The sequence below is a fragment of the Cygnus olor genome, chromosome 4 (assembly GCF_009769625.2).
Source record: "Cygnus olor isolate bCygOlo1 chromosome 4, bCygOlo1.pri.v2, whole genome shotgun sequence".
In the NCBI taxonomy this organism is placed as follows: Eukaryota; Metazoa; Chordata; class Aves; order Anseriformes; family Anatidae; genus Cygnus; species Cygnus olor.
Window position 1 is genome coordinate 41,275,672 of NC_049172.1, and position 208,672 is coordinate 41,484,343.

Sequence of the window (208,672 nt, forward strand, 5' to 3'; positions counted from 1 at the left end):
TCTCAGCTTTAGGCACGTACACAGTTTCAACTACAAGACCCATAATGGCTTCTTGCAAATCCCTTCACGGTATAGAATCTTTACTAGACTGATATACAATCTTTACTAGATTTACTGCAGAATCTAACCACACCTCAAAGCTACTGTACAGAATGTCCCAGCATCTCTATCAAGCTCTGGTAAATACTATGGATTTCCATTGATTTTCAGGTTACCTTTAGACAAGAGGCTATCATTCAGCATGAATTCTACAGAGCTGAGGTTCAGATTCAGCTCATTTAATTTAACTGAGATACCAAAGATAGTTGCATAATAACCATACACTCCCTCTATAATCATTAGAGATGGACACTTTCACAAAGCAATTCAAATCTTCAATGGCATGAATGAATTTTGGATTCTGCTTACCTTCTCTCAGTGACTGCCGAGGCAACCTGAGACAACAAGATTGCTAGGTTAGGCATGTCAGCCTCGTGCTTAAAGTTAAGTGGCTGGAAATTCCAAGCTGTTTCCAACTATCAAAGACTGTTACATGAGATAAAAATAACACGGTGCAAGTGTTCCTCTTCTTGAATAGAATGAGGAATAAGGACCCTACCCAGCTGGTCAATATCTCTTCTATATAATTGAGCTATAGACATACATACATCAGCCAACAAGCGTCCATCCTAACCTCATTTAGAGCTCACATATCCCTTAGAGGGCTCTTCTTAACAGTTCCCATGTTATACATTTATCCTGAACTCCATTTTAACACCTACATCTGGATTTAATTGCCCAACAGTCAAATGTCTCCTTATTCCCACCTTAATGCATGTAGGACTTGGATGTAAAAATAATAATGACTTGCCCAAGTTTTTCTTCAGGAACATGCTGAACAAGATCAAATGTAGTTAATTGTAATAAAATCATTACAGGTTATAATGTCACTTGATGATTACTGTAAAGTGAATGTACTAAGAAGAAAAAGCAGTGATGTGCCTACTCCTTTCCAAGGAAACAGAATAATTACTATAAGTCAGCCAAGCTTCATTAGCACAACAGCATTTGCAAGTCAGAGAAGCACTAGCAGACAGCAGGCTTGCCTATTGGATCCATTTTTAAATCCATTTCTATTAGCCTTCAACTACTATTTTCAATGGTAAAATGTTTAAACTGCTTACCATAACACAAAATCACTTTCCTCAATGCATAATTGAAGCATTCAATGAACGAGGTATCCTGGTAAGTAATGGAAAACAGGGCACTATATATGACAGTAAATATTTGACTGGTTCTTCAAAAGAAAATTGCAGCATTTCAATATTTACTTTCACTCAGAAGTGTTGATGATTTCCCTGCTGAGCAGTAAAAGAGGAAAATTAAAAGTGCTTTCTTAATCGCTTGATCTTCCTTTTAAAAAATAATATTTGCTAAAATATTCTCTGTATTCCTATTGTTTCTGAATTAGAAAAAGTAAACTTGCAAATACATTTGGAAGTGCTACTGTTTTAAAATTGCATCTCAAACTTTGATTTTCCTTTCTGTTCTCTGCCCTAGAGCGAATAGCAATTTCTCAGTATGACAAGATGGATCTGGCATCCTCGAGCTATATCAGCATGAACTACCATCAGTACTTGCTGAGCATCCATCTCACATTATATACAGTTCCTAACATGTTTATGCTACAATGGCAATTATAAAAGTAACATTGGCTGCCTGCAGATGGTTATTTGATCCATAACAAAAATGAGTCATCTCATTGTTTATTGTCACTGGTGTAAAATCTGTCCTGAATAGGAGACAGATAACAGATACCTTAACTAACTCCGGAGTCTCTTGAGAGTAAACCATCAGTTAAAAGTGGTAATAAGGATGCCCCAAAATGTCACTTCAATTTTGATCACTCAGAACATTCAGAATAAATCTGAATCTGCCTGCCCACACCTTCCTTCAGAATTGTGTATTTGCCAAAACAAGACATAATTTACAAGATAGGAAGTCACCTCATTTGCTGGATCCCATCTAACAGACGCACAATTGGTACCATTCTTTTCCTAGTGAAGAGATTCATAAGTAAGTAAATTATGCAGTGCCCTTTCCCAAGAATTGACAGCATGATTTACTATGATATAATTATTTTTTTTTTAAAAAGATTTCATCTGACACTTTTGAAACACTGACTCTATAAATAAAGAGCCAAATCCTTAGGTATGCCTGAAAGCAGTGCTTCAGCATTAACCTTACTTATGCACACCAAACCCCTCATTTACCTGGATGAAAAGTAAACAGAAAGGTTTGATTTATCTTTGACTTATTGAAGTTATACTGATAGGCTAAGCAAGCCCTCTAGGCTCTCCTTAGTCAGCAGAGAGAAACAAGCATCTCCAGAAGGCCATTCATGCCATCCCCAAACAAAAGTTATGAGGTAGCTAAATTGCTGTTTACCACCAAATGAAAGAGATGCTTGCTTCTTTTTAGATAATACTGTCTAAAATGAGTAAGTTTAACTGATAACACTAAGTCCTCTCAGAGGATACCACGGCCAAGGTAACACACAACTTAGCAAGAGCAGGCCAGAGCCTACATTCACCAAGTAGAGGGCTACAGACAACAAGGGATACCTGGGCTGTAACTGTACAACATAAGCAGCACTTTCAGAGAACAAAGAATGTTGTGAGTAATGAAAACTATGCTATAGATAAAAGCTATATAAAGGTAACAGACTGAATATTTTCTCTGTTATCAGAGACTCTTTAAAGAGACTCAGATAAAGAAAAACATTTTTCAATGAACGCTGCAGACAAGCATTAGCCCATCACTGGATTTTACGGATAACTATGAAATGAGGAAAACATTGTCAGACTTAATTTTATATTTTCCACTTTTGTCAGCTTGCTTGAGTAACTTCCATCCCCTTTTGAATACCTCTCAATGTATTAAAAATAATGAACAAAGGAGGCTCAAACAGGAAAAGTCAAATATGATAATATAATTAAATTACTCAGCATCCAGAAATCTCTTGCTTTTCAGATCTGTGAGTTAAATATATGCCAATTCAATTTCCTTAAACACTTGACAGGATCTATTTTCTATGAGATTTCTTGCTAACAGTCTTTCAGTCACATTAAGTGCTCACAAAGTGCACAGAAGTTGCATTTTACTGCACAGCCCTAATTGAGCTGTCTGGGCTAAAGTAGCTGAATGTTACAGAAATGTTTATTATACAAGCCCACTTACTTTCAAACTGGAAAAGAACATTTCTGTAGATTTGAGTGTAATTTATCGGGGGGAGGGGGGAGGAAAGAAAGCGAAAGGTCTTTTATCACCCTCTCATTTCAGTGAATTATGTTTATGGAGTTCTTTTACAACTGAGAATCTGGTTTCACTCCAAACTGCAAAGGAACAAAGCCTCAAATACCTTTCAGTTGGCTCTGATTTCATTTGATGCCTCTTTCTGACCAAGTCGTGTAACTTAGCTCCTTGTAGCATCCAGTAGCAACCTCCAATTTGTAACTCATAAGTGATCACATCTCAGCAGCACTCTAGGAATCAGATGATATATTTTTGCTTTCAACAAATATCTTACTGTGCCTGTTTGCCTTTTTCCTATAACCTCATTTAGTTTTTATTTCTCCATTTCTTTGAGCACCTATCTACCCAATCTGAGGTAAAAGACATGTTTAAAAACATGCAAAACAAAGAAAACATGTAAAAATTTCTAATATCTGTATGTGAAATGTTACTCTGGCTGAAATAACACGATATCCAAAACCCCTGTCTGTTTATGCCATACTCCTTCCTTATGGCAATGAAGGAGGTAAAAAAAATTGAGATTAAGAAGACTACAATCCAGGTCTGTTACAGAATAGAAATATGTTGTAGTAACCAATTTATTGGATAAAAGTTTTAACAAAGGTTTTTTTTTTTCAGTTGCAAAGCAAGACAACATCAACATAAAATTGGTATCGGCACCTATCTGATAGGGGCCGCTTACTTTCACACATTTTTCTTGACCTAACCAGTATCTGCCTCACTTTTGTAGCCATGCCAGAGAAAACCTTTTTCTGCACTTCTCAGCTCCATGCACTACTACCACTCTTAGCTCCAGGCTTGCCACAGTTGTCTCCTCACCACTATCCCTGCTACACATCCAGGAACAAGGTAGCTCATCTAACTATCTTGAGCAACTCCCTGCAACTCTACAGCATGACTCCAAGAGCATCCAGTTGTGAGTACAGGGGGAAGTCACCTAATCTGACCCCATACCTCGGGCCAGCAGAGATCAGCAGAATCTATTCATTTGATCTTTGGGTCACACATTATCTGCAAATGTGCTAGTCTCTCACTGACTTGGTGCATTCCGTGGAGAAGAAACTGCAGTATAAGTGAGAACCTTAAATACCAGGCCTAAAATGATTTTTATTTCTGAATATCTCTGTAGTTTCCGAAAAAAAAAATCAAAAAAATGCACATCAGCCTAGTGGTCCCTGCTTTGGTTTAAACCCAGTTTTTGCTTTAGTCTGGCCCCATTTAGGCAAGCTTATTATCAAAAATCCAGCCTAACATGCTTCAATCTGAGAAGAAAAAGGAGGAAATAACAGTAATGAAAAGCAAAGGTAAAGAACCACATCCATTTGTTTGTAACCAAAAAGCCTCAAAATAGAGTAAACTAACACCACCTCTCCTTGTAGCCTCCCTTCCTCAAATGCAATCGCTATAATTACAGGCAGGTATATTACATCACAAGATGGGAAGGAGTTTGCACACACAGCCATAAAAATAAAGAATTTTGCTCTCCAGGCAAATCTTCTTTTCCCCTGTGAATTAATTCTGCTTTTCCAACTCATTCATGTTATTTAATTTACTTTTCTCAAGTGTCCCCTCATTAGAATTCATTGTCTACATCAGACCTGCCCCTTGACTGACAGATTTTTTTCCCTTATGTCCATGCTTGGCAAGCATTTAATAGTAATTAAAGATTTCTCTAGTCTACTCAACAGATACACAGATAATCAACACGCAGTGACTTTGATTGATAGCCACTGTCGTGTCATCTGGAAGATGAAACCTTTGAGTGAATTTCATTGAAGAAAAGCTCTAGATAACATTCCAAGCTATGACAGAGACATTTTTACCACTTGCTAGTGTTGCTCAAAGATGGTACAGACTACCAGTGACTGGCACAATGTAAGAGATTTGCTGCAGCCATCTGAATTTTCTCGTGATCTCACTTGCCCTAGGGTATCTCACCTTCCCAGTATTATTTTACACTGCTTAGTGGTATGGGATATCAACTGAAAGTCCATAGCAATAAAACTATCAGCAAAGCAACCTTCACTGGTAAGAAATTAAGACAAAAATGAATCCCACTGTTTTTAAAATAATGACAAGAGATGACAAAAGCAACAGCAACAGAAAAAGGGCAAGAACAGCTAACGAGTCTCCATGGGTCATCTTTGGAAAACATTGTTTCTGTATATGTACACTTGATTTAGTGCTGGTTACGTGAGGGCTATAGTATCACAAAAGCTAAAAAATCATTGTTTTGGATGAAAGCCTCAACACCTGTCCTTTATCAAACAAGGCAAAGCCTTGTAAATTCCCAGGAGAAATAATTGGTGACCATATAGCATGCCTGGGAGAATTTCATAAATCCCATTTCAGTATACCAGTTAGGTTCATTTCATTTTTAGTATTATTAAAGCTCACAAACATTTTATAGTAACATTTATTCTTTTGCCTTGATTACTGATTTTAGGATCCAATTACTATCATTTTTGCTTCTTGAACTAACAGATGTATTATTTCTGATTTTTGAAGTGGTGCCAGCATGTCTTTGACAAGTCTGGTACACCTACTAACTAAAAAGGAGAAGCAATGGCTAGAGTGATCTTATGAAAAACCCTTGTATTTGAGGAGAGATTGATTGTTTATTTATATGAGAGGGAAGTGATAGGAAGACCATTAAAATGATTTGACTGGAAGCCTTTGTATTTTCTTTTCCTGCATTAAAATTGCACCAAACATTTTTTCATGGCAACGAAACTTATTTATAGTTGAACAGAAATATTAGATTGTGTCAGCATCAAGTAGAGAAATTCCACTAAAATGACTAGACCTCTATTTATATCAGCAGGGAACAGCGTCACAGGATCTTACTCCTATGCAGATGAATGCAAAACTTAAAGTAAATTCATGGGTTGCATCTCAAATTCCAGCCTGGAAGTGTTTGAGATAATTCTGAGATTTATTGTTTGCAGCAAGTGAAGTAATTTTACACACGTTTCGAAAATTTAAAAACAGAAAACATGAAAAAAGTCTGCTTCAAAAATAAAGAGAGGTGATTTAACTCAATGGGCTTATCTGAAGTTGAAATCTACCATAATTCCATCTTCAAACAAATAAAAAAGACAAATTAGTGCAGCTGATACATGAATAGCCAGTAGTAATAAACACTGCACTAAAATTCCTGGTGTGCTGAAAACTCATTTCTGATTTCCATTTATTAATGCATTACATAGCACAACTTCACATCTGAGACAAATTTGGTCATTTTCTCCTTCCTTCTTTTGAATGCTAGACAAGAAATACATTATAAATTTCTGCCATAAATCTTGCAGTGAACGGGATCTGTAAGAACTTTTTTTTTTTAATAAAAAAAAGGCAAGTTCAAAGGAATGTGACTATCCATGAGGGAGAGCAGAAGTCACATTCAATTCATTTCACAGTCCTCAGTCACTACTGCAGAAATTGTCTCGCAAAGGCAGTCTTTACTTTTACATAAATACTGGCAGAGGTCTTTACCCCCAAAGGTTTAAGGAATCTCTCAGTAATCCTGAATTCATGCCATGGAACACACGAAAGATAAGAAACAAGTCTTTTAACTCAATCAAAAACTCTGTAGGAAGGCACAAGGGAACCGAGTTCAGTTCTCTGTATGGCTGAAATCTGCTGCTTTTTTAAGAAAACTGCATAGGGCCTCCTAAGTACTGAAGTTATCATACCAAAATACATCTCTGCTCTAGACAAGGTAAGGAGTGATGGAAAAACGAGCAGTAGAGAGTCAAGCTGTGGTCCATCAAGAAATCGTTCACTGCTGAAAGCTGCTACTTCACAGCATGCTACAGGACACGTTTTATTAACAATTGATACTGAAAGCACATAAGTTCTTCACATGGAATTCACCTACGTAGTCACAATCCAGACTGTGAAACAGGCTAGAAAGCTATGAGACTCCAAGGGGAATTTCTCTGGCTAAGAAACACACCAGAACAGTGCCCTGTCATCAACCACTGCTCTGGCCAGAAGTTGCAGTTTCACCCTTCAACTAGAGGCTGTAGGCTGTGAGTGGTAACAAATTACAGCCCAGGCAGAAGTCTTCCTTTTTAAAGTATACCCCTTCTTTTCCCTTCTTGACACTATAGATTTAACCAGGTTCTTCCCACTCACAGAAATTGTTGAGAGTGACAATCAGTAGAGATTTAATGTAAATGTGAAAATTGAACTGTCTGCCTTATAAAAAACATACAAATTGATTTAATCAGGAGTACACCAGTAGGAAGTCATTATCCAAGGAATATCATGACACCATTATAGCTGTAAGACCATAATGAGAGCAACTTGTAAAAGCGGTATAAATATTGTGCTATTGTCCACTCTTGTGGCGTCTATTACTAAAAATATTTTCAGTAAGTTTATTTTCCTTTAAGACAGCTCCATTTGTCACAAGATTGACGTTCAGAAGAGTAAGTCTTCAAAGTTTCTGAAAACTGCATATAAGTTGCAAAGAATTTGCAGTCCTCATTTCAGCCTGTATTAGCAGTCTGCTGTTGTACTTGCTTAATTGGCAGGTCATTCCATTTGCTTCTCAACTTTCTGCCTCCTTCTAGCCTAACGAAATCATCATTCACAAGTGAAATAGCTACCCATACAAAACGGACTGTTAGGAAGACCATAACTGATACAGCTCGACATTATCTGAGCTCATTGTATTAGCTCTAACGGTCCTGCTAACCTCTAACAATCATCCTTGCCCGAAAGTATATGATGCATCACTCCCCGCGCGGAAACCAGATGCAGAAGAAACAGAGGAGGGACCCTAAAGAATGAAAAAAAAATAAATAAAAAATGTGCCCTTATTTGCTATTCCTATTTAGGAGTACAAGCAGTTCAATGCAGAAAGGAGGCCCAATGCAGAGCAAACAAATGGACAGGCATCCAGCAGTTCTGAATTCACAGATCAGACAGACAGCTATGCTCCTGTAACTTAATGAGTTCTTCATCAACTGAGCTGCAGCCACAGTGCACGTGCATGATTTTGGCCAGCTGCATATAAAAAGAAAACAAAGACATTTTCAGTACAATACAAATGTGAACTTAAGTGTGCAGGGAGCCAGTTACTGCAGCTGAGATGATGCATGCAAAGTCATTAAGTTAAATGTCTGAGTACTTAATAAGGAAAAAGACAACAACTAGGTCCACAAAGGATGAACAGCATACGAGTAGAAAAATCTGAGACTGCATGGTTAGCAGCGGATATATTTTTCTGCAGAACACAAAATGTTTTTATAAAACAATTCAAATAAATACTGTTTTGATGGTTCTTTTCACAAGCTACTGGCCTATTCAGACATCATTTGTAGTCATGGCTGAAAGACTTGGATTAACCTGTCCATCTAAAGGTTCTGTACTTGCATCTCCTTCTCAGTTTTAGGATAAATTTCTTTAACATTTCTGGCTTGCATTTTCAAAGATTTGGCACACTGTAAGGCATGTTGTAATATCAGTATTCAGATTAAATATTTTGTACTGTCTAGTCCCACAGCAGCCAACAGGACCACTTAAAAAGATTCAACTCAATCTAACAGACCAATGCACAAATTCAGTGATTCAAGCTGAAGTTGAAAATGTTATTTAAAAATGCCTTTTTTTTTTTTTTTTTAAACAGTAATAGTAGTTACCTCTTGAGACAAAATCCAGTTGATACGATAGACATTTTCAATGATCGGAAAAACTTAGAACCAAGTGTAAATGTCTTCCTAAAATGCACATTGTAACTCAACTAGAAATTTGTGAAAAAAGAATTCAGGATCAAAATCCTATTATCTATGACGCCGTATTTGGTAAAACATTATCTAGGATTAACTTGAATCTTATTTTAAAGTGGTTAAAGTAAAAGCAATGTCAACCTCTGAGTGTACAAGTCTAGGTTAAACTTCACATAAGCTAAACTAACAGGTTAAAAATAGTTTAAAACTTTCAAAATTCCCTGAACTGAATGATTTCATTGAAATTCATATTTTAGGATAAATCCATGTGGTGTTTCTTACACAGATTAACACTTTGTTATGAAGGAGATTGAATAATGAAGATGTTTCTTTACAGACTTAAAAAGTAGCAGAATACTACAGTTCATGCCTATCTTTGAAACAAATTCATAGTCAATGAATGCAAAAAAGCTATGCTAACTTTTTAGCGGTTCATCTCAACAATAAATATCACTATCTTCTAAAGAAAGCTGAAATAGTTTAATGGCTTAAAATATACAAGTCCCTTATTGCTCATGCACAGTAGCCATAATAATTACATGTTACACTATGGTAGTTATGCTATCAAAATGCTATATTCAGAAACAGTCTTGATAGCATTCATGATTCCTTTATTTGACAAAAAGTCATGGATTAGTAACTTGTCATGGATTAATAACTATCATCAGTACTTAGATAAAATTGCAAAGCATGCAAAAACTCAGGAGGAGTAGCAGACAGAATAGAACAGTTCAGTTGGAAGGGACCTACAAAGATTGTCCAGCTCCCTGACCACTTCAGGGCTAACCAAAAGTTAAAGCACATTACTGAGGGCATTGCCCAAATGTCTCTTGAGTGCTGACAGGTGTGGGGCATCAACCACCACCCTTTTACCCAGCTGGCTAAGCTGTGTTTAATACACCCCAAAATGCAGTTTTTTGGGTGTATTAAACCCCCCAGTTTAGTACCATCAGCAAACATGCTGAGGATGCACTCCACGCCTGTGTCCAGACCACTAATAAAAATGTGGATCAGAACCCGTCCTAGAACTGAGCTGTGGGGGACACCACTAGTGCCGGTCTGCAAACCAGATATAGCCCCATCCACTACGACCCTTTGAGCTCCACTGTTGAACCAGTTCATCGCCCAGTGTAGCATGAAACCTGTTTATCTCACAGCTGGGCAATTTGTGCAGAAGGACGTCATGAGGGACAGAAAATCCAGCAAGATTATATCCACTGCCTTCCCTTCATCTACCAAGCTGGTGACCTTATCACAGGAGATCAGATTACTAAAGCAGGACTTTCCCTTGGTGAACCCATGTTGACTAGGCCTGATAACAGCTTTGTTCTTTAAATGCCCTTCAGTGCCACCTAGGACAGTCTTTTACGTAACTTTTCCAGGGACTGAGGTTAGACTAACAGGTCTATAGTTTCCTGGGTCTTCTCTCACGCCCTTTTTGTAGATGCTACTCCGGTTATACCTTCCTCAGAAGGGGCCATCTAGAACCACACCTTCACTGTCCCTGCCACACAGAATGAGAACCTAAGGCAGCAGAGATGGTTAAGCTGTGCTGTGAGTTCTTTAACTCAGAAAGAGGCATTGCCTGTCAGTAGCTTCTAAAGGTGCTCAGACTTTCCTTACAGGTACCTACTAACATTAGAAAGCTGTAAAGCCTTCTGCCTTCTACCTCTTCAAACAAGGAGTACCTGTCACCCCTATGGGTGTGGGTTGAAGAGGGTTGAAGAAGAAGACACTGTATCCCTACATTGCCACAGACAGTGCTTTCAGGCTTCCTTACAGGTTTTCACTGAAACTTATGTCGAGCTCCAGCAGATGTCACATCTGTAGGGAACAAAGCCCATCTGTTATTCAGACCTGTGCTGGCTGCAGTAGCACTACTTCCATGCAGCTCAATGCCATGGCTGCCCATCGCCTTCACTACTAAGGCCAGAGGAGGGAAGCAAGACCTTAAAGCTTGTTTTCTCTCGCTAGCCAGATGCATCCCTCTCCCAGTAACCACTTCATACAAAGCCTTAGACTGCATATTGCTTCAGAGAGGCTAAACATAAAGTTTCTCTTGAACATGAAATCTTTGATTCCCTGAAGCCCTTCATGCAAGCTGGGATTTAGGCACACAGGTAAAGCAGGAATGGAGAAATTGTTCCATTACTGCCTACATTGTGTCTGCAAATAAATGGCTCTGTGCTCCAGGCCTCCTTTTTTAACCAACAAAGCCAGCTACACATTTGCAAAAGGTTACACTACATTCTTTACAAAAACATCCCCATTTAGATCGATTTGAAATGAACTTTGCTGCATTAGACTGCTAACCTGTAGAACATTCTGGCTGTGGCTTTTTATTGATTCTACCCAACAGTATTTTGACAAACAAGTTTAACATTGAAACCAACAGTTGCAATTTGGCAGTCAGGAGTTTTCTCTCTTTCATTTTAATAATGTTTCTGCCAACACTCACTGTTCTTGTTTTTCAAGGTACAGCAACTATAACTCATGTCTGCTGGGGCATTATTGTATGTATACTTCGGAGTAAAGAGGGCGCTTAGGATGTCTAATATGATGTCCTTTGCAATCTGTTATTAAAGTATGAATCACCTTGCCAGTTAATCATACCATTATGAATGCTGAAGACATGAAAACCAAGAGGGATTGAAACGTGCATGTTCCCAGATGAAGAAAAGCTATTTGAAAATACAGGGAGACTAGTGAAGACTGGTTTTGAACTATGTTAGATCGATGCACAAAACAAAACAAAAAAAAATATTAATCAAAAGGGCTTTTTCTAAATAGCCTTTTTTTTTTTTTTGATACAATACTGGGAGAGAAAAGGAAAGGAAAGGAAAGAATGCTCCCATCTTTTGCTAAAAATGGAGACGTAAAATGAGGAATTCAGTGCTCTTGGGTGAAAGCCAATATAATTAAAAAACAATAGATAAACACATCAGCCTTCTATTTACCTCCACTGTCATTTTAAGCTAGAAAAGACTGATGCATTTAGTCGGTCATCAGTACTGCATAGCATCATTAATCTCTTGCTTGTTTATCCATTAACGTTCATTTTACTTTCCTTGCGTGTACTTTGCTGCCACCTCCAGGATACTGCGGTTATAACTGGAAGTTTAAAAACCTGTAATCAACTGACAGTTACTTTGCTCTGAGGTACAATATTTCAAATTGTAAGCACGGCTTTAGTTTCATTAATGTATTCACCAGAAATCTGTTTGCAGACAAAATTTTCAAGCATGGCTTGCCAAGATGACTTACAGATGCAGAAGCTGCAGGCTACTTGTTAGAAAAGTAAAGTGGTGCTTTAAAATAATAGCCTGTTTTAGCATAATGCCAAATTACAGAGGAAACCCTTTAAAAAGATATTTATGGCATACATTCATTCCAGATGATTGTTTTGTGATTTTTATTCCATATAATTTCAGGAAAACAAATAGGAAAAAGATCTTAAAAGGAAGTATTCTACAGGTTGGGGATTTATTTTTTTTCTTTTTTAAACTGTGTAGGGAATTCAAGGGACACTGCTGGACCTTCAGAAGTAGGCAATAAGTGCAGATGAAATAAAGGTTCAAAACAACTAACAATAGCAACCTTTGTCCTCCTTTATTAATGAGAATCAAGTTCAAACGGATGGAGTAACAGGTATCATTAAAGAATTCATTCTTCCAAAAGTCATAACTAAATGTTAAATCTCATGGTGGAGAGCTTGTACAGATTGGACTAGAGAAACATTTGCCCTAAAATTAAGACTAAAATCAAAGTAGATCAACTTTTTAAGATGTTATACAATTAGTAGTATCTGTTTAATTCAAGTCAAGTACAACTGTAAATTTTTTTCCCTCATGTAAATCTTTTCATTCTTCTCATCTTTTCTGTTACTTTCCTTTGGATATTCCCAAATACTAGACCAATCTATTTATTTATTCTGTACTTCACTTTTTTTTTTTTTTTTTTTTTACTCTCTTGACTGCACGTCATGCATCTTCACTTGGTCACAATGAACTACACCTACTTTAACAATACACTGATAAGTTATTTACCTCTCCATCAAACCACTTCTAAAACATATCACTTGCCTTTTCTACTTTCAGTTTCAACTGTCCTTCATTTGCCTAATCACCTTTTGGGTCATTCATACCCAACACTGCAGCCTTCATTATCTAAATGAATTTGACCAGTGCCAAGACAGCTTCCTAACCGGCTATGACATAGCACTTACCAAATCCAGATATAACTCATTATCATCCTTTTGAAAGGATTCAGTACTTGTTGAGAAGAAATACTGACGGTATCTTCTGGTTGTAGACATACTATGCACTTTTTTGGATCCCGAAACATTAGATCTTGAAGTCAATTTACAATGGCGAACGAAAGCTCACCAAAGGTGTAACTGGAATTAGCTTTTATTGAAAAAAAGCAATCAGTGAGAACTAGCTCTTATCCTGCTAGAGTTTCATGTTTATTGCAAGTCTTCCCCTCTCACAATATAGGATGCAGCGTAGTTCTTTTGTCTAGAATCTATGCACCAGATTTTTCAGTCCTTAATCAACTGTAACAGGCACACAAACAAATCACATCTCATTGCAGAAATGGTCTGTACCACCGGATTAGACGCTGATACACTCTTTTCCTGTAAAGAAGATCAGTGTATGTACTGTACATCACAGAAGCCACAAAACAAGTTTAGTGAAATTTAAACAAGGTCTTTAATTTGTTAGACTTCTGCAGAGTTTATCCTATCAGCAAATGTTTCTGTATGAATCATGTTCTCCCTGGCTTTTTCCAAAGCTATTTTAGATGGAAAGCTATAAATGCAGACATACAAACATCTTCCCATATTAAAGCTCAAGCGTTTTGCCAAAAATCATTCAAGTTTTTTACGTATACAGGATAAGCTATTTGACTCCATTTTTATTAATATTCCTTCGGTAATTTATTTAAAGCCAATCACATTTATAATATTAAGATGTATATCAATCCAATCTCTTACACTGAACAGAATGATGCATCTTAACTAAGGCTGCCAAAATTGAAGTGTGTGCACACTTGGTTATTCTAAAACTACTTGGCTATAATCTTGCCAGAAGAAGTGGAAAGCATAGTAATACAACTTTCATTGATTTCTTGCACTACGATTATTACAAACATATCAGAGCTATAAAAATGCATAGAACAGATGTTGACTGTGTGTATAGTACTACTGAACTATACTGACTTTTGGAATTCAAAAGGCTTGATTACTTTTCCTCTTTTTTAGAGGAAAATCACTTGCTTTCCAATCTGATCAGAATTTGAAGTAGTTATTAATTTGTACACAGGACTTTTTTTTTTTTTAGTATCTGAAGAGAGTAGTTTAAGAAGATAAAAACTGTTTATCAGCTTTAGTGCAATGCTTGCATGTAACTTGATGAAATTTGACCCCAAATTCAGAAAACAGTATAGTATATGTCAATATTCCAGAATACCTCAGTACTACTAAATAAATTATACCAAAATAAAAGCACCACACTCACTAAGGACTCATCTAACAGGCAAATTCTTCCACAGTCACCTGAATTAAATAGTCAACTACTCTGGGACCTTGGACAAATTTCCTGAAAACCCCTTCAAAAAGGCATGTTGTAACAGGCCCTTCTCTTTTTTTTTTAATTTTTTTTCCCCTCTAGTATTAGCTGTCAAAATCATATTAAATAACATTTAATATGATTTTGTTCAAAGGGGAAATATGTGATAATTCACAGCACCTAATCAACATGGCATATTTGTAGATATTATTTGGATAAAGGTATAAGTGTCTGCTGAAAAAAAAAAATCAATCTTACTGCTCAAGTAGTAAGAAAGATTGTTTTATTTCTTTTAAAACATTTTTCCTTGTTCTTTTGTTTGCTCTCTACATGCTTATGTAAATCCTGGGATTTACACAGGAAAAATGTTCATAATCAAGGGAAAGCTAAAATTAAAATGAAAAGAGTAAAGACAATAGTAGAGATTAAAATGAGAATTCCTGAGATCATTCTCCATTATCCACATCAACATCTTATACAGAATAGATAAATAAAATGCTCATATAGTCTATCTGAAAATAAGTATTAAATCATGTTTCTAGAACCCATTATCAACTCCATTACAGTTATAATACAGTAGATAAAATTTTTCATAACAGAATGGTGGATCATATTTTTCTCACTACTGCTAACTTGCTACAGTTCTATGTAAACATAATCACAATTAGATGTTCATCACATACAGACTTCTGCTGTCAATAATCAGTATGGTTCTTCACCAGAAGCCATCAATACGACCTACACACGGTATTTTCTAACTGACAGGCCATGCATCAGCCACATGCTGTTTATTTGTTAGCTTCATTGATTTAAATGCTTTCTTATGCTTTCACTTGCATATCCAGGAGGGGAATGATATTAGCAGAGGCCCCACAACACAGATGCAATGAACTACTCAAAGCGAACACACCATGAGATGAGTGTTCCATGTCTCGAAGGGCAACAGAAAATTAAATACTAAGTATATCAAGCTGGTTTTGCCAACTTGATTAAAGGGTAACAAGGACCTTTCAAGCTTTCAAGCGTGTATGTCACTAACATAACTTATATGCTCCATTTACTATGTAGTATCATCAATACATGTTTTTTCCAACTGAGCCTTGTCTTATTTTTTTAAAAAATACAGAAGTGCAAATGGCTTTTTATAGTTTACATTGCTGTTGTGACTGCTAATACAGAAAGAAGAAAGAGTTCAAGCCTGCGGTGCGGAGAATGAATCACAATTTCTGACACCTCTAAACCAACCAGAATTAAGACTCTTCCTTGTCAGGTGAGGTTGAATGGAAACAGTAACGGTTCATGCTAAAAGGGGGATTTAATGCTCCCTTAACCTTGCTTTATAAATAATCTCCATGAGATTGCAGTAACCACGAATAAACAAAGGTGTAATTTATAATTTCACCCCACAGCAGCAAAGGGGTCACATTCCCCTGGAACAAGGGAGAAAATTCATGACATCAAAGAACACCAAAAAAAATCCCAATCAAGGCACATCACAAAGCCAAAAAGAATGTGGCCACTGTGGGCATAGTGCAACTCCCATTACATGCTAAATCACATTGAGATAAGAGTCCCAAGACAGTTCCATTTAAACTAATTTAGCATAAAATACCACTCAATATAATGGTGGTAATGTCTAGTCTCAACTGTCTCCTACAATTTACTTTTAATCTATAATGTTCTCTGCCTTCTGTGCAATTTCATGGCCAAAAAAATAATACTTACAAAGGCTACTTTAAAATAGTGTTTCTGGTTACAGACCATCAGTTGTAAAGACACTGAAGCACCCTACTGCTTCTTTTCAAATGTAAATATTTGTGATTTTTAACACCTTACTATTCAAAGCAAATATACATATATATTCATTTATCACGTGTATTTATTCAGAACATTTTGAATAATATTTACAGTCAACACTTTGTTTGTTTGCAAGAAAAGTATTTTCTTCCCTTAGTACAATAATCATTGTCTTTCAAATGTTTTGCAGATAGCAACGGTAGTTGTACTACTGCTACTAAATACCGTGGCGCATTTTCAGAAGTTATAAAAAAAAAAACTCCAAGAAAAAATGTAAAATAATCATAAAAATGATAAAAGCACACCATAAGAGCACACTGCAAGTCCAATTGGCTTGTTCATAACTTTTCTGGAGAAGCTGATGGAAATAGTTTTTCCCTGCAGTACTTGGTTAGTTCTTCCCACCTCCCACCCGCTCCCCATGCCCACCCTCCCCAGTATGAAGCCAGCACAGCAAGTGCTGTCCAATCCCCGTTTCTCTCAACTCACTTCTTCCAGTAAAAGAAACATTCATGCAACAGAGCAGGAAAGGGGCAGCAGAGACAAAACCAGCCAGGCAGAAGAGTGCCCTGATTCTTATGTACGTAACCCACTTACTCTCAAGCGCTCTGGCCCACAGCAACCATGGAAGCCAGTGCTGAATTATTCCAGCAACGTCATCCTGTTTGAGTAAGCAATTTTGTACAACCTTTGCTTTAGCTGATAGAAAATGATGCAGTATTCTATTATCTACACTGACAAGTGATTTATTGGGATACTTTCTATTCTTCCAAACTGGTTTAGGTACTAATCTTTTCTACAACTGTACCAAATTTCTAATTCTATGTGAAATTCTGTCTGAACAGTAGTACTAGAGATTTTTAATTGCAAATGATCCATTACAGTAGTCCATTTTTTCCCATAATACATGCTTCCTTAGGAATATACTTACAGGTACTCTAGTACCATGTGTGAAAGCTCATCTCAAAATCCTGAAATTGTTTTTTTTCATAACAGACGTTTTACTTGTCCTCCCCCCTCCAAAGATCACACACAATGAAACGAGACAGGAATATTTCTGTGAACATGCAGCATAGCAAATCTCACACCAAGCCATTTCAGATGGCTCTAGGCCACCAGCTAGGTGAACACAAATAACCAGCTTCAGATATTATATACAAATACTTCCAAACTAGTTAAGTTTCAAGATCACCCTGACCAATTTTCCAGTCTTTCCTGAAAGGATCAACAAGGTTGCATTTTTCATAAGTTCTCGGCAATTCTCTCACTACATTCCAGAAAGTCCAATGAATAGAAATAATTAGTGAAGGGACAAAGTGTTTTTAAATTCCAGTATGGTTAATGCACTGGGCATGCTGCACTGCCCTGAATCATTCTGTTCTGATACTGCAAAGGCATTTTTTCCACCTTAGCTACAATTAATAATCTTATAGTTAGGTAACAAAAATCAATATGAATTACAAAACAAAAACCAAGAACTGAACTACCTTCATTGGAAGCTTCAAATATTAACAGGAGAAAAAATGAAAAGTGCAAAATAATGTAAACTGCTTTTCCTCAGAAGTTATTTACAGTATATACAGAAGATCTATATATCTATGTTTCATATTAGTATTTATGTAGGCATAAATGGAACAAACGTGGCCTAAGCCCAACCTCTCAGTAAATCAGCTACTACTAAGCTGAAGTGGAAATCTTAAAATTCACAACTGACTTTTGTAACTGTAGAGAGAAAATCCTCAAGCTTCTAGCAGAAACCTGGAGTCACTTCTGTAGTATTTAAGAACCTCATCCTTTCTTTAATACTACTTGCTCGACTACTAGCACAGTCTCTCCAGAAAGGACATATTTAAGTAGCAGTGGTCGTTGCCAGCTGTTTAAAAGGGCAATCCTAAATATAAATGTTAGATTAATACAGTGTCTCTTTCACTACATTTCATTTACATCTGCTAGTTTGTGTTCAGATTTGCCTCCACCTGTTCAATTACACTACTATTCTCCTTATCCTATAATATCATTCATAATAATTTCAATTTGCATTCCATTTCCTTTATATACAGCATGTTTCTTCTTCCCTCTACTCTTAGTTTAGGATATTCTGAATCCAAAAAAAATTCTAGTGTAGATAAGTCATGCAGAGTCCAGAAAAGAAGGAAACAAAGTAGGAATGTCCCTAAAAGCCCCTTTATTACCATTATTATTCCTTACACCTCTGCTTTCGACATCTTTTCTTATACTTTCTTTCTTACTTTAGAGAAAAGCAATAACCTTTGTCCATACCCTTTTGCAATCTATGTAGCAGCCATTAAAGTCAGGTCACTCTCAGAAAAGGGAACACACAATATATGATATCCTGCTTTCAAAACCACTGCTCCCTCCTCAGCTCTACCGCATGCTTTCTGCACCCTGCTTCTTACATATATACCATTCAAAAAGCATCATTAGAGCTGGAAATAACAGTGGGAAAAAAATTGATTTTCTGTTAAAATAAAATGTTAGATAGTACCAAAAAGTTAAAGAACCATCAAGCACAATTCCCTTTTCAAAGCATTATTTACCTAAAAAAGGGCAGTATCCAGGCAGCTTTTAAAGGCCAATTTTGATATTTTAGAATATTCCAATTCTTGAAGGATTCTACTGAAGGTAACCGAAGTTTCATTTTATTCAAAGAAGCTTTCAAACATTTTTGAAAAGCACATCAACTTCTAAAAAGTACATTTTTCAAATCTGCCATCTATCAAAAATATCAAAATATCTTTTAATCATGAGAAACAAGCTCTTCACGAGCTTAGAAAAAGAAAAAAAGAAAACACACATTTCTAACTAGGCTATGCTAAATGATTCCATATGAACTCTGTTTTCCTACGCTGCAGGAGTTGGCTAGTATCACAAGCCTTGAGCTTTAACTGACAGCACCTGGAGATCTGTTTCTTGAAGAACCAAAATAAAACCTGTGGAAATTTTCAATAATGCTTGTAAAACAGCTTTTGTGTTGGCCTGGGTAACTCACATGACTGCATCACCTGCGATTTTTGTGAAGGAAGACCATTCTGCACAAGCAGCTTACTAAGCTCTAAGTCATTCACCCTTCACTAGTTAAACTGAAGTCACCTCTTGCAGGCTCTGGGAATACTAACATCCACGAACATATTATCTGCAGAAAGACACCATGGCACAAGTTTCTTCTTTCTGTTATATTGAATCTGTTCTGTCTTAGACAAGAAACAGTGAAATGCCTGAGTTCCCATGAATTTTTCATTAAACAAGGTTGTAGCCATTGTAGCTTTAGAACTGTTTTTCTTAAATCTAATTGTAGTAAGCTTGTTCACATAGTCCTCAGAAAATTTGAGGCATAAGACAAGCTAAATAATTTCCTTTCAAAAAGGATATAAAATATGAAAAGGAATAATCAAAAGGAGAAAATGCCTCAAAAAAGAAGGGTTGTTCCTGTTTTCTAAAGTCTTTTTTTAAGCAAAAGGTTTGTTCATAGTGATTAGCTTTCCAAGGAGGAAGATTGAAAGTTATTTGGTGGTACAGGGATATTTGCGTATGAACAAACTGCAGCCTAGAAAATAGTTATAGTCACATTTATACTTAAAAGTAATCTGGTACATCAATTTCTGGTAATTGTTCTCACAGGTTTCACTTAACTACCTCATATATTGGTTCAAACAGTGGGAAGCTCATGAAATCAACTTGTTGATGTTCTAATCTAATACAAGGCCAAAATACGAAATAGACAGCTTGATGACACCCAAGGCCCCTCTAAGGAAAAGCAAGTTATTTTGTTGCTTAGGTCCATGGCAGCATGTTAAACAGTGTTTATGAACTTGGATACCCTGCTTAATATTGCAGTTTTGTAGTTAATGAGCCACTGATATACATACTTCAGAGATGCATAAAATTAGGACTGAAGGAAGGCTGCTGACCTAAAAAACTTTTCATTAGAACTTTTCCAGGTATCATCTTTACCTAAGTCATAGTGACTTTAAGACCTAGGGAAGGCCTGCAGATTTCAAGGAATACTCCCACTTCGTTCCCAAGTGACCCCACTGACTTCAGCAGGATTATTGATGCTACTAAAGCAGGCACTCCATGCTTGACAACTGACCGAGCAGGCAGTGGCAGAGAATCGCTGTTTTATCCTCTGTAGCCAGGATTACAGCATGTTCCTGAAGAACACAAGAGAATGGGCAATAAAGTTGCTCTTCATACAAAAGAGGAGCAATAAAACACTAACCTTGAATTGCCAGATATTTTCAAGGGTGTTGGCAATTTTCATGAGCGCTGAATTCAGTGAAATGGAATGGGTTTTACTAAATTGACTGATAATTATTAAATTAGCAGTACCTCAGAATCTTGCCTTCAAGACCCCACCTAAGTCGCAACATAGGATTGAACTAGAATCCAGTATACTGCGAACTTGCAAACAAACTCAATTTATTGATAATAAAAACAAGTCCAAAGATGTATTTTCTTATTGAATATACTTGCAGAACTTCCTGATAACGGGCAACCCCAGTGCTATTTCCCGGTGCTTTCAATTGGTCACACTAAGTTGAAAATAAAACCTAAATGAGATCCTGTAATAGAAGTCCACATTGACGTGATATTCTTGTAAGCATGTTTAATTAATAACTGGTCACTCATTACACCAGACAAGCCAGACTCCCCACACACACACCTGTTTTTTAAAGTAAGAGGACATTATGTAGAGGAGCATTAAGATGAAAATTAAGTTGAAAACTTTCCAACACATGCCTTTGAACTATTTCAGAAGTGCTTTTTGATGGCACAAACCCACCAAACAACTGTGTAGCTGGTCTAGGGAGTTTAAGACCTATCAGAATTTATTTTCTCGATTGAGAATGACCAACAATAAATCAAAATTCCTTAATTTTCAGTCACTCTAATACATTTAATTCCATTATAAAGCAACCATCAGTTTATCATGTCCCAGTACATATGATAAATCACTAAGAATAACGGTATATTTTTTTCTCCTTTTTTCCGGAAAAGAAGTGAGAAATGTGCATCCTTACTAGGGGTAAGTACTTCGATATGATGCATCATATGATTTTCAGTTTTCACATGCAGAGCTGCATGTACTTTGATATGATGCTTCATATGAAAGTACATACAGCTCTGCATGTGAAAACTGAAAAGAGGAAAAATGAATTCAAAGTGATGATTTTGGAAGCCTATAACGTCTGGCTTTATTTTAGTATCTTGTATGCAATCCAGGTTCAACTCATTTAATAAACTCAACAGCTTAAAGCTTAAACGATTAAAGAAGGGACATGTAGTAAGAAAAGACATATTAAAAGTAAAAGCCCTGCTCAGATGTAGCCATGTTAAAAAAATAGAAAAATTGTAATGAGCCCTATGCTTAGGAGAGAGCATTGTGCAGTTAATATAAGTAATGAACCTTTCATGTGAAATGATGTAGTGTCACAACTCATTTGCATCCCACTTAAAGTGTAATTAAGTTTCCCTGACAGCATGGCTTATGGCTGAAAGAACAGACCTGGCTGCTAAATTAATCCAGAATCCCTCTAGTTAATAACACTCTGCAAAGAAAACTTAACACATTTTCATTTGAAGTTCCTAAACTTACATTTAAAGTGACACTACACAGAATTTCAGAGAATGTTTTTAAGATTTCAAGCCACATTCATACACGTGACTTGAAGATGGGTGTACTGAATCCAAAACAAAGTTCAACCTAATCCATAGTACACGAGATAACACAACTTGTCTAAACAGTGTTATTGTTTGTTACTCTTGGAAAACTGACCACACATTACACTAACTCCATCATCATTCTCAACTGCAGAAAGAAATATAAGGCCACTAAGTGTACTCCAGGTACTCCAACCTAGAGCCAAAAAAAAGTTAGCAATAATTTCATTAACTGTAATGATACCCATGACTAAATGGTGGATAGAAAAAGCATATTCAACAGTTCTTAGTCATAATCAATACTTTATGTTTTGTTTTGTTTTTTTTTTTCCTGTGGTTTTGTTTGTTTTGTGTTTTTTGTTGTTGTTTCTGTTTTTGGCTTCTAACTGCAAGAAGCCCTATTATTAACAATTATATTCAGCAATCTATAAAACCCCTACACAAAACAGGATACAAGGATACACAAAACGGATACAAGGACTGTCTACATAAAGACATCACATTTATTTTATTGGGGGGGGGGGGGGGGGTATAACACCTCATGTTTTATAAATCGGTTTATTCTTTAAGGAGTTTTAGCTTAAAAGTTGCATGTACAGCAAAGAAGGGTGTAATACACAAATCCTATAAAAACCACATCATCTAAGACAAGTTAACCCATTATCATGAACAATTAGCTGGCCATAGTCTGTCTAGAATAAACAGTTCATAAGCATTATCTTATTTACCACTATATTCCTGTATGCATATTACATGTAGCGAAGAACCTATGCAGCCTCACTGTTATTCTGAAGAAAATAAGTTTGAAGGAATTCCATTTTTGCCATTGGAAGAAAATTAAATTTTAGCAGCTCCACAAGATCATTCCTAAGAGTCACTCAGAAATAAATGATATGAAAATCTGCAAAGTTAGAACCTGGATCCAAAAGGAATAGGTCCAGAGTAGCTATAATTAAACAAACCTTAGGTGTTACAAAAGGCTTATTCCCTTTCAACAAGAAAATTAGCTAACAGCTTTTGTGATGACCGAGTATGACAGTTTTTTTTTTTTTTTAAATCACATTTTGCAAAGCATTTCGATGTTTTGGGAACCGATTTTATTCTACTATGAAAGAAAATAGAACCTGATAATATATATATATATATATATATGTATGTATATGAAGTGTTAGTCACAAAAAACATGGTTTTACAGTTGGTGATAATAGAACATGAACAACCATGAATCTGAGAGATTAAGCTACAGCTTAGTAATATGAATGCCATCGCTGCTTGGAAGATTGATCAAAAATCATTACTTAGATTGGTTAAAATAATTTCAAGTATTTTCCGTTAAGATGATGTTTTAGGAAAGTATGTTGTGTCTGGGATAAGTAGTTTAACGCACCAGTTATCCTTCCACAGTCATAACTTAAAACAATCAATGAAAAAATCTAAAAATTTCGTAAAGTATAGTCCTTTAAATGAAACAACTTGCCCATTTGCTTGAATGCAACTTTCAACAGAAGACAACATGCTTTAAGCAGTCTGGGCCAGGTGGTGGGGATTTTGTTGTTGCTGTTTTGTTTTTTAAGTAGTTTTGATCATTACTTGACAATAGGATCCATTTATATCTGTGATAGTAAGGCAACTGTTTCACAGGTCTCTCTCACATTTCATTTTTAACTTAACATTTTGGAATACACCCAATGGTAGAAGAAAATAAGGAACAGGAAAACAGCATGCAAGTAAACATCATGAGTTCCACTAGTACTTTATGTTTAAAAACTAAATTCTCCTAGTTGTGATGAAACCAGAACTCATAACCTCTCACTTAAGACTATGCGTAGTGCATGCACTTATGCGTAACATGTTACTCAAGGGCACATATATACACATATATGTATATGTACATGCATATAAAGTTATATAAATAACAGATAGTTCTCTCCTGGCCATGTGAGCAGCAAAACTCAATTTTGCTTTAAATGCTACAAGGTTTTGAGTTGGTTTTGCAAGTAATTATCAAGGGTTGATTGGCATTGTCTGAACTAGTATTGTATAATATTAAGGATATGAATGCTATTATATACCCACCAATCAGGCAGCCAGATATCAAAATTCTAATTTTTTTAAGCAATAAAAAAAAAACATGCTGTTTTGACAAGGTCCCAGCAATTTACGATTACTTTGCTGCAATACTGAATAGACCAACAGAGATAAACACAGATCACCTAGGGGTTTTCAGGCAACCAGAAAATTTTGAGGTACTAAAGAAAAACCAAGCTTGAAGTGAAGGAAAAAAATGTTAGAAGCAGGTGTTGTGGTTTTTTTGCTTGTTTTCTTGTTGTTTTCCCCTCTACCATCATCCTGCTTTAGTTCTGAATTCAGAGCTACTGGGCACTATAAGTTGTTCCAACAGTTTTGAAATGAAATCAAATGTGTTCTCAAATGGAAGGACTAGCAGAATATATTCATATATTTTCTGCAATGTTTTTGCATATCACTGTTACATGTCCTTTAGACCATGTATTTCTTGTAACTGTATGTAAATAATCAACTCTTATAGGATGTTCCCTATTCTCATCAGCTGAAGACAGTCTAGAAGACAATCCATTCTAGATCTAACCCAAAACCTGTTAAATTCAAGAGAAAAACTTATTTCCAGACTTTGGTGGCCTTAGAGTCCAATCTTGCTGTATTAGCAAAAAGAAACTGTTCTTCCTTAGAAATCAGGCTTCCTGGCCCAGTTCAATCTGTTCAAGTACTGGATAAAATGCTCATATATTCCTCCAAACCTATATTCACAGATTACATGGAATTCATTATTCTCAGGTGGCACATACTTTCAATAATAAATGATGTGCCATTCCAAGTGCTCCAGCTTATATCCACTTTATATAGGAGATCAGTCCCTCTGCAGGGCATTTACAAGTCATCAAAATTTTATCTTCATTCGTAATATGAAATTGTCAAAGTATTTTTAAATAAAGCATTTTCAAACAACCTCAAATATTTTCATTACTCAAACAATGATCTGCAAGTTTCTCTACTATTTCACAACTATTTATTATTTAGGCATTATTCAACTAATTCACCAATAAAAGTTTCAACATTAATTCAAGCAATACGGAAAAATACCTATGAAAAAGGATTACTGAATGCTCACATTGCAAGTACTGAAGCATACACTTAGAAATATGGAGAATAATTTTGGTTACTCTCTTATTTTTAATAGTATTCTTTCTTCAGACTGCCATATCAATAGTATACTCAGAGAAATGTAGAGTTTTTCTTAACAAGATCAAACTCCACTAAACCAAGTAGTAATTCCTGCTGGATAGGACAGATAACCCAATGTCTTTCAAAGTACTGCCACTCCTACATACCTCCTTCTTCCATTTGAGACTGCATGTGGCGACAGACACAAGACCTTTTCTCACACTCAACTGTGGTAACCTCAATACTTCCTTAACTGAAAAAATGTATCAAAGTCATTTTTAGCTGTCTTAACACAAGTGGGCAATGGAAAACAAGTATACCAACTGTGCTTGATAAGGTCAAGTGCAGTAACGACATATTCCTAAACTGCAGCAATGTTAAAAAAAAATCACCTCTAGTTGCAAGAAAAACAATATACCTAAGTCAGCCAAATTGGCATGTCAAGAAAGAAATTTGTATTGGTCCTGACCAGATGACAGAATATACTACAGCACAAATTCCAGTCCCTAATGGTAATTTAGTCCATCATAGAGGGAACTATTGCTCATCTGACAAGTCAGACAAGAATGGCTAAGCAATGACAAAGAGGACTAATTGGTAACCAATTCATCTGCCCAACCAAAGATAAGACCTTTTGTTATATTGCAAAAGAAACCACCAGATTAGTAACTCACCTTGGAAGAGTCACCATGCCAAATCCCTACCTCAAGTGGAAAAGCAGTATACTAAAATAGCTGTCAATACAGAATAACAAAACAAAACAGAAAAAAAGAAAAAAAAACACCAGGAAAGAAGCCATTGTTGCTTGAATACAAGCAACATTTTAATCACAGGGAAAAATTTTGCGAATTTATTTAATTTAACAGGAGCCAGATTACACCCTCAAAAGCGTAATGAAAATCTATAAACCAACTGAAGTTTCTGGAGTTTTGATGACACACAAACCATTCTCAACTTCTCTCAAATTACTACTCTTTATTATGTACACAAACATTTTAAAAGTTAACTGCCAAAGATTTTGCACAAGACAGAAACCGTATTACTCTGAATAGAGACATTAACTTAAATGTGCAGTTAAAGGGTCATCTATTAAACAAATATTTGTATAATATACACGCTAAGTAAAGCTGGACTTTTTTATAGTAGGGAAAAACAGCTTTAACTATTGTGTATAAAGCTTTACTGTAAACTTGAATATAAGAAGAATTGCACAGAATATTTTTCTGATTAACTGATAACCTGAGACAATTTATAAGTGATATTAAGGTATCCGGTCATTACTAAAATTGCATTATTTCAAATACTTATTTTGTGACACTAAAATAAATGAAATAAAATGTACAGCTTTTAACAGTTAGAAGAAAAATTGTGAAGAAGACAGTAAAAAGAGCAAATGATTGTCAGCTTGCAAACCTCTCAGTATATGAAAAACTGCGAAAAGCGTCTAAAAAGAAAGATCTTCAAGAAATAGATGAGAACAATCATGGTAAAATCCATTTTTACATCACTAAAAAAAAATACTTGCATGTCACCTTGAAATTAATATGTTTTACATGAAGACCTAAGTGGAATAGTTAGCAAGGTGTGAATTTATTATTAAAAATCAGGAATGTTTTACATTTACCTGGATTTTTATGCATACTGTTTTCTGAATAAAGTTACTTTTCTAGTAGCTAGGTTTCCACAAAAAAGCACCATGTACAAATAAGCACTTCTTGATTTGAGAAGAGTCTTCTTTCATCTAGTGTTCTCTGTATAAAGTAATTCAGAAACATGTCTACATTGTAGCTTTAGAAAATCCTCAAGGCTTATTAGACACTTAAATTCACTAGCCAAATCTGTTTTAAAAGTGATCTATAAAGGATGATATTTTAGACATAGTTTTCTTTTTCACATTAAATAAAAATCTAGAATAAGTACATGCATTGGCTGAATGGTTAACATACAAATATGAAACCATGTATTTTTATTTTTCTGAAATTAGCACTAGAGCGTCTTCTCAACCCATATGCTTACCTGTTTATTCCCAACTCATTTTTGTGATATTTTAGCATCTGAAACGGAACCTGTAACAATCAACTTTACTTACTGTGGCTAAGAAGCTAGAACAGCAAATGACTATGAAAAACACTTACACTATGGCTAGTAAAGAAAAGGAAAGGGCAAGGACTCTGTTACCTCCTGTGAATTTACAGCAAAGCACAATTAATTCCAATCTGCATGCAAGATTTACAGAGAAATACTTTACTTACAGAAATAACTATAAAGAGATGGTGACATTGTACCCAATTAGCTGTATCCAATTTATTATCCAATTATTGTCCCATATTAATGGGGAATTTCGTCAATCTGTTTAAAACATCTTGGGCAACTTACAATCTGTTGTCTTAAAGAGAGTTCTTTTTTCATGGTGCTCAATTGCATCTAAGCATTAACATGCACTGAACACTGCTAGAATACTCTCCAAGATTTTTTATTTATTGTTTTCTTCATGTAAATAACTGTGGTATTTTTCCACATATGCAGTGGAAAATTACAGATGGGATCCCTGTCTGCAGAAAACATTCTCCAGTAGGATGCATTTAATTCATCAGAAGTTCAAGAATGCATTTTAGTTTTATTGTATAACTTAAAGGGAAATACAGTCCCTAATTAATTAGGCTAGGAATACATGAAAACCAATCTGAATTGTCTTTCCAAAAATCTTTCCATTCTTAAATTGTTTTCCCTGAAAATTCTCTGATCTTTATGATAAGAACACAAATGAGAAGTCCCTCAGCTTTTAAGAAAATGCAATACAGATAATGCCAAGAAAGGCAACAAGAAAGAGACGAAGAGAAAATATGTTAAAAGAGAAAATAAAAACAGTTGAACACTAAATACTGGGGTGTGAAGCTGGGGCTATAAAGAAATACTGGACTGCAAGAAATACTGGACATCTGAATGTACGTTTCAGATAGCATTTTATGTTTGCAGACTACTACTCACTGCAAAGCAATGTCCTCCAGTGAAGATTCCTCAATATTCAAACAAAATCATCTGAAAACAATTTCAATGTCAAAACAAGCTCAGATTCACCATTTAAGTACTGAATTTAACTGTACATCTAACCTCTACTTCAAGCAGCAACTGACTGTTCTAATTTTCCATCAATAACAAAGACGACTTATAAGTATGCAGTCACATACTTTAAAGACAATGCTCTTTTATCTTCATGCAAGCAGAGTATAATAGCTACCAGTTCAAATGAAAATGGTATCCAAATTTAAGTTATGCAGAGACACACAAAGCATACATCAAAACCTCATCAGCTAACTTTTTTGCTCTGTCTGAAGATAACTACTAGGCAGGCAAACAATTTTAAGGACCAGATGTTTGGATTACTTTTATTAATTTCTCATCATACTGTATATAACTGGAAAGAATTCTAAACAAATTTTAAGTCAGTTAAAGTTTCAGCAATCAACAACTTCATAATCATTGCTATGTCTGTTACGGAAACAAAGCTATAACTTTACTTACTCAAAAGTGATGAAAGTAATAATTTACATAAATTCCTATCAATTATGAAATGCATTTCAACTCTGGAGGTTTTGTGATGACCATATCTTTTTTTGGCGGCTGCAGGAGATTTTGTGTGGTTTTCCATGAAAACGAAGCATATGTGGTTGCATACTACTTGCCTATCTGCCCTGTTCTAATTACTTTTAAATCCATGGAGCAACCTTATCTAAATTAGAGGAGGATCACATTAAAAATTAATTTTTACAGAGACAAAGACAGTAAATAGAAGGACATTTGGGTTACTGTCCATCTGAAGGAAATGTGTACAATTTTCATTCATTTGCACTTTGTTTAATAAGCAGCTGCTGGCCAATCAGGTGATGCATGTACCCAGCACATCAGCTAAATTACTTGTCAACTCCAATAGTGCATGCACAGCTCCAGGTATAAACCGTTTTCTGCTTAGTGTAAGCATTGGAGGACAGAAAGGCACGAGAAGCACAGAAAACAGGAGAAACTAGGCTCTGCCAAACTAAGTAATATTTTCTAATTACATAATGAGGTATTCATGGTTCATAATAAAGATTGTTGTATACAATTTACATGGTTTGGGGAGTTTGGGGTAGGTTTTTCTTGGAGGAGGGGAGAGGAGCTAAATTTTTGTTTTAAGTAACACAGCTCTGATATTGTCACGGCTCTGGTTCTCTCAGAAAGCAACCATCCACAACACTTGGAATAGATTGGACTTCTTGCTATGACAAGCTTGCAGATGCTGCTCAGCAAACCTCAGAATTAGACACAAGTTGTATGATTCACCCTACAGATACTTATATACTTTAAATTCAATTAATATGAAAATCATTAGAGTAAGGCAATTCCAGCAAAGTTTCCTGAGAACAATAATGTTGATTTGACAAAGCTGGAAAAGACATTTGAAATTGCAAAACTGGTGATCTGCCATATATATTTTTTTCCCCACAGTTATCAACTGTGGTATGACTTTGCTGTTTCAAGTTTTCAAACCTACTTGCACTTAAGACTGCCAAATTCCAAATTGGCATTCCTGTCCTGTATGATACCACCAACTGTAACTTCTGGTCTAAAATATCTAGTCAAAAATTAATCTTCAAGAGGGGGTAATGGGTGCCATCAGTTGATTTAAAAATATAGCTCCTCCAGGGTGCAATATTTCCTAATACCCAGCTTTTCAGACCCACACCTCACTTCTGATTCTGCCAGCTATTAACCATTAGATTTAATAATAATCCTCATTACCAGTACTAATGCAGTTTAAACAAATGTGAAAAGCTCCAGATTATCTTTCACTTCAAAAACCTAAAATGTCAAATGCAAACTTGTAGACGTTGCTGAAAGTTGACAATATGCATGCAAAAGAAGCAGTTAATCTCTTTTCCAATAAATAAATAAACATTCCTGTTGTCTCCATTTGTGAGAAACAGATGACATACTCAGCTCAGAGAGTGACAGCAATTACGAGCTCCTTAACTGTCACTCTTCTAACAAGACCTAAGATTCTTAAGTGATTTCTAATGCAGATAGAAGGGCTCAGGGAACACAGAACACAAATCCATCACAAACTAGGCTTTACAAAACAGCATGTAATTATTGTGTTCCAATTAGATGCTGAAAGACATACAACTGTCCACAATTAACTCTATTCCTGAAATGTTTTAGAGAACATTACAACTAAGAAATAAGTTAGAAAAGACCACAACTGCCAAAAAATGCAAAAGTAATGCTAGGTGTCCTAGCATTATACATCATGTGATCTGCATTATCTGTACTGAAAACTGAAAAATTCATATGGTATAATCCTTGGATTTTAAACAGTCAAGTCCTTATGAACATAATTAGTTACAATACTAGTAACTAATTAGTTACTAGTAACTAGCTAGTCTAGTAACAAAACTAAACTAGTAGGAGTTCTAATAAACTAGCCATTAACTTGTACATATAAGGGAAATAAAAGAACAGTATATTTCATAGTTTAAAGAATCATGACATTTTTCAGTTAGCACTAGCTTCTCTTTAATAACTCATTCCATGAGTGAGGAAAAAATAGAGGATAGGTTTCATGAATTTTAAAACTAAAAATGATTCTCAGCAGAAAAACAGACATTGTTGAAAACTATACGAGTCTAAGAACCATGGAGGGGGAAGGTATTCAAAAACATAGAGGAATTCAGTATTTTACATTACACTGAACATAAAATTGGGAGAATATAGCCAATGCTTGTGACAATCTGTGCAGTAGTCCCATTTTCACAGATAAATTACACATCTGAGGCTGGAAGTCTTGGCACTGTGATACTAACGCATGCAGAATGTGATTACTTTTTCCTATATCGTTTACTAAACCTGCTAATTAATCTGGAGAGCCTCACCCAAGCATCAAACCCACAGATTAACTGAGATGGAAAGCAGTCAATTTACTTCTTCAACTAACCAGGTGCAGAAATAAGGGAAAATAAATTTCCACTTCTCATTAGCTCAGATATTCTGTTCAATCCTGAGTGCTAAATCTCACTAAATTTGACAACTGAGAGATGCAACATGTGGAAACAGACTCATCTAAAGGAACTTCCAGCACAAAAAACCCTTCCTTCAAAGAAGGAAAGAAGTGCTTTACATTTGCCAATATCTTTAACCACAGTAGTTATCCCTCCTTCCTCGACCTGATGTCCATGCCCCTGTCCCTTGCCTTATTTCGCTCATTCAGCTGTAAAGGTATTTTTTAGTTTAAGATTTTGGTGGTGGTGGTTTTTTTGTTTGGTTGTTTTTCCCCCTCTCAGAGCTGAGCTGGAGTTGGGTGGGAAAGGGCTCGTTTGCTTCTTTCTAGCTAGAGTTACCCTCTATGCTGACTCACTTTGTGGCTGGAAAAAATCCACTGAGAGCACAAAAGGAGTACCAAGCCAGAAGCAATGACAAGACAAAGCTGCCCCCCTTTTAGCAGCAGCTTGCACTCAACCTTAAACACCACCATTCATCCCAAAGATTTCACAAATGCCCATTTCATCAATAGTGACTGAACATATATGGCAGTCAGCATTTCCTACCCAAAGAACACCACTACTACATGGTTTGACAGATATTGAAATATGAGGTCCCTTAAAAGACTTGAATCTCTTCCTCTCTACCCAGATTATATCAACAATTTGAAAATTCAAGTAAGATAGATCTATTTAACTATATACAAGGAAAGCATGATAATGCTAGTTTGAACAGTGATTTCTGATAAACAGCCTAGTATCACTTTACCTATTGTTCTCAAGTCAAAAGTGTCTGCAGAAGTGACTGAAGGGATCCATCAGCGAATAATAAAGGCACAAAAATCCACTGTAGCATAAACTACTTAAGTGTTCTGAAGTGATCAAGTACTCTGCAGCTTTCACTAATATATTTTGTGATCTTCAGTTTTGGGTGTATGACCATGTGATCGCATAGCACTTTGAACTGCATACACCTCATGAGCTGCATTTATTTAGTCTTCATTTCACATTATGGACAGCATGCATGAAATGAATCTGTTACCAGCAAGATCTCTGCATTTATTGCGGCATCTGGGAAGAATATCCAGAAAAACAACAAAAAAATGCGATGAAAGGATGGAATCACAGTTCAGTAACTTGAATGATATCCTTGTAAAATGGAATTGTATTTCTTCCTCTGACACAGATTTTATGTGATATTTATCGAGTCATTTAAACCTAATGTTTCACAACTGACCACTAAATGCATCTGCAGACGTCTAATCTGAGGCACCTGCTGTCCAACAAGCAGAAAAGCAGAGTCTAATTTGCAACAGAAACCATCCTCAGTAACAGCTGAGTTATCAGTAAATAAAGAGTCAAGTACAGGCTATGTGATACCAAATACCAGAATATGCACATCTCTAGTCAGGCACTATTAACAAATACCATTAAAACTAATATAGAATCACCTTTTGATGATTTACAGAAAAATAATGCCATATTATTTTCTCTTATTTACAAGATGAATTAAGTAAAGCCTGCAAAGATATCAGATAAATGATACACATCTTGTAAAAACAAGTTTGTATCACGGAATAGTTCTTCTGCAATAAATTAGGTGACATCAAACTATAAAGCTGTATTTCCAAGTATTCGAAGTAATTACTTTCCATCTTGTAACTGCACATGACAGGGACCATGTGAAAACTGTATATAATAATTAAAAGTGCCATAACATGATGTACAAGGGGAATGAATGAAAATCCTTTCATGGCATTCCTTAGATGTGAACCCACCCCATCCTACCTGTACTACACTCCTTGCTCTTTTCATCAGGTTAAAATCTTTAGTATAGGTTAAATGAGATAGGAATGAGAGGCTATTATCATCTTCACAGTTCACCGCACTACAAAAGACAAATTTAACACCTTGCTTTCACTGTGATCTGCTAACAGCAGTAGAAAGGGTAACTATTCCTGGGTCTAAAAAGAATTTCCTGTAGAAGTTACTCGTTTTCTTCCCACCCCCAGTTTTATCTCCAATTCTTTCTCCCTCCTTTCAAAATTTGACTCTCTTGGCTCTAGACTTTGCCAGGCCGCGTACTCTCCTCTACCTTCCCTTAGTTCTTCAACCACATGTCCCAAGCCAGCCCCTGTTGTTTCCTCATCCAGTTGCCTTTATTTTTTATACCCTTTTCCCAGAATTAGTCTTCCTTCATAGCTGATTCCCACATTGTTTCCCCATCCCCTCTTCATTTCATGGCTCACTCCCATCCCACAATAGCTAAGACTGACCTTCCCAATTTCCTAAATTCTGGCAGCGTTCTTCCACTTCTCATTATCTTGGTTCAGCATGAGATTTTTGAGAACATCAGCAAGAAGAGTTACTTTGTCCCTTGGTTGCAATACACATTTCTAGTATAATTTATAAGTAATGAGAAACAACTGCAGGGAATTAAAAAACAATTCCTTCAGTCGGGGTTTCCAGAGATAATAATAGCTACTGTGTTTCAGACCAATGATCCATCTAGAAAAAGGCTTTTATCCCTAAGTAAATGCCTAAGAAAGGGTAAGAATAGGAAGTAATGTATATACATGCTTATTCTACTACATTCCTTATCTTCAATTATTTTCAGCTGAGAGAATTTCTTGAATTTTGTAGTAGTTCTGTGAACTTTTTCCTATGCTAACACATTCTTTTTGACACAGAGGAACCCGAAGTGCCACATAATACATAATGCCACATTTCCTGAACTTAAATACTTTACCTTGTGTTCTCCCTTCCCTGGCCCCATTTTGCTGCTTTCAAGCTATGGGCCTGGATGGCTGACTGCTGCAAGGGAAGAGAGGAAGGAACCTCACCTCTTCCATGGAGTGGTATTCAAAACTCAATCCCTATCACATGATCTGTCACTGGGAGGCAGAAAGACCATCCAGCATAGAGCAAGTTAAAGCTTGATAATTCTAATTGCCCATGGTATATTCCCACTCCCAGGACAATATTCACAGAATTCATCTGCCTGAAATAAAAACTTTTGCGAACACACAGAACAGATTCTGAAAAGCCGTTTCACAGAGATTACTAAAGAGTACTCCTGACAACACTATTACCTCTCACCAAGCCTTAAGATTTCATGCTAAAAGTCACAAGAATTTAAGGCGGTAGAAGACCACATTTTTTTTCCCCTGGCATCATGAAATATCTCTTTCTCAAACAGCTCAGTATTTTGGTGAAATTAAAAGAGTTTTGAAGTAGATATCTGGCATAAGAGACTACAAACAACTCTATTGCCACTAGGAAAATAATATGCAACTTAAAACAAGAATAATTATTTAAAGCGCCAGGCACAATTAAATATAAATGCCATGGCTTGTATAAACTGTAAAGCACTGAGAAAAATAAAGTACCGGTTTCCAAAATGCTTAAATTGCTGATGAAAGCAATCTCAGCAGCAAGAAGGAAGTGAACCAATTACACTGCCCAGAATTAAAGGGATGAATAGTTTTATGACAGCTACCACTGACACTAAGATATAAACTTCACTGCCTGCTATGACTTGAGTTTGAGAAGGAACTCATTAAATGAAAGACAAGATTAAACTGGATAAAAATGTGTTCTACAGAGGGCAATTCTGTATTTTAAAAAGGTTACATGAGAAAATTCCCTTTTCCTTAAGATTATGTTGTGTATTTCAAGAAAGGCATGAAATTAGTCTAGCTAGGATGATTCTAAAGCAGAAGTGAAGGCATAGTAAAGTAGAATTAATTTCAATGCTATTTTAATACAATTTATTTAGTTTTGGTTTACCAAATCTATAAGAATATATTTATATTTGCAAATATACTACATAACTGGCAAAGGATTTACATACTCCACGGCACTGTAACATTTCTGAAAATAAATCACGAACATATTTTGGTATATTCAGACCTAGTGCAGACACAAACAAAATCCTGAATCATCACTTAAAACCCTCCCACAGACAGTGCGTCTAAGGCTTTTGCTTGCTTTAGACCAGAGGAAAGAAAAAAAAAAAAGGCAGTGCCAAGCAGTATGCTAATACAGAACTAGCTTCTAGAACTGAATTCTCCTGATAATACTGTTACTCTGATTTCAACGGGTAGAAAAGTAAATGGAAAAAAGGTGCAATTGTGATTTACTTTATGCAAACAGTTGCATTGATCTCACTGGGACTATTTGTATGAGCACGTGTACAGATGTTTATACAAGCAGTGTAAACAAGAGTTCTATAATCATGCTTAAAGCACTTCCCCATACTTTTGCAGAAGCACTGTTCAGAGATGCAGTAGTAAGCTAAAGCACTCACTGAAAGCAAAAGGAAGGACTCATCAACAGAAGAGATGCAGGTTAACTATCCAATTTTGATAGTACCATTATAAATGCACTGTAATTACATGCAACGAAGTCCACTTTCGAGATGGCTTGGACAGTGTGAAAGAACAGTATTAAATTTTATTTGCAGCAAATTAGGCCCTGGACTGTTCATATTTTGACAGTATTTTGCAGGGTCAGAATTTAAAATACATCAAATGTTCTGTGCTATGGCTTTCAGAGGCACAAAAAGCCTCAGCCTGGGAAAAAGGAGCAGTGAGCAACATAATACTTACCATACTCATCAGTATTGTACTATCACAATGCTGAGCAATACAAGCATCCACTGAATTGCATTGCTAGTGAATTAACTAGAACAGAGAACACAGTAGGTATGCCAGCCCCTACAAACAAAACATATGTAAACCTGCACAAAATTAGAGTTTACTAGACAACATCTGACCTGGCATATTCAAGAGAATTATAAAAAGTATATAAAAACAACAAAATTTTATTCCCAGATATTTTTCATCAAAAACAATGAAAAAACTCTGCAGTGTCACTGCATGCAGTGGTAGATTTTATCACCTACAATACCCCACACCCTAAGTGGTTCCCTCTTTGCATTTAAGAGAGCAATCACTTCTGCCAGTAGGACTCACTGCCACTCAAATTTTCTTAAAAAACTACTCTTCTTGCATTTTTGTGTTGAAGTACAACAATTTTCTGTCCCTCTTGGGAAGGGCACACCATCTCTTACAAATCAAGATAAATCAGCTTATATTTAAAAAAAATAAAATAGAATTAAATATACTCATTTTGTAAAGTTTGCAAAAGGCTATCCAAGACATTTGGAAAAAAACACAAAAGTATATTCAAATTATCTGTGTATCACCGTACTATCATCTGTATTACAGATGAACATGTCATGCAATTCATCTTCTAGTAATTTTATCTCAATATTTATAAAACTACTACTGCAGGGAAAAAAAATGCTGTGTTTGTACCTACAAAGCATAGCATGATGTTTCTTTTGATAATGATGTCTTAAAAACTCAAAACAAGCCATCATCAGCTTGATTGAAACTTTTTTTTTCTAAAGTCAAAAATACAGTAAGACGACAGAGTGGATCAGGTTAAGGATAACTAGCCTCAAAGCACCAATACATAGCTTTGATAACCTTCTTCTCCCACCTAGTGGCAAGAAACAAAAAAGCCAAGGTCTTTAGGAGTGAAGTTGTAAGATGTTTCCAGACACCAACTCTATAAAAATTCACAGACATGACAAGGAGCGAAGTCACATAGAATTATGGCTTTCATGTTTAAGTTCTTCAGTGTTAGGCACACCATACAAGGAGTTTAGAAATACACTTACAAGATAAAATTACTGAAACAAGTCAAAGTTCTCTTTACGGGTATATTTATAATTCACCAAGCTCAGTATTTTTGTTTGCCAAGTCCTTCAGTCTAATCATTTCCTAAGTAAGAGGTTGTAACTATCCAACTCTGCATTCAGACTCAATTGCTGAAGTATTTACTAAGATCTGAAGGAAAAAAAAAAATTACAGTAAAACTGCTTAGCATTTCATTACATTTAGTAAATCAAATGGCATGGATAATATAAACCATCTAAGACAATTCTATTGCCCTATAGACAGCAGCATTCTTGTCTAAGAAAGTCTAAGAAACTTGTAAGTTTCTACTGAATTATCTTACCGCAATGAAAAAAAACAAGCTCATTAGTCTTGAACGCTGTGTAAGTGTAGTCCCACATTTTTTTTCAAGGTTCAGATCAGTTTGCTTTTACACTCTACACTTAAGTTACCACAGCCAAAAAGCTTCTCATATCTGATGCATTCGCCAGTGACAAATAACATTTACCGTCCTTGCCAATATTTTAGTGAGTATCGTTACAGATCACTGCTGCCTGCTAGTACGCCACAGGCAGCAATTCACTTAGATGTTTTTTTAAGTGTCCTTAATCACACTAACAAAGTTGTAAAACATGCAGTACAGTGTTACTCATTTAACAATACTATTTATAAATACACACATGCAACAAAACTTGTTGCTTGCTTGAGAAAATCAACCAACAAACCAAAAAGCACTGTTTCTTAACTGGAGTGTTAGGTTTAGAAATACAGCCTGGTTGAGTCCTGCACTCTGAACATCACCCAGGAAGCATTGTTTCACTGAAGTCACATAGGCTGTATCAGTGTAGTACAATTGGTGAGTAGATGCAGTTCCAGACATGTCCAAGACCTCATTTTACTTAGTTTTCAAACCAACACAAAATAACAACTTACTGTAATTGCTAACATAATGCTTAATATGCACGTGCCAAATTCAAAAATATTGCTTGAAAAGAATATGCAAGTCAAGAAAAATAAGTTGCTTCAGATAAGAGCAGCCAAGTTACATACACAATTACCTACACAATCCTTGCACTTACCTTCCCAGGAAGTAGATTATAGTCAGAACCATGGCAAAACGTTTTGATAACTGGGCACTACCCCTACCTTCTTCACCTACAGATTTTAACTTACAAAGTCTAGAAGTGTTTTATCAGAAAGTCTCATTATCCGCGAAGCAAATGTTAAAATTGCACTGCAACGTCCAAGTAACTTGTGCTTTGTCATGAATTACTATTAAAAAGGAGGTATTTCTGTTTTTTTTTTTCTGACAAACAGCAAGACAAACAAAACAGTTCCTCATGCTTATTTTATATATACACTCCTTCTCCTAAACTTCTTACCTCAAGTTAAAACCAGTGTATAACCTGTGAAATCTGGGCTCACCTCTGTAACCCACTCCATACCCCTTAAGTTCTACACACATTACCGATTTCCTAATTGAAGTCTAAGGGCAAGAGGCTGCATGTACTATGGCTCAAGTTAACCACACACCAGCTGCTTCAAGTTTTGGGTGCTACAACTACAGGATAAGAGCTATACGATGCTCTCATTTTCCTCAATTTGCCGGAACTGTAGCGAAGAATTGCCTCCACCTTGCAAAACACCAGTGTCTTTTGAGACTCTGCTCCTCTGCCTGGCTCAGCTGAAATTTGCTAATGGATTTAAAACTTTTGGTAGTGGGGGGAGATGCGGATAACACTGCCGGAAAGACAAGAAAGTAGCAATACTCCAACAGCCTAGTTTCCTTAGAAATTCTGGCCAAATGCATCACAATATATATATTTTTTAACTTAAAATTGTCATGACACCATTTTCACATGTGAAACTGTCACATTTGAAAAGTTTACCTAAAGTCTTTGCAGAGCTAAAAAAAATAAATACTGTGCAGCCAAGTAGGCATTCCCCATTTCTAAAATAATAAAATTCCTGCATCTTAGACTCAGTATGCCACAGGATGTAACTAGCACAAAGCCAAACATTACCCACAGGAAACACATCAGACAGGTTGATTTCTTTTAATAAGCTGATGACTCGAAGTGCTCACACAGTGGAAGTGTTTAAATCAAAGTGAAATGGATTTGTGGATAGCATACTTGCATAATCTATGCTTTCCATCATGCAGCTCTCCCTTTTAACATATGAACTAGCTAGCCATCTCAATGAACACTGATATCCATCCCTGCAAAGACCTAGGAGATGCAAGATATACTGACAAGTATTGTACTGTCCATTGATAAGCTGTTAATTGCTATGTGCAGAGTTTACATAAGACACTGCTTACATCTAACATATGTCTAATGGTGAGCTGCTCTCCTCCAATAAAGCTCTACTACAAGATATATCTAACTTTAAACCTTTAGAAACAAGCCAGTGCACAAGTTTGATCTCTGCACACCATGAACCCATTTGGAAGCCTGATGAAAGGCAGCATTTACAGTTCAAACAGAATCTTAAAGCTTAGAAATCTACAGGTGAACCACCTGACAGCAATTATGAGTAGCATGTGTCTTGAATTAAGCCTGTATGGTGATACCATTTTCAGAAGCTTCTAGCATTATATTGTCTACTGCAGAGAGTTATTTTACTTCAAATTATTTACAGAAAGCAATCTATTCCCAAAATTTATAATCCAGTAGTTGCATCTAAAGTCAAAGCTGAAGCTGTCAGAAGTGGGATTGAATGAAATGAAACCATTGAATAGTTTATTGTCTCTTACATACAGAGTGCCATTCACCACAAGAAAACCACCTTTGTGATAAAAAGCAGTAAACTGGTTTTAAACTTCTGTACACAATTTTGACAAATCGTTTTAAGTCTAAAAGCACAGTGAAGTAAATTGTTTTTGTTTGCTTTTGACTGAAATTTCAAAAGTGGTCTTCAGATGCTGACATCTCAAACATGTTTTTAAATCAACATTTATTGGATCACTCAGAATTTCAGACTACGATGTCATTCTTTAGAAAACTGAATATCAATTGAAGGTAGAAAAGCCAAACAATTGAATGTACAATACTTCTAATTTACAACAGATGGCACTTTATAGCAAGGAATCTATAGTGTCTAATTAAAAGAACAAAGAATTGGATAGCTGAGTACATTGGAGCACACTGAAATGCCAAAATCTGCAGATGACAAAACTTAATCCTTAAATAAATTTGAAAGTATAGTTCTATAAAAATGAAAGTACAAACAAGGAATCAAAAGCCAAAAAAAAAAAAAGAACTCTGAAGAAACATTCAAATTCACAGAAATTAATCACAGATGTTCTTCATAAATGCAGGATGTTCCCATCTTCTTTTCTTCAAGTAGAATTTCTAGGTAGATTTGGATTTAAAGATAGCACAGAAAACATGACCAGACTACGGCTACTACTGCATACATGCTCAGAAAAGAACAGAGAATCCATTCCACTAATATCCCTCACTGTGCTAAGTGTCTGTGTAGATGTGAAATAGTGCAGGCTTGTGCAAAACTTTACAGGCATTTTGACATCTAAATACAGACATGGGATTTTCAAAGGATGGGTTAAATAAGAAAGCTTGGAAACACTGCTGCCTATGAGTTACAACCCAAGTTACATTTTTTTTATCTCAACATTATCTGAGGGGAAGGTACTTACTAATGAGATTCACAAAAGGCAAACTGAGAATGACAACATGTAAAGAAGCCCATGAGGAGTTAATAATTATCTTCAGTTACTTAATCATTGGTTTTAGAGAACATCCAACTCTTTCACTGAGAGGACAAAAGGCAATGGACACAAGTTGCTAAATGGAAAATACCTACAAGTTTTCATTACATAACTTGTTGAGTATTGAGTATGTAAAGGCTACCCAGATCCTGTTTGCAGAATCCTGATCTATGGAGTTAAGTAAAACTCAGCCCTGAGCAAACTGGCTTAGCTTCCAGGACAGCTCTGCTTTGAGCAGGATGTTAGACTACATGAACACAAGTCCCTTCCAGGAACTTGGAGGATTCTCAACTGTCCAGAAGAAAAAGCTGCACAAATGGCTGAGACCAAACACCACATCTCATGCATTAACTTCTGAAAGATCATCCTTCAATTATGACACAATCTTATTCTCTCAGACTCCCAGAACAATCCTCACCTAGAGAATGTGACCAGCTTTCACCCTATGACGATGACACTTGATAAGGATACAGGAAGCCCTCTTTCTAATAAAGGGATGAGAACTATGTCTTGGTGGAGATCCTCATTCTGAACTAACCCAAAGAGTATTTTGATTTTAAAGCCACCTACTTTTCAGGTGTGTGATCCGGTTAGTGGAAAAGCTTCCAATTTTCTAAGGAACAGCTACTATGCTAGATAAGAAAGGAACATTTGTAAATCTTGTGAGAGTTAGCAGATTAGAATTTACAATCTAACAGTATTCAGTACTGTTAAAATATTCTACCAATATGGAGAAGTTTAGGCACTCCAAATTCATTCTCATACTTCCAGGGCTAAGCGGCAAGCAAACAATACTTGTTAGTCTAAAATTTTTCATATGTCTGAGCTGAATCCTTAAGGTGACATGAAAAGGCCAGGCTTCTGTAGACACACAATTATACCGAGGTTTTACTAAACACTGCTTTCCCCAGAAACTTTGCCTGGAGTGCATAAAACCTTTTGTAAATCTATCCTCTGTACATAACTAGCACTAGAAATTCCAAATGGAAATTTGAGCCAGAGAAGTCTGCTAATAAAGTAGCAGATAGAGTTCCCCCTTTAGCAACGTGTAAAGGAAAATTGCAAGTATAGGAAAGGGGCTGACTAGTATTATACCTCCACAGCATCTTGCAGTGTGAGTACCGGGCTAAGAAACACCATGACAGGTATGTTCTCTTCTGCTCCTAAAAGAAGCATTCTTTCTCCTGATCGCAACACAAAATTCAGGCATACAAGATTTACATTTAGCAGCCAAGAAAAACAAGATAGTGAAAATCCTGTGGTTACTGCATTTCTGCTGTAAATGGATTCCAAGCCAGATAACTTGTCATGTCAGTCTTAGAGCACTCATGGAAACAGAGTTGTAATTTCAGCACAATTTTCCCTTCATTGAAGGGGCAGATTCATCTCTGTTGTGCAGATGAAAAGTTCCATACCCAGATTAACTGAAACACAAGCAGTTGTGCATTTCACGTACTTAGAATTAACTAACTGGTCCAGACACTTTACAGTCAATTTCAAGATTGATCAATGCTTTTAGTGCCAAGAAAAGCTTTACTAATCTTATATTTACAAATTCTGTTTAAAATGAACTTGTTTTCATACAGCTTCATCCAACCGTAGTGCTATTGAAAACACAGGTCTCAATCCACTTTGCTAATTGGCATGAGACTTCCAAATATCTGACTCAGGCTGCTTCCAATCTTCTCCCATTAGTCTCTTCAGATTCAATTCTTTGAAAAATTCCAAACGATGACTGTAGAGAAAGGTTAAAAAAAAAAGTTTCATATTATGCATGTAAAATGTATACTCAACAAGTTGAACTGATGTTTTTTTCCATGCTTCCTTAGACAGGAATGTAACCACTACTGTTTCTGAAAACAGTACTGTTTCTTGTACTGGAAACAGAATGAAATCCTCAGCTATGAACAAACTTCGCTTTGTGCTGTGGTACTTAAGTGCTCACCTTTAAATTCTTTCAACTTATGTTGCCTCGAACTCCAGTCAGATCAAGAACAAAATTATATCCCGTTTTATGACTTATCTGCACTCCAGACAAATATTGTTTACTACTCTTGACCAATTCAAGAGTCATATCATAAGGATATCCTCTCCTTACAGTAAAAAAGAAGACAGAACAATGTAATGAAGCTAGTAAATATTTTTTTCCTGTAAGACTGTCTCAGTTGCTTTTAAACATTATGAATTGCTTTTTGCTAAGAAGCTCTCCTTTAGGCTGCCACACAGAAACAATTGAGATGACAAATAAGCTAATTTCTAATTAATACTTATATTAAAAAACTGCCAAACAGTAAACAGAACATCTGACACTATTAATCATTTAAGTAGGTAAATGAAATTCTCTAAATAGGAAGCATCAATTTGACATGCGAAGACAAACTAAGAGTGATGAAAACAACCTCTTTATATGAATGCATCTGCTAACAATGTCTGAAAAAGTCTGGATTTTTCTTTTTTGAAAAGGTACTCTAGAAAGAATCCCTTCCTGAAAAGTATCACAAGCATTCTCCAGTTTACCTAATTGTCATGTTATATTGACTAACAAGTTTGCATAAGAACTATAGCAGTCCTCTAGAGCTAGTTCCGTTACACAAACTGTCGACAAGTAGCAGCCTGTATAAAGCCATTTCAGTCACATAGTTAGGAAATAAGCAGGCCCACAGCACAATTTAAATATCAAGATATTCTAGTTTTTCTGTTGATACTGGGTATCCTTTTATTATACTTCTCAATTTTGTGTGCCTTTTCAAATTTTCCATAATATGAAGCCATCTGTAGACATGAGGCTGTTTAGAACAGTAGGGGAGAAGCAAAAGAGATTCACCTGAGATATATCTGGTACAATTAACAGTAAGTGTCATTTCAGGAGGTGCTGTAGGCAAAGAAAAACCTGAACAACCCATCTATGATTTAGCCAAGGAAGGTGATAACAGATGTGAATGGTGTCGAATGTATCATTTGCTATGCGCCCAGGGGATATCATAGCTGTAATTAGTGCTTGATTTCTATCTGGCAGTTCTTTACACTAAGTACAGTGCCAATGGATGTGGGGCTAAGCAGTATAATTCAAATAGCACTAGCACTCAGTCTGAAAACTGAATTAGGTTTGTTGTACAAGTATTGGAAGACAAATCCAACTACGTTACAGAAGAACTAATTTTACTCTTACAAATCTGGTTTCTGTCCTTCTTGAAGTTCACATCGAGGCACAGGATGAAGTGCTTCATATTTTCTCTGGTCTCCTGAGCCATGAATTGCAAATGCATTAAACTTGTTAGTGCATGGTGGAAAATAATTCCAAGGGAGATGAGCTTTACCCTCCCATTTGGTTTCCATTCTGGTCACCTCAAATTCCAAGGGAAGTTCTTCCTGTTAAAGGCAGAAAAAAGAGCTAGTTAACTTCTAATCAGCCAACATGCACCTAAAAAGTTACTTTCTGTACATTATGAATGCACTTGACCACTTACTTTCCATACTCTTCTTTTGCCAGAAAGCAGCAACAATAAGTGTTGTCCATGACTGTCAAAAATCAGAGCCACAATTTTCTTAAAACGATGCCAAGTTATTAGTGTACTTTTCTGCCACAAATTTGTACATCCACCATATTGAAGCAGTTTCTGCACCCAGAGCTTTCCTCATGCATACATTTCACAAGCATTACAGCTAGAAATGCAAATTAGTATTCACAACTTTTTCCAGCATGCTGTACTTACGGACAAAGTTCAACTTCTAAATACTGTTCAGTTGTGTCACTCAAGAAAAATGCCTCTACAACTTAAAAAAAAGACACAGGCTGTCAATGCTTTATATTAGTTACCGATTTTATAGTATCCGAAGACTTTCACATCCCATGGAAACAATTGTTTTCATAATGGCTTTTGGCCTAAGCCATTCCAGAAAAAAAATTCTTATGCATCAGAAAAATGGCAGTTCTACTAAGTAGTGTTAGCTCTCAGCGCAGTAAGAATAGCACCAGCACAACTATTTCACCCAATATGCTTGCTGCAAATAGCGTTAAGACAGAGATCGTGGCCAATCACACTCACAGCAGACGCTCACCCTAAAGCACTTAAGGGTGAGAGTCTTGTATTTGCTGGTAGCCTGAGGATTCAGAGCACCAGACGCAGCAGAACACCAAAAAGAGGAACTCACAGCAAAGCACACACACCACAACTAAAAAGCCTGCTGAATCTCAGAAATATTAAGAAAGTAGTAACTTTCAAAACGCTCTGCCCTGTAAATAGCTGATCCTTTGGACAAGGAATTACTTGGTTTCAGATATACCTGAACACTAGGTGCGACTACTGAATCACTTTTTTAGGACCGTTAGGTAGAACTATAATGGTGTTTCTCGCAGTAAAGATATTTTATCATAAAGCTTTACTTAGAGTTAGAACTAGATATGATTTATTATGCTGTTTTACATAAGCCTACTTGGTATAATAGATATTGAAATGATGCCATTAATGTTCTAGTAGAGCTTAAATCAGAGTATTTCAATAATCAGAAAGCAGAGAACTATTAGAAGCATTAAGTTGCTACATTATTCAAAGCAACAGGTAAAGATGAAAGTATAGACAGGAAAGAAGAGAGAAAACAGCATTACTGCAGGAATATTTCTCATTCTATTTGGGTACAATGTTGAATCATATTATGAGCTCTACTTTCTTTGTTTCATACCTTCCTGTTCCTGAAATTGACTTTGGAAAAGTAAGCAATTAATAGAAGGATGTTTTAGCTATTGTTCTCTACTACTTAAAGAGAAAGTAAAAACTATATTTAGGATTTAAATTCTATTTACCTACTGCAAATGAATTTATATATACACATCTCATAAAATTATTTTAATACTAAAATATGTCAAGCCTTAATTGTTCCACAAGTTATATCAGTAACCCAAAAGCCAAGTTTGAACGCCCATACTATTGACATCAGGAAAAGTCAACCTCACAATTCTTGAGACCAATCTTGTTCACTGTAGTCCATTTCCTTTACGTCCACCAAGTGACATAAATGTAACATTTTCTTCTTTTTCCTAGTCATCTGTATTGTTGCACTACTATAAAAATAACCTTTCACCTTACTGTCAAGTGTTTGTGATGAAAACAATTCACCACCTAAAAAGCAAGCATCCCTTTTGATACATTTGGGGGTAGTTTATGGCTAGATACAGTATGACATTTACAGTTACTTAAGGAACTTCCTTAAGGGGGCGACAAGGGTTACAAGGAAGTTCTTCACCAGCATTCTTTCCCAGAGCCCTCAAGACAAAACTGGAAGGAATTTTACTTTACGTTTCATATCTGGATCTTTAAAAGCAGTACCGTGACCAAAGGAACCGAACTGAATTAGTAGATGCCATACATTCAACACTTAAAATTAGATCAGTTTTTAAAAATAGCCATCAGAGAAACTTAAACAACAACCAGGCATATTAAATACAGATGAACATCAGCATGTACACAAATCAGATAATTGCAGCAAAACGGCTACACTTACCCTCATAGTCCCACATGTTTCTGAAGGGCTTCCCTAGCTCTCCAAGTGGTGCTGGAGGATCATTAAAGAAGGGAGCACTAACTTCCATTAGCAGCCCTCCGTCATATGACTTCAGCCCAATTGTTACCGGCTCATGGCTCACAGGTAAATCATCCCATGTGTGTTCAATTGTGAATTCCATTTTAATATTCTGCATAAGACAAATGAGAAAGGAAGTTTCATAAAAGAGCCTAGATACCATTTCAGTACCAACTGTGCTGGCCGCTCGGCTAAGAAAAAAAGCCTTGCCAGTTAAGCCGTTGAAAAGTAAGTTTGCATGAAGCATAAATCTCCCAGACAGGACCAACAGGAGAGAACTTACTGTTCTCAGTCTTATTTACGAATGAATAAAGATGGTCACTTGAACAAGTCACTGTTTTAAAACCATTATTTTACTGAATTCCTCTGTAGAGCAAGTGATATATGACAAGTCAAAGTCTGTATAGTGTTAGTTGGATTCCTCAACTCAAGGCCCAAACAACATTAGGATATCGAGACAAATCCATGTCTCCTCAAATGTCTCTGTTTGCCTCTTGTACTACATAAGCAGCTTCCATATGTCAGCTCTGTAACCCAGAGTCTCTACAGCTAAAGACTTTGCCAGCAGTCCTGCCATTACACAGTCAGAAAAGGATCCAACTACAGACTGCTTAGAGAAACTCACCCCCATCCTGATTACATGTACGCACACCCTCCTTAGGGCCAGTCAGTTCTAGGACAAGCAAATGGCATGCCCTTGGAGGGCAGACTCCAAAGCAGACTGGGGAGGAACTGCTCTTACACTCACCTATAGCCATAATTCTGCAATGCCAGACAGATTATTCTGAAAGGGAGAACCATTTGTGCAGGCAGAAGTTAGAATTTTCCGCATGAGTCCTTACCAACATAAGAACAAGTTACAGGCAAAAAAAATAATGAAGCTGTATCAGTCATTTTGTCAATAACGAGACAGCTGCATCTGTTACAATCCCCAAATCATGTTTCCAGACAACAGAAGAGCTGAAATAGCTTAGCTTTATAAAGCAGTAACATGAATGCTTTTCATAGGTTTTTACACTTCCATGGTTACAAATGACTTTTAGAAGTTTTGCCAAGCTTAAGACATTTCACTGCCTACCTAAACACTTTCCAAAACCATCAAATATTTATCTAGAGAACAGATAAACAAAGCAGTCATAACTACATGCTGTTAGATGATTTTGTAATATGAGAAAAACAGATTGACAAAAAAATCTTCAGTGAATCTGAAATGCAAGACAAAAAAATCTGCTACAGTTTTGCTTGGTGGTCATTGCAAACCAGCCAAAGCAAAGGATTTCAAGAAAAACTGCAAGCACATCTTCCTAAACAAGATCTGCAGAGCAGCAGAGAATGCTGCACTCCAACATTTCTACCTTAGAAACAATCGCACAAGTCTTGAAAACAACCTTAATCTATATAACAAGCAAAAGAATAAGTGGAGCACAGTTTCCAAAAAGTTTATGGCCCCTTATCCTTCTCCTCCACAGTATCACGAGCTCTGTCGCATTTCCACAAGAGTTCCACAATAGAACCTGCTGAACTACTTTGAGCACTACTTTACCATGGTGTCTGAAAGGAAAATTAGACGCAACAGATGTAACACCTTGGTATTTGTACATGTAGGACAGACAGATGACTTTACTATTAAAAAAAAAAAAATTAACTCCTCCAGTGACAGCTTATTGGGTAGAAACGTACAAGTTCTAAGGATGATCCACGTTACCATACGCAGACTTAGTGAAGTTGGTTACTAGTATGCTTTTCAATTATAATAAAGATAGCAATACAGAGCAATGGTATGGAGCAATGGGGTTATTTAAAGTACAGAGGATCTTCAATCTACTCTTAATGCTATACATGCCCAGAAGGCTCAGCCAAACACCAGCACACCATACAGAAGAAGTTCTTAGCCACCTGCAAGTGCTCCCACTGCACACCCCCAAGCTGCATGCAGCTCGCAGCACCCAGTTCAGGCACTCACACCTGAGCTCCCCCAGCATCACACCCGACCGCCCTGAGAACGCTGCTGCACCTGGAGCCACCTCACGTCTCCTCAGGGAGCTTTGTGCCTTCCATCCCGACCCCCATCCACACGGGAAGCGGGACAACACCAAGCAGCTGCGCTCCGAGTTCCCTAACTGCCCTGCCAGGCCAAGGAAGCTGGAAGCCGTGAAGGAGAGGGCAACTTCCACCAGCCACAATCCCGTAGCTGGGCACAAGCTTCCCGGAGGAGCCCACCAAGGGACTAACCCACACCCTCAGGCGCCTACATCGACCCTAACGGCCAAGGCTCCCCAGCCAACCGCCCTCACCTCACGCCAACCGCCGCCGCGCGCGCACCCAACGGCCACCCCTCAGCGCCTTGCCGGCGCGTGCGCAACCGTTAGCGCAGCGCCCCGCCCGCTGCAACCGCCGCTTCCTTCGCTACGGGCTCCGGCGGCTGGGGTAACGGTGTCGGTAAGGGGCTCGGAAACGGGGGCTCCGCCGTCTCTGAGGCTGCGGTGACGGCCCTGACCGCCGGCATGGCCGCGGAGCTCGGCGGCGGCGGGGAGCCAGGTGAGGCGGCCGGCCCCGGGGCTGCCCCCGGCCGCTGGAAGGAGGCGGCCCCTGGGAGCCTGGGGCGGTTCTTGCACGGGGAGGGAAGGAGGGAAGCCTTCAGTCCGTGGTTGTAACAGCAGGGGGTTGTTTTCTGTGGTGTCTGCTGCGAAAAACAACGATATGAAAACTTTTTTGGCTAGCAGAAAACTAATCGTTAAAAGGGTGTAATAAGGGTAATAGCCAGGCACGAGAATTTTTAGGATCGTGCCTCTTTAATTACAAAAATGTTACTCTGGACACTCTGGATACCTGAAAGACCAAAAAAAAGCTGTCTTCTGATGACATGTGTGTTACAGACTGAAAACTATACCTGTAAGTATGTGTTCTGTTGTGGTTTGGGTAATTTTAATGTGTGCGTAAAACGAGTGGATCAGAGTGTACGTAGACTGCTTAACGCCAAAATACTGGCTGGCTGGCAAAAGATTCTTCTGTTGAGTTTATATTTCTAAAAATAGGGAGTTGATATGTTGTCCCAAGAATGTTGCTGACCCTGTCGTTGTAGTCTGTGTGGTGGGGAAATCGGGTAGCGTGAATGGACAGGATCACGGTGCAAGAAGTGCTGTGACCGTGCATCACACAACTCAAGTTTTCAGCTGATACTAAGCTTGTTAGGACAGTTTTGGATGGGCAGAGGTGGAGGGACAACTCGTGATTCAAAGGACCTCAATAGCAGAAAAGCTTCTGTCTGTACCAACAGTAATCTTGCCTCAGAAGCCTCTATCTCTCTTGAGTTCTGCTCAAATATTTGTTATACTGTGACGTGAACAAATGGCTTAGGTTCAAATGTTGTGGATTTCCTTTTTTATGTATTTGATGTGTTTGGCTGTAGTTTCTTATTTTATAATTGTGTGACTCCAAATGGAGCTTAGACAATATACACCATGAAGTGGCAAGACTTGCCTTTTCTCTCAAGGATATCTCTCAAAAAAAATGCATCCTGCAAAGATGCTGAACAAATTTTAAGTTAGTTTGCATGGCAGTTGAGACACAAGCTATTTGAGGCCTATTCTAAGTCTGATGTATTTAATGATGTTCTACTTTTTTCATAGATGATGTCCAACTTCTAAAGTGTTGAATGTGTGTAATACACAGAGATTCTATAAGCACTATTAAATTCAGCTTCATAGCGTAAATACTTGTTGCGTTAATAGCTGTAACTGAAGTTCTCATAATGAAATGCTGATCCCTGACATTGATCAGTTATAAATTCGGTTTTGGCTGAATTTGTTTTGAAGTATCAGCAGCCAATCCTACATGTGATAGTTATCCATTCCATCACATATTTTTGTGATAAGCTACTAAGTATGTCTCTTATCTGAATGAATTTTATGATTACTGTTGAAGGTGAATACTTCTGCAATTGGTGTCTAAGGTCTATCCTCCTTTTGCACCTATGTTCATGTTCTGAGATTGCTTTGGCTGGTGAGGCCAGCTACTCTTCCAGGTCCTGTTTGTTGACATCCCCTTTATATTCTGTTCTCTTTTTTTCTGTAGATTCCTGTAGCATATTAGAACCACAAAAAAAAAACATTGCAATGCACATCAAGAAAAACAGGCGAGAAATTTTAAGTTGAAACAGTTGTATTGTCTTCCTGACCCCCTTTTTTTTTTTCTCTATCCATTTCAGTTACAAAGGTTTAAATCAGATTCTCATGGTTTGGCCAGATGGAAGAATGCTATAAATGAATGGGAAGAGCTGCTCTTTTCCCTTTCCAACCTTTTGCTGATTCTTCCATTTGCAGTACAAGTAGTCTCTGAAATCCCAATAGTCAAAGTTAGATTAGTAGAGAAGAGCGATGCCTTAGTTGATGTTTATTTCTAAAAATGCAGATACTAGCAGTCTGCATGTCTTTCTTGCTTGGGTTTCTTCTGGATATACGTGAGTGCTCAGATTCATGTATCAATTAAGTTCTTGTGGCCTAAATTTGTTGAATGTTTATATCTCTGTCATTTATATGAATGCTTGTTGAATGTTTATTGGTCCAGTTCCCAGCAATAGGTTAATTTTGTATCATCCAGCTAATTGAATTGGCTCTGGTGTGATTCGTTGCACTTAGTCCTCATGAATCGTTAAGATGTTGTGTATGTTTATGGCTTTTCTAGGCAAAAAAATAAAATAATTTCTAGGAGGTAATGATATGAAAGACGTCAAATTATTTCTTGTTAGTCTTCGTATTTTTTGAACTCCTGCTTTCCTGAAAATAATTGCACTAAGTAGAATTTTATGAAGCATGTTTTGTGCCTTCAAAGCACTACACCATAAAACATTTCTGACTGCCAGTCAGGTTTATCTAGATAAACGTTCGTGTTGTATGATCTTCTAGCTTCTATTGTATTTTTCAGATCGGAGGCTAAATGTGGCATTTGAACAGCATGAAACGGATGAAAATTTGAGCAGCACTGCTGAGCAGGTATGTGAACTGAGGTATGAAAGTAGTTTTAAAAAAAAAAAAAAATGTCACTTTTAAGATATACATCTGTGCATACCTAGAACATAGTCCACTTCAGTGTCGTTTTGCCTTGAGCCCATTGCACATCTGCAGAGTTGCTTCTAGATTTCAAAGCAGCAGCAGAATAAAACTGTCATAACAACAATGAATTCTGCTATTTTTAGTGCATTTTTAAGTTTGTCATATGCAGGAGAACACATCCCCGCAAAGACACTTGATTTCTGCAGAGTAGACTTTTTCACTTCTATAGGCTTTTTTGTCTCGTGTGAAGATAGCATTTTGTGGTGAGTACCATAAGCCTGTCTGAAAATCTGTGCAGAACTTAGGGCATCAGCAATTTTCTGATGCTGGGATGCCTGGAAATGAACTTGGCACTTGCACAGACTTGTAAGGGTTCTTTTAAGAAAGAGCTGATTCCCCCTCAGATGTTGTTATGCTTTACATCAGAGCATCTCCAGGAAAAAAAAAATCAATTGTATTTTTTTCAAATTGGGCCAGAGTTCAAGGATTTTTTAATGTAAACCTAAAAGCGATTGTATGGGATATCATATATGCTTTCAGTACAGACAGAATAAACAGCTTTGGGTTGCATATTTTAAAAAATAGATAAATAATAGCTACATGCAGTCATGTGCAAGTACTAACATAAGATATTCAATTACAGAAAAATGTCTTTGGAGGTGATGGTATATCCGGATCCAGGATAATGGACCAAAGGTAACTGGTTCCAAACAAGCGAGAATACTACTTCAAAAAAAAAAACTCATTTGCTTTTAAAAGTGCAAATATCCAGTTGGGCCTAGTTTTATGTACACTTACTTGCTCACAGCTCTGAGGACTTGTAAGGGGATGTCTGCAAAAGTGTTCCTGTAACAGTTGTATTTAAATAAATCCTCTGTTTATTCAGGGATTTAAATATGACTTTTCTTGCACAGTTTATAAAATAAAGAACAGGAGATAAGGAATAATCTAATGTAAATTTTAAGACAGTAAAGTGCAGGTGAGGTTGAATGAATCTAGGTAACAGAGGTGTCTGTTAAACAAGTCAGGTGGGTATTTTTTAAAATGTTTTCTTGAGAAGTTGACTAACAGTGCACAAATAAACTTTTCTGTATGGCCACTAGTAAATTGTTTAATGGTCATTGTCCTCTTCTTGCTGTTACAAACTACCCTTTATGGTTAGGTTTTAAGGCTTTATCACTAATAGAGAATTTTTCAGAGAATTACTGTAGTCTACAAAAATACTGGGAAGGAAGGAAGTATGCAAGTAGAACTGCATTTTTTTACATTATCTTATAGGTCCTTTACTGTTGTATGTGAAAGTGGTAAGAAAGTCTAGTTTCTAATCTTTGGATATTTTTATCTATGCATGAAATACTAATGCATTACAGCTCATTTACAATGTTGTGTATTCTAATTCTCTTATACAGTAAGTCTGTGGTTAATGATCATACTTTAAAAGTAATTAAACTTGTTCTCTTGATGTTGGTGAATGTTGGTCTTGGAAGTAAACTGTTTTGTTCTGTTCTCTAGGTTAAGAATTCTGTAAAACTCGTTGATTATCAGAACAATGTTTCAGCATTTACAAAATGGCTTCTGAGCATGTTTTTCCAATTTTCAGCTTATCACCTCTAATTGTAGAGTATGATAAACACCTGGAAGAGATGAGGGAGCAGCTGCGGATTTATCAGGTGTGTATGTTGCCAACATTTTGCACTCTAGTGCTTTACTGTATTAATATGTAGGCTACTATTTTTTGTCTATTGAGGAAAGCATGCCTGTGTCATGCTTCACAAAGTTCCAAGACCACAGCCTACCTCAAATGAATGAATAGAACTTTCTATGAAAAAGCTGGGAGGTTGTCCAAATTATGCCATTACTGTGTTTGTGGAAGTGGTGGTGTGAAACACAACATGCATGTTTTTGTCTCTGGACATTCTGATATTGTTGCAGGTGCTTTCCTAGGTGACACTGAGATGAGGCAGATATTTCCCCCTTTGCCTACAGGTCTGATCTTGGCCACACAGTCCAGCTCAGTCTTGCAAGTAGATACACCCATACTTCTATGTTCTTAGTCGTTCAAACTCAAATAATTGCAATGTTTGATATCATGGAGACTGGGGGAGAGGGAACTGTTTGTCTTCCTTTCAAACCACAATCAAATGAAAGCAATACTTCCTATGATTCCTGAAAAGTAAAGTGGTGTGTTTAATAATTAAAATTTGTGGAGCAGAGATCAGTTCTTACTTGTGATCTACATGCAAAAGCTACATTACAGTTTTGTTTCAGTGCACTTAATCTTATGTCCATAGTAGAGCATCCACAAATAGTCTTCAAACTTGGTTGATTGCAGAAGGGCACTCCTTCTGTTAACAAAGCAGTTGATTCAGCTATTACAAACTGAAATTGTTCCTTAAATAGTTCCTAAACTTTTTTGTTAGCTCATCCTGTACACAGTAAGTATTTATCCACTGTATCCGTAAAAGAACATGATTTAATTAAAAATCTATCTGTAAGAGCTATAGGAATTCCCAAAGCTAAGTTTAATGGTCATAACAACTTAGAAATGCTCAGGTGTAACTTTTTAACAGGATTTAGCAGCTGTTAAATTTAAGTGGCATCATGTGACTGTTCTTACAGAAGGAAATGTTACTTTCATTTACTACATTGTATTGAATTATGTTGTCTGTGTTTTACAGTATCACTCAGAAAAATAAGAGCGAGTTGCTCAAGTTTGTCACTTAAGAGCTTACTTGTGCATGTTTTTGTATTAGGTACAGATGGGTGAGATGAGACTAAAATCTGAGCAAGTCACCAAGGAAAATGAAAGGTAAATAAGTGTACTGACTTATTGCTGTTGTTCTTGATTTTTAAATCTTAGTTTTTTTTTGTAAGACTTTGAAGTCTTGTGAAGCCACTTAATAATTCAAGATTTCATACTCATGTACTTAGTGTTAGTTAAGTGCTTAATATATATTACACCACCAGATTAGGAGGTTCAGCCATATCTGTGTAAAAGAACTAGATACAAAGCTATTTAAAACTGTTTATTGTTTTTATAGAACATATCTTGCTTAATAGATTTAAATGTCAGATGTCAACATTATGTACAGATCAAGGGTACGTAACTTAGTTGATTTAAAAAAATAATATGTTAAAGAAATATTTTGCTGAACTTGTTTCTTTGAATTTCAGGCTTCATGCAGAGTTGAAAGAGGTTCTTGAGACACAACTGGAGGCTCTTCCTTTCATGCCTCTGGGAACTGATCTTCCTGCAGATGAAGGAATAGTGAGAAACCTTCAAGAACAAGTACAACTGACAAATCAAGTGCGTGAGATGAAACATTTGTACTGTTTTATTTCTCTTGTGCCTTAGCAGATTAGGAGAAGATGGTTTATTTCTTGGTTCAGAATTCATTTACAACACTTTCTTGAGACTATTTTGAGGTCTTCTTGATTTTACGTAGCTAAAAAAAGGTATGTATAGTATGGACAGCAAAACCTGAAGGAAGTTCCTTTCTAGTTTCATACACCTAGGAAGTTTTTATGTTAATTTGCCTATAATTTTACCTAGTTTACTTGATCTTTATGTTGATTCCCTGACCAGGAGATGAATAAAATATTTTGTTCAATTCAAGTTACTGTGGTAGGTTGTCATTTTGATTTAAAGAAAAAAACATTGTAATGTGAAATGAAGAGGCAAGTATATGTGGAATATAGAAAGTAACAATTAAATCCAAAAAAATCAGCAAAATCTCATGAACGTGTTGCAGTGATGTGTCAATCCTGTTGCATTGGACTAAATTGAAGCTAAATTGACAGCTGAATTTTTGTATTTCACTATTGATATACCATAGCCCTAGAGTAAATACTTGTAAAAGTTTGCATTTGACAGTTTCAGAACTTGAGTGGAACTGCTTTTCTGGAGAGAGCTACAAAATTGTGCAAAACTTGCAATTGTCATCTACGTGGAATTTGAACTCGCAAACATCTTTTTCTACCTCTGAATTTGTTGTTTTGTCTTTGTGGTTGTAATGTGTACAGAGTACAAAAAGACATTTCTAAAGAAAAGTTAAGTCTTCTTTTTGGAGAAGGGTAGATGAAAGTAAATGTACTGTATTAAGACAGTATTTTATATAAGCCTTTGTTCTGCAACTTCTTAGGAAAAAGAACAAGCAATAGAGCTCTGGCAGACTGTATCACAGGAGCTTGATCGCCTTCGGCAGCAGTACCAGGAACGCATGACTGAAACGCAAATCCACGTGGCTGAAAGACAAAAGCAGAAAGTAATTTTCATTTATATTTTTGTTAATTTTGGAATGTCATTGTATACGGTGAAGATTTTGGGTCTGTGTATAGTCAAACTGAGGTGGGGTGGTTCTATCATACTGTTTTCTGTAATAGTCACATCAAATGTTGAGTGGTCAGATGTGGTCACTGATGCATCAAATAATTGCTAACATGTTGTAGATACATGTCTGCTAGTGTGAAATATTTATAGTACCATCATAGCCTGTGTGGCCCATTAGAAGTACTACCCATGTACGCTTTCATTGAACTGAGTGAAATTCAGATACGTTTTTCACTAGGAAATCTAATTTGCTAGATTACCAGGTCAACAGCTAGAAGTAATCAAATCACTAATTTACAAAGTATATTGGATTTCCTATAATGTGCATGAATTTTCAAAAATGTTTTTAGTTGACTGATCGTCCCATCCTTATGATGGTAAACACAAGAAGCTCAATCCTCTTTTTTTAGGATCAGCTGACTAGCTTCCACCAGCTGACTCAGCAACTGCATGCAGCCAATGAGAAAATAGAGTTGGTAAGTAAAACCTGAGCAGTGACTTACTGAATTTATTTTTTCTACAGGAGCCTTGAAGCACAAACTGAAAGCAAAGTGTCCCTCATAGATACGTGCTTGGATAGACCTTGTGCCATTCAGATTTGCAAACTTGTCTAGGAACAAGTCAAAAATCAAGAAGTAATGGCTTTTTTCCTGAATTCTGAATTTCCTTAAAATTCTTTATTTAAATACTTAAATTCTTTGTTGTGCCACCATTTGCAAGCTGTAGGCTGAAAAAAATGTAGTGCTTCAGTCAAGCCCCTACTGATATTGAGTACAATACTGCAGATTGCTATAGAATTGTATCTTGCAAGCAGTTCTGTTTACAAGCTATTTCAGTAGTTCTAATAAAAGCAAAATAATGCACTCAGAGAGGATTTTTTACCTTATATAGTCAGTGACTAACAAAATCAACTGTTCTTTAAGGTTGATAGCCGCATTAGAGTTATTGAGGGATTGCTGTCAAACAGTCTCAAGGAAATACAATGAGCTTTCAAAACAGTTCAGTCTGCAAATTCCAAATCCTCACTAGATCTGCTATTATAAGCAAAGCAGTAGGAGGTAACAAAAAATAGAATGACTGAATGCTTAAAATCATAATATTGGAAAAATGATGCTGAGAAGAGTGAAGTACAGGTTTTCTTTGAAGAAGACAATGTTAAAGTAAAGGTTATCCATTTGTTTGCGTTCTCCACACAGTTTGACAAGGTCTGTTATGAATATCAAGAAATAAAGAAGCATTCCCTTTCTTAAGCTATCAAACTGAAAAATGAGGAGTGGAGAGCAGAAGTAACTAGTTGTTTTTTTTTTTATCATGGTTAAACATCTGTGTTCCGTAGATGTGTTCAGATTTGAGTTTTTCAGCATATTTATAAATGTTCTGGAAATGAGATCCAGTAATGAGACAACAGCGCTCACTACTAATGTTAAAGTATTTAAGGTAACGAAAACTGAAATACGATACAGAAATTTGCAGTAAGACATGATATCAAATACATGAATGCATTTTGTCAGACATTTCATTAATAACTATACAAGCAGAATAACCCATGAGGGCAAAATGGAGCTTTCACGTAGGGTACTTAGTATTAGTCCTGAAATATTTGTTAACACTCAGAATACATATTTTACAAGTATGAAGTTTCTGAAAACAATTCTCAGCAACAGTCAAGAAAGCAAGAAGAATGTTAGCATTGGGGTTGGGTACTGTGCTGAAGTCCACATGCTACCTATATTCAAGTTGTGGTCATCTCTCATCTCAAAAGGGGAATGTAAGATCTAGGAAAGGCTAGCTGGATAACAAATACTAAATTACTTTCAGATGAGAGGACACCTGAAAGAGGATGAGATTTCTAGCACTCTGGGTGGCATAGAAAGTTGACAGATAAACAATTGCTTGCTGCCTCAGGGCAAGAGGGCATTAAATACAAGGTTGTTTTTTTTATTATTTATTATTATTAGGCAGCCTATTTAAAACAAAGGAATTCTTTCCAGCAATATGTGGTCTACTGTGGTACTCATTTATCTAAGGTATTCTAGGTACCTAAAGCAACTAGATGGGAAATGTAGTTGGTAGATCTGAGCTATTACAGTCCTCATCTCTGGAAGTTCTTATACTACCAACAGGGGAAAGAAATGGAGGATGGGGTAACATCACTCTTCATTTGCCTTTCTATATTACTCTACCTAAAGCCTGGCACCTTGGAGACCAGCCAGTGTTACATAGACTTTATCAGCTATTCTTACAGCATTCTATTCTGTAGAAATGTCCTGTAACTCTGAATATATGAGACTCTCAATAAAATGGGAACATGCTATAAATCTCTCCTTGTTTTGCAGAGCAATCAACGGTTTCTACAAACTGTAACGGAACAGAATGTGGAACTAGAGCAGCTACGAAAGCAACTGAGGTATAAAACAGGCAATTTAAAAATGATATTTTTTTCCTATAGCCTTTTTTAGCTTACTGCTTTATTATGGGCCTCTTTTTGTCCTGTAGCACCATTTGTACAACATCCTGTTATATAGGTGGCTACTCATCACAGTCTTGAAATTTGAATGTTCAAAGTAGCTTTAAATTTTAGCACTTAAAATTTCTCCAAGAGCTCTAAACCATAGGCTATGTGGACGTTACAGGTAAGAGAAGCTTTATTTGTCTTAATGGTTATATTTAAGTTTCTTTTGCACAGCAAATTAGGACCAGGACCTGTTCACACATGCAGTTACCTTGGTCAGTGAAGATATTTTCGAAGGGGAACTTACAACCTCTTTTTTATTAGCTATAATTTTTCCGTGGGGAAAAACTATTTTCAGAAAATGATGTAATTTAAGGAAGGAAAATGTGACAGAAATCAAAGATTAAGGTGGTATTCAAGGTATTTGCTGAAATAAAGTATTTACCAACTCTGTTATCACTTGTCATGCTATCTTAAAAGAGAAAACACATCCCTACATTCTTGGACATTACTTGCACAGGCTAGCATTACTCTTTTGGAACCCATTCATCTGGAGATCAGTCTTGCATTGACATGGTTGCATTGACTCATGTAATAAGTGTGTGAAAGCAATTAGCATTAGCTGAACTTATTTTAGACATTCAATAAACACTTGCAACATTGGCTTTTTATGTATTTCTTCCAAGGGTTTTGATTCAAAAATAAAAATTGGGATGCAGTGAAGCATTCAGTTGGGGTGTTTTTGTCAAATTTACAGGTGTCATGATTTCCTTTGCTCTTACCCTTACTTCCTTTTTAAAAAAGGAAACTGCTTTTTTTTTTTTGAAACTCCCTGGGACTGACTTAAAGCTAATGGATCACCTTGGTCTGAACTCTTACCTACGTTTGCACTAAATACGTGGGTTTTTGTAGTTGCTGTTACTTACAAACAGCAGTGAAGTTTATATATAATAGGGGAAATTTTTTTATATTTATGTATATTCCTTACTTGCACAAGGGTAGGCTCCTATCTATTTCCTGGGCTTGAGTAGACTAGTCACCTTCATTCTTCTGGGACACATTCCTGATTAAAAGTCTTTGCTGGGGAAGGCAGTTCAACACGTGGCTTAAGTCAAAATAGTTCATTACATGTTATTAATCAGTGAACTGATGATCAGTGGCATACCTGTTCATGACCAATATTAATAGTATAACAGGTCAGCTGGGGTACTGAGCACTTGCAATATGTTCATGAACATCCACAAATCTATAAACAACCTTCTCTGTCTAATCCAATTAAGTACTGATCTCATATTCACTTGTGCTCGCTTTTATGTAGGTGCACCCTCTCAGAGGAAGCATGGGTAAAGTGTGTGCAAGTGTGCACAGATACTCCCTTTGTGAGAAATACATGTCCACCTACCTGTCTGCATATCCCTCCTGTTGGAGGTGTGAGTGCTCCTGCTTTGTGTGTACTTACGCTGCTTCCTCAAGTCCACTAATTGTATGCTCCTGAGAAAGCACCCCAAGAATTCCCATACGCACACAGCTGATACGTTGGTCCCCATTTATTTCTTGCTGTGCTGTCAGTCTGCCAGCTGGGTGCAGGCTGTTCCTGGTGTCTGGTGGGGTGGCTGCTCTCCACCAGTGGGGTGACTCCAGGCAGGGTCAAACACAGCTCAACTGCTGGTCTATCGCTGTCTTGTCACTCCCCCTGCAATCACAAATCTTTATGCATCTTTGGAAGCTCTCTCCAGGTTCTAAGAGTCTCTTGGTAACTCCCTGATTACTGATTAAACTGACTGGGGATCATCATGCACAAACTTTGTCATTGTTATTCTCCCCATAGTGTTACCAATTTAGTGCAAACGGGATTTCAGAGGAATTTTGAGTTTCTTGTCTTGGGCAGTGATTACACTGTCATTCCATGCAGATCAGGTCAGAGTTCTTGCAACCCTAAAAACAGTACTTTGTATTCACAAAGCTAATGACAGCAGCTCTATATAGCTGTAAAAGAAGCACTGCAGTGATTCTCAAAGAAGTCTAGAATACTTTTCACCAGCTGTTGTTTCTCTACCAGGAAGTTACATGCATGTAGTTTCCCTGGGTTACATAGCATATATTGCTGACAAATTGATGCTTCTTTCAGACGTTTTTAATAGATCTGCACTGATTTACAGTAATAGAGTAACAAATCTGGAGAGGTTTAAAAACAAAAACTTACACATGGGAGAATTTCTATTTGTTTCATATGACCTAGACTGGGTGCAGTTTTGGAGCTTTTGATGTTGCTAAGCCTAAAAGCATGTGTTGGTAAATTTTAGGTATTTTAGGATTGATATAGCAAAGTATACAGTCTGTCTTATGTAACCATGAAACACTTTAAACATGCTCGTTACAGACTGTCATCCTATTTCTAACGTGCACCTAAGGGAAGATTGCTAGATTAAGTTTTGGAAGGTAACCTGGGGAAAAGAAAACAAAATTAAGAGTTCTGCTGGAGTTTATTTTCCAGAGGATAATAGCTTTTATTCTTTAGACCAGAAGTTGACCTTACCCAAAATTAAAAAAAAAAAAAATGAAATTTGGTGAAAACTTCTTGAGAAGTATTTAAGAACAGAGTTACTGCTACTCATTAATGTTTAAATAATAACAAATCTGCATTTATGCAACTATTAAAGGGCCATAATCTGCCATATGTTATAAGCAACATAATATTTGATATATTTGTGGAGAGAATTGAGGATTAAATAGATTCACTTCTTTAAATGCTAGAATTTTTATTACAATATTTTACGTATTTAATGTGTAATATTTTAATATTTTAAAGTTCCATTGTATATAATAAGTTGTATAGCTCACCGTATTATTGTTCTCTTGAATTAACTCCTAATGGCTGTCTCTGGAGAGGGGATACTCTGGTGATACTGGATACTCATTTGTCAAATGGTCTGCTCCAGTGCAGTGAACTTCTGAGTTTAGCTGCGAGTATCAAAAATGTTTTGAGATATATGCTGTTGAAATGTTTTAAAAGGTCTGAAGATAACGCATATAAACATACAAACTTTGAATTGCTCAGAGCTGCATTTCAGTATATTAACAGAGAGGTAAAAGCTTGCCAAGGTTGTATCAAAGATAAATTGCACAATGAAGAATCAAAGTTGCATCTTTAGAATCAATTTGTCACGTCTTAAACGCACATCCCTGAATTTGATCTGAAGCAGAGTTTGGTCATTAAAATGCATTTTTAGTACTTAAGCTGTCTTGAATTTTAAGATCTTTATATATATATATATATATATATATATTTATTCTCTTCTTATGCTGGGTTTGGAGTTCTTTGTTTTGTTTTGCAACACATTTTAAATATTTTTTGGGGAAGCAACTAAATGCCCTCATAAATTTAACAGTGCATTTTCTAGGAGGCACCCCTTTTTCATACGGGGTAAGATCAAAGGTTTGGACCTGCAGTGAGGGCCATAAGTCTAGGAATAATGTTTTTTTCTGTTTTTTACTTTCTTAAGAAATGATAACAAGATGAGCTTTTCTGATGTATTAAACTGAAACTTTTGTAGAGTTGCTAGGATTATGTGTGTGTTGGTTAATATTTTCACTTAGGCATAACATGCTTCTTCCTTTTATGCCATTAAATAAAAAATGTTATTTTCTTAAGAAATTTTTGCTTGAAGTTGATTCTAAAAAATATTCGATATTTTCTGGCTTCTTTTATGACTGTTAGTGCTCTAGTTTGCACTAGTCTATATGTTTGCTTTTTTTTTTTTTAACTTTATCATACTTTCAATCATTGGTCTTTAAATTTACCCTAATACTCAGCCAGAATAATTGGGTTATACACCCACGTGAGGGACTCTGTATTCTTTCTTTTCCCAAGTCAGAGGAGTAGAAGCATTGCTCATTTCAATGAGCTTTTCTACTGTGTTTGAAGTCTGATTCACTAACTAGCCCATTTTTTTCTCCTTTTCTGTTTCAGCTGTTGTCAGACCTCTTCAAATTCTAATGCACATCAATTACATTCTTTAGAAATGGTTAACATTTTTTTAATTCTTTGTACAAATTGATTTAAAAAGCAAAATCTAATTCTGAAAATTATTTCAGTGTTAAGTGTCTGAGGCCAATTATACTTAAGTTACTGAGCCACTCCAAGTTTTTGATTGCCTAGTCCTCCCAAATATTTATTCAACGTACCTTCCTGATGAATTTGGTCTTTCTCTCTCATTGTGCCACATGCTTGGGGGAAACCTCTTCTGCCATGTTAAAGTATTATGGAATCTGACTGCCCTTCGCAGCTATTTCAACAAAGTTGTAACAGAGTCCTTTCTTTGCCCCTGTAATAATTGAAGTGTAATTCATAGACTCTTTTCTTTATACAGGCAGGCCAAAATAGATGGACGGACAGCAAGTGCTAAGATTGATGAAATGACCAGATTGACAGAGAAGCTTCAAGGCCAGTTGGAGAGAAAGGTATTCTAGAGAAAAGAACAATTTTAAATTACAACTGAAAATGCTAGTCAGTCAGCAAGTTGCTGGTGTTAAATTAATGGCAAGTTGTTCCCTGACTTGTTTTTTATTGGTATACCTTTGTTTTGTTAATTGAAATTCAGATGATACCTGGAAAATGTATTTATTCTTTCTAGGAAGAAGAAGTGTTATCTGCCCAGCAAAGAGAAGCAACATCTGACAAACGCTTGCAGCAAATGCAGTCTAGTATAAAACAATTAGAAACAAGGTAAAGACATCTCACTGGATGTTACTAAAAGGATATTCACAAGTGAGATAAAATGTAGTTTTTATCAGTCTCTGAGTTTTGTATTTCTTAGTAAGTCTGTTTTCTCAAAATACAGGTGTTTTATGCTTGGCTGCTCTCTACCTTATTTGTTCTATTCTATAACCTTGCGGAACAGCTTCTGTCTTCAATATGTTTAAAATGTTAAAACAGCACCTGATTTTATTGACTGTAATGGAGAAAAAACAAGACACGTATTTTTCATTCTAGTGCATAAATTCTAGTTACTCAACTCTCATTAGTGTTAGGTGGAATTTTGAAGAAAAAATGCACATTAGAATTTGATTTTTTTTTTTTATGTAAAGAAGCTGTTTTTGAGGTGAATACAGATTTTCTGTCCGTGATCTGGCTTCAGGTCTTAGTTCATCACCCCTCATACAAAAAAAATAAAAATTTAATAACATTGCTAAAGCATACTTTCCAATAAATGCAAATTACAAAAATTGTTTGAGTGATCAGGAATAGAATTTTAATTCCAGCACTGTCTACTGGAAGATCTAAGATCCAGTCAGTTTCTTCTGTGCATTCCCACCCGCCTTCACTCTCCAAGGATATCAAGTGTAGCCATATTACATGGAGCTGAGGACAGCAATTTTGATTCAAGTATCGTAAGCAATTTTAGAATGACAAATGACTTGATAGGTAAGAAGAATTCATACATTTCTTATTGGAATAATTGTGTGACTGTTCATTTTCCCTTCTTGCTCACAGCTCTGTTCATAGCCCTGTGAACTCTTCAATAACTCTGGAAAACAAATAATTCGTGGGGAACCATATGTCTGTATGGTCAAGTACAGCCTTGAATAGTTTCACAGATTTGTTTGGCTACCTCTACTTATTGAATTTTACTTGTCTAAGCATTTCAGAAGCTCTTCAATTAATTTTAGAATGTGTTAAGGAATTAGCTAGCATTATTAGTTTCTATGGGCTTTTGGTTCTCCAGAAATTGCATTTTAATAGAGTGGCTCTCTTTCTGTGTATGTGTTATTGTAAACACGTTAGAAAGTAAACCAGCATGACTGCCTGAAAAGGCAACCCAAGTGTTTCCAAAATGCTCACTATGTATATTTGGAACTATGCACTCTATTGAATAAGCTGCACTTCGGAACTTTCAGACATTTTTTTGAGGATACCTCTGAGACTCTCTTGCCCTTTCTCATGCCTGCCAATACTGACAATCATAATTAAACAATAAGAATTTCTGAGCTGTTGCAAAATTCCCGGTGTTTTCATTGTTCTGATGGTGTATCTGCAACTTCATTGCCCACATCCAATTATTCCATTTCCTCCGCAGAGGAGAACTTTATTCCTTCTTGGGCTGTTCTATTCTGTTTTAATATAGAACATTTTCAATGATGTATCCCAGGATAGCAACATACTTCTAAGGATTTTCTGAGAGTAGGTATCTGAGTTAACTCCTTCAATTCTGCTTCTTTCTAAGGTGTGACAAATGTCTCCAAAGCAAGCAGAAAACCAGGAATGCAGCATTGACTATTTTTATTTTATTTTACTTTCTACAAGCTTAGTTTGAAATAATTGAAGTGTCTTAATTAAGCATTGTATTGTTAAATGAGTGAAATTATTACTGTCTTTTAGATTACGTGTTACTGTCCAAGATGCTGAACAGCTGAGAACAGAAAGAACAGCCCTGGAAAAACAAATCAGAGAGCTTCAGACAAAGTATGCTAATTTAGAAAGGGAGAAGTATGATGCAGTTGCAAAAGTCCAAGATTGCATACAGCTCTTAGAAGAAGCTAACCTACAAAAAAGTCAGGTAAGGTAATGGGTGAAAGTATTTCTTATATATTAGAAAATTGAGTCATTAGCAGTTGTGAACTACAAATCTTATTGAATACCTAGATAGGGCCGTCAGAATAGTTACTAGTTTATATTACTTGTTAATGGTTAGGAAAGAAAAGCTGAAACTATAGGGACTTTTTTTATATGGCAGACATAAGCCACCAAGAGTGAACTTTGTGTTCAGATCTTAAGTATTCAGAAGAAATCTGAAAAAGTTTCTGAATAATGAGTCAGCAAAGCTGGCAGCCAGTAAAAAAACTGCAAAGGCATTTGAGTGTGTGTGCTGGAATGGCAGATGAGATTCAAGTATTCTGTACAGCATGCTGAACTTACTGTTTTGCAGCCAGAAAAGGGTCTTATGAACACATTTATGTGATCCTTAGTGTCACTCAATACAACTAATAGAATGTTCAGAATGAGATTTTTAAAAATGCTTTTAAACGTAGTGCACCTTAACATGCAGTTTTGATCAGTGTATTTCAAGTAAGGTGGGAGAACTAGGAAAGTGCAGGATTCAACAATGACAGCTAGACATGTCGGAGAGGCTGTAACAAAAAAAAAAATTGATTCAACTGTTACAGGATAATGTTTATGCCAAAAGTATAGATATGAAAACAGTCACATTCAAAAGAGAAGAATCCACCAAAACTTCTAGAGGTAGACTCTAATCCAGCAGGTCTAGAAGCATCTATTGATCAAAAAAAAAAAAAAAAAAAAAAAAACCCTCATCCTGTTTTCCCAGTTCTTAACTTTTCCAAAGTATCAGCTGTTTGCCCCTTTAGGATAATAGGGTAGAGGGACTAATAAACTGTTGTTTAATATGGGTGCTTCTTTGTTTTCATGCTAAACTTCAGCTCAAATCAGGCTTTTAGCAATCTAATGAATAGCGTTTGCTGGCAAGACAGAACTTTAATGCATGTAATAGGCTTTACACATCAGTAAATGAAGTCCAGATTAGTTAATGACCATGGGAACATATGGAGACTTTATTCTGTTTGGGCTAACATGTTGAACAGTCAAGCAGTTAAGGAGATAAACATTCCCTTTTAGTCTGAAGTTGCCTTTCAAACTCAAGGAGCCTCCTGAGAATCTAACTTAACTTTATACTTTTACCTTTTGAAATACAAGAGTTAATATTGTCTTTTTTGCTCATGATGATTTCATTTCTGTAACAAACAAGGAAGATCCTGTCTGAAAGGAGGAGTAACTCTTTAAAAGAGATCCTGCTACCTTCTGGCCTGCTTCCAGGAGAGTTAAACCTTGACAAGACTTACAGGTCCTGGTTGTTACTGTAGTGCCCAGTAACTTGTGTGTTTCTTTTTGCTTCACAAAAGAGGGTTCTTTTCTTGTTATAGTCTTTCTTCCTGTATACTTATAGTAACTTAGGATACACTTTGGATGGCATCTTCCTGACATGCTAATTCCTTTTCATATTCATTCATAACTTATTGCATCTTACTTGCTTTATGCCCTGATCTTCTACAGTTCCCTTCACCTGTTAGGCTCATATTCAAAAAGGAAGGAAAAAAATGAAGTTTTATGTCCTCCTTTGCTGGCTACCTTTGGACTTGTTAGTTCCTTTTCCCTAGTAAGACATTTGTATCCTTAGCAGCATTTCCCTGGAGCCTGAGTACGAAGAATAAAAGGTAAAAATTAATTCATTTTTTCAGAGTTTAAAAATGAGAAATCACTCTTTCATTTGAAAATTACTGGTAAGAAGTGTAAATCACATTTCTAGTCTGCTACATATTGGTACATCAAAGCAGTGTTTTTCCCACCATTTTTGACAGAAAAAAAGTGGCCCAGTAGAATTTATTGTGATGCAAATTACGAATCTGAGACATTTAATGAACTTCTACAGATAAGTGGCTTGTTACAAGTTTAGTGTAATGTTCTAGGAAGAAAAAACTTGAATTTGCAGGCACTTGTTAATTTATTGCACTGGCTAAAGCTCGGAAGTTTATGAATTAACAGAATAAAAAATGCATCCTAATATGTACGTTTAGTTAACTGTGTGTCTTATACTGTTGCCACAGAGGTTTCTCCCTGATCTCTAAGAGATTATGGGAGTAAAGGGTTGTCACAGTGCTCTTTCTTTTATGTTAACATTGTAAAGCACACAAAGCTAAGCTTACAAAATGAGATCAGAAGAATTCTAAGAGTACTTTGAGAAACGAATCAGAAATTGAATGGTAGCAGTAAAAGAGAATATGACATATGATGCACCATATTACTGATTGTAGTGAGTAACCTTCTACAGGCTGAATTTGTATCAACGTTGTATTAGCAACATTTTTCATGTCTTTCTCCCTTTATATCTACATGTTCTTAATGTGCCACCTAGGATTTTTTTTCATCTATCCCATCAAGAGATCTGTATTACCTTCCATAATCTTTCCAGACCAGTATCCTGTGTTCTACTTTAACATTACTATCTTCATCCTCCTCTGGAAAGGCTTCTTACTAGACTTTTTTTCTGTGATTCTCACCATCCTTTTGTGCTGAAGAGCTGTTTGGTTCATTGTTATCCACTGTGAAATGGATTGCATATGCATTCATTAATTACTTGTGAATTTTCATTCTTTTAGTTTTCTAGAAGATGAGTAATTTAGTGTATCAACAACAAAAAATGCTCAGATGTGTGTAGGAATACGTGTGTGTGTATTCAGATTCTTAACAGAGAATTCAGGTATGCAGATTCTTAACAGATCTTTCTATGTGACATTTCTGTTTGTGTTCTTGATGGATCTTGTTGTCAGCTGCTCCAAAGTGCAAGCCAAAAAGTTCTTTTGAACAGTGGTTATGTGTGGTTTCTTCTCTCACTACTAGGTATTATGTCATGACTGAAATATTTGCAGTAGTATTTCAAGTTCCTTTTTTTTTTCTAGGCACTGTTTGGGGAGAAACAAAAGGAAGAGGAAATCGAAAAGATGAAAAATGAAATGTCTCAGCTTGCAGAAGACAGTGCTGCAAGAATTAGGAAGGCAGTAAGTTATGATGTTTAGAAAGAATCAACTGTGAACTTGCGGAGTTAAATCTGACATAATTATGTATTATGAATATGCATATTATGCGTGATCAAATCAGCTGTTTTCTTACAAGTGTTTTGATAATATAGGTAGCAGGGGCAGCATACTGACAGTACTGTACTCTTCAGCTTTATCATCTAGATAGGTACTCTTCCAACCCAAATGATACTGGTTTATCTCTCATGAACCAGAAGTGTTCCTGTCGATGCACATACTGGTATAGAGAAGGTGAAGATGTAAAGATTGGCATCTATTTCAGAAATTCTGTTTAGCAGCACATTAACAGACGTTAACGTCTGTTAGTTGTATTGGTATCAATGTATTTAGTTTATGAATATATGGCCTCATCTTGGAAGTTACTGATGCTTATCATATACTGTCAGATGATAGAAACTGTTGAGAGTTATACTGTCACTTTTTTGGCATCTTGGTACTTCAGAATATTCCTCTAGGTGAATAAGACTTCTACCAAGTACAGCTAATAGTAGAAGACTCAATATCACAGATCGCTCCAAAGTCAGCATTCGGTAGAGAAATTACTTCAAAGATTTTACAGTCTGTGTCCTTATGATTTTTATTGTTTTTATGGCTGAAAATTTGAAGTGGCTGAAAAATTGAAGCTCTTTTGATAACAGACTGTTCACCAAATTAGTTTTCTTTATGTTGTTTCCCATCTGCGGTTAAAATGCATTTACCTGGAAGTTCTCAACAATTACCCACATGTCAAATAGACATGCTTTATTTTAAGGCAAACTCCAGAGGAAATAGAAGCTTGTTATATAAATGTGTTAACAATGTCATTTATTTCAAGTAGACGACAGTGTAAATCAATTACCTGGTTTGTAAGTTTTCAGTGGTGCCATTGATTGTGCTTCCTTTCACTGTCTTCACTATGACACAATGTACGTGTTTATTGTTTAGGGATGAAAGGATTCTTTTTATTTCCACTCCTTTAATTTCTAGAGGTTTCAGAAACATACTACATAAATTTTTGAAGCCTTTAAAATGAGGATGAAAATGGTTTGTGCATTCTACTTGTTGATTACCCAAAAGAACCACAAAAATTACGTGGATTACTTGAAACTGCAGTATTTAATGTCATGCATGGTTTGGAGAAGGTGTGAGAGCTGAAGAGCAGATTGGATAACCACTCAATCTAGTTATGACAACACTTTTCTAAATTTCTAACTTCTCATTAGTAATGTCCTTGTTCTTATTTTAACATAATCCCAGGAAAAGTGAATCTATTAAAAGTAAAATTTGAGAATATGAGTTGTCATGTTTCTCCAGAAGTTAACAAATATTTTTGAAAATACATGTTAAACAAGTTGCAGATATCTTGCACCTAATGGACAGCAGCTTTCTGATAGTCTTAACAGTTCGTTTTGTAAGGCCTTGTTGTGATGTCTGTCTTTCTGCTTTTTTTCTAAACACCCTCAGTTAAAGTAATATGGATCGATAATAAACATTCTTCTAACATTGATATAGAAAGATTTATCAGTTGTTGCAGTCTCATTATTTTTATATATAAGCATCACATATACACAATATATATTTCAGGCAGCAGCCTCAAGTTGTGTCAGGGGAGGTTTGGATTGTATATCAGGAAGAATTTCTTCACAGAAAGGGTGGTTAGGCCTTGAATAGGTTGCTGAGGGAGGTGGTGGAGTCACCATCCCCTGATGTATTGAAGAGACACGTGGGCATGGCACTTAAAGATGTGGTTTAGTGGTGGACTTGTGTTAGATGGACAGTTTGAACTGATGTTCTCAAAGGTCTTTTACAACCTAAATAATTCTGTGATTCTCTATGTAAAAACAGGATGGAAAAATAGTTCACGGGATTTTTTTCTTTCTTTTTTTGGATTTGATCGCAGGTAGACTCTGCAAAGAAACAATATAATGTACAGATTTCTCGACTAACAGAAGAACTTTCAGCTCTTCAGATGGTATGGTCTTGACTTACAAAAGTATTTTTGATAGCAAAACGTTTGAGACTTTTTTGTTGCTTATCAAGTTAAACACTAAATTCAAGTAAAAGTAAATCAAGTAAAATCCTACATCTCGTGATATTATTAGCAGTTTGGTGAAGAGAGAGGAGTCTTTGTTTTAGACAAAGGTATCAGAGCTTTTATATTCTTACTTCTAGAATGGTGTTTATCTTTGGTATTACTTAGAAGTTACTAGTGATTAGTTCTCCTACTTCACCCCGCCAAAAAAAAAAAAAAATCATGACTATTTTTATCTTTTTTTTTGTCTTGTTTATGTTGCATACATTGGTCAATAATGGTAGGTTTGGGATACTTTTATTTTAGATTTTACTAGAAATACTTTGTTTATAGTGTTGTCTGGAAGGGTTTGTGTTTAGTTTTTTTTATGGCCAGCAGTAATATTCTAAATTGCACAAGAAACTTTTGTTTCAGCCCCAACAATCTCATAATTTGTGTGCATATACAGTGTACTAATAGGCACAAATACCGTGTGATTCCTGTTTTGGAGAGGATCTTGGTGTAGATTTTGTAGTACTGGTGCTCCACTCGCACTTAACAAAACACTTGTCTTTATCAATAACAACTTTCCTACAGCACACACTTCTCTCATTTCTTCTCCTGTACCTGTCTAGATTTGTCATAGGGCCAATGCAGAGAAATACAGGCAAATAAACGGATAGAGAGAATAGAATTGATACTATTTTTAGTTCTCTCCAGATACATAAGTAGTGAGCTAAAGTCTGTGCTGAGTCTCTCAGGAAATTCATCTGTGAAGGAATGGCTCAGGGAGCAGGAATAAGGTGGACTTTGCTGAACCAGTAGGACCTATTACAGGTTCTATTATATGTCTAATAGGACCTATTATAGTCATGGATCTGTACACGTTTTCACAGTTTGTCTGATCAGAGGCCGTTTAGTCCTGCTGTGTAACCATTTCCTCACTACCAGTATAGAGTACCTTCACAGCTCTTTTGTACAGTTTAGTTTGTGTAAAGGGCAAGAAGCAAAAAACGTAGATGATAGTCCAGTGTATGGAATAGTTGTGATTTATGAGTAATTATCTAGGACTATGGTTTATTATAGTAGTACTTTACCCCTTGCATGTTTATAGTCATTAATACAACATTCAGTGCCTTTAATGTTGCTTAACAAAAGTGACTGTGTGTAGTGTGTCTCAACAGCCAGTGCAGAGATTCAAATTTAGGTATAAAGGATACTTTGCTTTGAAAATTCATCTTTAATGTGCAGATTTACTTTATGTGTATACAGTCGTATTTTACTTTTACTGAGAATCTTGCCTGGTTTTGCATGAAATAATAGAGTTCTGCAAATCTACCCATTTCTTTGTGCAAGTTTATTCCTTGATTATGCATGTTCTTATCGTAGGTCACAAGCCTCTTTACAGTGAGATTCTGTGCTCTAGAAAATACTTGCCATGTGGTGGCACTTCTTGAGTATCCCTGTTTCTTTCAGGGATAAATAAAGCAAGGAAAGCTGATTATTGCATATCTGTAGTTGCACATGTAGCAATAAAGTATACGAAAGTTGATAAAGTATACTAAGAGAAAGTCTGCATCACAATCATCATATTCTTGAATCAACTTGGAACTTGCAACAACTGATGTGGGGGACTAAAAGAGTTTGGTTTGTATGCAGCTTTTTAAGGATTAAATTTATTTCTAAAAAATTTCATTTTGCATGTTGTAGTCTATGTAGTGAATGACTAATCGTATAGAGAAAATCATGAACAGGTAAATATAATTGAATGCATACATACCTGCAGCAAAAATTACATTTGCAATGGTGGGTATTTGGCTTTGGCACTTCTTGAATTTTTATCGTGAGTTATTTCTGATTAGATGTACTTAAAGTGACTTATTTTAAAATAGGAATGTGGTGAAAAACAGAGTCAAATTGAACGAGCCATTAGAGAAAAGCGAACAGTGGAAGAAGAACTTGAAAAAGTAAGGCAATTATATGCATTTTTACATCATGTTTAAGATCTCTCTTCAGTTGGAAATGATGTGTTAATTTTTTATGTTCCATGTTTTTCCCATATATTGGAATGAAGGACAGTTCTGTGACCCTTAAGTTTCTTACTCGTTGAGTAGTTTTTCTTAACTGTAAATATTCATGTCAGTATTTTAAGTTTTTAATCTGGAAATCATTTTAAAGCTGTAATTCTAAACTGAAAAAGAGTGTTCTTTGAAAAATGTAAAAAGTAAAGGGAGAGGTACTTGACATAATCTGAAAGAATCTTGGTACATATTCCAGTTAAACTTAAGCTCAATATACTGAAAACTAAATGGATGAAAAAACTTTGAAAACCTTTTGTTTTCCAAGTAGCAGCAACACTAAAATTTGATGAAATTCAGTTTTGTTTTAAATCTGAAAAATAGGGCACAATGAGGAGTAGCATTGTTGTCATTACTACACTGTCAATCACCCGTGCAAGGTAAAGTTGATTTTACAGGGAATTTTATTCTTCAGATTTACAGGGAAGACAGAGTACATGAATCTGACAATAGAAGACTAGAGCAACTGCATCAGAAGTATCTACTTGCAGAAACTACGAAAGGTGACCTTCAGCTGAGTCTACAGACAACACAAAATAAACTGAAACAGCTGGAAATGAAGTAAGTCATGGATGTTACAGAGACAGGAATGGAAAATAAGGGAAATTATTTCTAACTAGCTGTTGATAGTGTGTTAGGTCTTTGTCACATTTTCCATCAGTAGCAGGAATAGTATCAAGTTACCATAATTCTGAAGCAAGGGTAATTATGAATCACTATAAAAGTATTAAGGGGGATAACAGACTACAGGATGAAAAGTTTTCTTTACAAGACTAGAATTACAAGCAGTTTTTTTTTTTTTTACGAAACAATGAAAATTGGAGTACATTATTTGAAATCCTGATGTATTTCTAAATACGGTTTGTAGGAAAAGTAACGGTCTGAAATATTTGGGCAGAATTTATTACTTTATAAATTCATCTGCAGTGTGGTATCTTTTAGTGCATGTGTAACACTCCGTGTTTATGTAGCATACTGCATTTCAGGTCTGTGTTCAGACAGCTAATAGATATTATTGTAGTTCCAGTAATGTAATGGTAAACAGCACGGTATGGTACACGTTTTTAGATCAGGTTGTTCTCAGAATAAAAAGTGTAAGATTCTCTGTAAGTTATTTATGATCTTCAATGATCATAAATTCTCTCTCTTCTCCAGAGCAATCATTTGGGAATCTAGAAATGTGTTTAAAATGAGAATCTACTGTTCTACATTGCCATTTTACTGAGATTGCTAGAATGTTAGATTGCTTTTATGAATTCCCTAGATTTGATAAAATACTTTGCTGACTTGCACGTAGTCCTAGGTGTAAAGGCCATTAAACATACTGAGCTGATACAAGCTTTCAGGAAGAAACAGGGAGATGCATATACTGGGTCAGACCAAAATCTGTTCCAGATTTATGTATTTTCACCTGTACTGTCCAAATGAAGTCATCTAAGGGAAACACTGAACACTAGTACAATGTGACAGTGATACTTCACTGGAATGCTCTGCCAGCATTCTAATAGTGATGGGCTGCTTAAAAATGTCCAGAGGTGACATCATAGATTTATATGTTTAATTATCGCTCTTACTGTTACATGGATTACTTGAATCTTTCGTTTACAACATAGTGTGATAGTGAGTTCTATATCTGAAACATAACTGCAGGAAGAACTTCCTTTTTCTGCCTTCAGTTTGCTTCCTGATAGCCTCCTTTAACAGCAATAGAGGCAGTGTCCTACTAGACCAATTGGTCTATTAAGATTTTGTTGCTGTCTACAAACTTAGTCTCCCCTATCTTCACACCATTGCAACTGCAGCAAAGTAGCATTATGAAAATGTAAAATGGATTCTGTTCTTGAGTTCAAACAAGACTTCTTCTCTTTCAGCTCTGAGGAAGAGAAATCTCGTTGCCAGGAAATTATCTGTAAGTTGCAAAGCATTCTGGATTCAGAAAGAGAAAAGAGTGGTTTTGTCAGTGAACAAAGGTTAAAACTTCAGCAAGAGAATGAACAATTGCAAAAAGAAATGGAAGGCTTGAGAAAACTGGCCGTAGAGGCTCAAAAAAAAGCAAAAATAAAGGTATGGTTTATGTGCTGTTTTTATTTTAATGTAGGACTGATATTTACTTAATAAGGCAGCATGAAAGGGAGTGAAAGTTTCAATGATGCTTCCTCTTTTCTGCTTTATAAGTAATTTTGTTGTAGAGTCGTATGTCCTCATGATCTTCTGAGTAATTCAGCCTTGGCTAATTAGGATGTATTTTAATGTGTTATTTTCAGCTTGATAAGAGGATCCCAAATATTCTATGCTTTCATAAGATGAATATTCCAAATAGTGGCATATTTACCTTCAAGTGATTTTACCCATTCCAATTCCAGATCTTTATCTACTGTCTGTAATGTTAGGAATATATTGACTGTCAGTACAGTGTTCCTCTACTTGCGTATCTACAATGTTATCAAAGCAGTGCGTAACTAACAAATTTATTAATGGTGTGGTTGTCAAACATTAGTTCTGTTTTTTCTGGACAGAGAATATATTTCTATGTGAATATTTGCAAACAAGATACTTAGCTGAAAGACAGATGTTCTTTTTGAATGTTTCATTTAATGCACCTGAACAGACTGCATATGGGATAATGTATTAATAGCTAATCTCAGCAGGTTCATCGTACCTTTAGCTTCTGAAGGGAATAACAGCTTTGATACTTGACATGCTTTCTAAATATATAGAGCTGATGCTTTCCCCACTGCTCTTAACTCTGAGAGTATAAAGATACTGAAGGGATCTAAGAATCTACAGCAACAAAGAAGACTTGAGTAAACAGTTGTAGTTAATTATGAATGAGGGCCATCTCAAATCCAGTTACCACTTTGTACCTCAAGATAAAAAAAAGCAGTCAAATTAAAAAAGAAATCTTATTCCAACTCTAGAACCTTTTAGTCAAGCATGACAGACAGGTAGCAGTTATAAAACAAATACTAGATCTTCGAATGTCCCTAATCAGACTGGATTCCATTATAGGCAGTCACAGATAAGATTTGTTACTTGCCTCCCTTTTCCTCTGATGTGCAAAAGATTTTAATTGCAGTTCAGGAAGTCCTAACACATTTTGGCTAGATGAAAAGAAAAAATATGTTTCTGTGGAGAAAACACAAGGGAGAGTGATAAAGTTTATTTACAAAAATAAGCATACACAGCTCATTATCCTTTATTGTCAGTTGTACTATTTGCTTAAATTGGCTTTGGGAACATGCATCTATTTGAGTATATAATTACAAGTTTAATTATTGTATGTTACATGCTTTCAGCAAATGCTTATAAATTTAGCTCAAGAGTTTTTTAAAAAAGAAGGAAGTGAGAGACTTGGTTGTATCCTTGGTATTTTTTCTAGATAAGCACAATGGAGCATGAGCATGCTGTGAAAAAGCATGGATATGAAGCTCGACTGAAGGAATTGGAAGACACCAGTCAAAAGTCTACAGCTGAACTTAGACGACTGTTGGTAGCTCAGCAAAAAGCAACAAATCGATGGAAAGAAGAAACAAAATGTCTTAGTGAAACTGCAGAAGCCAGGATCAGTAAGCTAAAGTAAGTGCAATTTTGTTGTTGTTCTGGCAGCTGTTACAGTTCTGGTAACCATTTGCTATGACAGTATGATGGTGGAAAGCAATGAAGAGCAAACCATCTAGAATAGATGATGTGCTTGTAGCAAATAAAAGAAAAAATTGTTCTCTTTAGAACGTTTTAACTTAACCCTTTGTGAAGTTAGCAGCTAATCACTGAAGTTGAAATTTCACATCTCGTTGATGTGTATGAATTTTGTAATGACAAAAAGTAAATGGAATATATTCTTTTTAATTTTCTCTTTCAGAATATAGCATTCTCAGCGTAGAAAAATAGCTTTGTATTATGAAAACTCCTATATTTATCTCTATTCAGAACAGTCTTCATCAAATCAGTTGTGGAATGAGTCTCTAGGCTTGTAAAATAAGTTGAAAAAAACATATTGGGAGACATATCTGATGTTCTCTTCCAAGCACTTGGCTGTCATTAATGAGGATACAAATGAGTTTTTTGATTGCCTTAAGCAAAAATATGATATAAACTTTACTTTTCTCTTAATTCGTACAGGTTGCCAGGTAACTGGCTCATACATTTATTCTCAGCTCAGAATATAAGAACATTTTCAGTTTTGAGAGGCCATAATGACAAGGGCATCTCACACAGCAGACACATACTACATATCATTTCTAGAGGCTGGGCAATACAAACATGTATGGTGACTGTGAGCCTATATACCAACAGCAGTTGGTTTAGAAAAATAAGAAGGTGGAGTTATTGGAAATGAGTGAGTAGAGAAGGAAGCGTCCCAGTAAAAAATTAGCTATTTGCAAGTAATGTTTGAAATAAATTCTACAAGCCTTTCTTTGTTTTAAATGCATACTGCTGTAGGTAGTGTTTGCTTCTACTTGTGTGTTAATATCCATTAAGATACATTACCAACCAGTTTATGAAATAAGCAGATATGACATCTGCAGTCATCTTGGTTTTCCTTTTCACTGTAAGGACACACTGCAAAGTGTTAAAATTTAAATGAATTTATCCATGCACAGTGGTTTTCTAGTGTCTTCCTTTTCAGATACTGCCTTCCTCCACCTAAGCTTCCTTGCACGTTTTTGGTTGGCAGGTAGCAGACAAACTGAGGCAAATTATGAGCTAACACACAATCACTCAGTCTGGCTGGCCAGGTAGGTGGTGTTTGTGAGGAACAGGAGGCCACATTTTCAACAGGCTTTCTCGAGAGGCAAAGATGCATGTTTGCTTTATTTGATGCCTAAGCTCAGGAGACTCTGTCAGTCAGATCAAGTAGCCTATAAATTAGAGATTAATTAGCCTCATATTTTTACAGATCTTCTAAGTTTATGTCTTCAAGATCTCCCCCTTTTCAAAGTTGGTTGAAAACTGGAGGAAATTGAGACTGGTACACAATTACTTCTAAACCAGGAAGCCTGATTTCATAAGTCTTGTTTCTTTGAATGGCTAGAGAAGAGTATAATGTTATATGTACCTTTTAGAGAGGGCATTCAGTGGTTTTTAGGAGAAAAATCCGGGGCATGTAGCTTTGTTAATTTGAGAAATTTGAAATGACCTTTTTAACTTCAGCCACGTCAAGTTCAGGATGCACTCAAGTATATTTCTTTGTTCAGACTGATTTTAGAAGTTGCTTACTATTATGTTAACAAGGAAGCAAAGATTTTGCTGTATTAAAATTGGAAACCTACGAATTCTAGCTTTTATTTCCTTTGGTGTAATCTGTAAATTTTTCATATTCCATTCTAATGATTTGCAACTTGTCAGCTTCAACCATAATGTTTCCAATATCCTTGTTGCAATTTTAAGTCATTTTTTTTTAAGCATAGCTTGACATTTCTTAGTTGTCAGAATGCTTATGGTGTGAGTAGAATTAGAACCAAGTTTCTCAACATGAGCAAGGAAATGTAACTTTCTGTTGTAGACAACATTTGCAGGTTTACCATACAACTACTCTTGTTTTTCGATCTTTTGGGAGAAGAATGTGAATTTGGCCTCCAGTGAACTTTGAAAATAGCAGTGTCGTATGTAGAACGTACAGTTCATCCCTTAGAAACTATTTTCTTATGTATTTAAAGTGACCCACTGTCTATCATGACAAGTTGTACCTATCCTCTGTTCAAATAGAGGAATACTTATTGATGACCTTTCTGTTTTAATTGCAGCTTCACTGGTCAACGTAGAAGCCCTTTTGTTTTTAAAGTACTCCTTTTATAGTGTTTATAGTGTTTATAACAATTTTTGTACTCATCTATGATGACTAGTTCAGTTTAAACTTTTCAGATGGACCAAAAGCACGCTAAGTCCAGTTAGAGATAACACTTTGGCCTATTTTTCTAGATAAAAAAGTCCTACATAGTCCCTCTTGCCATTTTCACCTCTCCTAAGTAAGCAGGTTTTTTTATGTTTTCAGTCCAGATATAGGCTGGATTTATTTCGCCTTTAAATATTCTGCATTTTGTAAAGATTACTAAACAGGTTTTTTTTAAAAAGCAAAATGTCTCTTTCAGAAGAAATCATCACAGTGTTCGTTGTGTCTGCAAGACACCAGAAGCTTTGCATATTAACTGACAGTCTTAGTGGTACAGCTTCACTTTATGGCTGCATCTTCCTAATGCTTTTTTGACATCTATTTTAAATGCTGTAACTAGAGAAGAAAAATACTTCGTAGTGTTTCATGGTAAGGTAAATTTAAGCTGTTAAATTTGTAGTTTATTTGCTGTACATGAAACTATAAAACTGCCATAGCTGAGCATCTATGTTCATAACTGAGATGCAGAATATAATTCAGCAACTTCCAATTAAAAGGGAAAAATTGCAAACTTCCAAAGCAATTACAATTGTCTGTGAAACAGCTGCTTTCCTTCATGAAGCTTTAATGCAAAGTGTTAAAATGTTGTAATAGTGGGCCAAAAGCTTTAGACCTCATTTATCTGCAGCAAAATGCTGACATAGAAAATAAAACAGACAAGAGAGGAAGTCTGTTTTGTGAATCTGTATGAAAAATAGATAGTAAATTTTCAAAATGCCCCTGTTTATGTGAGAGACTGCCTATGTGGTATCATCTGGGAAACCCCTGCAGTAATTTATCATTCTGTATCAGCAAATGCTGCCTGATCTGCAGAATAGAAAAAAAGTTCATCTCATTATAAACTAAGTCTAGCCTAAGCCCATCTGGTTCTCTGTCACTAGTAGGCATTTTGGTGCAAAGTCTAAAAGCAAAGTCAGTTACATTTTAAGACAATTTTGTTGGTGATGCTTTTATGTTTTTGTATAATCGAGAATCAGAGTTTTTTATTGGAGAAGATTTGCTCCGCCTTAAAAGGAGGCTGGCAACAGCGACAAGTTAATTCTCTGATAAAAGGTTGTAAGTTAAAATTAAATAAGGAATTTCATCTAAATCTGTGCAGTGATGTTCTGATATTATGTTGACAAGTAGCTACAACAGTACCTATAAATAAATATTATTTAGGAAATTTAAAACCAGTTTATTTTTTGTATGTACATGCATTACCAGATACTTAATTATACAGCATAGAATAAAGTTGGTATGAAAACTAGCTCCTGAGCTGCACAGTAGGAGTTATTCAAGGCAAAATCATAGCTCATATTCTAAATAATTATCTATTTTAATCTTACCACAATAACTCTTGAGCAAGCATTTTGTGCGCAAGTACAGAATGGCAAATCACATCTTACCTTGTAGTGAACTAAAATAAAATTGCTGAATTACTTAAAGAGCAAAACAGTTTTGCAGCCAATGCACTGATAGATTTATCACCAAGACCACTAACTAGTAGTGATACTGGGTAAACACAGCCTATTGAATTACAGGTTCTGTTTTGGATGTCCTCTTGAAGCTAATGCAGGGAATCATACCAGGAGGTTTTATATCAGACTCCAAGTGAAAGGATGATGTTCATTCAGCTTTCCTATACGCATGTCTTATTAAGTTTGTGTTTTTGAGAGGGTTAGTTAAACTGTGAACTTTTAAGGAAAACTTAATATTTTCTTCATCTGTCTTGATTGGACAGGAAGGGTATGAGCTTAGATAAAGATACTAACATAACATTTTTGGGTTTCGGCAGAGAACTCCCTAAGCGTGTTATGTTTATTTAATATATTTTGAGGGCAGTAGAGGCATACCTTGGCACTTAATTAAGTTACTGTTTAATGTATCGGATTCATGTAAATGTATGGGCAAATGCAGAGATTGTGTTGGTGACATAGAATTTCAGTTTTTAACAAGAATTAGTACTCTTACAGCATAGTAATGTGCTTTACAAGTGCATGTTTTTCATGAAGCTATAAACTTCCTTAGAAAGTCATGCCCGTGTTAACTGGGGAGGCACATTACATAAAAGTACTTAACATTGCATTCACCAGAAGTTTGCTGTTAGTGCAGCTCTCAAGCCCTCACAGGCATTGAGTCAGTGTCTCATTTAGTGTAGGTGTTTCCCATTCCTTTGCCTTAAATTCATGATCTGTTGCTGGTTTTGGTCTCTCCTCATTACTTTCATTTTCCATGTGAAAGTGTCTGAAACATTTTGGCTTCTTTACTAATTTCCTGGCAACAGCTGCTTACTTTTCCATATTCTATGCTGCTCATTTGTTGTCTTTCAGTCTGTTGTGTTTTGTTTGCGAGGTGTAATACATATACATAAAGGAAACATTAAATAAATGTTTTTAAGAAACAAAGCAACATCAGAGAACATTAGTTGACTTTTAAATATTTTTTAATTGAAAAGTAAATTTTTCAAGCTCTAATAGTAGAGCAAAGTGATGATTTTTTAAACAGCATGAGAATCTAGTAGTTCAGTGAAAAAAATGTAGATAAAAATGTTGGTAAGTAAGTCAATACTTTTAAGCTTCGCTGAAAATTACTCAGTGCTTTCTTGGGCACTTGGGTCTCGGTATAAGTTAAATGCATAATCATTGCCTGTAAAACTGAATTTGGAATTCAAAACTGTGCTGAAACACTAGGCAATGAATTGAATACTTGTAGACTACATTCCACCATTTTATTCAGAAAAGTACAATATATTCTTCATAAGTGAGACGAAATTTTCTTCCTTCTAAGCATCTTAAGATGTTGTACACTTTTAGAATGATTTATTGGTAGTAGACCTTACCTTCATCTCATAATAAGGGAAAGGAACCAGGATTGCTTTGATATACTTGTGCCAAAAGGCAACCTTGAAGGTAACTAGGAAGGTCAGTGCTTCTTGCAGCATAGGTCATACTTCCAAATAAAAATGCTACTCTTGACAGCATGACTTGTGACTAGTCTTTACCCTTTTTATTCCTGCAAAGCATCTAGTCTTGCAGCCTATGAAATGAAGCTGTTCTGAGTCTTGATTGCATCAATTTTAGATGTACTATGAGTTTTAATGACATTTACTGAAATGAACTTAAACTACAGTAAGATTATGAAAAGGACGGCAGCTATGTACAATTATAAAATAGTCATTTCAGTGATTACTGTTAAAAGTTTTAAAAAAGAAGGTGGTACAGTGTTCATATTTAAAGATTAGTTGTCCAAAGGCTTTTGCTGGTGAATTTGTTTTTTCCTCTATATATGTATGTTAAAAAAAATAATAATAATAATTTTGTCTGTCTTTATATATTTATGTATATATAAATACATATAAAAATCTCTTACCTTCAGAGTACTGGGGCTGCATTTTAGATTTGTGACCAAAACCATGTTGATAATGCAGTGATGCTTCAGCTATTGATGAACAATGCTTATGCAGTGCGAAAGCCACTGTTTCTCACGCTGCCACCCCAGTGAGTATGCTGGAGGTGGGCAAGAAGTAGAGAGGGAACGTAGTTGGGAAAGCTGGCCCAAACTGGCCAAGGTGATAAACCATTCATAATAATCTCATTCTCAGAAATAAAACTGGATGAAAGATTTTCCAAAGTAGCTGGGCGTTCCTCTGGTGGTGGTGAGTGATTGCTTTTGCTTTTTTTTCTTTCAGTTGCTAAACTCTTTTACCTGAACCCATGAGATTTTTCAGTTCCTTTCTAAATCTGTCCCCGATTCTGCTGGAGTCCATGTGTGTAGGATTTTGTAAGAAATAGAGACAGCTTTTTTTTGTTTTTCATCACAGGATGTAGAGCTTACAGTTTTACAGCTGTAGATCACAACTCCAAGATCACTGTCAGTATGGCCATATTTTGGGGGGAATGGTACTGGCTAGAACTGTTCTTATTACCCTACAGCATTGAGAATAAGGCTATATAGTTATTCATATTTAATCTGAGAAGAATAAATGGCAGCAAAGATAGAAAATGAAACCACCAATACCAAGATAGTATTATGAAATTTATGAATGGAAGTAAACAAACCTCAGTAAGAAGAGAATGCAGTCTAGATCGAGAAGGTGTGAGAGAGAAAGTTCTGACAACAGAATTTAAGCAAAAACAGGGTAATCAAATTTGTAAGCAGTTACTAAAAGAAAATGCAAATGAAAGTCATTACACAAATTTTAAAGGGGGGTGGGAGGGCAAATCATTCATTGTTTGAAGTCCAGTGCTGGGCCTTGAGTGGGCTGTATTTATGCTAATGAGGTTTAACAAGGAAACAAAGAGGTCATAAGACAAGCTGTAATAGCTGGTTAATCCCTTCTAATTCACCTATTGGTATTTTTCATTCTTTTTAAGTTCTAACCCTGAGAATGAGGACAAAAGAATTGGGGTAAACTGAAATTTGGCAGATAACCAGTGGCTACATGTACTCACTAAGCAGAATCCTCACCAGTGGTCAATACCAGGAGCACATTTTTGTTGAACATGATTCTGTTCTGGACCAGAGATCAGAACAAGATTCACAGAGAGAAGTGAAGTGTCATATTCAGTCAAATGATTGCATTATCCATAGAATGACCTTCAGTGCAGTATAACATGAAAACTGCAGATGGGAAGAATATGGATCTCATAACTTGAAAACTTTACAGGAAATTTACGGTTATGTCAACTCTGCAGTGAATATTACTTTGGTCTCTTAGACTCATGGTGATTGTTTAGTTAAGGTACAAATAAGCCTGAGTAGGGGTGGTAATGTATATACAATTCTGTTCTCTTCTTAGAAGAGAAAACTCTTAGAAGAGACAACTTAGAAGAGAAAACTCTTCTTAGAAGAGAATAAACTGAATCTAAGAGAACGAACAGCACATAAGATAGTTTATAAACATTGGCTTAAATAATAGAGTAAATACTTCAAAAATGGCTTCCATGTAAAAAAATCATTTAAGTTAATTCAAAAATCTTAACTCTCTTCAAAGAAAAGTGTTAAATTTAAATACTAATACATAGTATGAAAAAATAGTAAATTTGTAATCTTAGCTATCTGCCACTATTGTCTAGTAGTAAGGTATAACTTTTTGGAAAAAAAAAAAAAAGCATTTGTTGTAAAATTAACCCATTATATTTGAGCAACTATACTGATTGTCTTTTTAATTCACTAGAATTATAATCATCACTACTTTTAAAATGGAATTCTTGCCATATTGTTTTTAAATTTAAATAATGTGCTTAAGTCATAACTTTCTTCGTACCTGATTGAAGCTATTTCGTGTGTCTTTGTTCCAGTTTCTGTTTCTGAAACATTTCTGTATCAGAGTTAAGAATTTCTGACTCATCTGTAACCATGTGTGTTTATTGGAGTTCTCAGATTTATCTTTTCTATATTTGAAAAGAATCTACCTCTGAGGAATAATGTTTTTTTTTTTTTTTTTTTGGTCTGTGTATGAAGTGTTGGCCAGAGCCACCTTCTCCTTCTCCCTACATCCTGTACAGTACACTGAGTGAATTGCACAGCATCTTGAGATGAAGAAGTTTCCTTCATTTCTAAAACATTATTCTTGGCTGCACTTCTGTAATGTTTGGCAGCCATAACTGCTTATTTTAAGATGTTCATTAAAGAAAAAAATTAACAGGATGAGAGACAGCTGCAGGTACTGGCAGTATACAAAATTCATAATTAGTAAGAGTAACTGAAGCATATTATAGTATAACTCAACCAAAAAAACATCTGGCACATGCTATATTTGTCATAGGAGAGCTCCGCAGAATGTACTTGCTACAGCTGGTGAATTTATCTCCCGTCTGCCAAAATATTAAAAGCTCACCTTTTGTTTCCTACTCACTTAACAAGGACAGTATGCCATAGAGACTGATTTGATTATTCAGCAGTTGGAGTTACCGCTGAATTTTAATATTAAAATCTCATAATATGTATTAGGGGGAGGGTTAACAATCAGAACAAATCAACTGTCTGTCCTGACAGCTGTCACATTTCCTTATACTTACAAGGTTAAACTGTTTCCTTTCAAAACATGTTCAGTGTGATGTAATTATAAAAATAATTTCTTGATATACAGCTGTACCTAAGCATACAAACTCCGTTTATGGTCTGTGCTACTAAGAATGCTAATTCCACACCACAGAACAAATAGGGGAGACTGATTGTTTTCACTGAGTAGGAATTCTTAATATTGAAAATTAATTTCTAGATCCTCTCCTTAAGATGACATAGCACTAGAGATGGTTTGTCACAATTTGATAGTTCTGTATTTTCAATGCCATTTTTACTAGTATAGTTAAACTTGACCATAAGCAGTTCACACATTGTAAGCTGTAGCTTTTGAATAGTTTATTTTGAAAAGTACGTATGAAAAGATGTGAATTGTGTACAATTTTTGTATTGCTAACAAAATGATTTATAAAAACTGAACTTTAAGACAGTTTTCAAAAAACAGCTGTTCATTAGGACTTGTGTACTGAAAATGCCTCGTTTTGGTGCATAATATTAATTGCATTATTAATTAATATTAATTAATTTATCTTCACTACTATACAAAGTTAGGATCACTAAAACTCATGTGGTGTAATAGTAAAAAGACCACTTTGAAGAAGGGGACATATTCCTTCTGAAATGTTGCATTGTTGTCTGTCACACAAAGCACAGAAAGATTTGAGTTTTATACTTCAAAGTATCTTCAAAAATGTCCATATTGAAGTCTGATTATAAAACACTAATTAGAATTTTAATCTAAGAATTAAATGTGCTGGGCAAATTCATAGTGTATTTGATAATATGCCTGTAAAATAAGATAAACAGCAGAAAAGCCCTGTAAATTGTTGAATGCTTGTGACAAAGTTCTTTTAATTCTAACACATTTCATTCCTCCGCCATTCCTCTGTAGTGCTTTTGAAATTAATCTGTTAAGAGCAACGCTGTAATTAAAAATATGCCACAAGCCCATACAATGCAAGAAACAGCCTTTGAGATCATGTTCTGATAACTGATGCACTACTTTGTGGTAATCAGCATCTTTTCTTCTGATTAATAGAAGTGAGCTGAGTCAACAAAAACTTCGTACCCAGGAGCTCATTTCTCAGCTGGAAATGGCAAATGAAAAGGTAATTGAGGTAAGATATTGACCGATACGACCACTCCTTTCAGTTACAACAGAATGCAGATACACTAGGATCTTAACAGAAACCCATTTAGATGAGTTATGTTTCTGGTTTAAAAAAAAAAAAAAGGATTTTTGACAGGAGTGGACATAGCTTGAAAACACCACTGTTTCTGCTGACTGTCGTGTTCAAATGACAGGAAGACAAATTAACTTTACTCTCAAATTATTAGGAAAGGTAGAGAGATCATCTCCCATGGTTAGTAATCTGGTAATTTTAGACAGTTCAGGAAATGTTTGTGAAGAAACTTAGGCCTATGCCTGCATATCTCTAAATAGGAGGATGCATTGTGTTATGGATAATGCAGCATATGCAGAGAGATCAATTTTTCAGCATACTATATGTATAGTAGAATGTACACTGTATGTGTACATATGCATACAGATAAAAGTATTATTCATTAAAAATTAAGGCCATGGCTGTTTTGGAATGTGCATTGTTCAATAATTAACGGTCACTTTAGAAAACAGCTACCCTGTCAGTCTGCTTCATAAATCTGGGATAATATCCAGTTCTGTCTAGGATGAATCCTTGTGTGTTGTTTTTTGTAGTGCTGTATTATTTAGAGGAGAAAAATGGGGCTAAGGTGGGAATAGATTTTTGAAACTAATGTTAAAGAATGGTAAAGAAAGGCTTTATACATACCATTTGATGAAGGGAACAGAAGGCAGCTGTAGCAAGATCAATATCATATGTATATTCTTTTTCCCTTTGAATATAGCTAAAATATTTATATTGTAAGGTAGTGCAAATTAAATTACCTGGATTGAAATGCCAGCTTTGTGTCTTACTTCAAACGGTGAAATGAATAAAACTTCCTCTGAAGATCGCTGTGATTGAAAAAGTGATAGGATGTCATACTTGAGCTGGAAACTGTCTATAATGTGTCAAAAGTGTGTCTTGAGTGTTATTATAGGTGGTAAACAGCTCCACTTAAGTTCCTCTTGCTTTAAGCTTTTCACTGCAATAGGTATGGATCCAGTAAAGAGAACTTTACATTTGTAACGCGGTACTTCGTTTCCACAGGATGAAAAATTAATGACGGAATATCGAGAATACATCAATAGGCTTCAAAGGCGACTAAGCCAGGCAGAACAGAGGGCAGCAACTGCATCACAAAAGGTACAAAACTATAACAGTTACCTAACTGCAGACAAAAATCTCATTGAATATTGCAAAACTACTCATTTCATGTTATTCCCAAGGCAGAGGTGATCTTCTATATTCAGTATTACTAATGTAATTTGAACAGCAATCTTGTATTTTGAATGTGTCATCACAAAACTGATGCATGTTTGATTAAATACTGCTTTCTGAGAGGATGCTTAACTGATGATGTAGATTTGTTTATGGAAACAAAATTGATGCGAATTACACTTGTGGTTCAAAGTGTGTGAATGAAGGTAGATGATTGTTTCCATAATCTGCTACATAGAAATGGCAGCAAGTTTAAAAAAAAAAGTCCTTAAATAATTTCAGCTCTTGTTTACATAAGCAGGCTTGTTTTTTTAGCCTGGTAACCTGCTGCAGCAGTTGCAAGTGATGGCTTCATGAAACAAAGAAGTACCTATCTCCTGGCGAGTCTGTCTGAGAACAGAGCATCACTTTGAAACAAAGCATGTCTTGAGTTGATGGCTAGAGAACAGCCTTTATAAAAATGTTAAGCAGCACAGCTGTTTTGTGGGTATTTTGTTTGGTGTGTTTTTTCGGCCAGCTCCCTGCTGTAATTCATTGCATGGCTGCATGAATAGCATGGGGAAATTTTGTGCAGTGAGTGCAGGACAGAACTGATGGTGTGGACCTGTTTAGTGTTCATCAAACTGCAACCTTGAGAACCTGGCATGTTGTGTGAACTCCAGAGGTTGTTAATTTCTTGTCTGCTCATCTGCATTTTCATTAGTCCAGTAGCAATAACCCCAAGGATTGTTGGAAAAGTACACACCCCTGCAGTTGTCATAGGTTACGTATAATAGATATAATTAAGTCCTGTGATGTCAAAAGTACTGAAAATTATGCAGACAGCATAAGAAATAACTTGGTTTTCTCCAGGCCATGGCAAGGGGGGAAGGCAGGGATGTTGTATGTAGCTCACTACCATAGTAAATATGCCTAGTACGTGTTTCAGTGATCTGAAAGCTTCAGACAAGTTGTGTCTATTAGAGCTATTCGTATTCCTAAGACCTCTTTGTGCATCATTGTAATTACTTAATGAGCTGAATTTTTGCAGCCTTCTTTTTCCAGTTCCCTTACAACTCAATTCCAACTTTGACCGGTACTCTTCAGTATTTTTGGACATAAGGGATACTCGGGGGAAAGGTGGAAAGGTATTGCTTATCTTCTGAGAGAATTTAGGCTATAGTTGTTTCAACCTTGCGCTACCTATAATTATTTATTTTCGCTGATGGACATCCCTTCAGCATTCTTTCCCCATGCTATTTGAGCTGTATGTCTTGAAGCAAATCCTATGGAGGGCTATCTATCGGGTTCACTTGTTTGCCAAGCAAATCTGTTGCTCAAGTTGGTCTCCTATTAAAAGATGATCCTTTTGCCTCCTAATTTTATTTAGTGACTTAGGAAACACTATTTGCTTTTTAATGTGGGTGACCCTGCATGAGTTGCAGAGAGGAAACGTTTGGTTGATCTAAATTGTCCAGTTAAGACAAATAGCTTTTTTTTTTTTTTTCCAACAACAGTGAATAAACGGGCATCGCTGCCAAGCTGTCATAACATAAGTTATGTTTCCTGGCTGGAAATGCTCCCTGCCACAACAAGGTCTATATCCAGTTGGTAAAAATTTGCTCTGGAAGACCGATTTTTATTTTTTTTTAACTTCCTGTTTGTTACATGGATCTGTTCAGCTCGAATAGTTCTGATATGCTCTCTGCCTTAAAAAAACACGGTCATACACCTTTCAAGGGAATACATTCCTGGACTTAGTTACCCATATAGGAAGAGGTCCTGCTGCTCCAGGAAACACTGGTAACTAACAGTTCTGCACCAGTGTCCCTGAAAGGTAACAAATATTTGACAAGATGTTTATCAGCTGTATTGTTGTTCAGATCTTGCTGATAGTCTTCAGAACTGCCTTGCCCCTCGTCAGGCTTGTCAGAGGTTACTGCTGGCAGGCAGGACTTCATGTAGTGACTGAAGTGTCGGTGAAGCTCCAACAACTGGAATCAGCTTGTTGCAGAAGCAAGTTAGCTAGAGAAAATCTGCTCGTGTTTGTGAAGCATCATGGAATTGACTTGGCTGTGTGATTCATTGACCAGTTCGGTAAAACAGTTTATGCTGGCTGATGTTAGATTTGTAACTCTTTCAAAGTAGTGATAATTACTTTCCTCACAATTTGTGTGCTTTGAGAGATGGATCTGGTATGGATGGCATCATCATCTCTTTCACTGCTATAGGTTGAGGTAACTGACATGTAGTTGTTTCAGTTTCCCCATGAGAGATTTTGAAAGTATTTGAAAGATGCTAGACGTCCATGTGGTATATATGTATGTCTTCAGTAGGGCCTGCAGCAATTACAGCCACAGTTCCTGTATGGTAATAAACCATTCTCTTCACACGTTTTAAGCCTTGCAGTAAAATTAGACATGTAAACCTGGATGATCAGGTGGCATCTCAGTAAAGTACTACAGCATAAAAATATTTAGTAGTGGGCACAATTGGTATGTCATACCAATCAAAGGGCATATCATGATGGATGTCCAACAGGACTGGGACCTGGACGTGATAGCATCACAAGAAAGAAACCTACGAGAAATAGCAGCACTGATTTTTCCACTCAAAGGGAACAGCCTCATAGTATATTTGTATATGCAAGCAAAATACTGCTAATGAAATTAAATGTAGCATTACCTTTATTCTGCTGAGATTTTGTCAGTACACTAAATTTCTACAGGGGAAGAAGGCTACCTTGGAAGGTAACTAACCCCTACATGTTGTAGGGGTTACTATAAAGGTAAGGGACTTACCATAGAGGACTAAGGACTGGCTGTGGTGGTTGGTTGATTTAGGACTGTGTTTAAAGGGGTGGTTCCATGTTGGTTCCCCTCTCTCTGAAGAAACAAAGCTTGTGCCATGTAAAAAGAGTGCCACAAAGCTATTTCCAGAGACACAGTACAAACCAGAAATATTTGTTGATGTAGGTTAAAGTCTAATACTCCAGTTTCCCACCTTTTTTTCTTTTGATATCAATGTTATTTCAAGTCACTGTTGCACCGTCATGGTGTATGTCACAGAGCATTCCCACAAAGTGCTGACTTGGCCTTTCTGAAGAACAGGTAGGTGGAGGCAAGGCAGGAGGGGGCTCCTTAAAGGTATTAAGGAGACGAAAGTAAGGCACAAGTAGGGTCGTCAAATAGATTTTTGGCTCACTGCTGGATAGGGAATTGTAGGCTGGAGCTTTTTGCCCTCTAAGCCAAAGGTGACTGTTTCTCAGTGCTGCGTTATTGTGCACTATAGCTTGTGTGGTATTTTAATAGGAGAGATGATTATGAAGAAATAATATATTAAAATTATCAGTGGTTATTCAATGACTATAAATCTTAGCTTATTATTAAATAATAGTAATTCAGTGAAAAAGCATTAAAAATGCAGGATAATGTTTGCATAGGCTTAAAATGTGTGTCTTCTATATAAATGTCTTTAAGTGTACTACCTAATCTTTCATCATCTGTAATTCGTTGGGATCTGAAATAAGATACAAGCAGTAATCATCTACAAAATGCATAGTAAATTCTTCTGTTTACCCCAAATACCAACTTAACTAAGCTTGTTCCCTCTCCGTGACGTTTTCCATATTGAATCTGTACTGTAACTTAGATCTTAAAAAAAAATTTATAGGAAGCTATCTGTTTGTTTTTAATTACAGCTCAGCGTCATAAGTTCACAGAAGAAAAAAGCTGCTTCGCTAAAGGAACTGGAAAACATTTAAAAAGATGTATTGTTCATTCACACCATGTTGGAGTTAAGAAGATTGCTGGTGAAATCTTGTATTGGAGCACTAAAAGCAAATGCATAGCAAGGCTTGTAAAACTTTGTATAAACATTTTCTGTTTTACTCAGGTAAGAAGGAAGGGTGGATGAAGATTCTGTCTCTGTATGAGTAGTAAAGATAGGAAGAAGACTGCAAAATGATGTAATTAAAGTCCTTTAATGTAGCAGATGAAACAATCTGATACAGTGCTGTGGCATATTGGTCAGTTTTGGTCTTAAAAAAAAAAAAAATACCAGCTATGTCCAACTACAGAATTGTTTACAGGGAATAGATGTAATTACACTGAAATTCTTAAGCGGCTTTTTTCGCATACTGTTGATACCTATTTTTTGGTTTTTGATAGTGCAGTAACTTGGGAACATTTTGAAAATCTTTTACGAGTTGTAGTAAGACACCAATTACATCATGAATGTCAAACAATTGCTGTTTTTATGGTAGGTGTTGTAACTGGAAATGCCTCCGTTGCCTTCCATTTTTAAGAATTCACTTCAGTTTGTTGTGATGTCCCTGGGAAACAGTTAATAAATAAAGTCATTTATTTATGGTTATTCTTACAGCTAGTTTTTAAGGACCATAATCTTTATTCAGTTGTGCTTTTTTTTTTCCCCTCTCCCCTAATTACGACTTTGCAATCGTTCCTTGCTTTTGTGTTGACATGCTGTCTTGGGTTGTATATGGCTGGGAACCTCAGTTCTCTTGTACTTGAATTTGCGCAAGGGTGGTCATCCAGCTTTTACGCACTATTACATAGTGTGTTTGAATTCTACAGATGCCAGTACATGGCAATCCTCTTGTGTACAAGTTTTTCTTTGATAGATGAGAAACTTCATACATATTATCCTCAAATTCTAGCTGAACTATTTTCTCTTTCAGTGTATATTATAAACGTGATACGTGTAACTAATTTTGAAGTGCTGTTATTTTGAACTAAAGTAATTTAATTTCTTGTCGTCCCTTTTAAATGTGAAGAGTGTAATTCTGTTTTATGGCTTCTAATTCAGTTGATGGATAATGCTTACCCTGCCTACCTAGTGCTTGCTGAAATGCATTGTTTTGGGATAACGAAGATCATGTGTCTATCGTAGTGGATCTTCATTGCGTTTGTGTTTTAGAGGACAGATGTGGGTTGATCGCCATGTGGAAATATCTTTGTGGCATCTCCAGAAAAGCATGCTAGACTGTTAGAGTCTGTAAGATGGAAGCAACCTCAAAGAAAAATTCTGATTACCTCAGAGGAAGTTACTACTTCTACAGTTGCACACACTTCTTTGCTCATGCTTTTGCAGTCTGATATATGCCTGCATCCACCGTAATCTGTAATTTTGCTAAGACTTCAAACATTTTTAAAGCAAATGGATATATCGTCATGAAACTCCAGACAGCTGTTGCAGTGGGATTTTCATCAACCACGTATACGATATAGAGGGAGGTAAGTACCAGGCACCTTAACTTTCATTTGCGTAATGTGCATCTGAGATGCTGACAGACAACCTGGAAGATTTTGTGTGAGCTATGAATCCCAGTCGCTCCTTAAGGGATGCTCTGTGAGGTGAAACCTGGCTGAAATTGGCAGATAATTGTGTGGTTTTAAGCAACAGTATTTTTGTTCCTTTGTTTCTGGAGGCACAGGACTTTGTTAGCTTTTAATGGTGGGTAGTACTCATTTTAGCTTTTGGTGAAGCTCTTGTGTAAGGGTTATTTGCTGGAGTATGAATTACAACAACATAAGCATGTGAGAGTAAAGTTAAGGGGCATCAGAGCAGTCATGGCAGATGAAACTGGAAAGAATCACATTCTCTCTTTGATCTGTCTGCCTAGTTCTCTGAGCAGCTAAAAATTGGCCAGATAGGAAGGGGAGTGTGGTCTAAGTTTAGCTCATCATCCACCTCCTCCGCTTCATTCAGTTTGGCTTCCTCAAGGGGTCTTCTGGCACATCGCCCACAACGGCTGTTCAGAGAAAAGGCACTTGCTGAAAGTCGAGATTTGGGGCTTGCAATTTAGGTAAGTTTTGGTCTTTCCTTGTGATACCAGATTATTTAATGGAGTCAAAGAGTGGTCTTTGCAAACATGTCTTGCCTGTTTTACATTTATGTATTTCTTGTCATACGTCTTTGAAGAGTCTGGGTTTCCCCTGCCTTCCTTTCCCGCCCTAACGCTAGTTCATGAGTGTTTTAAAGATGCTCTAGTGTGATGCTATGCTTCCCATTACGTAAAAAGTGCTATAGCAACTAGCATCATCTTGCATTGCTTTAGTACAGACAGTTGGTGGGGTGTCTGTACATTCAGCCTGCTTATCTTGCAGAGTTAACAGCTAAGAAACCTCACTTATCCTTCCAGTGGAACATGAACGAAGATTTTGGACTTCGGAAGGACATCGTATATCAAAGAATTTAAATTCTTGGAGGTAAGTAACATGTCTTTGAAGATACCAAGAAAAAAGTAAGCATGCAATTTGCTGTTGATTGGGTAGGCACAGCTGTCAGTAATGAAGCCCTATCCTATTCCTAAACAAAATCTTTTCTCTTGCAACCTTAGCATGCATTTTGATAGCTGTAGTGATCCAAATTAAATGCCTCTTGTAACCATGAAAGTTGTTGAAATCATCGCAGTTAAGTGTTTATGTGAAAACCCAAACAATTACTGTGAACTGTAAAACACTGCTGCAAACATATTGCAAAAATGTACAGCATTTATTCACATACAGACAAAAAGGCACAATTCTACTGAATATTTTAACAAAAAATACAGCTGTCTTCAACTAGGTCTTTATAAATACTTCAAAAAAGGGGGAAAATAAATACAGGACTGGGCCATGTAATATAAAATAGTCATCTCTACATATACTTTTTATTTCTATCTGTTTCTCTTCATGCACCTTTTTTTAATTAATTTCAGCTGAATGGACACCAAAGCTAGGCACATAGTGAAAAATCTTCTGTACAAGGTTTTACAAATGTAATGACAAATTTTTCAATTTTCTGAAATTAAGATTTGTACACAACACGTATAACCCTTCATTTAGATTTGTGTGAGTTCGTAACCTAACAAATGGCATTCCAGGCAACTTTACAAAAAGTTCAACTAGCCTACAGTTTGACATAATACACCAATCATAATCAAAGATTTCTTGGTCAGTCTGCACAAGGAAAGGTAATGCTCAGAAACAGAAATTAAGAAAATGGTCTATCCCAATAGAACAGAGGGCATGGGTTTGTATTATCACTGCTGCTTATGACACCTCTTTGTTGAGCGCTAAGCATGGGAGACAAAACTATCCTACAGAGCTGGTCACACTGCAGTCATCTTACAGCTTTTTGTAATTGGGGTGGGGGGAAAAGAGTTTTTTTGGTTTTGGTTCAGCATAACTTGAAACGTTAGAAAGCTTATTAACCTAAACATCAGGGAGCAGAACAGGTAAGGCATTAATTCTGCACAATGTTAGCATTCATAATAGTGCAAATTAACAAGGTACCTCTCTCAAATCGGTGTGAGGTTAACTGTTTACTTAGAATCAGAATTTAGATTATTCCATCTATGGCTTGACAAACAATTCCTTACATGGTCGTGAGCTTCTTACAGAAAATAGCAATGCCTGCCTTGAAAATGTTGCTGTATGTCGAGTAGAACTACCTGCACTTACCTTTCGTCTGTCGGTTGCTTTTTGATCAGGTAAATGCTTTCATTTTATCACATCCCAAGAGCAACTACATAGTTTCATGTTCACCAGTGCCCTGTTTAATTTTAACCTACGTGCGTCGTGAGGTCAATCCAACTTCTTGGGTCCAGCAATGGTATTTTAGAAGTATGCCATGTTAAACAAAATATCCTTTTCTCACCATCACCCCAAAAAGTATCAAAAGGTCAAGACTTAAAACTTTTAAAACACAAATGATAGGGACGCATTCTGTCGAAATGTTTAAGTAAGCAGTAACTTGCATAGCAAGATGGGGTGTTAATAAGCCTTTTTTGATTGAATCCTCTGGAAGACTCATTTATGGCAGAGTTCTACTGTATTTTAAAATTTTCCCTGCTCAAGACGGAAGGGTCTAACATTAAAATGTAAGTGAACGTGGCAATGGCAGGCTAGGAGTGGAAAATAATGGGATTTTGTTCTTTATGCCTGTATTTCTGTAGCACATTGCCTGCTTAAACTTCCTTTTAACCAATGCATACCTGACTTAAATCTATGCAGAATTCCAATTTGACAGGCTTCTAACAATCCAGTTACATGTGCACTCAGTACAAAAAAGTACAATAATGAAATATTAATATTATTGCTCATAGCTTACTAGTTATTGCCATTTGCAATTATTAAAAAAAAAAGTATGCATGAGTTCCCTCTTCCATCAAATCTAGTCCAGAATAGAATACTTTTTTCTTCATTTGACTGTAAAGAGCTAATCACAATTTATTGCCTTTCCATTTTATTTAAAAATATATATTTATGTCCATTTTAAAGTAACCCTTTAGTGTCATAAGCTTGGCTTTCCCAGTACATACCATTATTAGTGCATACGTGGTGGGCTTTGGGAAATCCTAATGACTAGTGCCTTAGAATATTTTTTCTGAAATTGTCAATGTATTCCAGGAGGCAGGTGACTGACTAAATGCTGCGGGTTATGCCAGAGGGCCCAGGAACCCACAAGCCTGCCCCCCTTTCTCAGAACTAAGCCACACACTCAGCCTGAGTACCTTGAAGCTGTTGCAGTGTGTGGCAGCTGTAGCCCTGACCTGTCCCTTCCTTTTTCTCCAGTGTAACACCCCGGTTAAGTCTGGTTATCTCGCAGACCCAGTTGTACCTAGACTGGAGCTTGCGGAGGGTTTTTGGCTGCCACCTATTCTCAGAGTGCAACAAAAACATTCTGCAAATGGAGGACAAAGACCTACCACCAATCCAAGGCAAGTGACCATTTGTAAGGGGGTGTAGCAGTGCAATATGGTTACATAAATAACCATCTTTGATTCAATACACACACTAGTTAAATTAAGAGCTTGTGCTTTTCTGGAAAGCAGGGGAAGGTAAGAGAATTGTAACGGTGTTGTTTTGCTAATAGGGATGAATGCAGCCTACTTCCCCCTACCCACCCTAGCCCCCTAAATGTTTCTGTGAGTTACTTTAGTGTTCATCACCAAATCCTGGTTTAGTAGTGATGTCATTTCTCTGCTTGCCCGGAAAGGTTGCAAATAAAGGAGATAGAAACTTGTCACAGAATGAGTTGGGGAGCAAACAAATCCAGCTTTAAGAGAATGTAAACATGTTTATACAGCTTGGGAATAATGGGTTATCAATTTGTCAGTCCGTAGTCACGTCTAAGAACTCTCCCCTCTCACACCAATAAATAAAGTGAAGTTGGCTTGTAGGCAGTGACTCTACTGACCATGGTGCCGCGCTGCCCCGTCAGGATGCCAGGATGCTTCTCCTAATAATGTCCGTCCTCCTGCTGATAGAGCTGTTTGGACTGAGCCTCTGCTGTCTGCATTTTTTTTCAGCCACTTCAGTTTCTGAGTCGCTCATTTCCGCATCAGGGACGTACCCATCATTCTCGCTGTCAGGCTTTAGCTTGCTTTTTGCCCTGTCCTTCGGTGAAACTCTGCCCATACCCAGATAGGGGTAGCTGGAGTTCTGGCGGCATGTCTCCTCTGGGCTCTCGCCCTGCTGCTGCCTCTCCCCCTTCTTTGGAATTCGGAATCCGCCCCAGTTTTTCACTGGGCTCGTGGGCGTCGTAGGCACTTTAACTACTGTCTGATTAGAGTTTACTTTGACAAGACCCCCATTGCATTTAGGCACTATATCTCTCCGTGTGCCAGGTGCTGACCTACCACTGGAGTGGTTCACAGCCCTTTTGTTTTCTGATTGCCTCTGAGAGAGTTCTGTGGGTCTCAGTGGTTTGTGGTTGTGTTTGGAAGTTTTTTCCTTTAGTTCTGCCTTGATTACCTCGCATTGTGGATGATTGTCTCTTCTTTTTCTGTGGTCTGGCATAACTATGCCGTTTTTCTGCTGTGCTGATACAATCCGTGTTTCTGCAAAGGTCTTGTCAAAATTTAAAAAGCTACCTGGAGCCACGCCACCTTCCCTCTGGCTGGGCTGCCTCAGCATGGACTTGCTGTCGTTCCCAGAGCTATTTCTTACTCTGTCTCTCTTGTGTGGTTTTTTCAAAGCGTGTGTTAGAGATGTGCCCATTTGTTTCCTGAAGAACGCAGAATGCCATTTTAAATCCTCTATCTTAGGGGCGTCGGGACCCAAAGATGGACTATTGAACAACACCACGTTTTCCATTGAGGAGAATGAGGAAGGCACACCTAAATGTAAACACACTGGGTTAGAGTCAAGCAGTCCATGTCTGAGCAAACATAACTTTTGATCTGTACTTATTTAACTCCATTCTTCAGTGTAAGTGGGTGTTTGGTTGCCTACCCAGCATCTTTACACCATGACTGTGTGGCTATTTCCTGGTCTACTAGTTAATATGGTAACTTTGAAGTTGCTCCTCTAGGAGAAAAGACTACTGTCAGTGAGATTACACAGAAAAAAGTATGTTGTTGCAAAGAAACATGTACTAAATACTAATGCGGTGGCACTGATAAAGCACAAACCTACTAGACAGCATATGGCACTTGAATGTAAGTCACGGTCTCTCTGTCATAGAAGGAGCCATTAAAGGCTCGCAGCAGACAGGACTTGAAGCAGCAAGCCGCTCTGAACCCCATCGGTAAGATCGCAAACATACCGGTTTCTATAGCAGCGTGCCCACCATTAGCGCTATGCAAGTTCTCATTTTTTAATTCCAGTCTGCCAATGTCTGGGGGACTACACGAGATTTTAATAAGAATAAATGAGGTCCTGCTTGTCCTTCAAAATTAGTCATTAGTCTCTAGCCAAACCTTTCAATGCTTGTGCCTGTGGTGGTGTGTGAGAAAGATAAACGCAGAAGCATACCTGAAACTCTTTCTTGTTCCAACTGCTTTGCGTAGATGTTAAATATCTGTTCTTGAACTTTGCAAACAGATCTCTTGATTTTCTCCCTTCGGGTCACCATGTAAGTGAGATTACGCACCTAGAAGGCATCAAGTTGATGAGTTTTGAAGGAATCGTGTTTCTATAATGTTGTAACTCTGTGGTTCAAATTAATTCAGCTTAAGTACCATACACCATTTTAACAAGATACATATATACATATATTTAAATTTAACCTTCTTCAACATATCTCTTACAAGACTATCTTAAATACCATTTAATTGACAACTTAGTCTATCAGATTTTGGAGGTTCACAGTGCAGAAGTAAATTCTATGAACACTTGTATCATATGTATATAGGGGTGTGTGTGTGTATATATATATATATATACACACACACACATACATACAGATCTAGAGAAATGCTGGAAATGCTCAAATATGTTCAGTACTATATAGCCCAGCACCACTTGTTCCCTATTGTTTGAGACCCAACAAGAAATACTTAATAGTATGAAAATGTGGAGGCCTATTCACTGGTACCATTCTTTTTATTGACCCTGCCATTGTATGGCAATTGTTAAAAATGAAGGCAGGCCAGTCCATCCATGCCATGACACAGGGGAGGCGGCAGGGACTGAAAACAGCAAAATGTTTATTTTGACAGTGGCTAGTTTTTCAGAAGAAAACTACATCTCTGGTCTTAAAATGTGACTTTCTAATCTAGCAGCAGCATAAGAACTTACTTTCACAACCATCACTCTCAGAGCTTAACAGTAGTGATGGGGATCACTGAGGAGTTTATGGGGTTGTTCTCAAGGCTCCTCTCTCAACTTAGTGTAGCTACACATGGTAAAAGGAGCACTGTTGATCAGAGCCTTATGGGCTGATCTCAAACCCGCTAAGGAGGAGATGCACTTTAATGCATGTTGAGGGTCTCCTGTATTAGGCTCCCAGTCCTGGCCCAGACAGCACTTCAGGTATTCAGTAGCTGTCATTACTTCGTGGATTTGAATTGGAAGGCATTCGTCTAGCCTGTTACCCTTCCTGGTACAGTCCACGGCCTTTTGTTCTCTTCCTTGTCTGATCCGAGCCGCAGAACAAAGACACATCTTGTCCACAAAATTACCTGTTTTATTAGGTGAACTGGATGACACCATTTAGAAATGTTTCTAGATGGATGACACTGTCACTAATGTAATTCATAATGAAGTCTAACACAACCTGAAGAAGAGCAAAAAAAAGGCCCTTTTTTTGAGCATCCAAGTTCTCTTTGATGTACGTATCAGTGAGAACAATAGAGTAGTAAAATATTAAAAACGGTGCTAGAACGATGTATCCTGTTTTGACACCGTACTTTAAAAACAGGAAGGATACATACACAATCGTTTAAGACCCAGAGAACATAGTGACAAACTCCACTTGTTTAACTGATCAAAGGGAAAAATAGAAGAGATCTTGAACACGCTGAACAGAAAACAAAATACACAAGGCAACAGCAATCTAACACAGGAAGAGAAGGGTCACAGGCCGGAAGTTGAAACCAGAGGAAAAAAAATATTTTAAAACCTACAACAGCAACTCATTAGAAGAATAATTAGCCACTTGGATCCTTTACAAAGGATGCAGTAGATAGATCTATTAGCACCTGCTGCCCAGACTGAAAGACTATATACTATTCTGGAAGAGAGGTTCTTGTTCACCACCAACCCTGTTATTGAGTCTAAGGCAGGACTTTGTAAGTCAGGTTCCATAGGTGGCCTGCATCAGCTGAGCACTGGAGATGCATGAAAAACTAAACAAACTGTAGTGCACTTCCTGGCTCTTACATTCCTTAGTGTCTCTAGTAGTTTGTTTTGTTGTTGTTGTTTTGTTTTGTTTTTTAAAAGAAGGAATTCAGGTGATTTCAGGATCAGATGTAATTAGAACACCCTACTGATCCTATTCAACTGTTTTTTTAGTTTATCAACCAAAATCAAAGAAATCTGAACCTAATTAACTGGAACAGCCTACCAAACCTACTACATAATAGATAGTCCAGTGAAATACCGTCCTACCATGCTGTGCCAACAGGAAACACACTTGCTCCAAATCAAGTAAGTTTCAGACCCTTCCCTTCTTGTGCACTAGGCGAAAGGAGCAGAGAAAGCCCTAAGGGCATCTGGGGGTTGCAGTACATTCCACAGCCATCGGTGTTACTTAGTAAAAAAGCCTCAGTGCACAATCCAGTTATAAGGAGACAGGATACTGCAAACCAAGAGCCAAGGGCCCTGTGAACTAACCCTCTGGCTGAAAAAGGTAACTGACATAACCAAGTATTGGCTCTGAAATTTAAACAGAAATAGCATTAACCATCTTGCACCAAGCTGACAATACCACCTCGAGTTGCACGGGGTGCCTGCATGCAGTGGCAATAACCGAGCATGTCATTTGGAAACAGCTAACGAAGCCCAGCACACCTTGCACAAGCACAGGCAGTGCAGTGGCTTACCCGCTCCAGATCCTGCCGGAGGTGTGTGAAGAGCTGCAGCCTTCTGAACAGAACGTCCTGCTCTCGTTTGGCCAGATTGTCTTCTTCATCCTTCTTTGGGGTAATCAAAGGCTTATTGAAGTTGGCTTTTCTTTTCAGCTTCCAGTACTCGTAAAGGAATCCCACCGGCTCCTCAGGCAGCCGCAGCACTTTAGCCACTTCCGAAGACTCAACAAAAGTATAGAACTCGTCCTCCAGCTGCTGGAGCTTTTGCTTGCGGAGGCTGACTCTGTGGGCCTCCTCCTGGTTTTGATCCATGCTGTGGAAAGGATCGATGTGGGCAGGAAGAGAGCTGTCCTGAATCCCGTTCCCATTCTCTTGGCCCGGGCTCTCACTGAAGGTCTCGTCATCTGCTTTCTTGGTGGAGCTGTGCTTGGGACAGTACGACTTGAATTTCACCTCATCATTCTCTGCCAGTATCGTCTTCATCTCCAAGCCACGGTCAAACGCACAGGTGACGTGAAAGGCTGTTCTGCAGTTCTTCACTGAACACTGTACAAATTAGAGGAAAATTCATCAAATACAAGTACTAAGAAGCCACAGTGCCTAAAACTATTTAAGCGGCCAGGACTGCTTTGGAAGAGCAACCCCGTTACCAGGCTCTGCTTGTAAGCTGAATGTACTTTCTTGCTCTCTTTTAATTAGGTTTACGATTTAGTGCTTTCAGGCCAGGCAACGACCAAGTGGCCCAGTGGGACAGGAGTGGTTAGCCCCTCCCTAGCCCAACCACACTATTCAATAACCAGCAAACCCACAAGCAGAGCCACTCACTTAAAACAGCGTTACACAAAGCGAAGCGTTCCCCCTTTGACTGTGCCAGCATGAGAGAGGGGAAAAAAACACCTCAGTGGCTGAAGGCCAGTCTGATACTTTAATTGAAAGTCTTTCCCAGCACCTGGACGCATTTATGCTACCCAAAAGGCCTCAACTGACTAGATATTTTTTTTCCTGTTATGGAAAGTTTATGATGTCAAATATTAAATCACTGTCAATCACTGCTTTGCTTGTTCCTTCCCAGTCAACCAGCTGTTCACTGGAGTGATGGGCACCAGGTCAGATGACTTAGCACTACATTTCAGTTATACTTAACTTCCTCTTGCAAAATGCTGCCGTAGCTATTGCCAGCTGTAAACTGAAAGGTTTAGATACACACATACACACATTTAACTCACACCTCTGTCTGCCTCCAGTGAAAAGAATCTGAAGTTTAAATGAATGTTACTGATATTAACTAGGAGGAAACGAAACTATGCTTACCACAACTCATCTAACCTTAAAGAGAAATGCACCGCACTAAGATGTTTATACAGTACTTTGTGAAGAAGCCAAGTATCTTTCCCTGGATTTTCCTGCTCAGATTGACTCAGCGGCCAGCGGGCATATGAAAGGTACACTAAACTGCAGAAGTTTCAAATGAATATTCTTTAATTAAAAATCAACATATAAAAGGAATTTTTTAAAAAAAATGAAGAAAAAGCATCTTTTGTCCTTTCCTCTCTCTAACCAACTGGACAAAAGCTGTACCAAACCATACAGAAGAATACCTCAGCTATGGTTTCCAAGCTGCCATCATTTACAGTAATTAGCTCTCAGTGTGGCTCATGTTTTATTGGGAGGAGGGGGGCAAGCGTGCATCATCAGAATGAAAGCTGCTGAACTTGGGAGACTCTGCAGTCTCATTTTTCCCAGTGTATTCCAGCTGGTCTCTGCCCAGCCTGATACATACTTCCAGCTGCTGACTTTTCTAATTACTGTGAACATTTCATAACATCTCTGGAGGATCAAGGATTGCCCTCTCTTAGTTTATCCTGTTAATGCTATTCCTTCACAGCGCAGTGACTTTGTAAAATGATGTTCTCTGCCGTATAAGATTTCACAATACAAACTTAAATATTTCTCATTGCTAGCTTTAATGATACTAAGATTTACACAATTCCTGCAAGTTGTCTGGCAAAACTGTAATTCTTCTTTTCTCCCCCACAACTTCCAGTGTCGAACTGTCTGAAGGGACAGCCGTTATGCACGTCATCCCATGTTGTCAGTAGACAAGAGAGGTGTTACCAGAAGCACAATTGGAGGACACCCCTCTCCACTGCACACAGAAATACTCGGTGTGCAGCTTACAGCCACTACCGTTGCCCCTCAGAACAGGATAGGAGAACAGACAAAACAGTTTCTTGCAGCTACATAAAAGCTGCCGAGAGAAAGGGGACAGCTCTGCAAGGAGGTACTACATTTACAAATTTATATACTGTGGACAGATTTATCTTCTCCACTTTAAAATGTACTTTTTTAATACATTCCTTGAATAGAAACAGACTGATTTCACTGTTAACTACTGCTGCATTGCTGTTTTACAACTTTTTCTGGCAACTTCATCAAATAGCTCAAAATAGAGGAAAAAGGGAAATGAATAAAATCTGATCTCTAAGAGGAATAGGATTTTAGCCATCTTTGTGCCTTACCATCACAGTTCCTATAACATTAGCCTTACCACAAAATAGTAAGAGTTCTAGTTCAGGCTACTTATTTGTTAAATAGGCACCAGTACCATCCTATCTGGCTCAGGGAACTTTATGATGATCATTTCCTTAAGTATTTGAAACATTTTGAAGGTGAGCAAGCATTATTGCAAATACTAACCTACATTTTATTACATTTTTCTACATGGTCATAACACTTTGCCCTCAGTGGCTTACCTCTCCCTTTCCCTCATCCACTTCTTCCCGAGTAAGTTAAACTTCTGCCTGATCTCTCAGGAAAGGAAATCAGATAGATCCTCTTCAAAAAATGTAGGGTTTAGTAACATGTTTTCTCAATCTCTAGATTCTACAATTGTTTTCAAAATTATCACTTCACATTTCAAAGCTTTTTTTTTTTTTATGCTGTAAAGGATCTGCAACTGCTTTACAGTTAATAAGCCAATGTAATTATGTACATGGAACCACACTGCCCAGTCTGAAATGCTCTGGTACAGATCAATTCAGTGTACTTAACAGCGACAACAATTCACAGGCTACAGTGAGACAGGCTGTGGCCATGCCCAATTGAAACTGCAGAGAGAATTTCAGAACTATGCAATGAGACAAACTGGCATTGGCCCAAGAATGTGAGTTGTTGGTACAAAACAACTGCCTTTATAGCATTGGCTTTATAGCTTATATATTGCCCGTGGACATCATTCTTTTTGGAACTACAAAGACTAGACTTTCATTTTTCTTTGATTCTGCCCCATCTCCCTGTTTCAGGCAATCATCACCACTGAGCTTAAGTGAGTATTGGAAGTCAGAAGGATAATGTGGCTCCGCTTCTGTAGCAATGTGAGCTGGGAAACTGACACCCAGGAGGATGGTTTGTTTTTCCCTAGAAACAACAAGAGCTCCAGATCGACCCACAACCAATGGAGGAAATGGGGCTCAATCCCTCAACTTGTTCCCTCAACTTGTGGCTTGATTGAATCTTGGGGGCAGACCAGTCCAGCAATGTTTCTTTCTTACTGCTCAAAAAGCCTGCTATTAACTGATCAGATATTCTCCTCAGTAAATTAAAAAAGCTGGAGCAACATTAAGATAAATAAAATAGATCCAGAAAAAAAAGCAAAGACCTGTAGTTTCACTGCCTTCTTTGTAATAAAAACAGAGCTTGAAATCACTCTAATCCCAACTATACTGACAGCCAAAACAGTCCAATGTTTAGTACCTAAAATTAGAAGTTCAAAGCCAACTAGCTTCATCATCAAAGTGAAGGCGTTTGCTTCCACTGACTTTAGTAAAATCTGGGCATGCTCAGCACCTTTAAAATTTCAGTTGTTACAAGCAATTATACAACAACTACTGAAGTATCCACCTCATCTTAGAAGTCACTGAACACGGGCTAACATAGGTTTCAGCACAGAAGCTTTCAGCATCCAAGTTTCAATTGTGCATGTGGTACATACATCACAGAAGTATATTTTCTCCCTCTGCTCAACAACATTTAAGTTTTATTTCAAGTGTACTAATAAACATATCTATGTATCTACAGATTATAACATCTTATGGGATGACCTGACTATTGAAATTTTACTAGAAGGAATGAGCACACTAACTTTCAAAAGCACTTTGTGTGCAATTAAGTCCATAGTAGCAAACGTTAAATCCAAGAAACTTTACTGAGAATACACATGCCTATCTACTATATCCCAACAATACAAAACAGAGAGATGCTCATACTATTCCCTTACCTGTATAGAAGCCCCAACTTTTTCATTACAAAGGCTGCACACCAATGCCCATCTACTGCTGGGAATGTGAGACACTTTTGTAATGGGCTCCATTTTCTCTGGACTTCCAATGCTCACCTAAGAGAAAAAATATTAAAAAACAGAGCAATTATTACACCTTTAACTGAAAAGGGAAATAATCTTATCAAAGAAATCCAACTCCCTGCATGCATATGCAAAATTTGCATATTCCAAGTTCCTCAGTTTGTAAGGAACTAAAAGAACTACAATTTGTTTTTAAAAATTAGTTCCTCACTGAATGATCAAACTTGTTTCTAGGTGACCCCCCATCGATTTAAAGTTATTGCAGAGGATAAGCGTTTCGATTATAAGAGCCCATAGGAATTCTCATTGTCACATCCAAACTTCCCCCTTCTTCACTTTTAATGTTCGGCGTACAAAATTAAACAGTACTTTGTGTGCTCATTAAATGAGCTTTGCCATCAGTCATCCCTTCCAAGGCCTAATTTTGATTGACAAAGCTTAATGTAATTACTTTCTTTACAGATGATGCATTATCCTGCCAGACTTTACACTGAACGTCTTTTATACTGACTTCCTAAGAAGCACCACATATACACATGCAAGTCGCTGTAGCAACACACGCTGGGCTGAGCAGTGTTCTTATCAGATTCCCTCTCTCCCAGAACCACAGCAGCACTCAACAGAGGGGCACTCTTAGCAGATCGGTGCCTACCTCTGGAATCCACAGAGCACAGCTGACGTGAACCCACTTGGTGCCGCTCCGGGTCGGCTTCATGGCGCCACCCTTCTTGGGACACAGCAAGCACTTGGGCTGAACACCAAGCGCGCAGGTCCTGCACAGCCAGCTGCCCTCCGGCACCTTCAGGATCCCGTAACATGCCTGTACTCCCGTTCACAGAAAAGAGAAAGCGGACAGAGAAGATGACATGCGTTTCTGTTACCTCTTAGCTGTGATCACACGTAGCCTTTCAAAACTCTCAAAACATTGTTAATGGAATTTATAACACTATAGAAACATTAGCTCGCAGAGCAAGCTAAATTGTAAGGTAAATTACCTTACAGCTTGTAGGTAAGTTTTGTACCTTACAGCTTTCATAGATGTTATTTCACTTGTACAAATACATTTAAGTAATGCGTGCAAGACAATGCTGCTCTTGCTTATCAGACAACACAGCTTTCTGAACACTGAATGACAAAGCAAACTTAAGTTGGGAAGGAACAACAAGCTCACAGGAAGGCATCTTCCATAGTAGGAAGCAGCCAAGAAAACCAAAACTGGATCTGTAATTCCATGCTAAAAAGGCTTTTTAATTGCCACAAAAAAACTGGCACACAATAGCGCTTCATTAGCTCAGCTCGGGTCAGTAGGTGCATAGAAAGAGAAGAGCAAGAAGAAAGCAAGAGAAGTGACCAGGTGAGAATGTACAACAAGGCACACGTTCTGGAGAGGCCACTCCTTACCTTCTAACTTCCTTGTTGTTTGTGTGTATTGTAACAATACCATTTCTTAATCCTCTTAGTATGACATTTCTACAGCCACATGTAATAACTGTCTTTCTCAATTTTATCATTTCTGAATTCATCCCACTGCTCAATAGAGAACTTTGCACCACCTTAACAGATCAGTGTCTGTCAATGGAAAAATCCAACCTATCATCTTTAACAGTTTAGAAAAGTTTCTGTTGCTAACCCTACGCTCCCCTGGCCACCATACCTGATGCACACAAATATTGCATTTGTCACAAAACACCATTTCGTTGCCATCTTCTCCATCTGGAGACTGACAGACGTCACAGACAACATCTTCATCATATTCAATCCCAAGTCCTTCTTCTGTCTCGATAGCATGGTTCATGTTGTCATAGCACCGTTGTTCAAACTCCTCTATGACCCTTTCCATTGTGTACTCGTCCAGCTCAGGCATCCCTGGGAAACAGGATTTGTTATTTATTGAAAGGGAGTAACCACCACCACTACACACAACTCCAGATTTTTTTTTGTTAACAACACCAGAGCAGATACAGCCCACCCACCCCCACCACAAACACACATATTTCATCCCTAGACAATCATGCCTGTTCCAGCACAAACTAGGGAAACTGCAAAAAATGACAAGAAGTTGTATAACTGTATTAAATTAATAGAAGCACAGTATTCAAACCTATCTTTCAAAGTCCTCAAAGAATCTCATAGACTGATTTTGGCTTCCTGGTCTTGTTCTCATTTTTCCTTCTTGGACGACAACATCTACAGCTTTTGCTTTTGCTGCGATTTTGCAACCCAGATATTCAATCTCTAGTAAAAGACTTGACAGAGTTTTAAACAGAAAGTGATGGAAAAACAAAATCGATGACAAAATCTGGTTATGATATTTGTACCAAATTAACAGTTTCTAACAACAGCTTTTTTCTTTTTTTTTTTTCCCTATTTTTTCTTAAGTTCCATCCCAGTAGGGTGCAACCCCAAATGAAGTCCCCATCAGATCTTGCTACACCAATAGATTTGTTTGAAAAAGTGAAAAACAGAGGTGTAATAAATGCAGCATCAAATCGGTGAACTGGTCTCTGCAAACAGTGTCCATCAGAAAATTATTAGTGACTACAGCTCCATTATTTTATGCAATATAATTAACAAATCTGAATTATGAAGTGATAATTATAATCCTGAGAAAGTATCTGCCAGAGAAGCAGAAGGAAAAATAACAAAGTACACAGTGCTTCCCCCATTTTCTCTCTCTCACTTGCCATGAGGATGAGCTGGATGCAACGCTTCCATGTTGGTACTACACTGACCATTACCACAAAATTATGACACACAAACCCTTGTGAAACCAAGAAAGCCATACTACTAAATCCAGTCATTTTCCCCTTGCAAAGTCAGTTTAACACAAGAATTTCCATATTCTTAGATTACTACAGTGAAGCATAGGCTTAGGATGACACCCTGCTTTTGCCTAACTCCTAATACCTACCGTTCACTGTGACATACAGAAGACGGCAACCTCATGATGTGCGTTTGAACAAGAAAATCCTCCCCTCGGCTCTCTCCGTGAGTAACTGAGCCACAAATTCCACAAAATGCTGAAGAAAAAGCCTCCCTAAATTCCAGATCAGAGGAGAAACACTCTACAAAAGTGTTTCCACCTTCAGGGAACAGGACCTTGCTGCAGAGATCGATGCGTTCCTTACTACCCATACAAAGCAGCTGAGAGGTAGCAGGAGGGAACACCCAAAACCCTGCTGATGAACAGAGCAAATGTTGCCCTGCAGCCCCGAAACGCTATACTGGCAAAGCACACTATGGCATGAGTTAGACCAGTTTGCAAGTAAATTCTAACCTCGTGATTGCTATCAGTACAAAAATCCTTTAGAGAGATGTCACCCACTGTTTGTTGATAAGGATTTTAAAAATGGAGTGAAGGGGCTGTGGCTTCATTTCAAATGTTGCATTCTGCCTCTTAAAGAAAGATTATACATTTTCAACACCTGAAGCACTGCAGCAGGTATCAAAGAAAACATTGGGAATTCATAGCTGCAGGGACACCATAAGGCAAGCCCTCCAACTGCAGATCAGGAAGCATTTCGCTTTTTAATGGAGAAAAATACACAAAACTACACAAACAGTCAGTCTGATGAGCTCTTCAAGGGCCTTGATGGCAAAATACGAACTTTGTGAGAACTCCCTTATAAAGCAGAAAGTAGCAGAGAACATGACCACGTTGCCATATTCTGACCTGGTCTAAGCAAACACAACTCAACAGTTATGAAAGCATACACATTAGGGTTTAATTCCATCAGATCTGGCCTCCCACAGAAACCCCAAGGTGATTACTCTCTTCAGATCTCTATCACCTCTTCCCACTGCTGACCCCCTGCAAAAATTCTTCTTAAGCTTGTCAGCTTTAAAAAAAAATACAAACAAACAACAAAACGCTCATTGCTCACCCATTTCTTTGAATTCTTCGTTGGCAAGTTGCAACCATGCTACGTCCACATCATTGAGATCATAGCGACACACGCTGTCTGCTAAGGTCCGAATGTCAACATAGCCCAGCTCTGGAGGCTCCGAGCCTGACGAAGCAATGTACTTCCTGGGACGTGTAAACGTGACAGCTTTTGTCTCAGACACAATCCTAAAACAGACAAGTGCACACTATGTATGCTGGGCTGCTGAAAGACTTGTTTCTAGAGAACTCAAAATGCCTCATGCTAAGTGGCTAACAGTCACAAGCAATCTTCTAAGCATATCTTGCACAACTGAGATGGGAACAAAAACCAGTACATTGCATTTTCATACAGGATTTGCAATATTATGAGAAATTAAGTGGAGTTATCTAGAAACGCATTTCATTTCCAGAATTATAAATAAAATGAAAAGACTGGAGGACAGAACTCTGGCTACTCTTACCTGAATTTCATACTCGTTTAAAGCTAGAGTTAGACAGTCTGTCTTTAGGTAGTGATGGCTGCCACATACACGGGTGTTAAACTGTTTTATGACTTTTTTTAAATCCATCTGCTTAACTACCACAGCAAGGTCAAGAAAATTCAAGAATTAAAGTTTTGTTTCTTACAGCGCATTGCTTTTGAATGTTTGGAAGGGTTTTTTGCTACAGCATCACCATCTTTGTGAAATTCAGAAGACCTTTCCCACAGAGAATCAGGAATTTGCAATTGCTTGGCCTTCACTTACCCAAACAGATCCAAGCTCTGGCATCCTGGGTCTGCATTTCCTCTTTCACAATCCCTAATCCCATGCTGCACCAAACCTTTGCGCAAATATTAATCAGCAGTCACTGAAACTACCTCCCCTCTCAGGGTCTGAAGGCTCCAGGCAGCCAGCCGAAACAACACAAAAGCACATCTGAGCTGCAGGCCAGGATTTTGTTCAAGCACAGGTATTGGTTCAGGAGACAGTGAACTACCTACAGCACATAACCTGTTCTAGGTCAGATTCTTGCAATACTGCAACTTCGCAGCACCAGGAACTGTGGGCAGAAATGCCCAGTAGGCGAAGGACAGCAGTCATTCTCCCAGCAAGCTGAAGATTCGCCTCCAAAGAGCCAGACAACTCTGTCGGTTCAGCTGCTGTGCAGGTCTCTCAGCAGAGGATGCTGCACCTTCTTCTTAGTTAGCTGCACAGGCTAAAATTCAGTGTGAGTGCAACCCAGTTCCTGCTGTAACACTGATACCTCCAGGAGCAACAGGGCCACGCTGCCAAATTACTCCTTCCTGCAGCGCCAGTCCCAGCACTAGCACTGATGATTTTTTTGTGCTCCAATCCCACGCAGGCAGACATGGCACCACCCCACGCAGACAGAGCTTTCTGTCGGGAACAGCCAAAGCTCCACAAGAAGGAGGATGTCCTCTGCCCTGTTTTGCTCCCAGCTGTGCTCCTGCCCCCCGGCCCCCGAAAGATCTCCTGACCTGTCATTACTGCATCTGCACAACCAGATCTCTGTAAACCAGACTCCTGCACAGCCCTAAATCCTCCCCTCACATAGCTTATTTAAGACAAAATCTGAATCTGAGACATGATGGACAAGAGCCAAATGCTGAATTTTCAGCTTCTGTGGTGCAGAAGGGAACTGTGTAAGAATGAGAAGGTGAATGATTTTGGCAGGCTAACTGCACTGCCTGAATTGATCCTGGTCATACTGCACAGTATTGAAGTATTACAGATTACTACATCTCACGGACATTTTATTTTAAATAGGGCACTGCTTGCTGAATCTTCTGTACCATCAATTTTTTCTGAGTACTTCTCTGTGTGGAAATTACCACCTCTGGGCTGCATGCTGCACACACTGTCTATACACTACTGTAGTGGCACAGAAGAAATAAGCACAGGTAGTTTGGCTTTACAAACAACACCTTAGTCTCGTTATTTTTGAGACAGAAGTAAATAAAAATAATTTAAAAAAAAAGAGCTGTAATGCTCCAAAAAGGAGGTTTAACTAACTGAATCACCTGTCTGAGGATACGCTCACACTGAAGCACCGCATGGACTTGCTCCTTTCCCCACCCTGCTGGGCTGTGTTTTCCTTTTGTGCTACACCAGCCGCTACTGCTGCTTATCCAACTCAGGGTAACCTCGTCCTCCCCTCCCAAAGTTAAGCACAGAGCTGTTTGAGCACTCCAGCATAACTATGGCATATTGTGAGGGGACAAACAGGGTAAGAATTGGGCATCAGAAGGCCACTGAGCAGCAGGCGCTCACCAGTAAGAGCCTCACAAGACAGCTCAGCGCCTAAAAAAAAATAGCAGTGCCTCCTGTGCTGACATCCACACCTTTGGGTGCCCTCCTTCCCCATCCCCTTTAATTTCTTAATTTTGGAGCACATTCACAAGTGCGACGCTCTCCTAAAGAGCATGTGGAGCTGACAGAGCCACCCAGCTACTTCCCCAGACTTAAGGCAGATACAGGTTGGGGAATACCTGGGAGGGTCTCCCCCTACTGAAGCCCCAAGGTCTCCTGGCCCTCCTGCAGATTTCAAAGAACACAGCGAGGAGGAGACAACGTGAGCGCACCTGTACAGGGGGGGGGCATTTATACAGGCAGTGGGTGAGGGCAGCGTGGAGCAGGGTACAAGCTCTGTGGTGAAACAGCATGCTCCTGCGCCCTGCAGTGCCCAGCAGACAGGGAAATGCTGAGCTGCCTCCCTGAGGAGAGCGCCAGCTCTGATCCTTCCAAAGGTGAAGGAGGAAAGGGTTTACCTGCCATGCGGGTCGGTTCTGAGCTGTACAGACCTGCTGGGGCTGTGCAGCTGTCTACAGGTTTCTGCACAGAACGCAGGAAGCACAAACAAACCCTCCTGCAGTCCCCCTGCAACATTAAAGCTGCCAGACACAGAGCTAACAGAGGCACTGTCACATAAGCCAAATTTTTTTGCTGTGTATCAGTGCTTGGGCTGTTCTGGCCACATCAGCACTGGTGTGTCACGTGGTAATGCCGTATGCACCAGCCTGCACTTACTCAGACATCTAGCATGTTTAAGTGGCAATCAACCTTCTTCTCACTTTCTCCAACTCCTATCCCAACTAAGCATGAAACAGATAGATGGGCTGCAGTGCATTCCTGCCCTTACAACTGGATTGTTTAATTTGAAACAGAAAACAACATCTAAGTGTAACAAACAAGGGAAGGAAAATAATGGTTTCTTGGATAAGAGCTGGAAAATCTCACATTAACGTGTTCAGTTATACGCACATCAGGATGGTTCTTAAAACAGCTAAAACATTGTACAAACAGTTTTCTGAGTCAGTAAATCAAATGACAAAAAGAAAAACAGAAAACAGAAAACCAAAATAAATGCTGTATTTTCTCTAGCTCTTAAATCTGGCTTGTCTAATTGTTCTCTGAAAAGAATCTATGGCTTGGAACTAAGCACAAAGACGAGGTCTCTCCCAGCAATACTGAGTGAGGTCAAGTCTGGGCTTAAAAATGCAATGGAAGGTATTTTTAAAGCTCTGTCATTAAACTCCATCCTAACGTAATGCCAAAAATGACTCTCTGATACTCACTCATATGTCAGCACACAGGCAGAACAGGCCTGACTCTTGACCCCTCTGACCATTCAAAAAGCTGAGGCGTGTTGCTCTCTCTGAGAACCAAGGCCTTTCTAGCTAGACACTGCAGGATAAAGCTCAAGAAGCCAAGGCAACGTAGACAAAAGCTGCTAGCATAAATGTATATTTGTTTACAGTCCTCCAAACTATACCTGGCTACTGGTTCTGGGATGGTCCCTGGGCTAACTGGCACCTGCACTCCCTTTTCCCACTCCTGCCTCCAGGGGTCTGCCAGCACATAGTATTCATCAGGGTTCAGCTGGAAGGAGTCATGTAACTTCATGGCAGTGATCAGGTCCGTTCTGAACACCTGCAAAGAGAGCGACCAAGAGAGAAAAATAGAGACACTGACATTTGATATTTACACTCTATGATTCACAGCTCCAGGGTAACCATGGAGCACAGAGCATAACAAGGTCACTGTATCAACAGTGAACTAACCCAGCGCACTGCAGGACAGAAGTTTAGCTTCATCGCAGAGAAAGGGGTGGTGGAAGGTGCAAACACTGATACGATGACTTCCAGCTAGCTCCTCTCTGAGTCCTGATGCTCCCCCCACACCAGAGACACGATGCTAAATGACACTACCCCATTTTACCTTCCTCTTGGCTGCAATAAAAGCTGCAGGAGCTTTGAGTCTTCTTAGAACAACAGCATGAGGAAGACTCAATTTTGCTCCAACGTTATCATCTTTTAATTATTGGAGCTCTGACTAATCCAAAGGCATTCTACAAATTCCCTATGGTAGAAATCAAGGCGTGACTCCACCACGACCAGACACAAGAGGAAATTCTACCAAGATGACTCTTTGTGCAAGTATTTAAAATAATAACCCAGAAGACAAATAAAATAAGCCCCAACCTTGAATTCTGGTGGCAGCTTGATGTTCAGCACATGTGCTTGTTATTCTATCAACTACTGACACCGCTGCACCATAGCTTAATTTTACTCTGCCTTTGCAAAAGCATCCACCTCTAAAACCAGCATGATCTTGGCAACTTCTGGGTTAGCAGTCACCGACAAGCAGCGATGCTGTCTTCCACAAGCCACAGAACGAAAGAAAAGGGATCCATTCTCATAGCGGGCATGCTGTGCTGCTGTTGTGGCAGCTTCAGCCTGGTTTGCCGCTGCCTGTCAGCACTTCAGAAAGCAAAGGGTGGTATCACAGGCATCAGAAGTGCACGCCTGCACTTGTCTGCGCATCTTCCAGCTCTCCCCACCCTGCTCTCCCTGCGAGGCAGGGCTGCTGCGAACTGCAGCAACTGCACCCGGCACTTCTTACCTCTGCAACTCTGCACGTTTTAACTACTTGATGCCCTTTCAAACGAAGAGATTAAAAAGCAACCAAGTGACTAAAAATGAGCACCACTAGCACAAGAAGAAGGTAGGCAAAACTTGCAAGAAAAGTTCCCCTGCAGACTGCTCAGTTTAGGTTAAGCAAATTCGCCATCTATCCAGCCCCTTACTGCACTGACAAAAGAAAAGGCAGGCTATCAGGAAAAGTGCTCCTAGGCTCTACAGGGCTGCTAACCGGGCAAAGTGCCAAAACCTCCTGTCCCCCAGCCGGTCCCAAGCCACTGGCCACATTGGCTCTTTTCCATTAGTTCCAGCCAACAGCTGCGTATGGCTGGGGAAGAAGCTCAGCCACACAGTGTGCTAATTAGGGAGGCCTTCCAAGGGCAGCAATTTCTGTCATACGCTATTCACACACCCAAAATTTCAATAGATCATGTAAGATTTTTAGGGTAACAACGCACCTGATGGTTAATAATACTTCTGAGACTGTTTAAGTGTGATTTGCCTTACAACACAATGTATCTTGACACCTCTCCTCCTTCCTAACACTCATACTCCCCGCTTCTGTCTCAGAATGTTTCTGTTTCCACTCTGGTTTTGTCATATAAAATAAGATAAAATTATGACATTTTTCTCAGCACTAGTCTTGACATGATCAAAAAAATGCTATCCTTAAAAAATAAAGAATGATATTACCATATGAAGGAAGAGGTGAGGGCAGGTAATGAAATATAATGAAGTGTTTTAAACAAACCAATTACAAGTCCTATGAGGCTGCAATCAAGAAATGAAAAATAATCTGCAAAGTAAATTGTCTCACAAAACAAACAAGCACAGCTGGTCAGGGGATCCTGCACTTCTAAGTGATTTGAATTAAAGCAATCAAACGTCAAATGAAAACTACTAAAAATATAAAATGGGATGCAAAACTTGCTCAATCTGAGAGGCAAAGTAACTCAGGTGCTCAGATGAACTTGTCACAAAGATCTCTCATAGGAGAGCTAACGTGGTACTTGACAGCCAAGAAACTCCTTCCCAGGGTAGTGGCCCCATAACACCATTCTTTCTGCTCTAATTTCTGATGCAATCAGACTGCCTTGAGCAAAGCAGAGCTTATAGAAGTGCTGGCTCTCAGAAAGCACAGAGCACTTCAAAGCTAAGGGGTGAAATCCTGGCCACACTAAAGTCAATGGGAATTTTGCCACCAACTTCAGTGAGACCAAGATTTCACCCAGGGAGTTTAGCAAGTGTCACTTTTCCGCCAGCACGCTTAGCTTAGCGTCAGAGGAGTGTGCTGTGGCAAGCAGAGGCAGTGCAAATAGAGGGAGGGAAAGGGCGAAATGCCTGTGAAACAGAGCTAACGTGTATGAAAAAGTATATGAAGAAAGTATACAAAAACCCATCCAGGCTGAAAAAGCAAGAGAAGAACAGCACAAAACTGGAAAGACATTGACAACAAACGCAAGGAAGGGGAGAGAAGAAAACTGAAGTACATAAAAAACCAACAGCAAGATCTGTAGTTAGATTATTTCTTGACAGTCTTTCATGAAGTAGTTCTCAAAACTGCGTCTAAGTTTATTTATAAGGGATGTACAAAAGATAGCTAAGGAAAGCAAGCCTACTGCCGACAAGAATAAATTCACTAGAGCTCTGCACACTCACCTAAAAAAAAAATATGCCTTTAACAGCCAACAACCAAAAAAAGAAAAAGATTGAAAGCCAACAGTACTAGGTGTAGTTCTAACACACTGAGCAATGAATGGGAGTCTTCCTGTGAAAACTCTTCTCTGTGACTTAAATACATTGTCATCAGGGAGATTAACAAAGCATAGTTTTCTCAGCATCCACCACTCGCTAATGCATCAGAAGTACATTTATCAGGCAAGTAAGCTGACTCAAGAAATTCTACCTCCTGAATCTTATGCTTTCTTTGCAGCCTTTTCAGAGTTGGCAGTGTAATACCTGCCTGAAGGTATGGAGATTCAGCATGAATACTTCCAAAGAACTGGATCTCATTTATGTGTTATACTAATAGTTGATCCATCCTAGAAAGTTCAAAGCCATCTACATCTCCCTTGATATGATTTCCTCAAAGCACTACAGAAGACAGAACTGTCAGAAAGCTGATTCCTCATTTGACAGGCACATTAACAAAGATCACAGACCAAGACCCAATATCAAGTATGAAATAAATGCACCTACGATAAATTTTCACTGTTCACAAGACAAGCTACAAATAAACTCTGATGCCCAAAATATTACAAGAAAGACTGCACAGCTATGTTGGATGGATGTCAGAATATGCCAAAATTCACTGATAGAAACTGGTGCTGGCAGTGGCTGTGTCAACAGCTGAATTCTGTGATCTCCTGGCCAAAGACAAAAAGGCAGAGGAGGGGACACTAGGTGCCAGTGAAAACGGAGCAAAAAGAAAAGAAAATGCACTTCAGGAGAAGTGGATCCATTACCAGAACACGTACATGTTCGGCATTTGATAGATGCAAGATAATGCAAATCAAATTCCAGAAATACCTCAGAAGGTTTTCGATCTTCATGCCTGGAACACGAAGTCCTCCGACGTCGAGATCTGGAATGCTGGGACCAGGTGGACAGACCTAGAATACAGAAGCGATCAGTTGCGGACACTGCTGCCAGGTACCTACAAAAGCCTTGCCTCCCTCAGCACACCCAAGTATGCCTACTGACTTCGGTAAGATTGTATAAGTAAGGTAAGCCAGAGACGGGCTTCTCTGACAAACCTGAAAAAGACTCTTTCAAAATGAACTAGAAAATAGAGGCTGCTCAGTCTTCAGCTACTGCGATCATTCTTCTGTTTGGTTTGTAATTCTCTGCTGAGGCATGTTCTGGCTGCGCTGCACCAACCACCTTCCGCCCAGCATTTGAACAAAGCCATCTCCTAACATCCTTCCCCGAGCACCAATAATCCACTTTCTGCAGATTAATAGCTGACTAGGTTCTGTTGATAGCCTAAAATGTAAAATTTGAACCTCACGTACTGATGTCCTAAATACCTGCACTGGTTAGACAGTTCTAACTAGAGCAAGCTTTTTCAAAATCGAGCAACCTGCCATGCCAAATCAGGACAGCCACCAAAACAAGCTGCCATCTCTCTTCCTAAGGAAATCTCAGTGCGGTTGTATGATTTTTGTCTGCACAATTACTCATTACATTCCAAACAAATTATACCTTTTTGCCTTGAAACTTTGTGACAGAGCCTCTGTCAGCTTTCACAAATATTTTAACAGGAGGAAAGGAAAAAGAGAAAGGAGGAAACTACACTCCACAGATGAGGTAGCGCTTTGACACCAAGCATACTATGCCTGTGCAAATCAACTCATTCTAATTCAATAGGATTTACAAGTATGGCAGGTATTTTCCACCGTCAGCTACAGTAGCAGTAACAAAAACAAACAAAAATGCCAATAAATCCTTCTCTGGTGGAGAGATGAAAGATGTACCAATATCTATTATGATGGGGAAGCGAGGAACTACATGGCAACCTCTGAAGGCTGAATACACTTTGCAACTCTGGGTATTAATTGCAGACAAATAAAACAGAACCAATGCAAAAGCCTGCCTACACCACTCATCTCTTCACTGCCTGTGCACACAGATGCTAGGAGTAAGAAGTGTAGTCTATAAGAAAACATCTCACATCACCTAGCTGAAACCTCTTGGGGATCAGCAAGAGCTCTTCAAAAATACACTGCGCAGGATGGGGTATGTTCTCCGTAAAGCAGCTATCCAAGACTTTCAGAAGGAAGACACCACTAAGTCATCTTCAGAATTCATTACATTGCTTTAGTCTTCTCAGTTGGTAAAACATTAAGGAATCTGCCCCATTGCCAACCACTCCAGAACAGAGCAACGAACAACAGACATTACACGGAACATGCACAACAGTCAAACCTGGAGCAAGGTACACAGCAAACTGCTAAATAACTTACCTTTTGAGGTTAGAATGTATTAAAAAAAAAAAAAAAGGAAGACTATTTCAAGTAAATTTTAGTGTTTTAACATGGAAATTGATTTGAAAGTTGTTTTTTTTAAGAGTCATAGGTGCTTTTCCTAAGCTCCTCTGTTTTACAATTATAATTTTCTATTTCCATTAAAAAAAAAAAAAGAGAGAGAGAAGTAGCCGACTACCATTTATTAACCTGTGTGGAAAAACAAATTCCTGAGATCCTTTAATTACCATTCCATTACGATGTTCTGGAGAAAACTACAAAAAACCATGAGCAACAGCATAAATCCCTGCTTCTGAGGATCCTATCAGCCTGTACCTAAGCTCAACAAGATCAGGAGGACTAAGTGAAATCAATCAAAATGTGTCAGAGAGATACAGCAAAAATTCACAACTGAAAACCACAGATTTTTCCTGTAATACAACAATTTAATTATTAACCTTTTAACATTCACACATATGTGATTCCTTCCACCAACAGACTCACTAGAGGACATACACCACATACTAATTAGTACAGATTACACCACACGGGTTAGCATTCTGTTTTTGTGGGTTCTGATGCTTTTCTCCATCTGCAGGACTAAAATCTGATTTTAGCAATAGCTATCTGTCTCCGAGGTATTCAACTAGTTAGACCCCTGCACTAGCAAGTCAGCCACTTCAAAACTGGTAATTCCTCTGTGGATCTGACTGTTTGCAAACCTACTGTTGAGCCTGGGAGAGAAAGCCCAACACACATGAGCTAAAGATTAAGAGTGACAGGCGGTATTGGCAAAGTGTTGTCTTGTTCTCATTTTGTGGGAGCACAGCTGGTGACTCTGGAAGCTTTGGTACAGCTGTTCCCAAGCAATGTACACATCTGGCAAAATTAGAGCAATAGCAGTAGGAGATGCTTCTGGGTCTTTACCTGTGTGCTTTAATTCAGCTCTGGTGACAATATATGATAAACTGAAGGCAAGTAAACTAGCCTTTTCCGCCTTTGTTTTGTTTTGTTCCCCACCATGCAGGTATTGAGGTGGATTTCCAGGCATCTTTCATGACATACAGAAGCTACAAAGGTGAGAAGTAAAATAATCCTTCCTGTATCTTCCATCTCCATTTCTTTGCCGTGCCATCTGCAGATGCCACGCATCAGAACAGAGTCTTAAATGTGTATTTCTTTAGGCCACCGGATTAATTAACCACCTAATGCAACATGAAAGGTCAAATTTTAACCACTTCTGAATTTCCTGATTTTTCATTTTAAATTGCCCTTTTTTTTTTTTTTTTTTTTTAAAGGGCTATATGAAAGCACACTATGTAAAATTTCCATATGTAAGGGACAACTCAAATGCAGCCAGCCTTCCTCAGGATATATTATAATGAGTATTTTTTCCATGTCAACTAACTTCCTACACTGAGTAAGGGAAGAAGTGTTTTTTACATAGGTCTGTAATAACTGTTTCCTTAACATAAAACTGGTGAATGCAGAGAACACATGGTATTTTAGTACATTACTGAAGAGACGGTTGTATTTTTCTGAGCAGTGTAAACTGACTGTACATAATACTATGAGGAAAAGGTGGAAAAAACTTCTCATGGGACTGACATTTTGCTACTGGCTGAGATATGCACTGTAGGTAACAGGTGACCTTCGGCACGGGCTTCACTTCAATAGGGAAAACATTTACTCACTGAATAAACAGAACCCAGCTACATGGCACGCATTCACATATTCAAACCACCACCACTTAAACACAAACGTGCAAGAAATTAATGGAGCCAGACAAATTATTGTAAAAATACCCAGCCCATAACGGTATTAAATTTAAGTACTTATGAAAACTAAAAAGAGGAGCTTCATCTCTGCTTACATTAAACTTAATGGCAAAATATCACTGCCTTCCACTGTGCCAAGACCATGTCACTGAGCTACCCAAAGCTGCTTTCATTAATAAGCAGCACACCAACTCTGAGTACATCAATAAAGGTGCAGGAGGAAAATGATGTGATTTGTCTTTTTAGCATTCTGTCTGTATTTTGATGCTTAATCCAGAAGAGGGACCTCACTGAAAGGAAAAGTTAACAGGCAATTAAAGCTACTTCGGTGATTAATGATCTGATTTTTCTGTCTAAGTACTTGAAATATGAACCATTCCTGGATTATATGGAAAGAAGAATCTGCTGTGATCAAAACACAGGATTCAAAATAGTTCTTCTGTACTGTAAAAGCACATGAATCTGAGTATTTTAGAAAGATTCCAGACGCTTTTCAACAAGATTACTCCTTCCAGTAAGCATCCAATTGAACAGTTTTCTGCATAGTAGCTGTAGTCTAAAACTAAATTAGGATCACCAAGACTAGAAAAAATGCTAAAGGCTCAAGACAGAGTTAAACCTAGTTTTAATAAAATAACCAAAGTCTGAATCACTGGGATTTTGAAGATGTAAAACCTTGTAAGGTAACATTAAACCTCATGGGAAAAATGAGTTCTACAGCAGGTGGAAGATAAATGAGTTGTTAGAGAGCCCACACTACCAAAAACTGTGTGAGTAACCCTGAATATGAAAAATGTTAAACTCCAAAGCACGGAGCTAAATAAACACATCTAGAATGTGCAATGCTATCAGCATTAGAAATCAAACACAACAGGTATCTTAGTAAGTGCCTATCCTTTTACATGATTCCGAAGGGTAAGGATGAACATAGTAGCCTAGCTAGTGTCATTGCTCCACACCAAGACCATCCTGATCCTTTCAGTTAAGATCTTTCTGGATGGCCTAGGTGCTCATATCCCTTTTTAAAGGTTTTCATCACTGAGAGCAAAGAGATGAGAATCATACTCCTAAGTGCTGCTCAGTTTGGCCTTCACTTTTATTCGCTTGGAGACAAAAAAATTACAAATATAAAAGCTCAAATGACTAATGAGATACAATTCACAGCAAGAGAGGCAAAGCTCCGACATACTACCACTGCTGGAAAGAAGACTTCTAAGCCACAACCAGGAAAACTTTCTGTTCGCAAGGGTATTACATATACACCTTACACTATAAAACCTGTGTTTTTATAATACCACTACAGGGTTTATAAAACACATACACCCTATGATCATAAAAGAAAGCAATCAAGAGGTATGAATTCTATTTCCATATTTCTGAAGAGCACACACTTCCTAGGAGGGAAACAAAACAAAACAAAAAAAATCAATTCTAACTGTATCAACATGTTAAACGATCTGTCAAAAACATGTTTTGATTCCAAAAAGGCCCATCAAAAAAGAAAACTCCTTGGGACCAATAAAACAATTCTAGCCCTCAGGGCATTCTACCCCACAGCTAATACACTTCTCAGCACGAGCAGAAAAGGCTCAGCTATTATGTATCATGCACAAGGCTGTTGTAAAGCCACCTGCAAGGCACCCGGCTGCGTCCCCGGAGAATTACCTGCTGCTACAGCCTCTGCACACTTCAAAGCCTCGGATCAGTGGGCGTCTGAAAGCTTCTCCCACTGTAAACACACTCCTGCTACACCATTACACCAGGCAGCACAACAGAGCAAAACATCTCTGACGTGGATATATGTCTGGCTGTCTCTTCTGCTTAACGTTGGCATTTCCAGATGCCTATACTCTTCTCTTCTTCAGCTCAGAGACAAACTAGGTGCTGCTGCCAACGCTGTCAGACAGATCTGCAGCCCGAAGAGAAAATATAGATGCTCGGAGTCTCCCCATTTAGAGCCTGGCTCACAACTCTTTAAAATAAGGATTCATGTCACTTAGACATAACTCCACGTGTCCAGACCCGCGTTCTACCACAAAGAAAACAGAAACAGACTGATGGCAGTTTTCCTGTATATTACATATAGAAAGTGCTGTCTGTGCACAAGTCTTGGGGCCTCATCATCAAGAAAGAAAAACGTATGGGAACACAGCCCACGACGTTTCACGCAGCCTATGTCCTCTTCTCATGTTTCTTTTGCTGGAGGATTTGCCCATCTATCTTCCTTATCTCTATACAGTAGCGTACTATTATGCAATAATCTAATTCAAGATCAAAACAGAAAAAGCAATTGCCTTTTATCTCGTCAATCCTGACGCTACTCAAAAATCAGCGTTATTTGACAACCACCCAACTGCAGCTGCCGACCTATGCATGTATCCATACGATTTTTGCAGTGCTTTACAGCAGCACTGCTCACTTGCTCTGTGCCTGACACATACAATGAGCAGTCTTTGCAGCATCCTGCCCCAGCAGTTCAATACATGTTTCTCCCATCAGTAGTTTCTTCTCATTTGAGTTTTATACTCTGCAAGAACACAGATGTGACCACACAGAGACACACATCACTCTTCTATCAGTCAGGAATTTCTAGACTCCATCTTACTTTTTTAAAAACACAAGACCCAAGTGCCACTCTAACTCCCTAACCCAAAACTCCCGTGTGATGATTCCTGTTACAGTGTTGTTTTACTCTATGTATGAAGTTTTACCTCAGGTTTTACTACAGATTATCACGGTCTATTTCAGTATCTCCCAGGGTCGTGTTCATAGGCTGACAGCATTAGGTTGTTAAGCCTGACGATTCAGATGGAGTTGGGTATACTCAGAATTAGCAGTTCTGTACAGAAACACGTGCTTCTCCAAAAGTGATGATTATGTGATGCCCTTTCCTCATCTACAATGGCCTATAAGCACAGCTAAGTCTTCCAAATTGCTCTGAAGAAGTGCCCCGAAGTGTAACCACCAAAAATCACCCTGCCACAGTGAGCCTAGCCTTTAACTAAGACGCAAGTTGTGACCATTTGTCACCACTCTAAATGCCACAGCCCCTTCTCAAAAGCACAACAGTGACCACTGAACTTGCTGCTCTGTCCAAATCCGAGCACTACAACTACGTTACAGCCGTTCCTTAAACACCCTCCTCATCGAGCAACCCGTTCAACTGAAAAATAAGGGATGTTGTGCTCACTTTCTTTTCGTGAAGTGCTGCACAGCATTTCATGCTCTGCTAAGTAATTGCCACCTTTCAAGCCAGCAGTGACCACAATTCTGCGGTAAAAATTATGTACACAGCTAAGGTTATGTACTCAGCAACCCCTGCATGGCACTTTGGGATCCATCTCAAACACAAGGGGAGCCCAGTGGGATGAAAAGCCCTTTCTAAGATCTCTGTCATTCAGTCAAAGCAATGGATATTGACAAGATGTTTACATTTAAAGTAACATTTGTTTAGCAACCATAGACTAGGGGGCCACCTAAATTACAGAACTATATTCTGCTATCTTTAAGTATTAAATCTTTCATTTCTCAGAAGTGATGTGAAACGTTGTCAAGCCTGGAAATATTTTTCATCTGAAAGCCTCTTCAGTTTTTCTTTCAGACACTCCGCATTTAGGAGTATGATGAATTGATAAACCCTCCAAGAATAAAAACAAAAGGCATCGCAGGAGCAAGTAAAGCGCGAAAAAATCATGCTGAATTCCTTGCTCATGGAAAAGAGGAACCAAACTCCCACTGACATCAAGGTGGGCCTGGATTTCACCGAAGCTCCCTATAATTCAACCGTCTGAACTTCAAATCTCATCTCGAACATGATCCATCCAAGTGTCCCAGCAGCCTGTGCAAAAGGGATGCCCTGAAATTATAAATGGAAACTACAACACTGGACAATCACACCAGGAAACAAAGCAAATGGATTGTTCAGCACAAACCACATTTGAGGATTTACAGACCAATGAGGCTAAAATGTCAGGTCAAACACTGCGCAGGAAAAACAAAACAGTTTCAGTATCTAACACTTAATTAGAATAAGACCTGGAACCATAAGGAGGAGGAGCTTTTGCAATGGAGAAGCAAGCTAAAATACAAAGCAACAGAAATTACTTTAAAAATATCAAAGCCCTGACCAGCCACGCAGATAATAAGGACATAATTAAGTTTGAGGTAAACATTACTAATTTACTTAATACAGGTTTTGAAGAAGATGTGTACAACATAAGGCTTTTATGATGGGCCTGGCTAATATTAACGTCTATTATAGTTGCTGTAATACATTACCTGGAGAGGGATAGAAACTAGCAAGCTGTCTGTAGTCAAAAAAAAAAAAAAAAAAAAGGATTATTTTGAGCTGCCAATAATCTTAAAACCTTCACCAAGCCTCTCCCAATACCATTCCTCTGTATTTAGACAAAGTTCAAAATCCAGAACTATGCCTGCAGCCATTTTTTGTTCAATTATATTTCATGGATAAAATGTTCAAAAGTGACCTATAATTTCAGAAAACGAAATCTCGGAGAACACACTGAGATATCCAGGGCCTGACTGCATAACTGAGGTGCACAACTTTAACCGACACCTTTTGCTCACTGCTTCAATTGTGCTATTTTGGTCTCAGGTCTAAATGTAGATGTAGAAGTCTGATTTTAAGGGGACACAGCTCAATGATTTGCAGTAGTTAGGTTGAAGGACATAAGCTAAACACTTTGGAGGGCTTGGAGGCTGCATTTTGCATTGGAAAGAACCAAGTCAGAGGACAAAAAAGAAGTGATGAGAAAAGCAAGAGTGCCGTCTTTAAGCTGCGACGTTTTTAGAATGCTGTAAATAATATATACCTATCCACACTGAAATACCTTACATAAGAAAATGCATGTACTCCAGGACCGTAACCATGTTGGTTAAGCTTCCTTCCGGTTTGATTTATTTCACTCCTAAATACCAACAATTCACCCTTCTTTCATCTGACCAAAACAGAGCATCTTTTTCTTCCTCTGAAAAACTACAGATATGCTTAAATCTTCAATATAATACATTTTTAGTGCCTGCGGGTTCAGGTTTGTTTTCGGATCACCTTGTAGGCACAAGGAACCTGATTCAGTACAGTGACGTAGTAGAAAAAAAGCTCTGTATGCTTACTTACTTTTGTAGATAAATTCCATTATTAGTAGTATAGTTACTATTGCATTATAAATATTCAGGTTCCTGAGTTCAATAAAATAAAATGTGTATTTCTGCATGTCAAAGCATTCTCCAGGTGGCACTAGTCTACCCCAAACAAGCATCATCATTCAGGTTACTCCAACAATACATAACCTGTGATGCTCATGATGAATCCAAGATGCCTGATCACACAGTCTACTAGGGCACAGTGTGAAAACTTAACTTCAGAACTGAAGAAATCCAACTGCTGGGGGTCCCAATCCTTACCTCACAAGATGAGGGAGAACCGTGCTGAACTTTAAGCCAAAAGACTATCGAATTCAGTGTGACAGGAACGAAAGAAGCAAACTGGAGGGTCAAGAGGTGCCACTGACTGAAGGGAAGCAGATGCCTGGCAACAGGACTCCAACTAAGTGTTGATTAAAATTGCAACTTTTCAATTAGAAGGCGGCTGTTTGAAGTGATCAGAATAGTCTATTTAATTGTTTTCTGTCTCTGGAATCTCTGAAAAAGAAAAATAGCTAGCAGGAAAGTTAAGGCTTCAAACAAGGAGCCCAAAAGTTCAGAGAAATTTTTGCCTTTGATTTTTTTAGGCAACAAAATTTGCTTACCCTCCATTGCACTAGCATCATTACAGTGAATTAGAAATACTACTGACAGAGTAGCAATGGATCTCTACACAGAAATTAACATAGTGAGATTAACCAGTAATACCAATGAAGACAAGAAATGATTAAATGAAGGTAAAACCTGTAAGACAAGAGCCTAAAACAGGAGAAGGGGAAGGAAAGGGCCTGCATGTGAGAAATTGTTCTCATGGAAGTGTGAAAGCCAAAAAGCCTTGGAGAAGCTGACTCTACAATAAGTATTATCTTCTGATAACATTTCTTCTGATTGCTAACTTTTACCTTTTTCAATATGTGTGTAGTAACAGAATGAATACATATGCAGGAACCTGTATCTGAATTTGCCCACCAATTTCACAGTAAAAGGGCAAACAACAGAATCAGGACAAGACAAAAAAAAAAAAAGTGTAATGAAAGGGAAGTGGTGTATGTTTCAAACAATACTTGAAAACACTTTTAAAATGTCACTGGCTTTTGCCATGCAATTTATTCAACAGAAAGTTATTCATATTTATGAGGCTTTAAATTAGAGATATCATAAAAGGCCAAGTATTTTTTTTTCTTATCTCATTTTCTTAGATCTTGAACTATGGAACAGATGAAAATAAAGGTTTTTAGAAAACATAGCTCTCTATGCATCAATACCTCTATTCCAGACAGTCACATATCAAATGATATTACAAACAAGTATTATAATCAGTAACAGATCAGTCAACTATATTTATTTCAGAATTTCAATTCCAAGATTATCTGCTTCATATTGTATTTGGTAAAGCCTGAAACACAAGGCACATGAAGGGATCAAAGAGCGCAAAACAAAAAAAAACAACAACAACAAAAAACAGATAGGAGAGTGAAAATAACTATTATGAGCAAAATAAAACACTGTTACAAAAACCTGTTAGAGAGGGAATGAGAAAATGGTAGAGCAAAATTCTAATGAATAACATCATATTTGCTGCTACTTGTCTATTTCACAAGTAGAAACACAGCTTTGTTTTGGAGTACACTTCCCCTTTGAGGAAATACACCAATTTAAATTCTTATCACCCCAAGTAAATAGTCTAACCAAGAAAAAACACAATAGGTTTTTGTTCTTCTGTGTGGTGTTTTCTCTTTTTCCCCCCAAATCTCCCAACTGCAGGCAGTTCTCCAAATCCAGGCCAAATCCTACACATCTTTGATAGTTTTTATTCAATCCTTCTTTGGATGAACTCCTAATCAGCTTGTTAGTTCTCACCTCTGCCAATCCTTTTACCTCTCCCTCATTTCAGCTATGGTTTGCCTAAGGTTAACTTCAGGTGCAGATCTGGCTGTAAAAGCCACCTGAGCAGACTCCCACGCAGCACAGATGCTCCTCAGAAATGCATGCAGGTGAAATAGTCACCTACGCAGGGCCACGGTGCAGGGCTATGTTCCCTTAACAAATCCTTCAAAAGCACCTGGAAGATCTCCCCAGTCATCTTCCGTAACATTTCAGACCGAAGTCTCACAAGAGACTTCAGAATGTTAAAATATGCACCTAGATTGGTCAGATTAAAGCTGAAAATCTCTCTGACAACTGACTAGGCTGTTCTGTTGTCAATTACAATTAACTTGCTTGTTTGGGTAGATAAAACACCATGGCACATTCCCCAGTCTGCCATTTTATCTCTTTCCCCCGCCCCCCCCCCCCTTTTTTTTTTAAATGAAAGTTTATCAATCCCTGGAACCCAAACACAAGAGAGAGATCACAGAAAGCTCAGTGTTAGTTACATCAGTACAGAAACAGTTAAAAATGTGTATACGAATCGGTGATGCACTCAATTCAAATTGTTCAAAGTCATTTCTCAATTCATCAAGTAAAATAATCTTCAAATAAAAAAATAAAAAATAAAATAAAAAACAGCTTTTACACATCTGCAATCATTTCTGCTGAAGTCTGAAGCAATATACCTTTCCATTACATAGAAGGGTCTGAGAACACCAGCGCAAATTTAAAATCCTCACACAAACTTGTATTAAATACTGAGCTGTAGACGTTAGCAGATGTCTCCATCTAAGTTCTGTCCTTCTAATGATGAATTATGCTGCTTGCAACTGAAGATGTAAAGAGAGAAAAAGAAGACCAACTTCTCCTGTTTTATCTCATTAATTAACACTGTACAGTCAATACAGTTGGGGGGGATCCTGAAACCACCTGTGCTCACAACAACAGAATTCAAAACTGGTTCTTCAGATACACATTTCCACCAGTCCAACCAATTCGCAAAGTGTCTCTATCACATAAAACACTGCATTAAAATGTGTTTTCAAACTCATAACCTACTGCACTCTACAACAAAGGAGCACTTACTGCCATTGTCGTCAGAATCCTCACTGCTGCTAGGAAGCCGACGTCGTTTCATGATCTCCACGGGAAACAGCAGGCAGCCTGCAAAGCAATGAGACAGCACTTAACCCAGGATAATAATACACAGTCATCAAGTTGTGTTTCTGATGGCATTCAAGGATTTACAGCACACAAAGGAAAACAAACAACTTTAAACAGCATCTGAAATACGAACAGTGAGTACCTCAAGGCTGCTTAATTAGGCAGTTATCATACAAACAGGTGAACAAAACTGGAGGGTGTCATGAAAACCCCACCGACACTTTCACCTTAAAACAACAGCATGTTTTGTTCTCAGAAGCCTTAAAATCACTAAATATCTGCGGTAAATGAGCTTAACTACTCTACCCATTCTGACATTAGATTTGCAATACAATAACATTTTTACTGCTTCTGTAAATATTTACTTTGGCTAATATGCTTTTGGAACAATTTTATTCCCATGTAAAGTGCCAGATTTACGAAATCAAAGATTAAAGTCTTCCATTTGCATAAAAAAAAAAGAAACAGCAGCAGTAGCAAGCCAAGCTTTCCCAGATTAACTAGACATGCATCATCTATGCCCTAGAAGGCAGCACCTTTAATGTAAGACAGTTACTTCTTCCTGCAGGCACATTTCCACTGGCCTCCCTAAACACTTAACTGCTTTTCAGGAATCAGACCAACACTTGATTACACAGAAGCTCCTCCAAGCTGCCAGTGCTGATGAATTCTAGCAATATTGAGTTCAACTGCACACGAACCAGTGATGTAAAGGGTAAAAGTCCCTTATCTTTTTATCGGCTATTCACAGGTGTTGGTATTTTTGCATGTATTCCTTGCGGAATGAAACTAAATGCAGGAAAAAATAAGGTAGCTGTAAATAGCTAGTCAGCATTTATACATGAAAACTTACCAAAAAAAGTGTAAGTTGAAGAGCAGAAAAACCATGACAAGACAAGTGCAGAAAGGCACATCCACTCTAAGTTAAACTGACAAGAACTCTAGATAGCACATCAAATGCCCCCAGTCTTTGCTCACCACTTACCAATCGTGCTATCAATAAGGCCTGAGTGTTCTGCTAGCAGCAAAGCCCTACTACATGCCTTCAGGGTGCAGACTTGAAAATCAAGTGCCAAAATACCTTTGCTTCTAGGTGGGTGCAGAAAATCTAATCTCCTCGTTTTCGTGTGAGCTGGGATTTCCCAGAAACCTTTCAGCAAAATTCTTTTCATTGACCCCTTCAGTAAACTGTTAACTGCTTCTACTGTGTTCAATGAGAACATGACTCACGGTAGTAAACTTGACGAGAACACTTTCAACTTTTAAGAGTAATTCCCAAAGTGATAAGAAGAAAAGCCTAATCAAAGCCTGACTCTATTTCCAAAAATGAAAATCTTCTCTTCAAAAAGCAATCCATGTAAAAATAAGCATCCTTTGAGACAGAAAGTTCATTTTATCATCTCCAGGAGAGCATAAGCAACTGAACCTGAGACTCTGTTTTTCACTTCCAGCGAACTCTAGTGTGTTTTAAGAGCCCGAGTATTGCAAGATTCCTTCCTTTTTGACATTATCCATGCAAACTGGAGGAGGGAGGATGTCTCTCACACACAGTGTCTTTCCAGAGTAGGATTTACTACGGCTGCCATTGAAACATGTACCAGTTTTGGGCCGCAAACTTTGCTCGCTAAAGGTACACTGAATGGTTCATTTCACAAAGACCTGCTGTCGTCATTTCATGGAAGATCAGATATAATTTCTGATGCTGGAGAATAAGGATTTACAAGAGACCACCTCTTACAACGCAGAAAGAAATCTCTCTACAAGAACAGGTTTGACATGGACCAGGACTTTCTGTGCATGACAGACAGAAATGTTGCCAATTAAACACACACACCAGCCCAGACCATCAAAATCACCTGAACACAGTTCTGGTGTAAGTGTACTAGTTCCAGAGGCAAGTTTTCATGTGGTCAATATAAAAGACAAAAGGAAAAAGAACAACCTTCAGATCCAAAACAGGCTAAGACAAAACTGAAAAACAGACCAGTAGCTGCTATAAGGCCAAAACCCAGGGGTAAGTACCTGTTCCTTAAGGTACTTTTTCCAGTAGTTCACAGTACTTTTCCCGTAACTGAAACAAATATTAACAATACTGAAGAGCATACTCACTTAGTGTGGAAATACCTCCTAAAAACAAACTAAAGATAATACGGAAGAAAATAAAGAAAAATGAAGTTATCTCAGAAGCACAACCTGTATATTCCTGGTCAAAATCCTCACTTCTTGGTTCATTCCCACATGGTCTGAAAAGTATTACACACCCTAAAGCAAAATTACATTGCATATATACACTGAGACACTCTCATAAGCTTGAGATGAACAAGGAAATTTGAAATTCTGCCCCTCTGCATCTTTTCAGACAATTGTATTTTGAGTCCTTCTTCTCCTAACCATACTTCTGCAAATCCATAAAATAAAGGTCAGAAGCCTCTCTTTTGTACCACGTATCTTAAAAAAATATACATAATAATAATACACTTCTTTTTTATTGTTGTTTAAAGGAGAGAATGGTATTCACCCCTATCATTTGAAGCTCAGCTAGTCAGTCTCCAGCAGCTTTCCAGGAAGCAAGGGAAGGCAGAAGAGCAGCTACTTCCCCGAAGTACAGAACATCAGCTACGGCAGTTAGTTTACCTGTCCGCTCTAGTCAGGTTGCTGAAGTTGGCCACACCAAAAAGCCTGTCCCCTCAAAAATGACACTAAAGGAACTACACAATCCAGTGGAGCTTATGTGACATTCTTTTACAGATGCACATGAAAGAGGAGTTGTGATCCAGAGATCTCATGTTCCCTTTGAACCTCAGTTTACAGGGAGCTAAATCACCAAGTGGCACTTGGCTGCTTAGAGCAAGCATCAAACCTCATACGATTAACCCCTTAAAAGTTTTGTTACTAGAAGTGATAATCAGCCTTTTTGCTTCTAAACTATTTTTAAACCATTCCTTTTAAGCAACACCCACCAGATGTTCGCACCCAAAGTTCAGAATATATGTTATAAAGGTAACACTGGAACAGTCCATACGAATTACAGCCACACAACCTGAAATGCTGCTGCTCATAAGGGTACCACAGTGCCTCTGCTGCAAAGGCCATTGGTTTCTGTTAGTTAGCAGTGACCTCCAAGTCACACGAGGACTGCATTAAAAATAAACATGGATTACTGACGGTGGCGGCTAGGTGCAGACCTTCCCCGTTCAACCACACACACACAGCTTTTGCCAGCATGTTGAGAAGTTACTGGGAATTCAAGTAACATTTTTCTAACCTTGAAAAGAATAACTGTAGTAACTTATTCTTCATGGGACATCTGTAACTAAAAACAAGATCTTTTTATACTGAAAAAGGCAGAATGGGAAATCTGTCAAACTTTTCAGTAAACTGCTGATTTCATTCTCTTTCCTAATCTGGGACTTGCGTGCTACTTTTCTTTGAAATTCTCACCCTTTACAGTCGTGAAACTGCTGGTGTTTTTCACCTGACTATATTCTGACATGCACTTAACATACTCAGGTGTAAATATAGTGCATCTGATTCACCTCTGATCTCAATAAAACAATCTGAAACGGAAGCAGGTCAGCCGACTCCAACAGGTCAGAAGTAAAGGCAACTCCTCAGGGCTGACTGTAGCACACCGGGTTTAATGGTACAAATTGGCTATGATCATTATGCGTGCAAGCGAAGAGAATTCACATGTGAGCAGGATCACACAAAAAGGGTGAAACATTTCAGCCAAGCCTTAGACTCATTACAATAAAAACTATGCAGCGCAGCCTGTGACACTTGCAGGACAGGAAGGGACCACCCAGGCTACTGAGCTCAATTCCCCAAAATCGAAGGCAACCACATAATTGCTGTTTAGCCCAGGAGTTTCCACCAAACATTCGCTCCGTCCACACATGCCGCAGAACTGCTTCTAAACCCTCTTCTCAAAACAAGCACTTCTCTGAGGCAACAGCCAGCCACGCAGCGCCCCTGAACACTGCATCTTCGATCACTAACATGTTCGTTGCTGCTTTTCCCAAACCCACACACCAGCACCGCAAGGGCATTTGCCCATGCACTGTCCAACTGCAGAGTAAGCTGCAATGCAGTCCAGCAGCCCTAACCTAACGCAGGCTGCTGCACCACCCAAACCACACAGTCCCCAAGTTTGCAGTCACACACGTGAATTCCCAGTAACCCAGAGATTCCAGTGGGATAAGCAGAGTTGTTTCATACAAATAAGCAGACGCTCGTTGCCATTCCAAATAACAGAGAAGCCCTCAGATGGAGCCCTCTGGTGAGTATTTTTGCTCTGATTCTACCTCTACCTCTTACAGTGACACGAGGGAGCGCTCCCGACACAGCTCATGACAGCGCTCGCACAGGGCAAAGTTTGGATCTGCCTAAGAGGCCAGTTCTAATACGGCTGAGAGCCTTACTAACTTTTGTGTAATGTTTCGGTTTCACCTCCTGAAAAGATCATTGTTTCTTCCCTTCAAAACCATCCTTCCAGAGACCAGGCAATTGAGCAGAGCAACATCCAGCATGCTAGCAGTTATTTCTACTGAGAACTCTGCTATACTATTTATCCATTTACTGGGGGGAAAGTGGACTCTGGCAAATGCCAGCCTTCAAACACAGCTTTGCAGAAACAGCTGCGATTCCGCTGGCTATGTTACTACATCTCTGAGGGGGAACAGAGCATCTAAGAGCGCTTCACACCATCACACCATGGCAATAAATGATGCAGATGAGGCAGAGGCTGTGACTTTTTAGACACTGAGCACCCCTAGATGAGCTGGCACAGCAGGGCTGCACTGGTGAGGCCGGCACAGCTTGCAACGGGCTCTGCTGCACCGCCCCAGCAGCTGAAGGCACGATACTCCCCAGAGAGGTGGCACCAGTGGCTTTTTCCATCCTTGTTCATCACGCTAGCTCGGAGAGCTGAGCTCTGGGCTTCACCCATTGACTGGGTGAACACTTTGAGCATACAAAGCTAACTCTGGACTTACAGGTAAAATTGCTACTCAGCTCATGTTTAAGACAAGATTACAATACCTGAAATGTTTCCTCTGGTTACTGTATTTCAGAGAGAGCAATAAACCATTTTCAAGATGCCTGTAAAATGCTGTGCAAATGAAATGAGTAGATGATAATCCAAAATCAATATCAGCCCACAAAGTAACATTTGGATTTACATACCCCTGTGGAGGTGAGCCACAAACATCTAACTCTACACAAATAACCAGGAATACAAGCACTTCTGCTCACCTCCCAGCCATGGCTGGGAGTGCAGCGGGTTAGTGTCAGTGTCATGACCCAGTGCAGCAATGCTTTACCAGCACGCACTCCTCATTTCCTAGCTCAGCCAGAGATTGATTTAAAAGAACCAACAAGCAGCAGAAGCTACGCTGGATGGCAATACCAAAATGTTTCCCTTTCCCTTTTTTCCACCTACACTGAAGTATGGGGATGGCACAGGTACAAATAAATGAAATCTGAATCCTTTTCCCTAGCCTCCTGGGAAAAATCCAGACATTATCCCATATAAAACTGCAGATGTGCATCCACACACATATACACCCATATACTGCATATATATATATATACACACACACACACACACTTGCACGGAAGACACCACAGAACTTTTTATGCTTCTACTGAGCAGGCATGGACACCACAGACTTCTGTCACTCAGTTTGACCTCCAGTAGATATATGGTCAAAGAGAAAGATGTGAAGTGTGTCAAAGTCTTTGTCATGCCAATAATGAAACAGAATCACACTTTTTAAAATAACTACGTTTGAGAAAATCTACTTCCGCAGGTCAAAGGTTTTATTCAGCACAATTCTTACCAGAGTATCTTTAAGGGCTGTATAAACGTCTGGGTAGAAAGAGTCTGTAATTCAAACTCTGACAGACAATTAACTGTACCCATGTTAATGGGTGTCACTATAATAAATTACACTGAACAGCTGCAGAGACAGAATGGGAAGAAAGCTGAATTATGACAGATGCACAACCCGAAGACAAACTGAAAAACTGGCTTTTCCTGCAAGTAACCCACTAACTGCAACGACACTAATTATCTCCAGTACACAAGAGATCACTTCAGAATGCTTACTGTACACATGGAAGCATAACATGGCCTTAATCATACGGACAGTAGATGAAGACACTTGGTTTCTGCTACAGTTCTCTCCTAAATAGCTGGTTTATGGTAACACCTCAGTCTTCATCGACTGACACACGAGACAGGGAGAGAACAAAACTTTTTTCATCTATGCCTAGAAGAAAAAAACAGAGCTGCATCAAAAATAGGATATACTATTGAACTCCACCTAAAACTTTTTAATTCCTTTTCAGCACCAATAAAAGCTTTGATAGCAACAGTTTGTAGTCGCAAAGAAGAGTTCATGTTCCCAACTTACATGAAATACTACTGCACTATGTAGCACAGGCCATGGCACAAAAAGCCACAGACCTTAGATTTGAGAACAAAGTCCTCAAGCCTTGTAAAACAAAAGTAGTACGTTTCAAGGCCAAGAGTGTTCTCTACAAGGTCTATTTCTACTAATTTCAGCACACCTATTCAAAATGTAACAAGGAAAGGCAGAAGCACAAGTTGGATGTATTGGCACAAGACGTTTCAAAGATGCATGTGCTCATTTACGCACCTGTGCAAAGCCAGTTCATAACGTGACCTCAAGACCTGGCCAGGGGCAGCTTATTCCCAAACTCTGCTGGTGAATGTGACTGCTGGAAGCCTTGAGAAGCAGGCTCTGTGAATGAATGCAACCCACGCCGCACCCACCACAGTTTGTCTTTTCCACCTAGAAAAAGCTGGCAGCTTGGACAACTCCAGCTGAAAACAGCAGCGCCAAGAAGCAGGGCTAACCACAGGGAGAAAGCATTAGAGGAAACACTGGAAGTTTTTTTTACTCTGTGAATTGGGAATGAAACCAGAGAAGCTAGAAGGGAAATCTGCAGCTGTGAGGGGAAAGGGGGGTTTATTATTATTATTTTATTTTAAACATATGTATTACACAGAGCTCAAACACAGGAGTGAATGGTATCTGCAGCCAGAGGGAAAATCCTACCACTAAAACGTACAACCCTCGCTGTTTCAACAATATCCCACTGAGTGTGAGAAGCCTCTCGAAATAGAAGCATAACAAGCGTATTTTGGCGTAACTCGGAGGAAGGCTTTAGCTTTGCAAGCGTGGGCAGCCTTCGATTCCCTCAGCAGACAGCGCCCGCTTAGAAAGGAAATTATTCCCAATCACAGTACAACCTTTCTGTGAAGAGCAGAAAACGGGACTGCCGCGGAAGCACCCCCGCTGTAAAATTAAGATGTCACCCGGAACGCGCTGTTGAGCGGCGTGGTGCCTTCCCGCAGCCGGCAACCGCCGGAGGGGCAGGCGGCTGTCGGGACGCCCGCGGGCAGCCCGGCCACCGGCCGTTTGCAGGCTGCCGGGGCTGAGGGCGGCAACGCCGAATGAACGCGACCAGCCCGCGGCCGCCACCCGAGGGCACGCCGCGGGGAGCAGCTGCCCAGGGGCCGCCTCAGCCCGGGCCGCGCGCCGGCCGTTAACGGCCGCGCCCCGCGCTCCTCGCGACCCCGCCGGCTCCAGCGGGGAAAGGCGGCGGCACCCGGCTCCGCCTCCCGCCGGGGCAGCGGCACCGCCCCCGCCGCCCGCTCCCATTCGCAACGGCCCGGCCCGGCCCCCCCCTCCTCCTCCTCCTCCTGCCGCCGGCTCCCTCCGCCGCTCCTCCCCGCCGCCGGCCGCCACCAATCGGCTGGGCGCCGGCTGCAAATCAAACTTGGTGCCCCCGGCTCCGCGCCCTCTCCCCCGCAGCCCCGGCGCTGCCGAGCGCGGCCGAGGCGCCTTCCCCGCCTCCCCGCGGCGGGGGGGGCCGGGACGGCGGCACGGCGGCGGCTCGGGCTCCCTCTCCGTGCCCGTCTCTCCTCCCACTCCCAGACAGTTCTGGAAACTGTGTATCACCTCTTGTCACAGGGAGGCAGCCAGCAGGCGGTGCAAACAAACAAACACGCTGCGCCTCCGCCCTCCCCGAAATAACGAAAGCCCCGCGACGGAGTGGCAGCGAACTGGCGGACGCCGAGGGGCAAGGAAAAAAAGAAAAAAAAGTAAAAAAAAAAAAAAAAAAAAAAAAAAAAAAGGAGAGCCCCGCGAGCATCCCCTGCGCGGGCAAGGCGCGGCTTTGTCTCGTTGGGGCGAGGGGCGCAACCGCCGGAGCTGCCCCGCCTCGCGCCCAGCCAAGTTGGTGCGCTGCCCGCTGCTGCCCCGCCGCCACCCGCTCGCCGGCGGGACCCGCCCGGGGTGACCGAGCCGCCCCCGGCAGCCCGCACACGTGGGTGGGTGCCCGGCGCCTGCACCTGCTGCCCGCTGCCCCGGCTCGGCTGGGACCCGCACGCGTGCGGCCACCTGCCACCTGCGCCCCGCCGGGCGACTCGTGCTCGATTTCACCCCCGAGCAGTTTTTACGCTCTCGAAGCATTCTCCCTCTCTTCCCCCGAGCGAAGCCGAGCGCGGCCGGGGGGGCAGCCCCAGCGCCGAGCCGCAGCGGGCCCCCGCGCTCGCTGCTGCGGGGCGTGCGGGGGCCGCGGTGACAGGCGCTGCCGGCAGCTCCCCCGCCCCTCGCCGCGCACCGTGCCGCTGCCATCTGCCCGCCGACCGGCTCCGGCGCTCCCCGCCGCCCGCGGGGGGCCGCGCACGCCGGCGCCCCGAGGCTTCCCCCGGCGCCCCCGCAGCGCCGCCCGCCCGCACCGTGCCCGCGGCCCGGCAGCCCCCCTCTCGCCGTCCCCTCCCGGCTCGCAGCGCCCCGGCCCGGCACAAGTTGGTGGTGGGATAGCAGAGCCGCCGCTCGGCCGCCTCCCTCCCCTCGCCCCGCGCCGAGCCGCGCGGCTCTTGGCGCCATGTTAATGACGTACTCGCTTATTTCCACTAGGCAGCGACCTTCGGCACCGAGCTGCTCTCCCGCCGCCTGCGGAGCGGCGAGGAAAAAGCCATCAAAGATGGCTGAGCCGGCGGCTCCCCCGGCTGGCGCGGGGCTGCGGGCACGGTTACCTGCTGGCGGCGGCGGCGGCGGGGCGGCGGCGGCGAGGGCGGCTGGCGCGGCGCGGCCGGGCTCCCCCTGCGCGGAGGGCTCGGGGCCGCCTCATGAGTTCGGCGCGGCGCCGGCAGCGGGCGCGGAGAGCGGCTCCCGCGCCGCACGGGCACACGCACACACACACACACACACACACACAGAGCCGGGCACACCGCGCGCACACACACACACACACACACACACACACAGAGGCTCCCTCTGACTGACGTTTGTACTGGGTACGGAGGGAGGACTCCGCGCATCAAACTCGTTTCTGGGTCACTGCTGCCACAGGGGGGAGCTGCTTTAATCCCCTGCCAAAACGGGAAGGCGAGGGAGGGAAGGGGGAAGCCAGCGCCGCGCACCGCCGCCGGGGGGAGGCGGCCCCGGCCCCGGCCCCGGCGAGCCGCCGTTAACTCTTGGCGGGCCTCGCCTCAGCGCCCCTGCCCCGGGGGAGCCGGCACGGCACGGCTGGGCCCGGCCCGGCTCCGGCAGCACCCGGCCCGCGGCGCCCCAAGTCGTTGCCCCTTTGCCCTGCGCTCCATGGCGCGGGCACGGAGGCGCCGAGAGTTGCAGGAGGCGGCCGCAGGCAGGGCGAGGAGAGAAGTGCGGGCTGCCGCTGCTCAGCCCGCACCGCCAGCCCCAACTCGGCTACTTGGGACCGCCACGAAGAGCTAAGAGCGTCCTGCATCCTCCTAGCGGGAAACGAAATGACCTGAAGTCGGCACCACATTGCACGCTGCGATTTGCTGTTCTCCCTGCGAGGTGCCCTGCCTCACGCCGCGCACCTGTGCTCCCCCGAACTCCCTGTGAAGGAAGTTCCCCCTGCGCCGAGCAACACCCGGCACGGAGCCCAGCCAACACGATCGCAGCCGCGGAATTAGGGCGATCCGTGGAAAGTAATCCCCATAGTATGCAAATACAAATTAACGCAGCCCCCACAGCGAGGTTCCGCTGCCAAGGAATCGCACCTCAGTTCAACAGAGGAATTCGGTCGTTACTCATCCGTGCACAGCGAGCCGCTTATCCTGCCATCTCCCCCACCCACCTACCCCTAATGAACGTGCGCCTATTTCTGCACATCCTGAAAAGTTGGAGATCACAAAAAAAGCATTTCCCTCCCTCAAGATATTTTTTTCACTATGAAAATAAGATAATTATACTGCTTTTCAGTATAGCCTGAAGCATCATCAGATTTTAAAGCGGGAACTAAGACTTCAATTCCCCTTGTTTTCACCCACATTGACACTTAAAAAATTAATATGTATATATATACTCTGTTCTCTCACACTGAACTTGGTGTCCAGCCCTGTGAAGACACCTAAGGGACTATTTGTGCACATCAGCAGTCTAACCAGAAGTACCTCCACAGATATCACTCATATTTGCAAGGATCCGGGCCTTAGCGTTTGCCGTCCATGGTGCCGTGATCACCCGTGCAACATACCAGATCTCACCAGCTGGTGCTCTGCCCACCAATTCTCAGGATGACACTCCTGTCACCCATCAGCTTTCCCCCAGGATTCCAAAAACCTACCTCAAGTGCTACTTCTCAATGCTGCCAAGGGAGTCAAAGACTGGAGACTTTGTTGATCTGTAGTATTTAAGGAGTGCGTGCCTGCTGCTGTGCTATACTACGGTACAAACCCCCTAAAGGATTAGATGAGTGGTTTTTCACTCAGTGGTTGGCAGGCCCCTTGGGAGCTCAGCTATTGCCACTTGGTATTTACTACACAGAGTTATGCACCCCTACTGGATGAATATGAGTTTTGTTTGTTTGTTTTTAAGAGGTTCACCCATTGCAAAGGAGCAAAAAATCACTGGAAATGCTGTTTGTCCCACCTTGCTGAATTCTTTCCAAGAAAGTTCAGAGCTGGCTTTTGAGAAAAACCTTAAACATGAATGGCCTCTAATTTCTTCAGAGGAATGATAAAAACTTTTCTGTCTCAAGCTCCTTGGATTTGAGACAGTATTTCTGTTTTCCTCCGATTGGTTTTCCTTTGCATATACAGCCAAGTTTAAGTTAAGTCTTCTATTTTATGAAACATTTCTCTTGGAAGTCATGCAAGGCCATACATGTAGGAGCAGAACATGAATGTCTGCAGAATGGTGGGCTGTGTTTTAGAATGTAGCCGCTAAAAATCTTTTCTGCGGCTCACCAAATGTGAGCCTTCCTCACTGTAAACCCAGCGAGTCCAGCCTTTATGAGGAAGGTAACACAACTGGTAGACGCGTGCTTTTTTGCCTCTGCATATGGTATCACTGAGACTGTTCTGGGTTAACATACTCCTAAATCTAAAAAGAAATACTGAAAAAATATAGAGTTTGTAACTAGAATAATATTTTGGAAATTAGTACAAAACATGTTACAATGAAGAAGTGGCATCCTGTGCCATGTTAAAACTACACATATAAAGTTTCATACCAACATAGCTATGGTCAAACAGAAAAGCATGTAACAGAGCATACCAGGGTAAGCCACCAGCATCATTAAAAAAAAATAAAAAAATCAACACTCAAAAAAGGGAACTACATAGCCTGCATTGAGACATTCACTTCAGAAACAGCTTTTGTGGCTTTAGACACTTGATTCCTGCCTGAGGATGGCAGACACCAGAAGGAACTGCATGAATGATCCTCACCTGCTTCTCAACAAAATCTGTGTCCAGCTCAACTTGCCAGGGCAGGCAAGCTGCCTAATATAAACAGAGAAGGATGGTAAAAGCAAGCCACTTGGGCAAAGAAAGAATTCCTAATTCTTCAAGCATCTGACCACAATCTGACTCCAAAGATCAGGAACTAAAAAAGGAGAGACAACCTCAGAATAGTTTTCTGCTACCTCTACTGGCTACATTTCAAAAGGGGTAAAATCCTGCTGGAGGTAGAGTCAGTAGAAGTTTTACCATGGACATTAATGGGGCCAGAATTTCAGCCTTCATCTCTAATCTGTTCTAATGAAATCTCATACATTTCTTAGACCCTGTGCCTCGCTCGGTCATCTTTGTATCAGTATTAATACTCATTCCAGGAGCATTCAGAGCATAAGGATCAGGCTCGGAGTTAGGCATCATCCTAACACACAGGACTGCTGGTCCCTTCTCCATGTTGTTTTACCAGGTATAGTTGCTCCTTATTAAATTTTAATTTTTTTGATTGCTTATATAGTTTCTTAAGTTTTCCCTCTTGACTGTTATTTCTGGGCAGATGCACAAAGCCAAGGAACGAACATGTGGCTGGCTTTTCAGCACCTTCTTGCAGGCTTTAGTGGAAATCTATTGCTGCAGCAGTATCTGCTACAATGTTTTCACTTTTTTTTTTTTTTAAATTTGATAATACCAGTTACTCCTTTTATGTTTGCAATCTTTTTCAGTAATCCTTGCAGAGTCTCATCCTACATGAAGGCAGAGCTAATGAACTCAAGTTTCTCCCCGCTATTAAGCTTAGCCCTAGTATCACTTGGAACTCACACCTGTTCTTTTGTTCCTTTAGCCCCGATTTTTAAGGATTTCCATTTTCGCCTTCTTGCTTTGCAACATTAGAAACCTGAACGGAAGAACACAACATGGATCCAAACCAACAGTGTCAATATTTTAACTTGCATTTAATCCTCAAGACAGCTTTCACAACTCCTGTGAGAGAAGCATACGTTGCAGAGAGGTAAGACATGCACAGCTGGGCCAAACCCTGCTCAGGTCCATTCTGTCTGTACTTGGCCTACACACATAAACAATGGAAAAAAATCGATTTTGACTCATGCACATGTAAATCTCTATCACTTACAAATTTCTTATGTACAATATTCTCAACCACTGCAGAAATAAAACTTGCTCACATGGCTTATGTATGTACTACAGAGAAACACAATTGCCCCAGTTTTGTCTAATTCAAACACATCATTTATGGCAACATGGCATCTGACCACCACACAAAATCATCCACAAAAATTAATTTTTGCTCTCGCTTTTTTTTCCTTCTTCATAACTACAGGAGCTGACTTTGGGTGTGTCTGGATTAGAAAGATGAGAAAGACTAGACTCGGGTAGCATGTTATTTCCTTTTACTCTGAAGCTGAGGTTTACGGCTACCGTCACTGCAGATTCAGAGGCCACACTCCAAAGATGTGCTTTTTCCAGCACTCACAAGCCTCATTCTTGTGGTTTACAGTTCCTTGTTTTATTGGAATGTAGCTGTTGGGAGAGGTGACTAGCTGTGTGTGTAAGACCCCGTAAGTACAAGCAGTGCTGTTAAGGGATAAGGAGGGGAAGGGATGAAAGATGAGTTTTCAGAACTCAACTTTCTATTTAACATGTTATCAGGCAGGGTGCTTGCAACTGAGAGACTAGAGTAGTCTTTTTAACGACAAAACTTGAGAAGTAGAGATAACGTTTATTTTATGTGTGGGTAAGCAGGGGCATACAACGGTTAAATCACTTACACAAGTCACATGTTAAGTCAGCATTAAAACCAAGAATAGAAACCAAAAGTCATGCCTCCCAGTCTAAAGCTTCTAATGATTAAACTACATCCTTTCCTTTGGCCTGCTATATAGCACCTAACAGAGTACAAAGTATACCTCCATGACATTTTGACGTAGATATCTTAAAATATTTTTTGCAAATCAAACATGGTCATTGCACAGATATGCAACTATTCACATTGTGCGTTCATCTCAAAGTGAGGTGGGAACAGGCACCCCCAAAACATACTGAATTCCAAAATGGAAAAGTACAGCTACTGAAATCAAGTGCTTCTAAATTACTCTAATTGAGAAGTGGAAGCTGACGGAAAACCAGTAGAACAAGAACCTCAAGGGAACAACTATAAGCAGGCACTTAACTTGTGAGTCTGAGAGTTAAGCGGGATCGAGTTGATGCATCACCTTTAAGGTAAACAACACAATTTTGTACATGATGAGAGAAGTAATTAGCAGCCCAGGTAATGCCCTCAGTACAGGAAGAATGGATTGTGAAAACCTCAGGCAAATGACAGTTCAGTAGCTACAGATCAAATCTCAGTTAAAGTATATACACGTGCCTACCTGGCAGCTCATCAAGCAACATTACACTGTCTAATCTAAATGAACTTCAGCTTCGATATTAAATTGTGTTTGTGCAGGCAGAAATCACCTAGTGAAAGAAAGGCACTGTGAGAAGACGCGTAGAAGAGTTCAAAGGAATCTGATTACAGATTTTCTGATTGCAGTGTTTCCTGATAACTGGTTGCTAGAAGCAGAGTTGTGGTACCAATTCATTGGGGAAGTACTACAAAATCCGCCCCCCCCCCCAGTAACAACCTAGCAGCAAAATTACTTTAAAAAAAAAAAAGTGACAACTTCAACTCTGGATCCTAAGAGTTAGAAAAAGATTAAACGAAAAAAAATAATTAAAACCAACTGTTGAAATTGCTCCAAGCAGCTTATGATAACATTTCTGGAAAGACTAGAAACCTTGGAAGGAGCCTCCCATGTGGTCCTTTTGGGTTCCACTTAGTATTTATGGAATTGCTTCAGCATTACTTCTACTTGTGCTCTCTCCTCAGACAACCTCCTCCAAATGCTATGATTCTCTGTTCAAGGAGTTTAGAGCTCACTCCAGACCATGAGAACTGAGGTCTTCCACAAGGCCTGAGAGATTATACAGCCTCCACAGCAGAAAACTGACCTAAAACAATTAGGCATAAGTTATAATGCAGAGGATGTATTCTGTCTATCCTTAGTAGGTGCATCTACCTCTTCTCACTTTACCAGCTTATCAGCCTCCCTGCTTGAAACCAATCCCCCACAGGGTATGTCAATCACAATTTTGACTAAAGTTATATTTTCTCCCTACATAGTTAGGGATCCACTGATTTCAGTGCTTTCAGTTGCAGTAGTCCTGAAACCTACTTCGGGTATTAGTAACTTTATCTGTATAGGACACAGATAGAAGGTAACAAGGGTGTAAAGCAGCCATTACTTCTAAATAAAGAAAATGCTAGTCAAACAAACAGGCAACTGTTGTTTACTTCAGCTATTTTCCTCCACCAGCAATATGTTTTAGAAGTCATTCAGTGTTTAACACAGAAAAAATGACTGAGAGAACTAAAGTAAATGTCCTTTTTTTTTTTTGTGGCAATGTTGCTTGCTGAATTTTTCCACAAGTTTCACTGCTTAAGTAAGAAAAAAAAAATTAGTAAGTCTTAATCAGCATAAATGTAATAAAACCTGCCACATATACTTCCATTTCACTATTGAAATATTCAGAGGTCCAACACTACCAAACAGGACTGGGAATAGGAGGCTCAAGGTATCCAGGACGAAAGAACCCTTGCACAACATGGGAGGTTGAGTCCAGCTCTAACCTCCCTCCCTCCCTCCCTCCCCCACCTCTCTCAAAAAAAAAAAAAAAAAAGAAAAAAAAGGAGTGGGAGGAGGTATTGGGCTAAACATGGCAGTTCATCTTGTATATCAGTGGGCCACAAACTCGCAGCGAATGGCCCTTCCTGACACTCTTTATCTGGTTTGCATACCCAAACAACACAGTCCACGTTGTTATGCTTCCACTTTGCTAAGAGCTTATCATAAATACATACTCAGTGTAAAAAATAAATATTAAAAAAACACAAACATAAGAAAACCCACATTACCTTATCAGATGCAGAAAATTACTATCTGTTGTATCTGTTTTGCAAATAAAGATATTGAGACATAATGGCAAAGAGATACAAATGAAAATGGTCTCTGGCAAAGCAGAGACTCAGTGTCATGACTCAGCCCTAACATTTTACAATAGTGTAATCCTTCAGTGCTATTTGAAGCATACACACTACAAAAGGTCAACTCTTGTTACCAGTGCATTTGCACACTGGATGTGTCTAAAACCAAATTTCTGCGTCCGACTCCAGAAAAGCAACAAGAGTGGTAGGTGGTGGCAGTGTGTATACATAGAGATGTTCAGAGGAAGAACCTCAACCAGCTGCGCAGTAAATTTTCAGTGCACGTAATGCAGACGCTCAGGATATAAACAGCCCGAGTCATCTGATACCATTCACAACAGTAATTCTGAAGTTACATTTTTTTAAAAATGGACAAAGGAGTTTATTGCTTATTTAGAAGTTAAGCTTCTTTGCTACTGTTCAAAGCTGCAACTGCCACAAATATATTTAACTAAGCACACAGTGAAGAATGAAGAAAACTTGGGAATCAAATCATTACTCCGGCTCTGTGAACTTTGCTTCACTAAGCAAAAAAAAAAAAAAAAAAAAAAAAAAAAACCTGCAGCAAACAAAATAGTCTCTGACCTTCCAGAACAACATTAAAAAAAAAAAAAGAAAGCCTGATCTGCTTATGTGGGCAGATTTTGGCACAGGGTAAACATCTATGTTTGCTCCTCAAATTGCATAAGCCACAAAAGAATCTCTCTCTCTCTCTTCTCTCTCCCTTTTATCCAGGACATGCTTTTAAAGCATTGCACTTTTATTTTTCTTTGACAATCTGAGGCAGGTTACTTTCTCCACATGGAAGTGCAAGCTCTGGCGCAAAGTAACCACGCCAACTGCTTGTAATCTGGTATCTCTGAGGGAGGAATGGCCACATCCTGCAGCAAGAGCACGTACCCTTACGTAACCACCAAAACCGCAGCTCTAGCCTACTTGGCTTCTCAAATATTCAGCCAACCATAGCAGCATCTCTGCCCTCGGCCAAAGCTAAAGGTGAGCCCACAGTATCTCAGATCTCTTCTGGAAACGGGCCCAACTACTTAAGGGAGCCAGGCAAAGCCTTCAGCCACAGCACGCAAAGGGAAAAGCGTTTACAGAAGATAAGTTAAGGAAAACTGGAAAGAATGCCAGCCCCAGAGCGGACAGTCACATGCCAGAGTACAGCTTGTACTGGCACTCCGGTGTAGTGCTTTGGATCAATAACAGCTGTAATAAAGCACATATTGACTGATAGGCTGCACAGATGCACAGAGAGAGCAAAGGACTTTTTTTGCTCTCCCACATGCTGACGCTGGAGCCTCGAGCAATGATCTGGCTCTACCTTTGTGTGTTTATTTTTATTTCATACTTTTCAAAAAGCTGCTTCTGTGGGCTCTTTAGGGTCTCTCTCCCCCCCCCTCCATTTTAAGGAATTTAAGCACCTTTCATGACTGCCTTAAAAAAATGCTACAAGTATTGTGCACTCAGTAGTGCCTGACACACGCCTCAGATATCATCCTTAGCTTGTTTGCAAGGGTTTGATTTCAGTGAGGAAAATCAGTGACAGCAAAAACATCCCAAACCTCGTAAAACATAATGAAAGACCAAGATCACCAGCTGGGCAAGCCCTGGCATTTCTTGCGAGCAGAACAGGTAGGTATTGAAAATGTGTACATCTGCCACACGCTGTCCCCGGGGAGGAAGCCCCATTAACCAAGTAAGCAGGGTAACCTTCAGAAAGTAATCAACATCAGCTGTTTTAAATCCTTTAAAGGTGTCGAAGATATCGATACACAAAATTCTATATTTTTCCATTAAAAAAAAAAGAAAAAAGAAAAGAAATAGACCACTAAAATCAGGCCACAACATACACACACTTATTTTATACAGGTATTGTAAAGTCAGGAACTCTACGAGCCCAGCTAAGGGAAGACAACACTGACATTTGTCTTAGTTTTAAAACACCTTCTGTGTACCTACAACCATTGAAAGCAAAAGCATGAGTTGAAATTCTCTCTTCCCTGGGAATGAACACTTGTGCCACTAACTATCAGAAGCTAGGATTTCTCCCTCCCTATAAGCCTAGGTCTTACAATCAGAGAATTCTACACAGCCCTTCCTATTTAAACTTTATGATACTTTCTAATAAACTGAAGCATCAAACACAACACATTGTACTCAGTTTGAAGATCATCTCAACCTGAACATCAAACAAGGAATTAGTTGACAGCTTAAAAGATGCATGTTATCTCTAGCATATGCACCAAATTAAATCATACTTAGCAGGTGTCTACTACACTAACCCTGTTTACATTCCATAGCACAAAACAGGCACGTTCAACTCTGAAAACTTAAGCCAGGACTGAGAGCATTAAGCACAAGAAAAGCCAAAAATGTGCTGAGTTACTGAGACGAGGTTCAAAGGATTCTGATGTCCAAGGCTACAAACGTAGCTCAGATAATTCCTGCTCCTCTGCCTAGCTCTGGAATAGCCGGAGCTTACTTAGCACGATTGCAACATTCCTTGACAATCTGCAGCTCTCAGTTTTTGGCATCATCTGAACTGCTTCAGTCTGCATAACAAGGTCACGGCTTCGGCCTCAGCCCAGTGAAGCCAGATGGGATGGTCTAGGGCTACCTACTGGTTAGGTGCTTCCACTTTCTGCAAGGCCGATTTCGCAACGCCACGCTGCAGAGCCAAATGGCCTGCTTTTTCTCATCCAGCTTCATGACTCTTACGTGCTTTTTGCACGGTGTCTCAGCTTTAATAAAAGGAACTGAGAGCACACAACTTGGCCCGAGTTTGGGGCTAAGTCATTATATACCATATCTTTGTGCTTACTAATCTTGTTCCAACTACTTCTTTCGTTTTGTTTTTAAACTGCAGGAAAAAATACCTTAATGCTTGCCTTTTTTCTTTTTTTTCTTTTTTTTTTTTTTTTTTTTTTAAGGTAACAACAGTATTATTTTAGGTCTGAGACTTGCAGAGGACTTTTGCTAGATCTGCTATAGACAAAGGACACTATCTAAATATCTTAAATTTTTCATATTTTTAACTTCTATTAATAATACCACTACGGTCATCTTACAATTCCCTAAAAAGTTCTGGTTTTTGTAAGTCTCAACACTTAGCTTGCAAAAACAAAAAAAATAACATTTTTAAGAGATGAAGTTCATAGGTGCATTACACTGCTCTACAGTGACACCAAGTCCCATGAATTTCCACAGGAAAAAACTTTTGCAAGTGAAGTTGCAATATTTTTTTCCTGTGTACGAAGGTTACGTCACTGTTATCTCTTGCATACAGACGACACTAATAACGGTGTTGCCTGGACTTCAGCTAAATTATCAGTTTCTTTTAAGTAGCTGGAGGGGAGAAAGACAGCAAGAATTCTGCCCAGGAAACTAGGAAGGCTTGGTCTTGACTCTGTTTTTAAGATCCCTTCGGTTTAGCCTCTACACTTTATTCTACAGGTTTTCATACACAAAAAGATTGCTTATTTGTATATGCAGACCCAGTATCTGCATATGCAGCCACCCAAACTGGTGGCAATATGTGGGCCTAGCACCTGCCCACACGAAAGCTGTCTCAGGGCAAGTTCTAGCTGTTCAGCCCAAGCAGTGTAAGTGGTCTCCACCCTTTAAGAGACCGCTCTTCCCCTTTGGTGAAAATATGTATTTTAACCCTGAAGTCACCAGTACTCCAGGTGAATCCTCCATGCCTATGCAGAGGCACCCTCTAAAGTTAAAGACTATCTACCCATCCCGCAGGACCCTGTCCACCAGGTAGCAGCTAAATGCTCTGGTCCCATTTGTGACCTGAAGCTATGAACCAAATACAGGCAGTGCCAAGAGCATTCTAAGATTTCTACACTAAAACCTGATGACTTCATTTTAACAGGTAAAACATGATGAGCTCCACCAACTGCTGAGGCATTTAGAGATCACCAGTCCCACAGAGAAAACACTAGTAAATTGTTTATCGCTGATTTATACAGAGATGTAGGACTTGGTATGCCTTACTACTGAACCCACAAATAGATTTCTGTCACTTTGTGCTTGTTTAATTAATTTCTTATATTAAACAAATTAAACTGAAGGATACAGTGAGTCCTGTGGGGCAACCAATAGCTATGTCACCAGCAGTTTGCTTCTTTTCCATTCGGAGAAGCCCTCTCAGTTTTCTTTTACTGACAAAGGATCATAAAAGGGTGAAAGCCGTGATCTCACTAGCACAGAGAAAATCAAGGCAGACTTCTGTTACATTGGGATTAGTGAGATAATTCAAGAGAAGAATTTCATAAGCAAGTTCCTGAGTGAAAAGGAGCCCAAATTTTGGGGGATCTTCAGACAGAACACCCCAACTCAGCTTTTCTTTGTGAGAGGACCAGAAGAAGCCCACGGCCAGGCATAAAGCATAGGAATATTTGTAAATTCATTCTGAACTTCGTATGTGCCACCTTCTAGAAAAGGATGATTTATAAAAACTAACACTTAAATGTGTTTTAACATATCAGATCAACACTAATGACTAATCTTTACTGATTTGCTATATTTATATAGAATGTCATTTGAGGCAATTGCAAGCTTGTATTAAATAATTTTTTGGATAAAGCTATTCTACTAATATATTTCCTTCTTGTATAAAATAATACAAAAGATCTGAGTGTTGATGTTTCAAGAGGTTAAAAAATAGAAATGTTATTTTTACTTAAAGAATAAAAAAAAAAAGTGTCCAGTCTACAACTTCCTTGCGAGGGGGAGTGGAAAGGCAGGTGACCTATTCTCCGTTATCACCCGTGACAGGACCCGCGGGAACAGTGTTAAGCTGAGGCAGGGGAAGTTTAGGCTGGACATCAGGAAGAGGTTCTTCACCGAAAGGGTGGCTGCACACTGGAACAGGCTCTCCAGTGAAGTAGTCACTGCACCAAGCCTGTCTGAATTTAAGAAGCAATTGGACTGTGTACTTAGTCACATGGTCTAAACTTTTGGGCAGACCTGTGCAGTGCCAGGAGTTGGACTCGATGATCCTTATGGGTCCCTTCCAACTCAGGATATTCTACGATTCTATGATTCTATAGTATTTTCAATATTATACAGGCTGTTATGAAGTTAACTCCATCCCAGCCAGAGTCAGTATATCCACAAACACTGTTTTATACACATTTAGGTCCAGAGACATCAACTGGATTATTGCCATATATAAAATTAGACGTAAGCCTTTGTCAAACTGGGTGTTTATACACCTGAGGCAGTTAACAATTTACTGTGGGTTTTCTTGCTTACTTGTCTTGTTTAAAAGATTCTTTTTTAATTTTTAACTATTTTTTAAAAGAAAGTAATGTAACAACGATTCCTAATGTTATGGAAATTGTTCTTCTTTAGTTACTATTTCTTGATAGGTGTTCAGTCCTTACAGAGTGTTATCCCTACTGCGTGTGCATATACCTTCTTGGTCTTACAAGCAACAGAACGTATAGATGAAATATTTCCACTATAAAATGCATACCCATTTTTGTTTACTAAAAAACCCCACAGATATATCCTAATTATGCGAAATCATCTTGTAATAAACTTCTGATATTTTTGGAGCTCTATTTAATTTTTCTGTTTCATAAGAGTACAAAGAATTTAAGCATCATATCTTCCTCTTATACCAAAAAAAGAAAAAAAAAATGAAACATATATAAAGGGCAATTCTATAGCTATTTTGTGGTAAATGATAAACCACGAAGCGTCCCTTAGTGGATGTGCAGAATGTATAATCCAGAGTCTGGCATGTCCTCACTTCCTGACACTTTTCCTTTTTCATCTATGTAAGGACTGCTGACTGCTACATTTCATGTAGACACGCAACCTTATTCTTCACTGCTTTAGGTGCCAGACTTGGGAATGAATAATTATTCTGTTCTAGTATTACAGTAGCAGTTCTGAAAGGAAAAATGCATGAAATATAAAAGTTGAAGGTTAATGCCTCTCCCTATCTTCTTTACCCTGATTTCACAACGTAAAAATTAGAATCTTCTTGGTATACTCCATGAAATGTTAAATTTGCCCCATGATAGAAGGTCAAAAGTATTTCTTCCATTTTCATTGATGCCAGCATTCATAGCCAAAATTAAAGGTCAAACGAATCAAACAACTTGCATCCCATGCAACTAAAAAGAAAATGGAACGTAAGTTAATAGCCAGAACATTTGAACTCCTTCACTCCAGGTCTCCCTGACCCTTGTAGTGTTTTTACCTGTATGTTCAAATCTGTGCAATGATTACACTAAACAGCCCTTTTTGAATGAAAAGAAAGTCATCTGATCAACAGCAAAGCTCCAAATATCTAAAGAAGAAAAAACTGACTTAAAGAGCAGAAATCAACTACACAAATTTTCCAGCTAAAGGCATTAGCTTGAACCCAGAATCTGATGAACTACCCCTTCCTGTAATAGCTAACTAAAGTACCACAGCATTTTGCTAATATATTTCTAATCTGCATGGTTGAAATAAATAGCACTTTTCAAAGCATCTCTGCACCAGAAATCACAGGCTAGATCTAGCTGCCAAAACACTAATGATATGTTCCCTCAAAGGTTGCTCTGCCTCAGACAATATAAAGTTTCCACAGCAAAATTGTCTGCCACTAATTGAGGGGAATCTGTCTTTGCATTCATTTTGATGCTTATTTCCTCTTTTGTTGTTCCTCCTGGAAATACCTTCATGTTGTTTCCGTTCCTGGCAGCTGATCCTCCCAGCAGCTGAAACAACAGCAAGAGACAGGAGTCCCTCAGACTTCACTGGCCATGCAAAAGCATCACACTGCTGGTCCCCTGGTTACTAAATGGGGCATGGTTAGCTGAGCAAGAGCACCCTCTTTCTGAGGGGATTTTTGTGCCAGGGAGCCTTGCTGGTTTTCAGAGTGGGTGAGTATCCTGTGACTGAATGAGATTTGGACTTTTGCAGCCAGCTCTGTGTTATAAACACATCGCAGTCTGAAACAGCTGTCTAGACATTCATCAAGCTGTTGGGTTTCAGCCCTCCATATTTGGTCTTCCTGTCTTTAGGCTTGCTTGGTTTGGACAGGCTAAGTATTATCCTTCCTTTGACATCCTTGATACATTTCCAGAGCACTAGTGCACTCTCAGTCACTCTTTCAGGAGACTCCCTAGTCTAACTGCTGTTCTGAATCAACCAGTACCTCAGGACACTGATTTTCAGCTTATTTCTTCAGGGGCACATGGCTACAGAGGCAAACCAAACCTTAACTGCATGCAACTTCATATTTGTAAACCTCCATTGTCAGGAAGCACAAGCAGTTTGTAGCTTTAGGTTTAAAAATGTCTTATATACTAAATACACCCGTGTACATACCCACCTGATTCTCTAAATAGTCTATAGAGTGTCCAAGACTAAAGGTTAAAGTCCTCCAGGAAGTATACTGTTCTCCCTATTCTACTCAAAGCTTCTTCTCTGAAGCAGAAGGCCCACAAACACCAGCTTTTCCTTACTTCTCAGTAACCATATGGGTTTTTTCCATTCCAAGTCCCTCCAAACACGTCTAGCAAAAGACCTCTACGACCAGATTTCTTTTTGTGGTATTTCACAGATCAGCTTTGAAGTTCCTTCTTCTACCAGGTAAGCTTACACCTGCTGACTTGGCAGAATGGACTTTCTTTTCTGGTCACCACTTCTACCCCCTCTGTTAAAGAGAACACCTATTCAAATGTCAGCGACTTATACTAGACCAGGCTCCTAATAAACAAAATCCAATGTAGAGACTGTTGCATCTTTTTTTCTTCCACTCCCAGGAATCATTTCTGTAGGGAAGGCCAATCACTACTCTCAAGTAACATAGCTACACAGGAGGAAAAAAAAAAAAAAAAAAAAAAACACAGAAAACTGTGAAACAAGACTTGTGGAACACTTCATAGAAATAATGCAGAGCTGGCCTCATTCCTTGCATCATAAAGCTGAGATTTCTCTGAGTGCATTTTCTCAGTTATTGTGTACTTTGCAATAATTAAAGAGAATTCAGAAAGTAAATGTAGTTTACTAATTTATCAGCAAATAGACATTTGCAAGTCCTAAACCTCAGTAAATACTGAGCTTTATACTTCAGAACAACTTCTGTAGCAAAGACAATCTGCAGAATCAGAGAGAAAGCAGTAAGAATATCTATATAGATATATATAGATATATATAGTTGTTCAAATTGATTGGCTTTACTAAGAAACATTCAGAGAAAAATTATGATCATAATTCTTTAAAAGCATCCAGGCCATGGTTTGGGCTGAGACAGGAGTTACATTATCAGTATTCTTGCAGTTTAGAAGAAAAGCCACCATATAAAAGCAAACAGCCCAAGATTTTAACCACGAAAGCTTTCCTCTGGAGTTCTATGACACCGGTGAGTGCAATTCAGTCTGCAAGTACAATTCCATTGAAGTCACTGTCATAAGGAATAGCTCCCCTGTTCTTCAGAGGTGTGTTCCCTCAGTACAGCCAGAGCCCCTCACATTTATTTTAGTGATGAAATTAATATCTACTACTCTTTTAACTCTGGAAAGACTATTTCACTCCAGTCCCCATCAAGAGAATTCCCTACTAAACTTCTGTCATGTATATCTGATAACATCAGAATTTGGGAGGTAATGCTAATCATCGGCTTTAAGGACTAACACACCAAACTGCTATGCTGCAGAACTGTATTTTTCAGCATGCTTTATTAATGATGGTAAGGTCTAAACTGAGTTTGTAGGCTATCATTTATTAAAATGCTGTTCTGTTGAAAACAGCACCAAAATGCTAATATTTAAGCCTATTTTTAGGACTCACACCTCACTTTAAATACTGTTTTTGGAGGTTGTTGAGAATACAGCACAATCTTAACTATGCTTTCATTAGCAAGTGGTGCAGCAGAATCAGAGCAAGTCTATTGAGCAAAATAGATGTTGCTGAGAGCCAAAAACCAACACTACAGTTTTTTCTGGAGAGAAGGGGAAATACTTTAAATTAGCTCCTGGATTAATGACCTGGACTGAATGACCAGTCTCCAGGACTGACTGACCATTAGCAGTTAGAGCACTTGAAATATGCTCCTGTAGCATGCCTTTTGGGTTTGTTTAATCTAAAAGGAACTCATTTTTTGTTCTCAGAGACAATTCAACAACACAAACCAAAGCGAAGCAAGCAAGGAGGATGGAAAGATTCATGTCACCAAGGTACCTCTCAGAATTAACACATTAGCATATATGATCAGCAGGAATGGTTGAGGCAGAAACCTTTTAATACAAAAGGAAAGGACAGAGAAACAGCAGGTTTCCCATAAGGATTCTGTTTTTAAATGCTCTCTGTGCTTTAGTAATCTAATACCTTTTCAGGCACATTACAAAGCCAGCAAACTTTGGAGTACCCATCTACAAAGCGCAAACAGGTTGCAGCCCAAATGTGTGTTCAGAATTGAAGTGCGTTAAGGAACCTTAAACAGGACTGTGGTAAGAAAAAATAATAGAAGAAAAAGTTGCGGTCAGTGCTCAGACATTTTCTCTTCAAAAGAAAAGCATTTGTCCATAGCAATATGGACACAGATGTTTTCAGGTATAGAAATAAAATACAGATGCAGGAGACTAAGTGAGCTTTGTACCAGTATATGGGTCTAGATTGTCTCAAGAAGAATGAGAATCAGATTCTGCTCTTTGTTTCACGTGTGCACCACCACTAAAGCACCAAGGAGTTCTCTAAACTGCAAGTTCATTCATTATTATGTCTAAGGAACATAACCCGATGAGTCTGACCATTCAGCATTCATCTCCATGAAAATCAAAGGGTGTAACAAACCAGTTTAATTAAACAGGATTTCTGACATACTGAACCACTGTCATCTCTTCTCTGTAAATTGAACCTAGAGCATCGTAGCTAGAGCCCAGGAGCTCAGATTTCTGTGGTCTGAGGCCAAGTTCTGTAAAGCACAGAGGTATGACCCTGGTTCAACTTTACAGAAAAATTATTGAGCTGTGGGAACTTAGTGAGCTAAAACAATGCAAGATAAGAAGTACTAAGAAGAAGTAAAAAGTAAAAACAAAAACTAAGCTTTTTTTTTTTTTTTTTTTGAGTTGGCAGCAATAACTTAAGGACTCAAGACAAATACTGCCATGAAAAGGTGTAAAACCCTAAAGAAAAAAAAAAGTCAGCAAGATCAAGGAACAATTTGTTCCAGGAGGCAGTAGGGGCCAATGTCTGACTAGCCAGAAGAAACTACTCAGATGCTTGCATTAGGAATGGTACACACATTACTGGCTGGCCAAGCAAGATGCTGTTATTACCTATAATGTAATAGCCAATAAATGATTACTGGATATTCATCAGCTGTGTATACTCCCTTGCAGGTCTCTATGAACAGTAAAGATATTAATACCTATCAGTATGAATACTGATACCACTTTTATACCACTAGGCATTGCTACCTATAGACATCAATACCTACCAGTATTGATGCCCATTGATGCCTATCAGTTTCTAAACTTTGATGTTGATAAGCATTGATACCTACCCGTATCATTACCTTTTAATATCAAAAGGCATCAACACCTTTCATTTTTATACTGTTTTTAAACCTATTGAAAAGCATTAATACTATATTTATTGATGCTGCTCGACTTTGGTAACAATTTCAATACTGATATGCATCATTAGGCACTGAAAGAGAACGATACCTAATGCAAGTGATGGATACCTATCAATGTCAAAGCCTGTCAATACCAATCACAGTAGCAGTAGGCATCAATAGCTTTCAGTATCCATAGGCATCTATACCTATCAATTTTAATACTGATATTAGGCATTGGTACTTACTGATATCAATACCTATCAGTATAGGTAGGCATTGTTACCTATCAATTTCTTCACTGATTTTAAAATCAACAGGCATTGATACCGATCAAATTTTATACCTATCTAGCTTTGCATGGCAACAATTTTGAAATGCACATCAAAACTGACATCACTACCAATTGATATTGCTACCTTTCAATAGCAATAGGCATTAATACCTGTCTTTTTTTTATATAGTTATTGATAGGAAAGGTACCTTCGAGTACTTTGGTATTCCTCCAATTCAAACTGGTTTTCTTGGAAGTCAATTCTCTTTTTAACAGGCCAGTTTCCCTCACTCACCACTCCAGATAGCCGAGTTTCAGCCTGCAGAGGCATACTTCCTCCCTTCAGACTTTGTAGAGCCATTAGTTCTATTTAGAATTCTCTGTACAGTATTTGGTCCTCTGATATGCCCACGGTTTTCTTTCTGAAGGCTGACAACGAGGACACCCATATCAGCTTCTTTCCTTTCAGCTGCAAACATCATTTCTCAGTCCCACACATAAGCCTCCAAAACCAGCAGGGTGAGACAGACACATTCCCACACTGCTGCCTAAGAAGCTACAGTGCCACGTAGAAAGACAGTTGGATTTACTCTCATTATTTCTCATTCTCAACATTTTGCCAACTATAGCTTTTGGTTTTAAATTTGCTTATATGTGACTAAAGGAAAACTGATAGCTACAAAAAGTATTGCTTGCTCATGTTATCCTAACAGGGATTCGTGTTGCAACCAGGGTATCAGCATGTGTGGTCTCACTGGCACCTCCTGAAGAGGCAAGTTTTCAAAGTTCACCTCTTGCCTGCTACAGAAGGCTAGAATCCCCAGACTAATGCTTCTTGCTGCTTGTAAATGTCACCATGGTATCTCATTACCACAACTAGTTTAAAAAAGTCTGTCATTTAAAAGATACCAACTTAGCGATCACCTCCCAGCTACACACACCACTGATTAAGTACAGACTAGCAAGGAAAACCCACTTTCTAGCATTTTTGACAACCTTCCCTCAGCACTTTGTTTTTTCCAAGGCCATTCCCCATGGACCCTACCCAATTCTAGTTGCCTTACAAACATTAACGAGATCTCAGCCTTCGGGAGCATAGCTGCCGGCCAATACTGAATCCGGGAAGTAGAGATGGATATAACAGGCTATATAATAGGCTGCCACACCAGACTGGGGAATGAAAACTAAGACTGTTCTCCACCCTTATGTAATGTATACCGATATAAATGATATCCTAACACCTGTGTAGTTGCTTCATTACAAAAATGGTCCTGAAGCGTCACAAAGGATTTTAGTAAAAGTAGTTCTCACAAGTTATAGCAGACTCCTTTATGAATATTTAACTACAGAAGTGGGATGATGCACTTTGCAACAAAATGAGTAAAAGACTAAAGGGATCAAAGGACTGAGGAGAAGACCCTTAGCTTTTAGGTATGTCACATCATGAAGTAACTTGGCCCAAAGCGAGCGGTACTGTGTATCTGAGGGTGGTGCTGGAACTCCTCACACCTCCATCGCATTTGGTTTGGGAGGGTTACTTTGGATCAGAGTCTGGCCTGGCAACAAAACAACTTCACAAAACACATTGTTCAATGTTCTGAAGGGAAGCCATCCTCCAGGGCTTCATGCCCTAAACTACAGGTCTCTCCAAGGAGCACTGCACTGTCTTCTCATTTCTCACAAATTTTCAACACCCACATTAACATCACTCATGAAAGATCCCATGTGCAATGAGTCTATTCATACTATTTCCAAGCACCATTGTAGCTTGGAAATGTCCAAAACCATGTCCCTACCCTGAGCTGGGACAACATGCTCTTCAAGAAAGCATGGGGAAGAAGGGCCAGGGAAGAGACTTAATCCTGCAACTGCAGGGGAATGCTGGAAGGACACTAAGTGAAACAATGCTCGTCTTCTTACACCTTTTTCTCTAAGGAAACAAGAGCTAGAGTGTGCCTTCTGGGGAATCCTCACTGCCATGATTGCTGCTTCCTTCATCAGCCGGAGGTGCCCTGCCTGACACACAATCAGGCTGGTTGAGGTCACTGTCCTTAAGACACTGAACACCCAGCAGTGACATTTTTGCACATGCACTGATGCAGCCAAAGTCCATTAACATATTAGCCCCATGTTCTCTTCATCCCGCCACAAAACTCCAGGTACTCACATTCCTGAAAGCAGCTACTGTGAGTGAAACCTCGTGGTTCCTGTCTATTACTAATTACTGGCTAACCAGATTGCAGAGGTCAGAATGGTAAATCATGGTCTGTGAGGCCATATTGTGTTATAACATTGGGATATCGATGAAAATATCTTTGATATTTGATCTCCACAGACTTCCAGCTTCGAGGAGGGACAGTCAATGAGAAGCACATCACCATGTAGGGCAGCAGTGTTTGGGATTTGCAACTAAAACAGGGCTGATAAGACGCTAGTGTTTTGGCTGAGGCTGAACAGTGCTTGCACAGCAGCATCAAGGCCTTCTCTTCTCCTCACTCTGCATGCCCCCTGCACCAGAAAGTAGGCTGGGGGTGGGCAAGAGGCTTGGAGGGAACATGGCCAGTACAGCTGACCCAAACTGTCCAAAGGGATATTCCATGCCATGTAGCGTCATGCTCAGCAATAAAGCTGTGGCGTTTTGTCTTCCAAGGCAGCCATTGCTCAGAGACTAACTGGGCATTATTCTGATGGTAGATGATGAGTGAGTGCTCTTGCATCACTTATTTCTCCCCCCCACTCCTCTTTCCTTTGCTTATGACACTGTCTCTAAGTCAATCCATGATTTTCATTTTTTTACTTTTTTGCTTTTGGTCTTCCTAATCTCTTCCTCATCCCTCTGAGTGGGGAAATGAGCAGGCAGCTGTGCGGATGCTTAACCGGCTGGGGTCAACCACAACAGTCATAAAGCCATACCCCTTTACCATCAAGCTACTAAGAGAAAGGGTAGGTAATGGGAAGCTTGATAAGAGCTGTCAAAGCAGCAGCCTTAGCATGGCAGAAGGAAAATCAATATCAGTTAGGGAAGCAGAGGGCAGAGCCAGCATTGGGGGCTCTCAGCAAGACTTTTTCTTTTCCCCTTTTATTGAGACATGAACATCTGTCCCACCCAACCCGCCTTCTCAAATCTTGGGGGGAGGAATTACCCATTTGTCCTTTACCTAGTATTTTAGCTGAAATTCTATGTTCAGAGAATACAAATTCTTTTCTCACCTCGTGATGGCCCATCACTATCTTGTTTCTCCCCTCCCCAGTGCTGAGTGCATAACTTTAAGTAAAGGCCAAGAAATAAAAAAGGAAGAAAACCTGCAGCTAAACAGGAAATGTGGCAATAATATTCAAACATCAACATTTTGCTTCCTGGGAAGCCAGCATGGTCTTTGCTAACAAGACGAAGAGGCAAAGGGGCTGGGGGCAAAGTGACCCAAACTTAGAAAGACAGACCAGTTACAAGCACAGAAGGGTAACGTGGCCAGCACCACAACTAGAAATTAAGCTTAACAGGGCCTGCCGGCCCGGTCTACAGAGGGGCTCTGAGGACCGGGCCTGAACACCACTCAGTGCAGGCCCCTTCTCAGCCCTGGACTAAGCTTCTGCTTCCTCCAGATCCTCCTGCATCCAGCCTGCCCCAGGAAACAGCCTCTGCTGGGTCTGGAGAGACAGAGAAGGCCTCCAGCAGAAACTGCTAATATAGACACAGACTTCATCTTCCCTTTAGTGCTCTAGACCATCAGCAGGTATTTGCTCTCTTCTCTATTTAGAAAAGGATCACTGCTTTATTGTATTTATATGTGGAGAACATGGTATTTGAGATCTACAAACTTGCTTGCCCGCCATTCTAAATCAACTGCACCCACTGCCCAGCTAAGAAACAATCCCTCTTCCCCCATCACAACAGGTCTCCAAATATCAGTTTAATCTCATAGACTAAGCATTACATAGATACGGAATCTGATGTCTAAATTATGGTTTCTGTTGAACAGTACCTAAAAGCTAAAAATAAGGATTAGACTCCCTTTGTAGTGGACAAATATGGTACCCACTCCACTCCAACCGAATCCCAAATCAGTTCCTTGAGTTCCAGTGCTTTCAGAGTAAAGAAAGCCTATAAAAATTGAATTCTTTGGGAGAGTTGGGTAGAGCACGCTAGGTTTCTGGTGGTGGTAGTGGTGTTTTTTTTTGTTTTGTTTTGTTTGTTTTGTTTTCAAAACCTTCTCATTCAGAGTCAGGGTTGAAGGATACATATTAGGCAGTGTGAGTAAACTTGTAAACTTATTGCCTATGCTACACGTATTTTAGATACAACTTGAGATTATTCTACTTCTTTTTGAAGTCTTCAGCTTCATCACCAAAAAAGAAAAAAAAAAAACACTGTAAAACTCACATCCTCAATTCTGCAGTTAAACTAAGAAGGGTCACGTGCAATGTCTGACCTATATAGTCACACAGCACACGCACTTCCATAAGTGTGCTAAAGCTTTTCAAGGGCACAGGTTCTATAAAAAGAGCAAAGAGGGGGCATCCCAAAAGGATTTCCCTGCCAAGTATAAATCTTTCCATAACCACATTATTGGCCACAGCTCTCATGCATGGCTCAGGTGAGAAAGCCTTTAATTACAAAGCAGTACAGATCTTCTCATGGATTTAGGAGCCTTTGGAAAATGAAAACAGAGAGCTGTATTTCTACAGCTAATAAGAACACACAAAAATTCTTTTTCTGAATAAAGCTGAAAAGCTCAAATAGATTTCAGCATCCTTGAGATACTGTAGCTGCACCCAAGGTCATTTCCAACTGATGTTGGTCTCAGAGGGAATTTCTTTAACTACTGTTCGCTAGCTTGAAGTCACTCCTACTTTTTGTCTCAATAAATCATTGTATTCACACAGTCATCCAGCAGTAGCTGTGGCCTGGAAAGCCCGGTCTCATCACCATATTGGTATCTAATATAATTTAGATAACCAGCACAGAGCACTCCAAAACATGCTAAGTTAGTCTTACCTAAATATTTTGTCTAGGATATAGGCATGTGTTCCCTTGAATATGGTAAGTTCATTTTTGATAGACTACTATAGCTACAATTACATTCAGACCAGTAATTTCAAAGGTTTTTTGAAAGCCAATGAAAAACTGACCACAGTTTTAATAACCTTTTCCAAGCTTATTTTAAACACAACTTCTCCATTGATCTAAGCCAGTCCCAGGAATCCTGGGGGAAGACTGAAGAATCAATGAAATTAACCTCTTGGCCCTCCTGGACTCTCCATCTGCTTATCTGCTCTTAACTTAGGATCAATACATATCTTTGCAAATACATCGCTTCCAGCGCTGCTTGAAACTTCACTATTATTATTGTACTTGCCTATTCACCTGCACCATGTTCCTAGTCTGTTTGTCTTTCCTGTTTAGTAACTTCTTTAAAGGGAAGATTCAGATTTGCAATCACTAGATGTGAAGACTCCATATGGCAGAATGCAATTTATATTTTGTCTTAAGATATGGCACCTCTGTTCAGCTCCCTCCGTAAAAATGCTTAGGTTACCACATTAACACTAAGACACTAAGAGATACCATATTTTATATATATATATATATATATATAAATATATATATATATATATATATATGTATGTATGTATGTATGTATATATGCATGCTAAGGCAAGCCTGTAACATTTACAAACATTCAAAGTGTGTTTTTAGTTCCAGTGATGAGTTTAGCACAAGAGCATTACTCAAAGATAAAGTCCAGCTTACTTTGCTGCCTCCTAAACTTTTGGTGTGAAGTGCCACATGCTTTGCAATTCTTTCTTTTTCTTTAACAGTAGTCTTCGTCAATTAATCTTAAATTTGGGGGAGGGGGGGGGAAGAAAAAACCTACACAGCAGTTCCAGCTTTTAAAACACTCTTTAATATTAGAGTTACTTCAAGCACTGTGAGCCATCTGGAGCATTATGGCTCTGTCTTGACTGCCAGAAATGGGTTTCTTTTGTTTATTCACTAGTAGAGACAGTTTCTAGTCTACAGAGGGTCTTTAGTCTTATCACAAAACAAACTAGATAGTCAGCCATGAGCAGACAAGTACAATGAACCCTGTCCTTAAATACCTCATAGAAACAGCTTGCTTCCCTTGGGATTTCACAGTAGGTAGTTCATCTACCACAGGTATACAAAGCCTCAAATCACATTATTGCTGGTGTTGCAATTGTTTTTTCCCTTTCTTTTATTTTTCTGTAAAGATAAAGCCCAGTACTGGGGAGCAATTTCTCATGATTTTTCTGGAGAAAAAAATAGACTTCATATAGAAAGAAAAGGACATCTTTGTGCATATGTATTTCAGCATTAAAATGTGTGATGCAACCAAGGACTTTTGTCTTCGTTTTCAAGAAGCAAGCATGTAAAATTATATGCTAATACAATACATGATGTAAATAGTTTCGTGTATGTGGTATGGGTGTAATAATTTTGTTACTCAAATTTAAATCAAAAGTAAGAACATCAGCTTGTTAAATTATCACTTCTTTCATTAGAAAACAAGCACAGAAGAAAAGTCTCTCTCTCTCAAAAAAAAAACCAACTACTCACCAAAGAAACAAAAAACACATTTAAGACAGAGCCTTCTTGGTACCCTTAGCCAGACACAAATGGAGCCGCCTTGTTTTACAAGGTGAGCCGACATCTGTTGGACTGAGACGAGCCGGTCCTGCCCTGATGTGTCCTCACACTTGCAGTGTAACCTGCAGCTAGCAGCATCCTCAAGGGCAGATCCGATAACTGCCTGAGCCCAGAGCAAATCTGTCTCAGCAGTAGAAAAGAAATAATGCCATTTTAAAGCAGATGTATGCTCTTATCATTTGTTTGTAAAGCAATAAAATAACTTGCTCTTGCTTAATTGATCTCCACTGTTCAGAGTAAAAACATTTGCTTTAGACGTGGCCTTTACTGTCAAGCTACTTTAGCACCTCTATTTCACCCTTCTTTTTCAAGGCTGTGAGAACATTGCTTTTGCGTTATTTTCACACTGTGGGGAAGCTTCTACGGGGAAAGGTAGGAGAAAACAACTAAACAAAGCCAAAAATCAAAACAACTCCTTTTTCCTTTACTCCTGTACAGTAACAATCATATAATAAATCTCTGTAAATTTATTTCCTTCTCTATTTATTCCTCACAGCTTTTAAAGTAGAAATTACCACATCTAAAGAACTGTGATATTCTCCTGAATTTTAAACTTGCACCCACAGGATAGAAGAAAAGCAGTCCAATGGGTTTTTGCCCCAAACCAGAAAGAGGTTAACAGTTACAACCTTACTGGATTTTTTCTCCATCACTAGATTAGCTGAGGTTACAACCTGCCATTCTTAGTTATGGCTTCTCCTGTCCTGACAACTACCTCGTGTTCAACTCAAAAGACGTCTACAAAGCGAGATGACACCAACATCCCAAAAATATACCTTTGATCATTTTTTGACATCATCTGACCACAGCATTTTAGGAGCTTATTTTTGCCTATTAAATTATTAGAGAGTCTTAGGGAAATTTGCTGTAAAGTATTTGAGAAAAGCATGAATCTATGAAAGCCAAAGCAACCAACAAACAACAAGCTCTTTGCACCAGACCGCCAGCAGCTGAGCACCATGGCAGGGTGCTGCTCAGAGAAGGCAGATGCGCACTCTCTGCTGTGGCTCCCCACTTTGGGAACTTGCTCTCCCCACTCCCTACAAACTAGTTCTAGTTTATTGACTTCCAGGACACACTAAAAGGCCCATTTGTTTCCCCTAGCTGTGAGAAGACTGGGAGGACCCTGGTGAGAGATCATAAAATCGGCTCCGTTTTCAGTTACGACAGTAGTGATTTGTATGTTAATAATAGGGAAACCAAGGGAAAGGAGTCTCCAGAGAAGTCTGTACACAGAACTATTCCCAAAGTGTGTCAGAAACAAAGCCAGACACTTAATTTCTAAACATTTAGTTGTAAAGAAAGAAATCCATGTTGGTGCCTAAATAAAGGCTATTTTCAGAGGTGCAGAGTTCATTTTAAAACCAAAACTTTAGCCCAGCTGTCACTTTTACAGAACACATATGATACACACACTATTTTGGATTTGACCAGGTAGGAAGATAAGACAATACCAATAATTGAACTAATTTAGTATGTGTGCTCAATTTAAGAGTACCAAAGGTCTGCATTTGCCTACACGAAGTTTTCCAGTGCTCCACCCTTTTTAAATGTGGCAGCATGACTTTGTTTCATTATTTGGGTCAAAACAGAGATCTTTTATCCACTAGGTGCTGAACATGGATGAAATTAACTAAGTGGGAGGGAGGAAGATGAAGCAAAGCATTCTATTTAAAAGCATTTCTCTGTACCTGTCTGAACATGAGAAATTTTGAATGACTTATCCAGTCACCGACAACTCCTGTTAATGTTCTAGCCATAAATGGGCAGAGCCCTGCAAATTTAGGTGAGAAAACAAAAGCAGAACAGAAAGAATTCCTGACAGTACCATCACTGAAGGAGCACATAAAAACCAGGTGGTGACAGACTACAGCAACTTCCACAGCTCACAATAGAAGTGGGGTAGCTAGTAGAGGCATCACGGCAGGCAATCTAACGCACAACTTGGAATCACAGGCAAATTCATGTATGAATCACTGCACCTCCATGCATAAAAAAAAGCATAAAGTAAGATTTCAAAAGCAACTGTATTGATGGAAGAACCCACGGAAAGTGAAAGCGCAAGAAAGAAAGGTGTAAGATCAACAGCAAAATAAATTTTGTTTTTGAAGACAAAGACTTCCAGAAAATTGTATACGTTAATTTTGTTTTTTCAGAGTCCTTGGGGCTCATTATTTTAAATATGCTTATTAGCTGGAATGTAGTTGAGAAAATCATGCACATAGTATACTCTAGAGAAAGAACAGAATGAGAGGTAATTGCTGCAAACTTTCATCACGGATGAAGGTACATTAAAGACCTTCCCTCAAGGAAGCACATCAGTGAGAGTCTAGGATAAAAGGTGTGGTGGTAAGATAGAGACAGACACTTGTTCTGCCTGAAAAAAAAAATGGCTAGAACAATTTGCAGCATTTGTTGCACAGCCTTATTCTTGCAGTAGAAAGCCCTTTTTCAGTTAAATCGGAATATAAAAATATCTCATTTAACAATGCCATTTCTCTAGTGGCCTTCTGTTTAGATATGAATGCAGATTATTTCTCCTGCTGGAATTAGCCAGAGCTATAATGACAGTATCAAAATTTATCTTCAGGAGATGATGGCTGAACTTACCAAGCAACCACCAGCAAAGAGTTCCTTGCTGGGGGTAGATAAGTTCCACTTCTACAAACTGCATATTTTATAATCTGCTTATACAGCAGCTCATCCATACAGCTGTCCCCTCATTTTAAATCCACCTGCTGTTTTAGCTGCTTCTAGTGTTGATAGCTGATGTGCAATAAAGTGCTGAACTGGGTCTTCCGGATAAAGATGGGTGAAAAATACACAAGCTCACACTATTCTGAAATTAAAGGTAAAGAAAGCTGTTTGCCATTCTGCTTAACTAAATGCTCTTACTTCATACCCTTTCAGAAACCCTGGGACAGGAGCAGAGAGAGGCAAATTACTGTAGTAGGAGCATGATGCAATGCACTACATATAATGTAACGTAAACTGTATTATATATATTATGTTGCTAGGCTCATCTCAGCCTGGCAAACACCTCCATGTTAACAGGCGCCACTGGTTTCCAGCTGGGCACGAAGGTCAGGCTGAGAACATCCCATTGTAGGATCCATTGTTTTCCTTTGAACTGTGCCTTGTATGTCAAATTAGTCACTAAAAGAAATGAAACAGTTACTTGGTTAAATGACTGTTTCCCCTGGCTATTAGACAAAATGCATTACATCTCCAGGCATGTGATCAAATGATTGAGAGTTTGACCTAAATTTACTTACTGTGCTAAACAACCAAAGGAACAAAAGGAATTACGCTTCACTGCCTACCGTCAGCTACAAAGAACATTCATCAGTCTGTAACTATGGCTGAAGTGTAGTTCTGTAGTTTTCTGTGCCTGCTTCTTGGAGCAACTGCACTTCACGTGACAAAAGACATTTCAGGGAGTGGTCGTCTTTTGTTTGTTTCCTTCTAGAAGCTTTATCTCAATTGTTTTTGCACTTTTGGGACCCTAAAATTACGTGCTTTAGAGGTGCCTTGACTTCTGCAGAGCTAAGCTTATGTGGAATTTCCACTTCATTCAGATGCACTTTGAATCCTTGCAAAAGTATCAACCAAAAAATAGTCCTAAAAGCAATCTCAAAACAGCAGAAGTACAAACAGGTCACAGTCTCACACATTTGATAAACCAGACTAAAACCACATATAGTTTTTAGAAACAATCTTCCTTGAAGGGGAGGGGGCATTCTAAAAATTTCATAGATTTCCTCATGTCCCGAGCACCTGCTAGAAGCAATTAACATGCAGCCATTTGAAAACAGGTTGAGTTCTTTTATCGTGAGGTCATTTAAAAGAAAGGTGGCAAAATAATACATTCATAGTTAACAAGGCTAGAAATTTCCACTCGAAATTCAAATGTTTGGGGCACTCAACTCCCTTTCATTCTTTTCTAAATAGATTTCACATTCTGGTAACAATAGTTTTTCAGTCCATAACACCCCTGAATGTGTGGCTCATGACCATTTTGGGAAGCAGCAGGGAATAAGAAATATGGCTAAGGGAGTGATCTATACCAACAAAACAGTACTTATGTGGGAAGCAGAAAATGTACGTGTCTTTATTCAGTCTCCTTCAGCTCAAACTAACCTGCAGTTTTACAGGAAAAAACAAAGAGGACTATGCAACTACAGCGAGTAACAAACCAAGATGTGATGGTTCAGAAAAGTCCAAGGACTAATGTGATTAGGAACTGCCTCCACCAAGAGCAGTGCCTGGTTCCAGTCTATGTGATCAAAGGGTCTGGCCCATTTTATCAGAAGCATTGGTAGCATGCTATGGGCAAAGCCAGTCAAAAAGAGACATCACCACAAGGCTAAAGGCTTTACTAGGTGACACTACGAGCAGAACAGAAAAAAAAGAGAAAGAAAATGGACGTACTGCTTAGGAACTCAACACACATATACTGACACACTTGGATGACTGGGTACACAAACATAACGCTTGTGAGCACATAAATCATCGTGCTTGAAAAAGTTATTTTGTATACTAAGTTTTTCCCAGGTGTGGCTTTGCTGCTTAAATTTTGGTCTCTTGCAGCTTTTAAGTTTACTAGTTGCATCCGCTGTTGAAGATGTTTTACCTTGACAGAAATATATAAATATTTATACACATTCCTCCCTGTACTTACTCAACATCAATCCTCTCCCAGCTCCAGCTTCCTTTCAACTACTCTCACCACACTCAATGAATTACAAATACATATATATATATATATATATATATAATCTTGATTATTCCTATAATCATTTTCTTTCACAGAAAAAAAAAAAATGCTATCCAGAGCTTGGCATCAGCTCTTAAAGATTCATAGGATTATTTATTTATTTACGGTTTTTCTTTGCTTTTCTGTGACATACCTCTTTACAAATATAAATGTATTTTTTCCCCCAAGACGTAAAAAGAAAGGACTGAGGAAAAAACAGGTTTATTCCAAATCCCAGGCACAGCCCAGCTTTATTTCACAAAAAGATCAAGCAACAGGGCATTCAACAAAAGGAAGGGTGAGGGGAAGAGGCACACATCCTGACACACTGACAGTATGTTGACAAACTTCTCTCAGCATCAAAAGGCTTCCTTCTTTTTGCAATTCATTTAAAGCTTTTGCTCAAGGCTTTTGAACAAATGGGCCATTGGCAGTCCCTCAGGGATTAATTTTCAAAAGAATTATAGGCCCCCAAAAGCACTGCTTACAGATAAACATTTACTTCTGTGATTCAAACCAGTCATGCCCCGCTCCCCCCAGCAGACACACTTTCAGATTCTGGAGAAGATGAGCTTTGGAGTCAAGGCTTTAAAGGTATTTTGGATATACCTCTGGTGGCTCAAAGATGTCTTAATCAAATCTTTTCCCTTCTAGAGAACAACATGATGCAGTGAACATCTATCTGATGTTTCAGATTATTAAACCTGGATAATAACTCCTTGCTGCTGGCACAGTTAAGTTCTTTCCACCTGCCCCAAGCCCCACATTTTCCCCTCCACCCCATCGTGCAAATCTGTGCTCTTCATATATAGCAAATAAAGAACTGCAATCAGAGACAAGGGAGCTGACAGTGACAAACTTCAGGCTATACAAAAGATCTCCTTACAAGCTATGCCAAGCAGTATTACAAGCAAAGCCAGCAATCTGAATGAGCAGCCCTCCAGTTCTCACTGCCTTTGCTATACTCCTACCTTCAGCAAAAAGTCCTTCAGGGCAGCAAGAACAGCAGTAAACCTGTCATCAACAGCCACAGTACTGTCACATCAGCTACTCTGCCGTGTCAGCTACAATCTTTAACTCAGCTGTTTGCCTCTTTGGGGACAACTTTCCTTGGCTGTCAGGAAATAGAACATGTACATTGGTCCTTCATAAGCATATACAAGTGCTCCAGGGCACAAATAAATAAAACAGTCTCATTCTTTGAGCAATCATGTTGATTTTTTAAAAGAAGCCAAAAGATGCCCCTGTGAATAGTCCTATATGTGAACTAGCATGGTAGAACTTACATGTAAATCTCTCATGTAGAATAAGCCACTGTCACTCATTTCCTTTCCATACACCAGAACTAGAAAACAGATTGCTTTTACCACGTGCTTGACACAGAACTGTGCTTCCAAAACACATACCCTAAGTCCTGGGATCACAGTCAAACAACTGGCTAAAGCCCTAAAAACCTACAGATCATTACCATGGGCACTGGTGTCTAGAAGCACAAAAGATGTTCTCCTTCATATCTCATCATCCTTTGTGGTCCTGACAACTACCACAACTAGAGGAATGTATCTGTTAAACAATCCTAGGTGCCATCCATTCAGTAACAGCTCATTTTAAAGCAGATGAAGAGACAAACTTCATAAAAGTGACTTTTTGGTACAGCCAAAACATTCATACCCCAGTCAGCCAAGCCAAGCTGTTGCGGTGGCAAACCAATGGCATTCTGCCACTGAAATTACCGGAGCTTACTCCAGTCTGGAGCGGAGCTCTGGCCACTTGAAATACAGCTGCTAAGACATCACAGGAAATGGAGCAGAGAAGTAACAGCAGTATCAGAAATGTACTTGGGAGCATGGTTCACAGGCAGAAGAAACCAGGAGTGTAAACCTCCTCCAGCTACAGTGCTCTATAATACTGAAGTCCATAGGAAATTATTTCTGAGCATATGTTGGAAGGCTTGATGACCTAAGTACACTCAGAAATCCAAGTTAATCTAACGGGTACTTAAACCATTAAATCCTTTTGCCAGCTCTCTCTTTCAGAAATACGGTGGATTTAATGTGGTTTATCTCAAATTGATTTTCAAGATCCATTGCTTAGAAGGGTAGACTTCTCATCAACGATATACCCCTTCCTTAAATCTTTTACGTAGTTAATCCAGGAGGAGCCAAGGTGTGACCGAGACTACAACAGCACTGCGTACCCGAATATAAAGCACTTAAAAAATAGATACAAACAAATGCTGCTGTTTGCTTCCCAAAAAACAGAGGCATGCATTTGCTCCCCTCCATGCACACTGTCTTTCCATAGCATAGCAAACCAAAATCAAAGGCTCAGTCCTCAAAACAGACAATGATCTAAATCCAGCAGGTAGCCAAGATTGCCCTAGGCAAGGCACAGCAGACTAGGAACCTGAAGTACTTCTTCCCCAAAAGCAGCTCAACTGCGCAGGAGACAGAAGTACCCAAGAGCTAACCAGGTCTGGGGAAACAGCTTCTCATGGGTATCAAAGCTTATGACAAGTCCAGGGACCCAACAGCAACAACCTAAGACAGTGTTTCAATGCCCGTATGTGCCAAGCAGGACGCTCCGCTCCTGCCTGCAGGAAAGTGATGGCTGTAAGGGAACACTGTATGAACATATATGAGTGATTAATGCACACCCTGTAGTAAGCTGATTGACTCAAAAGGGCTCTGTTAGACCAGTCATGGTAGCTGGCTGATTTATTTCACCTATCTCAACAGAAGAGGCGTATGTAATAAAAGAGACCAGAAGTAAACCTGAAAAGACGGTTAGTTAAACAGGGCCCTGTAACAGAAATACTAACTTGAGACTGTGTGAGTCAGAGTATGAGGCTGAAGAAGATGCAATGAGACGGAGGTAAACTAAGCTGTATAAAAGGTGAGCTTCCACAATTCAAAAAAGATACCTTTGCATATCCAGTGCTGAAAAAGCACTTATTTTGACTGTAAAGTAAGAATCATCATAAGCTCTACACCAAAGTAGTTTTCCAGGTTAAAAAAAAAAAAAAAAAAAAAAAAAAACACTTACTAAAGATTGCCTCTTCCACAATATATAACAGTTTACTCATGAATGAACTCAAGCAGGTGTTCTGGGAGAAAATAAAAAATGTAAGAGGAAATCCCCTGCTGTCTTTTGTTTTCTTAAAGTCTCACTCAAACATGTTTCTGTAACAACTTCAAATTATACAATCTGAACAATACACTATACTGTTTGTTTTATATGAATTTCAAGACTGAGAGCAAACAGTTGATAAAATGGGCAACTTTAGATAAGTGTTTGTCAAGTTTTCTCGACTCCTCCCATGATCATACTTGAGGTGATGAGTTTCGCTTAGATGAAAGTCTCCATTTTGATGCCCCCTACAGAGAAATTCCCCATCCCCACCTACCCCACCAAACAAATAAATAAATAAATAAAATCAAGATCCTTCTGTGAATAAGCAAGCATGACATGATTACTGCAGGAACAACTAGATGCAGAAGGGTGCAGAAATGACCAGGGAGGAGTGGAAATGGGGACGGTCCTTTCTGTAGCAGCTTGGTGGTTAAGATCACTAAGCCGCCCTGCACGGCTGCATCAGTCAGAAACAGACATCTCCACAGGACCATCCCCCAGTCCACCTACAGCCATCATAAATGTTGCCAGAAAACTGACTTTTTTCACTCCACTGTGTGACAGGGGGCAAGGGGAGTTGGGAAGAATCAAAATTAATACATTGGTTTCAATTCTAAGAGTTTAGTTCTTAGAGAAAATAAAAATGTAACCAAGAATCTTCTAGTCTTCTTCAGATTCTGTTCAAGTTTCTCTCTGCACACCGCAACATCTCAATATACCAGGCATGAATTTATGAAACGGTTCTGCTGGGCCAAAATAGGGCATTTTTGTTATAAGTAACTGCAATGAGAAATTCTTTTAGCTCAACATACAGAAAAGTTGTAGGAAATAGCTGATGCATGCCTGAAAAACAGCTATACAAGGATCTGCAAGAAAGTCTTTCTGCTCCGTTAGAAGTATGAACAGAACTCTGAACTTACAGGAATTCTTTCTTTAAAGATATTCACCATGTCAAAGCTCCGCATCTGGAGTTCTTCATCAACTAAATGAAAATCAGCATCTAAATGCAAAGAGTACGGGAAGGATACTATAGGTCAAATACTTGGTTACCTACTGCCAGAAACAGTCATCTGCTTTCATATTGTATTACAAGTGTCTGAAAGCTGACAAAAGTGAGGATTCTGCCCCAGTGGATTAGAAATGGGAATAGAATCCAAGACAAAATTATCTAAGGATTCCAGTAGTTCTTTTTTTTTTTTTTTAATTATGAACTACAAACCTATAATCCTTAGGAGTAAGCCATTTCTTTGTTGGGAAAAATTCAGATGATAGCTAGTATCTCACTGCATGCCAAGTCTTGGCCTCTTATGGTACAAACTGGATCAAGTAAAAATGCCTTCTTTTATTTGCCTGTCAACAACTCATCACTGCTTTTATTTTCAGTCTCTTGATTTTCATTTGGCATAGATACTTTGATTTGTACAAAAATACAGCTTTTATTGATCCAAGATGCTCACATCTGTAACATGATTTAATAGGATTCTGCCAAAATGGACAATATTTAGAAAATATGGCAATCTAAAAAATTCCTTCTGATACGAAGTAAAAATATGAAGCTGAAACATTTAATTTTGTGATGTAAAAATATTGTAAATATATTAAATTATGGACAGACCGTGATAAGAAGCAACGAGAGACATGAACTGTGTTTCAAAATATAATTCTTCAATAAAAACAAAGCTAATTAGTTAACTACCCTCATCCTTGATGTACAATTCCACAGACACACACATTTGCTAATGCACCTATCAAGGAATTAAAAGTAAGGAATTAAAAGTCCATTTTGTAAAAGGAAGCAAACTGACAGAACTGGAAAACAAGGTATTTAGCCACAGAACAGATGTACAGCAGAAACAAAAGTAGTACAGGCTCTCGCATGCTTTACTGGAGGTGTGAAAAAAGCCCTAATGTATAGAGAGTCACAGGTCCAACTCTCAGACAACTTTATTGGTTTTGCATCCTGCTCTCTTCCCTAAACAAAACTAAAAAATCTGGAGTAGAAAAATTTTCCTAACAAAAAACCTTAACCAAGCCAACTTCTCTGATTTTCAATTCTCAGCTCCAGTAGTCCAAGGGAAAGGAAGTTGAGGCTTTGACCCCAAAAGCCAGATTCTTAATTAGCCCAAACCTCAAAGTTCCAAATTCATCCTACATGAATCACTGCTTCCTACTGCTGAAGGAAATTTAGTGTATGTCATCAGCACAGCATCCCTTCCTACAAATGAAGGGAGAACAAAGGGAAAGAGGATTTTGACTACGGTTCTGCACTATCATTTTTTGTTCATAGTTAGCCTTCAGAAGTAGAAACATTAGCATTGACTGACATAATCAACACCTAGTCAGGTTTTTCTGCTGCAAGATGAATTAGGCTGCTTTGATATACTCTTCCCACACAAAGCTGCATATTTCCTTTTTGCTTGATGGAGAAATTGGAATTGGCTAACATTAGGCACTTAAATGACAATTAACTTCAGCAATGTTAAGAATGCCTCCATTCAGTTATTCGTATTATTGAGATTGAAGGTTTTTTTGTGACATAATTGTTGCTGTTCCAGATACATTATAACTTAAAAAAAAAAAAAGTTTTCTATTCTCTCTTCCTTGTTCTTAAAGGACTCACTAAAGCAAAATTTCAGTGAAAGATTAATGCAACTCTGGAGGAGGTACGTTTCTAACAAACAGGAAAATTTGAGTGTTAATTACCAGCATGAATTGAAATAATGTTCCTCCTTCAGAGGTTTCTATTCTGAGCTTTCAGTCTAAAAGGAGGAAACTTGCCTTTCATTTTATCTTATATATTATACTAATTAATTTTCATTAAACGAAGTGGGAGATGGTATTTCCACTGCCTTCCCTCTGCTTGTCTTAGGTCTCCTTGCACAGATTTGAATTCAGAGACAGGTGCCTTGGAAAACATTAGGAAGGGAAGGTACGAAGTAGGCACTTTTTGTTTGGGGATCTGGGACTGATTCAGTAGCACACTAATTATGATTCTTTTAATATCTACTAAAAAAGTGGAAAGTGCTTAAGAGATGTAAGAAAAGAGCTCTCCAAAGCAACACTCAAGTAGAAATGCATACACCACATTTACAAAAAGAAGAGCCGTTTTAGGTTTCACAGTTTCTCACCCTGCAAAAGAAGAACAGTCTTCTAATTGTTTCTTCTAGAGCTTTATCTTTGGCAACTTTTTTTTTCTTTTAAATCACAAGTGAGGGAATGCTACATTATAAATAAATAGAAAAACATGGATGCCTTAATCTTTTTGTGATGAGAATACCATATTTATTGTGTACCTCCCTTCCTTTCTCTACCCTTCACAGACTGATGCATGTAACTGTATTCCATGGCTAAAACTTTTCCTTCACCTTAGGAGCTCATTTTCTAGTCTAGTTTTACTTCCTCCCTCTTCCAGGTGCTTAGTTTTCCATTTATCTTTTTTAATAGACATATAAAATATATTTTATATGCTATATATAGTAATATATAAGATATATATATTATGTATTTTACATAATGTATTTATATTTTCCTGTATTTTCTCTCGCTCAGAAAAATATGTACTGGTTGGAACATTAAATAGTGGCTGCACAGGCCTGAGCCTCACAGCTGAACGTTATAAAAAGAATGCAAGTGAGCAATTATCACACTACAACCACATCCTGATGAATCTTACTGCTTCAGTGTGTGCAGAATAATGTATTTCCACGGTAATCTACAAAGAAGACAAGAAAAGTAACCTGTTCCAAAAAAAAAAAATGCAAGCTCAAAACAGTCAAAACAGCCTTAATCATTTTGAGCTTCATAAAGGAATGAAGAAAAGCAGAATTCTTATGTAAGACCACAGTAGAACCAAATTATCCTGATACTGATCTTCACTGTTTTATAACTTTTTATGCTAAGTTTTAACCAAAGAAATAATCCTCACATGCTCCCTTTGTCACCCCAATAATTTCAGAGTCAAGTAGCTAATTTCTTCAACAATTGTGATTTTCATCAAACATTATGCTAGTAGGTAGTTATGCTGAGGGAGGCTATCAACACCTCAACAGAGAAAGACTGCAGCTTGTGTTCTAGCCTTAGTAGACACTAGAAAACGGATCATAGCAGAGGCGTTGCAATTGTCCTATCCAAAACGAAAGCTTCAGTTGAATTTCACACCTTCACAGACACCAAAACCTCTAGCTACTCAGAAGAAACCAATCTTTAAGAAACCAGGGTTTATTTGTTTTATTGCTTGTGGAATGACTTGATTGAGAACTGCTTTCACTGTTTTTACAAAGGAAGTTCAATTAACTTATAGACCTGATTAGATGATCTAATCAACTGATTTAGCTCATCTAAATTCCTTTTCCTCACCTTTCCCTTCTGTAGCATTTATCTGTGCTTTGAACACATAGGCAGCAGTCATCTGCAGGACAAGTAGGACAGGAACAATTCCTCCTATGAAACATTCCTCAAAACCATCCACTCATCATAACATAAAAGTTTATGGGAAAAATAATTACTATTTAAGCATGGAGACAATTATGATAGTGCATAAGGTGACAATGATAGCTCCCTTCAGGTTATCTTCCACCAGATGTCTCAGCTAACAGATTTGAGTAGTGAAACGTGCAAATCTCTCATAAGTGTATTCAGTGGTCACAGGCATTTCATGACTAATGTCAGTAGACCTAAACAAAAATGAAATATTTTCAGAATGGAAAGAAAAATTTACAATAGCCAAAATATCTGCTTGTCAACCAGACTATTCTATTTTTGGCAACCAGAGAATAAGTTGTCTAAGAAATTATTTATTGGCTTGTTTGGTAACTCAGTTGAAGAGTAGAGCTGGATCACACCCCTGCTCCTAAAAGACAAACAGCTGCATCAAAGTGCCATTCTGTATGCCTTACACAGGCACTGGGAATTTTGTCAGTGTGTGGAGTGGAAAACCAGAGTTATTCTTCAGGTAAATTAAAGCTTCCAATACTGAGAGTTGTGCAGAGCTTCCAAACCTGCAGTTGTGCAAAGAATAACAGTGAATTCATAATTAGGTGAATGGGTTATTTCTCACCTCTTCCTTCTACCCTGATTCACATAAGAGAAAGAGTAAGCCATTTGTTGAGCTTGGTTTGGTACAGCACAGCTTTGACGATTCAAGTAATATTCAGCTCAAATTTGCATCACAGAGTCTGTTATCTGGTTTTGTTGAACAAAAAACTGAATATAGCATTAGCAAACACTAATTTGTCACCTCTTCTACCAAACACCTAAAGAGATTTTCCTGGGATTTACTTCATTATGGCTACAATCATACTGAAGAAGAAGCCCACTCTTGAAGGTTTTTCCTTAGATTCATTTATGTGTATTTTTGAGAAAGTTTATCTTAAAGCTAGGATATGAATTAAAGCTGCTCTACCAGATTTAACAAGAAGGAAACATTAATCTACTGTATACCCTAGGTGTACACTACCAGTAGGCAATCAACAAAGTTCAGAAGCATAATTTATCAAAATTTGTGAGAAGAACGCAAATACTGATTACATTTTAAGGTCAGCTGGTCACTTTTTAACTTGCATGCACCTAGTTCTGCAACCCTCCCTGTGCTAGCAGAGGTACCAAACAATTTCAAAGTTTCTGTGGAGAAACTGAGATACACAGTTACCTCAATAAGCAACCTGAACACCATGTCTTATGGGTTTCTCATTAAAAAATAATAATAATAATAAAGGAACATAAAATGTTATTAAAAGAATATGTCCTCCAATCACAGATGTGCAGCTGCAGCTTCAAGTTCCATTTGGGAAGTCATTTGGGGGTAAGGGAATTAACAATGTATGGTTATAAGACATTTTCTCTTGAAATAACAAATCTAATTGTCATGCTCACAAAAATAAATTAATGGACAATTTCCAGTATAAATTTTGATATTTCCAAAGGGAAAGACTGAAAAGACAGACAAGACTCTGCACAGACTGAGAACAAGTGGGCATTTAATAGCTCCCATAGTTTCAACTAATGGAAGACTACAATTAACATGTACATCAATTTTCTTCTTTCTGCTTCCTGCTATTGCATTTCCATTGTGCCATACTAAGCAGTTGCAGGTAACAATCTCCTCGGGACTAACCTGACTCTAATGAGGAAGAAAGTCAGTGCACGTTAATTGGATTGCAAGAAACACCTACTATCCAGAAGTGATTCTGAAGTGTTTGGAAAACATATGGAAGGAAGAAGTGCAAGTTCAACAGCCACAAGCCCTGATTCCATTCCTGTCTCAATTCCCATTAAAATGAAGAGAGCACCCACAGCAGGTTACACCTTACTACCACCATAAGAGCATATACTTACATGCATTTCACAGGGGTTCTCTCTCAATGCTCTTTCCCTTTTGTCCCACCCCCTCTGCTCCCAAACAAAACAAACAAAGGAGGGAAAAAAAAACCTGCCCTCACACATGTACTGGGGCTTACACCCAATTCCTCAGATCTACCTGTGGCCACCATCAAAACACATAAATCTGACCCACCACACACAACCATCCTAGTTACAGATTTGTGTTCTTGTTTCTTGGAATCCTTCATGTTTTTCCTCTTTTATTTTGACATTTAATGGCAGCCAAACAAACAACATATGTTCATCTCCAGTATCTACCTGAAATTCCCATGGCTGCTAATGGCATGGGCCTTATGATAACAGATTTGAATATTTTACACTGCGGGCATTTCATGAACCCTGGGTTTGCAAGGATTCATTCTGCAGCTTCTTCCTTTTTTTTTTTTTAAAAAAAAGAAAGAAAAAAAATAAACAATGTAAAGGAGCTACTTGTTTTGAATTCTTCAGCTATCTCACATAGAGAAAAGTTTGCACCAGACTGGAGCCAAAATACCAGCCTGGATTATCATGATACTGTGCACTGCTCTCACAAAGGCTAAACCGCACTATCACGAGATAGAACGTCTCATTCCAAAACACAACGAAAATACCTACTTTTCTCTGCTGATACCAAGCCTTCCCATGGTAGATGATGAACTACAGTGCCTTCTGAAGCTATGTTTGTCCTTATCTTTGCCTTTAGTCAAGGCATTCCTCACAGTTCCAGAAGGGGAAACAAATCAGCAAATATTTATGCAGCATGGACACAGTTCAAGTGCCACCATTCTGACTGCTTGGTGCTTCAAATGTTGCTCTTCTCATCTTTCATATTCTTTCACCCATCCCTCTGACCTACACATTTTTAATTTTAGGTTCCAGTAATTTAAGATTACTGTACCTAATAAGAAATGGTTCAGAATGTTTTCCTCTTCTCCTCTCAGTAAGAAAAATCAAGAAACACCTATCTTGCTCACACTTCCTATTCTGTGCACTGTATGCTAATGTGAGCTGAACTATGGTCCAGAATTGCAATCTGCTACAACGCTGTATGTTTTAGTTATACAGAAATAAGATTTTCATTAAATAAGTCCAATTACCACACAGATGCCTACTAGTTGGGATTTTAGTCTAAATTGTTAAGGAAAGGGATACCTTGTGGTATTGCAGCAGAACTACACATAGACATATCATGAAACTCCAGGTAACTTCTGCATCCCTCAGGCAATTTTAGTCAAACTAAACATGTCCATTACCTGACACTAGGGAGGCCACAGGGAAGAGGCACATTATGAACAACACCATCACAAGAGAAGCTTCAGAGTTCACACCTTACCAGATGGCAGAGGACTTAACCACTGAATGCATATTGCCACTGTTAAGCCCTCTTGCTGCTCACAAAACTCCTTCCGTGTGCCAGAGCTACAGTGAGAAGGGAAACCAAAGGGTCAAGATCCTTCGGAGTAAATTTTCTTTTCTTTTGGTTACGTTTACTCCTGGCCACTGAGGGTAAGGAAAGGAAGAGCAGGAGAAAGCAGGGAAGAGAGGATATTAAAATCAGATGTTGAACATTAGAGTAGGTGAAACTTTTGAGTAGAGTCTTACACTGAAGAATCTCCTTTGAAAGGTGGTTGACAGCACACGGTCTCGGTCTCTACATCTCCTTCTCTCTCTCCCTCCCTCCCTCCCTCCCTCCAGCAGCCTGAAGAGAAAGGTAGCCCCTGAAATGAAGTGGCTGAGGTTTGATCGTGTGAACATCGTGGTTTACATTTACTGAAATAACAGCTATCTGAGCTGAATCTCAGAATATAAACATGTACTTCGATGTACAGTAAACTGGCTGTGTCAACAAAAATCAGGTCAGAGGTGAAAACATACTCAGTGGCCTTATTTTAAGCTAAGATCTTACTGATCCAAAGCCAAAGAAAATGATTTTTTTCAAAGAAAAACAAGAAGTTGAACTTTCTAAGGAACCCAGAATACCTCAATAACTGTCTGCTCTTTTTCTGAGCAACAAAATATCAGCTGCAAGGAGGACTCCAAAACAACAATGCTACAGCTTTTCCTGCAACTACTCTGCAGTTTGACTTCAACACAACACAGCCTGCTGCTGTTAAAACTAAACATGAAATAGGTGGAATATGTATTCAGTGTGTTGAAGCAACATCTGAAGTATGATATCAGTTTGTTTGAATTTATGCTGGCATCTTAACATTTGGACACATATTTGAAATTTACTTAGACATAAAATCAAAGGTGTGTACCACGCAGCAGATTTTCATGCACACCCCTCTTTTTAGCAATGATATTTCGTCTGAATAGACTTAAATTTCAGTAATTACTTTCTTAACGCAGGAATAATCTGTCATATCCTCTTCGGAGTCGTGCTTTTCCCAGCCTCAAGGAGACTAGGATAAGCGGCTGATTTTCCTGCGGAAGTCATTCCACATATCTGAGTATCCTTGTCGCTTTTCACTGCACCTGTTGTAATGTGCAATGAGGAAGTGAAAACTGGAAGCGCACTGATATGGGGTTTCAGATTGCGTGGCACAGAGAGTTTTAAATGGGTATGATCCTATTATCTCTGATTCTTGGTCAAGACTAGAAACTTGGCAAACTCAGCGTGGAACTGGCTAATTCTAAATGAACGAGCCTGAAGACAGGAAGCAATTCAGCATATCAGAGCAGCTTTTTGCAAGTGCTAATTAACACAGTTAAAATTTTTTAAGAAGCAGCGTAAGCTAAGTAAAACAAACATGTTTCGTGCACATTCTTCTGGCCATCTTTTCTCCTAGTTTCCACTCTCCCAGAAAGCTGTCATAAAAGGCTCCCTCCCTGGAGTTGTGCCCTGTTTTAGCTCCGCTCATTTTCCCTCCCCCAGCCTGCAACACACCGAAACAAATTCTGCAATTCTTCTTCTCTAGCTCTTATGTGCCTGGCTTCTGCCCAACAATTTTATATCAAGGAAAATCCCCACTTAACTCTTTTCTTAGTCTCCACCTTCCAGACTTCTTCCTCTTGAAATGCTTTCCCTTCTGTCCTAAAATTTGCATTGAATATCAAAAACGAAGGATATCATGACAGAAAGAAAACAGAAGTCAGTAGAGGAAAACAATAACAAAATAAACAAACAAACAAAGATGTACATAGTCAAAGATCTAAGGCAATGATTTCTGTGACCCCATGAATCAAAAATAACTAAAAAAAAAAAAAAATCAAGGTCTCTATCATATGGAGACATTTTGAAGAACATAAATCACTTCTAAGCCATGAGGACAAATAGGAATTGTGCTTGAAGTAAGCTAATGAAGTCAATAGTATCCCTTTCCAAGTTCAGAATTCAGGACCAGAAGCCAGCATCCTTTTCTGTTGGGAGTAAAGAACTTCTTAACCAAGTATTAGAAGCCCTAAAAAAGTGCTTCTCAGATTGCACTCCTAACATACAATTTATTTTATACTAAAGGAAAAATCAATTTTCAACAAATTTTCCAGTCAATATTTAATGGCACAAAGTGAGAAGACAACACCGCAAAATTAACAAATTTTCATTAGATACATTCTGACGGTAAGAACATTCTGCCGGAACAGTACCTATGAAATGGTGGCCAAAATACTGTTTTGTAACTTTGCCATCTTAGAACCAACCTTGGAAAAAGGTTTCTGAAATTTATTTCATTAGTAAGGAAACTATTTAATTGTCTCTCTTTTCCTCCTCCACAGTTTTTTAATTCATCCTGACCTGCTCAATATGAAGACATGCATGTACAGCTGAAATTGAAAAGCTATGAGTTTCCAAGCTCTGCTACAGCAACTAACTGCACAAAGCCAAAAGAGAACGTGGTTCATATACTGGAATTCTCTAAATTCAATCTGTAAAAACATGTAATGGGATACACATGCTTGGGTAATACACAGGGAAAAAAAAAAAGTACATGTGATCAATTTACAAAACAAAAGCGGATCTTGATAAGTCAGAAACATTTGGGTGCTTTCACACAGAGGAATTTTACCTATACAGTGCCATAATGATTTTGAAATTTCATGGAGCCATTATCCATATGATTTTGAGCTGAATGAGTCAGATTAAAAACTCCTTAATTATTCTTAAATACTAATGTTTTGGCTGCACTGAAAAAATGCAAACTCCCCCCGGTGTCTGTTACCTAGCTCCACATTTCTCTAGGCTAATCGTGATTGTAAGGAAGGATTCTTCTGGAGCTGGGTGAAAGCAGCAGATACTGCTGCCTCCAGATCACTCTGCAGCACACAGATCAGTAACCACAGACACACACACACTGTCTTCACTGGGGACTACACATGCTTGTGACTTTCGAAACTCCTCTTGTTTAGCAGAATATGGTTCAGGCCTAAATAAGAGCACTGGTTCTGCTGACCTGAGATGGGTTTAAATCAGTGTTCAAGGCCCTGAACTTCGGTTATCAATTCTCTCACTCGCTATTGAGCGTACGTTGTTTAAACAGGTTTCTCCCCTCACACGTGCAGCTAACAAGAAGTGGGTATATTCCATATTGCACTTGCTGCAAACTATACACACTGGACACTGGATAATAATGACCAGAAATCTTGCAGGATTTAATTTACAATCTTGCATGTTGTAAGCCCCTCAGGACAGGAAGCTCTCATGTTTTATATATCTGCAAAACAACATGCATACCTATGACACTGTATAAATAACGGAGGATCAGATTAAAAACATCTGTAGACACTCTGGCTGATCTATTGTCTTGCTGCCTGCTGCCTCCTCATAATTTTTGATGTCAGACAAGCCATTTCATGCAGCAGGATTGCTAGCAGTGCTGATGCAGCTACATATAAATCTGTAGCAACATGTTAACGAGATACCTGATTAAAAGAGAAATTAAAAAATAATAGTAAGCTGTTCTTAAGGCATGACCTCCTGACAGGTTGCTGTTTGATTTTCATTTACATTTTGCCAAAAAAGAGATAGGAAACATGGATGACTCAAACAAAACAGTTTCAGAAACGTGGTAGGAAGCAGCAAGGACAACATTTCTTTGATTCAAAACGAAGTCTGTTGTGATACAACTTTTCTCCAGCTGCCCAGAACTGTCAACATCTATTCATCTATTTTAAATTGCTTCTGTGAGCGCAAAAATAATGTATGTCCGCAACATGGTGATAGTCACAGAAGATAAAAAGAGATTCACACACTGAGCAAGTACTGAGTATAGAAATAATGCTAAAAGGGAGACAGACTGTTATTGATACCAAGCAGGGAAGGGAACAACTACATTTCCAAGAGAGAGGCAAAGAGGAATCCTAAATTTAGAACAAAATTCAGAACTGAAGCCAAGATACTGTCACCACCAGAGCTGCGTGAACATCTCACAGAAAATCCTTCAACAGTGCTAAACTCAGCTCCTTTAGGTTTAGAAGGGGGAAACAAAATCATTTCCTTTAATCTGAATCTTCTCTGTGTCCTGCAAATCACTATCTAGAATTTAAAATTGGAAACACTTTTCCCTCTGCCCAGCTACATACTTTTCTAAACTGGTTTTAAGCCTCTTACATTGACTCCATAGTCAAACTTTTGGCAGCTGGTCACACTGTAGGTCTGCTGAATCGAATGAGCCTTGTATGTTTTTGCAGTACCTCAGGCTGCTTTCACAAAAGACAAGCGTTAATTAAAAGTCACTCCCTCTAATAAGAAACTTCACTTTTGCCACGAGGAATTAAGAGCAGTTTGAAAGACAGAGGAAAATGCCAGAAGCGTGGAACTGTATGAAAAATGTTTTCTTCAAAATGAGAAAATCCAAAGACAACCCAGTCAGATCATTTCACATGCAAGCGCTTCCCTCCACCTTTCCATATTATATTCTCAGACCTATCCACATCTAATCTGGTCCATGTTTTTCTCTCTTCCCAGCAAGTAAGAGATATAGTAATGATGCCTTCTACAGTTGTATTCAAAGCCGTGGTATTTTTTATTCAGCTTTACAATTCCTTTTCAAATAAAGGCTTTTAAACCTTAATGAGAAAAAATGTTATGGAGCAGAACACTTCTCCCTTTACTCTTCTGGGAAGAGGGGTATGGGTACACATGTACATATGTATGAAGATGTACATACAGAACCCACAGAGTTTCCAAGTGTAGACTATGTGAAGCACTTATTTACATTAATATGATTACATTAATATGATTCTTTTTTTCTCAATGTCAAAAGCCTAGATACAGACTTTAATTCTGCAAAGACAGGACGCTCAGTTTGATCAGGACATTCACTTCCTAAACATCTCCCCTTCAAAATTTGCATTGTACTCCTGTACAATTGTACTCCTGTCTGCTTTCCAACCAGAGGGTGCCAGTCCAGCTTGCTGGCAAAAGCTTAGCGGGTGTAAGACATCTGTTGCAGCTGGCAGCGTTTTATATGCTGCTTCATGACTGCAGTTATACTTAAACCCATCTTCCTCAACCTCCTCCCTGCGCCTACGTAGGGACTGACAAGAAAAGTAAGCAAGAATCTTAGACAGTATATCACTTACTGTAAGAGATTTTTATTAAAACATGTGAACTGCAACAATAAAGCATCTTAATGATTGAAGATAGAATCAGGTTACTACTTGCACCAGCAAAAAGGATCAAGTCTCTGTCATGCAGTTCCTGCTGCTGCACAAGCAATCAGTAACCAAAGGAAGAAGTAATTAAGGCAATTGAGTAGTTTTAAAAACTTCAAAATCCAAGAGAATCCTAAATTCTGATCCCACAGCACAACACAACCTTTCCAGCTACAGACACTGCTGCAGCTTTTACTAAAATCAGACTGTGCTTTTCAACTGTAGTTAGCATTGGGAGTACCATATATTTGGAAGAATTGAAAGCCATTAACTCTAGGCCTACCGATCTCTGTGGGTTCATCCTAGATGTGCTGCCAGTTTGCTCGTATACCATCTTGTTTCTTTTTCAAACCCCGGAGAAAAAGAAAGCTCACAATTTAGAATAACATTTTCAAGAATTCCAGAAACCATTTACAAGGACAGTTGAGCAGTTCTGTAACATGGTCTTATTTATAAGACACATACAAGTTCCTCTTTTGAGGTCAGGAGTTTAAACAAACAGATTCTGAATTGTCCCCTTTTTAAGGACTTGGGGATTTATTTCAATTAGAAGCACAAGCATATGTTTGTTCATTCAGACTAACAAGATCAGAACCTTCTCTTCTATCTTTCTTTGGAGTTTAAGGACTCCTTCTTCGTTGCATGAAGTTAAAACCCCTCACAAGTGATTTTGAATGCATAAAGAAGAGCAGTTGTGAAGTTTTTGGCCCAAAACAAGGAACCTACTGAACCTGGATGGTGGTAAGGGGAAACAAAATGGAACACAACCACCCCATACACAAACCTCAACAAAGTCATCTCTGTCAAAATAAAACAAAAATACTACACAAAGTTGTATCAGTCTTTTTCCAGGAGACTAATTAGGAGAGAACACAAAGCATACTGGGGGGTAGGGGAAACTTACAGAAGCATCAAGGATTTATTTTAACCTTTTGTTATCCCAATTATGAGTGATTTTTGTTTTGAGTGAAGTTTTAATCTAAGTGAAGGTTGAAGAAAAACATTAATCAGCCATCAGTCCTTTCCCCTCCTTTAAAAGCATTTATAAGTTTTCCATTTCCCTTCCTACTCTGAAGAGAAGAAAGTCTGAAAATCCTCTCTTAAATCAAGTTTTTCAGCTAGGACTTCTTCTTACCAGTTGCCTATAGCTCTTTCCTAAAAAAGAGCAGGAGGAAAAAAAATCAGGGTTTTGTATAGTTTTGAAAGAGTATCTTCCCTGTCCTTCCCCTATTACTCATTTAGAAAGAGCTTCTCAACCAGATTTTCAAGTGATTTAGAACAGTTAACCACATGCACTCATTCATTCATTCATTCACTCAGCCAATCACTAATGGAGCTACAGTCACTTAAAAGAGCTGAAAATCTGACTCCCCATGCCTTTTACCTTTGAAGTTCTTGATAAAGGGGTCCTTTTTATGAAGTTGAGGCACAGAATTATTGCTATATCACTTACATTTTGTCTTCGTGCTCTGCTTCTGTGAACCAGCTCTACCCTGTACTGTGGCAGTATTTTCTGTCATCTTGTCATTCTTCATGTGACTTGACATGCATCATCCGCTTGCATTATTAATCCAGGAATGCAGGGCAAAAAGTTTAGCTGGTGAAAGGTTTCTGCCTTTTTCTAGGCCTGTAAAAGGCCACTGTGTAAGCAGAGAAAGCAAACCAAAAAGTATCCCAAGGATGAGTTTCATTTCCCTCAGTCAAAATACATAATCATTCCCATTCAACACGAGTACAGTTTAAACATACAAAATGCCACAAAAATGCATAGAAAACTGTAACACATACTCACTATTAGCAGTAAACGATGAAAAACATCTGTGTATGAGGATACATGACATGAAACACAAGGAGTCATGTAAACAATGCTCTCTGATTTACCCTAATACTATGAATTGCAGGGTGAAGGCTTTTAGTCAGATGGCCTCTAGCGACAGCCCTGTTGCCAAGGAATCAAACACACAAACTTTTTTTTTGATAAAGACATGATACAGTCTATGTCATAAAAAGAACCACCTTCTTGCATCTCTATGGCACAAAATGTTTCTATTCATCATTGCTTTATGAATGCAAAATTACAAAAGCTTTGATAGTTTCAGTCCCACTTGTACCAGTAATTTACCTGGCCCCTTTGGGTGGGTAAATTTACCTACCAACTTCCAAAACAGAGAGAATGGTAGGCACCAAGACTTGAATGAGACTCATATAAGGATTTCCCAATGAACCATGCCTCCAAGAGGAGCACAATAACCTCACAAATCTGTCTATTTTCATATGATATATAAAACATAAAGATAGCAACAATAAATCTTCTGACAGAAGAAAGTAAACACAGCAGTTGATTCAACCCGTTTGCATCTCTACTTTCAGCAAAGAAAGAGGAGATTCTCAGATACAGCATGGCAACATTTGAGGGAGACGTAACAGTACTACAGAATAAAGATGGAACGAATAAAAGTAAAAGCTCAACGCCACCCAGTTCCTTTGCACTTCACAGTTAACAAGACTGTAACTGCTCAACTGAAATTTCACCAAAGAGCAGAGACTGGCAAAGCTGTACACAGTGATAATTCCTGGGATCTTTAATGACAAATTGCCACGCAAAACATGGGACAACACACACTGAAGTACCACGAACTAACAAAGAAAACCAAACATGAGTAGCCAGCCTACTGGAATGAAAAATAATCGGCCAGATGAAAAGACTTTCATGGATATTGCAAGCACACGAGAAGGAGAAGAGAGTACAACTATGCAGGTTTACGGCTTCCTACTGGAAGGACACCTCTGTGATATGCAGTATCATATGACTGTACATGCTGCACCACGTTGTTGAATACTAAGTCTAGTCGAAATTTTGCACCTTCTAGATCCAAAAACAGAGTTGATCCACCACGAAAAGTAAAGGAGATTTCCCAACTTCTGCTCTTTTCCACCAACATTTGCATCACGGGCTCTTCGGATTTCCAAGCATACTTTTTTCTTGCATATTACAACAAAAATCTAGAGGCAGTTTGGAGAATTTTATTCTGTAAATGCTCATACAAATAAAACTTCTAAACAGCAGTTTAAGCACCTTAAATCTGTTCTACCCCTTATCAGACCAGATACACATATTACTGCACGAGACCAGGGCAAACCTTTCCCAGACCGACCTATTTTTCCCTCAAAAAAAAAAAAAAAAAAGCTATGTTCTATAACAGTGTCCCAAATCCCTGTGACGAACTACTATCCCCCAGTGTCAATCAGTTTTAAAAGGACAGCAATAAGCTCCAAAGTTTGCTAGCCCAAAAGCTTTTTCCATAATATTTAAGAATTGCATGTTCTTGAGGATAATTTTGGAAATTATTTATAATAAAATAGTAAAACACAATCTTGGACATACTTGCACGAGTAAGGGCTGCATATATAAAAATAACTACACACAATAGAAAGGATGGGAAGTAGGAAATGATATTTCATGGGACAATGACCAAGCACAGAGCAGCTAGGACAGGCTGGTATCAAGCTTTGCTTTAGTGCTAAGGGTGGGGTAAAGAAAAACATAAACCAACAAGGAGGGACTCCAGATGACAGCTAAAAGTAGGTATCACACCAAACATGCACAGAGTTTAGAATCACTTCAGCGTGATAGCACAGAGAGACGAGGGCAAAAGAACAGACCATCTTCTGGTATTTGAACAGTATCGGAATCCAAATTAGCCCTCAGAACTACCATTCCTTCGGCTGTAGCAACAGATGTTCCTCCCATCATGTACAGTACACAGTCACGAGTTACCAAGAAAACAGTACAGTCTCTTCTACATTATGTGGCAAACCAGAGTTCTGTTCTACACCACCGCTTGATTTTTTTGCATAAATGTCTCAACCTCAGCTAGATTCATTGACACACACAAATAAGTCTATGCAACAGTAAAGCCTTTGTTTTAATGGTGGGGTGCAGCCCCACCATTAAAAACCAAGCATAATATTTGAAGTAACAGAACTGATTTATCAACCACTGACAAACCTACTCAGAAAAGTTTCGTGTAGGTCAAGGGCTACTATTTCTCTATTTTTGAAGTACTACAGCAAAAAAATACATAATTTTGGATTAAATTGTAATTTCCCTCAGCAGACAGCTAGCATTTGCCTAGAATAGTAGCATCCTCCACTCTTTTTGTGAGGAAGCACCACTTCTGGGTGTTGATCATTCCGGATATAGTTACTGGGAAAGGTGACAATGAGTAGTTGGAAGATCTATAAACGTCATGTTTCTTTCACACTACATCAATGGCTAAAATGGTGGACTTAAACTCTCTTCACTAGATCAGGGAGATCATTAAATCCTACTATGACAGCCACTCTCTTCCTTCTAAAACAAATGAAGTTTGTTTTAGAACAAACTATTGAGTTTTGGTGTGGACACGACTCTTTACCTGAAGAGTCTCACCTGCGAGGAAGGAGCTCAGAAGCCACTCCTAGAAGAAATCCATGCTTGAGTCACTGACCCATCCTGATCAAAACCAAGTGGATTCTCAAAACAAAATATTTATGGGAAGAGTTTTAAAACTCCAAATTGTAAAACTCTCTCTGCTTACGCGCTGTGCTGAAAAAAATCAGACTTGGCACATGTTTCTCATTAACTGTACTAAAGCAGCTCAATTTCCCTAGAAATCCCCAGTTTCTCCTCTGAAACAGGGTAATCTAGAAGGCCCCTAATTTTAGCTCTTCAGTCAGAAAGGGTAGCACATGCATAAGTAGTGCTAAGTGAATGCTGCTGAAACGTCTATGATTATGTGGAACACTAAAGGAAATTAGCTTTCCTGGCATTTACAACATCATTAAAATCTTCAGAATAATGTCTAAAAGCAAGGAAGTCTCATAGATATTTGTATAACGTATCTCACACATGCAGCATTCGTATAGCCATCTTAAACATCTGCCAGTGAAGTCAAGTGACACGGGGTTTTCTAAGAGCCCAGTCATATAACTCATTTCATACTGGCCATATTAACACAACCACCACTAAAAAGAAAGAAAAAAAAAAAAACAAGAAAACCAAACCAAACAAAAAAAGAACAAACGACAACAGCAACAAAAACCACCAATCTGCTGTCTACCAGCTAACTGTAAACCAACATTTGCACATGTGCAGAATAACCCCAGAATCTAGACACCAACAGTTTTTTAAATTTGTTACTACTTCTGAATAGGAAGTAGAACCGGCCAAATATATTACATAGTTTATCTAACACTCTTCTTTATAGCAAATGTCGTATTTAGAAAAGTAGTGCTGTATGCTTTCCTGATTTTCTCATTTTCAGGCAGATTAAATTACTTCCAAATTGTTTGCTTGTTTGTTGAGAACAGCTTTCAAGATGAGGTAATTAAAGGAAACCTATCAATTTAGTATATATTTTCAAGTTAATAATGTTGACATACTGTTCAAATAAACCTCCAATTTACTACAATCTGTTTTTAGACAAGCCCTCCATTTTAACCTCCAAATGGAAGGAAAACTAAGTGACTTCCCTCATCTCACTTAATAGAGAACATATGTTCAAAGATAATACTGAAGGCTTGTTCTGAGAAGCTCCGTTCCTCCTCCGACAGAGATGCAGCGAGCTTGCACAGTAACACTGATACATAATGGAAGTACACACTGCCATAAATCTCACGCACTGTAGAGGTCGCTTCAGAAAAAAAACAGATGCTGATTGAAGAAGCACCAGCTAAACTAACCTCATATACACATGCACAAACAACAGCACCTTGACAACAGGTAGGGGGAAGAAAAGTGAAACAAACAAACAAACAGGTAAATCTCCAGTCGGCTGTAAGGTCAGAATGAGAGCCATCTCAATCCTAAATCTTCAGGGAGGGGAGAAGTAGCCAAGGGACAGAGAAAGGATGGAAAGAAGGAAGGGGTCTCTACTATCACAAGCGTCACAAAGCTTGAGAAGCAGCTCTGAAGTAGAATGAAATTTTAAATCTTTGCATTACAAACTCTCTGGAATAATTCAAAGGAGGGTTTATAATCTTTGGAAAAGAGCGCAGGCTACTCAAGAGGACTACAAGGATGTTGCGAGGCTGTGCAGGGGCAAAATTAGAAAGGCCAAAGCTCATCTGGAGCTCAATCTGGCTACTGCCGTTAAAGATAACAAAAAATGTTTTTACAAATACATCAACAAAAAAAGGAGTACTAAGGAGAATCTCCATCCTTTACTGGATGCGGGGGGAAACTTAGTTACAAAAGATGAGGAAAAGGCTGAGGTACTCAATGCCTTCTTTGCCTCAGTCTTTAGCAGCAAGACCAGTTGTTCTCTGGATACCCGGTACCCTGAGCTGGTGGAAGGGGATGGGGAACAGGATGTGGCCCTCACTATCCATGAGGAAATGGTTGGCGACCTGCTACAGCACTTGGATGTACGTAAGTCAATGGGGCCGGATGGGATCCTCCCGAGGGTACTGAGCGAACTGGCGGAGGAGCTGGCCAAGCCGCTTTCCATCATTTATCGGCAGTCCTGACTATCAGGAGAGGTCCCAGTTGACTGGCGGCTAGCAAACGTGACGCCCATCTACAAGAAGGGCCAGAGGGTAGACCCGGGGAACTATAGGCCTGTTAGTTTGACCTCAGTGCCAGGGAAGCTCATGGAGCAGATTATCTTGAATGTCATCACGTGGCACTTGCAGGGCAACCAGGCGATCAGGCCCAGTCAGCATGGGTTTATGAAAGGCAGGTCCTGCTTGACGAACCTAATCTCCTTCTATGACAAAGTGACGCGTTTGGTGGATGAGGGGAAGGCTGTGGATGTGATCTACCTTGACTTCAGTAAGGCTTTTGACACCGTTTCCCACAACATTCTCCTCAAGAAACTGGCTGCTCGTGGCTTGGACTGGTGTACGCTTTGTCGGGTTAAAAACTGGCTGGATGGCCGGGCCCAAAGAGTTGTGGTGAATGGAGTCAAATCCAGTTGGAGGCCGGTTACTAGTAGAGTCCCCCAGGGCTCAGTGCTGGGGCCAGTCCTCTTTAATATCTTTATCGATGACCTGGACGAGGGGATCGAGTGCACCCTCAGTAAGTTTGCAGATGACACCAAGTTAGGTGCGTGTGTCGGTCTGCTCGAGGGAAGGAAGGCTCTGCAGGAGGATCTGGATAGGCTGGACCAATGGGCTGAGGTCAACTGTATGAAGTTCAACAAGGCCAAGTGCTGGGTCCTGCACCTGGGGCGCAACAAGCCCAAGCAGCGCTACAGGCTGGGAGATGAGTGGTTGGAAAGCTGCCTGGCCGAGAAGGACCTGGGAATACTGGTTGATAGGCAGCTGAATATGAGCCAGCAGTGTGCTCAGGTGGCCAAGAAGGCCAACAGCATCCTGGCTTGTATAAGAAGCAGTGTGGCCAGCAGGTCTAGGGAAGTGATTGTCCCCCTGTACTCGGCTCTGGTGAGGCCGCACCTCGAGTACTGTGTTCAGTTTTGGGCCCCTCGCTACAAGAAGGACATGGAGGTGCTCAAGCAAGTCCAGAGGAGGGCAACGAAGCTGGTGAGGGGTCTGGAGAACAAATCTTACGAGGAGCAGCTGAGGGAGCTGGGGTTGTTTAGCCTGGAGAAGAGGAGGCTCAGGGGAGACCTCATCGCTCTCTACAGGTACCTTAAAGGAGGCTGTAGCGAGGTAGGGGTTGGTCTATTCTCCCACGTGCCTGGTGACAGGACAAGGGGGAATGGGCTAAAGTTGCGCCAGAGGAGGTTTAGGTTGGATATTAGGAAGAACTTCTTTACTGAAAGGGTTGCTAGGCATTGGAATGGGCTGCCCAGGGAAGTGGTTGAGTCGCCATCCCCGGAGGTCTTTAAAAGACGTTTAGATGTAGCCCTCAGTGACATGGTTTAGTGGAGGTCTTGTTAGTGTTAGGACAGAGGTTGGACTAGATGATCTTGGAGCTCTCTTCCAACCTAGACGATTCTGTGATTCTGTAATTCCAGATGGAAATGCTACAGTAAAATCAACAGTAACTTTTGTTTATTTTATAAATATTTATGTACATTATTTTTATTTGATAGCTGGTACTAAGGATGCCATAGTCAATTGCTTCTCCAGGTCTCATCATTTTAATACACAAAGGAAGGTTCCACCTGCAAAGACCACCATAGTCGCCACTGGAAAAGCCAGTAATAAAACCCCCATTCCTTGAATCCCAGTCCATTATTTTGTCTGTTCCACCATTCCTATAAACAAGACAACATTTTAAACCACACTGAGAAACAAATCAAAGCCACTTCATGCTACTGCACAAAATACCATGCCATCAGACCACTAAGATGGGGGCCCATCACTAACATTCAGTAACAAAGAAAAACAAATATCCATCACCAGACATTATTAACATGTAGTTGCAGATTTATCTGATCTTAAAGTCAGGCCACATCAAACCTTTCACGTTCCACCATATCAAATAATGACAAGAATCACTGAACAATTGTTTAGCACAATTCTTCAGTCTTCTTTGACATGCCCCGTGTCATAGCCACTTGCCTAAAAACCAGTAGATGCCAGTTGTCCTAATATCAAAAAGCAACAAATCTGCATGGTCATGTGAAGAACCTGAGAGCTACATCCTTTGTGGGTTCTGCACAAATCAATCATTCATCTCACAAGTATGCAAAGTTATGTTCCACAGCTTATGTTTTTGTCCTTGTATCTTCAGCTGACAGCCAACACCAATTGCACACATCCCAAATCCTGAAAACCTGGAACAAGTAAGGGTAAGCACGCAGATCATAAACGAGTCACAGGCTGTACAGCAAAACAGCCACCTAGCCATCCTGAGCAAAAAAATAAAATAAAAATCCAAACAGACAAGCTTGCACACAAACGTTTTGCAAAGCACTGGGCATAGCTGCATTTGGAAATAGGCTTTTCAGGGTGAACAGGGAAGCTATCCTTAAATCACACAATCCTTGGGCATAAATCTGCACCAACGCGTAACTTGGACACCACTTTTACCTCAAGGGAAAAAAAATAAAAATAAAAATAAAAAAATAGCAGAAGTAGCAAGAACCCATTCTTTGTTAAGCCCTTAATACATTTCCACATATCAGGACACGAGGCATTAGTACACTAGCGGATGCTAGCTCTTTCTCTGCTTTGCCAGCTCTCTCAGGACATTCAGTCTGTGACAGTTGTGGTGGAGTAGCACTTGACTTTTTTAATTTGTTCATTTTCAAATAGACCAAAATCCTTTTCCTTACTTATACAAATGAAAAAAGGTCCCAAATTGCAGGGGTTTTCCTTGCTATTTGTTTTTGGTTCGTTGGCTTGCACAGGTATTTTATGTAAATAATATCCCAGGCAGCACTGCATATGCTGTTGACAGAAGCCCCACCTTAAAATGCTGGCAGCACTCCCCCTGGCTTTACAAGGGACTGCGGTGCACATTTCAAAAGTAAGGGGGACAAATTCAACCTGTGGTACCTAAGCCTACATCTAGATACCAAAACATGGACATAAACGTCTGCATACATGGTTTGATTTCCAAAATACCCAAAGTCTTTTCTGGCCAAGGGGCTCCCTAATGTGCACCCACAGTTAAGACTGTAAATGGTTTGACTGTCAGAAGTGCATGTGCAAACCACTTCCATTTAATGCAGTGGGAGCTGCTGTGGAACTCCAGCTTATAAACCTAAATAGTTACCAAGGGTTTTACTCAAAATCATGGGGCAGTCTCTGGGAGAAGTGATTTTTTTTATTATTTTTATTTTTTGCACAGCCTACCAGTGTCTGAAAATAACAGAAAAAGTGTGTGAGTTAAGTCAACCATGAGAAGTGGTTTTGTTTTTTTCTTAGGTTTGGCAAGAAAAATAAACACTATTCTAGAACAAAACACAGTACTTGAGCTTTCCGTCCAAGAAAGAATTAAATTTGCAAAACAATATCAGGAGAAATATCTTTTTACTCTATACTTAAGTAAATTGGACAGTCATACAGTCTCAAAACCTCTCTGTGCTCAAGATCTGAACTCCTACCTGCCTGCTGCTGTTCGCATGAACATCCTAAATATTTATAACACAGCAAGAATGACAACTGGTTCATGGTTAGGGAATCCTAAGCATGGACGTCACAAAAAAAGGAGACACTTCAGTTATGTTTAACTTGTGTTTTAAACAGAAGAACCCAAAGCTTCTACAGCATTTTATACACAAACCCTTGCTCCAGGACAGATTTGGTGCCAGATGCAGGTCACAAGAACGGAGATGCCTAACCAACCCCTTCTGCAGTAATAACCAAAGCTGCAGTCTACATGAATTGTGCCTACTCAGACCAATTACTCAGCCACATAAATCTTGATGCTTAAGTGACAGCATAAGACAGACAAGCAATCCTGAACTCCCTCTGAGAAAGCTGCTATGAAAACAGAGGTTCAGAAATGAAGCATTCCACATGCTTTATTCCATATTCCTAGGCAAACATTTTATGTATGTCCCTGAAAGGTTGCAACCTAAAATTTAGAAATTACACCACAGAAATGAAAGCCTGCTGACTAACAGTTTACAAAAGCAGCTTATCTGTACATTCCAAACAGCACTTGCAGTTTCTAAAGAGTCTTGCAATCAGGGTTTGCTTTTTTCATGTTCAGGCATATTGCAAAATAATTTAACATCTAAGGTGTTTTAGTCTCTCTAATTGTTTGGAAATCCTCACAGATCGATGTACAATCAGTTGTCTGGGCCCAGAGAGAAAGCTTCCAATACTCAGGTATGGAGGAGATTAACCATAGGGATGGCTTCCTAAAGAGGGAATCTGTAACCCCAGCTGGTTTGTAAGAGACATTTCTTCAAAAATACAAAATTATGTACCATTAAACAAGAGCCCAAAGAGTTCCACAAACATGAAATCTTGATAAATACATGAGGTAGAAAAATAATATTTTAAAATATTTCATAAATGGTGTAATGAAATTGCAGATCAGTTTGAAATAGAGTTGCTGTAAAGCACCTTAGGAAGTTACAGCTCAAACAACAATTTATGAGTTTTTTCCTCATCCATTTGAGAGAGATTTTTGTTTTAACAGAACTATTTCCAGGCTGTCCCTATAAAATGGATCTGCCTGGTATCGGGAGATTTTACGCAGCTCAAGGCAAACAAGATTAGGAGTAAGAGAGAAACTCTGCCAGCTTCAGCTGCCACTGTATGCAAGTTGAGAAGCTATTTACTCTGTTGTTCTGAACATTTGAAGGTTTGTAGGGATAAAATCCTGGCAGTCAGCAATTTAGCTGCAGATATTTTACATATATGAGTCCTTATTTATATTCTACCCCCTACACAAAGTAAGCAACAGAAAACATGAGGTGAGCTGCAGGCAAACAGTACTCTGTCCGCAGAGGTCACGTACAGACAAGCACCATCTCCATTATCAGGAGGACTAAACAAGTGTTCTTTGAATCCTTCACACTTGTAGAGAGATCCCAGGTCCTCTTACTGCCAGAGTTAAGTATTCCCAGGATCCAAGAGCTTGCTCTCTTTGGGAACTGGTCAGATACTAACTCCAGGAAGTTGCAGAGCACCGTTCCAAATACTGTTTTTGCCAAATGGCGTGGTGTAACTTCAGAGACTTAAGGAGTACTTTCAAGAGAACTGAGAGTGCTGTTGTTTCACCAAGGATTCTTTCCATTGTTCTCTGGATACCTGAATGTACCGTAACTACACCCTGAAGTTCAAATAAATTAATTGAGAGATAAAAGATGTTTATTTCTATTTATAATGTATTTGTGTGTACAGCCATTTTAATTAGTTATGTCAGACTATTTATTTTGTACACATAAATATGTCAACATTTTAAGCAGCATAATTAAGATGAGAATTATTTTGTTCTTACTTGATACATTTTCATTCATTAAGGGAAATTAAAAAAAAGACACCAATACAGTCTTTGAGGATCTGGAGCCCAGTGCTTACAGATACCTGTTAGAGAATACCGTATTTTATAACTAGTAGTCAAAATGTTAATTTAGATACTCCAGAAGAGACACAGAGTAAACCTACAGCTGATAACCAGATCTAAATTTTCAAAAAGTGCCAGTATAATGCAAAGTACAGTTTTCAAATGCTGTTTACATCCTACCATTTGCCACCTACACACAGTCTTTTAGCTGACCATCAGGAAATATTTGAACATGAAAGCTTGCAGTACTCTTTTGAAAGCTGACTAATAGTGATTATTAGGAATTATCCATATTAATCATTCCAACATCTGGCAAAAAAAATCACATTTGCATTTAAAAAAAACTAACAAAAATGAGGAGTAAGTTATAAGCTTTAGCTTAGGTGGCCTTATCATTCTTTTCTGCACAATACTGAAACGGACCCAACTCTCCCCATCCCTTCTGCACTTGCTGTTAAAGCAAAGCTGCTGGATCAGCTCGGCTGCAGGCTCCACTGACTTGAAGATCCAGCAAGACCTCACATCCTTTTGGAACGAGGCCCTCTTGCCTTTCTCATTTTACCAGCCCTAATATAACCACAAGGTTATTCTCCACTCTCAACTAAGATTTGACCCTTCAACACTTTGTGTCACGCTAAGTAGGCCATTCCTCTTTAACAAGATTACCCTTTGATTACTTCTTTGGAAGGCAATAGATCAATCAATATTAATGAAATCATTTAGACAGAGGCTTTAGTATCCAAATATATGTATTCCAAATTGAATTTCACTTTTACCTTTAAGTTCTTTAATATTTTTAGCAAGCAGTCTATAAAGTGAGTAGCATGTTAGGTGCCAATTGCTTCATTACAAAATATTAATCACCTTTATGGTTTCTTTATACCAGTGCCTAAGTAAAACTGATTTAAAATGTGAACAGTAGGATTAGAAAGGACTGATTTTCTATAGCTTTCTATAGCACTCGCAACCAGCTTGTCGCAGGTCTGTGAAAGCATTAATCTGACAGTAAAGATCAGGGCATTCACACCACTGCTGCCACCTACAGATTATCTAATAACTACTGAGAGCTGAACTGACACTACCACATTTCCCCAGTGAGAGCACTGATAGATAGGCAGGCAGGGGAGATGGACTGTATTGTCATGAAGCTCACAGAAATCAACTATCTTGAAGACTGATCTCCCTCATCAGCTTCAGTTGAAATTTATTAATGGGTTTAAAAGTTGTTAAGGGAGGCACAGACACCAAGAGATTACACACAGTCTCATTTCCTAAATAAACAAGGTTTGCTCTGTTTGGTTTATCATCACATATATGCCCTGCAATAGGTTTCATCAGATGGATTATTATAACATCACACTGCAACATTTTTCCAACAGTACTTACTTGGAAAGGAAAAACAGAGCCTTGTGAATCTGACCTAGCAAATCAAGAAATCTCACAGGGCCCTATTCAACAAACACAGTCAACTTTTGAATTCCTTGCTCTAAGGAATCAAATTCCCCTCAGCAGGATTACTCAAGACACTGCATGCTGACTGTCCTACAGGTATTTGCTGTTTCACCCTTAGCTGACAGAAACCTTACAGATTACCACTTGATTGTTATTCCACTTACTTGTTATCCTAGGTCAAATCCTATTCCAGGCAGGTAAAATCAGCTTTTTCAGATGTCTCAACTTCAAGCATCACTTAAATAAATAAATAAATCTAAAAAGTGTAGCAAACCACAAGTTGTGTGAAAATGTTGCTAGGACAAAAGTGGCATGTACGTAATTAAGTGGAGTAAAATGCACCAGTCACCAGTGGTGACACTGGATTTAACAGATCTTTCTCAGGCACGGAATGTATCTCTTCTTAAAGAGAGTAAAATAACCTTCTCTGCAGTTTCTCTATCTTCTCTTTATAATTTGAACCCAGCAGCAATTACTTTCTACCCTCTGGAATGTTTTACCGGGAACTATTATGTTCCTGGATCAGTAGTATTCTCCTACTTCTGAAGATCATCCACATACACTTAGCACAGTTTTAAGTGAATAAACACAAGAATCAAGTACTGAGTCCGAAAAATATCCTCCTTCATTTCATTTAGGACTCGTAGTGGTACCAGTCCTTTACACCTCCGTTCTTGTTTTCCTCTTTCCGAGCAGTCATTGCACTTCTCTGAGCCACAGAAAGCTGCCTTCTCCGCAAGCTGCCAGGCAGCTGTTGGTTCTGCAGAAAGCTGTAAAGCTTGTGGACAGCAGCGTCCAGCAACCTTAGACGTCACTTGGAGCCAGACATGCCCATACCTTGCAGCATGAGGCAGATGAGTCTTAGACAGCCTTTTCACTGAGTTTCCTTCCACTGTTTTGAAGTGTGCAAGCGGTGCCATCTAACACAGTTCTGAAGACTGCTTGAGAAGTTTGACATTTACTAAATTCCTGGTGCAGAGATTCCAATTAGTTTATTTCACTTTCATAACTGACAGCACCTGGCCTGCTGGTGAACCTTCTTCAGAACCTCAGGTAAGCTTCACCCAGCCTTTCCTGAAGAAGCTACTTCATGTCTTTGCCATGAAAGGAAGCTTCAGCAGTCAAGGATTTAAATTTTGTCCCATTACCAATTGTACTGTAGCCATTTATCAGTGATACATTTAATGAGGTCAGTGTAACTCAGCATAATGTACTCCTAAATATATTTAATATTGATTTTCTCCACTTCACTGGCAGACTAATGCTGGAGAGACCTCCAAAACACTAATTCATTTTCCAGGTACTTTCCTCTTCCTGAGGTTGTATCCAACAGAAAGACTAAGAAAATTTAATCTATCATCTCAAAAAATGTATTCTGTATCCAGATGTTCTACTGTTTGCCTCCTGGTATCCTCTGTCACTTTCTTCACATTATAAAACCTGGCTCCGGGCTCCTTACAGCTATTTGCTTTGACATTAAACTCTCTGTTCAGCACTTGCTTTGCCTTTCAGGTGTTGCCAGTGAAGAGTCTACTTTTCCTCAGTGGCAGGCCAAATCAGTCCTCATCCAGTTGATTGTGAGGACACTTAAAGCTCAGAACTGCTTTCCTCAAATACTCACAGAAGTGTTTTTCCCAGGAAACCTTATCATTAATTTCGTAGTTTCTGGCTAAAATATGTCAGCTAGCATCTGTTCACAAGCCTGCACAAAACATACTCCCTATTTTTTACAGATGGTATTTTATTCCTTTTATCAGCCTTTGTACGAGATTACACAATTTCATCAAGTTTCAACAAAATGTTCAAGTAAACTGACCAATGTATTTCAGCATTTCTGACACAATAGCAACATAACTGGGAAGAATCTTTCCTACAAAAGATCCCGATCCCTACGTATGTTACAACCTAATTTAAGGTTTGGTTTTCTATAAGGCTATTAAATGGTACAAAAAAACCAACAACCTCACTTGCACATCTTATTTTTTTCATCCCAAAAAGGAACTCCAGGATAGAGAGGGATCATTCAGAAACAGCAATACTAGCACGCAGTTTTCTCTAAATATAATCATAAGCATGACTTAATTTTGAGTACTGAAGATAAAATTTCCAGTCAGGAAATACAGACGACCAAATCAACAGTAATGCCAATTTTGATGTTCTTTATGCACGTTATATTTTCCGTATCATTTGATGTGTTAAAATAAAATATGAATTAGAAATATAGAGTCAGCACAACCAAAGCAGCTTTCTGAACCCTTCCTCTTTTACTTTTTCAAGCATACATCACTAATTACATGTTAAATTATGTATCTTCAGTATAAACTAGGAGCTTTCTCTCCTTGTCTACTAATTCCAGTGTATTTAATTAGTCACATTGATAGAGGCTTGGCTGCACAGGAAATGTGGATTGGTCTTAATGAGAAAGCAATAAGCTTCCAAAGCTCTCTAATAAATTGTTCTGAAAGCACACTCTGCTTTTCCCCAAATGTCTATCCTTTACCTCTTCCCAGCCTCTTTTAACTGCACTCTCCTTCCATCTTATAGCTTACTCTTAAATATTTCCAAAATGATCTCCTAGTGAAAAAGCACAGTCTAATATTTCACAGGTGCACTCATGCTCTCTAGGGTAAATGTATCACCCTGTCATCACCATGGTCAACACATTCCTCACAATCACATTATCAGCTGCTTGTGTTGTTTCTGTCCTTATGGGGTGGTTGGGAACGCACTGAACTGGCGTGTGAAAGATTTCCAGGTGCAAGGTTATAGCTTTGCATCTGTTTTTCTTCTCGTGAGAGTTTTTGCTCCAATCTTTATAGGATTTCCATGTGCCCTTATTATGTTATCACTAGTATATGAATTATACACAGCCTTTTTAAAGTGGACTTAATACTATACAGAATGAAAGCAACATTGGATTACAAGATTAAGGTGATTTTACCAGGATTTCATTAATATAAACAGCATAAATAAATTAGTCCAGTCCTATACTTCACTACGATTATGCTACCCATCATTGTCACCAATCCTTCACTGCCTTTTAACTTGCAGTTACTTATCTCCAAAACTTCCTTTACTTAAAACCCGAGAGCTATCTTTATTTTAAATAGGTGCAAAAGGTAATCATCACTTAGACAAGTCTGTACAGAAATAGCCAAATGACTTCTAACAACAACAGCAGTTTTCAGTCTCATTAAAAAAAAAAAAGAGAGAGGAAAAAAAAGAAGAAAGCAAAAATGCTTATCCCTCCAGAACTTTAGTGGCAGTTGGGTCCACATATGGACCTTTCTTCAAGGCAGGAAACAAAAGATCTATTCATAACTGAATTTTAGGGAAGGCAAATCTGCGCTCAGATGTGCATTACCTCACACATGTCAGACTATTTTAACTCTGGAAAACTCAAAGCACACTGGAAATCCTGTAATGCTCTCATGGAAAATATGACTTTGCAAGCAGTGATTCTTATTTTCCATAGCTACATACCTGGGTACATTAGGGTTTTTGCTTTGGCTACCAAACTCGTAAGGATTTTCACATAAATTTTGCTGATTATATATTAACTTTATCATCTCAGGAGACATCATGGCCAAAAGACTTCCTCTGGTTCACCCACCAGGAATACCCGTGTATGCAGATGTACAGCTCTTCTGTATCTGACTCCAAGACTGCATGTTCCCTGCTAGTCCAGGAGAGTTTAACCTATCCCACAGCACAATCCCAGCAGTAAACTAATATAATGAGGGAGAATGACACTGCAAGTACAGGTGCAGAACTAGGCTATTAAATCTCATTATACAGTAGGGACAGTCATCACAGAAGATTAAAACTGAAATCTTGAAGTGTATTAAAAGAGAAAAACCGATAATAAACTAACAGCAATATATTCACATACCTTTTACTTCCAAACCCTATGTATTTCACTTGATGCAAAGCAAAGGGATTGTTATTCCACCTGAATCTACTTTTAAAGGGTTCCTTCCTACCCATTTCAGTACTAACTGCAAATTTCCATAATTAAATAGATAAATGGATCTTTAATGACAAATTATTAGGCTTTGTCACTGATTTTTTTTTAAACAGCACATTACAGTCTGTCCATTTACTTCTCCCACCTATAACATATAGTTTGTTTAATGATATTCTTTCTTCACTGCATACAGTAGGCGAGTATAAAGCTTTGACCTTCTCTAATATCTCCAAGAACTTTCATTTTATGGAATTGATTCACATACTTAAGTTTAAAGGTGAAAATTCTGAAATTGTCTTGTAAGCAGCCCAGAATTTGAGGTACACCAGAATAACCAATCAAATTCTTTTGAAAAGTCAATGCATACTTTAAACTCTCTCCAGTGAATATAGTAGACATGCTTATGATTTATTTGTAGGTAGCAATCCTTGCATCTCTTGTCACTCAGCTAAACAGCACAAGCATTTTTAGTAGCTGTTATATTACAGAACAAGACTCAATTAGAATTAGATCATGCCAAAACTGGAGTCCAGAAGATTTACACTCTGCCAGATTGCATATGATACTCCTGTTACAGCTAACACACAAGCCAAGTTCCAAAGAATACATTCATAGAAAATGTTTTGAAATCCTATAATATTAACCCAGATCTGGATTTCAGGCTGTGCTATTGCTCCCTGACAAACAGCTTATTGTTACAATACCAATTGTGCTGTTTTTAAATTAGACTACATGATCATATTTTTACTACAGTTTAGGGAAAACCTCGTAGGAAGCCTTAGCCACTGAAGAGGAGAGAAAGGATTTGTCCACAGAGATTTATTTTCTCCCAGGATGGGTACAGCTTGATCAGTACTCAGTATCACTGAAAAAGACACTTGACTTATGAAAAATAGATAAAATAGCCAAAAATAAATAAAAATTATTTAAGTGCAATTATGAATTTTAACTACAAAAGCATTTTGGAGACTCCTCGATAATAATTTGAAACAAAAAAGTAAAAAGGACTACATTCTAAATGGAAATACTTCTAATAACAAAATCAAACTTGCACAAGTGTATTTAGTTACAAATGAAGAAAAAATCTAAAATGAAAGTACGATAAACTTAAGAAGAATACGCTACGTATATAAGAATATTACAATAAAGCACTTGAACATTTACGTGGAAAATTAAAATTAACTTCAACAATGGATTTCTGAATAGCTTTCCAAAGGACATGTAAGTAATATTAATATCCACTTTCTGTTTTTTGTGGCTACAATCCATTACAAAACATTTTCTAGCAATATAATCACAAGTTAAATCTCTTAGACAACAATTTTGTTCATTTTGCCCATGTTTCCCCCATCAGAGCAAAGATGCTGAGCAATAACAGTGAGAAGCACAATAACAGGCAGGTGATACTGATTTAGTTTTTCTCCTCAACTGACCAGTGAATGTCTTCAACATGTAAGACGCTGCTTTCTTACCAAGCACAACTTCACTCTCACACACAAAATAACTTACCACGTTCTGAAGAAAAAAAACAAGACCTCACATTACACTGTTTTGTATGAAACTAACCTATGTTGATTTTTCGCTGGTCAGGAGAGGCTATTGTTTCTGGTATCCATTCTTTTGAAACTCTGCTAAGTAGATCAGAAATCCTGAGAAAATAACCAAAAGACCAAGCCTATCCTCTCAAAAATATTAAATAAAGCTAGGCAATATGCTAACTACACAGAAAGAAAGGGAAGGGGAGGTAAGCAAGCAGTCTCTGAAGCCAGTCAGTAATACAAGGACACAGCAGCAGTTGGGTCATTAAGGTTTCAGATGTGTCTCACCTGTGTTGAGCTGGGAGCAGTCTCTGGGAAAGGCTGTTGGTTTACCAGCAAGCTCCTAAGGGGAAAGTCTGGGACAAGCTAGAGGTAGCTTCTAGATAAGGTATCACAAAATGAGGTTGTTATGTTTGTCTGAACCAGTTTTTGTTCAGTGAACAAGCTCCTTGGACAAACTTGATTTGGAAGGGCCAAGTTAGTTCTCTGAGATATGGGACAGGGCCTGAATGGGCAGATATGCTCCCTGACAGGTTTGAGCTGAGTTACGAGCCGGCTCTAGGAATGTACACTTTGGGGGTCCTGCTCTCTGTGGGCCTAAGGCTCAGTGGGAGTTTTGCTGGCTTATAGCAAAGCACATGGTAAGGGGTGTTTCAGAGTGACACAAAACTACTGTATAGGATCTGGAGGTCTGTTGTGCTAGAGTTAGAAGTGATGAGTAGGAAGATCTTTCAGCTAGGGAGCAGTGAATGCTTGTGGTAGGTTGCAGAGAGTGCCTTGGAGGGAAAGGACTAGGTGTCAGGGGAGATATTACTTAAGACAAAGAAAAACATCCTTTGTAAACTGCTCCAGTCCTCAAGGGGGGCATAGTCTGGAGGTACTTGAGCTCATTCCAAACTGAAATTCAGGGATTTGGGAATACAACTTGATTCTGTGTTTCTGCACCTGTCCTTGCACTACTATTATTTTTTTTTTTTGGAAGCTCTTCTGTTACTTGCATCTCCTAGCTCTCTGTTGTCCCAGATAACAGAAAACAGGTGATATTCTTGATAATTAATAGTTGTGTACCAAAAATACAGACCCCAGTCACAGTGAAATTGACTATTCTGTATTATATGGGGAATTATGTTCCTGAATTAGATGCTTCAAGTTAGGTGGTAAAAACACCTTTGTTTTTAAAGCACCTTTTCCCCTTACTTCCCTGCTTCAGCTACTGTTTCCTGTATAGCAGCACCATGAAACAACCATCAGGAAGCTTTCCACCACTGTAGATATGTTTCTGTAAAAATCCATACGGCTGTAATATTGTGTTATTGCCAGCATATCATCAGCAGTTATATATATGTTTATAGTTCAATTTATGAAAAATGTTTGTTTCATAAACTATTGCTATAAAATCATCTCAAGATATTACTGCTATTGCTCTCATTTTTGAGGAATACTTTGCTGTGCAGACAAACCAGCAATAGAAACCAAAGGCAGTAAGTTCAACATGAAGTTGAAACAGAATAATACGTGTTTACTAATATGCCAAGGTAATTGTGGGGGGGCTTGCAGCTCACTTTTGACAGTAAGTTTAAAAAAAAAAAAACATACTGGATAAACTAGATATAGAGATTAGTTGAGAAAAAGTAATATTTAATTATATTTCAATATAGTTTGACCATTTATTTTTAAATTGATTACTATAAAGCTTAACTGCTACAGATGAAGCTAACTATTTGATGTGTTATACACATTAAACTTTCTTTGCAACAGACAGTACTGTATCCATTTGCCAGGACGAGTCACATACATCACATACACCAGGGCCAGAAGTGGCTTAGGTACTAAAACATTCTCAAATCAGTAGAAGTGGTCATTCTGGCTCGCTAGGGAGGTTCTTCAGTAGAAAACAGGAACACTTGCTGTTGATAACAAGGTAACTACACTGTGACTAAAAAATAAATTATTTTCAGGACTGTCAGTTTGTCAACCATGAGCATTTTTTTTTCAAGGAAGCGCTTATAATTATGTCAGGGAAAAAAAAGTCATTTCTATGGATCAGGTCATATATGACTTTTGCTAAGGTTCTTACCTAGGAAGTGAAAATCAGAAAACCTTTGTAACCCTCCAAATAACCATGTATGTTAGTAGAATTATTTTACGTTTTTCATTGTCTATAAATACTATTTTTATCAATAATTTAAATTCCTCCAAAATTGGCATAAATTTATAATCTCATGGGTATGTAGGCCCTTACAGTAAACTTCTGTGGATAACAGATAATTTATGTATCCTTCTAAATCTACATAATTTTAGTCTAGGTAGAAAAGCTGCATAAATCATACCTGGATTCCTCTGACAATGAAAACGCAAAGACGTAAGCTTGTCCCCATTTCACTGAAGAGGTTGTGGGGTACTATAGCGGAGACAAAAACAGCAACACTTCAGACTTCTGAGTATACAACATCCCTTGTACAGCACACAATAGCAACAACCAATCTCTGATGCTATGGCCCAGTAGCTAAAGCTAAGACCTGAGAAAAATCACAGAGCTTCTTCATGACACAGTGCAAAGGGCAAAATAACAGTGTATTTTCTGGCTATTTTTTTCAGTATAAAGGAAAATAAATGCTTCAATGAAAAATATAAAGCAAAATATTTCCTGGGGAAATAAGCACTCCTCTTTCATTCTTTTGACTACATTTCATGGTTGTAAAAACATAAAATCTTACTCCTGTAAGAGTTTATCTCATTTTGATTTCTGTTAAAATTTGAATTATAACAATATATTTGCATTTCAAAACTAATTTCCATTACATTTAGTGGGATATTCATTAATAACATTTCACGTGGTTTTATCTAGGAAATTCATGTACTCGTATAGTGCACATACTGCTCGGTACTACACTGAGTATTATTTACTACTGGGTGTTTGTATACAAATCTAAAGCGATGAACATCAGTGAAAACCTGTGAAAGATTAGATTTTACTAGCAGTCCAAGGAAAACTCAAGTAAAAATTTGATACATGAACAATGGTGACAGGATGGATGGATGATGGACAGAAAGATATTTGATGCTTAGTCAGGAAATAATATTTTGGTTTTCTGTTGCGGACTGGCAGTGGTTCAGGACTGTACCAAACAAAAAAAAAATAGAAAAAATGGTCTGGGTTATAAGATGGTTTGGGGATTTATTGTAAGTATGCAACAGTCAGAGTGCTAGCAACGATAAGCTTGGAAGAAACTAAGAGTTGCAAGGAACAATTTGAATTAGGGTAGACTACTAATTGGTTTATAAAAGGTGAGAGACCGTCATAAATAGGATACAGCTGGCCTTTAATGGCACTCTGATGCCAGTCAACATTTGAAATGATGAGAGGTCAACATAACCAGGTTTCCAACATTGTTTCTAAGGAAATTTAAGAAATTTGTATTTATTAATTCATTTACAAGTGACATAGATGGTTAGCAGACCAGTGTCTCAACAACACCTCCTTTGTATGCCACAAAGACGCATATGCAACATTTTAAACACTAGAAATTTCTTGCATATCCTGATCAAGTCACAGTGACGCACAGTATCTGTCAGTCACTAGGTCACAAACTGTCTGACATTAACTCTTTGGAACTTGGCAGTCCTCTGTACTGACTCACTTTTTTTTTTTTTTTTTTAATTGGAGATTATATATTTCTTACGTAGCTATTTATTTTGAGATAATTACATAGATGATGTCTCTGTAATTATAAGGCATTCCTTTTATTTTCCCCAGAAATGTTCATAGTTTTGCTAGTGGCCCCAGGAAAATACTCACTAGACTGTAGTAAAGCAAATTCAATGTCCCTGGTAAACTCACCTACCACCGCACATGTGAGTAGTCCTGATGAAATTCATGGATTTACCTTTGCAGTAAAAGATAGGCACACACTATTTACCAAATAGTACAGTGTCTGAATCACCCAATGGATAGATCTTTACTTTTGGATGCCCCACACTAGACAGCATGTTACACGTGCTGATCTTATTTATCTCTGTGAAAATACACGAGAGGAAGACTACTGTTTTATGAGCAAATGATACAGCAATGCAGAGATCCAAGTACCTGACCAGAAAATGTTAATGCTGGACTCAACCACAAACACAATAATGCTCCCAGGTTGAGGTGGGAAAACTGGGAGGAAACATTCACAAAAAAACATCCATGATTCTCTAACACAGTGTTCTGTCAGAGACAGGAAGTTTTCCACACACTAAAGGAGTTGAAAATCCATTGCTTTTTCATGGCTGCTCTAAGATTTATGTAGATCATGGAAGAGCCACTGGGGATCAGGGCCCTCAGCAGATGGGCTCTGTAGCTCAACTTGGTTGTTGAGATGTGCGTTTTGTAGGCATGCTGGGAAAACTGATACAGTTCTGAGATGTTTTATCAAGTTGTTGTTCACGCCTATTTCCAGCCATTGTAAAAGTCTCAGCTTCCTCCTTTCAGGCTTTCTGCTTCATCTCTCAAATACATATCACCCCTCTGAGAAATGCATGCTGTACTATGCAAAGGCTGTTTAAACATTCATTATAGACATAAAGCACCTTGGACCCAGAGGGATTCCTGATGGGCACAAGGAGGATATGGTAGTGTGGAACTAGCTGCAAAGGCTGTTTTTTTATAAAGGGAGTAAGATTTTAAAAGCATTATAGACATCTAGAGAAATATTGCGATGATCCCACATAATTCTAACCTGGGGGGTGCACAAGAAATCTACCTTTTCTTGATGTAGATGGGCTTGTGACAGTCATAATCTCTGCAATCTGGGAGTGCGGAGACTTGGTCACAAACTGCAAGTCATCAGAAAAGGAAGCATGATCATAATTCTGACAGTCTCTCCTTTCAAAGCAGGGCTGAAGAATGAGAAGGAAGAGAAATCTACCACATCCTTACTATATGATAGAGTATGCCTCAGACAAGTACAGACACTTCCACAGATGTACTGGATACAATCCCTTTGGTAGTGAGATTTCCTTTTCAAGGGAGTACAGTTCTTCACTGTCTCCTGTGAAATATTATTACAAGAAATGTCCAGGATAGATCAGGAAAAAAAATCACAAAACAGAAATCACAATGTGAAAGCACATAGCTTCTTTAGTTGTCGCGTATTTGTTGTTATCAGACATCACCAAGCACTGTGTGTTAAAAGTAGCTGTAATGAAGAATTATTTGACACTGTATCCCTAGAAATTTATATCTGACATTTTTGTAGAAAGAAGACAGATCATCTGTAAATTTGCAATTACTCATCCTAATAGTAAAGTCATGTCAGACCCGTACAAATGAAAAGGCTTAATGTTTGGGATAAGTCCTGGTTTATTCTCATGACTTACAGTTCATAGAGGGAAACACAACAGATGTGCGAGATTACATCTGAGAGGATCTGTTCTGTTTGTCAAAGTTAGGATGAATTCTAATGGTGAAATTTCCATGGGAATACATAATGCCAATGCCCTAATTCCACAAAGCCTGACACACATGCTCAAAATCAAATACAAGTTTTGCACAGTGGAACAAAATTATCCTCATGCTTATGTTTAGGTGTGTACTTTAGGGCTTCACTGAATATAGGCCTAGACATTTTGATTTGTTGAAAATGCTTTTTGTTTCAGCAGATCACTAGTAAGAATTTTATCTTCATTTTATTAACATGTATTTTAAATTTTTTCTACATATAGGATATGCTTGTATATGTATTTATATTTTTCCCCCTTAAGTATGACGGGAATATGAAATATTCTCCTGTCAACCTATATATTAAATTAATTTCCTCTGACTACCATAAATTATTAATTGAAATAGAAGACATTTCAAGAGCAAAACATGTGTTAAAATTCTAAACAGAAGATATCAGGAAATGATCATCTTTAAATTAAAAATAATGAAATATTGATCTCTTGAGAAGAACTTCAAGAATGTCATTAAATCAAAGGACATGTATTAATGAAAGCAAAACTACCTAACATAAATTGCTGACCAGTCACATATAACAATGACCTACATAAACAATTTGGTAATTATTGCAGGGAACATCATTAAAATGTAAATCTGTAAAAGCAGTGCATCTGAAGCATTTCACTGAATCTGCTTATTTACTGCCTCTTAATGATTCTTGAATAACATGCTTAGTTTGCACATAAAAATGATGTATGTATATCTATAAATATAATTTACTTACTACCTTTGCACTTTCTTTATTAGCTACATAGAAAAATGAAAAATCACAACAGAAAATATACAGGGATAGATTCCTTTCATCGTAATTGCTATTAACACCTGTAGGCTAGACTCTCCACTGATCCAGACTGGTACAGTTCCACTAGTTTCACCAGAAATACGTTGATTTTTGCCAGCTGAGAAGCTAGCCTTGTTCTTTTTGTTTTGTGTCTATAACATACGGAGGCAATTTAAAAATACAGATATGAGACTTCTTTGAGAAATTAACATTGCATTATAACATATTTGTGTTTTTAAACTAAACTGTAAAATCTGGCATGAAATTTTGTTCAGTCAGAGTAAATACACTTGTCTTGAAGATTGTAACATATAACCCATATAGCTACATAAATTCCACTTCCACCTTAGCCGTTCATAAATCTCCTTCATATTCTGAAGTGTTTCCTGCAATCTTTGTTGCCACTGCTTTATTTCTCTCCAGCTGAAGTAACAGTTAGCATCTGTATTGGACTGTGCATTTTCCTCACAAGATATGAATTCTTGGATAAAGTAGGAAAAGCTCAAAACTATTCTCAATAGTGAGGGAGGAACTAATAACTCAAAGAACATGACATTTTTATTAAGCACCATGGTCTAAGTTTCTTCAGGAACCAGCTTAAATAATTTGGTTGTACATTGCTCTGACGGGATTAATATTATTTACTTATAAGCATGGCTTGGAGCAGGACTGCTAACACATCCTGTATACTTTCATCAGCCCCATGTCTGATTTGGCTACACATAATTCAGGAGAATCATCACAGAGTGATTTCCCAACTATCTATGTGCCCCCAAGCACATGCAAGGGAAAACTCTACCAAGCATAAAAAATGGCCTTTAATATCACAGTACACCTTTTGAAATGCTTCCCTAAACTAATTCAGAAAAGCTGATGACCATTTCTGTCTGTTTGTTCAGAAAAATATAGCAAATTCTACATTTTCATGTATAAGAAGATCAAACTGGGACTATCTTCTGTATTAATCACTGATGTCTATATAGCTTTAACTTTTTATTCTCCACGCTTTGCGAAATATTTGATGATATTCTTGTCTGCTCACTGGTGATAGAGAATGGCAGACTTTTAGGAAAACAGCATAATTGTCAGATGTCTAAATAGTGCATTAAGATAAAAGTAATATATTTGAATTTAAGTGTTCTAAATAGGTCATTGGTAAGACTAATCTTATTTAAGTTACAATAATTTCAAAATCCCTTACAGAAATAACTCATTTTAAAGGTACAATATCAGCTTCAAACTCTTACAGGATCTTATAACTTACTGAAGTTACATCTACAGTTACGACGAAGTCAAAGCAATTGTTCTTCCTATTTTTCAATGTGTTTACTTTTTTGTGTGTGTGATTTTCAGAAGGATGCATGCCTACTGGAGTTCCACAGGTTTGAGTACATACAGTTTTAGCCTCTTTAGGACTTACGATAAGCGAGTGACTAGGAATTTAAGCAGGAACCTTGTGTTTAAATGACATAATGAAGACTAAAAATATTTCTCATCTAGTTGGGTGTGTTTGGCACTTTATGTAACTTCTGCAGTGCAAAATCTGAACATGCATATGCTGTAATAGCACAAAGAAATTGTTTGTACCAGTGCAAGACTTCAGTACCCCCTCCTACAATAAAACAACAGATGTTCAGTGAAGATTTGCATTTGAACAAGAAGGTAACTATATGAAAGAAAGAAAGGGAGTATAGAGAGGACTAAAGAGCTTAGTGATATGGTTTAGTGGAGGACTTGGTAGTGTTAGGTCAGAGGTTGGACTAGGTGATCTTGGAGGTCTCTTCCAACCTAGATGATTCTGTGAAACTTCTGTGAAAGCTTGCAGTAAGGCTATGTAAAAGAGTACATGCAGAATATAACAGGGCGATACCAAACTGTTCCCCCATATACAAGGGGGGAGGAAAAAGTTATCTCTGAGTGAATAACTATCCCAGATATTAGGAGAAGGAAGTAGTTGATCTTAACCAAGAATGAGGAAATCAGCTGTAGCTGATTAGCAAACAATTGCCTCATTTATATGAACTAAGTGTACTGCAGAGACTCACTCTGGTGATAAACTTGTTTGGGTCTGCTGCTCATCATAAAAAGGTTTTCCTTGACATCTGATAGGATAGATAAATATGGTTTAGAGATGATAATTTTGTGGAATTTTCCATATTAGATAACCACTGATGAAAGAGAAAATGTCAGATCCAAAATAATGGCTGGTGACAACTTCTGTTTCTCTTTATCTACACTGCAGACACACCCAGAAGAGTCTCCCTCAGGCTTGCGGCCTGATACTGCAGTGGGTACTTTACACATAAAGGACATGGCTGCTGCCTGAGCAAATGGGCAACAGAGTTCAGAATACTTCACAAAGTTACAAATAAATAAATCAATATACAGTCAATAGTGCTCATAATACCAAAACACTGTGTTAATGCCCAACATGTGTCAAACAGGAAAAAATATAGGGAAATAGCATTATGGGCCTCCAGATTTAGTATGCTGTTGATGTAGCTAGTTTTATTTCATCAATTAAATATTTTGGGATGGACATAAAAGGTGAAAATACTTGTTCTGGCTTGAGCCAGTATGAGACCTTAACACTACCAGAAGGGTGAGATCCTGCTTTCTCCCTCCATTTCATTCTCTACCACAGGTCCTCCACCACTAACACTTGGCAGTGAGGCCCACTTCAGATCACCACATGTGTGCAAACACACAAACACAATGAACTGATTCAACTCACAAATCTGTCAGAAGATGGTTCATTTATTTTTTCTGAGTCAGCAGGGAGAAACTTCCTTCTTTCAGTAATGATGTACTGCTAGATTACTAATTTGGACTGAGCCATATCATTTAATTTCATCCCAAAGGTGTACTTGCGTGAGATACTAGCTTCACTGAAATGATCTGGGATAAGAATAAGCCTCCAAAAAAAAGTGATTTTTAAAGCCAGATCATTTCAGCAAACCAGTTTGCAATGTATCCTTAAAAATATTAC

The 208,672-nt window shown here is 38.7% G+C and overlaps 3 protein-coding genes and 1 long non-coding RNA gene across 22 annotated transcripts; 2 read left to right on the plus strand and 2 right to left on the minus strand.

The window, feature by feature from the left end:
- Positions 1-39,924: 39,924 nt before the first annotated feature.
- C4H4orf33 (chromosome 4 C4orf33 homolog) lies at positions 39,925-48,722 on the minus strand. 6 transcript variants are annotated; one of them, XM_040557023.1, is made up of 7 exons: positions 48,187-48,207; positions 46,213-46,402; positions 44,427-44,487; positions 44,181-44,232; positions 44,059-44,082; positions 43,883-43,955; positions 39,925-42,448 (listed from the first exon to the last, which is right to left on the minus strand). In XM_040557023.1, exons 2-7 carry the CDS (start codon positions 46,391-46,393, stop codon positions 42,420-42,422), a joined length of 420 nt encoding a protein of 139 aa, XP_040412957.1. In that variant the 5' UTR covers positions 46,394-46,402; positions 48,187-48,207; the 3' UTR covers positions 39,925-42,419. The 6 variants fall into 6 exon arrangements, with proteins under 6 accessions (XP_040412957.1, XP_040412952.1, XP_040412954.1 ...); XM_040557018.1 differs by lacking the exon at positions 48,187-48,207 and adding an exon at positions 48,585-48,722 and having other exon boundaries at positions 43,883-44,082; XM_040557020.1 differs by lacking the exon at positions 48,187-48,207 and adding an exon at positions 48,305-48,559 and having other exon boundaries at positions 43,883-44,082.
- Positions 48,698-92,437, plus strand: SCLT1 (sodium channel and clathrin linker 1). Of its 7 annotated transcripts, XR_005819949.1 has the most exons (22): positions 48,913-49,182; positions 51,214-51,281; positions 51,985-52,037; positions 52,942-53,011; positions 54,095-54,150; positions 54,516-54,648; positions 55,484-55,606; positions 56,082-56,147; positions 58,008-58,078; positions 62,494-62,584; positions 62,758-62,849; positions 64,503-64,680; positions 67,595-67,693; positions 69,612-69,683; positions 71,615-71,689; positions 72,216-72,361; positions 73,672-73,864; positions 75,180-75,376; positions 84,736-84,814; positions 85,889-85,984; positions 89,739-89,932; positions 92,167-92,437. XR_005819949.1 is itself a non-coding variant. In XM_040557014.1 (21 exons), the coding sequence occupies exons 1-21, from the start codon at positions 48,795-48,797 to the stop codon at positions 89,799-89,801; spliced, it is 2,055 nt and encodes a 684-aa protein (XP_040412948.1). In that variant the 5' UTR covers positions 48,698-48,794; the 3' UTR covers positions 89,802-90,402. The 7 variants fall into 7 exon arrangements, 6 of the variants coding, with proteins under 6 accessions (XP_040412948.1, XP_040412949.1, XP_040412946.1 ...); XM_040557014.1 differs by lacking the exons at positions 48,913-49,182; positions 92,167-92,437 and adding an exon at positions 48,698-48,828 and having other exon boundaries at positions 89,739-90,402; XM_040557015.1 differs by lacking the exon at positions 92,167-92,437 and having other exon boundaries at positions 48,912-49,182; positions 52,854-53,011; positions 89,739-90,402.
- Positions 92,438-92,537: 100 nt separating this feature from the next.
- Positions 92,538-199,729, minus strand: JADE1 (jade family PHD finger 1). 8 transcript variants are annotated; one of them, XM_040557007.1, is made up of 11 exons: positions 199,712-199,729; positions 126,325-126,402; positions 114,993-115,075; positions 111,317-111,474; positions 107,541-107,728; positions 105,311-105,522; positions 104,309-104,476; positions 103,573-103,689; positions 99,312-99,842; positions 96,802-96,919; positions 92,538-96,164 (listed from the first exon to the last, which is right to left on the minus strand). In XM_040557007.1, exons 2-11 carry the CDS (start codon positions 126,374-126,376, stop codon positions 95,263-95,265), a joined length of 2,529 nt encoding a protein of 842 aa, XP_040412941.1. In that variant the 5' UTR covers positions 126,377-126,402; positions 199,712-199,729; the 3' UTR covers positions 92,538-95,262. The 8 variants fall into 8 exon arrangements, with proteins under 8 accessions (XP_040412941.1, XP_040412938.1, XP_040412937.1 ...); XM_040557004.1 differs by lacking the exon at positions 199,712-199,729 and adding an exon at positions 199,452-199,604; XM_040557003.1 differs by lacking the exon at positions 199,712-199,729 and adding an exon at positions 135,726-135,759.
- On the plus strand, positions 126,325-130,439 carry LOC121070216. The gene is made up of 2 exons (XR_005819950.1): positions 126,325-126,536; positions 128,904-130,439. It is a non-coding gene; the product is annotated as an uncharacterized LOC121070216 (long non-coding RNA).
- Positions 199,730-208,672: the final 8,943 nt, after the last annotated feature.

Excerpts from the sequence above, each read along its gene's own strand:
- C4H4orf33 (XM_040557017.1), bottom strand. The coding sequence starts at position 46,408 with ATGCAGAATATTAAAATGGAATTCACAATTGAACACACATGGGATGAT. Across the intron at positions 44,488-46,212 it reads AAACATGTGGGACTATGAGG|TTGTAGAGGCATTTTTCTTG; the intron begins GTAAGTGTAGCC and ends CTTTTTTTTAAG. Across the intron at positions 44,233-44,426 it reads TTAGAAGTTGAACTTTGTCC|TCATGGACAACACTTATTGT; the intron begins GTAAGTACAGCA and ends GATTTTTGACAG.
- SCLT1 (XM_040557010.1), top strand. The coding sequence starts at position 49,095 with ATGTTACTCTGGACACTCTGGATACCTGAAAGACCAAAAAAAAGCTGT. Across the intron at positions 67,694-69,611 it reads CTGCAAGAATTAGGAAGGCA|GTAGACTCTGCAAAGAAACA; the intron begins GTAAGTTATGAT and ends ATTTGATCGCAG. Across the intron at positions 75,377-84,735 it reads GCCAGGATCAGTAAGCTAAA|AAGTGAGCTGAGTCAACAAA; the intron begins GTAAGTGCAATT and ends TCTGATTAATAG.
- JADE1 (XM_040557002.1), bottom strand. The coding sequence starts at position 134,586 with ATGCTCGCGGGGCTCTCCTTTTTTTTTTTTTTTTTTTTTTTTTTTTTT. Across the intron at positions 107,729-111,316 it reads ATCCCAGAACCAGTAGCCAG|GATTGTGTCTGAGACAAAAG; the intron begins GTATAGTTTGGA and ends TGTCTGTTTTAG. Across the intron at positions 103,690-104,308 it reads GTGCTCTGTGGATTCCAGAG|GTGAGCATTGGAAGTCCAGA; the intron begins GTAGGCACCGAT and ends TTTTTCTCTTAG.